Genomic DNA, 288,358 nt, shown 5'->3' on the forward strand with positions numbered 1-288,358 from the left:
GAATTGTACAGTCCTACAGATAGGACAGGAAGAGTGAGGGGCATAGGGCAGAAGATGAGAGATATGAAGGGATGGGGAGGAACAGGTAAGAATTGTACAGTCCTACAGATAGGACAGTAAGAGTGTTGGACATAAGACAGAATGTGAGAGATATGGAGGGATGGGGAGGAACAGGTAAGAATTGTACAGTCCTACAGATAGGACAGTAAGAGTGTTGGACGTAGGACAGAATGTGAGAGATATGGAGGGATGGGGAGGAATAGGTAAGAATTGTACAGTCCTACAGATAGAACAGGAAGAGTGAGGGGCGTAGGACAGAAGATGAGAGATATGGAGAGACGGGAAGGAACAGGTAAGAATTGTACAGTCCTATAGATAGAACAGGGAGAGTGAGGGGCGTAGGACAGAATGTGAGAGATATGGAAGGACTGGGAGGAACAGGTAAGAATTGTACAGTCCTACAGATAGGATTATAGATTAAGATAAAAATATTTAATGAAATAAATTGTAAAGCTCAGTTATATTAAAATTTCTATATTAAAAATAAAAATAAAATTACGTAAAACTAATGACCCAGAGATGGTTCTTTCAGTTACAAGATGTCTGCCTGTCAGCCATTTTGTATCCACAACAGTCCGCATATGCCAACTACACCTGTGTGGTGTAGATGCTCTTGTTTTCAATATACTTGGTTTCCCTGTTGAAAGCTGTCAGCAAAGTTAGCAGAACTTAAGCTCAGTAACATCATTTTTTTGTGTGTGATATCAAGCACTACAACTGCGCTAGGCAGTAGTACAATGTGGCCGCTCCGCCACAAGATGGCTGCCCCCAGCATTGACAATAGACAGATGCCTAATATGACTTCATGATAGTACATTGAACGGCTGTCTTCTTACACTTATCAGCCAGAACTGGACAACCAGCTTACTAAATCCCTCTCTCATGAAAATATCCTGATATCAATAAACCATATAGGCTACAGAGAAATAGAATTGTCAATAAAACCCATAGGATACAATGCAAACCCCTTTAGCAGGTAAGAATTGTACAGTCCTACAGATAGGACAGGAAGAGTGAGGGGCGTAGGACAGAAGATGAGAGATATGGAGGGATGGGGAGGAACAGGTAAGAATTGTACAGTCCTATAGATAGAACAAGAAGAGTGTTAGACGTAGGACAGTATGTGAGAGATATGGAGGGACGGGGAGGAACAGGTAAGAATTGTACAGTCCTACAGATATAACAGGAAGAGTGAGGGGCGTAGGACAGAATGTGAGAGATATGGAGGGACGGGGAGGAACAGGTAAGAATTGTACAGTCCTACAGATAGGACAGGAAGAGTGAGGGGCATGGACAGAATGTGAGAGATATGGAGGGACGGGGAGGAACAGGTAAGAATTGTACAGTCCTACAGATAGGACAGGAAGAGTGAGGGGCGTAGGACAGAATGTGAGAGATATGGAGGGACGGGGAGGAACAGGTAAGAATTATACAGTCCTACAGATAGGACAGGAAGAGTGAGGGGCGTAGGACAGAATGTGAGAGATATGGAGGGACGGGGAGGAACAGGTAAGAATTGTACAGTCCTACAGATAGGACAGGAAGAGTGAGGGGCGTAGGACAGAAGATGAGAGATATGGAGGGATGGGGAGGAACAGGTAAGAATTGTACAGTCCTATAGATAGGACAGGAAGAGTGTTGGACGTAGGACAGTATGTGAGAGATATGGAGGGACGGGGAGGAACAGGTAAGAATTGTACAGTCCTACAGATAGGACAGGAAGAGTGAGGGGCGTAGGACAGAATGTGAGAGATATGGAGGGACGGGGAGGAACAGGTAAGAATTGTACAGTCCTACAGATAGGACAGGAAGAGTGAGGGGCGTAGGACAGAATGTGAGAGATATGGAGGGACGGGGAGGAACAGGTAAGAATTGTACAGTCGTACAGATAGAACAGGAAGAGTGAGGGGCGTAGGACAGAATGTGAGAGATATAAAGGGACGGGGAGGAACAGGTAAGAATTATACAGTCCTACAGATAGGACAGGAAGAGTGAGGGGCGTAGGACAGAAGATGAGAGATATGGAGGGATGGGGAGGAACAGGTAAGAATTGTACAGTCCTACAGATAGGACAGGAAGAGTGAGGGGCGTAGGACAGAAGATGAGAGATATGGAGGGACGGGGAGGAACAGGTAAGAATTGTACAGTCCTACAGATAGGACAGGAAGAGTGAGGGGCGTAGGACAGAATGTGAGAGATATGGAGGGACGGGGAGGAACAGGTAAGAATTGTACAGTCCTACAGATAGGACAGGAAGAGTGAGGGGCGTAGGACAGAATGTGAGAGATATGGAGGGACGGGGAGGAACAGGTAAGAATTGTACAGTCCTACAGATAGAACAGGAAGAGTGAGGGGCGTAGGACAGAATGTGAGAGATATAAAGGGACGGGGAGGAACAGGTAAGAATTATACAGTCCTACAGATAGGACAGGAAGAGTGAGGGGCGTAGGACAGAAGATGAGAGATATGGAGGGATGGGGAGGAACAGGTAAGAATTGTACAGTCCTACAGATAGGACAGGAAGAGTGAGGGGCGTAGGACAGAAGATGAGAGATATGGAGGGACGGGGAGGAACAGGTAAGCATTGTACAGTCCTACAGATAGGACAGGAAGAGTGAGGGGCGTAGGACAGAATGTGAGAGATATGGAGGGACGGGGAGGAACAGGTAAGAATTGTACAGTCCTACAGATAGAACAGGAAGAGTGAGGGGCGTAGGACAGAATGTGAGAGATATAAAGGGACGGGGAGGAACAGGTAAGAATTATACAGTCCTACAGATAGGACAGGAAGAGTGAGGGGCGTAGGACAGAAGATGAGAGATATGGAGGGATGGGGAGGAACAGGTAAGAATTGTACAGTCCTACAGACAGGACAGGAAGAGTGAGGGGCGTAGGACAGAATGTCAGAGATATGGAGGGACGGGGAGGAACAGGTAAGAATTGTACCATCCTACAGATGGACAGGAAGAGTGAGGGGTGTAGGACAGAATGTGAGAGATATGGAGGGACGGGGAAGAACAGGTAAGAATTGTACAGTCCTACAGATAGGGCAGGAAGAGTGAGGGGCGTAGGACAGAAGATGAGAGATATGGAGGGACGGGGAGGAACAGGTAAGAGTCAAACAGTCTTACAGACAGCACCAGACTTGGGTATGCCTGGCCCACCACTAAATCCAGCTATAGGGGCCAAGTGTAGGGTAAAAAATTATATATTTTATGTAGAAAACAAATTTTAAAATCTAAAAAAATTACATACAATATATACATATCTGGTTAATGGTTTGACATATCAGAGGGAAAGAAAGTCACTTTTTCCATGATATCTTTCTTTCAAACATGCTACAATGGCCCACTGAGGTGGCGAGCACGCCAGAGGATCATCTGGTACTCTAGTAGCCAGTCCGAGCTGGCTTATAGATACAGCAAGAGTGAGGGGCGCAGTACAGAATTTAAGCAATACGAGGGATAGGGAGGAACATCGAAAATTGAGACAGCATTACAGAAACAAGAGCATAAAGTGTGAGAGGGAAAGATTGAGACAGTGTGTAGAAGAAATGAATGTGAGAAGTGTAGTAGACTGAGTGATGGGGATAGACAATAATGACAGTGAGTCAGGAGGTGTTATACTGGGGCAGATGGATAGTAGATATGACAGTGGTATGGGGAGATAGACATTGTGACAATAGGATGGTGGGAAACGAGAAGGAACGGGTGGACTGCTTGGGTTCCAGACTCTTCTAGATGTGCTTGTATGGCTTAGAAAGAGAGCTGACCATCTCCCTGGTTTGTGACAAATATTGTAGCTGCATTAGAACCGTGATTCCTTGTCCGGCTTGATGAGTCCATCCCTAACTTCCACACTTAATGCTTCAGTTTTCCTGAGTTCACTGCAGTCCATGGTATACTTCTTTGGCTGTGGAAGGTCGGCATGCGGAGTGACCAGCTGTTTCAACCTCTGTCAGGAGATATCCATAATGTAATCACAGAGAATAAAACTATACATATTATTTGATAGATCTAATCCCATGGATTCCCAGCAACTGTTGTAAGGATTGCATTTCATAGTTGTGGGTACTCTCAATGATAAATCTCCAGAAACAGGCCTATTAATATAATCAGACACAGTATGACCCTACTGCTCCACTATACGTTGGAGGCCAAACCTGACGAAGTCTGGCCAGCAGGCACTTTGGCCTAGTGGTTGGATCACTTTTGGGCTTAACCCAGAGGACTGTCAGTGGGGTCAAAAGATGACTGTACACATTAGCCATTAGCAGTCAACTTCATCATCATTTCATCATCATCATTTATTTATATAGCGCCACTATTTCCGCAGCGCTGTACAGAGAACTCACTCACATCAGTCTCTGCCCTATTGGGGCTTACAGTCTAAAATTCCCAGTCTATTTTGATTGGATTATTATAGAACATTGTGGTTTTTCAAGGGCAGGTCTGGCCAACCTGTGGTTCTCCAGGTGTTGTGAAACTACAATCCCCAGCATACTTTGCCTACTGGCAGGGCATTATGGGACTTGTAGTTTCACAACACCTTCATAGACGCAAGTTTTCCAGGACTATTCTAGTGATATACATGCTGAGATATTTGGTAAATTGCGATACCTCACAGACAATATTGTAGAGTCAAGCTTATCATTCGCATTTCCATACATTATATTCCAAGTCTATTTCAGTAGAAAACAATTAATCTATCTCAAGATGTTGACATTGGATTAAAGGTGATTCAGAAAATGGTTAATAAACTGGTACCCAATATAGACAGCATAACTTCTAAAAATAATCGACATTTACTAATGAAGTTGGTGTCCATCTTTGGAGAGCCACTCAATATATCGGCCAATTTTATTCCTTCAAAGGGACTCCCACTAATATTTTAAATGGCATCTTTCACTGAACCATGAAATGCAGTGATTGGCAAAGTCAAATTTAGACTGGATTACTTGTCAAAGTCAAATTTTGTTATGTGGTTCTTGTGATTTGCCACCTCCCACTGAGTTGGCTTGAGTATTTTCTTTGATTTCTTCCCACCCCAAAATACTGGGTTGGACTAAAGAAAGATACTTTAACATAAGTGTAAAATCATATCTGTAACTGTAAGAACACTGCTCAAATTTCGGTCACAGGGTTCCTTAAATTCCTCCTTAGCAGATGCCCTCTTTCTTTAGCTATTGGTTGGTAGCAAAAATGTGTCGTCATTCAATTTTGCAAACTATTGTGTACCACATTTAATTAATATTACATATTACTGATCATTTAATGCATGGTGGCTCAGTGGTTAGCACTTCTGCCTTACAGTACTGGGGTCATGAGTTCAATTCCTGACCATGGCCTTATCTGTGAGGAGCTTGTATGTTCTCCCCGTGTTTGCGTGGGTTTCCTCCAGGTGCTCCGGTTTCCTCCCACACTCCAAAAACATACTGGTAGGTTAATTGGCTGCTAACAAATTGACCCTAGTGTGTGTGTGTATGTTAGGGAATTTAGATTGTAAGCCCCAATGGGGCAGGGACTGATGTGAGTGAGTTCTCTGTACAGCGCTGCGGAATTAGTGTGCTATGTAAATAAATGGAGATGATGATTATTATGTCTACATCCTAAATTAACTAAGTATTATGTTTTGCAAGATTCAAATAATTCAGTGACAGCAATAAAGTAATTTATAGGAAATAAAATATTAATAAAAAAAAACATAGGTGGCAACACTGATTCACAGATTTTATATGGATCTATGTCAAAGCAACCTACTGCATTATCCAAAATGCTTACCTGAAGAAAAGGACCCTTGGTCTTCAGAGTTATATAGGCAGCATACACTGGGATACATATCATGGAGGAGATTGCCATGAGCCAACCTATGGCATAACCCCAAGGTGGGTACACATAGCGGTTATTGTACTTCAGGGGCGTGTACTTGATGAGAGAGAACAGGAAGGTGCCCTGGGGAGGAAGAGCCAGATGGAAATTAAGTACAACATCGAGATTAAATCAGTCTTAGATCTAGCTGCCTTCTCGATATTTAAATGGGAAAAACCCAAGGGTGGACTCAACCTTAGTCCCTGTTGTGTTGAATAATCCATGGTTGGACCTCCACCAATTAACTAGTGGGAAAAAGGGGGTTGTGTAAATCCCTCCTCCACCCTTATATTAGGAGTGAACAACCTCTGACTGTCTCAGCACAGCTGTTCGCGGACTTACCAGGCACACCGCGGGGGTGGTCACTAGCCAGCAGAACTTCACCAGTGGCCACGGCCGGTAGCCAATCATGTCCTCTATGTTATCGTAGAAACGGTCGGCACCTGGAGGGTAACATGAAGCATTACAGCTACTGGGCATGTCCAAGTCCTTTGCCAACTACAGTTATGGTACTAAACCGTCTGTGGACTCACCATAGACCCAGCCGACACACACCACCTCAAAGATAGCGACACAGAGCAAGCAGGTACCGCTGGCTGCATAATAATCAAAGAGCTGGAAGACGTACATCCCACCCTACGGGGGAGAAGAGGAAACAAAGCTGGGTGAACGTAAGAACCGTCACTGAGTGCACCTGATGTATTCAACATTTCTTTGTATAATATGTTGGATGCTCCATCATTAGGACCACAATAAAATAAACAGAATAACATTTATAAACTAGTTCTTTCTACTGTGTCACTATATACGAAGAGCTTTTGGTCACCAGCTAATGCTGGCCACACACTTTGTCATTTGGCTATTCGGCACAACTGCAAATGCATTGTATTTCGACCAGTTGTGGTGATCATTGCGGTGCCCACATACTGCATGGTACAAAGGTTTGCAAATGTATACAAGATGATGAATGTATGGTCCTCTTAAATAATAACTCAACCAAAGCTTAAAATCTAGTAAGGGGGCGTTTACTATGTTAAGATTAAATCCAGTGTTTTACTTTATTTCGATTCGCCTAATCCGCCGGGAATCCTCCAGAGGTCCTGTGCTCGTCTCTTATACTCTATATCAATGGTCGAAGTGGGGGAGGGGTATGCAGTGATACGCCATACCGCCACTTCTCCTACAGCTTTGATTGTAAAACTATCAAATCCCATTCACTTGCATCTTCCATAACGCTACTTCTAAGTTTCCATACCACCACTTTTAATACTCCACTTCGACCAGTGCTCTGTATGCAAAACAGAGCTGTAGTCAGAGCCCCTCCTCTTGCGCAGGCATTATTCACATGCGCTGAGAAGTATACAAGGAAGGTCCATCAACAGCAGCTCTGCCTGTTAAAATCACGTCAACGGATGGGTGTACAGGGGCTCAGGGAGGATTGTTCCAGTGCACATTAGAGGGAACTAAAATTCCGTTTCACATAGTAAACGCTGCATAATAGTAGATTTTACGTTTGGGTGGAGCAGTAGCAACAATTATCTTGTGTGTTAGAAAGAGTTGATACTACTATAAAATATGCTAAAATATAGGAGTATGCAAAAAAGGAAAATATAATATAAACAATATATTTTTCTAATTAAATAAATTGACAATTTAATTCATGTAACACACAGTAACCATCGAAACATCCTGAAATACACTCTGATATTATTCAGCGTTCTGGAAAAGTCTTCCTGGACGCTGAACGTTGTTGTCTAATGTAATATTTATTGTTTTACAAGGAGCCTGGTGTAAGATTTTTGTATCTTATGGGAACTGAATACATAAAACAATGTGACTGTGTTATATACAACCTCCTAATTCATTTTATATTATCCCCTTTACATTCTATATGAATAACCACCTAAGTACGATTCTAAGGAAGGCAGAGCAATAAGAAAATAGTCAATTTAGTGGAGAACCCCTTTTATAATTATAATAAGATATTTCTTATTATAATTCACTGAATTATGCCCTGTTCAATCAAACCCTTATAGTTACTCAGTGATATGTTTTTTTAAATGAAAGGCGGCACCAGTAGTCACAGTCCCAATCTTTTATTCACGAGGATTCCCAATGTTTCCGGTTTCTTTCCGGCGGTTCTTAACGAGCACTAACTGCACTTTTTGCTTTGAGTGTCGATGACCTTATGCCCTAAGAAACGGCTGCTTGCGCACTCTATATGCTTGCACCGGGAAGGCGGTGTAAGCACCAGAATCCTGTTACACGAGAAACTCTATCAATACGGCAGGCAGTGTTCATAGAGCTAAGCAACACTTGTGTAAAAGGAACTTGTTGCTTGCTCGTCGCTTGTGCTGCCTGCTATGTGTAGGCAAAGAGAACATGAAAGCTCCCGTTTACAGATATCTGCAGGAAATCCGTTGCCCCTGGATGCACTGTATAAAGTCTAGTATATATGTAAATGTACTTAATAACCAGGGCTTGATCAGCCAATAGGCTGACCAGGCTGCAGCCTGGGGCGCTGGAGCCAGGGGAGAACAGCGTCACCTAGATGTTTTTGGTTTTTTTTCTAAATGTGGCAGCTGGAATCATCAGGACCACCCCAGGTCTAAAGGAGCGGTCACAATTGTCACTATCATATGACAGGCAGTCTGACAGCGATCGCTGCTAGCTGCCTGTCAGTGTGGCCGCGGGCGCTGCTTACTCTGGTCACGTGAGATCAGGACTTCCACATCTCACGTGACCAGAGTAAGAAGAGCCTGGGCTGCACTGACAGGCAGCTAGCAGCCATCGACTCCACAGCAGGTAAGTCCGTTCTAATGTCTCGGGAGGAGGGGCGGCAGATGGGCAGGTGAGGTGGCGGAAGGGGGCAGGTGAGGTGGCGGAAGGGGGCAGGTGAGGTGGCGGAAGGGGGCAGGTGAAGTGGCTGAAGGGGCAGGTGAGCAGGCTGAAGGGGGCAGGTAAGGTAGCTAAAGGGGGCAGGTGAGGTGGCTGAAGGGGGCAGGTGAGGTAGCTGAAGGGGGCAGGTGAGGTGGCTGGGGGGGCAGGTGAGGTAGCTGAAGGGGGCAGGTGAGGTGGCTGGGGGGGCAGGTGAGGTAGCTGAAGGGGGCAGGTGAGCAGGCTGAAGGGGGCAGGTGAGGTAGCTGAAGGGGGCAGGTGAGGTGGCTGGGGGGGCAGGTGAGGTAGTTGAAGGGGGCAGGTGAGCAGGCTGAATGGGGCAGGTGAGGTGGCTGGGGGGGGGGGCGCTACTGCTGAAATAGCCTATATTGGGGGAAGGATGGGGGGAGGGCGCTACGGCTGAAATAGCCTAGGGCGGCCGGAACCCTTAATCGGGCCCTGTTAATAACTAATAACTAAACAAGTATATTTGCATGGGATATTTGCCATGTCTAGATCCCCTCTTTCCAAACCTACCTCAGTTAGGAGGATGAGACCCAGCAGATAGCAGATGACAGCAATTCCCAGTATGAGCAATTCCCGGCGGTGCTTCTTCCTGAACACTGCGGGGAACATGTCCACGATCGCCGTCACCAGGCTCTCTACACAGACAAACTGAAGGGAAAGATCGCAGTTACCCATATGTAACAGGTTATAGAACTATATCATATGCTCAATGGTCACTTACTTCGCAGTTTACAGAGAATTGCAGATTAAGTATTACATATATCAGATTCGATTTTGGATACATAAAAACACTTTATTTTGCATGAAGGATGAATTAAGTTCGAAATAAATTCTTTAAAGATTCTTATTTCTATACAAATACAAAAATGCAGAAGAACAATTAAAGGGTGCGTTCACGCTTCTACTTAAAGAAGAATTCTCAAAATTAGAAAGAAAGTATAATATTGATTTCACAGTTTAATGAATTGCAATAACTGGAATAGCTAAAAAAATCCTGTAGGAATAAAGAATAACGTCATGCCTACAACAGCTATCTTGTGTGAACCCTGTAATAACGAGAGCAAACGGTGACCTGGAGGACAGCCCACGGCCAAGAGAGCAGCAAGTGGGCGATAACAACCAGGTCAGTAGGGCAAATACAGGCTGAGTGTGGGGGGAAGAGAAATAAAATGCCCATTTGTAGAGGATTTTCTTTTTTTTTTAAAATCATACAAACTCTGAAATCCTTTCAGCAGTGCCAATTATGTTTTATTTTCCATTTTGTGATGGATTGTCTTTAATATATAATTTGTACAGTTTAATAATTTAAAATAGCTATGGCGTTACTAGATGCTGCATTATTAAAAAATTCAGTTGATGGGTGCTGAGGCTGAGGCTTAATTTTCTCAGTGGTTCCCCGTACATACAGCGACACCTACAGGCAGTGTCGCGTTACTGCCTTTCTATGATTTCAGCTTTAGCAAGCTTTGTTCCACAAATCACTTTTAAGCCATGGACAGAGAAGAGTGTTCTAATTTTATTCAATCAATAAATCAATTTATTTTCACCGTTCTTCCTCAAATCAGTTGTGTAATAATTTCATCAATGAATCATTTGTTTAGTTACTTTGAACCATTTTCCAATTTTTTCCCCTCTATAGCGCCCTTTAAACACATCAACAAAATGTTCACCAGTACCTGACTGTCGAGTCCCAAGAAGATGAGCATGAGGAAGAAGAGGCAGGACCAGAGAGGCGACACCGGCATCATAGTAACTGCTTTTGGATAGGCAATAAAAGCTAGACCAGGCCCTGAAATGGAGAGAAGTCTGTGAGACTCCAAGACCTTTGTAGGTATAAGGACTAGACTTATATAAAGATTCTCCTAAACCATAAAGTCAACCACGAAGATTCCATAATTGCATGAGCTCAAGTCTACTACATTGTGAAGTCTACCATCAAGATTCGACTACATCGTGAAGTCTAACATCGAGGCCTAGATTTACTAAGCTGCGGGTTTGAAAAAGTGGGGATGTTGCCTATAGCAACCAATCAGATTCTAGCTTTCATTTATTTAGTACATTCTACAAAATGACAGCTAGAATCTGATTGGTTGTTATAGGCAACATCCCCACTTTTTCAAACCCGCAGCTTAGTAAATCTAGCCCCAAGATTCTACTACATTGTGAAGTCTACCATCAAGATTTCACTACATCGTGAAGTCTACCATCAAGATTTCACCACATCGTGAAGTCTACCATCAAGATTTCACCAAATCATGAAGTCTACCATCAAGATTCTACTACATTGTGAAGTCTACCATTAAGATTCTACTACATCGTGAAGTCTACCATCAAGATTCTACTACATCGTGAAGTCTACCATCAAGATTTCACTACATCGTGAAGTCTACCATCAAGATTTCACCACATCGTGAAGTCTACCATCAAGATTTCACCAAATCATGAAGTCTACCATCAAGATTCTACTACATTGTGAAGTCTACCATTAAGATTCTACTACATCGTGAAGTCTACCATCAAGATTTCACTACATCGTGAAGTCTACCATCAAGATTTCACCACATCGTGAAGTCTACCATCAAGATTTCACCAAATCATGAAGTCTACCATCAAGATTCTACTACATTGTGAAGTCTACCATTAAGATTCTACTACATTGTGAAGTCTACCATCAAGATTCTACTACATTGTGAAGTCTACCATCAAGATTCTACTACATTGTGAAGTCTACCATCAAGATTCTACTACATCATGAAGTCTACCATCAAGATTCTACTACATCATGAAGTCTACCATCAAGATTCTACTACATTGTGAAGTCTACCATTAAGATTCTACTACATCGTGAAGTCTACCATCAAGATTCTACTACATTGTGAAGTCTACCATCAAGATTCTACTACATCGTGAAGTCTACCATCAAGATTCTACTACATTGTGAAGTCTACAATCAAGATTCTACTACATCGTGAAGTCTACCATCAAGATTCTACTACATCCTGAAGTCTACCATCAAGATTCTACTACATCGTGAAGTCTACCATCAAGATTCTACCACATCGTGAAGTCTACCATCAAGATTCTACTACATCGTGAAGTCTACCATCAAGATTATACTACATCGTGAAGTCTACAATCAAGATTCTACTACATCGTGAAGTCTACCATCAAGATTCTACTACATCGTGAAGTCTACCATCAAGATTCTACTACATTGTGAAGTCTACCATCAAGATTTCACTACATTGTGAAGTCTACCATCAAGATTTCACCACATCGTGAAATCTACCTTCAACATTCTACTACATCATGAAGTCTACCATCAAGATTCTACTACATCGTGAAGTCTACCATCAAGATTCTACTACATCGTGAAGTCTACCATCAAGATTTCACTACATCGTGAAGTATACCATTAAGATTCTACTACATCGTGAGTCCACCATCAAGATTCTACTACATCGTGAAGTCTACCATCAAGATTTCACCACATCGGGAAATCTACCTTCAACATTCTACTACATCGTGAAGTCTACCATCAAGATTCTACTACATCGTGAAGTCTACCATCAAGATTTCACTACATCGTGAAGTCTACCATCAAGATTTCACTACATTGTGAAGTCTACCATCAAGATTTCACTACATCGTGAAGTCTACCATCAGGATTCTACTACATTGTGAAGTCTACCATAAAGATTTCACTACATCGTGAAGTCTACCATCAAGATTTCACTACATTGTGAAGTCTACCATCAAGATTTCACTACATTGTGAAGTCTACCATCAAGATTCTACTACATCGTGAAATCTACCATCAAGAGCCTACTACATTGTGAAGTCTACCATCAAGATTCTACTACATCGTGAAGTTTACCATCAAGATTCTACTACATCGTGAAGTCTACCATCAAGATTCTACTACATCGTGAAGTCTACCATCAAGATTTCACTACATTGCGAATTCTATCAGCAAGATTCTACTACAGCGCAAGGTCTATTCTCTCCTGATCTTTCCCCTTCTGTGTTGTCTCGCGTTAATGACTGTCTTTCTGCCATTTCATCTTGGATGTCTTCTCGCCAGCTCAAACTCAATCTTTCAAAAACTGAATTAATAATATTCCCACTCAAAAACAGAAGCTTCCTGCCTGACATTTCTATTTCTGTTGATAAAATGACCATAAATCCCACCCAGCAAGCTCGTTGCCTAGGTGTAATCCTTGATTCACAACTGTTGTTTATTCCCCACATCAACTCTATATCTAAATCATGTTACATTCACCTAAAGAACATTTCCAGAATACGCACATATCTCACACAAGACACCACAAAAACATTAATACATGCACTCATCATCTCCCGCATCGACTATTGCAATTCCCTCCTTACTGGTCTTCCAAAAGTCAGACTTGAACCCCTACAATCTATTTTGCACGCAGCGGCTAGATTGATTTTCCTTGCAAACCGTTATTCCTCTGCTGAGCCAATCTGTCAGTCTCTACATTGGCTGCCTTTATTTCAACGAATCCAATATAAAATTCTTCTACTAACATATAAGGCCATCAACAAAATTGCACTGACATACATCACCTCACTTGTCTCAAACTATCTCCCAACTCGACACCTCCGTTCTGCACAAGATCTACGTCTCTCTTCCACTCTCATCACATCCTCCCATTCTCGGTTACAGGACTTTTTCCGGGCTGCACCCACTTTGTGGAATTCCCACCCACGCACAGTAAGACTTTCCTCTAGTCTTCAAACCTTCAAGCGTTCACTGAAAACCCACCTCTTCAGACAAGCTTATGATATTCCCCAACCACCATCTTAATTTCCCTAGATTACCCTATTACCATCCTCTACACAGCTAACGCAAGACAACAACCCTCTTACCAACATTGCAACACACACAGCCCACTCAATACTTTTACTTTTGCATTCTAGCTGGTCCATTGTGCAATATGATGTAGCACGTGCCCTTGTGTTTCAAACTCCCATTGTCCTATAGATTATAAGCTTGCGAGCAGGGTTCTCTTACCTCTCTGTCTGTATGTATTACCCAGTATTGTCTTATTAATGTTTGTTCCCAATTGTAAAGCGCTACAGAATTTGCTGGCGCTATATAAATAAATGTTGATGATGATGATGATAATACAGTGAGGTCAGTTGTCATGATTCTATTTCAGGTTGAGATCTACCCAGGGCCATCTTAACAACATTATGGGCCCCTGGGCAAAGCAGTGCACCGGGGCCCCTAGATATAGATATAGATATATAGATGTATACAGATACAGATATAGATATAGATATATAAAGATAGAGATAGATAGATGTACTTGCTCAGTGACCCTTGTAGGTTTTTTTTGCAGGTTTTTTTCTTTTGCAGGATTATTTATTATCATTAAGAGCCGTGCCTATGGGGCCCCCTTGCCCGTGGGGCCCCCGGGCAGCTGCCAATCGTGCCCAATGGAAAAGATGACCCTGGATCTACCATCAAAATGATATTTCAGAATAAGGAAAACTATGAAAATTGTACTACAATGTAGGGTCTAAATCAAGATTTTACCTTGGAGTAACATCAAACATCAAGATACCCTCTCAGAATAATGTATACCATGAATATTCTATTACAATCTATGGGCTAACATCAAGATTCTACTAAGGCAAAGTCAACAATGAAGTCAATGCTGTTCAATTACAAACTGAAAAGAGGAATATGATAGTATACCAGTAAAATGTATAAATGTATCCTGATCAATAACTGACTGAGGGTGGAGAGAATAGGTCTATATAAAAACATCTGATATCTGAGCTTATTAACTTGAACAATTACCAAGCTGCTGACAGATGCACTTCAATTGCACTTAAAATCTCCTTTTATTCCATCAAGGGGTCCAAGATAGAATGCACAGAGTCTTACAATGTTATGTATGTATATATATATATATATATATATATATATATATATATATATATATATTACATTCTCACCAAACCAATCAACTAAGAATAACTATTACGAGGAATCTGTGGTATGATTCTTTGCAACATTTTTGGTACATACTATCTAAGAAATGATATTGGTCCTATCAAAAACGGACAACCACCGACACTCTATAAGCTACAAGAAGATGTATACGGCTATAAATAAAGTAACTGTAATATCGTCCATCCTTGTGTAAAAATATAAATACTATGTGGGTCACGGCAAAGACAACGACAATCAGTAACATAAATGAATTTACCTTTGGAATTACATCACAAAGTTTTTATAATTACATTCATGGGTCTAAGTAATGGAGTAATGGCTGGGAGAGCTCATGACATAACAGCACCCATCTTTATACATAAAGAGGCACTTTGTAGTGAATCCTGAAAGCATAGAGAATTAATGGAAGGTCTGGAGATCTCCAGGTACATTAAGAAAAGTATTGTGAGATTTACTTTGGGAATAGCACATGAAGCAGTTTAGATGACCACATTATGTGGCTGGAGATTCCAGACAAACATTCTCCTTATGGTGGTTTCCCTTCTTTTTGGACCCCTCCTGGGCTTCACTAATGCGCTCCTGTCTCATCCCATAGTGACACAGGAGATCCTTCTGTACCACTTGTGGTGGTTCCTCTGGATTCAGTTACCATCCCTTGTGTCAGTTAAGCCCTTCAACCATCTCATCATAGAAAACATTAAACTTACCTGACTCGGCCACCTGAGAAATGTGGACGCCCTGCTCCCGAGCCATGAACCCCAAAACCGAGAAGATGGCGAACCCCGCCACAAAGCTGGTGATGCTGTTCAGGAAACAGAGCGCTATGCAGTCTCTGGAGAGGGACAAATTACAGATATTGTGTCTTAAGATGGAAATTGCTGTACAAACAAGGAGACGAAAGACAGACATGATTTATTAGGGTTATGGAAACCCGGGAGAAAGAGATGGACAGACGTTTGAGACGAGTCTGTAAAGCTTCTGTATGATAAAGCTTCTGTAAGACTTCAACAAGGTTGGAAGGAAACTATAAAGGGGTCAAAATACGTAATACACTGTAATCTGGAGAGGAAATGTCAGGAACAGTAATACCTGTAGCAGTTGTTGTTGTACTTGTTGTAGCTTCCCAGCGCAGTCAGGCACCCCTGACAGATGGCGTACGAGAAGAAGATTTGGGTCCCGGCATCCATCCAGACCTGCGCTATGGACAAGCCGTATATTGCATTAGCTCTCTATGTGTGATGAGCGTCACTGTCCCATAACACCACAATATGAAGATAAGCCCCACGTTATATACTATAACCCTACAAAACATGCAGTGAGCGTAAAAGGGACAATCCCTCCATCATCTGAGAGAGGAATGGATAAGGACAACACGTTGCTATAATTCCAGCATTATGAGATTCACCTAGAGAGCAGTATACGTCATCAAGTGGAGAGGGCAGAAGTGCAGGAATAATATGCTAAATATCACGTGATCAATACTGCAGATCACATGATCAATACTGCATGTCACATGATCAATAAAGACCAGCATGGTGCTGGGGGTCAATAGAAATATTGTATGGAGTCAAACTCCACTGACTGGTAATTGATGTGTTGACCAGAACCTTCCCATATTTCCTTGGTAACTCTTAAGTGACGGTATCCTCATCAGAAGGAGTACTAGTATGCCAGACAGGAAATGTTACTACGTCATATTCGGCAATATCTTTTCTGGGTTTGTTTGTTTTTCTGTTATGTTTCCTGAGATGTGATAACCGATTTGTTATAAGGATGTTGTATAACCTGCAGTCAAAAGTCCATCTGGGGATGGGACAATAAAACACATATGACCCCTTCCCCCCCCGCTCCCCCTTACCATCATGGGAATCTGGATACCACTTATATACTCCCCATGACCCACCTCACCTGAGGGTCCTGGAGTCGGGAGATGTCTGGCCGCAGATAAAATACGATCCCCTCATACGCTCCTGGGAGGGTGACCCCGCGAATCAGCAGAATGATAAGCATCACGTAGGGAAACGTGGCAGTGAAATATACAACCTGACAGAAGGGGGCAGTATTGGCAACAAGTTATCAAATCATTACTATAAATAACTAATAACACTACTTCTCTAGTACCCAGGAATTTGAGTATTGAAAGTGCTTTGGGTTCGATTCCAACCCTATATGTGTGCAGTAAGTATGTTCTCCCCGTGTTCGCGTGGGTTTCCTTCCACACTCCAAAGACATACTGGTAGTTTAATTGGCTTCTGACACAATTAACCCTTATGTGTGTCTGTGTGGTAGGAAATATAGATGGTCATCTCCACTGGAGCAGGGACTGATGTTAATGGTTAAATATTCTCTATAAAGCGCTGCGTCATAAGCAGGCGCTATATGAATAAATTATAATAAATAATAAGTTGTGTTACAGCTATGTACTTGTGGAACGAATACCCTTAAAAGAATGAACTCAAAAGAGTTTGTGCGGGTTATTTGCTAACAAATTGTGCAACGACCCTAACAGCGACTAGCTTCAATCATAGTAACATAGTAACATAGTTGATGAGGTTGAAAAAAGACACCAGTCCATCAAGTTCAACCTATTTTGGATCTCCTGCGATCCTGCACTTATATTTGAAATTAATCCAGAGTAGGCAACCGCCCATCTGTTTCAATTTTGAAAATCCCCCCAGACTCAATATTGCAATCCAATTTTTACCCTATATCCACTACTATCCTTTATTTTAAATTAACGGTCGTATCCCTGGATACACCTTTCCGCTAAAAATTTGTCTAACCCTTTCTTAAACATATCTATTGAATCTGCCATCACAACCTTCCCTGGCAATGAATTCCATATCTTGACTGCCCTTACTGTAAAGAACCCTTTCCTTTGCTGGTTGTGAAATTTCCTCTCCTCTAACCTTAGGGGATGACCACGTGTCCTGTGTATGGTCCTTGGGGTAAAAAGTTCCCATGAAAGCTCTCTGTATTGACCCCTAATGTATTTGTACATAGTAATCATATCTCCCCTTAGACGCCTCTTTTCTAAAGTAAACATGCCTAAACTGGCTAACCTTTCCTCATAACTTAATGACTCCATACCCTTTATCAATTTTGTTGCCCTTCTCTGAACCCTTTCTAGTTCCAAATTATCTTTTTTATAGAGTGGTGCCCAGAACTGTACTGCATATTCAAGATGAGGTCTTACCAATGATTTATACAGTGGCAAAATTACACTGTCTTCCCTTGCATCTATGCCCCTTTTTATGCATGCCAATACTTTGTTTGCCCTTGCAGCTGCTGCTTGACATTGAGCACTATTGCTAAGTCTACTGTCTACGAGCACTCCCAAATCCTTTTCCATTATAGATTCTCCCAAATTAATTCCATTTAATTTATAGATTTACATCTTGCTCTGATTTTATTACCTTACAGAGTTTAGTGTCATCTGCAAAAATAGAAACTTTACTCTCTAAACCATCACCAAGGTCATTAATAAATATATTAAAAAGGAGTGGTCCAAGCACGGAACTTTGAGGTACTCCACTTAAGACTTTTGACCAATTAGAAAATGTTCCATTTATCACAACTCTCTGTTCCCTATTCTCTAACCAGTTTTCGATCCAAGTACAAATTTTGATTTCTAGACCCAGTTCCCTTATTTTGCAAACCAACCTCTTGTGTGGCACTGTATCAAAGGCCTTTGCAAAATCTAAGTAGACCACATCTACTGTCCTGCCCTGGCCTAAGTTCCCACTAACTTCCTCGTAGAAACTAATTAGATTAGTTTGACATGACCTATCCCTCACAAATCCATGTTGATTCCCTCTAATAATTTTATTGCGTACCAAGTAATCCTGAATACTGTCCCTTAAAATACCTTCCAGTAGTTTCCCCACTATTGATGTCAGGCTTACAGGTCTATAATTCTCTGGTTGTGATCTCGTCCCCTTTTTAAACAACGGCACCACATCTGCTATTCGCCAATCGATCTGTTGCAAGTCGGACAATGCAAGCACATACTTCCATCGGTGCTATGGGTTACAGCATTTTGTACAGCTCCCCCCCACACGCTGTGATAGGATCATTCACCATGAACATGGATGAAGGAACTGGCTACCAGCTTGGTCACAGACATGGAAGGCCAAAGTGTGGGTCAACTGAACTGATCTCCAGGGGGAACAGTGTTTCTTATCAGCCAATGACTGTACGTATATCAAAGTGGTCATCACTCAACATAATTTAACATATGGCTCAAAGATAACTCCCCCCCCAAGATGATTAGATTATAGGTCCACATTCAACAACAGTGGTCAACTTGGCTTCCATTAATAAATCATGGTGCAGTTCCAACCGTGAGAATATACGGCTCACCAGGAATGGTAACGGGAGGTGGCTGTCCAATTGCACAGAGCACTGAAACACAACTAGCCTTGTCCCAGGACATTGTATTAACTATACATCTCAATGCAGTTGATTTCGATTCGGCCATGCCCAATGCTTGTGTGTGTTGATATATGCTCTGTTCAGACACCGTCTATACGCTCATATACCTGCTAGCACCGAGGATGTGTTTGTGCTTTACATTAAAGATCCAACTTGTACAGAGATCTATGAGGTCAGATCCCAGGGACCATAGTTTAACGTGAAAGAGGTGAAACGCTCTGCGGTGTATTCGATCCTTCTCTGCTCCTGGACTCACCTTCCCAGTGGATTTCACTCCTTTCCAGATACAGAAGTAACATACGACCCAGGCCAGCAGAAGACACAGAGCGAGCTCCCACCGAACAGTTCCCAAGTGATCGATCCCAGAAGACAGGCCCAGAGCTCGATTTCTAGTAGGAAAAATATATAAGCGCACTGTATAACTTTGCCGATAGCTATGTAATCCCTAAGGCAACCTGTGGCTCTGTAGCAGTTGTGGAACTATAAGTCTCAGCATGCCCTGCCAGACAAGGCACACAACAACTGGAGAGCCACAGGATGCCCAAAATGTATTGTTAGAGGAAGTCGATGATCTTGGTGACAGTAAAGACACAATGTAAGGCACAACAGGCCTTTGGGATGGAGACATACTTGCAAACAGGAGATCACAAGAGAATACCACAAAAGGCTTAAAGGTATATTTGAATAATTCCCTCTGCTTACAATTTGCTTTAGACAGGTCAGGGTATGTGCTCTACAGACCAAGTCCCCAAAAATTGAAAACACCACCGCCACACAAAGTGGTGTACAAGGGGCAGTTCTTTCAGGCCATCCTCTACTGGGTAAGGGATTCATTAAACTCGATAACCTGGGTCAGAAGTCTCAGATGGGGACAAGGTTCTTCAGACCCCTATTCATTGCAAGGCTAGAGCTTCCTCTATACTGGGAGCCACCAAAGCCTCACTCAGGAATCTAGAGTCTTTGCCCATGAAGGATACGAGAAGGCAGAGAGGTGAGACTGAAGACCATACAATATCTCCTAGATTTAGGCGATGGAGGCCATAAGAGTCAATAGAACCTGACAATACAGTGGGAAAACTTACCCATCCAGGGGGCAAATTTGCAGACACATTTTTTTAAAAAAGAAATACACAAAGTTCCACTTCAATTTGATGCAGTGGGCATGTCAAATAAAGTATTAAGTGGCTAAAACTCTGTACTGGCCAAATAGTTTTATGAGCCGCACACACGTCTCTAGAAGTATAGTATTGTATTGAAAGTGTAGTATAGTATAGAAGTGTATTGAAACTTTTTTTTTGTTTTATTTTCTCTGCAGAGTCGTATTTAATTGATAGCAATAGAAAATCTGATGTGTCCCCCCAAACAACATGTTTAACAGGTCTGTGTCACAGTATCAACCATAAATAGCATGTAACAAAGAATAGCAGACAGGGAAACCTCTCCAAATACTTTGGTGTAGGTGTATTTGATATATGACATTGATGCATGTTATATGTGTGCAAATCCTATGTACAAAGATCACGTACTCCCAGAATTCCACAACAGGGGAGGTAGCGTTTGGGAGCGCTGTGTAGTTCTCGGAATATTTCAGGTCATCAACACAATTTTCTGAGGAGCGAAGAAGAAAAAGAAATTAGTAACATGAAATAACAGGCAATGTTCTCAAAATGTTATATATGTTTCAGATGGGTTATCTCTCCTACCTGTGTTTCAGGTGTGTTACCCATTTCTACCTGTGTTTCAGAAACTTTCAGGTGTGATGTCCTTTCTTACCTGTATTTCAGATGGGTTATCTAATCATACATGTCTTCCAGGTGTGCTACCGGACAGGTAGGTTGCCTTTCTTATCTGTGTTTCAAGTGTGTTACCTGTTTCTACCTATGTTGAGATGTGATTTACTTTCTTATCTGTCTTCCAGGTGTGTTACTCTTTCTTGTGCTCTTTGCCTGTGGTCAGGTGAGATGACTTTTCTACCAGTGTTTCAAGTATGTTACCCATTTCTACCGTTTATCAGGTGTGATGCCCTTTATTGCCTGTTTCCAGAAGAACTAACTATCTTACCTGTGTTCCAGGTGTGTTACCATTTGACACCTATGTCTCAAGTGTGTTACCCTCTTTCGGCCTGTGGTCAGGTGTATTACCTCTCCTTCCTGTGTTGCAGATAGATAGCCTTCTTCTACCTATTCTCCAGGTGTGTTGCCTCTCCTACCTGTGCTGCAGCTGGATAGCCCTCTCCTACCTATTCTCCAGGTGTATTACCACTCCTACCTGTGCTGCAGATGGATAGCCCTCTCCTACCTATTCTCCAGGTGTGTTACCTCCCCTACCTGTGCTGCAGATGGATAACCCTCTACTACCTATTCTCCAGGTGTGTTACCTCTCCTACCTGTGCTGCAGATGGATAGCCCTTTCCTACCTATTCTCCAGGTGTGTTACCTCCCCTACCTGTGCTGCAGATGGATAACCCTCTCCTACCTATTCTCCAGGTGTGTTACCTCTCCTACCTGTGCTGCAAATGGATAGCCCTCTCCTACCTATTCTCCAGGTGTGTTACCTCTCCTACCTGTGCTGCAGATGGATAGCCCTCTCCTACCTATTCTCCAGGTGTGTTAACTCTCCTACCTGTGCTGCAGATGGATAGCCCTCTGCTACTTATTCTCCAGGTGTGTTACCTCTCCTACCTGTGCTGCAGATGGATAGCCCTTTCCTACCTATTCTCCAGGTGTGTTACCTCCCCTACCTGTGCTGCAGATGGATAGCCCTCTCCTACCTATTCTCCAGGTGTGTTACCTCTCCTACCTGTGCTGCAGATGGATAGCCCTCTCCTACCTATTCTCCAGGTGTGTTACCTCTCCTACCTGTGCTGCAGATGGATAACCCTCTCCTACCTATTCTCCAGGTGTATTACCTCTCCTACCTGTGCTGCAGATGGCTAGCCCTCTCTTACCTATTCTCCAGGTGTGTTACCTCTCCTACCTGTGCTTCAGATGGATAACCCTCTCCAACTATTCTCCAGGTGTGTTACCTCTCCTACCTGTGCTGCAGATGGATAGCCCTTTCCTACCTATTCTCCAGGTGTGTTACCTCTCCTACCTGTGCTGCAGATGGATAGCCCTCTGCTACTTATTCTCCAGGTGTGTTACCTCTCCTACCTGTGCTGCAGATGGATAGCCCTTTCCTACCTATTCTCCAGGTGTGTTACCTCCCCTACCTGTGCTGCAGATGGATAGCCCTCTCCTACCTATTCTCCAGGTGTGTTACCTCCCCTACCTGTGCTGCAGATGGATAGCCCTTTCCTACCTATTCTCCAGGTGTATTACCTCTCCTACCTGTGCTGCAGATGGATAACCCTCTCCTACCTATTCTCCAGGTGTGTTACCTCCCCTACCTGTGCTGCAGATGGATAACCCTCTCCTACCTATTCTCCAGGTGTGTTACCTCTCCTACCTGTGCTGCAGATGGATAGCCCTCTCCTACCTATTCTCCAGGTGTGTTACCTCTCCTACCTGTGCTGCAGATGGATAGCCCTTTCCTACCTATTCTCCAGGTGTATTACCTCTCCTACCTGTGCTGCAGAAGGATAGCCCTCTCCTACCTATTCTCCAGGTGTGTTACCTCTCCTACCTGTGCTGCAGATGGATAGCCCTTTCCTACCTATTCTCCAGGTGTGTTACCTCTCCTACCTGTGCTGCAGATGGATAGCCCTCTCCTACCTATTCTCCAGGTGTGTTACCTCTCCTACCTGTGCTGCAGATGGATAACCCTCTCCTACCTATTCTCCAGGTGTGTTACCTCTCCTACCTGTGCTGCAGATGGATAGCCCTTTCCTACCTATTCTCCAGGTGTGTTACCTCTCCTACCTGTGCTGCAGATGGATAACCCTCTCCTACCTATTCTCCAGGTGTGTTACCTCTCCTACCTGTGCTGCAGATGGATAACCCTCTCCTACCTATTCTCCAGGTGTGTTACCTCTCCTACCTGTGCTGCAGATGGATAACCCTCTCCTACCTATTCTCCAGGTGTGTTACCTCCCCTACCTGTGCTGCAGATGGATAGCCCTCTCCTACCTATTCTCCAGGTGTGTTACCTCTCCTACCTGTGCTGCAGATGGATAGCCCTCTCCTACCTATTCTCCAGGTGTGTTACCTCTCCTACCTGTGCTGCAGATGGATAGCCCTCTCCTACCTATTCTCCAGGTGTGTTACCTCCCCTACCTGTGCTGCAGATGGATAGCCCTCTCCTACCTATTCTCCAGGTGTGTTACCTCTCCTACCTGTGCTGCAGATGGATAACCCTCTCCTACCTATTCTCCAGGTGTGTTACCTCTCCTACCTGTGCTGCAGATGGATAGCCCTCTCCTACCTATTCTCCAGGTGTGTTGATATTTCTTACCTGTGTTCCAGGTGTGGTTACAGTGTGCCCAAGGCAGCTCAGCCGTAAATGAGCTGAAGAGATAAAAGATTGCCCAGGCCAGGATAACGATGTAATAGACGTTCAGGTAACACTCAATCACCTGTGAAGCATAGCCGATACCTGAGAAAAGACAAGCGTCTAGTAATGCATCCAGTGTACACAGCCACGTAGTTCATTTAACATGATCCACGTTTTAAAATGTGATTTACAGTTACATTCAATGTGTTCGTGTTCACATTCATATTTTGAAAGAAGTGGTTTGATAACTTGGTGCCATTCAGAGATCAATGCGATGTTCATACAAAACTCATTATAGAAATGCCCAAGCAGCAATTTCAGACATGGCAGCCTGCATCATTTGTGTACGCCACTAGAGGGCACTGATTCACAGGGAGATAAAACCTTACCCTCAGTACAATTCATAGGCTGCACAGCTAGTGTCAATAAGATGAGCACAAGACCAGATTTTAGAGGGACTGTTATTTATTAGCGTAACTAAGTATATTCAGAGGATGCAATGTGCAGAAACACTTCATGAAGGATTGCAAAAATAAAGATAATGCTTTGATGTTGGAGGAGTCGGCAGGGGGCTGATTTTATACAATAATAGTAATAAATTACCCCTTGTTAGACTGTTATATTACTAAGAGGCTCCACTGGCAACATGCGGCTCTCCATCTTTTGTGGGACTACAAGTCCCAGCAGGTTGCCTGTTTGCTGTAGAGATTAACCCTGGCATGGTAGTTATTTTTCTGACTGCAAGCGATTTGTGATTGATAACCGCTGACTGAAAAGACTTTCTCAGATGCTGCCAGTGTTTTCGGTTTCTATGGCTCCTTTTGGCCCCGTCAGGTCGTGTGAAAAATAAAGCTGAATGCAAGAATGGGACAGACCAAAACTAACCTTCAAAGAGGGGGCAGATTTTCCTCCACGCTGTGACCCCCCCCTGGCTGGTGTACTGACCCAGGGCCGTCTCCAGGAAAAAGACCGGAATCCCGCAGGTGAAGAGGAAGATGAGATAGGGGATGAAGAAGGCTCCTGATAAATACAAAAGGTCATTAGATCAGAATAAACTCATCAATATGTAAAAATGACATCACAGGCTGGTTGTAGGGCTTGTACCGTTCCTTCCACACCCCTGTATTTAACTGAGCGGTATCCAACTTCCTCTACGGTATCTTGCAGACAGCTACGACTTGCATTGCTTTGTACCTGTGTGGAAATTGAGCTGGATCCGTGCAAATTGTAGGAATTGTTTTACACGTCACATATCTGAATGTAGAATTGGCATCAGTAAACCGCTAAGGTACAAGGGTAGGAATTCCCCAGATCTGTTGCTGGGAGTGGAGATGGAGTCACATGAAGTTTTGCTTTCAGCATTGGAAAGAACCAGCCAAGACGCTTGGGTTGAGTGGTCAGATCGTATTGGGCCAAAAGCACTTAGTAGCATAGTAATATAGTTGATCAGGTTGAAAAAAATACACCAGTCCATCAAGTTCAACCTATTTTGGATCTCCTGCGATCCTGCACTTATATTTGAAATTGAACTAGATAAAGCAGTGGTCAATCTGTTTCAATCGGGAAAAATCCCTCCTGACCCAATATTGCAGTCCTACTTCTCCCTGGATCCACTACTATCCTACATTTTAATTAACGGTCGTATCCCTGGATACACTTTTCCGCAAAATAATTGTCTAAACCTTTCTTAAACTTATCAATTGAATCAGACATCACAACCTTCCCTGGCAGTGAATTCCATATATTGACTGCCTTTACTGTAAAGAACCCCTTCCTCTGCTGGTTGTGAAACTTCCTCTCCTCTAACCTTAGGGGGTGACTGCGTGTCCTGTGTATAGTCCTTGGGGTAAAAAGTTCCCATGAAAGTTCTCTGTATTGACCCTTAATGTATTTGTACATAGTAATCATATCTCCTCTTAGACGCCTCTTTTCTAAAGTAAACATGCCTAAACTGGCTAACCTTTCCTCATAACTTATTGACTCCATACCCTTTATCAATTTTGTCGTCCAAAAATGTCTTTTTTATAGAGTGGTGGCCAGAACTCTACTCTGTATTCAAGATGAGGCCTTACCAACGACTTATACAGTGGAAAAATTACACCTTCTTCCATCGCATGTATAGTAATGATCTGATTGATTTGCATTGGTATATATTCACATACATACAGTGAAGCTGCTGTACACCAGTGATGGGCAACAGTTGGCCCTCCGAGCCTTCACCTGTGGCCCCTGGCTCCTTCATGCTGTATTGTCAGATTTGTTAGTTGTAGAGTGTAATACTTGATTAAAACGCCTTCTGTCATTACAGATAGAGGTCTCTTTCTTTGATAAAATATACTATTTTACTTTATTGCTGTCATTAAGAGTAATCTGCAGCCCCTTTTCAAAGTTAGAGACCCCTTCTGAAGTGAGTCAGGTCGTCCATCACTGCTGTATGGACACTGCTGTTTAGCAAAATCCATCTACTGGACTATATTTGGCTCTGTGCATTCATTAGGATCACAAGCGCTCATCTCACCGAATTCTCCAGCTCAGCATCATAGTAACCGACGTTGCAGCAACTGAGTGTCTCACAGGGCAGATAGATAAGTGATCAGGTCATCAGAACACAACCAGATGGGACTGGTATCTCTGTATGATATTGATCTCACCTATTAGTGATCTGTATGAGCTGTCAATGACGCAGCAGCAATAATCCCCTGATCTACAGTCTACTGGGGTCCAGCTTTAGCAGACAAGTGATTTGCAGTCTATAACTGATCGCTAGATGCTATACCAAACAAGAACGCCGTGTTCACACGCTGCGTTAACAAACAGATAACCTGCGGGCTGCAACCTGTGAATGCTGTAGCATTACGTCAAATCAAGTGCAGCAGAAATTCTTCCATCTAATTAACTATTGTAGGTTGAGTTAGTGTCTTGTACAGAGCTCACTAGATACATTGTTACTTATGATATTGTATTGTATTGTTCTGTACGCTGTGCTGACCTTTTGATACATGTTATGCATCTTAGTCAGTGTTGTCATGGTAACGTTACCTTTTGATTTGATATATATGTGTACAAGTGCCACTTTCTTTGCTGGAGAAATGCCATCTTGTTCACATGCGGGTTATTACACATGATCACATTAGCAACAACCTCAAAACTGGATTTATTCTACACAGTTTCTTCGTAGATAGAGATGTGATATAGATGTTAGATGCAAAATGAGATAAATAGATATTAGACATACAGTATGAGAGGGATAGAAATGTAATACGTTTATAATAATTGTGAGATTTTTTTTCTATAATTTGACCATTTATATTATATATACATGATGTTCTACAGTGATGGGCAACCAAATATACTTCAAGGGCCCGTATGTGCGGCCCGCCAACCTTCAAAAGGGCGCACACTACCCTTAATTTCAAGAGTGAAAAAACAGCCCGAAATATCCTCAACACCCACATATCCCTTGCCTCAAAATGCCCCCGCCATGGCACTCACTTACTCAGAAATTCCACCACTTGCCACTCAGACATCCCCTTTGCTCCAAAAAATAGACCTACATGCCCTCGGACCCTTTTGGTTTTTTTAAAGAGTTATTATTATTACCATTAATTTATATAGCGCCACTAATTCCGCAGCTCTGTACAGAGAACTCACTCACATCAGTCCCTTCCTCATTGGGGCTTACAGTCTAAATTCCCTAACATACACATACACAGACAGACAGACAGACTAGGGTCAATTTGTTAGCATCAAGAGTTAAATCTATCCTACGTGGGTTTGTTATACAATGTGTCTATCCTGGCCCAGATCTGTTTCCTGGTTGGTTCTAACTCCCTATTGTATACGCTGGATGAGAAATCTTATTTGTTACATTTCACCAGGTGTAATATTAATAACTAAATAATGTGGTATTATAAGTATGTTTTCTTTTAAGCTCCATGTGCCTGGCCCAATGTCATCCCCTTGTTATCTTGTGAATTTCCACATAATAAAGACCAGTGGTTTTGACTCAACTTAATGCCAGCATCACAAGAGCCAATGGTCTAGTTCATATGACACAAGAAGGATCAGATACACAGAAGGCCCCAGCAGGCTTAAGAATTGCTTGAGACTAGCTGCATAAATGATTTCTATTAATGCTATGGTGAAAGTAACGTAACTGCGTATGTTCAGGGAACAAGGTAAAGCTAGAACTCTCTGACAGCGGCAACAGCGCAGTGTTTTGCGGTTCTCTTGGTAAACTAATAATCTGCAAGCAATGCATATAAAAGTATAAGGGGAGAGTTGCCAAGAAAGAACTTTGCAGTCCTGGATGGACAAGATTACTAGTTGCTATATTAAGCTCACAAGAAGAAGCATCTGTTTGCACTCCTGAAGCTACAGATCCGTGCACCAAAGGATATTCTAGTATTCTTGGTTGTATACGTTAAAATCCAGTGAGTTTTGTTGTTGCATTGTGTTGCAGGCTGAAATGTGTTCCCAGGCGCCCTACAAACCTGATAGAACGATGACTGATGGGGCTGTGGGAGTGGACAGTGTCCCTGCATTGTGTAGGCTCAGTGTTATAACACAAGACTTGTTATTTATCTGGAGAAAGCAGCTATGAGACGCTTGTCCCCCACCCACCCCCCAAACCCCTGCTCTGCTCCCCACTCTTCTCTGTTAACCTCTTAAGCGCTAGAGGGCCACTGTTTGCAAAGCCTTGGGAGCGAAACCAAGCGACGGCCAGCTTCTCTGGCTGGGAAAGAGTTAAAGGAGTCCAGTCCCTACCTCCAAAAAAAAAAGAAAAAAAAAGAACAATCTTGAAAGCAGCGGAAACATACTAACAAAAACAGTTTGTGAAGCGATCCGGAGGTCCTTTCTTCTACATAACTAAGTGTGAAGTGAGCGCGGACTCCCCGCCGACAGAGGAAGGGTCAAAGCCACTTTCTCTCAGAGCCCCCAATGCCCGTCCTATACATCTGTGTCCTTCTCTGCCAGGCCCCGACAGAGCAATGGGTTAATTAATTATGTATCACGCTGACTGCTGATGGGTGATTAATCGCCCCGATAAATAAGTTGCGACCTTCGACCCCAGGAATGACTACAAAGGATGACAAATCCTGGGAAATCACCCAGAGCCGCCAGTACAAGTGTGGACCTTCCCAGTTCCACGACCATTATCTATCCCTCCAGGGCAGCAAAATGCAGATGCTCTTTGAAAACATTGGCGTATTTAAATGTATAAAACATTGTGAAATATAAAGAAATAACACAATGAAAAATATCACGTGATAAGTGAAAGAAACAGTTCAAAAAAATGACCATGGTCTATTGTTTCCTGGTGGCGCTGCCCCCTCTTCACCATACAATCTTCCCCTCTGCAAATATTCAAATAATTCCGTACGGGGAGATCAAGGAACTGTAACTGAGCTGGAATCCTTGCTCACTGTGTCATCAGTACTCACTACACCCATAGCTGGAGGTCTGTGGGTTAAATGATCTGTGTGAGGGGCTATTGGGCTGCATTGGGTACTTTCTGGGAAAGAAGGCCAAGGTGATGTTTAGGTCACTGCCTATTCCCCCCTTCTGTACCTCTGTAGCTCTCCATGGTCCCAATCTTAAGGTGTCCTATATGTATGAAATTGATGAATGTAAATAATTCAGCACTGTCACAGCAGAGATTTAACTTTTATATTATGTAAAATAATTATTAATAATGTATTCGTTCCCCGTGGACACCAGATAAACGTTTAGAATAAGATATGCGAGAGGTCTTCACCTATAGCAAGCCGCCTTTCCCGTAGAGAGTGATATTCTCACAGGTACTCGGAAACCCCCATGACTTATACTCAGAGCAAAAAAGAATTTATCTAAGGTACCAGGTAGCAAAGAGGTATTGAGACTAAAGGTAACTGGCAGACAGTGTCGTAGTGCGCCAGGCGGTATACCAAGGATTAACAAGAGAGCATGCAAATGGTCGAGAGTGGGGGATAACCGGAGACGAGCCAAAGGTCAGGGTGGGCAGCAAGCACGTAGATCCAGAAACAAGGCCAAAGGTCAGGGTGGGCAGCAAGCACAAAGATCCAGAAACAAAGCCAAAGGTCAGGGCGGGCAGCAGACTAAGAATAGCGAAGGTCAGGCAACAGGTAATCAGCAGACAATGTTTTTTACAAAACAGCAGGTTTCACGAATGCAGGGCACCAACAAGGAGGCTAAGACCTCCTTGCCATTTATAGTGTAGGTGGCCAATGACGGGACTTCTGCAGAAATGAGCACCTCTGCTTGGATGACCAGATCACATGACCGGCAAAGTGATCGGAAGAAGCAACCAGCCGCCGAGAAAATACACAAAGCAGTGGCCTGGAACAAAGCGGCTGCCTGGAAACCAGCAGGGATGGAAGAACAAAGGCAGCCATCGCGAGTAGCCCAGTGGCTCGTAACAAATAACATATAATATTAAAAATAAATGTAAAACAACAATGTGTAAAGTGAGAAGATTGCAGCCTTTACATTCCTACCATCATTGTACTCTAATGTAGTGTCTGTGCATAGTAAGTAACCTTCATTTTTATACTTGTAAATAGCCCCCTGTGATTGTGATTACAAAAATATTATACATGCATCATGGTTTAATTTCTACAGAACCATCAAAAGCATTGGGGGCATCCACCCACGCTGATATAGGAACACTGGATCTGTAAAGCTAGGCCAACATCAGTAGATTGAGGGGGTTCAAAAAGGGGGAGGTAAAAACAACTCTGCTTTAAATTCTAGATGGGAAGTCTCTAGTTAACATGTGATGCTAGTATTATTAAGTATAAACAAATAATCTCACCTCCTCCATTTTTATAGCAGAGATAAGGAAATCTCCAGACGTTTCCAAGCCCAATGATTTCACCAGCGACAGAGAGGATGAACTCCACTTTGTTCCCCCACTGCCCCCTCTCCTTCATCTCTTGCTCCGACTCTTGACTCAGGACAACTGACTTCTCTGCTCCATTCCAGGCCTCCTCGCGGTCTTTCCGACCCATAGCTCTTCGGGTAAACAAAAGGGGTGTTATTCAGAATCAGCTGCCGCTCAGCAATATGACATAAGCAGGAATCAAACAGTATAGATTGAATTGAGCGATTCATTACTAACAGCGAGCCATTAAACAGCAGGTCGCTGCGGAGTGAGCAAGGGAAATATTACTGGGACATTATAGGGGACGAACATATTGTAGATACTGGGGAATGTTTAAACTTGAGGCTATTTAGGTAAAAGTGCAAACTCTTAAACTTGAGGCTATTTAGGTAAAAGTGCAAACTCTTAAATAATAACAAAAAAAAAAACTTCTGGCAATTGTACCAAAAATGAGACCTGGAATTTTGCACCTTTACTACATGTAAACAAAGTCTTTACTTGCAGTTTAGCATCAGATTTAAAAAAAAACCTCAACTGTTTACTAACCGCACCCTAACCTCAAAAAACATACTTGCTTACCTATGCCTACAACAAGGGAATGCATGAGCTACATATATGAGGGAGATTCAAATATCCACTCATTTTACTTGTTCCCCATAGAGTGTGCATAAAAAGAGTATATATTCCTTACCCTAATATGTGGCAATGTGTGCTTCCGAGGTGGTGTCTGGCGGCACCTCTCGCTGAATGGAATCTCCCCCATGGATTCATATGTTCCTTCTCTACAGACTATAAGTAAATTTTGGAGGTTGTTTTTGACTTGGCTTTGCCTACAGGCTGTCCTTTTCAGTTCATCTGAGCGTGTCACTATATACTCCCCCAGTTATGTCACCCCAATTCTGTCACAAGGTCCCACTCTCGCTGCTAGAGCATGACTACGACCAGGGGCAGAACAGTGCATCTTTAGGTCTCATAGCCAAATTTGGGTAGGGTCCCAGAGATGACAATCTAGTCTCCTGGGCCCCATGTTCTAATCTCCTGAGTAATTCGGCTGGTTCAGAAGCTCTTTCCACCCTCACCTCCGGCGCCAAAGCAGCCTCCTCCTACCTTTATATTGGGAGAGGATTACTAGACATAATTAAGACTGACAGAAGGATTTTAGGAGCAGATAATGGGGGAGAGAGACAACAACAATGATTCTCTAGTGCTGCAATCAACAGAATGTGTGGTATCAACACATCTCCCATGTCTGATTATCTGACATAAATCGATACAAAGCTATCATAAATGTTGGTAAAATTGGGGCGATGGCTACTGTTGGCTTAGATGTGCGGTCATCTGCCCTGACATGCCCCGGTGATGCCAGAAGAGACCAGGTGGCTGCACCAAATGGCTGGATATTGTCCAGGATCCTACCGTGTGTATATGGTATTAGTGACACCTTTATATTTGCTAGATAAAGGTTTTGCATTAGGAATGAATCTCTTCCCATTTACATCAGACAGATACGAAGGGAGAATAAGAAAAATAGGGATATTGTGCCTGTAAATAAGCATGCATGAGTACAGATGAGCATAACAAGTTTCAACTTTCTATAAAGGTAATTATTTAATAACCTGACAGCCGTGGCTATGCTGGCGCTTGTAGTACTTAAAGCGCCAGCATGCCCAAACACTTAATCGCAGACTGTGCATGCTGGGACCTGTAGTGCATCAGGGACAATATGGATTTATACATTTAATAAATTAATATTATCCCAAACCCACCACCCCAGGGGTGTGGGAAGGAACCTGGTGCTATCAGCATGGGGCTGGTTAAACCTGGGGGGTGTCCACAATTTTTCTGCTGAACTGATTTCCATAGAAAATCCAGCCCTGTGCTGACCGGTCTGGGGCTAGTTTGGCATTATAGCTGTGGGCCCCAAGCAGCGGGTTTCCCTGCCATAGTGCCACCAGGACAGACTGTCAAAGCCTAGTGCTGGTAATAGTAGAATTGAAGGGACCCCACACTCTTTGCCCCCCTGATTTTACTAGAATCAGCCTTGGCTGGCAGCACTAGGGTTGGTTAAGCCGTTTTTTTTTTTCATTTAATGCCTCTTTGTATTGTTTACTGTTTGTACTTGTACTTTTGTATTGTTTATCTGTTTATTCAAAATGTTGACAATACAGCCCTCTACATATTTTACACGTTGACACCATTAATGCGTAGACATTATGAACATGTAGACATTATGATTGTCTACTTTTTGAATCTCGATATTTCATATCCAACCCAAATATACATCTACCACCACTTTAAGCATAGTCACATGATAAACTGTACATATATCTGTGCATACAGCAAAAATATTTTAAAAATAGGTCTGTGACACCACAAAAAGTCTTTTCTGCCATTTTCTATGTGATCCTTACCCATACTTTGGCCCCGCTCCTTGTGATGAAATGACGGAGGGAAAATTATAAAGTAGGTATGTATGTCTATACCAACTTTAATCAACACCCCCTTAACAGGTTAACAGAAATGTCTGTTACAGCTTCGTAACCTCTATCACAGGGACAGTCAGCTCCTGGCTGGGATAGGGAGATCTTTGTAATTATCAATCATCATCATCAGCAGTTATTTATATAGCGCCACTAATTCCACAGTGCTGTACAGAGAACTCACTCACATCAGTCCCTGCCCCATTGGGGCTTACAGTCTAAATTCCCTAACACACACACACACACACACACAGAGAAAGAGTTTTTTTTATCATTGCACATAAAACAACATATGCACCTGAGCCCCATAGTACTCCTAACTGGATCAACAGTATCATTTGTGTGTATAACGCATACTTGCCGACTTTTCCTCGTTGGCTTCAGGGAGATCCCGGGGGAGGTGAGCGTGCGGGACCAGGGTTTGACGAATCACATAATTTTGGCTAATATGATGCGATATTTGCATCATTAAGCTCCGCCCCCACCACTTTTCTATTGCGGGGACAAGAACCGGGAGGTTGCCCTGCTCCCGGGAGTCTCCTGGAAAGTAGGCAACTATGCGTTAAAGAAAAGCAGCTAATGAATCTCTAGAGACTGAAGTGTCTTTTACATTTCTGTCTCCATTACTGAAGTCATGTTGTCTTACCTGTCAGTCTTTGATTAAATCTTGGTCTCCATGAAAATGGCCACCTCCATAGGCATCAATACATGGACATAGGGGACAATTTCTGAACTGTGTCATCATGCCACAGATGGTGAAGCCAAACACATCTTGTACTGGCTCAGCATCAGGGAGAATGCCAGACTCTTCAGGGAGTGAGGGAGATCACCCCTATTTCAGGGAGTCTCCCTGACATTTAGGGAGAGTTGGCAAGTATGGTATAACGTTTACAGTTATGTCTGGTTTGTATCCACCTGTAATGTAAGTGTGAAGGTAGTGTATTTTTCTGCACAATACTCCTTGTTATATAACATGATGTCACCATATACAACCAGGACATTTTTGCTTGATGGATTCTCATTATTTTGCTTTGTTTTTTTGTTCATGTTAAAATGCTTGTGACCCCAAGTACATCATTTGGCTACAAAGAGATGCCACCTACATTGTTCCTCCACCCTGAGTGCACAACATAATACAGGAACTATAAAGAGCTGGGTCCTGACCCAGCATCAAAGAGAGAACACTGAAAGGCTGTTCACCTGGACACCGAGGGAAACCACATCAGATACAATGTAACAAACATCTTCACCCTCTGATCTCGGATTAACCCTTTCATTGCCGACCCGCATAGACTCTATACCGGCTACATCCTACATCACAATCTGTCTATATTCATGTACACCTCCCATCAATAAAAAAAACAAAAGCGACATATATACGTTTGCTTTATATTGAAATATCGTACTCTCCCGGAATATGTAGGAGACTCCCGAATTTCGGGGAGCCCGGAAGAGTAGGTCACCCTCCCGGATCTTGCCCTGTCTCTTCTTGCGAAGTAGACAGGACTGTGAGTCGCGTCATGGCGGCCCAGCCCCCGCCATGATGCAAATTGCGGCATGGCGCAGCAGGGTTGTGATGGGGCGAATCGCTTTGTCACGCCGCCAGCATTTGCACATTGGAGGAGAGGTTTCAAAAGTAGCCAAGAATGTGATATGGATGAATTTTTAGAGCCTCTCTTATTCGTTTATGTAAGTTTCAGAGAATCCCGCTGATTGTAATTACTGCAGGGTGTGTTGGAAAAAGAGGCTCATTGGCGCATAGAAGAGCTGAGCTTCTGATTGTCTTATACGTAGGACTATCCCTAAAATATCCTCTTGGGACCACATCCAACTTGATGTAACAAACGCTGTTCCAATGTGTCCTACAGATTATTTCTGCTGTTCATTTGCCTGAAAGGCTTAACCCTATGTGATACCGTAGTACTGATACATGTGGGCGGGGAGGTTTCTCAATAGGGGTCAAGCAGGGTCTGACAACTTGGAACCATGTTATGAAAATGTACAATAAAAATATTGTCTCTTCCAAACTGCCAAATAAACTCGTCTGTTTAGCATTACATGTACAGAGCCCCAGCTGAAAAACACATGAAACTACACGCCTTGCTCTGTAAATATTTGTTTATCTGTTTTCTGCTGAATCCGCAATCTACTGCTCCCGACTGACACAGCGCTGGGCACTGCTCAGCAACAACCAAATACTCTCCAGATGTGGGTAACTCACAGGATTCCGTAGTTACCCCGACATTCTAATCACACCCCAGGGCTGCTATGGGGTGTAAATAACCGGGTGCAGAGGATGTGACAGCGGCTGAGGCTTACGCATAGCTAATAACAGGCTGGCATGCTTGGACTTGTAGTTCCACAACAGCTTTAAGAACGCCTAGACCCTGTCTTGGAAAAATCTAAAATTCTGCATGATCAAAGGTAATGGATCTTTGTGCAAAAATATTACTTATAAAACTAACACTTCAGTTGTATTTTAGACATTTTTAAACTGCGGCTCAATTTGCACTTCTGCAAGATTACCCTGAAAATAACTGGAGATGACATCTCACACATACGTGTGTGTATTATGAGTACATATGTCCTAACCCACAGCAACAAAGCACCCCCCGGCCGCATTAAAAAAAAAAAATAGGGTTTCCTTTATTTAAGCCGATTGAAAGATCCCGTACTTGTAACATATGGTCTATTGCCTTCTAACCCATATACCCATATTCCATTATTAGAAAGTTTAAAGGTGGTACTCCTGTCTTGGAGGGGGGTGTCTCCTGGGAACAAGCCCTTTTTGTCCCCTTATGATAATAACTCCTACACCTCCCTACTCCTGCAATAACTGTCTACACTTGAAAAAGAATCTGATTGGCTGGGTTACAAAACATTTGTGCTTATTACGTTATTTTATTATTGCTCCATAGTGTAATGTCATTAAAACAATTTGGCTCACAACAACTTTTAGTTGCATCGTTTGTATAAAGTTGTATGCTGCTATCATGCTCGGTGGTTAAACGTAACCTGCCAGGAATAAACAGCCCTCGGCCCATACATTTGATTCCTGGTACGTCTGTAATCTCTGTATAATTGTTTTAATAAATTAGTTTTAATGATATTACACTATGGAAGCGCTCCCTCATTCTGTTGATTTTTAGACTGAATTACTTTCCCGCGGAGATTGGATATGTGAAAGGAAAGATCCCCATCCACTTGGGGGTAAATGTATCAAGCTGAGAGTTTTCCGGCGGGTTTGAAAAGTGGAGATGTTGCCTATGGCAATCAATCAGATTCTAGCTGTCATTTTGTAGTATGTACTAAATAAATGATAGCTAGAATCTGATTGGTTTTTCAAACCTGCTCCAAAACTCTCAGCTTGATACATTTACCCCCAATGGTGTGAATACAGAAGGCGAGATTTCCTGTTCTGAAGGATTCGATGGCGTGGACGCCCATTGGAACATATGTAATCATACCAACAGGGTTATCAAGAGAGACATTGTACAAATAACTCTTTGTGCACTGTAATGTTCTGTTTGTTATAGCGTGTAACACGTGTGTAAAATGCCTGCTGATATGTTAATTCAGATACAGATGTTTTTTTCTTTGAATAGATGTTTCGTTTTACCTTATTACTGAGATTGAGGGTAATGTGTGGCCCTTTTTGTAGGTTAGATGCCCACTTTATAGGGCCCTGTAGTGCATCAGGTCGCCTGTTACTGTTGTACGATCTATTAGACAACTGTCTAACCTGCAGCTCACAACCCTCTGGCTGAGTTTTATATTCTTCTTGATACTTCAGTACAATCTTTCTTTTATTATATTCTGCTCTGTATAACACCTTCCTGGTGTTGTAACATTGTAAAGAGCAAGGTGCACTGTCTGTCAGTAACACGTTTAACGTTCTGCAGTGAAAACAGCGGCACTGAAGGGATCTTATGACTGAGTGGATACACGGTGACACCTCCTGCTCTTTGGAAGGAGTTTTATTTACTACAATTATTGTAAGTATGTGAGAAATGCTGACTCTCCGTGTGACAGAGGTCTGGTCTGGCCAATGGGGGCTCATCGTAGCTGACAGTGTTCAGATATGATCAGAGATTGCCACACGGGTGGGAGCAGGTCAGCACAAGCCGCTACCACAGATAGAATGTGTTTTCTATAACATGACAAAAGATAACAACTGTCTACATACAAAAATGTCCACTAGACAAAAAGGAATATTATGACCTATTTTATATGGTACCTTCAGAATTTTCCATTGTTTTTACTGATGGGCTGTAATACGAACGTACAGCCCGCGGGAGTGCTAAATTCCACCATTATATAGCACTGCCACTTCCGCAGCGCTGTACAGAGAATATCTGACATTCACAATAGTCCCTGCCCCATTGGAGCTTACAGTCTATATTCCCTAACATACACAGACACACTAGAGTTTATTTTAGGGTATATTTTTGTCATCAGACAAATAAGCTGCCAGTATATTTTTGAAGTGTGGGATGAAAACGAATCACCTGGAGGAAAGTCCTACAAACACAAGGGGGAACATACAAACTCCATACAGATAGGGCCATGGTTGGGAATCAAACTCATAACCCCAGATGTATGTGAACAATAGCATACAGCACCCTCTGCAGCTGCCTTAGGGTACTGCAGCCTGTTAATAACTTGTTTAAAAATTGTCATAAAATTATATCTTTGCACCCCTCAGGGCATTATATTCCATTTAACAAGAAGGACAACGACATAGACTAAAATATACATTGTCCCTTAAATTGGATTACGTTTATTGACTACAATGATCTTTTCTCTTAAGTTTGAGGGAACAACAAGAAACTTTTCATAGTGCCAAGTGAAACTTTTTATTTATTACACATCAACAACACAAAGAAAAATGGAGCGAGAGACCCACAATCCAGCCAAAACCTTTCACACATTTACATACTATGCCCAGAACAGCCACTTGCTGACACATAGATATTTATGAGGTTGGATACGAAGAAGGTTGAACAAATTCCACTGCAAAAAAACTGCATTCATAGATTCCAAAACTAAACCTCAGTCAGCTTCTTCTTGCATGAGTTATACTCCATCTAACGCTGATGCTCACTCACCTCAGAAGTAAAGTCCACTCACTGGAGTGCAGGACAGTGACACGGATCCAGGAGACAGAGGAATGGATGTGAGTAGACAAAATGTCACATTGACACAAGATCTACCACTGCTGATGTCTGCCACTTCCACAGAGCCCGAGATCCCTTGTCTGACTATTAAACTGAGGGGGCGGGAGAGAGGGAGGAGGAGGTAGGAGAAGGGACATCTAATGGAGAGGTTACAGAGGGTGGATTACAACATGGGGTGGACTGGCTCCAGGATAATACCTGTTACAAACAGGTCACATACTCTCTGTATGCCAGAGGCAATATCCTCCACACAGTCAGTAGCTGTGTACATAGAGTCAGGTGTAGGGAGTGTATAAATAATAAGATAGTATAACCATCCTAATGGATGCAATACACAGTGTAACATTGTGACATTAAATTATCATCGAAAACCCACAACATTGAAACCTATTTATAAAACAATCTGAACATTTAGTGTAACTTTGTTGCAAAGCCAACCATGTCTATTTTGCATGTCTTTACTGTTAGGTACCTTTATACAACTTTATTTATTTTGCTCTTATTATTTACTGACTTGTGTTTGCATACAAAGATACTCATTTACATAACAGATTGTAAAAAACTGCGGAATGGGAAATGATGGGGTTGGGGTTACCCAGCAACTCGTTACAATTGTACACAAACAATAATATATTGTTAACCACCTGGGCTACGATGACAACATTCTAAGAACGCCCGTTCCTAAAACGTTGCGTGTTCATTGTCTATTATTTAAATACAGAACAGCAATCCAGACTAAAAGCCACGACCATTTTTGCGGTACACATTTATTGGATTTGTTGCTTAAAGTGGTGCCTGGATTATTCTGTTAACTACAACTCATTCACTTTGGATTTTCTAAAATCTTCTGTGGATAAATCGGATGCTCCCCGATTGTGATATCTATCCCGGCCCCGCCTTTAAATGGGTGGGGCTCTTAGTACCTACTGATGCAGGATTGAAAGAGACAGGTTATTGTTAAAGTGGGAGGAGTTTTAATTTAAGTGGGTGGAATAATGTATAAAATATTAGAATAAACCTAACTATAAGTGATAACCTTCCCCTATAAAACATAAATGTGCAAAATATAGCTATATTGAGATAAAATATGTCCAATTTCTCATTAATGATAAGTCATAATACGGCGTCTAGAAGACAGTTACAGATACGTCAGTGAAAACAAGGCCTTTAAATTAATAAATGTGTACATGTCAATAATATCATTTAAAAAAGTGCAGCCAGGACCTACAGGAGATGCCTTGACGTTGGCGGGTGAGCTTATCCCAATATAGCTATATTATGCGCAAAATTCTCCTATTCATGTGTAAGCTGACACAGTGATTTATATATTGCTTATTTTTTTTTTTACACTGTATTCTTAATTGTCCTGGCTGCTCTTTCTCAAATGATTTTATTCACTGGTAAACATTAATTTAAAGAAGCGCACCTTGTTTTCACTAATCCCCTACTAACATGTCCATCCAGGGACTCATCGTTTCTCTAGTGTCTTTAAAGGGCTTTAACTTTTTGTTTAAAATCTGTAACTTCTCTAGAGATCTGCAGACTATTGTCGCATATACAGTATGTGGATGACCTGTGTGGGAGAACCAGTCTCTCTTGCACATATCTCCAATATCGCTACACCTGAGGGCAGGGGCGGATCTAGAGGCTTCTTGTGTTGTAAGACATGAAGGTGTCACTAGATATTTATGTTTGCATCCTAATAACACAAATATATGGCAGTACACAACTTCATAAATACAGTCATAGAATATAAATGCACTAACAATAGAGCTTAAGCTTACCAAAAGATTTATGCGTCACTGGGAATGGGCAGTTGCTGGAGATGATGATTTTCTGTTGCAGCACAATGATGTCTCCTTCTGCCTGCACTGCTCTCTGTCTCCTTCTACCTGGCCTGCTCTCTGTCTCCTTCTGCCTGCACTGCTCTCTGTCTCCTTCTGTCTGCTCTGTCTTCTTCTGCCTGCACTGCTCTCTGTCTCCTTCTGTCTGCTCTGCTCTGTCTCCTTCTGCCTGCCCTGCTCTCTGTCTCCTTCTGCCTGCACTGCTCTCTGTCTCCTTCTGCCTGCACTGCTCTCTGTCTCCTTCTGACTGGCCTGCTCTCTGTCTCTTTCTGCCTGCCCTGCTCTCTGTCTCCTTCTGCCTGCACTGCTCTCTGTCTCTTTCTGCCTGCACTGCTCTCTGTCTTCTTCTGCCTGCACTGCTCTCTGTCTCTTTCTGACTGGCCTGCTCTATGTCTCTATACGCCTGCACTGCTTTCTGTCTTCCTGTCTTCTTCTGCCTGCACTGCTTTCTGTCTTCTTCTGCCTGCACTGCTCTGTCTCCTTCTGACTGGCCTGCTCTCTGTCTCTTTCTGCCTGCACTGCTCTCTGTCTCCTTCTGTCTGCTCTGCCTTCTTCTGCCTGCACTGCTCTCTGTCTGCTCTGCTCTGTCTCCTTCTGCCTGCCCTGCTCTCTGTCTCCTTCTGCCTGCACTGCTCTCTGTCTCCTTCTGCCTGCACTGCTCTCTGTCTCCTTCTGACTGGCCTGCTCTCTGTCTCTTTCTGCCTGCACTGCTCTCTGTCTCCTTCTGCCTGCACTGCTCTCTGTCTCTTTCTGCCTGCACTGCTCTCTGTCTCCTTCTGCCTGCACTGCTCTCTGTCTCCTTCTGCCTGCCCTGCTCTCTGTTTCTTTCTGCCTGCACTGCTTTCTGTTTTCTTCTGCCTGCACTGCTCTCTGTCTCTTTCTGCCTGCACTGCTCTCTGTCTCTTTCTGCCTGCACTGCTCTCTGTCTCTTTCTGCCTGCACTGCTCTCTGTCTTCTTCTGCCTGCCCTGCTGTCTGTCACCTTCTGCCTCCCCTGCTCTCTGTCACCTTCTGCCTGCCCTGCTCTCTGTTTCTTTCTGCCTGCACTGCTTTCTGTCTTCTTCTGCCTGCACTGCTCCCTGTCACTGTCTGCCTGCACTGCTCTGTCACCTTCTGCCTGCACTGCTCTCTGACTCTTTCAGTCTGCCCTGCTCCATTTATCCTTCTGCCCGCACTGCTCCATGTCTGTCTGCTAACTTAAGACATGGGTGCAGGAAAGCAAAGATATGAAGTCATCATGTTGAGTCAGTTGTTAGCATAACTACCTCACAGTGCAGAGGTTGTGGGTTCAAATCTCACCAGGGCCATATCTGTGTGGATTGTGTATGTTCTCCCAATATTTGTGTGGGTTTCCTCTAGGTTCTCCGGGTTCTATCCAAAAAACAGGCAGTATTTAACTTATGTGCAAAACAGAATACCAATCTGCACCCCTTGCATTGTAACATGGTTTTGTCCTGGAGACTGAAATAAGAATCCTCTTCATTTAAGATCCTTAATGAATCAGGCCCCTAGTCATCAGCCAACTTCTATTCATAGAGTTAATGCAACAGTGTCACCTGCAGGCTACATAATGTACTACACTCCATTCAAAATGATACTGAGGAATTCAATCAATATAATCACAGCTATACATTATTGTCTAATAAAATAACAACTAAATAGTAAATATTAATGACAAATTTGTATCTGCACAATATTATAATATAAATCACATTTGTATGGTAAAACCATTTTAAGGGAACTCTGTTCCCGCAGCAGTTAATGTCTTGCGAGCAATCTATTCCTGTCCAATCTTCTTATTTTCATCTTTTCTTCTTCGCCAATCATACTGTATTTTCCAAACTACTTATTCTAATGTACTGTACTGTTCCTCTGCTCGGCTAAATGTCTAAATGTTTTTACCCCGTCTGTGATCAATATTGGCCAAAACCATATTAGATCCTGCACTATTTAAGGGCCCTTCTGGCAAATCTAGAGTTACTGTGTTGTGTCATCCAGCTGACCCTGTTCTCTATGCGAGAGCGATATTAGGAAATCCTTTTATCGAATCTGAGTCCAGGGATCACTCAATTTGGCAGCTGTACGGCTGTTGGCTACACTGTAATCTTCATGAAGATTGCTCTGAGATCATATGTGTACTTACCCAAAACCATTTAATGCATTAAATTTAATCTGCATGCCCCCTGCTGGTCACAGAGGTTTTACTTCAACAGACCAACTCTGGAAAAATGTTATATCACTTATTTGGCCACTTGTCTGACCAAGGTAGTTAGTAGCAGAAACACCTCTGGTATCTGCATCCACCAATGTGAATTTGTTCCCCTTTTAGAAGAGGTTTCTAGCAGACCCACTATATCCACTATTATTTTTTCCAAAAGGAACACCAAATATATGAAAAGGAATAAGAAAAGTCTGAAGTTGGTGTTTGGGGGGATATCACATGTAAAGTCACAAATAGCAAAAGCTAACCACCTCGGAATAAATCTTTCCTATGAACCGGGAATAAAATTAGAAATTTTTCTCAATATCTCCTTTAAAAAATATAAATTATACTTATATTTCATATGGTGCTTTCTTCTAGGGTAGAGATATTCCTCCTAATTGATGTTCCTTCCCATCAGGCTCACATAAGGAAGAACAAAATCATAATAGTGAAGTATGGTATGAACATAACTCTCACAGAGAAAAAGATTATTCTAAAGTTCTTTAAACTCAAAAGTGTCTCTTATTATGCAGATGATCAAAACAGTCATCTTCAATCAATGAATGATCATTTTGAACACAGTGCCCCCCAGGCGCGGGCTGGGAGAGGGAAGCCCGGGGGGCAAGCAGGCATTGATGACGCGGCCGCATCCCCTGTCATGTGATGCGGCCGCCTGTGCACTGACGCGGCCGCATCCCATGTCATCAGATGCCTACCCCCCGGCCCTAATAGCGGTCTGACTGAGCGGCCCGGGGGCCGCTGCCCCCCGGGCCAGCCCGCCCCTGGTGCCCCCCTATGCCAAACTACTCACAAACGTATACTTGAAATGGAAGTCTCAATATCAGATCTGTAAACTTTTTTCTTTATCTTCTTCCTGAAGTTTATGCCATCAGAGGTCCCTCAGACAGGTATAGTATAGTATACCATAACAGAAGGAAGCGGCATATCATCATCATCATCATCATCATCACCATTTATTTATATAGCGCTATTGATTCCGCAGCGCCGTACAGAGAACTCACTCACATCAGTCCCTGTCCCATTGGAGCTTACAGTCTAAATTCAATTATATACACACAAAGACAGACAGAGAGACTAGGGTCAATTTTGTTAGCAGCCAATTGACCTACTAGTATGTTTTTGGAGTGTGGGAGGAAACCGGAGCACCCAGAGGAAACCCAGGCAAACATACAAACTCCTCACAGATAAGGCCATGGTTGGGAATTTGACTTATGACCCCAGTGCTGTGAGGCAGGAGTGCTAACCACTTAGCCACCGTGCATATAGTATAATACCATCTTTTATTATATTTCCAGATTAAAACATCAATAGTCCAATAGTATCTTCAAACTGGATTATTCTCTGGGGCTTAATAGTTAACTATAGGAGTACTCCCATCTGGTGTCATAGGGGAGGGATAGACAGGATCTATAAGTTGGATGGGTGGAGAATTAAGCAGTCTCTGCGGTTCTGGACGTTGAATGGTTGGCGGTATTTGGTAGCAGGGCTGGACTGGGACTAAAAATCAGCCCTGGCATTTAAAGCACACAGGCCCACGTGTTGTGGGCTCCATGCACTATATTGTTGCACACTCATGCTGGCGCAGTACAATATGATGTAGTATGAGTGTGTGTGTGTGGGGAGGGGTATTTATTTCTCCTAAAGACCCTCAACATTACATTGTTAGCACCCCAATTACATCAATAAATACCATGACAATACATTATTAGTACCCAAATTACAGAAATAAATATCCCCCCACACACACTCATATTACATCAATAATCACCCATATTACAGCAACCGGCATTACCCCCCACATTACAGTGTCCAGCATCACCTCCCACATTATATCAATACCCTCTTCTACTTATTAACAATACTAAGCCCTAAACACAATACAACATGGCCACCAGCACGCCACCCCATACTACAGCAATACCACCAATTACAGGGGCGCACGGAGGATTGTCGGGGGGGGGGGGTTTCTCCCCGCCGACCGAAAAAAAAAAAAAAAAAAAAACCACGAGAGAGAGCTGCTGCGCATGCGCAGCAGCTCCGTTTCACCAGCGCTGTCCTATACAGCAGCCGCGGCGCTGTCTAAGAAGCGTCTGCGGCGGTGCTGTATAAAATACAGCACCGCCGCGGACGCTTCTTTGACAGCGCCGCGGCTGCTGTATAGGACAGTGGCCACTTAGTTAGCGCAGGGGGGGTTTCTAGAGACTCAGAAACCCCCCCTGTGTGCGCCACTGAATTATACAGACGCCACTGTAGGAAACCAATGTTTTGCTTTTTTCAAATCTCCCAAAAAATAGCAACAACTAACAGAATACTTACACACATATAGATAAGAGGTACCCTTTTCCCTCAATTAAGTAGTAATGGCAGAATTTTCATGAATAAATGAAATAAAACTCTAACATATATCTAAAAAAAAAGATAACTATTGAATGATCATTTAAACCCACACGGCCGCATTTAAAGTATTTCCATCTACAGCAAAATGTCAGGGAAAAATATTTTTTTTTACCACAGTAACTGGATATGCATCTTTTTTATTAATTTTACATAACACAGTATATAAATTAAGGGGGAAAGAGGAGGTGGGTGAGAGATAATTGGATGTGATCCATCAGTTTGATTAGATAGGAAACATTTAGATTATTTACCTGGAGACGTCTACCCCCTTGACTCACAGGCAGGGCCGACAAGAGGAATTTTGGGCCCTGATACAGAAACTTTTTTGGGCTCCCATCATATTCAACAATGAAAGACTTGCCTTTGGCAGAAGTTCATATGATGCCACATCTTCCTGCACCACCTACTCCCCTGGCTCTCTCACACGTCTTCCTACACCGTCTACCCCCCTGGCACTCACACGTCTTCCTGCACCCTCTACCCCCCTGGCTCTCTCACCCCTCTTCCTGCATCCCCTACCACCCTGGCTCTCTCACCCTCTGTCACAGCACCCCTTCCCCTTTGGCTCTCTCACCCTCTCTCCCAGCGCCCCCTTCCCCCTGGCTCTCTCACCCCCTACCCCCTGGCTCTCTCACACGTCTTCCTACACCGTCTACCCCCCTGGCACTCACACGTCTTCCTGCCTGCTCTACCCCCCTGGCTCTCTCACCCCTCTTCCTGCACCCCCTACCACCCTGGCTCTCTCACCCCCTCTCCTAGCGCCCCCTTCCTCCTGGCTCTCTCACCCCTCTTCCTGCATCCCCTACCACCCTGGCTCTCTCACCCCTCTTCCTGCAACCCCTACCACCCTGGCTCTCTCACCCCTCTTCCTGCACCTCCTACCACCCTGGCTCTCTCACCCCCTCTCCCAGTGCCCCCTTCCCCCTGGCTCTCTCACCCCCTCTCCCAGAACCCCCTTCCCCCTGGCTCTCTCACCCCCCTCTCCCAGCACCCCCTTCCCCCTTGGCTCTCTCACCCCCTCTCACAGCACCCCTTCCCCCTTGGCTCTCTCACCCCCTCTCACAGCACCCCTTCCCCTTTGGCTCTCTCAGCCCCTGTCACAGCACCCCTTCCCCTTTGGCTCTCTCACCCCCTGTCACAGCACCCCTTCCCCTTTGGCTCTCTCATCCTCTCTCCCAGCACCCCCTTCCCCCTGGCTCTCTCACCCCCTACCCCCTGGCTCTCTCACACGTCTTCCTACACCGTCTACCCCTCTGGCTCTCTCATCCCTCTTCCTGCACCCCCTACCACCCTGGCTCTCTCACCCCTCTCCTAGCGCCCCCTTCCTCCTGGCTCTCTCACCCCTCTTCCTGCATCCCCTACCACCCTGGCTCTCTCACCCCTCTTCCTGCAACCCCTACCACCCTGGCTCTCTCACCCCCTCTCCCAGTGCCCCCTTCCCCTTTGGCTCTCTCATCCCCTGTCACAGCACCCCTTCCCCTTTGGCTCTCTCACCCCCTCTCACAGCACCCCCTACTCCTTGGCTCTCTCACACTCGTGACCCCTCCCGAAAATTGCTCCCCCCTTTCCCCCCGCGAAAATCGCGGCACCCCTACAAACCAGCCACCAAGAAGACAGGAGGAGTCAGGCCGGCCCATCCAGCCATCGGATACAGGACTGGATGTTTGTTGGTGCTCAGTTATTGGCGTGCTGGCACAGCTGATGGTGATCCTGGATGGAGAGTTGCCGGAAAATGCAGTACAGTTGACGGCCAGTGGTTGGGGCGCACATTATGGTAGTGGGCACGTTGAACCCGCCTCTCTTTGTGTGAATCAACTATAGTCTCGGTGCAGGTACAGCCCCTGTGGGTTGCCCTGTGGTTTCTTTCTGTCTAGCCCAGAGGATGGGCGGGTTCTGTAATCCTGGAACGCAATGTCCTGCTAAGATAGATATGTGCATCCGGGGTGTGATTGGTTGTCCCCCACTTGAACCCAGGGATTTGATTGGTTGTCCCAGTTGATCAGGTCCCAATGGTTAATGCTGGGACAGTTGGGTTTTGCCTGCCAGATGTCGGACTGGCTGCTCTCTTCTCCACCACCATATTTAAATAAATTATTTAAATTTGCCACACTCAGGTCTCATGTTAGTTATTTAAGGTTATAGTTAAATAGGGGTAAGAAGGTAAAGAAAGTCAGGACATCAGCCATTAAGCCTTTAAAAATCAGTGTGTATGCACTCCTACCAGAATGAGGCGGTTATACAGCAGTGTATAATGATGTTGTATAGAGACCCCGGGATATCCCAGTCACTGACAGTCTCCCCACATTCAGTTTGCAGGATATGCAGCAATCCAAGGTTATAACTTAAATATTTCTATCTAACCAATCGCAATTGGATCTAACAAATCACATAAAATCATTTAAAAGCATCCCCCATCTTGCAGCTTGTGTTCATCATAAAGAATTTCAAATATTTAAAATCATGTATTAACATGAATCATGAATCAGTGCTAGCTGCAGGAAGTGCAGCTAGCATCAGTTGGCACACATATTGGAACGCATCCGGAATTTCTTTGAAGCCGCTTCCGGTTCCTTTATTCGGAGCCGGATTAGTTTCAAACAGGAAGCTCCGATGGTAGTATCTGGACGGCATATTGCCACACATTTTAGTTTCCGATTTTGCTTGTATGTAAATCAGACGTCACTTTCGGAGCTTGTAAATAAACTGCGTACAAAGCCTCGGATTCATGTTAATCCTTTCTGTGATATAAGTGCAATATGTATTTAAATCATCAGACAATAAATATTTCTATAATAGAGAGAGAAAAATAACATAAGGACACAGCATCTTTCATCCTTAATTAAATTAAAAAACATTTGAGCTCAAAATCCTTATTCAGTCCTTTAGATATGAGGCAATCTCATTTAAATATCCAAGACATTTCTGTCCTTGCTAACTTATTTTCTAAATCCCTTGATTTCCAATTAGTTTGAGCAGCATCAATACCAATAAAAAAAGAGATATAATTTGTGGAGCAGTTATGTTTTTCTGCATTGGACATCAAGCCTTTTTTTTGTTTATATATGACACTCTCAATTTTTTTTATGTAGGCTATTGTACCTTTTTGCAAATGATGTATCATATTTTTTAGTGGATTCAGCATTCTGATCTTTTTTAGCATTACGCAAATTTTGCCTCTCCTTTTTCAATGCTCTTTGTTTAGCCTGATCAAGGAATTCCTCATTAAAGCCCTTATTTCTAAAATTAGATTTCATTGTTTCCATCTGATCTTGGAGGACATTTTGTTCTGTACAGTTACGCCTTAGCCTCAGGAATTGGCTATATCGGACTCCATTTAACCAAAATTCATGATGTTCACTGTTCTTTTGGATAAAAGTGTTACAGTCTGGTTGTTTTCTGTAACACTTTGTTTGTATTTCCCCATTACTAATATAAGTTACAAGATCTAGAAAATGGACTGTTGTTTTACTATTAAAAGAAAATTCAATATTCCAAGTATTGTAATTGAGGTAAGAACAAAATTAAGTAAAGGGATTCTTCTCCTCCACACCAAATAAAAAGAATATCATCTATATATCGAAGCCAGGATACCAGGCCTACCCCGATCTTGTCTACATGGTCTATAAATAGATGTTCCCAATAGGCCATGAATAAATTGGAGTAGCTCGGGGCGAACCTGGTACCCATAGCCGTGCTGACCCTCTGCATGTAATATTCTTTATTAAAATGGAAATATTTGTTATGTAAAATAAATTGAATGCATTCTAAAATAAAATATTTTAAATTAGTTTCATAGCTAGTTGTGTTTAGAAAGTATTCTATAGATTGAAGGTCCCTTTGATGCAAGATGATTGTATGTAAGGAGTTAACACCCGCAGTAACTAGAAAATAATTCTCATTCCACTTCAATTTACTTTTCGTAGGACATCTCCCATATCTCTCAGATATGAGGGAGTAGTTTTAACTATCAGCTAAAGATAGTGATCAATATACGCTGATAGGGTAGCCAATATACATATAATAATTGGGTGACCTGGGGGGTCCATTAAAATCTTGTGGATTTTAGGTAAAATATAAAGATATGGAGTAGTCGATGCATTAATCCTTAAAGAATCCACCACATTTTTATCAATAGTCTTATTGCATTCATATTTCACAATAAGTTTTTCAAATCTATCCTTAATATCTGGTGTTGGGTCTTTCTAAGCTTCTGGTAGGTTTCCCCATCTTCCAATTGTCTAATGACCTCTTTAATATAATAAACTTGATATAAAATAACAACACCCCCACCCTTGTAGGCCGGTTTAATTATTATATTATTATCACGCTGAAGAGATTTCAGGGCAGTCCTTTCTATAAAAGTTAGAGTTTGAGTAACTATATTCTTTTTATTAATTAATTCTATTGTCACATTATCTGCTACTAATTAGTTAAAAGATTCCACGTACTGTCGAAGTCGTATAATTGGATGAACGAAAGTATATTGGTTTAATATTGTTTTGCCGTGTAATTGCGATCCGTACACCACGTAACACGTGGCGTGGTGTGATCGCACGGTAAAATACGCAGGCACACACTCGCATTACAACATTTAGTTATCTATATAATTCGTATTCATATTGGTACCGTTACACTGTAATTTATGAGCAAATAATATTTGGTTTATTAGTAGTATATATATACATATATATATATATAATGATTATACGTACGCTTCAGTGATATATATGGTTCAGGTTGTGGGAAAGGTGGCATGTCTAGTATCATACTGAAACCCTATTCATCAGCAGCTGTCCGGTGCAGTCGGCGAAGAGATCGCACATTGCATACTTTAGTTATTGATATTAGGGAATAATCCTTTGTATGATGCTGGCTATGAAAGGAGCAGACCCCCTGGAGAGACGACCCCCACCTTTGGATTCCTTAGATTGAATCAACCTATGATCTGTTTACCCTGGACCCACCCAACGTCTGGACCTATAGAAACAATCTACGTCATCTCTATTGTTCACTGTGTAACACTGTACTGTATACAATCATAGCTGCACACTTCCTGGCTCTCAGTCAACTCTGACACAGTATTCTAACAGATATACTGTCCACCGGGTCCCGTGGGTGCGCAGCGTGCGCATGCGATAGCATTGGTATGTACTTATCTTTTGGTATTGGCTGTACTGTACTTTATCATAATATAATAATGTATTGAATTGTTGACTATTTACATCTGCTAAAATAAATCACTTTGTGCTTTGGAAACACATACAATTGATTGGGCAATGCTTATTTGAAAATGATAGAATTACTTTAATAGTACGGACCCTTAACATGTGCAGGAAAGAAAGTCGATTTCTTTCTGGACTTATATGATGGTAGTTCAGAATTGTTCTCAAAATCCTCATCGTCATTCACTTTATTTTTCTTATAGAATAATTTCTTTATTGTGTGTTTCCTTATATACTTCTGTATATCTATGTATACCTAAAACGGGTCAGGGGAAAATGTTGGAGCAAATTTGAGACCCTTAGAGAGCAATGACAATTCAATTGGACTCAAAGCTCCCATGCTCAAATGAAATATTTTAATATCTGTATCACCAGTATTACTTGGCTCATTGATCTCATTTTTCACAATCGAGTTCTTAAGAGCTAAAGTTTTCATATTCAATTCCTCCTTTCTCTTAATAGATTTCTTCATTATCCTATATCTTTTTTTGTTTCTTTTAGATTTACAAGCATACAGGGCCCCCTCTGGATTAGTCAGTAGCGTAGATTCTAATATCTGCTTATTTTTCAGTTCTTTCTGTACGTCGTCCTGATGGGGACATCCTGCCAATCTAAGAAAGGGAAGAATCATCCTCTTTTAAAGGTCAAAAACGGTTTTTAACAGGTATAGGAGACCTATTGTTATAGCAATCATTCCATCTATTGTTTCTCTTGTTGGTATAATTATACTCTTCTTCTCATATAGGGAGTTCTGTTATGGTAATTATACTGCGACTAGTTGTACTCTCTCAAAGGGGAATAATTTATTTTTCGTTTAGCGGGAGACCTATTGTCCCTATTATCTATATTACATTAATCTCTTTTATTTTCTTTCTTATTTAGTAGTTTTAGTGATGTTATTTTCTTTTTCCGTTTTTCACGCTAACCATGTCTTTATCTTGTTTAATTTTCTTTTGCTTTTTTTTTATCATCAAGTCTTTAGTAATTTTCTTAACTTTAGATTCTAGATTTTTAACATGATCTTGTACATCCTTAAAATCCCTGAATGGATTAATTAACAACTGTAGACTCTGAATCTCACTGTCCATATGTCTCAAATTCATTCTTCGTTCATCTAAAATAAGTTGAATCAGGGAAAATGAACATTGGTTTAAAATGGTTTCCCATCTTGTTTTAAATTCTTCGGAGGAAGAGGAAAAAGATGACTTTTTGATCATTTGAAGGCCTTTCGGTATGAGTTAGCGGGTTAGGTAATGTTCTAACGTTGCTACCTCCTACCAGAACTTATTCTCTTTAATAAGAATCTTCTCTAATTTGTTAAGAACAGGTTCTAAATCCTTGTCACATAGCTCAATTGGGGTGTCTTCCCATTGAACAATTCCTGAGCCATATGAATTTTGGAATCTCTAAAGGGGAATATAGCGCAGCTGTTACAGTCTAAAATGTGTATATAAAGGGTATATCAAAAAGTAAAATAAACGTATACAGCGCTCCACTTCTTGACTGCTGCCGTATAAACTTCAAATCTAAGAATACACAAGTTTAGTGTACATGTATAAAAGCAGGAATAACATCAGAAAATTTTTCTCAAGAGCAATCAATATCCCCTTTAAAAATATAAATAATACTTATATTTTATATGGCGCGTTCTTCTAGGGTAGAGATATTCCTCCTAATTGATGTTCCTTCCTGTCAGGCTCACATAAGGAAGAACAAAAACATAATAGTGAAGTTTTGTATGTACCGAACACTCAAAAAGAGAAAAAGATTATTCTACAGTTCTTAAAACTTGAAAGTGCCTCTTATTATGCAGACCTCCACAAATCAGCTGGTTTTAGAATATCCCTTTTGTTCACAGCCCACAGAACTGGTCGTTCACAATACGAAGGCAGATGATTGGACACTGAGGCTGGAGTTTGGAAACTGGAAGAACCTCCTTAGGGGCTTGGTCCTCTGTTTCTGAAGTTTGCCTCATGCCTGTAAATGTGGCTTTTGGCCCCTGGAGCAATAGTAGCAGATGACTGACTTCTTTACTCCCCCCTCTCTATTGCAGTTTTTACTCTACAGGACCATCAGAAGTTATGTGGGAATCTAGTTGATGTGATGCCCTGGATCTTCCTATTGCATTTTCTCCAACCAGAGCATTTTTAATCAGATAAAAAGAATATGTTTCTGGAGATGGTGAAAATAGCTGATTTGACCTTTAGATAGTCCCCTACATCTTCACACTTCAAGACCAAGATAGGCCACCAGTACCTATCTAACTTGCTGGGGGGCAGATGGATTGCCCAGAAACTCTTGGGCCAAGCCTGGGCTGAGGCCATTGTCTTAAATGGGGTAAGAAAGGTCTCAGGGTCACCTCCCTCGTTCATGTAGGGATCAGCACCATCACAGATAACTAGGAGGACAGAGTTGCAGGAACTAACCCTCAGCTCTGCACTTCACCCCTCTTCTGAAGAACAGTCCTCTCCTACATGCAATAGTGTGAGGAGATCCCGACTCTGTTTGCTCACGAACCTGGTCTGTGAGTGGTGCAGCTCTATTCTTGTAACTCTTTCTGGAGCCCATGTTGGACAAGGGCCTCCATGATGGCTCTCTTAAATCCTAAGGGTCAGTACTTGACTCAATCCCACACTAACACCAACGTCTGGAAGGCTTGTGTCAAGTTAGAACTCAAGAGAAAGACGTACAGCAGCTTTATGTGTAAGAACAGCAAACGCCACACTATAGGAAGAGCGAAGGAGCTCTATACAATATAAAGAATATATATATATTGTAACAAAAGGAGGCATTTAGCTGGCAATATGCAGAGAAAGCAGGGAAGTAGAGTAAAACATTGGCACAGTTATGTACCTAGGTGGAGATTAAACCAGGTAAAAACATATGTGTAGTTTAAAATTGGTTTACTTACATGATTTAAAAGCTGCTTCCTCTCAGCAAACAGACAGGGTGGGTCTGATAGTCTAAACAGAGCCAGGGATGGGCGTTTCCTTTTAAAGAGAAGGTGGGTGTGTCACCTGTCCATCAAGCTAGGCCTGTGGGAGGAGTGTCAGGTATAAAACCCTGCTTGTTTCATTGTTCAGGGAGATCAACGCTGGGCTAGCTGGCTGATCTGGGCAGAGAGCTGGACTATGTATAGTAAGAGTTGAGGGTCTCCATAATTGCTGTGCAAGTATACGGTGTCAAAACATTATTACCATCCTAACAATAAAGAACCATAAAAAGGAAGAAGTTGTACGCGTGTGCTTCTGCAGTAGCGGGCTCTTGCCACAATATATATATATAAAAGCCTAGCGGCGTGTGTTAGTGTGTGTGTGTGGGAAAAACTATTTTCTCAGAAAGGGCTCATCCAATTGACCTGAAATTTGGTATACTGACATTATTTGACAAAAAAATTATAATAGTCAAGTCAGTTAACTTCCATCATCCCCCCTTCCCCCCGTGGGAGGGGTAGTAAAGGCTAAATTTACGAGTTGAGGGATCAAACTCATTTTCGTGAGGTAATTTTACCTCATGAACACACATTAAAAAGGGTGTAATGTCAGGAAGTAACGCTCTTCCTCTGAGGAGGCCTGGGCTAGGTCCAAATGCATGACCAGAACCTTTTTAAGACCTTAAGTAGCTTGATTTGACTAGAATGCATGAGTATCATGCACGGGTTAACTTGTGTGTGTATATATATATATATATATATATATATATATATATTATTTACTAGGCAGAGGAAAGCACAAATGAGCAGACATACTACACTCCTTCCTCTTAGTAACTTACTCCATACTGAGCTTGTTGGGTGTTATAAGGGACATTTGCCCATCCAATGAGAGGAAGTGGTGGAGCTATCTCATGCATCTGGAGAAGATACCCCCTTCCCCACATGTGGCTTCCTCTCACCCTGCGTTCCACAGAGCCACACATGAGATTTGCAGAAAAGCATTAAATCCTGAATCCTTTTACATCTACATTACAGCTCTCTACATTTCTCTAGACATGTGAGAAGACATCACCATCCAATCACAGGCTAACCTGTTACATAGACTGTGTGAATGCGCTCACTGTGACATCACCATCCAATCACACACTAACATGCTACATAGACTGTGTGACTGCGCTCACTGTGACATCACCATCCAATCACACACTAACCTGCTACATAGACTGTGTGACTGCGCTCACTGTGTGACATCACCATCCAATCACACACTAACCTGCTACATAGACTGTATGACTGCGCTGTGACATCACCATCCAATCACACACTAACCTGCTACATAGACTGTGTGACTGCGCTGTGACATCACCATCCAATCACACACTAACCTGCTATATAGACTGTGTGACTGCGGTCACTGTGTGACATCACCATCCAATCACACACTAACCTGCTACATAGACTGTGTGACTGCGCTGTGACATCACCATCCAATCACACACTAACCTGCTACATAGACTGTGTGACTGCGCTCACTGTGTGACATCACCATCCAATCACACACTAACCTGCTACATAGACTGTGTGACTGCGCTCACTGTGTGACATCACCATCCAATCACACACTAACCTGCTATATAGACTGTGTGACTGCGCTCACTGTGTGACATCACCATCCAATCACACACTAACCTGCTACATAGACTGTGTGACTGCGCTGTGACATCACCATCCAATCACACACTAACCTGCTATATAGACTGTGTGACTGCGGTCACTGTGTGACATCACCATCCAATCACACACTAACCTGCTACATAGACTGTGTGACTGCGCTGTGACATCACCATCCAATCACACACTAACCTGCTACATAGACTGTGTGACTGCGCTCACTGTGTGACATCACCATCCAATCACACACTAACCTGCTACATAGACTGTGTGACTGCGCTGTGACATCACCATCCAATTACGCACTAACCTGCTACATAGACTGTGTGACTGCGCTCACTGGGTGACACCATCATCCAATCACACACTGACCTGTTACATAGACTGTGTGACTGCGCTCACTGGGTGACATCACCATCCAATCACACACTAACCTGTTACATAGACTGTGTGACTGCGCTCACTGTGTGACATCACCATCCAATCACACACTAACCTGCTACATAGACTGTGTGACTGCGCTCACTGTGTGACATCACCATCCAATCACACACTAACCTGCTACATAGACTGTGTGACTGCGCTCAATGTGTGACATCACCATCCAATCACACACTAACCTGCTACATAGACTGTGTGACTGCGCTGTGACATCACCATCCAATCACACACTAACCTGCTACATAGACTGTGTAACTGCGCTGTGACATCACCATCCAATCACACACTAACCTGCTACATAGACTGTGTGACTGCGCTCACTGTGTGACATCACCATCCAATCACACACTAACCTGCTACATAGACTGTGTGACTGCGCTCAATGTGTGACATCACCATCCAATCACACACTAACATGCTACATAGACTGTGTGACTGCGCTCAATGTGTGACATCACCATCCAATCATCACACACTAACCTGTTACATAGACTGTGTGACTGCGCTCACTGGGTGACACCATCATCCAATCACACACTAACCTGCTATATAGACTGTGTGACTGCGGTCACTGTGTGACATCACCATCCAATCACACACTAACCTGCTACATAGACTGTATGACTGCGCTGTGACATCACCATCCAACCACACACTAACCTGCTACATAGACTGTGTGACTGCGGTCACTGTGTGACATCACCATCCAATCACACACTAACCTGCTATATAGACTGTGTGACTGCGGTCACTGTGTGACATCACCATCCAATCACACACTAACCTGCTACATAGACTGTGTGACTGCGCTGTGACATCACCATCCAATCACACACTAACCTGCTACATAGACTGTGTGACTGCGCTGTGACATCACCATCCAATCACACACTAACCTGCTATATAGACTGTGTGACTGCGCTGTGACATCACCATCCAATCACACACTAACCTGCTATATAGACTGTGTGACTGCGGTCACTGTGTGACATCACCATCCAATCACACACTAACCTGCTACATAGACTGTGTGACTGCGCTCACTGAGTGACATCACCATCCAATCACACACTAACCTGCTACATAGACTGTGTGACTGCGCTCACTGTGACATCACCATCCAATCACACACTAACCTGCTACATAGACTGTGTGACTGCGCTGTGACATCACCATCCAATCACACACTAACCTGCTACATAGACTGTGTGACTGCACTTATCAGAGTTACAATGAGGACTAACGAAGCATTCCCATAGAGGGGGGCCACATGGGCCCCTCAGTCCTCCTGTTGCCTACCACTGATGTACAGGCTCTTATTCTGCTTAATAATATAAGCCACATGGTGCCACCTTTCTCACAGGCTGCCTTTCTGTATGTTATTTACTGACAGGAAGAATCTGCGTTCTGCAAATGTCACTGACTCAACTATTGTAATAAGCCTTTGTGTAGACTTGTATATACTTGTATGGTTATTTATAAATGTGATTATCACTTAACTTCAATGAGAAAAACACAACAATGTGGCAATATGAGTCTATGCCAAAGAACTCACAATAACCTTGCATTGAGTTAGCGCTCCCATTCTTTTAAGTAGGACTCCACCCAAAACTTACATTAACTATTGATTGTAGCTCAAAATGACAATAGGTATGTATAGTCAAACAGGCGCAAATAGGATAGGCTGCTCGTATAGCCATCCAAAAATAGGTCACCCCAACAACCTATATAATAAATCAATTGTCAAAATAAAGGTAAGCCTAACCAAGCGCCAATCCCAAAATCAAGATATAGCTATGAATGACCAGAACGGTCCAACCAGAATTGCTGACTGACGCTATTCTAGATGTTCATTGCAAAGATAATTGAAAGAAATTTTTTTTTTCAAAATCAGAAATAAACATCTGAAACAATAACAATGAAAAAAACAGGCATATAAATACTGCAATAAATGGATATAAAAATCCTTCCAATAATCAGGTATTATAAAAGGCTGTGTCCGTATATAAATTCTGCCCCTGAAATAGGTTAATATCTCTGTGGATCTGTCACACATGGTATCCTCAGTCCGATAATAGATACAACAGTCTTTTCATAGATACATCCCCTACCGTATCTACAATCTCAGGACAGATCCGGAAGATGTACAATCAGAGATCACGTAGCGGAGGAGTATCAGACATGCGTGTTCCTGCTTGTAATCTGGAGTACTGCAGCTTGCGACTAATGGATACAACAAGCAAATCCACTACAACAATGATCATCAAGTTCCACTCTCCTGCACCTACGCGTTTCGGCTCACCTGGAGCCTTTCTCAAGGTGATTATTGGAAGGATTTTTATATCCATTTATTGCAGTATTTCAATGCCTGTTCTTTCATTGTTATTGTTTCAGATGTTTATTTCTGATTTTGATTTTTTTTTAATTTTTTTTCTTTCAATTATCTTTGCAATGAACATCTAGAATAGCGTCAGTCAACAATTCTCGTTGGACCGTCGTTCTGGTCATTCATAGCTATATCTTGATTTTGGGATTGGCGCTTGGTTAGGCTTACCTTTATTTTGACTATTGGTTGTAGCTGCTTGCGATAAGGTACAAGTTTTACTGAACTGGGATGCTCCGTCCAACTTACCTGTCCCATTTCCGATCTCCGGTTACTTTGCGCAGACACCAGTGTTATCGACGCCACTCTCCCATTGCATGAGATGGGGACGCTGCTTGTTTGAATCAGGCAAGCCTAGGAAGCATACAGGAGAGCCGCACAGTGACAGCTATGGGCCGAGCATAAGAAAATTACATATGGCTGAGTAAAACTTTGGGTTTATGTTGTGTAATGGTTGATTGACCTTTAAATCAGCTTTCATTATATTTAAGGAAAATGATGGGTGTGCAATTAATTAATAAATGTGTCAGTCATATTATATATTTACATGTGTTGGTAAATATGTAATAGATATGTTAAAGCTTGGAGATGTCTTATACCGAAATTATGACAAAACATTTTATCTGATGGTAGTGTAGCACCTTGTAATGTACTGCAGATGTCGCTATTGCCATTGTTATAAGTGGAGAGCTAAGGTGAAGTTAGGCTGAGACTTGTAGTTCCACATCAGCTCGAGAGCCACAGGCTACCTGCCTGTAATCTAACTTCTAGTTGTCCTGTCGCATCGATTCACAGAGCAGTCTGTTTGTGACGTTCAGACGTTCTGAAATATGACACTTGGCTTTTTCCTAAGGAAAAACACAGAACTATATCATCTTGTGACTATGAATTATAATTAACAGCGTAATAAGCATTTAAACCATAAAGGAGGGAAGCAACGGTTCTAAAGGTTCTTATGAACTGGTGAAAGGTAATGAGTAATGTTCCAGGTGGCCGCGCACAGTGTTCAGTCTCCGTCTCTCCAGGCTGGTAGAAGACGGAGCAGTTCTAGGGCCTCAGTCATTAAGGCACGCGTCTGCTGGTTTAAAGCGCATCGTACACAAAATCATTCTGCGCATGCCCACAACAACCCATACAACAGAAATCACAGCCCCGTCCGCTCCGTCTTCGTACGCAAAGGACACTTTCTACAGCCTAAGATTTCGGTAAGGGAACGGGGCATTTGGGCGCAGTCAATTTACAGTATGGGCATGCAGCCACAACTGAAGCTCAAGTCTCAAAGCTACTTGTTTTCCTGTTATATCTCTTGCACCAGCTATAAGCTAGTTTAAGTCCTGAGTCTTAGTTATGTCAGTAATGCATGCTACAACATCTGTCTAATCAGGAGCAGCTGTAAAAATGTGTTTTTACAGTTGATTTTATACATTTTATTGAACAAAAATCTTTTCATCATCAATTTATTTATATAGTGCCACTAATTAGGCAGCGCTGTACACAGAACTCATTCACATCAGTCCCTGCCCCATTGGAGCTTACAATTTAAATTCCCTAACACACACAGACTGAGAGAGACTAAGGGCAATTTAATAGCAGCCAATTAACCTACCAGTATGTTTTTGGAGTGTGGGGGGAAACTGGAGCACCCGGAGGAAACCCACGCAAACACGGGGAGAACATACAAACTCCACACAGATAAGACCATGGTCGGGAATTGAACTCATGACCCCAGTGCTGTGAGGGAGAAGTGCTAAGCACTGAGCCACCGTGCTGCCTATATTTACAAATCATCTCTTCATTGAATGATTTGTACTCACACAGAGAGTGATGTACAATTGTTAGACCTGCTCAGAAAAAAGATTGTTTTAGTGGGACCATTCGCTGAATACGCAAACACACATACACACAAATACACACACACACACACATACACACACACACACACACACACACACACACACACACACATACACGCACACGCACACACACACACACACACACACACACACACACACACACATACACGCACACACATACACACACACACACACACACACACACGCACATGCACACACACATACACACACACACACATACACACACACACACACACATACACACACACATACATACACACACACATACACACACACACACACACACATACACACACACACACACATATACACACACACACACATACACACACACATACATACACACACGCACACGCACACGCACACACAGAGATAAAGTAGAAGAACTTGCGTCTTTGTGTCACACACGTAATTGTAAAATCCCATCTGATATGATCTCAATGTGAGAAGAAGTCGTTATGTGTGTGGACACCCTAAGACTAATACTAATACTGGCCAAACATGCTGAACTTGACCCTAAATGACCACAATGCCAGATAACGATCCTATTAAAACTCATCAGATTATTATTAGTTACGGTGAAAGAACCAATTGCAAAGGTCCAATGTAGATTTGAAAACAACATTTTATATAGTAGAAATATTCTATACCATAAATATACTTGTGACATCAGAAGCAACTAGGTAATCCTCGGTATTACTTGTATTAAACATTCTATTAAGATAGATCTTTGGATTTGGGGCCAGACGGAGAATCCTCTATAAACATCGTTTTTATGGCCAATCTGAGCCCAGCACAATAATTTTGGAGTATAAAGGTGTCGCATAGAGCTTTCCAGTTCTAGTATTATGTATACATCTGATTCATGGACTTTCTATATATCTTAGGGAAGCCCAGATGGACACAATACATACAATACACAAGTTGCGGAACACATATTATATTTAGCAGCGTCTAATGATGTTTCTTTCCCAAATCAGTTAAACACTTTGATATCTTGGCAAAAGGACATGACAGACATATACCCAGTTGTCAATGGTTACACTGCATCCTGTGCAAACTCTTATTGCACCTCATATAAACATCCAATCCCACTGCTACTGCATCTCACACACTGCATCCTATCACACTGCTACTGCATCTCACACACTGCATCCTATCACACTGCTACTGCATCTCACACACTGCATCCTATCACACTGCTACTGCATCTCACACACTGCATCCTATCACTCTGCTACTGCATCTCACACACTGCATCCTATCACACTGCTACTGCATCTCACACACTGCATCCTATCACACTGCTACTGCATCTCACACACTGCATCCTATCACACTGCTACTGCATCTCACACACTGCAGCCTATCACACTGCTACTGCATCTCACACACTGCATCCTATCACTCTGCTACTGCATCTCACACACTGCATCCTATCACACTGCTACTGCATCTCACACACTGCATCCTATCACACTGCTACTGCATCTCACACACTGCATCCTATCACACTGCTACTGCATCTCACCCAGTGCATCCTATCACACTGCTACTGCATCTCACACACTGCATCCTATTACACTGCTACTGCATCTCACACACTGCATCCCATCACACTGCTACTGCATCTCACACACTGCATCCTATCACACTGCTACTGCATCTCACACACTGTTACTGCATCTCACACACTGCATCCTATCACTCTGCTACTGAATCTCCCACACTGCATCCTATCACTCTGCTACTGCATCTCAGACACTGCATCCTATCACACTACTACTGCATCTCACACACTGCATCCTATCACTCGGCTACTGCATCTCACACACTGCATCCTATCACTCTGCTACTGCATCTCACACACTGCATCCTATCACACTCCTACTGCATCTCACACACTGCATCCTATCACTCTGCTACTGCATCTCAGACACTGCATCCTATCACTCTGCTACTGCATCTCACACAGTGCATCCTATCACTCTGCTACTGCATCTCACCCAGTGCATCCTATCACTCTGCTACTGCATCTCACCCAGTACATCCTATCACTCTGCTACTGCATCACACCCAGTACATCCTATCACACTTCTACACTGTCTCACACAATGCATCCTATCACTGTGCTACATTTAGTGCATTGTGATACAGTGTGTTTAGTACACAGATTGTACTGAGTAGAACCCTCCCTCCTCCCCCCACCTGTTAGGGAGTAGTGTATCCCATTAGGTCATGGGAAGTCTTCTTCTACATCCTAATCTGCATCTTCTGGTTTTAATTCTGTGTACAGAACATTGTTTACCCCCCTCCCCCCCCCCCCCCCCCCACAGCTTACAGGCTCACGGGTGGTCCTCACACTGATGCCAGTCACAGAAACAACATTTGGGAGGAAGATGGAGGCTGTGATCCTGTCTCCAGAGTCCACCTTACTGACATCTGTCCCTAGATGTATAAATGTGACCAGTGTCTCTTGATATCAGTAATCTTCACAAAGTGCTTAAAACAAACAGTAGATCAAACCAAATTAGAAGAATGTTTTGCCTGTAGCTGTTTAAAGTCCCCGGTTTATTCCAAAAGGCATCGTGTGTGTATTCCGGTGCGGATGGAACCCAGAAAAGAAGAAAACACACACAGTGTGTATTGTACAAATATTCATCTGTTCTTTACACAATATAATGTCTCCTTAATGATGCAGTGGGCTAGGGAGATTCTATGGGCACAGAGCTGGAGTAACAGGTAATGGGGGTTGGCTAAAGAGCTCAAGACCTGGGATGTCAGAGTAACGACCCTCCCTCCGTTCCTTTCACAACCATGCAGGTTTAGGCTTAGTATTATCTCAGCACACGGTGGTTGCCGGAGTGGATGAGAGTTATAAAGGTCATGGATCCTTGACAGAGTTTGTATTCCCTGCAGTCAGGGAATACAGGATAGTCGATTCCGACCAGGGCTCTATCCTCCCACAGTCCAAAAACATACTGATAGGTTAATTGTCTTCTGACAAAAATGGAAACTGATTTCTCTCAGTTGGTGCCAGCGGTGGGATGGGGGCCAAGGAGGCATCTGCTTCCCAGGCCAGTACAATTTTGGGCTGGGGTGCCTGTGTCCACACAGTGCAGGGTCACAGCGGGCAGCAGAGAGACAAGTAGAGGAAGCTCCTCGGCCGCTGTGATCATCTTTTATTATAAACACAATAATATAGCCAGTAAGTAAGGGCGTAGCATGAGTATAACGTCTCATACTTCTGCTACCTCCCAAATAACAAAGGTACTCCTAGGGCTGAGAGGTAACTGATAACTGATAATGTCAATCAAATATTCTGTTGTGATTAATGAATTCATTCCTGTCTACGGATGACAATTGTCGTTATCACTGCTAAAACAGATGACCAGATACTCTCTTGTCAATAAGTGTTAGAGAAGAAGTATCTCTGTGCAGAATAAGATATCCCATATTTACTGAACATTTATAGCAAAATTAAAGAGAAAGAAAACTTTATAAATATGAGAAAACATAAACACAGATTGTATCCGATAGATTGTAAGCTCTTGGGTTGGGTCTCTCCTATTTATTTATCTTAGAAGTCCGTATTGGCATCACATATAATATTTATATACAGATCCTAGCTCTACGATGCTTATTTTCCCATTTTGTACTGTGCAAATAAAAACAAGCCGTTCGATTTCCTCGATTCATGTTCTGTAGTAATTACTGGATGGCTTCTGGGCGACACAGGGGCTGGCAGGGAACACAGTCACTAATATTAATAAATAATCTGTATTCAAGGCTCCAGCCAGGGTGTCAGTAGCTGAAAGCAATAACTGCCAATCTATGGATATTGTCAAACTGCAAACCCCCTATATTGTGAAACGTGTATATAAAGGGTTAAGAATTCTAAGATAAAGTACAACAACAATGAGTGAGGTTATTAAGGACACACTTTGGGCCTGATTCATTAAGACATGCAAAATTAACGTAATGTGCGTTTTAAAAAAAAATGCACATAAAACGTGTATACGCACCTCCGTATTCAACTGATGTGAAGATACGGGTAGTGTTGAATACCGGCGTAGGTCTGCTCTGCGCTAACTAACAGGACACTACAGGATACACACAACACAGATGAGGAATATAAACTCACAAAAGAACACACAGAAAAAAAACAACCTATTCAATTAATGTCACTGTTAATAACGTAAGGCCTGATTCATTAAGGAAAGTAGAGCAAACAAAAATGAGTAACTTTGCCCCTTGGCAAAACCATGTTGCATTGGAGGGGGAGGTATATTTGAAATGTAATGGCAGATTTATAGTTGGGGGAGGGTATGTCACAGATCTACTTTAACTTTCAGTGTACAAATAAAGCTATCACGTATTGTGCTACATGAAGAAACAGACAGTATTTAACTTATATGCAAAATAATACATTAATTTGCACCCCTTGTATTGTAGCATGGTTTTGTCCAAGAGATAACTTACTCCTTTTTTTTTACTTACTTTCCTTAATGAAGCAGGTCCGTAGTCATTAATGACAAAACATTAAAAAAAAAAAAAAAAGTGTTTTTTTCCCCCATGAAAAATATTTATTAGGATGTTATTAATGTCTACTGAACATAAAATACATTGTTACAGTTGCACCTGATTGCAAACACATGTTCTAGCTGTATACACAGTCGTCATCACCAGTGATTGGCACTTAGACACTTAGAATTGAGCGCTGCTGCGTTCTGCGGCGCGTGGTCCAGATCTGGGGATGCGCAGAGTAATTATACACAATATACGCAATTACCAGTTACGCTCCATAATGAATCAGGCCCTTTGTCTGCAGGGGTAACACACAAAGGTGGAGGTGCACAACAGACAGCAGGGCGGGAGGACACAACACAGGGAATCTGGATGTAACATGTATTTTTGTATTGTGGACAATATAATTGGGGAACTGTCCCGGCTGATTGGAGACAGCAGGAATTACGGCAGTTTACAGAGATTGTTCCCCACTTCCGCGGTGTGTTGGGGACAGGACAGAAACAATAATGACATAATGTAACACTGTAACACACAGATAAAGACACTGGTGTGGTCTCACAAAGATCTGACAGATGAGTTGTATTAAATAGAATATTTGTTTCCAAACATCTTAAATGAGGAACATGAACTCGTTTTAGTGAAGTGATTCCAGATGACCCCAGCGAGCAGCAGGGAGACGGATGAAAGGAGACGGGTGGCTCTGTGTGAGGGCGATGAGGACACAGGCAGCCACACCCTGTGCCACACACAGGTCTCAGAGCTGGAGCTTTTATTCCCTAAACAAACCATCTCCCCAGGTGCACTCAGTACATGTGGGATTGTCGTCCGTTCTGTTGTTGGGTAAGGATGGGTGCGGAGTCCGGTGCTGCCATCTGCTGGTAATGACAGGGAAACAGCTCTAGTCCTCGGTGGCAGAAACGTCCTCCCACTAATTACTACAAAATATCATTCTGCTGCATTGTCCATTTGGCTTTTTAGTCTACTAGAATGCTGTGAAATCTGGCTCCTTTTTCACATTTACATACAGGAGCTGCTGGTATTATATAACTGAGGATGCACACAGTGACACACAGACCAATCACTGTGCTCTTCCTCCCGCAGTCAGAGTATGGCAAACACTGTCAGAGAAAGTAGAGGGACATTATTTCCCCTCCATTCCCAGTGCCTTTACTCCCACTGTCAGTCACTGGTGCAGGTTTTGTAGTTTTTTTTATTTCTGTCCTAGGGTCCAGCTCCAACTTAAGTAATCTTTGACCAGAGTCCATCAATGCCAATAGCTGGCATATGTGATGTCATATCAGTAGCGATATCGGGCAATTACTATACAAGTTTGACGCCAAATAATAATTAGTTATTGGTTGTATTATTATCGAACATGTTGATAAATACAATCAGACGATGAGCGCTAACGGTAAAAAGTAGAGATGCTCACTGACCCCCGTGTTTTGGTTTTCGTTTTGGATCTGGATTACCGTCGTGTTTTGGTTTTGCCAATCCGCCCTTGCGTGTTTTGGTTTTGGTTTTGTTTGGTTCTGTTTTGCAATTTTGTTTAAAAATCAATGTTTTTGGGCATAAAATAACCAAATTTAGTGCTCCACCTGGTTCTTGGATAAGTAAGGTAATTGTAAAGCTATATAATTATGAAAAAAACAGTTTCATTCCCGGTAGGCCGTCATTAATTCTACACACAAACCAGATTATCTTCCTCTCCATCTATGCATATTGGCAATGCAGCCATCGTCTTTGGGTGTATATTACACCCTACACTTATAGTTAAATATCTAAAGAAATGGACAAAGGCAGTTTGGTTTCTGTCTCTCTAGGCCCCCCTCCACTTGTAGAAAATACTAAAAAATTCAGCCGTTATAGACTGTACAATATAAAAAGAAATGGACAAAGGCAGTTTGGTATCTGTCTGCATCAGACCCCCTCTCCACTAGGAGTAAAATAGAAAACTATTCAGCCATTATAGAATCTAGAATATAAATAAAAATTGAGAAAGGCAATTTGGTATCTGTCTGCATCATCCTCATCAACATCATCATTAGCGGCCTCATCGCCTACACAAATCTCCCCCTCATCCTTTTCTAATTCCAAAGTGGCATCCTCACTTGGTGTATCACCGGCTACACTCGGGCTGTTCAGGCACACATCAGCAGAACTGCTGAAAGGGCCCTTCTTTATGGGTACACTAACAGAATGCTCACGATTAGACATACCACTGGTGGATGGACTCTCCACAGGGATTGGTGTCATTTGTGATTCAGAGCATACATTATCCTCTAATGTCTTACTATTTTCTTGCAGCTCAGCTTTCCCACGTAACAGTAGTTGTGCACCACTTTTAGACTCCAAATTACTTGGTCTTGCTTGGTCACGAGTGACTGTACAAGAAGAAGGCTCAGTAACATTTTTTGATCTGCCACTAATAGAGAAAGGCGAAGGCCTCATTCTTTCTTTTCCACTGCGTGCGTAGAATTAGGGATGTGCACTGGCCACTTTTGGTGTCTCGTGTTTTGTGTTTTGGGTTCGGATTTGCTTGATGTTTTGGGTTCGGATTTGTTTCGCAAAACACCTGTCGAAAGGTTTTGGTTCGGATTTAAGGTTTTGGATTCGGATTTATTTTGAAAAAAGCATAAAAAGTTCCAAAATCAAGTTTTTGGGCTTATTTTCACTCCTACGCTATTATTAACCTCAATAACATTCAATAACAATCATTTCCACTAATTTCCAGTCTATTCTGAACACCCTCACACCTCACAATATTGTTTTTAGTCCAAAACGTTTCACCGAGGTAGCTTTCTGGACTGCATAGTGGAGTGGTCCCGGTACCCAATTTGGTACCGGGGCCACAATATATCACTCTCAACTGGTCTGAATTCCACCAAAAAAGTATCTGGACTACGTAGTGGAGTGGTCCCCACAATATAATAAAAAATCCCTCAACTGGTCTGAATTCCACCAAAAAAGTATCTGGACTGCGTAGTGGAGTGGTCCCCACAATATAATAAAAAAATCCCTCAACTGGTCTGAATTCCACCAAAAAAGTATCTGGACTGCGTAGTGGAGTGGTCCCCACAATATAATAAAAAAACCCTCAACTGGTCTGAATTCCACCAAAAAAGTATCTGGACTGCGTAGTGGAGTGGTCCCCACAATATAATAAAAATAACCTCAATTGTTCTGAATTCCACCAAACAAGTATCTGGACTGCGTAGTGGAGTGGCCCCGGTACCCAATTTGATAACGGGGCCACAATATAATAAAAAAAACCTCAATTGTTCTGAATTCCACCAAACAAGTATCTGGACTGCGTAGTGGAGTGGTCCCCACAATATAATAAAGAATACCTCAACTGGTCTGAATTCCACCAAAAAAGTATCTGGACTGCGTAGTGGAGTGGTCCCCACAATATAATAAAAAATCCCTCAACTGGTCTGAATTCCACCAAAAAAGTATCTGGACTGCGTAGTGGAGTGGTCCCCGCAATATAATAAAAAAAACCTCAACTGGTCTGAATTCCACCAAAAAAGTATCTGGACTGCGTAGTGGAGTGGTCCCCACAATATAATAAAAAATCCCTCAACTGGTCTGAATTCCACCAAAAAAGTATCTGGACTGCGTAGTGGAGTGGTCCCCACAATATAATAAAAAAAACCTCAACTGGTCTGAATTCCACCAAAAAAGTATCTGGACTGCGTAGTGGAGTGGTCCCCACAATATAATAAAAAAACCTTTAACTGGTCTGAATTCCACCCAAAAAATATCTGGACTGCGTAGTGGAGTGGTCTCCACAATATAATAAAAAATCCCTCAATTGTTCTGAATTCCACCAAACAAGTATCTGGACTGCGTAGTGGAGTGGCCCCGGTACCCAATTTGGTACCGGGGCCACAATATAATAATAAAACCCTCAACTGGTCTGAATTACAGTGCACAGATGGCGGACACCGGATGGACGTCTAAAACCAACATAGCAGTTAAGGGCGCAGTTCCTCTTTTTTGTGACTGCACAAACAATTAACGTAGTAATAGAAATGACAGTTTTGTTTTTTTTTAAATATAGAAAGAAAGAAGGTAGTAATAGAAATGGCAGTTATTCGAATCCCCAGGAGAGTCTAAGTGGGGTGAGCCACAGAGAGATTATTTCCCTCAGTTTCTCTAACAGGTTGTCAGTGTTGTGCCTCTTCTTAAAACCTGTGATACATAACTACACACACTCGGCAAAGCTTTTACAAATTATCTGCGGCACAGGAGAGTACCACTGGACTGGACTTTAATAGCAGTACCTATTATTTTTGGGTACAGCAACAGTGAATGATCATAGTTAGACTTTTAAATAGCAGTACAAGCTAGATTTTTTAAAATTTTGTAATATTTTTTTCCCAATTATTTTTGGAAATTTTTTTATTATTTTTTTTTCTTTTTTTTTTTAAATTAATTTTTTATAATTTTTTTTAGAAATTTAAATTTGTTTTTTTAGAACTTTTGGATAACTTGGAAATAACAATGCCCTTAGCAGAACAGACCACAGGACACAGGAAATACAGAAAGAAAGAAGGTAGCAATAGAAATGGCAGTTTCTCTTTTTTGGAACTGCACAAACAGTGATGAAAATGAAGGTGGAGCTGGTGGCATGTCACGGTCCTCTTCAGAGGACAATCTCCTGACCAGCAGGTCTTTGCACCGCTGTAGACTTGTGTCCGCCGGAAACAGAGACACAACATACGCTTTAAACCGAGGATCGAGAACGGTGGCCAGAATGTATTCCTCTGACTTTAAAAGACTGACCACCCTCGGATCCTGGCAAAGCGTACGAAGGGCTTCATCCACAAGAGCTACATGCTTGGTGGAATCGCAATGGTGTACCAGCTCTTCCCTCACTTTCTCCAGCTGCTTCTGCAAAAGCCTGATCAGGGGAATCACCTGACTCAAGCTGGCAGTGTCGGAACTGACTTCTCGTGTCGCAAGTTCAAATTGCTGCAGAACCTTGCACAACACGGAAATCATTCTCCAGTGCGCTTGACTCAGGCGCATCCCCACTCCTTTTCCTATGTCGTAGGTGGCTGTGTAGGCTTGAATGGCCTTTTGATGCTCCTCCATCCTCTGCAGCATATAGAGGGTGGAGTTCTAGCACGTCACTACCTCTTGTTAATTTAGATTGCAAGGCTTGTAAATACTTTGAAGATAAAAAAAGCAGGCTGCACAGACTGTGGAGCTAGAAAGTGAAATTAAATGGACCACGTTACATTGGTGGCTATCTATGCCCCCCCGCCCTACACTTGTAGTTGAATATAAAAAAAAAGCAGCCTGCATAGACTGTAGAACTAGAAATTCAAATATACAAAGAAATGGACAAAGGCAGTTTGGTATCTGTCTGCATCAGATCCCCTCTCCACTAGGAGTAAAATAGAAAACTATTCAGCTGTTATATAATCTAGAATATAAATAGAAATTGAGAAAGGCAATTTGGTATCTGTCTGCATCATAATCATCAACATCCTCCTCAGCGCCAGCTACATCAATATCCTCCTCCCGGTGTACAACATTCACACCTTCATTAGCCAAATCTGTAACTGGACTGTGGGTGATCCTTCCAGCATATGCAGAGGGCATGCTGCAAATGGTGGAAGGAGCCACCTCTTCCCGTACAGTGATGGGAAGGTCAGGCTTCGCAACCACCAACACCCTTGGACTTGCCTTGGGGATTTGTGATAATTTCTCTTTAGAAGGCAGAGTTGTTTGCTGTGTTGTTGCTGACAGCATAACTCTCTTAAATTTTTTGTAGGGGGGGGAGGAGGGCTTAGTTCCTTGGGTGAAGCTGAACCACTAGTCATGAACACGGGCCAGGGTCTAATCCGTTCCTTGCCACTGCGTGTCGTAAATGGCATATTGGCAACTTTACGTTTTTCCTCAGATGATTTTAAGTTTCTCTTTTTGTTACTTTTACTGAACTTTGGCTTTTTGGATTTTACATGCCCTGTACTAGGAGATTGGGCATCGGGCTTGCCAGACGACGTTGATGGCATTTCATCGTCTATGTCATGACTAGTGGCAGCAGCTTCAGCATTAGGAGGAAGTGGGTCTTGATCTTTCCCTACTTTATCCTCCAAATTTTTGTTCTGCATTATATGTAGCACAAGAGAGTGTACCCCAAAGACACACACACTCGGCAAAGCCTTTAAAAATTATATGCGGCACAGGAGAGTACCACTGGACTGGAGTTACACAGCAGTACCACTGGACTTATACTGCAGAATCAGTGAAATTTGTAATATGGCAGTAACAACAATGGACTTATACTGCAGAATGAGTGAGCTTTGTAATATTGCAGTACCACTGGATTTATACTGCAGAATGAGTGAACTTTGTAATATTGCAGTACCAATGGATTTATACTGCAGAATGAGTGAACTTTGTAATATTGCAGTACCAATGGACTTATACTGCAGAATGAGTGAACTTTGTAATATTGCAGTACCACTGGATTTATACTGCAGAATGAGTGAACTTTGTAATATTGCAGTACCAATGGACTTATACTGCAGAATGAGTGAACTTTGTAATATAGCAGTACCAATGGACTTATAATGCAGGATTGTTTTGGGATATATTTTTTTTTTTTTTATAATTACTTTTTTGGTAATTTTTTTTATAACTTTTTTTTAAATGTTTTATAATTTGGGAATAATGGGGAAATAACAATGCCCTTAGAAGGACAGAGCACAGGACACAACACCACTGGACTGAACAGGACACAGCACAGGACACAGCAGCACCACTGAACTCAGAAGGACAGAGCACAGGACACAGCACCACTGGACTGAGCAGAACACAGAGCACAGCACAGCACTGCACAGCACAGCACAGCACAGCACAGCACAGCACAGCACAAAACTGAACAGCACGAGATATAGTAGGTACAGAGGACCACCTAACACACCCTCCCTCTACACTGATCAATGCCCGAGTGAAGATGGCGGCGACTAGCGGGGAATTTATAGGATCCGAGTATCGCGAGATCCGACAGCGGGATTATGACTCAGAGCCTCGGTTACAGTTTTGCAATTGGCGGGAATACCCGGATCTGTCTCGGATCCGGCTCGGATCGGCAACGTTCGGGTGGGCTCGGATTTCAGAAATCCGAGTGCGCTCATCTCTACGTAGAATGGCATGTTGGCAATTTTTTTTTTATCCTCAGTTAACTTTTCCTCAGTTACACTTCTTTTTTGCTTCAACACAGTAAATTTTTTTGGGGTGTGTGTTTTTATCCCTGATTTAAAAAGACTTTGTACTTTTACATAGGCTTTACCAGATGACGTACTGGGAACACTACCATCAGGACTGGTGCCAACGCCTGCTTGCTGATTCTGCTCATATGTGGATTCCTTTGAATCCATTTTAATGAGCCCAAACCACTTGTAGTGCAAAATATTGTATAGGTAGATACTGCTAAATATGACTTTTGGCAGCCAGAAAAATTATTGTTTCACACTGGGGAATATGGGACACCCCAAAGCACTTGTAGTGCAAAATATTGTATAGCTAATGCTGCTAAATATGACTTTTGGCAGCCAGAAAAATTCTTGTATCACACTGGGGAATATGGGACACCCCAAAGCACTTGTAGTGCAAAATATTGGAAAAAAAAGCCTTCTCTATCCTCCTCTCTTCCTGCTCTAACAATTGCTAATAGAATTGGTAGCAATAATATAATTGAATAGATTATAATTGAGATAATAATACAAAGAATAAGGTGTACAATTATTGCTCTGTCCCTGCTCTAATACAGCCTCTGACCTAACCCTGCTCTCGCCCTCTGTCAAATGGCGATGGATTGCTGTGTAGGCGGGTATTTATGCTTTTCAAATATCCCGAGAACAGAGCTCTGAGATCTGACTACGTAACAATGACGTTTTACCTTGATTTTGATTCCGAACGGGCGGGAGAGTACCGAGCCTGCTCAACTCGGTACTCGGATAGGCAAAGTTCGGGTGGGTTTGGTTCTCGGGGAACCGAGCCCGCCCATCTCTAGTAAAAACGTCCAGTGTTTGGTCGGTGTTTAAGTGAGTCTAAACCCATTAAAAAATAATTAATTTGCTGAGAACATTTTCCACAAGGCTGCAGCCATTTCTGATATAATATATTCCTATTGCCTGGCAGAACTGCTTTAGGTGATGTATGTTGTAGGGTGAACTGTATTATACTGCATTTCCTGGAGATCTCTTTATTTGCACACTTTGGAAACCATGCAGATGTTGCTCACTGTATACTGCTATATTTCTGTGAAAATCCATCCAACAAGTCACTTACTTTAATAAAGAAACTGCTCTGTTGGCAGCAATGTTTTATGCAACTAGGATTATCAGATCAACCTGTGCACCCAGACACATATGAATTGCACATTTGTCTTCACTGCAATTAGTTCACATGCATGCAAGCAGTTTTTACTATGCAACCATGTACACGCATGTGAACTAACTGCAATGCAGACATGTAACATGTGCAAGTCATGTGTCTAGAGTTACATGGATGATCAGGGCACCATAGGTGGAATAACCTTTTATGTCTTATTTTTATATCTGTTTATATATCAGGAGTCATAATTAAGTGTTTTCAGTGCTTTGGGTTTAGCGCAGATAAAATAACAGCGAAGTCGTTACTCATCCGGGCATCGAACCCGCGCACAGCGACCACATTCCAGACGGAGGCCGGGCACAATGGGAATTTTTATGGCCGGGTATATTTACACATAATCATCTCTTTGTTATTCTGCGCTCTATAACTTTTATAGACACGTAATAAAAAGCTTGTGTGAGTGAGGGAAGATTGTATTGAGAGAAAACCAAACAGAAGAAAGTGAAACTGATGATTGATTCTTGTCTGTACCCGGAGATGCTGAACTGCTCATTACCACAATAATAACATATAATGTCTGTCTTATTATTGAGGGGGTTGATTTTTCACCTTGGGCCTTCCAAACATTGTAGACAAGTGCTGTATTTTTTCTAACCGTGTTATAGAATTGTGTCAAACTAATTACCTTTATAACTAAAAGTTTCACTAACAATTACTAACAGGGAATGATTTTTACTGAAACATTGTTTATGCAGTCTGAAAACATTTAAAAATGTATCTAGTTGTTTCCAAAACGAACGGAGGAAGAAGGACAAAATGACTTGAAGATTTGTATTAAAACTAGAGATGGGCGGGTCCGGTTCCCCGAGAACCGAAGCCACCCGAACTTTGGGTATCCTATGCTCCGTACTCTCCCGCCCGCTCCGAATCTAGATCGAGGCCGAACGTCATCAGATCTCGGGGCTCGGTTCTCGCGATACTTCAAGATTATAAATACCCGCCTTCACAGCAATCCATCGCCATTTGACAGAGGGAGAGAGCAGGGTGTAGTCACAGGCTGATTAGAGCAGGGACAGAAAATCCAATATTCTGATTCCAATTGCTGTAACAAAAATCACTAGAGAAGAGAGGAGGATAGAGGTTTTTGGTTTTTTTTCCAATATTTGGCACTCCCCAGTGCTTTTGGGGTGTCCCCCATAATTGTGCATAAATATTTCTGGCTGTCAAAATTACTATCTGTCAGCAGTATCTACCAAATAATTTTTAGCACTCCCCAGTGCTTTTGGGGTGTCCCTCATAATTGTGCATAAATATTTCTGGCTGTCAAAAGTCATATTTGTCAGCAGTATCTTACCAAATAATTTTTACCACTACAAGTGCTTTGCGCTCAGAATGGATTCAAAGCAGTCCACATATGATCAGAATGAGCAACCAGGTTCTGTCACCAGTCCTGATGTTAGTGTTCCCAGTACGTCATCTGGGCGAGGCGATGTCAAACTACACAGTGTTTCAAAATCATTCCAAAAAACAAAAACCCCCAAAAAATGTACTGTGTTGAAGTGAAAAAGAAGTGTTACTGAGCAAAAGTTAAGTGCCGATAAAAAAAAAATTGCCAACATGCCATTCTACACACGCAGTGGCAAAGAGAGAATGAGGCCTTCACCTTTGGCTATTAGTGGCAGATCCAAAAATGTTACCGAGCCTACAAGTGGTGCACAACTACTGTTACGCGTCAAAGCCGAGCTGCAAGATAACAGTAAGGCATTAGAGGATAATGTTTGCTCTGAATCAGAAATGACACCAATCCCTGTGGAGAGTCGATCCAACAGTGGGATGTCTAATCGTGAGCATTCTGTTAGTGTACCCATAAAGAAGGGCCCTTTCAGCAGTTCTGCTGATGTGTGCCTGAACAGCCCGAGTGTAACCGGTGATACACCAAGTGAGGATGACACTTTGTCTTTAGAAGAGGATGTGGGGGAGATTTGGGTATCTGACGATGAGGATGCGGTTGATTGTGTAAGTCCTGCAGCAGTGTGGCACCAGTGGGAGCAGTTCTGGCACGTGAGGCTCTGGCACCAATATGCACTTTCCAAACACAAGCAGGGATGACGCAGGTGGCAGACCACAACAGTTTGACATCTGGGCTGGTTTGAAGGATTTGTCCAAAAAATGTGTGACCTTGACCATAACTCAAACCAATCCTACTATTAACATGCAAAGGATGGTGGAGGGCCCATTAGGGATTAAACTGTATTTTTCCTAATTTTCACTAATAATGTTTGGGTGTAATATACACCCAAAGACGAGTGCTCAATTGCTAAGAGTCATTGATGGAGAGGAAGACAAGCAGGCTTGTCTGTAGAAATTGGGGGCAAATTGTGCTGCGTTATATAGGTAACACCCAAAGAGAAGAGCTCCATTGCTCCATTGCTAATTGTAATTGCTGAAATAGAAATAATAGGGCTGACAGTCTTGGTTTAAATCTGCAGTTACATTTTATTGTACCATAGCTCACTGCGAAACTGGAGAGGTGTCAGGGTTTAGTGATAATCTTCCTCCAACAATACTAATTCATCCCAATATCATAGAAGTCTGTGTAGTATGATGTAATTGCTGATAATGGCCTTCCAAAGGGAATGACTAGTTGATTTTAGGGCAGAGCTGTCACGATTTTTGGGCAATTCTTTTACAGCACAGCAAATATCAAAATGTTTAGCGGACTCATCTGCATCACCACTGGGTGTCTTGGGAAAGCAATTTCTTTTACATCAAGCAGTTGCCAGAGAAACTGAAGGAGAAGACATCCCAACAAGATGTTGATAAGTCTGGGATCCTTGCAAAGAAAATTAAGTATTTCATTTACAATTAAAATATAGTTAGCACATTTACTTTGTTTTATTGCACACTATAATTTTATGTAGCACCTTTTCAAAATCTATTATTAAGGCAATCACTTGACTCAAGCTAACCGTGTCTGCACTTTCTTCACAGGTAACTACTTCGCTGTACTAATGTATATTCTCCTCAAATGCTAGTCTTCTTGCAGCTGCTGCATTCTCCTACATGCTGTTGCAGAAACCAGATATTGACCATAAATGTTTCTGGACACAAACAGCATCTCCTGCATGTCATTTTTAAAAAGTTCTGTAACACCAAGTTGAAAGTGTGTGCAAAACAGGAAATGTGATGAAATTCAACCCCGCTGTAATGCTTGACCAATATTGGGGTCGTAATCAGAAATGACATATCCTCAGGAGAGTCCAAGCAGGATTAGCCATCTTTCAATGACATCCCTTAGTTTTTGGAACAGTTTGCCAGCTGTATGCCTCTTACTGAAGCCGCTGATACACAGAGTAGCCTACTTCTCAAAAATGTGATGTACCTGGGTACATGCTGCTGCTGTCCATGCTGGGGAAGGCGAATGACCAACCCAGTGGGCTGTCACAGTCATATAATCTTTTGTTTGCCCAGTTCCACTTGTCCACATATCTGTGGTTAAGTGTACAGTGGGCAGAATGCCATTTTGTCGCCCAATAATTACATTTTTAGGAACCTTCCGGTACAGGAGAGAATTAGCTTTTCTAGTAAAATAGTATAGTGATGACATTTGCTAACAGGGACAGAACACCTCAATTAAATGTCTTAAACAAACTGTATTAATAGTGGACATTGGACGCAGATCTAACACTAGCATAGTACCCAGGGCGTCTGTGATCCGCTTTGCGACTGGGTGACAGGTTTCATTCTTGCTTCCTCTTGCAGAGGATTGTTTAACTGCCAATTGTTGGTTCAGGGGATATTGATTATGAAGGTGTTGGGGGGGGGGGGGGGAAGATTGCAGGTGCTGGGATGTAGATGAGAGAAGGGAGGTAGATTATGCTGGAATGCTTCTTGTTATTTTTTTTAACCGAAGTTTCTGATTTTCCCATCAGTTTTCCAAGAACTTGCTGAAAAATGACGAAACATGGATGAGGATCCCAGATGGTTAAGGTCCCTACCTCTACTGAGTGTGGCTTTAAAAATGCTACAAATGGATAGACAACTCTTGCCAGGATTTGTGTAAAAATAATTCCACACTTAAGAGGTGGATTTTTGGTCTTATGCCCAGGCATGACAATGGCCTTTTTGTTATCACTGGCAAGAACTGCAGCAATTTTTCTTTTCAAGTGTATGAAAATCGTATTGTGACATAGGAGGTGGTCAAAATTGAATAAAAAAATGACTGGAAATTAGTGTTACTGAGGTTAATAATAATGTAGCTACAAAATAATACCTAAATTATGTTATTTTAGCACCAATAAATGTAATTTTTTTAACAAATTGCAAAACAAAACCAAACAAAACCAAAACACGACGGTAATCCAGATCCAAAACCGAATACAAAACCAAAACACGGGGGTCAGTGACCATCTTTAATTAAAACATCCCTACCCTGAGTCAAGAGGATGTTGTTTGTAGTTTATCAATGTCAGTATTTGTAATTATTATATGATTATTAATTTGTCACGGCCAATATATCACGCAGCGTTGTACATTGAGGAGATCATGATACAGATAAATCACATACAATGACAAGATAGAGCTGCCCACATGAGCTTACACTCTAAGACCTGCGAGGAACCCTTGATACGTAAGGTAGCGGAATAACAATTGTAGCTGGCGGAGGGGGAAGTGTGTGCGGCTGCTGTAAGGCAGAAGTATTATTACACATCAATAATAACGCAGACAGTGACAGCCATGTTTGTGCAGCTTCCCATTGTCTGGTGTAGTTGGGATGAGGAGACAGCGGATGGTGGAGACATGAAAGATGAACCAGTCATTGTAGAAATGTTGAGCTGCTGATCACCATGACTGTCCTTCACCGTGTATCTCACCCGAACCTCCTACTTTATCTTTGGTGAAGGCTTATACTTTCGTGTTGCACGGGCACTGGATGTAGGTGCCAGGTTAATGGCATCAAAACCGAGAGCCCTCCCTGCGCCCGTATCCTTCATGAATTTTGCGTCAAACAGTGAGCGATTGTGCTGTCTGCCCATCAGTGTGTTGGTGACCATCTTGGGCTTGTGGATACGTCCTTCCACCCTCACCATGTGGTTATCCACCAGCTCGGAGAGGTTGTCTGACCAGGGACCGTGCTGGTCACAGATAAGTAGATCCTCAGAACCACCCTGCCCCCTGGTGTGATGACCACACAGCTCCGTCTAGTAATCCTCACCCCCTCCACACACTTCTAGCTGTTCTGTATGTGTGAGATGAAGATTATGTGGGAGGTCGGCACAGAGCTTATCTAACGTGCAGATATCTGTAGCTGCCTTCTGCATGCCGCATTGTCACTTATCGTTAATGACGGTCAGAAATTGGACATGTTTTTACTGACTCTCACTAAATTTACTGACGGTCGGCAACCATTCCCTGGTGTGATTTTATTCACTTGTACACATTTCATTAATTTAAAGGAGTGCTCCTTGGTGTCACAGAGCTATTTGTAACTGCCCTCTGCATGTTGCATTGTGACATATCATTAATGATGGTCAGAAATTAGAGAATTTTTTACTGACTGTCACTAAATTTACTGACAGCTGACATCCGTTTCCTGGTGTGAAAACATCCCAGTTGCCGACTAATTTGCCAAACAGCATCACCTGAGGCTCTGGTCTCGGGTCTGATAACATTGTATATAAATTCAAATCCTGGTTCAGTCATTTGAAATATTGGAAACAATGCCTGGATCTATCACTGTCTATCACTGTCACTCTTTCACTTTGAAGCATTTGTCGCCATCTAGTGGACAAACTAAGTACAATCATACAGTAGTTTATCACTAGGGGCCTGATTCATTAAGGATCTTAAATTAAGAAGTTTCTTATTTAAGTCTCCTGGACAAAACCATGTTACAATGCAAGGGGTGCAAATGAGTTTTCTGTTTTGCACATAAGTTAAATACTGACTGTTTTTTCATGTAGCACACAATTATCAACTTTAAATTTCAGTGTACAACTAAGTTATCGAGTATTTGTGTGATACATGAAAAAACAGTCAGTATTTAACTTATGTGCAAAACAGAAAACTCATTTGCACCCCTTGCATTGTAACATGGTTTTGTCCAGGAGACTTAAATAAGAAACTTCTTAATTTAAGATCCTTAATTAATCAGGCCCTAGGTATCTGTTAGGGTAAACTGCTCAGTACTTACTGCATTGAGGTTTTGAGAAGGGGTTTCTAAATCTGTGAAACAAGAGTACAAGGGTATGTGAGGGAGGGGGCTCCTGGCACCTCTGACCTCTCTCTGCTGATTATTGCTGCCACCAGTACAAACTCCAACGCATTCTACTGGAGAAGACATTGTGTAAAATGTACTTGTACGGGTGCCACAGAGACCCACTCAGGTGACTCAGTGACCACTCCCAGTTACTCTAGTTACCAACTGTCCCTAATTTTAGAGTAGAGTCCCAGGTTTTGAAGATTTGCCCATAGAAATGATTGTCCCTGGAATGGTCCCTATTTTTTTAAATTGTCAAACTGCTCTGTACATTTCCTCTTACAGCAGAGCCCAGGAAGTCAGGATTTATAAATAAGAGGATTTGTAGAACAAGGGGGCATATTGTGAGACTGGGGGCTTGGTCCTTTAAGGGTCCTTTCCGAAAGGGGAAGGGCCCCATTCATACCCATCCCATGGAAGTCAAAAAGTCCCAGAGAGGGACAAGGGTCTTCCAGGCCCTCCGCTGATGCTAGGGAGACCCCATTGACAGCTACATCCTTAGGAATCAAAAGGCCTCTTTGGAGGCAAGGGTCTGCAGGCCCACCATCTCCGCAATGCTTGGATGGGCCTTTTTTTTTCCAGAGGTCAGCCGAAGCTTCCCCTGGAACCGGAGTCACCCCCCCAGTATGGAGGGGCATCCAACAAACATAGGGAGGATGGTGACCCATAAGGGTCCTACCTTCCGCTTCTCAAAAACGTGACACAAACAGAAAAAAAACATGCAAAGTGTGTGTAGTGCAAAGTGTAAAATAACTAAATAAATAGGTGCCATAGAGGCCCTAGTCTTTTGGACAGAAATATAAAAATTGTCCTTGCACCCAGCCAAGTGGTAATAGCCGTTTAAAATGACAAGAACTTCAGTGCTAAGTAGAGATGCTCACTGCCCCCCGTGAAGTGGTTTTGGTTTTGTATCTGGATTAGCTTTGTATTTTGGTTTTGGTTTTTGCAAATCCACCCTCGTGTGTTTTGGTTTTGGGTCTGTATTTCTTTAGAAAAATTGCTAAAATATGCTAAATTCACATGATTTTGCTCTTTTTTTTTATCTTACATTATTATTAACCTCAATAACACTAAGTTCAAGTCATTTGCAGTCAATTTTGACCACCGCACAGGTCACATTATTATTTTCATACACTTTCGGACAAATACTGCAGTGACCTGGCTGGATGGTAAGCGACAGAGCAATGACTCAAACACACGGCAGTTCCTAGCACATCTAGGACACATTGACACACAGCAGTGGCAGAAAAGAAAAGTGGTGCAAGATTGATCTGTTCTTGGGCTCTCCCACCCACCCTTAGGGTGGATCTTAGAAAGGACATGCACACTTTAGCAAACCAAGCACTTCAGCCACAAAGTGCCACTCCTTGTGGCTGAAGTGCTTGGTTTGTTTGGGCCCCCACAAAACAAGGTAACAATGGCCTTAAGCCACCTAAGGTAATAGTGCTGTTAATTAACTCTACTGTGGCAAAATGTTGTTGTCATCATCCTCAGCTTCATCCTCACAATCATTGTGTACATCATCCTCACACATTATTAATTCATCACCACTGGAATCCACCGTTACAGAAGTCTCAGTATTTTGATGTAATTGCGGGAAAGGCCTTCCGCATGGAACTCGAAGTTTATTTTTATGAACATCATCTTTTCCACATTTTGAGGAAGTAGCCTCCTACGCCTGACAAGGTTCCCGGCTGTGCTAAAAACTCTTTCCAAGCACACACTGAAGGGTGGGCAGCTTAGGCAGTGCAAAGCGAGTTGGTACATTGGTCTCCAAATTCCCTTTTTTTCCTTCCAGTATGTAAAGGGACTGTCTGATGTGTCTATTCCTATGCTGTCGTGAAAATAATCCTCCACCATCCTTTGGATGCTGATAGTAGGATCAGTTACGGCAGAGGTGTCACGTTTTTTGGTCAATTATTTTAGACCAGTCATCTGCATCATCCCTGGGTGTCTTGGGAAAGCGAAGTTTTTTCCCTAGCAGCAGTTGAGTGAGAAACTGAAGGAGGAGACGCTGTCCTGGCACGTAATATTTGAGCTGTCATCTTGTTCACCAGGAGCTCTTTGCATCTCTTCAGATCTGGGTCAGTTGGAAACAAAGAGAAGACATAGCTCTTAAACTGAGGATCAAGCACAGTCGCAAAATGTAGTGATCAGATTTCAAGATTTTGATAACTCTTGAATCCTGGCGAAGCGAATACTTGATCTACGAGTCCAACATACTTAGCGGAATTGCTTTGTTTAATCTCATCCTTCAGTTTCTCAAGCTGCTTTTCCAAAAGTCTAATTAAGGGAATCACTTGACTCAAGCTAGCAGTGTCTGAACTCACTTCACAGGTGACTACTTCAAATGGTTTCAGCACCTTGCACAACACAGAAAGTATTCTCCACTTCGCTTGACTAAAATACATCCCCCCCTCCTTTCCCAATGTCATGGCTTGTGGAGTAAGCATGGATGGCTTTTCGCTGTTCCTCCATCCGCAGAAGCATATACAGGGTGGAATTCCACCATGTCACCACCTCTTGCTTAAGTTGGTGGCAGGGCAAATTAAATTGCTCTTGCAACTGTTGTCAGGATTTGGGTAAAAATAATTCCACATGAGAAGTGGATTTTTTGGTCTTATGTCCAGGCATGACAATGGCCTTCTTCTTATCACGTGCCAGAACTGCTTCCACCAGTGCAGAACTTACACAAACAACATCATCCTCATCAACATCCTCATTAGCGCCCTCGTTGGCTACACAAATATCTCCCTCATCCTCTTCCAATTCCAAAGTGGCACCCTCAATTGGTGTATCACCTGCTACACTTGGGCTATTCAGACACACATCTGCAGAAATCTTGAAAGGGGCCTTCTTTATGGGTACACTATCAGAAAGGTCACGATTACACATAGCACTGGTGGATGGACTCTCCTCAGGGATTGGTGTAATTTCTGAATCTGAACATACATTTTCCTCTAATGACTTACTGTTTTCTTCCAGCTCGGCTTTTACACGTAAAAGTATTTGGGCACCACTTTTGGAGTCCGAATGACAAGGTCATGTTTGGTCACGAGTGACCTTACAAGAATATTCCTCAGTAACAGTTTCAGATCTCGCACTCATAGAGAAAGGCGAAGGCTTAATTTTCTCTTTGCCACTGCGTGTGTAGAATGGCATGTTGGCAATTTTTTGTTTCTGTAGATAACTTTGCCTGGATTACAGCAATTTTTTTCTTGACCAAGGTAAAAGATGTTTTTTTACATTTTTGTTTCCCTGAAATGGTGTTACCTGACTTAAAAACACTATGCACTTTTGCAGTTTTACATAGGCTTTACCAGATGATGTACAGGGATTACTATCATCATGACTGGTGCCAGCAGCTGCTTGGTGCTCCTGGTCTTCTTTCTACAGCTGTGAATCCATTTTGATAACACCCTTCAATTTGACTGCAAATTCAGAAGAAAAGACTGCAAGGCCTAGTATTTGTATTTTAGCAATGACAATTAGCAATGGAGCAATGGAGCTCTCCTCTTTGTGTGTTACCTAGATAGCACAGTAGAATTGGACTGCAGAATTACATCAACCCTGTAAGCACTATTATTTGTATTTTTCTGCAATGAGAATTAGCAATGGAGCAGTGGAGCTCTCCTGAATGTCACTGATTACTTTGTTGAACACTGCTACCACCTCCTCTTTCAATTCTATCTATTTGCCTACCCAACTGCTCTACACTCTGTGCTACCCCTTCTGTGTCCCTCTCTCAAATGGCGCTAGATCGCCATGGAGGGCGGTATTTATAGATTCCAAAACTCACAAGATCCGAGATCCGACGACGTAATGATGACGTTTTGCCTCATTTTTGATTACGAAAAAGCGCAAAAGTCTTGGATCCCCTAAGTTCGGGTGTGTTCGGTTCCCGAGGAACTAAGCCTGAGCAACTCTAGTGCTAAATGCTTTACTCTGTGCATGCGTTTGCTCCACGTGTTTGCTCATGACGTCACAACACTGCCAGTGAGAGGAGCCGCGATCAAGTAGAGAAGCGAGAAAAGAAGCATAGAAGGTAAGTACAGACTGCAGAAAGCAGGAGAGGGGGGCGCAGAAAGAGAGGGCTACAGAAAAATGAGGGGGGCAGAAAGAGTGGGCTATAGAAAAACGAGTGGGACAGAAAAAGAGGGCTACAGAAAAACGAGGGGGGCAGAAAGAGACGGGTACACAAAAATTAGGGGGCATTAAGAGGTGAGTTCCGGCACCTTTTTTCTTGCAAAAAAAGCACTGAATATAGCATATATAACTGATGCTTATATGGCTGATGTGCCTCTTTCACTAAGGAACTATGATCCATCTGAAGCAGGAAAACCTCTAGGGCCTCTTTTCGAGTTAGGAGCAAAGGGAAACAGGAACAAATCTGCTCTTGAACAAACCAGGGTACAAGTGCATTTATGTTTTTTACAGCTTTATGTTTACACTGCAGTTTAGAGCTGAGTCAGGACACGCCCCCTCCCAACTCTAAATCTGATGTGAACGTCCCGGCACTTACCCCTTGTGCTTCCACTCCAGGATCTTCCAGAGGGGAGGTCCAGAAACTAGGCAGCAGTGTGGTCATATATATAATAAGTTGGATTTAGTAGACAGAAGAAACCATAGATAAACCATAGATGTACTTTTATCAATGTCACACATGGTCGTTTCTCTCCCCATATATCACACAGCTTTTCCTCTTGTTTCATTACAATCTTCATTGCTGGCAGCACAATATAAAAGTAGGGTTGGAGGTCTAATAAAAACCCTAGAATTTTTCAAACGTTCTAGAACAAGCCAGGCCAAGCTGTGGCTCTCCAGATGTTGTGAAACTACAAGCACCAGCATGCTTTGCAAGTAGATAGCTGTCAGAATTTGCTGGGACTTGTAGTTTCATAACACCTGGAGAGCCATAGGTTGACCAGACCTGTTCTAGAGTAAAGCAAGAACCCAGAATTTCAGAGGGTTCTGACAACTCTAATCATTATGTATCTGTCAGGGGGTAGATTGGATAGAGCAATGTTCTGATGATCTATAGGGAGCAGGAGCAAACGCAGGATTTGTAGAGGGGGGTTTCCACACCACGCCACCAGTGGGTGTGACCAGCATGCATGGGGGCGTGGCTATAATAATATTAGACAGTACTTGGCTGCTCTCCAACTCTTCCTATCCCCATAATATACATGGGCAATGCTGCGTGCACTACTGTTAGGTGCACGTAGCTCTCCTTTTTCAAGAAGAGCCATGTGAAGCGGGGACAGGGTCCAGCCACCTCAATTATACAGTGCCCCAGGCTTGGAGGGGGGTTTCCAGGCACTAGGAACCCTCCCCCCCTCGGTTTGCCTATAGGGAGGTCAGTAATATAATAATCTGCAGAATATATCTATCCTCTGCCACTTCCAGCTCACTTCCCTGCCCACCTGCACCACCTCCATAACAGCCCGTGATAGTACCACGTACTTCATAGTGAAAATCAACATCATTGTACAAAATATTTCCTCATGGTCCAACCACCTTCTCCTATACTCCCCAGTCCACTCTCAGCTCCTTCTCCCCATGAACTGAGGATGAAGTCTCTGCTCTCATCTCATCATCTCACCCCACAACCTGTCCTCTCAACTCCATTCCCCCCCTGCATACCCACCTCTAGCTCACCTCATCGAACTATCTCTCTCCACTGGCACATTCCTATCCTTCTATAAACATATGCTCATCTCACCAATGTCTAAAGACACCATCTCTCGGCCCAGCATCTCTCTACAACTACGGCCAGGGCGGATTGACCATTGGGCTTACCGGGAATTTTCCCGGTAGGCCAGGGGCTTAATGTGGCCGACCGTAGGCTGCTTGATGTATTTTATTTTTTTCATTTCATATTTTTTTGGTCTGTTTTTTTTTTTCATAATTGGGTATCGGCCGACAATCAGGATCAGCGTCACCAGCCTAACATTAGGACTGATTGGGGGGGGGAGAGGGGGGCAACGGAGGCTCCACTGGATCAGGGGTGCCAGCACGGGAGCATCGTTGTGACCACGGAACTTATCTTAAACCACGTCCTATCCAGTCAAAAGCAAAGGTCACATGGGATGCGCACCATGTGACAGGTGCCGTCCCATGTGTACAGTGCAGGAAGTGCGGCTGGAAAAAGCTAAGTGTAAGTGTGAGTGTGTGTTTTATGTCAATGTAGAGTATGTCAGTGTTATGGCAATGTAATGGGGGTGAGGACAGGGGACCTTATGTCAATATAGTGTGTGTGGGCAGGGGGCTTATGGCAATGAAATGGGGGTGAGGGCAGGGGAGCTTAGGACAATGAAATGGGGGTGTGAGGTAGGTGTGAGGTAGGTGGTGACTAATGGGTGATGATGGGGCAATTTAGTTTAATAGTAGGGGGCCTATTAATTTAAGATGAGGAGGCAGGACTTTTAATTCAATGCTAGTTTGGGGCTATTAATTAAGTGTGGGGTTGAGTTTGGGGAGGAGGACTATTTATTAAATGTGAATAAGAATAATTTAATTGCAGGGATGGTTTTGGGAAATGGTTATATTTATTAAACGTAAATGCTATTTATTGCTGGGCCTGTTTGGAGGTAGGGAAATAGGTTAACTTATTAAATGGAAATACTATTAATTTAATGTTTGGGTTGGATGGAGGGAAATATCTCTATTTATCAAATGTGAATACTATTATTTTAATGGGGCTGGAGGGAGGCCTAATTATTAAACGTGTGTGCTATTGATTTAACGCCGGGGCTCGTTGGAGTTTTCTTAATTTAATGTACCAATTTTTTTTCCAGATAGGACTCTCAACATTCCAGGATCCAGACAAGCAGGAACTGAGCTAAAGACACCAGCAGTCACAGGTAGGGAAAGCGACAAGAACAGAACACACATACTCGGGTACATACAGTGGGCGCACAGACACAGTGAGCGCACACACATACAGGGACAGACACAGGCAGGGCCCAGTATGTGTGTGTACCCACTATCATTTATTTGGCCCCGCCCACATGAGGCCACTTTCAGACGTTTTTCCAGGGCCACTTTAACTTCCCAATCCGCCTCTGATTATGGCCCTATATGGAGCGACCTCTGTACAGCCACCTCTCTCACTCCATACTTGACTCTCTGCAATGGGGCTTCTGTTCCCAGCATGCCACTATGAGTGCCCAGGTCTGCCAAGAGGAATTCAGGGCCCCAGTACAACAAATTCATGGGGCCCCCCTTAAAGTTGAGTAAGCAAAAAAAAATTCAGGGGTGTGGTCACACGATTGGGGGCGTGGCTATGCACCATTAGGGCGTGGCTAGCACATCAAACTCACTATTTCCTGAATTCACCGGAGCGTGACATTTGTACAAGCACTCCTGACTTTCAGGACATCTAGCACCCTTGTGTAGTATAGGAAGAATGCAGTGTATACACAAAGAGTTCAGTCTTGGCCTGCGCCCACTGGGCTCACCAAACACTTACCAAACATTGGCATTTTCCCTACTAGGATCACAACATTTCACACACTATGCTGCTCTGTCCTACCTGTTCTTCTCACTTTCAGCACCTGTGGCTGCTGGTTTCTTTAGTTGCGGCTTGTCCGGATCCTGGAATGTTAGAGGACCTATTTTGAAAAAAATGGCTACATTTAGAAAATTACAGCCCGCCCCACTGTTAAATCAATAGCATCCATGATTAATAATTAGGCCTTCCTCCAGCCCCAACATTAAAATAGTATTCCCATTACCCCGCAAACAAAATAGCAACCATTAATTAGCCACCATCTACCTCACACACACTACATTGCCAAAAGCTCTGTGCCATCACACACACATTACTGTGACCCTTTATCATCACCACGCTATGCCCCCTTATGATCACACTGCGCCCTCCATGCTGTCTTTGCCCCTTTTTTCACCCCCCTGTGCCATGCTGCATTTGCCCCCTCCTTTCATCATCCCCCTGTGCCATGCTGTCTTTGTCCCTCTTTTCTTTAACCCCCTGTGCCATGCTGCCTTTGTCATCCTTTCTTTAACCCCCTGTGCCATGCTGCCTTTGTCCCTTTTTGTTTAAGCCCCTGTGCCATGCTGCCTTTGCCCCCTCCTTTCTTTAACCCACGTGCCATGCTGCTTTTGTCCCTCTTTTTTTATCCCTCTGTGCCATGCTGCCTTTGCCCCCTCCTTTCATCATCCCCCTGTGCCATGCTGTCTTTGTCCCTCCTTTCTTTAACCCCCTGTGCCATGCTGCTTTTGTCCCTCTTTTCTTTAACCCCCATGTGCCATGCTGCTTTTGTCCCTTCTTTCTTTAACCCCCTGTGCCTCTCTGCATTTCTCCTTCCTTTCTTTAACCCCCTGTGCCATGCTGCTTTTGTCTCTCCTTTCTTTAACCCCCTGTGCCATGCTGTCTTTGTCCCCCTTTCTTTAACCCCCTGTGCCATGCTGCTTTTGTCCCTCTTTTCTTTATCCCCCTGTGCCATGCTGCTTTTGTCCCTCTTTTCTTTAACCCCCTGTGCCATGCTGCTTTTGTCTCTCCTTTCTTTAACCCCCTGTGCCATGCTGTCTTTGTCCCCCTTTCTTTAACCCCCTGTGCCATGCTGCTTTTGCCCCTCCTTTCTTTAACTCCCTGTGCCATGCTGCTTTTGTCCCTCTTTTCTTTATCCCCCTGTCCCATGCTGCTTTTGTCCCTCTTTTCTTTAACCCCCTGTGCCTCTCTGCATTTCTCCTTCCTTTCTTTAACCCCCTGTGCCATGCTGCGTTTGTCCCTCTTTTCTTTAACCCCTCTGTGCCATGCTGCTTTTGTCCCTCTTTTCTTTAACCCCTTTGTGCCATGCTGCTTTTGTCCCTCTTTTCTTTAACCCCTCTGTGCCATGCTGCTTTTATCCCTCTTTTCTTTAACCCCTCTGTGCCATGCTGCTTTTGTCCCTCTTTTCTTTAACCCCTCTGTGTAATGCTGCCCCCCCCATTTTTTAACCCCTCTGTGCCCCCGCTCATTTTTTAACCCCTCTGTCCCCCCCTTTCCTCCCTTTACTTACCTTTTCTTCTCTCTTCTTTCTTGCTCTTCTCTGCTGCTCTGTGCTCCATTGCTCCAGACTGACTGAATGCCGGGCATGACATGATGACATCACACCCGGCATTCAGACAGCCTGAATGGAGCACAGAGCAGCAGAGAGGAGGGACGCTGGCGCCGCGATCACGTGAGTATGATTTGGTTTTTTTAAACTATCCTGCTCCCCCCACCAACGACCGAGCCCCCCCCCCCCCTGCCGCAAAAAAATAAAAAATAAAAAATGTAGTTAAAAAAATAAAAAATAAAATAGTCAGCGTTAGTGCCCGGGCCCGGGTAATTAGTACCACCCCCCCCCCCCTCTCGGTGGCCCTGTGAGTGCCCTCACAAAAAGGATGAATCAATTATTTACAACAAAGTCTAAGAGACACTTCTTCCTGCATATCTCTACTGCTTTCAACACTGTTGATCACATCTATAATAAACCCCATAGTATGCAAACATAGTATACAACCACACCCATAGTGTACAATCCACACCCATATTTTTGGCAACGTCCATAGAATAAAAACCACACCCATAATATAAAAACCATGCCCACATCATAGAAACCACGCCCATAGTCTAGAAACCACAACCCATATTTTTGGTCACGCCTATTTCCTAAATGGCACTAGAGAAATGACAGTAAGTATCTAATTGATTGCTATGGGCAACATCAAATTTTCTACAGTCACCTGTGGAACAATTTCCAGAAATGTCCCATAACTGTTATGTAGTTTTATATATTTAATTTAATGAGAACAAATAGAATCACAATGTGTATCAATATGAGCAGCTTTTATTTTTTTAATCAAGAAATGTAATAATCAGATTACAAGAACCACAGATATATATCCCAACATTATAGCTGGAAAAATCAGGATAAGATTTTGGCCTTGCCCTTGATCCATCCAGTCACTCCCCATTTGGTGGCACAGACCACATCCCAAAATCTCTAAGCCCAACATCCTAGAAACACTGAGATTTGGGGTTGTCCTGCTAATAATATGGACTATTGTGCTGTATGCACAGCCCATCACATGTCCTGATAGTCACGATATTCACTCACCCGACTGTAGAAATAATGTAAAAACCGCATTATATTCTAAAGGAATAAAAGGTAAAGTTGTATAATATTACATAACATATATGAAAACATTTATTTGATTAAACTGCACATTTAAAGCGATATGTTCAACTTTGTTAACTTAAAAAATAAATGTAATAGACCCATTTTGCTTATTTTCTAATTATAATTCCCTATGTATCTTTTAGCATTTGTAAGATACATCCTCTTGAAGATTGCATCTAACATGTACATGAAACCGAAAAACTTCTGCACGTTGTTCTGTCTTTGGGTGGAAACTCTCTGCAAACATGGCCGCCCCCACTGCTGCGTTATGGTGCCAGTGGACATAAAACATTCAGCATAATATATTTGTACTGAACATTTAGGCACAATGACGCAGTGGTTTGGATGGTTGTGTCTGCAGAGAGTTCTCGCTCCGAAGACAGAGCAGCTGTAGAACATTTTAGCTTCAAGCAGTAACCAGTGGGGTAGCTGCTCCCACATACATGTATATTATATATTTATCATGAAAGTTTCTAACACACCAACAAGGGAACAAATCCAGACACACTGGTCACCTGGTTACACAGGAGGAGGGGCTCAGCGGTAGCTCCACCCACTGCTTTACTCTATTGGATGTGTTCCACCAATCACGTTCCCCTCCTTGTGATGTCTCCAGTCTCTGAGCAGATTTCTTATCATCATTTCTTCCATTTCCTGACTCCCCCAGATATCTTTATACGACCTCCCCATACACATAATGCAGCATGAAGGGGCTCAGTGAAGGTGGCAGTGACGGTGTGTAAGTGTCTGATCGGGTCACACAGAGAATAAAAGGACATCTGTCCAGCCTCATAATCCAGATATATTCTCACTCTATCACAGGGAATATTGTCAGGTAACTGGATCTCTTTCCAGTCATGTATCACTGCATACTTATTATTATACAACCCTCCATACAAACCCCAGGACTTGTTATTATCTCCAATGAGTGACTGACCTCCTCTCCTGTCTATACTGGGATAACACATCCCTACCCTCCACCCCTCTGATTTACTAACATCCACTTCCCAGTAATGTCGCCCTGAGGAAAATCTCCTGGTGCTTATTACCTGATCACACTGAAATCTCTCTGGTGTTTCAGGATGATTCTGGTTTATATCTGACAAAGATGCAGTTTTCATGTCACCTGATATATGTATATAATCACCAGCTGTGTTTACATCCAGTAATATGTCTGTAGCTTCCTGCACATAGATCCCTGTATTTTCACCTGTTATTATATCTGATAATGTGTGTAATGTCTCTGAGATGAGACCCACATCCAGATCTCCTACACAATGGACCTGGTCATCATGTCTCTCTGTGTTCTCAGTATCACACAAGTCACCTGTGTCTGGTTCCTGTAAGACAGTCACTGGATCAGACATGTTACACAGCTCCTCAATGTGACGCATCTTCCTGGACAGCTCGTCCTTCTTTATTTCCAGCTGCTGGATCAGATCAGGGCCGGAGATCTCACTCAGGACTCTCTGCTCTAGGTCTTCCAGCTGTCTCCTGATGTCTCTAAACAGGGCAGTGACTCTCTCTGATACATCAGCTGCTTTTTCCTGATCTTCTCTTCTGCGCTTCTGCAGTCTCTTCACTCTTTTCTTAGTCTCCTCTCTCTTTGTGGTCAGTTTCTGCAGAACATTTCTCAGTTTCTTCTTCTTCTTCTCAGAGGCCTCATCCAGCGACTCCATCGGATGTCCTCTGTGTTCCCCGATCAGAGAGCAGGACACACAGATACAGGCAGCGTCCTCAGTGCAGTAATATTTGAAGAGCTCCTTATGGACGGAGCATTTTCTGTTCCCCAGGAAAGTGGTAGGATCAGATAAGACTTGTTTTGCTGACTTCCTGTGTACTCTCAGGTGATTATCACACAGAGAAGCCTCACAATGCAGACAGGATTTAGCAGCAGGTACAGGAGAGTGAATACAGTAAGTGCAGAAGATCCCAGTATCCTCTTGATCTGGCTGAGTAGACAGGAAACTCCCCAATTTGTTACACAGAGTTATGTTCCTCTGCAGTGCAGGACGCTCTTGACACTCTGCTCTGCATTCAGGACAGGTATAAACTCCAGACCCCTCCTGTGTATCCAGCACACGATCAATACAGACCCGGCAGAAGTTGTGTCCACATCTCAATGTTACAGGATCTGTATAAATGTTCAGGCAGATGGAACAGTCCAGCTCCTGTCTCAGATCAGCAGACGCCATCGCTGACAGCAGAAGAGAGAAATGAAAGTTAAAGTATCTGACACTCAGACACCAGTGGGTGTGTTTCACATTCTCCACACAGGGCGAGGCTGAGCTTGTCACTCACATTATACCTATAGGCTCAGTTACACTAAGGGACACAGCTAATACATAAAGGGACATAATGCAATCCACTTCCTAGTGAAGTGGACAGATTTGAAGCCTCCATGATGTGATTCTCCGGGAATGGCATCATTTTGGCTCCCCCCCCCCCCCCCCCCCGTGCTAAAATTATGCATTTGCGTCATTACATCACAGGGGGCGGGGCCAACAATGATGCAATTCATGGAGCCCCGCCCCCTCACGACCAGCTCTACACTGAGACTCCCGGAGGCCGATCATTAAAGGTTGGCAACTATGCCTAAATGTTCGCTATCTACTACTATCAGAAGCTGTTTTTACATTACAAATAGATAGGAGCTGATTCATTAAGGCAGCAAACATATTGTGCGTGTTTTTTAACGCACGTAATTCAAGCTGAAACGTCTCTTTATGAATACGGGTCTAGGTGCGCTCTGGTCTGACAGACTATACACCGCAGGATACGTACAATACATATGTGGAATATAAAGTCCCAGCCTAATGCACGGAAATAAATAATCAATCATTGTCACCTGTTATTAATATAGTCATTAAAACATTTTTAAAAAAAATCTTCATTTTTTTTTTTACCAGGAAATAGATTTCTGAAGCTGTTATTAATGTCTCCTGTACATAAAATACATTTTTACAGTTGCTCCTGGTTGTAAACACATGTTCTAGCTGTATACACAGCGTCATCACTAGTAATCAGCACTTACACCTGACCTGTAGCTGGTGCAAGTGATACAACAGCAAAACACATACCTTAGAGCAGAGCCATCTTATCAACATTATGGGCCCCTGGGCAAAGCAGTTCACCGGGGTCTCTCTCTCTCTATATCTACTATAAAAATGCCTAGTGGCGTGTGTGAAAAAAAAAAACCAAGCTGCAGCGCCACCTGCTGGGCAGAGTTATACACTGACCTATATATTTCTTGAAGGAGAAGTGACAGTTGGGAGTGGTTGGTGGTTGCCGGGGGTGACAGTGGGGAGTTTTTAACACCTTAAGTAGCTTGATGAAGGATGTGGCGATGAAGATGAAGAATGAGGTGATGGAGAAAAATGATGAGGTGGTGACATGTGGACAAAACCACGTTAAAAAAGGGCGCTTGCGTCGGGAAGTAACGCTCTTCCCCTGAGGAGGCCTGGGCTAGGCCCAAATGCATGACAAGAACCTTTTTAACAGCTTAAGTAGCTTGATTTGACTAGAATGCATGAGTATCATGCACGGGTTAACTTATATATATATATATGTTACAAAGGGAAGCATTTATCTGACACGATGCAGAGAAACATTTACCATTCTGACAATAAAACGACATAAAAAGGAAGAAGTTGTTCACGTGTGCTTCTGCAGTAGCGGGCTCTTGCCACAAATTGCGTCAGGATGGTTAATGTTTTGACACCGTACAGAATTCATAGCAATTCTGGAGACCCTAAACACTAGCTCGACATAGACCAGCTCGACATAGACCAGCTCGACATAGACCAGCTCGACATAGACCAGCTCGACATAGACCAGCTCGACATAGACCAGCTCGACATAGACCAGCTCGACATAGACCAGCTCGACATAGACCAGCTCGACATAGACCAGCCAGTGTCCCTAGCATTGGTCTCCTTGAACAAATGATATAAACAAGCTTTTATACATGATACTCCTCCCCCAGCCTTAGCTTGATGGGCAGGCGACACACCCACCTTCCCTTTAAGAGGAAACTCCCATCAGTGCTTCTGTTTGCACTAACAGACCCCACACTGTCTGTTTGCTGTGAGGAGGAACATTTCAAACCATGTAAGTTGACCAAACTTTAAACTACACATAAGTCTTTATCTGGTTTATCCTCAATCTAGGTGCATAACTGTGCCAATGTTTTACTCTGCTTGTATGCTTTCTCTGCATCTTGTCAGCTAAATGCCTCCCTTTGTTACTATATATATATATATATATATATATATATATATATATATATATATACATATCAATTTTTTTTCTCATTGTACATTGATGATGATACATTCATGATACAAAGAAATCACATACAATGGAAAGATAGAGCTGCCCACATGAGATTACACTCTAAGACCTGCGGGGAACCCTTGATACGTAAGGTAGCGGAATAACAATGGTAGCTGGCGGTGGGGGAAGTGAGTGTGGCTGCTGTAAGGCAGAAGTATTATCACACATCAATAATAACGCAGACAGTGACAGCCATGTTTGTGCAGCTTCCCATTGTCTGGTGTAGTTGGGATGAGGAGACAGCGGATGGTGGAGACATGAAAGATGAACCAGTCATTGTAGAAATGTTGAGCTGCTGATCACCATGACTGTCCTTCACCGTGTATCTCACCCGAACCTCCTACATTATCTTTGGTGAAGGCTTATACTTTCGTGTTGCACGGGCACTGGATGTAGGTGCCAGGTTAATGGCATCAAAACCGAGAGCCCTCCCTGCGCCCGTATCCTTCATGAATTTTGCGTCAAACAGTGAGCGATTGTGCTGTCTGCCCATCAGTGTGTTGGTGACCATCTTGGGCTTGTGGATACGTCCTTCCACCCTCACCACGTGGTTATCCACCAGCCCGGAGAAGTTGTCTGACCAGGGACCGTGCTGGTCACAGATAAGTAGCTCCTCAGAACCACCCTGCCCCCTGCTGTGATGACCACACAGCTCCGTCTAGTAATCCTCACCCCCTCCACACACTTCTAGCTGTTCTGTATGTGTGAGATGAAGATTATGTGGGAGGTCGGCACAGAGCTTATCTAACGTGCAGATATCTGTAGCTGCCTTCTGCATGCCGCATTGTCACTTATCGTTAATGACGGTCAGAAATTGGACATGTTTTTACTGACTGTCACTAAATTTACTGACAGTCGGCAACCATTCCCTGGTGTGATTTTATTCACTTGTACACATTTCATTAGTTTAAAGGAGCGCTCCTTGGTGTCACAGAGCTATCTGTAGCTGCCCTCTGCATGTTGCATTATGACATATCATTAATGATGGTCAGAAATTAGAGAATTTTTTACTGACTGTCACTAAATTTACTGACAGCTGACATCCGTTTCCTGGTGTGAAAACATCCCAGTTGCCGACTAATTTGCCAAACAGCATCACCTGAGGCTCTGGTCTCGGGTCTGATAACATTGCATATAAAGTCAAATCCTGGTTCAGTCATTTGAAATATTGGAAACAACGCCTGGATCTATCACTGTCACTCTTTCACTTGTTCCTATAATTAAGCATTTGTCGCTATCTGGTGGACAAACCAAGTACAATCAGACAGTATGGTTCAGAGAGAGATCAGGATAGGTCGCGCTTCCTTTAAATATGAGATGCAGCCAAAGGGGTGAACCTGGGTGAACCTACCCTCCCAAAATGGGAACTGAAAATGGCATTGAAAAAATGTCATTCAAAAGATGCAGACTACAAAATACAAATGTACACGGATGTGTGGCAAACAATCGGTGGACTTATTGCTATACTACAAGTGCACCGATTGTTTGCCACACATCCGTGTACATTTATATTTTGTATTCTGCATCTTTTGAATGTCATTTTCTCTATGTACCGGCCGGAAAGTATTATATACCAGTGTGTAATAAAATATTTTTATTTGTATCTTATACCACTCAGCGCCTAGAACCTGCCAGCTTGTATTCACAATCATACAGTAGTTTATCCCTAGATATCTGTTAGCAGCGGTTCCCAAAGTGTGCGTCACGGCTCCCTGGGGTGCCACGGTCTTCCTGCATCTCTCTGCTGCTTTCAACACTGTTGATCACATCTATAATAAACCCCATAGTATGCAAACATAGTATACAACCACACCCATAGTGTACAATCCACACCCATATTATTGGCAACGTCCATAGAATAAAAACCACACCCATAATATAAAAACCACGCCCACATAATAGAAACCACGCCCATAGTGTAGAAACCACAACCCATATTATTGGTCACGCCTATTTCCTAAATGGCACTAGAGAAATGACAGTAAGGGCTAGATTTACTAAACTGCGGGTTTGAAAAAGTGGGGATGTTGCCTATAGCAACCAATCAGATTCTAGCTGTCATTTTGTAGAAAGTACTAAATAAATGAAAGCTAGAATCTGATTGGTTGCTATAGGCAACATCCCCAATTTTTCAAACCCGCAGCTTAGTAAATCTAGCCCTAAGTATCTGATTGGTTGCTATGGGCAACATCACAATTTCTACACAGTCACCTGTGGAACAATTTCCAGAAATGCCCCATAACTGTTATGTAGTTTTATATATTTAATTTGAGAAGAACAAATAGAATCACACTGTGTATCAATATGAGCAGCTTTTATTTTTTTTAATCAACAAATGTAATAATCAAATTACAAGAATTACAGATATATATCCCAACATTATAGGTAGAAAAATCAGGAAAAGATTTTGGCCTTGCCCCTGATCCATCCAGTCACTCCCCATTTGGTGGCACAGACCACATCCCAAAATCTCTTAGCCCAACATCCTAGAAACACTGCGATTTGGGGTTGTCCTGTGAATAATATGGACTATTGTGATGTATGCACAGCCCATCACATGTCCTGATAGTCACGATATTCACTCACCCGACTGTAGAAATAATGTAAAAACGGCATTATCTTCTAAAGGAATAAAAGGTAAAGTTGTATAATATTACATAACATATATGACAAAATTATTTGATTAAACCGCACATTTAAAAGGATATGTTCAACTTTGTTAACTTAAAAAATAAATGTAATAGACCCATTTTGCTTATTTTCTAATTATAATTCCCTATGTATCTTTTAGCATTTGTTAGATACATCCTCTTGAAGATTGCATCTAACATGTACCTGAAACCGAAAAACTTCTGCAGGTTGTTCTGTCTTTGGGGTGGGAACTCTCTGCAGACATTGCCACCCCCACTGCTGCATTATGGTGCCAGTGTCAGTGGGTGTAAAACATTCAGCATAATATATTTGTACTGAACATTTTGGCACAATGACGCCGTGGTTTGGATGGTTGTATCTGCAGAGAGTTTTCCCTCCGAAGACAGAGCAGCCACAGAATATTTTAGCTTCAAGGAGTAACCACTGGGGTAGCTGCTCCCACATACATGTATATTATATATTTATAATGAAAGTTTCTAACACACCAACAAGGGAACAAATCCAGACACACTGGTCACCTGGTTACACAGGAGGAGGGGCTCAGCTGTAGCTCCACCCACTGCTTCACTCTATTGGATAATATTACACCAATCCATTTACCCTCTCTGTGATGTCACCAGTCTCTGGGCAGATTTCTTATGATCATTTCTAATATTTCCTGACTCCCCCAGATATCGTTATATAACCTCCCCCTACACATAATGCAGCATGAAGGGGCTCAGTGAAGGTGGCAGTGAAGGTGTGTAAGTGTCTGATCGGGTCACACAGAGAATAAAAGGACAGCTGTCCAGCCTCATAATCCAGATATATCCTCACTCTATCATAGGGAATATTGTCAGGTAACTGGATCACTTTCTTGTCATGTATCACTGAGTACTGATTAAACAACCCCCCACACAAACACCAGGACTTGTTATTATCTCCAATGTGTGACTGATCTCCTCTCCTGTCTATACTGGGATAACACATCCCTACCCTCCATATCACTGATTCACTGATCTCCACCTCCCAGTAATGTTGCCCTGAGGAAAATCTCCTGGTGCTTATTACCTGATCATACTGAAATCTCTCTGGTGTTTCTGGACGATTCTGGTTTAGTGACCAGGATGCAGTTTTTCCGTCACCTGATATATGTATATTATTACCAGCTGTGTTTACATCTAGTAATATGTCTGTAGCTTCCTGCACATAGATCTCTGTATTTATATGTGTTATTATATCAGATAATGTGTGTAATTTTCCTGAGATGAGACCCACATCCAGATCTGCTACACCATGGACCTGGTTATAATGTCTCTCTCTGTCCTCAGTATCACACAAGTCAGCTGTGTCTGGTTCCTGTAAGACAGTCACTGGATCAGACATGTTACACAGCTCCTCAATGTGACGCATCTTCCTGGACAGCTCGTCCTTCTTTATTTCTAGCTGCTGGATCAGATCAGAGACTGAGAGTGAAACGCTCTCTTCCTGCCTGGAGATCTCACTCAGGACTATCTTCTGTAGGTGATCCAGCTGTCTATTGATGTCTCTAAACAGGGCAGTGACTGTCTCTGTTACACCGGCTGCTTTTACCTGATCTTCTCTCCTGCGCTCCTGCAGTCTCTGGACTCTTTTCTCAGCCTCCTCTCTCTTTGTTGTCAGTTTCTGCAGAACATTTCTCAGCTTCTCCTTCTTCTTCTCAGAGGCCTCATCCAGCATCTCCACACGGTGTCCCCAATGTTCTCCAGCCAAACTGCAGGACACACAGATACAGGCAGCGTCCTCAGTGCAGTAATACTTCAAAAGCTCCTTATGGACGGAGCATTTCCTGTTCCCCAGGGAAGTGGTGGGATCAGATAAGACGTGTTCTGCTGACTTACTGTGTACTCTCAAATGATTATCACACATAGAAGCCTCACAGTGCAGACAGGATTTAGCAGCAGGTACAGGAGAGTGAATACAGTAAGTACAAAAGATCCCAGTCTCCTCCTGATCTGGCCGAGTAGACAGGAAACTCCCCACTATGTTACACAGAGTTATGTTCCTCTGCAGTGCAGGACGCTCCTGACACTCTGCTCTGCATTCAGGACAGGTATAAACTCGAGACCCCTCCAGTGTATCCAGCACACGATCAATACAGACCCGGCAGAAGTTGTGTCCACATCTCAGTGTTACAGGATCTGTATAAATGTTCAGGCAGATGGAACAGTCCAGCTCCTGTCTCAGATCAGCAGACGCCATCGCTGACAGCAGAAGAGAAAGTGAAAATGAAAGTGAAACTCTCTAACACTCAGACACCAGTGGGTGTGTTTCACATTCTCCACACAGGGCGAATCTGAGCTTGTCACTCACATTATATCTATAGGCTCAGTTATACTAAGGGACACAGCTAATACATAAAGGGACATAATGCACAAAAACTTTAAAAGGTCCTTTAATATAATGAAAATTATTATTATTGTACATTTTTCACGGAAGACAAAAAAGTTACTTTAACATAAATGCAGTTTTTTAGCTGGGTATTATTTTGTGTTTAAAGAAATATAGATTAAGACATACATAACAGTTTTCTTTATTTCCTGATCACATAGTAATTAGCATTACATTTCTGTGGCTATGTCAATGGAAAACCTAACACCAGAATTACCTAAATGCATACTTGCCAACTCTCCCGGAATACCTGGGAGACTCCCGAATTCTGGGGAGGACTCCCGGACTCCCAGGAGAGCTGACAATTTTCCTGCATCTGCCGACTTCCTAGTGAAGTGGGCAGATTTTAAGTGTCCATGATGCGATTTTCCGGAAATCGCATAATTTTGGCTCGCCCCCCCCGTGCTAAAATGACGCATTTGCGTCATTACATCACAGGGGACAGGACCAACATGACGCGATTCGTAGAGCCACGCCCCCTCACTCCTACTTCTACACTGAGACTCCCGGAGGCCGATCATTAAAGGTTGGCAACTATGCCTAAATGTTCTCTATCTACTACTATCATAAACTGTTTTTACATTACAAATAGATAGGGCCTGATTCAAGACAGCAAACGTATTGTGCGTGTTTTTTAACGCACGTAATTCAAGCTGAAACGTCTCTTTATGAATACGGGTCTAGGTGCGCTCTGATCTGACAAACTATACACCGCAGGGTACGTACAATACATATGTGGAATATAAAGTCCCAGCCCAATGCACGGAAATAAATAAATAATCAATTATTGTCACCTGTTATTAATATAGTCATTAAAACATTTTAAAAAATCTTCATTTTTTTTTTACCAGGAAATACATTTCTGAAGCTGTTATTAATGTCTACTGTACATCAAGTGCATTTTTACAGTTGCTCCTGATTATAAACACATGTTCTAGCTGTATACACAGCCGTCATCACTAGTAATCAGCACTCACACCTGACCTGTAGCTGGTGCAGGTGATACATGTCACAAATCGGGATCTTAGCCGCACTTACCTCATCCGCCGTTGTCATATCACGGCTACCTGGGTCCCTTCTGGCCGTCTGCAGCATTCCCATCCTCCACACCTCCGTTTGTAAACAAACACATACTGTTTGTTCTGCTGCATGGGCGCGGCCATCTTGGATGCAGTCAGGTGATCATTCCAGACCAACCAGATTCTGCAGCTGTGATCACATGAACTGATCAGCCAATAGTTGTTTGGGACACCCTATTTAAACCTGCTGCTGTGATCTGTTCATTGCCAGAACAACACACTTCTCTCCAGAGGATAGTTCTTGGCTCCAGTGTTCCTGTCTGCATTCCTAAGTGCAGTGTTCCTGTCTGCATTACAAGTGCAGTAATCCTGTCTGCACTCCTAAGTGCAGTGTTCCTGACTGCATTACAAGTGCAGTGTTCCTGACTGCATTACAAGTGCAGTGTTCCTGACTGCATTACAAGTGCAGTGTTCCTGTCTACATTTCCAGACTGCTAATTCCCCTGCTATATTCTACAATCAGCACGAACATGAGCAAGAAGTTCATCCAGGCTGCTAAGTTCTGTTTCACTCCTGCTCCAGCTAGTCCCAAGGGTCCCGAATCGGATCAAGAAATTCAGACGACCGTGACAGTTTGTTCTGGCCCAATGGATCCGCTAGGGGAACATACCCCGAGGGAGGACTCTGTCCAAATATTAGCTGGACGCATTGAGAGACAAGAAACTAACCAGGGGCAAATTTTGAGATTGCTGCAGGATGTTTCTACACGTATGGATACCTTGCAGTTATTCCGCAGTCAACCATCCCATACTCCGCCTGAGCCAGTAATACCTGCTTCACTACCCACTTCATCCGGATTCCATCTTCCCACGCCAGCTAAATACAATGGCGATCCGAAGAATTGCCGCGGGTTTCTCAACCAGTGTAGTATACACTTTGAATTACAACCCGGGAATTTCCCTACTGCACGTACCAAAACTGCTTATATTGTTTCGCTACTATCAGGGCAGGCTCTGGCATGGGCATCACCGCTCTGGGAAAAATCTGACCCAATTTTATCTGATATTGATAGCTTCCTGTCTACCTTCCGCAGAATATTCGACGAGCCTGGAAGAACAGCGTCAGCCGCTTTAGATATTCTGCGGCTTCGGCAAGGGCAGCAGACCGTGGGCCAGTATGCCGTTCAATTTCAAACACTTTCCTCTGAGCTGTCTTGGAATAACGATGCTCTTGTTGCGGTCTTCTGGCAGGGCCTGTCTGACCACATTAAAGATGTATTAGCATCTCGGGATTTACCTACAACGCTAGACCAATTGATTACCATCTGCAATTGGGTTGATATTCGGTTCAGAGAGAGAACTCTAGAAAAGAGGAGGCTGAAACACACCAAGTTCCTCCCTATTCAACGGGTCTGCGCATTGTCTCCTTTCCCTGAAAGACCCATGCAACTAGGCAAAGCACGTCTTTCACCCACCGAGCGACAACGGCGAGTTAGAGAGAAACTTTGCTTATACTGTGCCAGTTCCGGACATCTGCTACATTATTGTCTTCGCAAACCGGGTAAACATACCCTCCTAGCTGACTATGAGGAGGTGAGCCTAGGAGTGGCCCTTCGCTCCCCACAAGGCAAGGACTGTATTATCCCAGTCATCCTGAAACACGCTCAAGACTCCCAATACATTTCAGCCCTGCTGGATTCAGGAGCAGCTGGTAATTTCATGTCTGCCAAATTAGCTGCTGAACTAGCCATTCCACTAGTGAAAATTCCAGTGACCATCTTTCTCTCTGCAGTTGATGGTAGCCGTATTCCAGGGGGTACCATTACGCATCAGACTTCTCCAGTGACTCTCCAAATAGGAGTTCTGCATTCTGAATCCCTTACCTTTTTGGTCATCCCAGAAGCCACTAGTCCTGTGGTTCTCGGGTTTCCATGGCTTCAATTGCATAACCCCCATATCGACTGGTCGACTCCACAAATCTTGGCGTGGGCTCCAACTTGTTTCGAGTCCTGTTTATAACGTGTTCTTCCACATTGCTCCACCTCTGATAAAGAAGTTTTGACAGTTCCTTCTGCCTACCAAGAGTTCACAGACGTTTTCAGTAAGCAGGCTGCTGAAACTCTATCACCTCATCGGGATTGGGACTGTCCCATTGATCTAGTTCCAGGTAAAACCGCACCACGTGGCAGAGTCTACCCTCTTTCTATCCCTGAGACAAACTCTATGTCTGAATATATAAAAGAGAACTTGAAAAGGGGTTTCATTCGTCCATCCTTCACCAGCAGGAGCCGGGTTCTTTTTTGTAAAGAAAAAGGATGGTGGATTACGTCCCTGCATCGATTACAGAGGTCTCAATGACATTACCATCAAGAACCGGTATCCTCTGCCCCTAATCACAGAGTTATTTGACAGAGTCAAAGGTGCCCAAATATTCACAAAGTTGGATCTCCGCGGGGCCTACAATTTGATTCGCATTAGGCGTGGCGACGAATGGAAAACCGCCTTTAACACCAGGGATGGGCACTACGAATATCTAGTCATGCCATTTGGTCTGAGCAATGCCCCAGCAGTTTTTCAGAATTTCATAAATGAAATCTTTCGGGACTTACTGTACCATACTATTGTGGTATATTTGGACGATATCCTCGTTTTCTCCTCTGATATCCAGTCCCATCGCAGACATGTTAAAGAGGTCCTCAGCCGTCTCAGAAGGAATAAACTGTATTGCAAGCTTGAAAAATGCACCTTCGAAGTTAAATCCATCCCATTCTTGGGGTATATCATCTCAGGTACTGGTCTCCGTATGGATCCAGAGAAGGTGCAAGCTATTCTTAACTGGCCTCAACCATCTACACTAAAGGCAGTACAGCGATTTCTGGGATTCGCAAACTATTATCGAAAATTTATTCGTGGCTACTCTACTGTAGTAGCACCACTCACCGCCCTCACCAGAAAAGGAGCTAATCCTGCCAAGTGGTCTGAAGAAACCCAAACAGCTTTTCAACTTCTGAAACAAGCATTTATTTCTGCTCCCATACTCAGGCAACCAGATTTAACCTGTCCATTCTACTTGGAAGTTGATGCCTCATCTGTCGGAGTAGGGGCAGTTCTTTCCCAAAAACCAGCTGATGAGCAATGGCATCCCTGCGGGTTCTTCTCCAGGAAATTTTTACCAGCTGAACGAAATTATGCCATAGGGGACAAAGAACTGCTTGCCATCAAATTGGCGCTTGAAGAGTGGAGGCATTTACTTGAGGAAGCTCGTTATCCTGTCACAATATACACGGATCACAAGAATCTGCTCTACCTTAAAACTGCACAGTGCATGAATCCACGACAGGCCCGATGGGCACTATTCTTTTCTCGATTTGATATCCATGTCACCTTCCGTCCCGGTTCCAAAAATCGCAAGGCCGATGCTCTGTCACGTTCTATGGTGAAAGAGGAAGATTCCATCACTGTGGATCCACGGCCTATTATCAGCCCACTCAGCATCGCAGTCAGTAGACCCGACAATACACCTCCCCAGGGAAAAACTTTTGTTTCTGAGAATCTGCGTAAAAAATTGCTCCAATGGGCACATTGTTCTAGATTTGCCGGTCATGCGGGCATCCGCAAAACTCAATCTTTCATATCGAGAAGCTACTGGTGGCCTACTCTTCATCAGGATGTTCAGCAATTTGTTTCCGCATGTGGCAGCTGTGCCCAACATAAAAGTTCAAGACAATCTTCAGCTGGTCAACTTTTGCCTCTGCCTATTCCCACCAAACCCTGGACCCATATTTCTATGGACTTTGTTTCTGATTTGCCAAATTCTAATAATTTCAATACCATCTGGGTCATCGTTGACCGATTCTCTAAAATGGCGCATTTTGTTCCTCTCCGTGGCCTCCCATCAGCACCTATACTGGCTCAGCAATTTATAAAGGAGATCTTCCGTTTGCATGGGTGTCCTGAAGAAATCGTCTCAGATAGAGGAGTTCAGTTTGTGGCGAAATTCTGGAGATCCTTATGCCAAGCACTACAGATCAAACTAAACTTCTCTTCGGCCTATCATCCACAGTCCAACGGGCAAACGGAAAGAGTCAATCAGGACCTAGAAACATTTCTCCGTTTGTACATATCTTCTTCTCAAGACGACTGGGTAGATCTGCTTCCTTGGGCAGAATTTGCTCATAATAATCATTATCACGAATCTTCTGCTTCCACTCCATTTCATACGGTCTATGGCCTACACCCCAGGGTACCCTTGTTTACTCCACTTACTACAGCCTCAGTACCTGCCTCTGAAGTTTTCCTAAAGAATTTTGCAGGCCACTGGCGCCAAGTACGGGAATCTCTACTTAAAGCGTCCCAACGCTACAAAATTCAGGCCGACAAAAAGCGACGAGCCATTCCAAGCTTGAAACCGGGAGACAGAGTATGGCTGTCTACTCGCAATCTACGCCTCAGAGTTCCATCTATGAAATTCGCTCCCCGCTTTATTGGACCGTTTAACATCTCCCGGGTCATCAATCCAGTGTCCTACAAATTACATTTACCATCTTACCTCAAGGTACCCAACTCCTTCCATATTTCCCTCTTAAAACCACTGGTGCTAAATCGGTTTTATACACCCAAACTGGTTTCTCCTGAAGTGCATGCTGAACATGGTGATGAATATGAAATTAAAGAGATCTTGGACTCTCGGTTTCGACATAAGACCTTACAATATCTAGTCGACTGGAAGGGCTATGGTCCAGAAGAGAGAGCCTGGATCAAAGCTTCTGATGTCCATGCTCCATCTCTCATCAGAAAATTTCACCGCAAGTTTCCAACTAAACCCCAATCTAAGTGTCCAGTGGCCACTCGTAAGGGAGGGGGTACTGTCACAAATCGGGATCTTAGCCGCACTTACCTCATCCGCCGCTGTCATATCACGGCTACCTGGGTCCCTTCTGGCCGTCTGCAGCATTCCCATCCTCCACACCTCCGTTTGTAAACAAACACATACTGTTTGTTCTGCTGCATGGGCGCGGCCATCTTGGATGCAGTCAGGTGATCATTCCAGACCAACCAGATTCTGCAGCTGTGATCACATGAACTGATCAGCCAATAGTTGTTTGGGACACCCTATTTAAACCTGCTGCTGTGATCTGTTCATTGCCAGAACAACACACTTCTCTCCAGAGGATAGTTCTTGGCTCCAGTGTTCCTGTCTGCATTACAAGTGCAGTAATCCTGTCTACATTTCCAGACTGCTAATTCCCCTGCTATATTCTACAATCAGCACGAACATGAGCAAGAAGTTCATCCAGGCTGCTAAGTTCTGTTTCACTCCTGCTCCAGCTAGTCCCAAGGGTCCCGAATCGGATCAAGAAATTCAGACGACCGTGACAATACAACAGCAAAACATGTACCTTAGAGCAGGGCCATCTTAACATTATGGGCCCTTGGGCAAAGCAGTGCACCAGGGCCCATATGTATGTGTGTATATATCTATAATATAAATGTCTAGTGGCGTGTGTTAGTCTGTCTGTGTGTGTGTGTGTGTGTAAAAAATAAAACCAAGCTGCAGCGCCACCTGCTGGGCGGAGTTATACACTGACCTACTAAATTCTTAGTGTGTGTGGAAAAAAAAATTCAGAAAGGGCTGAGATTTGGTATACTAAGATGTTTTTAATTTGTTAATTTAATTTGTTAATTGTTAAAAGTGTTTATAAAGATTTTTAAAAAATATATATATATTTCTTGAAGGAGAAGTGACAGTTGGGAGTGGTTGGTGGTTGCCAGGGGTGACAGTGGGGAGTGGTTGGTGGTTGCCGGGGGTGACAGTGGGGAGTGGTTGGTGGTTGAGGCCTGGGCTATGGCCCAAGTGCATGACAAGAACCTTTTTAACACCTTAAGTAGCTTGATTTGACTAGAATGCATGAGTATCATGCACGGGCAGGGGCGGATCTTGAATTTTTTTCTACCCGGGGCTATATAGGGGGGGCGATTTAGGCCCTGCCCCCTTTCTAACTTCTAAGGCTGCCGGCGGCTGCACAGTATGTGCAGGTCCGTTCGGCAGTGATAATGTGCTGTCCCGCTGCTCTGATTGTGTTTAAAACACAATCAGAGCAGCTGGGCAGCACATTATCACTGCCGAACGGACCTGCACAGTGTGCAGTCGCCCCCCCCCCCCCCTGGATCCGCCACTGTGCACGGGTTAACTTGTGTGTGTATATACATATATATATATATATATATATGTATATATATATACATACATTTTCAAACAAATCACTGGAGTACTGTACAAATACATTTTCAGTCTTCAGTTACAAGAATGAGAAAGGGAGGAAGGGGGGGGGCATTTAATAAAACAAAATATAAAAAAAAATATAAAGGGGAAGGGAGGAAGTAAAGGACATAAGATACATCTCTGAACCCCAACACTCCTATAATGGACAGCTTCATCTAAGCATTTTCACAAAAATGTATGACCTTGATAGAGCTCCCCTCACCCTAAATTAAATTCAATTCTGTAGCTCACCCTTCGCCCACAACCCTACGCATAAGTTTCCAACTCTATCATAAATATAATTTGGTAACTTCAGTCATGTTTTTATCAGATAAAGCTCAGCTCACCCCTTGCTCACAGCCACTGATAACAATATAAAATGACTCTACTTGTGGACTGGTTAACTCAGTATCTTCTTTTTAAGACAGTTCCAAACAATTCTACTAATTAAGCGACCCTCAAATGCATCTTTTCCTCTACCGGTAATTCTAAAGTCGCCTCAATAAAGACCAAGTAGTGTCTTCATAAATTTGCATTATTTGGTTTTGCATACGTGATCCTGGCTTTTCCATGTATACACCCCATTTGGCATGAAACCGCTCCCCGCCTTTCTCCAAAGCCGAAAATGTGTATCAAATACAGAGTTTCCAACAGCTCCGACTTAACTTCTGTAACCGTTGGGGATACACCTGTCGCCCATTTGCCCAATATAATTTTTCTTGCTATAGTAACCATAACTGTGAGCAAGGGTATAATCCGAGGACTTGGTAGTTGATCTCTCCAGGCTTCAAAGGAGGCCACTAGCAAAGCCTCAGGGTGTGGTTGTACATGCATATTGAAGGTGAAATTTAAGAAAGACACCAATTTATTCCAAAAACTCACAATTTTCGTACATTTCCAGATGTTATGTATTAAATCAGCCTCATGCACTTTACACTTTGGACATAGCCCCGTTTCTGTCCCCACCAGATATTTCCTTTGAGTCTGCGACATATATGCCCTATATATTGTCTTTATATGCACTTCTCGCAGCCTGGCTGAAACTAAAGCCTTCATAATTTGTGCTGTATGTGCCAACACCTCTTCTGGAGATCTCAACTCAGGGATGTCCCGCACACAAGACTCCCAGATCTTAGACCAAACTGAACCAATATTTGTATCTATTAGATCTGAATATAAATATCTAATTCTAAACTTATGCATACGGGCGAAACCCGATAAAGATTCCAGATTTATCATTGTAGATTGTTGACTTGGCGTTAGTAATTTTTGCTTACTTAAAATATAATGACGAATCTGTAAATACAGATAAATATGGGCATGTGGAACGAGTGTGTCTCTTGCAATTGTTGAAAAGTGAGCGTTGCTCCTCCTGGATCGAAAACATCTTTCACCAACAGTATACCCTTTTCTTTCCATACTTTATACATTGGGTTGGTTAGCGAAGGGGTAAATTCTGGGTTTTCCCCACAGTGGGAGATATTTAGTAAATTTTGGGTTACCATTTAGTTTTTTACTAATTGCTTGCCATGCCGTATATGTGTCTTTAAATAATATATTTTGTAGCATATTAGCTGGTATGTCACCTTTCAGCATATGGATAAGCGCAGCTGGTGCTTATGGGAAAAAACTCTCCTCTTCTAATGTCCTATTTGTGAAATGTTCCAGCCCCAATAACCAATCTGAACCATACCTGAACATTGCTGTCCTGTTAAAAGCCAAAATATCCGGGAAGCTCAGTCCTCCTTTTTGTTTAGGTAGTATTAATCTATGTCTTGCTATTTGGGGTTTCTTTTGTTGCCATATAAATTTGGTGAAAAGAGCTGTACATTTTAAGGCATCAATCCTACTTATAGCAATAGGTAACATTTGCATTAGATACGTCAACTTGGGGAAAATTATACTCTTAATAATATCTACTCTTCCCAACAGTGACACTTTAAGATTTTTCCAATTATTTAGCTGCATCTGTATCTTACCAATAATGGGCGTGTCGGGGTACCGAGGCTTGGTGCCCCCATTATTGATCTCTGATAACCTGATTTCCTATTAGCATAATTCTGTCGACAGGAGAGGAAGTGAAACACAGACAAGTTGTTACAGTTTCAAAATCAGCTTTGAGGGTCTTTTCAGACTGGCCCTTTATTTATATAATATATATATATATAATCTCAGAAATAGCGAATGGACCAATGAACTTGGGAGCAAATTTTTTACTGGGAACCTTTAAACGAATGTTTTGGGCGGATAGCCATACCCTGTCACTGACTGAAAAACTTGGTCACTCTCCTCCTTTTATCGTAGAATTTTTTGGAACGAGTGGCGGCTTTCTTTAAATTTATCTTGGTCTGTTCTCAAATAGCGGAGAAGTTACGAAACAGCGAGTCCACCGCCGGAACTTCAGAAGATGTAATCTGCGAGAAGGTGGGTAGTCTAGGATGGCAGCCATAAAGAACAAAAAAGGGGGAATTAGAGATGGCCTCATGGAAATGATTGTTAAGGGCGAACTCGGCCTAAGGGAGAAGGTCCACCCAGTTATCTTGGTTACTTGAGATAAATATTCTTAGAAATTTCTCTAATTCTTGGTTAGTTCTCTCCGTAGACCCATTGGACTGGGAATGATATGCGGAAGAAAAGTCAAGCTTAATTCCGGAGTTATTGCAAAAAGACCTCCAAAATTTTGATATGAATTGTGATCCACGATCGGAAACAATATGTTGAGGACATATTTCTTTAATAAAAATATCAGCTAAGGAGGAGGAATTTAAGAGCAATAAAGTGGGCTGTTTTAGAGAAGCGATCCGTGACCACTAGCACCACAGTACAGGATTTGGATGGAGGAAGATCTGTGATAAAGTCCATTGAGATCTGTGACCACGGGTATTCAGGAATGGGTAATGGGAGCAAACATCCATAAGGCTTTTTCCTAGAGGTCTTGTGTTGAGCACATTTGGAACAAGCAGAAACAAATCTCTTCACATCGTCCAGTAAAGAAGGCCACCAGTAACTTCGGGACAACAAGTCCCAGGTCTTGCAAATACCGGCATGCCCAGAGAAGAGAGAGTGATGAGCCCAGCTAAGGAGTTGAGTGCGCAGACGTGGCAAGATGAATGTTTTACCTGGAGGGCAACCCTTGTTCAGGTGTGTAGTTGCCAATACTTGGCAGGGGTCTACAATGAATTTATTGTCTTCCAAGGGTTCCATGTCGGCTGGATCAAAAGAGCGAGATAAGGCGTCTGCCTTTGTATTCTTGGATCCAGAGTGAAAGGTGATGTTGAAATCAAAGCGTGAGAAGAATAAGGACCACCTTGCTTGCCGAGGGTTTAGACATCGGGCAGTACGTAAGTAAAGCAAATTCTTGTGGTCGGTATATATGGTAATTGGAAATTGCGCCCCTTCTAGTAGATGTCTCCATTCGGAGAGAGCCAACTTGATGGCCAGGAGCTCTTTGTCGCCAATCCCATAATTCCTATCAGCAGGTAACAAGCGACGGGAAAAGAATCCGCAGGGATGAAGTTTTCCAGAAGGGCTCCGTTGTGACAGTATGGCTCTAGTACCAACGGAAGAGGCATCTACCTCCAGGATAAACGGACGTTAACAATCAGGCTGTTGAAGAATGGGTACAGACGAGAAGAGAGACTTTAATAATATAAAGGCTTGGATAGCCTCAGTGGACCATATGCTAGCATCAGCAGATTTACGCGTCAATGCAGTGATGGGAGCCACAAGAGAAGAATAACCTTTGACGAATTGACGATAGTAATTGGAGAATCCTAGGAAGCGTTAGGTGGCCTTAAGACCAGAAGGTTGGGGCCAGTCAAGTATGGCTTTCAATTTGGTGGGGTCCATCTGCAGACCGGTGCCAGAAATAATATATCCCAGGAAAGGAATTTGTTTCTGCTCGAAGGAGCCTTTTTCTAATTTGCAAAACAGATGATTTTTCCGGATACGAGAGAGGACCTCCAGTACATGACTGCGATGAGATACTAGATATTGAGAAAAGATGAGGATGTCGTCCAAGTAGATAACTATGGATTGATACAAGAGGTCTTGATAAAGCTCATTCATGAAGCCCTGAAAGATGGCCGGGGCATTGCATAACCCGAAGGGCATGACCAGGTACTCAAAGTGGCCGTCTCGGGTGTTGAACGCAGTTTTCCATTCATCCCCCTCCTTAATGCGTATGAGGTTATACGCTCCTCTGAGATCAAGTTTAGAGAAGATGGTGGCACCCTTAATACGGTCAAACAATTCGCAAATCAGTGGCAGAGGATACCGATTTTCAACGGTAATGGCATTCAGGCCTCTGTAATCTATGCAAGGGCGGAGGCCCCCATCTTTCTTTTTTACGAAGAAGAAGCCAGCCCCAGCTGGGGAGGCAGACTTGCGGATGAAGCCCCTCTTTAGATTTTCTTGGACGTACTCCTCTATAGCCTTAGACTCCGGAAGGGAAAGGGGGTAAACACGGCCCGGTACCAGGTATCAAATCAATGCCACAATCCCAGATTCTGTGAGGAGGAAGTCTAGTGGCCTCTTGTTGACAAAAAACATCAGAGAAGGTTTGGTATGGTTCAGGCAAAAGAGTCACAGGAAATTCTTGGGAACGTCTGGGACTATCTGGAGGAACCACTTTCTGAAGGCAGTGAGAGAAGCAGGACTGTCCCCAGGACAATATGTGACCTGATTTTCAGTCTAAGGTGGGGGAATGGAGACGAAGCCATGGAAGTCCTAGGATGACTGGGTTGGTAGATTTCTGAATTACTAGAAAAGAGATCTTCTCCCGATGAAGCGCTCCTATCTGAAGGAGGAGGGGAATGTTGCGTACCAGAATGGACCCCTCAGGAATTCTTCCCCCATCAATGGCCAGCAATGAGATGGCTTGTTCCAAGGCTTGTGTATAAATAACGAATTGTTTAACTACTGCGGCAGAGATGAAATTTCCTGCGGCTCCGGAGTCAAGAAGTGCCGACTGCGGGAAAGTCTTTTGTCCTAACTGAAGGGAAATGGGAATAGACAGGCAATCATTACTACCAGGAACTGACTGATACTGAGAGAAGAGGCCCAACGATACAGCTCCCGAACTCGTTAGGCCCTGTCGTTTCCCGGGCGTTTGGGACAAGAACTCAGAAGATGGCCACTCTCCCCACAATATTAACACAACTTGTTCAGAAATCTCCTCTCCCTTTCTTCGGCTGACAGGCGGGTCCTCCCCAGTTGCATGGGCTCTTCGGGAGGAAGAACAGGGGTTTGGAAGTTGGGGGCCAAGCGAATCATACTCCGCCGAGATTGTTTCTTCTCGGAATTACGTTCCTTAAAACGCAAATCAACCTTGACACAGAGAGAGATAATATCATCCAAAGATGAAGGGAGTTCCTGGGATACCAGCTCGTCTTTGATCCGGTCTGAAAGGCCCTGCCAGAATGTAGCTACTAGGGCCTCGTCATTCCAGCGAAGTTCAGAGGCCATAGTTCTGAAGTGGACCGCATACTGTCCCACAGACTGGTTTCCCTGGCGAAGACGTAATAAGCCGATAGCGGCATTGGACACCCTTCCTGGCTCATCAAATATTTTCTTGAAAGTGGAAAAAAAGATGCTGAAGTTATATAGAATGGGATCATCCCTCTACCATAAAGGGGAAGCCTATGCTAAGGCTTGACCGGACAATAGAGAAATCACATAGGCCACTTTCGTCTTTTCGAAAAGGAAGTTCCCTGGTAATAGCTCGAATTGTATGGAGCATTGATTTAAAAATCCTCTGCAATATTTGGGGTCCCCATCGAACTTGGGTGGGTTGGGTATCCGTAACTGCGAGGAAGAAGCTGCTGCTATGGGCTGAGGTTCTGGGGCCACTGCCGGCACAGGTGGTCCACCAGCCACTAGGGTGTTCTGGACAACATCCAACTGGGTAGATAAACTATTGAGGAATTTTAAAAGTTGCTCTTGGTTAGCCTCTTGCTTATCCATCCTTCCCACTAAACTCTTTAGCTGCGGCATCCATGGTCAGAGCAAACTGTAACAGATACTGGATACTACTACTACTAATCTTGATTAGCGCTGGCTTACCTGAGGTGCAGAGTCTAACGATCTCCCCGGTGTTCACCAAGAACCACCGCAAGGCGGGGTGGGCTTCGCTGCCAGGAGTCGCAGGTCGCGGTCCTCAGGTTTGCCCCAAGATGTAGTACAGCGGAATGGAGCGGAGGTTGCGGAGTCAGACAAGCCGGCTCGGTACACAGGAATGGAGTCAGGCAGAATAAGGAGGCAACTCGGAGTCAACAAGCCAGGTTCGGTACACGGGTCACAAGAATAGAGGAATGGTCAGCAAGCCGGGTCGGTACACAGGGGTTGGAGAGCCAGAATAGTCAAACAGGCAGAGATCAGCACACAGGAAGACACAGGAGACTGGAAGACACAGCAATCCACGAAGCACAGGAGCCAGGAACAGGTAAGTGTTGCTCTGACACTCAGCGAGTGTCAGAGTGAGGTTTTTATCCTGACAGGGATTCAAAATCCCCGCCTCCAGGTTGCGGTCACGTGGTGTTGGATGCGGAAGTGCGGCTTCCGGACGGCGGAGAGGGTAAGTCCGTTACACCCACCTTAATTCCTGTAATCTTATGATTCTGTCTGAGCGCTACCGCTAAGGGCTCTAATACTAACGCGAATAATAAAGGTGACAGCGGGCACCCTTGTCAGGTTCCTCTATGAATGGAAAAGGGTGGTGACAAATGGCCATTAACATTAATATGAGTTAGTGGGTTTGTATATATTGTTTGTATATTTTCTATAAACTGCATAGGGAAACCAAACCTCTGGAAAGTTTCATACAAATGGTCCCACTCTACCATGTCAAAAGCCTTCTCGGCATCTAATGACAATAGAAGTGCTGGGACCTCTTCCCCTCTCTCCCACTCCGATTGGATCACTGCAACCACTTTTCTAATATTAGAAACTGCGTTTCTCCCCCATATGAAACTCGTTTGATCTTTGTGGATAATATCCAGCAATATCTCCTTCAAACGTTCCGCAAGAATTTTTGTCAATAATTTGTAGTCTGTGTTTAAAAGGGATATTGGCCTGTATGAACCAGGCAATTCCACATCTCTTCCAGGTTTGGGCAATACCTTTAGAGTTGCGGTATTAAAATGCAGGGGTAGAACTTTTTTTTTTTTTTAAATTATAGCATTTAGAAATTTTTGTAAAGTATTAGAAATTGGAGGAAGGAGAACCTTATAAAATTCTCCCGTTAATCCATCAGGGCCAGGTGACTTATTAGGCTTTAAATGTTTTACAGCAGCAACAACTTCTTCCGATATGGGGGCTATCAACCTATCCGCTTGCTGTTCGGACATCCGCGGTCAGGATATCTGGGACCAAAAATTAGCTTTATTTTCTAAATTAGGTTTCTCAGAGGAATAAAGTATTATCAGTTTCTCTTCACTGGAATATTTAAGATTCCCCGAAATGTCCCTCAGAGAAGCAATTAAAGTAGAAGACCTAGTGCCATGTAAGAGATTAGAAAGTAATCTACTAATTTTGTTACCATATTTATAGAATTGATATCTTCCTTTCTTTCTATGTTTTTCCCAACTTGTGTTATTATATTATCAAAATTACATCTTCTTTCATTAAACTGAGCCTTATTTTTCTTATTTGGGGCTCTTCTCATGCTCTTAAATGCTGCCCTAAGTTCCCTCTGCGAAGTCAAACAGACATCCGACTGTTCCTTCTTTACTTTTGCAGCGTAAGACATGATGTCCCCTCTCAAAACTGCCTTAGCTCTTTGCCAATACAATATCGGGTCCGTAATATGTTCTTCATTATTTTGCACATACATTACCCAATTTATGCTTGAATTGTTGGGCTGACGCTAAACTTGATGGGAACCTCCACTGCCTATAATTACCTACATCCGAGTTAGATTTTAAGGTAAACCAAATAGGGGCATGATAGAGTCCATCAAAACACTCACGTTAGAGACATAGATATATTAGCATTTCACTCATCTCTCTATGTCGCCTGACCAACTCCAGAATTTACTCATCTCTAGATAAAGTCCGTCTTTCGGCTTCCTCTTCATCCAGATATGCTTGCGCATCTTCCACGGTGTTGAAATCTTTAAAGTCTTTGCCAATGAACAGACGCAATTTTGCTGGATACATGAGAGCAAATTTCTTTCCTTCTTTCACTAGATGCGTACAAATAGGTGACATTTCTTTACGCGCCCTCGATACCTCAGATGAGTAGTCTTGGAACAGCATAAGTTGTTTTTCCTGCCACATAATCTTCCCCACTTGCTTTGCAGCGGACCAGAAGCGCACTTTATGGAGATAGTTTAAACATTTAAAGATGACTGTACACGGTCTCTTATCTAGATTGTCCCTAGTTGGACCCAAGCGATGAGCTCTTTCAATTTCTAGATCCTTCACATCTTCTGTGTTTTTGATAATTGCTGGTAGATCATCCTTAAGAAATTGTATCAAGGCCGGCCCCTTAACAGATTCTGGTAACCCTACCGGTCGCAGGTTGTTACGTCTTGATTTATTTTCGAGATCATCGATTTTGTTGCGCATCTGTTTAAGGTCCTTGCGCAATGACGCAACTTCCTGTGTCAAAGATGATACATCCTGCATTTGTTTGCCGATGCATTGTTCATTAAGGCTGACTTTTTTTTATTTGTGGCCGCTATCTGATCCGCCAGTTCTTTAATTGCTTCTATAAACTTCGTGGTCTGCATATGTATTAGAGGCTACATGGTCTCTTTTATTGCTTTAACCGTAGCGCTGTATGACAAAGGTGCCTCAACCACCAAGCTGTCTGACACATTTTTCCTGAGGCGTCTCCTTTTTTTTTTTTCCGGTTTAGATCTTTGCGGTTTAACAGAAGCTGGGGAATTTATAAACTTTTCCATATTATGGGAAATAATATTCCTGAAGATGCAACTATAATATTATATGAGGTTGTGGTACTACCGAGATCCTTAAATGTGGTCTGTTACATATTCAAACTTTCTCAATATGCAAACTTATTCGAAATCTCCACTGTGCTGGACCCATCAGCAGAGTGATTTTGCTCGCCTTTGCCAATAGTGATGTCAAAAAATTGGATCAGGACTTTTATATTTGCTAGTATGTCCAGCTACAAAAAGCACTGCACCACAGTAAATCGCCACTAGATGGTAGTGTTTTCAAAGTGCTGAGTTTGGAGCCTTCTGTTACTTTTTAACAGGTGGGGGCTGGCAAATCTCTGCCCGGGGGCGCACAGGCTGCCGCATCACATGACACATGATGCGGTAATGTTAATAAAATCTTGCATCCAGGGAGAGGGGGGGAGGGGAGGGCTGGCCCAAACAGGGGTCAGACTGAGCGGCCCAGGGGACCAATACCCCCATCCCCCCGGCCCAGCCGCCCCTGTTTTTAACCTTATATCGTCTGGAATTTCTTTTTATCTTCTTGACCAGTGGTTCCCAAACTTTTGCAGTTCGCGGCACCCTTAGTCTCCAAATTTTTTCAAGGCACCGCTCCAAAATAATTACTGAGCAGTCCTGTTTTAGGTCAAAAAATTGTAACAAGTATTTAGGTCAGGACAGAAATACTTATTTAGTTGTATGCAAAAATGCCCCCTCTGCCCCTAGGCACTCTGCCCCCTCTGACGCTGCCCCCTCTGCAGCCCTCTGTCACGCTGCCCCCCTCTGCGGCCCTCTGTCACGCTGCCCCCCTCTGCTGCCCTCTGTCATGCTGCCCCCTCTGCAGCCCTCTGTCTCGCTGCCCCCCTCTGCTGCCCGCTGCTCCCCTCTGTTGTCACACTGCCCCCCTTTCCCCCTCTGCTGTCACGCTGCCCCCTCTGCAGCCCTCTGTCACGCTGTCCCCCTCTGCTGTCACGCTGTCCCCCTCTGCTGTTACGCTGCCCCCTCTGCTGCCCTCTGTCACGCTGCCCCCCTCTGCTGCCCTCTGTCTCCCTCTGCTGTCACGCTGTCCCCCTCTGCTGTCACGCTGCCCCCCTCCGCTGCCCCGCTGTCACCCTCCGCTGTCACTCTGCCCCCCTCTGCTACGTTGTCCCCCTCCGCTGTCACGATCCTTCTCACTCTGCCCCACGCCAGCCATAAAAAAAAGCACACAAACACTTACCAATCCGCACGGTGCCGGGACCCAGCATCCACCTCTCTCATGCTGCTGTCACTGACGTCAATATTCAGTGACAGCTGCAGGAGAGAGGTGGATGCGGGGTCCCGGCGCCGCGCGGATTGGTAAGTGTTTGTGTGCTTTCTTTTTTTTATGGCTGGCCAGTGGCACCCCAGTGACAGCGCCGCGGCACCCCTGGGAGCCGCAGCGCATACTTTGGGAACCGCCGTTCTTGACGATTCTAAAGTCTTGTGATGATATGTTAATCAGTCCAAATTTAATGCAACATATTACATATACAAAGAAACTCAAGCCAGATGCTCTGTGCTATGTCCTTTACTTAAGAATGAATTTATATATAGTGTAACTTGCTGTGTAATGTATTACACTAGACCTCAACACCTATAATGCTGACACAAGCCACTGACCCTCCAGCGTGCCGAGCTCCACTCCTTCACCTTCTCCGCAGATTCCTGCACCGTGCTCCGGCTATCTGTGGCTCCACTGTACCCGCGCTCAGCGCTCTCGGTGTCCGAGCGTCTCTGCAGACAACACCAGGGTCACTTCTTTGCTCCCTCTGCTGACTCCCAGCTCAGTTCAGTGCCTCGCGGTAAGGTTAGTTGCAGTCAAGCTGCCTCTGTCTCCCAGGGCCGCTGATGAGACAGGGCAATGGCGACTTCCACCTCCCGTTTCGCGCTGAAACCTTCTCCGAGTTGTTTCTCCGCCGCGCCTTTGCAGAAGAGGGTTTTTTCCCTCTTCTCCTTAGCCCCGGGAGCTAGTAAACCGGACGAGTACTTTTGGGGTGCTCTACTACGATTTGGCTCTCTTCCCGAGCCTAGATATTTTCCTCATTGACAGGAGCTGCTATCAAAAGCACCCGGCCATATTGGCTTTCAAGCCACGCCCCATCCCTATTTTTTTTAATTGTCAAACTGCGCTGTACATCTCCTCTTACAGCAGAGCTCAGAAAGGCAGGATTTATAAATAAGAGGATTTGTAGAACAAGGGGGCATACTGTGAGATTGGGGGCTTGGTCCTTATGGGCCCTCTCCAAAAGGCGCCACAAGGTTTTCGCAGCGCACAAACAATAGACTATACAGGGTGAAACCATACAGAACAGTAAACAAAAACTACCAATACTTCAGAAACTCCAGGCAGGCTACGATGGAGCAGAAGAATAGGTGAGGAGACAGGAGGGAGGAGAGCCCTGCTCATGCAAGCTTACATCCTAAGGGAGGGTAAACAGACCAGGCACAAGAGGAGAAGAGGCACCAGGCACAAGAGGAGCCAGTTGAGGCAAGGGAAGACAAGGGAGAATGAGAGGAGGAGATGGTGGGTTAAGTGGATGGTTGGCAGGCTTTGAGGAAGAGGTGAGTATTGAGTGCACGTTTGAAGGAGCACAGAGTAGGAGAGAGACGGATGGAACAAGGGAGGTCGTTCCAGTGAAGGGGGGCCACATGGGAAAAGTCTTGGATTCCGGAGTGGGAAGAGGTGATAAGAGTGGAGGAGAGGCGGCGGTCATTGGCCGAGCGCAGGGAGTGGGCAGGAGTGTGAATGGAGAGGAGGTTAGCGATATAAGGGGCATTAGAGTGGGAGAGAGCCTTGTAAGTGGTGGTGAGGAGTTAGAAAAGAATTCTGTAGGGGAAGGGGAGCCAGTGTAGGGCAAGGCAGAAGAGGAGCGGAGTGAGAGAAAGATGAGTCTTGCGGCCGCATTGAATATAGAGCAGAAGGGGGAGAGACGGGAGTGGAGGAGGCCAGTGAGGAGATTACAATAATCGAGGCGGGAGATGATGAGTGCGTGGATGATACTTTTGGTGGCATCCTGAGAGAGAAAGGGACGGATGCGGGCAATGTTGCATAGTTGGAAGGGACAGGCTTGGGCAAGGAAATGAATGTGGGGGGCAAAGGAGAGAGAGGGGTCGAGGGTGACACCCAGGCAGTGGAGTTGGTTGACAGAGGAGATGGTGGTGTTGTTGACGACAATAGAGAGGTCATGGTGGGATGGGAGTCTGGGCGGAGGAAATAAATAGGTATCATAGAGGTCCCAGTGCTTTGGACGGAAATATAAAAATTGTCCTTGCACCCAGCCAAGAAGCTAGGGCAATGGATAAGTGGTAATAGCCGCTTAAAATCAAAAGAACTTCAGTGCTAAGTGCTTTACTCTGTGCATGTGTTTGCTCCATTAACTACTGTATTTTCAGTCACCTCTGGCTTAGGTCACACCGGGGGCACATAGCACCTCAGAATACAAGCAGCAGGTCTATTGGCTGGAGGACAAGGTGACAGCCCATCGCCTGCAGAGGGAGCCTTTAAGCCCCGCTGCGCACACGGACATCTACACCTCATCTTAGCCAAAAGACAGAGAAGCTGTGCGGGGGAAGAGGGGCTATTACAGTAACAGAATTCAGGAACACATGGGACAGACAGATTGTTATTGTACAGACTTATGCCGCTCCTGCGTCTCCGGACACCCCCTGTACCTGGAGGAGGGAGGGGCTTTAAGCCTCACAGACTCACCTTCTCCAGGTTTTCTACTTGACACAGCGCCTCCACCCAAGTCAGTCTCTCTCTTCATGTTGTGGGTCCTTGCAGGGCCCACCAGGAGGTGACTCAGGAAACACGCACACTCACAGGTAAAGGGGAGCAGCCACGTTTATTAGGATAAAGGTCGGTAACCTTTGACCTTACCCCTGACAAATAGTGGGTGATGTGGGTGAATGGTTTGTTCTATAAACAACAATGGACATAAGATGTAGAGCGATATAACCATAAAGCTATAAGGAATAAGTGCAGCAAATGTATAACACAATGTGAGACAAGGTAACAACTGAATACAACTGACCGTTACATGCACAACACAAACTGCTGACAATACAATGGTAATATGACACATATGCAGCAATGCAGTGATAATAACACGGATGCAGTGCGACTAAACACTGGAATAAGATGTGTTTGTTGTAGCTTGTTACACTTGTTTTAAATCACTGCTGACTTGTTATTACAGATAGGTGTCTCTTTCTTTGATATAATGTATCGTATCAAATTATTGCTGAGACTGAGGGTCATGTGTGGCCCTTTTGTAGGTTAGAGGGCCACATGGGCAGACCCTGAGATGTATCAGGTTGACTATCACTGGTTTACACTCAGTAATTATCTACGGTTTTGCCCCCTGAATCATCATTATAACACAGGTGACATTTTATACAACCACTTTTTCAGCGCACAATTCCAGCAGACTGATCTGTAATAAACTGTAGAAATTTCTGCAGTAAAATCGCATCTCAATATACTGTGCATTGCCTCATTCACATTGTCCAACCTTCTACAACCACTTATGAGCAAGAATCGCAACCACCCTCCTACCCACATGCTATCACTTCTAAAATGGCAGCTGAGAACAGGGGGGGGGGGCTATATATGAAGGTATTGATCCAAAACTAGCAAGATTCAACATTTTACCGGAATTGACGTTTTGCCCCGTTTTCAGATCCGAATTTGGTGCGAGAAACCGAGTCATGGCTCAGTACCCCAAAATTCAGATCAATATACATGGGCAATGTTGCATGCACTACTGTTAGGTGCACGTAGCTCTCCCTTTTCAAGAAGAGCCGTGTGAAGCGGGGGCAGGGTCTAGCCACCTCAATTATACAGTGCCCCAGGCTTGGAGGGGGTTTCCAGGCACTAGGACCCCCCCTCCTTGGTTTGCCTATAGGGAGGTCAGTAATATAATAATCTGCAGAATATATCTATCCTCTGCCACGTCCGGCTCACTTCCCTGCCCACCTGCACCACCTCCATAACAGCCCGTGATAGTGCCACCTACTTCGTAGTGAAAATCAACATCATTGGACAAAATATTTCCTCATGCCCCAACCACCTTCTCCTATTCTCCCCAGTCCACTCTCAGCTCCTTCTCCCCATGAACTGAGGATGAAGATCTCATCATCTCACCCCACAACCTGCCCCCTCGACTCCATTCCCCCCTGGCATACCCACCTCTAGCTCACCCCACAACCTGCCCCCTCGACTCCATTCCCCCCCGGCATACCCACCTCTAGCTCACCTCTACAACCTGTCTCTCTCCACTGGCACATTCCTATCCTTCTATAAACATGTGGTCATCTCACCAATATCTAAAGTCACCATCTCTCGGCTCAGCCTCTCATTACAACTACGGCCAGGGTGGATTGGCCATTGGGCTTACCGGGAATTTTACTGCTAGGTCAGGGGATTAATGTAGCCGACCGTAGGCTGCTTGATGTATTTTTTTTCCATTACATATTTTTTTGGTATGTTTGTTTTTTTCATAGTTGGGTATCGGCCGACAATCAGGATCAGCGTCACCAGCCTAACATGGGGACTGATTGGGGGGGGGGGAGAGGGGGGCAGCGGAGGCTCCACTTTATCAGGGGGGCAGCACGGGAGCATCATTGTGGCCACGGAACTTATCTTAAACCCCGCCCCCCTATGTGTGGCCTCGGCTTCGTCCTTCTCCTATCCAGTCAAAAGCAAAGGTCACATGGGAAGCGCACCATGTGACAGGTGCCGTCCCATGTGTACAGTGCAGGAAGTGCGGCTGGAATAAGGTAAGTGTAAGTGTGAGTGTGTTTTATGTCAATGTAGCGTATGTCAGTGTTATGGCAATGTAATGGGGGTGAGGACAGGGGACCTTATGTCAATTTAGTGTGTGTTAATGTAGTGTGTTAATGTAGTGTGTGTGTGTGTGTGTGTGTGTGTGTGTGTGTGTGCAGGGGGGCTTATGTCAATATAGTGTGTGTGGGAAGGGGGCTTATGTCACTGTAATGGGGTTGAAGGCAGGGGGCTTATGGCAATGAAATGGGGGTAAGGGCAGGGGGGCTTAGGGAAATGAAATGGGGGTGTGAGGTAGGTGTGAGGTAGGTGGTGACTAATGGGTGATGATGGGGCAATTTAGTTTAATAGTGGGGGGCCTATTAATTTAAGATGAGGAAGCAGGACTTTTAATTCAATGCTAGTTTGGGGCTATTAATTAAGTGTGGGGTTTGAGGAGGAGGACTATTTATTAAATGTGAATAAGAATAATTTAATCGCAGGGATGGTTTTGGGAAATGGTTATATTTATTTAAAGTCAATGCTATTTATTGCTGGGCCTGTTTGGAGGTAGGGAAATAGGTTAACTTATTAAATGGAAATACTATTAATTTAATGTTTGGATTGGTTGGAGGGAAATATCTATATTAATCAAATGTGAATACTATTATTTTAATGGGGCTGGAGGGAGGCCTAATTATTAAACGTGTGTGCTACTGATTTAACGCCGGGGCTCGTTGGAGTTTTCTTAATTTAATGTACCCATTTTTATTCCAGATAGGAATCTCAACATTCCAGGATCCAGACAAGCAGCAAACTGAGCTAAAGACACCAGCAGCCACAGGTAGGGAAAGCAACAAGAACAGAACACACATACTCGGGTACATACAGTGGGCGCACAGACACAGTGAGCGCACACACATACAGGGACAGACACAGTGGGTACACACACATAATGGGCCCTGCCTATCATTTTTTTGGTCCCGCCCACATGAGGCCACTTTCAGACATTTTTCCAGGGCCACTTTAACTTCCCAATCCGCCTCTGACTATGGCCCTATATGGAGCGACCTCTGTACAGCCACCTCTCTCACTTTCTCTCCTCTCACTCCATACTTGACTCTCTGCAATGTGGCTTCTGTCCCCAGCATGTCACTGAGTGCCCTCACAAAAGGGATGAATCATTTATTTGCAACAAAGTCTAAGTGTCACTTCCCCATCTTCCTGCATCTCTCTACTGCTTTCAACACTGTTGATCACATCTATAATAAACCCTATAGTATGCAAACATAGTATACAACTACACCCATAGTGTACAATCCACACCCATATTTTTTGCAACGTCCATAGAATAAAAACCACGCACACATAATAGAAACCATGCCCATAGTCTAGAAACCACACCCCATATTTTTGGTCACGCCTATTTCCTAAATTGCACTAGAGAAATGACAGTAAGAATCTGATTGGTTGCTATGGGCAACATCACATTTTCTACAGTCACCTGTGGAACAATTTCCAGAAATGCCCCATAACTGTTATGTAGTTTTATATATTTAATTTGAGAAGAACAAATAGAATCACAATGTGTATCAATATGAGCAGCATTTATTTTTTTAATCAACAAATGTAATAATCAGATTACAAGAAGCACAGATATATATCCCAACATTATAGGTAGAAAAATCAGGATAAGATTTTGGCCTTGCCCCTGATCTATCCAGTCACTCCCCATTTGCTGGCACAGACCACATCCCAAAATCTCTAAGCCCAACATCCTATAAACACTGAGATTTGGGGTTGTCCTGTGAATAATATGGACTATTGTGCTGTATGCACAGCCCATCACATGTCCTGATAGTCACGATATTCACTCACCCGACTGTAGAAATAATGTAAAAACCGCATTATCTTCTAAAGGAATAAAAGGTAAAGTTGTAAACCACACATTTAAAGGGATATGTTCAACTTTGTTAACTTAAAAATTAAATGTAATAGACCCATTTTGCTTATTTTCTAATTATAATTCCCTATGTATCTTTTAGCATTTGTTAGATACATCCTCTTGAATAGTGCATCTAACATGTACCTGAAACCGAAAAGCTTCTGCAGGTTGTTCTGTCTTTGGGGTGGGAACTCTCTGCAAACATGGCCGCCCCCACTGCTGCGTTATGGTGCCAGTGTCAGTGGGCATAAAACATTCAGCATAATATATTTGTACTGAACATTTTGGCACAATGACGCCGTGGTTTGGATGGTTGTGTCTGCAGAGAGTTTTCACTCGGAAGACAGAGCAGCCGCAAAATATTTTATCTTCAAGGAGTAACCACTGGGGAAGCTGCTCCCACATACATGTATATTATATATTTATAATGGAAGTTTCTAACACACCAACAAGGGAACAAATCCAGACACACTGGTCACCTGGTTACACAGGAGGAGGGGCTCAGCTGTAGCTCCACCCACTGCTTCATTCTATTGGATAATATTGCACAAATCAGATTCCCCTCCCTCTGATGTCACCAGTCTCTGGGCAGATTTCTTATCATTTCTCCCATTTCCTGAGTCCCCCAGATATCGTTATACAACCTCCCCCTACCCATAATGCAGCATGAAGGGGCTCAGTGAAGGTGGCAGTGACGGTGTGTAAGTGTGTGATCGGGTCACACAGAGAATAAAAGGACATCTGTCCAGCCTCATAATCCAGATATATCCTCACTCTATCACAGGGAATATTGTCAGGTAACTGGATCACTTTATTGTCATGTATCACTGAGTACTGATTATTATACCCCCTACACAAACACCAGGACTTGTTATTACATCCAAAGTATGACTGACGTCCTCTCCTATCTATACTGGGATAACACATCCCTACCCTCCATACCCCTGATTTACTGACATCCACTTCCCAGTAATGTCGCCCTGAGGAAAATCTCCTGCTGCTTATTACCTGATTATACTGAAATCTCTCTGGTGTTTCTGGATAATTCTGGTTTAAATCTGACCTGTATGCAAATTTCCTGTCACCTGATATATGTATATTATTAGCAGCTGTGTTTACATCCAGTAATATGTCTGTAGCTTCCTGCACATAGATCCCTGTATTTATACCTGTTATTATATCAGATAATGTGTGTAATTTCCCTGAGATGAGACCCACATCCAGATCTCCTACACCATGGACCTGGTCATCATCTCTCTCTCTGTCCTCAGTATCACACAAGTCAGCTGTGTCTGGGTCCTGTAAGACAGTCACTGGATCAGACATGTTACACAGCTCCTCAATGTGCCGCATCTTCCTGGACAGCTCGTCCTTCTTTATTTCCAGTTGCTGGATCAGATCAGAGACTGAGAGTGAAACGCTCTCTTCTTGCCTGGAGATCTCACTCAGGACTCTCTTCTCTAGGTCTTCCAGCTGTCTCCTGATGTCTCTAAACAGGGCAGTGACTTTCTCTGTTACACCAGCTGCTTTTTCCTGATCTTCTCTTTTGCGCTCCTGCAGTCTCTGGACTCTTTTCTCAGTCTCCTCTCTCTTTGTGTTCAGTTTCTGCAGAACATTTCTCAGCTTCTCCTTCTTCTTCTTAGAGGCCTCATCCAGCATCTCCACCTGATGTCCTTGATGTTCTCCGGCCACAGTGCAGGACACACAGATACAGGCAGCATCCTCAGTACAGTAATATTTCAAGAGCTCCTTATGGGCGGAGCATTTCCTGTTCCCCAGGGAAGTGGTGGGATCAGATAAGACATGTTCTGCTGACTTGCTGTGTACTCTCAGGTGATTATCACACAGAGAAGCTTCACACAACAGACAGGATTTAGCAGCAGGTACAGGAGAGTGAATACAGTAAGTGCAGAAGATCCCAGTCTCCTCCTGATCTGGCCAAGTAGACAGAAAACTCCCCACTATGTTACACAGAGTTATATTCCTCTGCAGTGCAGGACGCTCCTGACACTCTGCTCTGCATTCAGGACAGGTATAAACTCCAGACCCCTCCTGTGTATCTAACACACGATCAATACAGACCCGGCAGAAGTTATGTCCACATCTCAGTGTTACAGGATCTGTATAAATGTTCAGGCAGATGGAACAGTCCAGCTCCTGTCTCAGATCAGCAGACGCCATCGCTGACAGCAGAAGAGAGAAATGAAAGTTAAAGTATCTGACACTCAGACACCAGTGGGTGTGTTTCACATTCCCCACACAGGGCGAGGCTGAGCTTGTCACTCACATTATATCTATAGGCTCAGATATACTAAGGGACACAGCTAATACATAAAGGGATAATGCAAAAAAAATTTAAAGGTCATTTAATATAATGAAAATTACTACTATTGTACATTTTGCACGGATGACACAAAAGTTACTTTAACAAAAATACAGTTATTTAACTGGGTACAATTTTGTGTTTAAAGAATATAGATTAAGACATATATAGACATATATAATAGTTGTCTTTATTTCCTGATTGTTAGGAACCCCTCCAGCCGGCACAACACAACCCGGAGTCTACTCTGCCAATCAGGTGTTCACTGGAGCCCCTGATGGTGGGGACAGGCTGGGCTGCAGACTGACAGAGGGTTGTGAAGTGTGTTCCGGCTGGGGAGAACCCCGGCAAGCGGAGTGTGGTCCACGCAGAGGTCAAGGGCAGGCAGCAGGTAGCAAGTCCAGATAACAGGCTGGGGTCAAGGGTCACAGGCAAACAGGAGAAACGGTAAACAGGCCAAAGGTCAGGGTCACGGGATACACAAGCGAAGTCCAAATCCAAGCCATAGCGACGGCCGGGACTGAGGTAAGGGAGTCGCGGCGGCTGGGTACCGCCGCGGCTCGTAACACTGATCACATAGTAATTAGCATTAAGTTTCTGTGGCTATGTCAATGGAAAACCTAACATCAAAATTCCCTAAATGCATACTTGCCAACTCTCCCGGAATACCTGGGAGACTCCGAATTCCGGGTAGGTCTCCCGGGAGAGCTGACAATTCTCCCGCATCTGCCCACTTCCTAATGAATTGGGCAGATTTAAAGCCACCATGATGCAATTCTCCAGGGATCGCATCATTTTGGCTCGCCCTTCCGTGCTAAAATGATGCGTTTACGTCATAGGGGGCAGGGCCAAAATGATGCAATTCGCGTAGCCCCGCCACCTCACACCCACCTCTACACTGAGAGTCCCGGAGGCCGATCGGTAAAGTTTGGCAACTATGCCTAAATGTTCTCTATCTACTACTAGGGATGTGCACCGGCCACTTTTCGCGTTTTGGGTTCTGATTACCTTCAGGTTTTGGGTTCTAATGTGTTTTGCCAAAACACCCCCCTCAAGGTTTTGGGTTCTGATTTTTTTTTTTAAAAAGCATAAAAACTGCTAAAATCCAGATTTTTTTTTTTTTTTTCACTCCTACGCTATTATTAACCTCAATAACATTCATTTCCACTCATTTCCAGTCTATTCTAAACACCTCATACCTCACAATATTGTTTTTAGGCCAAAAGGTTGCACCGAGGTAGCTGGATGACTAAGCTAAGCGACACAAGTGGGCGGCACAAACACGTGGCCCATCTAGTAGTGGCACTGCAGTGGCAGACATGATGGCAGTTTGAAAAACTAGGCCCCAAAGAGCACATAATGCCAAAAAAAGAGGTGCACGATGGAATTGTCCTTGGGCCCTCCCACCCACATGTTGCGGAAAAAGGACATGCGCACTTTAACACACCAATCATTTCAGCAACAGGGCCTACCAAACTACTGTGGCTGAAATGATTGGTTTGTTTGGGCCCCCACACAAAAAAAGCAATTCATCTCTCCCTGTACAAAGTAAACTGGCTCTACTGAGGCAAGATGCTGTCCTCATCCTCATCCTCTGATTCCTCGCCCCCTTCAGGGTGTACTTCCTCATCCTCACACATTATCAATTTGTCCCCGCTGGACTCCACAATCACAGGTCCCACTGTAGTCTCTGGAGGCCATTGCTGGTCTTCATTGAAGAATTAATAATTCATTTTGATGAACATCATCTTCTCAACATTTTGCGGAAGCAACCTCCTTCTCCGCTCACTGACCAGGTTCCCCGCTGCACTAAAAACTCTTTCGGAGTACACACTGGAGGGGGGACAACTCAGGTAAATAGAGCCAGTTTGTACAGGGGCTTCCAAACTGCCTTTTTTTCCTGCCAGTACAAGTAAGGACTGTCTGACATTTCTACTTGGATGTTGTCATCAAAGTAATCCTCCACCATTTTTTCAATGGTGACAGCATCCAATGCAGCGACAGTAGACATGTCAGCAATCGTTGGCAGTCCGGACCAGATGTTCTCTGCATCCCCGCCAGCGGGTCGTTTAGGAAATCTCAGCTGTTTCCTCGCAGCCACAGGTGTGGAAGAAAATGAAGGAGGAGCTGTTGCCATGTCACGGTCCTCTTCAGATGACAATCTCCTGATCAGCAGGTCTTTGCACCGCTGTAGACTTGTGTCCGCCGGAAACAGAGACACAACATACACTTTAAACCGAGGATCCAGCACGGTGGCCAGAATGTATTCCTCTGACTTTAAAAGACTGACCACCCTCGGATCCTGGCAAAGCGTACGAAGGGCTTCATCCACAAGAGCTACATGCTTTGTGGAATCGCAATGCTTTACCAGCTCCTCCCTCAGTTTCTCAAGCTGCTTCTGCAACAGCCTGATCAGGGGAATCACCTGACTCAAGCTGGTAGTGTCGGAACTGACTTCTCGTGTGGCAAGTTCAAACACCTGGAGAACCTTGCACAAAACGGAAATCGGCCTCAACTGCGCTTGACTCAAGCGCATCCCCACTCCTTTGCCTATGTCGTAGGTGGCTGTGTAGGCTTGAATGGCCTTTTGCTGCTCCTCCATCCTCTGCAGCAATATAGAGGGTGGAGTTCCAGTGCGTCACAACCTCTTGTTTGAGGTGATGGCAGGTCAGGTTCAGGAGTTTTTGATGGTGTTCCAGTCTTCGGTAGGCAGTGGCAGAATGGCAAAAGTGTCCCGCAATTTTGCGGGCCACCGCAAGCATATCCTGCACACCCCTGTCACTTTTCAGATAATGCTGCACCACCAAATGTATTGTGTGGGCAAAACATGACACGTGCTGGAAATTGCCCATATGTAATGTCCGCACAATGTTACTGGTGTTGTCCGACACCACAAATACCCAGGAGAGTCTAAGTGGGGTAAGCCACTGCGAGATGATTTCCCTCAGTTTCTCTAAGAGGTTGTCGGCGTTGTGCCTCTTTCCTAAAACCGGTGATACACAACGTTCCCTGCCTTGGAACGAGCATGCGTTTCGGAGATGCTGCTACTGATGCTGCTGCTGCTGCGAAAGGCGATGCATCTACCCAGTGGGCTGTCAGTCATATAGTCCTTAGTTTGCCCTGAACCACTTGTCCACATGTCCGTGGTTAAGTGGACAGTGGGTACAACTGCATTTTTCAGAGCACTGAGGACACTTTTTCGTACTTCTCTGTACATCCCATATATCGCCTGCCTAGTGAAGTGGAATCTAGACGGGATTTGGTACTGGGGACACAATACCTCCATCAACCGTCTAAATACCACTCCACTGATGGCGGACACCGGACGCACGTCTAACACCAACATAGCTGTCAAGCCCGCAGTTATCCGCTTTGCAATAGGATGACTGCTGTCGTCCTTCGTGCTCATGGCAAACGACTGTTGTACGGTAAATTGCTTAGTGAAAGACGTAGCGGTCTTACAACTTCCCCTCTGGGAAGATGACCGACTCCGAGCAGCAACAGCAGCGGCAGTAGTAGGCGTAGTGCTACAGGATCCTCCGGAAGAATCCCGGATTGAAGAGGACTCAGTCATGCCGGTGATATGGCCTGCAGGACTATCTCCGATCCAGATTGAGGAGGAAATTGACGAGGAGGGTGTTTCTGGTGTGGATACAACGGGACCAAGGGATTTAGGTGTCCCTGGACTGCTGACGGTCCTAGCCACAGTTCCTGAACTAAACACAGAATTATGAATGGTCTTCAGGTGACGTAGAAGGGAGGATGTCCCTAGGTGGCCAAGATCCTTACCCCTGCTTATTGCAGCTTTACATAAGCTACATATGGCAATACAATTGTTGTGCGGATTGGGATAGAAATAATTCCAGACCGAAGAGGTGGATTTTTTGGTCTTCTGCCCAGGCATGACGATGGGCTTTTTCGTCCCTTGGACAACAACTGTTTCCCCCCCTGGTGCCTCATTTGAGATAACTACATCAGCATCCTCCTCGTCAAGTTCCTCCTCAGCGCCAGCTACATCAATATCCTCCTCCTGGTGTTGTCACAGATCTCAAACAGAAGTACAACTAGGAGTCACGAATTTGGTGAAAACACTCTGTGTTTATTTGCAGAGAGGTATTAACAACAGGTAATAAGGAGCAGTGGTAAATACCAGGTTCCAGCTGATGCAGAAAGTAGCATGAATGTCCAGAAACAACCAGGTAAACGGTAATGCAGGGTAGCAGAGGGTAGGTATTAACAACAGGTAATAAGGAGCAGTGAAAAATACCAGGTTCCAGCTGATGCAGGAAGTAGCATGAATGTCCAGAAACAATCAGGTAAGGACAACAGGAAATTACATCAGGATTGGACAACAGGAAAGGACATCACAGGATGGGACAACAATAACCAGCCCTGTGTGCTGGGAGTGACAGGTATATAAAGGGAAAACTACACCCAGGTGCATGGGATAATTGGTGAACAAGTTAACCCCTAAGGCAAACAAGAAAGGCATAATAGCAGCACCTCTGGTAATCAGAGGTACTGCTGCAATACAATACAATAATAGGACACAAAGGGCAGGAGCTGCCATGCAAAGCAGCATGTAATGCATAAGCTGAGGGCAGATCGTGACAGTACCCCCTCCCTTAAGGGCGGATTCCAGACGCCTAATTACCAGAAATGTCTGAATTCATCGGAATCATAGTCCAGAATTGGGGGCCCGGCAGAAAAGTCCTCGTCCAAGGGCGGAAAGGCAAAGGAGATCATGCCAGTTGCCAGTTCAAGAACTGCAGAACCTCCTCTCCTCTTACGTCCTCCTCTCTTACGGGACTTTCTCGGAATTGGGGCCTGAGCCAACTGAGTGGAGCACAAAGGTATCTCTTGGCCAGGTGAGATGGGTGGTACTGGTGATATTGCAGAGGCCCCGCAAGATGGTATAGCAGGGAAGTTACGAACTTGTTGAAAACTGCCTCAATAAAGGATTGAAAGTCCGATAAAATGGGGTAATCCGTCTCAATAAATGGGTTTGCCCAATCTAATGCCTCTCCCCTAAAATGGGATATTAGAAATAACACCTGTCTCTTAGGGCTACTAACAAGGCTTGGTGTGGAGGGGATCTTTGAAGCAAATAACCTCAGAAGGGCATTAAGTTGGGAAGGATGCCCCTCAAAGAAAGGTGACGGTTCAGACTTGGCATCCTCGGTAACAGATGGCTCGGACTTGGCAGATGACTTGGCAGCAGGCCCGACAGGAGACCCGGACTGGGCGGCAGACTTGGGAGCGGGCCCGGACTGGGCGGCAGACTTGGGAGCGGGCCCGGACTGGGCGGCAGACTTGGGAGCGGGCCCGGACTGGGCGGCAGACTTGGGAGCGGGCCCGGACTGGGCGGAAGGCTTGGCAGCGGGCCCGGACTGGGCGGAAGGCTTGGCAGCGGGCCCGGACTGGGCGGAAGGCTTGGCAGCGGGCCCGGACTGGGCGGAAGGCTTGGGGGAGCTGGCCCGGACTGGGCGGCAGACTTGCCAGCACTTTGAGAAGCCCGAGGGCAGACAGCACTTTGAGAAGCCCGAGGGCAGACAGCACTTTGAGAAGCCCGAGGGCAGACAGCACTTTGAGAAGCCCGAGGGCAGACAGCACTTTGAGAAGCCCGAGGGCAGACAGCACTTTGAGAAGCCCGAGGGCAGACAGCACTTTGAGAAGCCCGAGGGCAGACAGCACCAAGTGGCAACTCGGGCTGGACCGCATGGACTGGCAACTCGGGCTGGACCGCATGGACTGGCAACTCGGGCTGGACCGCATGGACTGGCAACTCGGGCTGGACCGCATGGACTGGCAACTCGGGCTGGACCGCATGGACTGGCAACTCGGGCTGGACCGCATGGACTGGCAACTCGGGCTGGACCGCATGGACTGGCAACTCGGGCTGGACCGCATGGACTGGCAACTCGGGCTGGACCGCATGGACTGGCAACTCGGGCTGGACCGCATGGACTGGCAACTCGGGCTGGAGCAGATTGGAGGGACAGGACCCCCTCTGGAGCAGACTGGAAGGGCAGCGCCCCCTCTGGAGCAGACTGGAAGGGCAGCGCCCCCTCTGGAGCAGACTGGAAGGGCAGCGCCCCCTCTGGAGCAGACTGGAAGGGCAGCGCCCCCTCTGGAGCAGACTGGAAGGGCAGCGCCCCCTCTGGAGCAGACTGGAGCTCAGGAACAGAGACAGCGGCAGGAGACTCGGAACTGGAGACAGCGGCAGGAGACTCGGAACTGGAGACAGCGGCAGGAGACTCGGAACTGGAGACAGCGGCAGGAGACCCCAGAGCTGGAGGCAGATGCTGTGACCTCAGAGCTGGAGGCAGATGCTGTGACCTCAGAGCTGGAGGCAGATGCTGTGACCTCAGAGCTGGAGGCAGATGCTGTGACCTCAGAGCTGGAGGCAGATGCTGTGACCTCAGAGCTGGAGGCAGATGCTGTGACCTCAGAGCTGGAGGCAGATGCTGTGACCTCAGAGCTGGAGGCAGATGCTGTGACCTCAGAGCTGGAGGCAGATGCTGTGACCTCAGAGCTGGAGGCAGATGCTGTGACCTCAGAGCTGGAGGCAGATGCTGTGACCTCAGAGCTGGAGGCAGATGCTGTGACCTCAGAGCTGGAGGCAGATGCTGTGACCTCAGAGCTGGAGGCAGATGCTGTGACCTCAGAGCTGGAGGCAGATGCTGTGACCTCAGAGCTGGAGGCAGATGCTGTGACCTCAGAGCTGGAGGCAGATGCTGTGACCTCAGAGCTGGAGGCAGATGCTGTGACCTCAGAGCTGGAGGCAGATGCTGTGACCTCAGAGCTGGAGGCAGATGCTGTGACCTCAGAGCTGGAGGCAGATGCTGTGACCTCAGAGCTGGAGGCAGATGCTGTGACCTCAGAGCTGGAGGCAGATGCTGTGACCTCAGAGCTGGAGGCAGATGCTGTGACCTCAGAGCTGGAGGCAGATGCTGTGACCTCAGAGCTGGAGGCAGATGCTGTGACCTCAGAGCTGGAGGCAGATGCTGTGACCTCAGAGCTGGAGGCAGATGCTGTGACCTCAGAGCTGGAGGCAGATGCTGTGACCTCAGAGCTGGAGGCAGATGCTGTGACCTCAGAGCTGGAGGCAGATGCTGTGACCTCAGAGCTGGAGGCAGATGCTGTGACCTCAGAGCTGGAGGCAGATGCTGTGACCTCAGAGCTGGAGGCAGATGCTGTGACCTCAGAGCTGGAGGCAGATGCTGTGACCTCAGAGCTGGAGGCAGATGCTGTGACCTCAGAGCTGGAGGCAGATGCTGTGACCTCAGAGCTGGAGGCAGATGCTGTGACCTCAGAGCTGGAGGCAGATGCTGTGACCTCAGAGCTGGAGGCAGATGCTGTGACCTCAGAGCTGGAGGCAGATGCTGTGACCTCAGAGCTGGAGGCAGATGCTGTGACCTCAGAGCTGGAGGCAGATGCTGTGACCTCAGAGCTGGAGGCAGATGCTGTGACCTCAGAGCTGGAGGCAGATGCTGTGACCTCAGAGCTGGAGGCAGATGCTGTGACCTCAGAGCTGGAGGCAGATGCTGTGACCTCAGAGCTGGAGGCAGATGCTGTGACCTCAGAGCTGGAGGCAGATGCTGTGACCTCAGAGCTGGAGGCAGATGCTGTGACCTCAGAGCTGGAGGCAGATGCTGTGACCTCAGAGCTGGAGGCAGATGCTGTGACCTCAGAGCTGGAGGCAGATGCTGTGACCTCAGAGCTGGAGGCAGAGGCTGTGACCTCAGAGCTGGAGGCAGAGGCTGTGACCTCAGAGCTGGAGGCAGAGGCTGTGACCTCAGAGCTGGAGGCAGAGGCTGTGACCTCAGAGCTGGAGGCAGAGGCTGTGACCTCAGAGCTGGAGGCAGAGGCTGTGACCTCAGAGCTGGAGGCAGAGGCTGTGACCTCAGAGCTGGAGGCAGATGCTGTGACCTCAGAGCTGGAGGCAGATGCTGTGACCTCAGAGCTGGAGGCAGATGCTGTGACCTCAGAGCTGGAGGCAGATGCTGTGACCTCAGAGCTGGAGGCAGATGCTGTGACCTCAGAGCTGGAGGCAGATGCTGTGACCTCAGAGCTGGAGGCAGATGCTGTGACCTCAGAGCTGGAGGCAGATGCTGTGACCTCAGAGCTGGAGGCAGATGCTGTGACCTCAGAGCTGGAGGCAGATGCTGTGACCTCAGAGCTGGAGGCAGAGGCTGTGACCTCAGAGCTGGAGGCAGAGGCTGTGACCTCAGAGCTGGAGGCAGAGGCTGTGACCTCAGAGCTGGAGGCAGAGGCTGTGACCTCAGAGCTGGAGGCAGAGGCTGTGACCTCAGAGCTGGAGGCAGAGGCTGTGACCTCAGAGCTGGAGGCAGAGGCTGTGACCTCGGCACAGGAGGCAGAGGCTGTGACCTCGGCACAGGAGGCAGAGGCTGGCACCTCGGCACAGGAGGCAGAGGCTGTGACCTCGGCACAGGAGGCAGAGGCTGTGACCTCGGCACAGGAGGCAGAGGCTGTGACCTCGGCACAGGAGGCAGAGGCTGGCACCTCGGCACAGGAGGCAGAGGCTGGCACCTCGGCACAGGAGGCAGAGGCTGGCACCTCGGCACAGGAGGCAGAGGCTGGCACCTCGGCACAGGAGGCAGAGGCTGGCACCTCGGCACAGGAGGCAGAGGCTGGCACCTCGGCACAGGAGGCAGAGGCTGGCACCTCGGCACAGGAGGCAGAGGCTGGCACCTCGGCACAGGAGACAGAGGCTGGCACCTCGGCACAGGAGACAGAGGCTGGCACCTCGGCACAGGAGACAGAGGCTGGCACCTCGGCACAGGAGACAGAGGCTGGCACCTCGGCACAGGAGACAGAGGCTGGCACCTCGGCACAGGAGACAGAGGCTGGCACCTCGGCACAGGAGACAGAGGCTGGCACCTCGGCACAGGAGACAGAGGCTGGCACCTCGGCACAGGAGACAGAGGGAGTGGGTGCCTCAGGACAGGCGGCTGGAGCTGGCAGATTGGGTCTCTTCGCAGAGAACAGGAATGCTGGAGCATAAACAGATTTGGAGTGCCGAGAGGAAACAACAGGAGATGGTTCAGTAAGCTGACGTGGTCTACGGACAGGACAGTCCTGCAAGAAATGTGCATTGCTGGCACAGTAGAGACACAGTTTGTTGGTTACTCTGCGCTGTCGCTCCACTTCGGTCAGATGGGGGTGTGGCCCACTTGTGAACCGGGCATTAGTTAAACTGCAGTTGTTAGTTAAATGCAAATTTGACATGGTATTATTGCAAGGTGTTGGCGGCACGGATTCAGCAGCAGACAGAGTTGGCTGGGTCAAATCAACAGTATTAGATTTCAGTAAAACAGTCTCTGATAGTCTCCTGAGTGGGTCCAAAAGCAAAGTGGAAAATTTGGCCAGCTGGGAGCGTAACAATATAATGTCCATTTGTAAGGTTTGTAGCAGTGGTAATTCCATGATTGGTAAAACAGACATGTTGCAAAAGACAAATGAAAACTTGATTGCAACAAAAAAAGTCCCAGAATAAAACAAAACTTTCACCTGACTCCAAAGCTGTTTTTTGGGCTGGTTATACTGTCACAGATCTCAAACAGAAGTACAGCTAGGAGTCACGAATTTGGTGAAAACACTCTGGGCTAGATTTACTAAGCTGCGGGTTTGAAAAAGTGGGGATGTTGCCTATAGCAACCAATCAGATTCTAGCTGTCATTTATTTAGTACATTCTACAAGATGACAGCTAGAATCTGATTGGTTGCTATAGGCAACATCCCCACTTTTTCAAACCCACAGCTTAGTAAATCTAGCCCAGAGTGTTTATTTGCAGAGAGGTATTAACAGGTAATAAGGAGCAGTGATAAATACCAGGTTCCAGCTGATGCAGAAAGTAGCATGAATGTCCAGAAACAACCAGGTAAACGGTAATGCAGGGTAGCAGAGGGTAGGTATTAACAACAGGTAATAAGAAGCAGTGAAAAATACCAGGTTCCAGCTGATGCAGAAAGTAGCATGAATGTCCAGAAACAATCAGGTAAGGACAACAGGAAATTACATCAGGATTGGACAACAGGAAAGGACATCACAGGATGGGACAACAATAACCAGCCCTGTGTGCTGGGAGTGACAGGTATATAAAGGGAAAACCACACCCAGGTGCATGGGATAATTGGTGAACAAGTTAACCCCTAAGGCAAACAAGAAAGGCATAATAGCAGCACCTCTGGTAATCAGAGGTACTGCTGCAATACAATACAATAATAGGACACAAAGGGCAGGAGCTGCCATGCAAAGCAGCATGTAATGCATAAACTGAGGGCAGATTGTGACAGGTGTACAACATTGACACCTTCATTATCCAAATCTGTAACTGCACTGTGGGTGATCCTTCCAGCATATGCAGAGGGCGTGCTGCAAATGGTGGAAGGAGCCACCTCTTCCCGTACAGTGATGGGAAGGTCAGGCTTCACAACCACCAACACCCTTGGACTCGCCTTGGGGATTTGTGATGCCATGTATTTAGAAGGCAGAGTTGTTTGCTGTGTTGTTGATGACAGCTTAACTCTCCTCAATTTAGAGGGGGGGGAGGAGGAGGGCTTAGATCGTTATGTGAAGCTGAACCACTAGTCATGAACACGGGCCAGGGCCTAAGCCGTTCCTTGCCACACCGTGTCGTAAATGGCATATTGGCAAGTTTACGTTTCTCCTCAGATGATTTTAATTTCTTTTTTTTGATCATTTTAGTGACCTTTGGCTTTTTGGATTTTACATGCCCTGTACTAGGAGATTGGGCATCGGCCTTGGCAGACGACGTTGATGGCATTTCATCGTCTATGTAATGACTAGTGGCAGCAGCTTCAGCATTAGGAGGAAGTGGTTCTTGATCTTTCCCTACTTTATCCTCCAAATTTTTGTTCTCCATTATATGCAGCACAAACCCCTAAACCACATTCACTCGGCAAAGCCTTTAAAGATTATATGCGGCACAGGAGAGTACCACTGGACTGGAGTTATACAGCAGTACCAATGGACTTATACTGCAGGATCAGTGAACTTAGTTATATTGCAGTACCAATGGACTTATACTGCAGGATCAGTGAACTTAGTTATATTGCAGTACCAATGGACTTATACTGCAGGATCAGTGAACTTAGTTATATTGCAGTACCAATGGACTTATACTGCAGGATCAGTGAAATTAGTTATATAGCAGTACCACTGGACTGGACACAGGACAGCACCACTGGAATTATGGCAGCACCACCACTGGACTGAGCAGGACAGAGCACAGGACAGCACCACTGGACTGAGCAGGACAGAGCACAGGACAGCACCACTGGAATGAGCAGGACAGAGGACACCACTAACACACCCTCCCTCTTCCCTGATCAATGCCCGAGTGAAGATGGTGGCGGCAAGCGGGGAATATAAAGAATCCGGATTTGCCATCACTGTATGTGGCTTAGATGGCAGTCCATTGCCAGGCGGTAAGATTACCTGGGAGACCCCACTACTACAATTGAACATTGGAGCTCTCCACTCGGAATCCATAGTCTTCCGCCTTATCGAATGCCCGTCCGTTCCTTTGATTCTGGGCCACCCTTGGTTATCCCGCCATAACCCTGTTATAGATTGGGTAAAAGGAGAGATTGTCCAGTGGAGCTCTTATTGTACTCAGTCTTGCTTGACACTACCTCTGCGTGTGATTCAGCCTATTCCGGAGCAGCTTCCTTCACACTATCATGACTTCTGGGATGTTTTCTCCAAAAAGGCTGCTGACACTCTACCACCGCACCGGGATTTTGACTGTGCCATTGAGCTCATTCCGGGTTCAAAATTACCCAAGGGACGCTTGTACTCTCTCTCCGGTCCAGAGACCAAATCCATGCAAGAATATATTGACGAAAACTTGGAGAAAGGTTACATCAGGCCATCCAAGTCCCCAGTAGGAGCAGGGTGCTTCTTTGTATCCAAGAAGGACGGTGGACTCAGACCCTGTATCAATTACCGAGGGCTGAATCTTATTACGGTTAAAAATACCTATCCCCTTCCTCTCATATCCATACTTTTTGACCAATTAAGAGGGGCAACTATCTTCACAAAAATCGGTCTTCGTGGTGCCTATAACCTCATACGTATTAGAGCAGGTGATGAGTGGAAGACGGCATTCAACACGCTCTCGGGCCACTACGAATATCTGGTCATGCCGTTTGGCCTTAGTAATGCCCCTGCAGTATTCCAGGATTTGATTAATGAGGTGTTACGTGAGTTTCTGGGATTCTTTGTTGTTATCTACTTGGACGACATCCTCATTTATTCAGAATCGTTGTCAGTGCACCAGGGTCATGTCAGACAAGTCCTACAGAAATTGCGGGAACATCATCTCTACGCTAAAATCGAGAAATTCGAGTTCGAGGTCCGGAAGGTATCCTTCTTAGGTTACATAATCTTCTCAGAAGGTTTCTCCATGGATCCAACCAAGGTCCAAGCCATCATAGATTGGGTACAACCGAATAACCTAACGGCGGTCCCGAAATTCTTGGGATTCGCCAATTATTACAGGAGATTTATTGGTGGTTTTGCTGATATCGTGGCTCCTATCGTCTCCTTGACCCGCAAGGGAAGTGATCCAGCTGTTTGGTCACCACAGGCAGTAACTGCATTTGAAACTCTGAAGAAAGCTTTTGTGTCTGCTCAGGTCGTCAGACACCCGGATCCTAAGGTACCATTTATTCTTGAAGTAGATGCCTCTGACGTCGGTGCTGGGGCCATCTTGTCACAAAAAGATACCCAGACCCACCGCTTACATCCGTGTGCCTTTTTTTCCCGTCAGTTCTCTTCAGCAGAAACCAACTATGACATAGGAAACCGAGAACTCTTGGCCATTAAATGGGCCTTTGAGGAATGGCGGCATTGGTTGGAAGGCGCTGCACACCAGATCGCAGTTATAACGGATCATAAGAACCTACAGTATATACAGTCAGCCAAACGACTGAACCCCCGTCAGGCTCGTTGGTGACTGTTTTTCACTCGGTTTAACTTTATAATCACCTACCGTCCTGGTTCTAAAAATGTGCAAGCAGACGCCCTGTCCAGAAGTTTCCTGGCACATCATACTCCGGTCTCTAGCCCAGAGCCTATTGTTCCTATGTCCGTTATTCATGCTGGGTTAACCCAAGACCTAAGTTGCACCCTACAAAGATTTCAGAAATTGGCTCCTCATAATACTCCAGTAGAATGCATGTTTGTTCCAGTACATCTTAGGAAGGCAGTCCTGGCGGAAGCACACAATAATCAGACCGCTGGACATCCTGGGGTCTTCAAAATGTTGGAAATTCTTTCACGTACGGTATGGTGGCCATCTTTGTCTGCTGAGGTCAAGGATCACGTCCGGTCTTGTGAGGTTTGTGCCAGAAACAAAATTCCCAGGACTCGTCCGGTAGGCCAGTTAGTTCCTTTGGCCATTCCTGCAAAACCATGGACGCACTTGTCCATGGACTTTATAGTGGATCTGCCTATCTCTACAGGACACTATACCATCTGGGTCGTGGTAGACCGGTTTAGTAAGATGTCTCATTTCATTCCATTAACCAGACTCCCTTCTGCTCGAGATTTGGCCGTCTTATTTATTCAGCACATTTTCCGGCTCCATGGACTTCCTACTGACATCGTTTTTGATCAGGGGTCTCAGTTCATAGCACTGTTTGGGAGATCCTTCTGTACCCTTCTCGGAATCAAGGTCAGTTTGTCATCCGCATATCACCCTCAATCAAATGGGCAAACTGGGAGCTTAACCAGTCCTTGGAGAAGTTTTTACGTTGCTACACTTCAGAGTTCCATGACAACTGGTCCTCCTTGTTACCCTGGGCGGAATTTGCCTACAATAATTCCTGTCACTCATCCACCAAAACCTCCCCGTTTTTTTGTATTTATGGTTTTCACCCCAGGTCTAACTCTTTATACTCACTCAAGTCCATTGGTACCCAGGAGATCCGCTCCACTGCCAGGGATCTCAGAGTTATCTGGAAAAAGGTCCAATCATCATTAAGACAAGCCTCATTTGTGGCAAAAAAAATTTCAGGCCGCCATCGTACCATCTGCTCCCTCAAGGTGGGCCAGAAAGTTTGGTTATCTACAAAAAATATCCGGCTCAGACAGCCTTGCAAGAAGTTGGGCCCTAAGTTCATCGGGCCATTTTCTATCGTTAAGCAGGTTAATTCTGTTGCGTTTAGGCTAAAAATTCCGAGCTCCTTAAGAATCCCCAACACATTTCATTGTTCACTGTTGAAACCAGTACTGTATCCTAGCCAAACCCAGTCGTCAAGTGTGCTTAGGGGGGATTCAAGCAAACCACCAAGATATGTGGTTCAAAGGATCCTGGATTCTAAAAGAGTGTAAGGACAGGTGCACTTCCTGGTGCAGTGGAGGAACCGCGGGTTAGAAGAATGGTCTTGGGTTCCGTGGAGACAACTCCATGCCCCCAAACAGTTGAAAGAGTTCTTTAAGAGGTTCCCAAGAAAACCTGGATGTCGGGGTCCCTCGACCCCTCCTCAAGGGGGGGGTACTGTTACGAGCCGTGGCGGTGCCCAGCCGCCGCGACTCACTCACCTGCGACCCGTCCGTCGCTATGACGACCGGGACGTCACTTCCGGCCAGGACCCGGCCATTGCCAGGGCAACGGTCGGACGCCTCCTGTCTGGCGCCGCGTCCCGGCGGTGAAGCTGTGTCGGGTGCGTGCGCACTACCAGCCTGTGGGCTAATTAATTCATTAGAGTGTTTATTCAAGGGGCTGTGTATTCTCAGAGCCAGGCTCTGATTGGCTGCTCACAGTATTTAAGGCCTGCTGCCTCATTGCCGGTTATAGCTTCTGTACTCCAGTCTGCTGACCTGCTTGTTCCCGTTCCTGTCCTCTGAAACCGCTGCTGATTTCCCGTGTATGGCCCTTGGCTTTGAATTATACTTCGCTTGTGTATCCTGTGACCCTGATCTCTGGCCTGTTTACTGTTTCTGCTATCCGCTTGTGACCCCTGACCTCAGCTTGTTTTCCGATACTGTTGTCTGCTGCCGGCCCTTGACCTCTGTGTGGACCTTACTCCGCTTGCCGGGGTTCTCCCCAGCCGGTACACACTTCACGACCCTCTGTCAGTCTGCGGCCCAGTCTGTCCCCACCATCAGGGGCTCCAGTGAACACCTGATTGGCAGAGTAGATTCCGGGTTTTGTTGTGTCGGCTGGAGGGGATCCTAACAGGTACGTACAATACATATGTGGAATATAAAGTCCCAGCCTAGTGCACGGAAATAAATAAATAATCAATTATTGTCACCTGTTATTAATATAGTCATTAAAACATTTTAAAAATCTTCATTTTTTTTTTTACCAAGAAATATATTTCTGAAGCTATTATGAATGTCTACTATACATAAAATGCATTGTTACAGTTGTTCCTGATTGTAAACACATGTTCTAGCTGTATACACAGCCGTCATCACTAGTAATCAGCACTTACACCTGACCTGTAGCTGGTGCAAGTGATACAACAGTAAAACACGTACCTTAGAGTTGCTCAAAGCTTGAATCGGACGCTGCTGCGTGTTCTCGGCACGCTCTTAATGTACACTGACTACGCGCATACACCCATTTCCCTCCCTGTTATGCTCATCTAATAGTAAGCTGTCTTAAGCGTTCTTTGTGTTTGAAGATGAATTGCGTACGTTTGCGTTCTCTGGTGTATAGTTCATTTCTGGGCATGTGCAGAGCAGTTTCACACAAAATGCAGCACATAATGGTATTTACGTTCCTTAATGAATCCATCCCATAGTGTTTTTTGTCTGCATTGCATCATATCAGGTAACATGTGTCACCTATGTGTGATTATAATACAAGTCCATGCATACTGCGACTTGTAGCCACACAACAGATACAGAGACTCAGGTCGCCTAATACAATAATGTAGATTTAAATAACAATTTGATAAATATAATGACTATGAAGCACTACAATGTTATGGTCACCTGGGGATGTCCAGACAGACGAGCGCGTCACACTGTCGGGGCATGCGGCACTGACACAGGTGGTGACGCCACCTGGTAGGCGGCCCCAGGCAATGACGTCAGTGACCACGTCATCGATTTGGGCGATTAGGGTAGTTCGGGCAGTCTACAAAGATTCTGGGTTCCTGCCCTTTAGGTGTTAGTGGCCATATTGTAGCCAGGACCCAGGAAGGAGGAGGGAGGTCCCGGGGGGTGCGCAGCAGGTGCTGCGAGACGCAATTCTACTTCTTTAGGACAAGATAACTCGAATATTGGAACTAAAATATATTCAAACGTCCCTACTCTGAGCCAAGAGGATGTTGTGTGTAGTTTATGGAGCCAATATATCACGCAGCGTTGTACATTGAGGGGGATCATGATACAAATAAATCACATACAATGACATGATAGAGCTGACCACATGGGCTTACACTCTAATTGCTGCGGGGAACACTTTATACGTAAGGTAGCGGAATAACAATTGTAGCTGGCGGTGGGGAAAGTGAGTGCGGCTGCTGTAAGGCAGAAGTATTATCACACACCAATAATAACGCAGACAGTGACAGCCATGTTTGTGCAGCTTCCCATTGTCTGGTGTAGTTGGGATGAGGAGACAGCTGATGGTGGAGACATGAAAGATGAACCAGTCATTGTAGAAATGTTGAGCTGCTGATCACCATGACTGTCCTTCACCGTGTATCTCAGCCGAACCTCCTACTTTATCTTTGGTGAAGGCTTATACTTTCGTGTTGCACGGGCACTGTATATAGGTGCCAGGTTAGTGGCATCAAAGCTGAGAACCCTCCCTGAGCCCGTATCCTTCATGAATTTTGCATCAAACAGTGAGCGATTGTGCTGTCTGCCCATCAGCGTGTTGGTGACCATCTTGGGCTTGTGGATACGTCCTTCCACCCTCACCACCTGGTTATCCACCAGCTCGGAGAGGTTGTCTGACCAGGGACCGTGCTGGTCACAGATAAGTAGATCCTCAGAACCACCCTGCCCCCTGGTGTGATGACTACACAGCTCCGTCTAGTAATCCTCACCCCCTCCACACACTTCTAGCTGTTCTGTATGTGTGAGATGAAGATTATGTGGGAGGTCGGCACAGAGCTTATCTAACGTGCAGATATCTGTAGCTGCCTTCTGCATGCCGCATTGTCACTTATCGTTAATGACGGTCAGAAATTGGACATGTTTTTACTGACTGTCACTAAATTTACTGACAGCTGACATAAATTTCCTGGTGTGAAAAATATCCCAGTTGCCGACTAATTTGCCAAACAACATCACCTGAGGCTCTGGTCTGGGGTCTGATAACATTGTATATAAATTCAAATCCTGCTTCAGTCATTTGAAATATTGAAAACAAGGCCTGGATCTATCACTGTCACTCCTTCACTTGTTCCTTTAATGAAGCATTTGGCGCCATCTAGTGGACAAACCAAGTACAATCATACAGTAGTTTATCACTAGATATCTGTTAGGGTAAACTGCTCAGTACTTACTGTAAAAAGAGAGGACAAGGGCACATGGGGGCTCCTGATACTCCTGACCCCTCTCTGATGATTATTTCTGCCACCAGTACAAACGCCACCACTTTCTAAGTCCCACAGGGACTGGAGGAAACATTGAGTAAAATGTACTTGTACAGGTGCCACAGAGACCTAATCAGGTGATTCAGTGACCACTCCCAGTTACTATAGTTACCAACTGTCCCTAATTTTAGAGTAGAGTCCCAGGTTTTCAAGATTTGTCCATAGAAATTATTGTCCCTATTTTTTTAATTGCCAAACTGCTCTGTACGTTTCCTCTTACAGCCGAGCTCAGGAAGTCAGGATTTATAAATAAGAGGATTTGTAGAACAAGGGGGCATATTGTGAGACTGGGGGCTTGGTCCTTAAGAGCCCTCTCCAAAAGGAGAAGGGCCCCATTCCTACCCATCCCATAGAAGTCAAAAAGCCCCAGAGAGGGAAAAGGGTCTTCCGGCCCTCCTTCGCTGATGCTAGCGAGAGCCCATTGACATCTCCAACTTCAGAAGTCAAAAGGCATCTTTGGAGGCAAGGGTCTGCAGGCCCACCTCCTCCGCAACGCTTGGATGGGCCCCCTTTATTCCAGAGGTGAGCCGAAGCTTCCCCTGGAACTGTGGAACTGGAGTCACCCCCCTCCCAGTATGGAGGGGCATCCAACAAACATGGGGAGGATGGTGGCCCATAAGGGTCCTACTTTCCGCTTCCCGAAAACGTGACACACAAACAAAAAAAAAAAATGCAAAGTGTGTGTGTAGTGCTAAGTGTAAAATAACTAAATAAATAGGTGCCATAGAGGCCCTAGTCTTTTGGACAGAAATATAAAAATTGTCCTTGCACCCAGCCAAGAAGCTAGGGCAATGAATAAGTGGTAATAGCTGCTTAAAATCAAAAGAGCTCCAGTGCTAAGTGCTTTACTCTGTGCACGTGTTTGCTCCATTACCGACTGCATTATCGATCACCTCTGGCTTAGGTCACACCGTGGGCACATAGCACCTCGGGATACAAGCAGCCGGCCTATTGGCTGGAGGACAGGTGATGGCCCATCGCCTGCAGAGGGAGCCTTTAAGCCCCGCTGTGCACACATACATCTAAACCATACTTACCAACTTTTTCCAGTTGGTGTCCGGGAGACTCTCTGTTGCAGGTGGGCGTGTGGGGACGGGGCTCCGAAATCGCGTCATTTCAGCCCCGCGGGGCCAAATGTCGCGATTCACGGAGAATCGCAGTGTTTTAGCCCTAATGCTGGCAGAAGCGGGAGATTGCCACACTCTCCCGGGAGTCCGGGAGACCCACTCGAAATGCGGGAGTCTCCCGGACATTCCGGGAGAGTTGGCAAGTATGATCTACACCTCATCTTAGCCCAAAGACAGAGAAGCTGTGCGGGGGACAGGGGGCTATGACAGTAACAGAATTCGGGAACACATGGGGCAGACAGATTGTTATTGTACAGACTTATGTCGCCCCTGTGTCTCCGGACACCCCCCTGTACCTGGAGGAGGGAGGGGCTTTAAGCCTCACAGATTCACCTTCCTCAGGTTTTCTACTTGACACAGCGCCTCCACCCAGTCAGTCTCTCTCTTCAGGGCCCACCAGGAGGTGACTCAGGAAACACGCACACTCACGGTAAAGGGGAGCAGCCACGTTTATTAGGATAAAGGTCGGTAACCTTTGTCCTTACCCCTGACAAATAGTGGGTGATGTGGGTGAATGGTTTGTTCTATAAACAACGATGGACATAAGATGTAGAGAGATATAACCATAAAGCTATAAGGAATAAGTGCAGCAAATGTATAACACAATGTAAGACAAGGTAACAACTGAATACAACTGACCGTTACATGCACAACACAAACTGCTGACAATACAATGTAATATGACACATATACAGCAATGCAGTGATAATAACACGGATGCAGTGCGACTAAACACTGGAATAAGATGTGTTTGTTGTAGCTTGTTACACTTGTTTTAAATCTCTGCTGACTTATTACAGATAGGTGTCTCTCTATTTGATTTAATGTATTGTTTTAAAATTATCGCTGAGACTGAGGGTCATGTGTGGCACTTTTGTAGGTTAGAGGGCCACATGGGCGGCCCCTGAGATGTATCAGGTTGACTATCACTGGTTTACATTCTGTATTTATCAACGGTTTTGCCCCCTGAATCATCATTATAACACAGGTGACATTTTATACAACCACTTTATCAGCGCACAATTCCAGCAGACTGATCTGTAATAAACTGTAGAAATTTCTGCAGTAAAATCGCATCTCAATATACTGTGCATTGCCTCATTCACATTGTCCAACCTTCTACAACCACTTATGAGCAAGAATCACAACCACCCTCCTACCCACATGCTATCACTTCTATAATGGCAGCTGAGAACAGGTGGGGGGGGGGGGGGAGGGCTATATATGAAGGTATTGATCCAAAACTAGCGAGATCCAACATTTTACCGGAATTGACGTTTTGCCCCATTTTCAGATCTGAATTTGGTGCCAGAAACAGTCATGGCTCAGTGCCCCAAAATTTGGATCTGTCGGATTTCTCCGAATCTGAACCGCTCATCTCTAGTAATAATAGAGTATATATAACTGATGCTTATATGGCTGATGTGCCTCTTTCTCTCACTAAGGAACTATGATCTATCGGAAGCAAGAAAACTTCTAGGGCGTCTTTTCGAGTTAGGAGCAAAGGGAAACCGGAGCATATTTGCTCTTGAACACACCAAGAGCATTTTTTTACAGCTTTATGTTTACACTGCAGTTTAGAGCTAAATCAGGACACGCCCCCGACAAACTCTAATCTGATGTGAACGTCCCGGCACTTACCCTTTGTGCTTCCACTCCAGGATCTTCCAGAGGGAAGGTCCAGAAACTAGGCGGGAGTGTGGTCGTATATATAATAAGTTGGATTTAGTAGACAGAAGAAACCATAGATAAACCATAGATGTACTTTTATCAATGTCACACATGGTCGTTTCTCTCCCCCTATATCACACAGCTTTTCCTTTTGTTTCATTACAATCTTCATTGCTGGCAGCACAATATAAAAGTAGGGTTGGAGGTCTAATAAAATTTTGAACCCTAGAATTTTTCAAACGCTCTAGAACAGGCCAGGCCAAGCTGTGGCTCTCCAGATGTTGTGAAACTACAAGGATCACTTTCCCATCTTCCTGCATCTCTCTGCTGCTTTCAACACTGTTGATAACATCTATAATAAACCCCATAGTATGCAAACATAGTATACAACCACACCCATAGTGTACAATCCACACCCATATTTTTGACAACGTCCATAGATTAAAAACCACACCCATAATATAAAAACCACACCCACATCATAGAGACCACGCCCATAGTCTAGAAACCACACCCCATATTTTGGTAATGCCTATTTCCTAAATGGCACTAGAGATATCACAGTAAGAATCTGATTGGTTGCCATGGGCAACATCACATTTTCTACACAGTCACCTGTGGAACAATTTCCAGAAATGCCCCATAACTGTTATGTAGTTTTATATATTTAATTTAATGAGAACAAATAGAATCACAATGTGTATCAATATGAGCAGCATTTATTTTTTTAATCAACAAATGTAATAATCAAATTACAAGAACCACAGATATATATCCCAACATTATAGGTAGAAAAATCAGGATAAGATTTTGGCCTTGCCCCTGATCCATCCAGTCACTCCCCATTTGGGGGCACAGACCACATCCCAAAATCTCTAAGCCCAACATCCTAGAAACACTGAGATTTGGGGTTGTCCTGTGAATAATATGGACTATTGTGCTGTATGCACAGCCCATCACAGGTCCTGATAGTCACGATATTCACTCACCCGACTGTAGAAATAATGTAAAAACCGCATTATCTTCTAAAGGAATAAAAGGTAAAGTTGTAAACCACACATTTAAAGGGATATGTTCAACTTTGTTAACTTAAAAATTAAATGTAATAGACCCATTTTGCTTATTTTCTAATTATAATTCCCTATGTATCTTTTAGCATTTGTTAGATACATCCTCTTGAAGAGTGCATCTAACATGTACCTGAAACCGAAAAACTTCTGCAGGTTGTTCTGTCTTTGGGGTGGGAACTCTCTGCAGACATTGCCACCCCCACTGCTGCATTATGGTGCCAGTGTCAGTGGGTGTAAAACATTCAGCATAATATATTTGTACTGAACATTTTGGCACAATGACGCCGTGGTTTGGATGGTTGTATCTGCAGAGAGTTTTCCCTCCGAAGACAGAGCAGCCGCAAAATATTTTAGCTTCAAGGAGTAACCACTGGGGTAGCTGCTCCCACATACATGTATATTATATATTTATAATGAAAGTTTCTAACACACCAACAAGGGAACAAATCCAGACACACTGGTCACCTGGTTACACAGGAGGAGGGGCTCAGCTGTAGCTCCACCCACTGCTTCATTCTATTGGATAATATTGCACAAATCAGATTCCCCTCCCTCTGATGTCACCAGTCTCTGGGCAGATTTCTTATCATTTCTCCCATTTCCTGAGTCCCCCAGATATCGTTATACAACCTCCCCCTACACCTAATGCAGCATGAAGGGGCTCAGTGAAGGTGGCAGTGAAGGTGTGTAAGTGTCTGATCGGGTCACACAGAGAATAAAAGGACATCTGTCCAGCCTCATAATCCAGATATATCCTCACTCTATCACAGGGAATATTGTCAGGTAACCGGATCACTTTATTGTCATGTTTCACTGAATACTGATTATTTAACATCCCCCCACACAAACACCAGGACTTGTTATTACATCCAAAGTATGACTGACGTCCTCTCCTATCTATACTGGGATAACACATCCCTACCCTCCATACCCCTGATTTACTGACATCCACTTCCCAGTAATGTCGCCCTGAGGAAAATCTCCTGCTGCTTATTACCTGATAATACTGAAATCTCTCTGGTGTTTCTGGATAATTCTGGTTTAAATCTGACCTGTATGCAAATTTCCTGTCACCTGATATATGTATATTATTAGCAGCTGTGTTTACATCCAGTAATATGTCTGTAGCTTCCTGCACATAGATCCCTGTATTCATACCTGTTATTATATCAGATAATGTGTGTAATTTCCCTGAGATGAGACCCACATCCAGATCTCCTACACCATGGACCTGGTCATCATCTCTCTCTCTGTCCTCAGTATCACACAAGTCAGCTGTGTCTGGGTCCTGTAAGACAGTCACTGGATCAGACATGTTACACAGCTCCTCAATGTGACGCATCTTCCTGGACAGCTCGTCCTTCTTTATTTCCATCTGCTGGATCAGATCAGAGACTGAGAGTGAAACGCTCTCTTCTTGCCTGGAGATCTCACTCAGGACTCTCTTCTCTAGGTCTTCCAGCTGTCTCCTGATGTCTCTAAACAGGGCAGTGACTGTCTCTGTTACACCAGCTGCTTTTTCCTGATCTTCTCTTTTGCGCTCCTGCAGTCTCTGGACTCTTTTCTCAGTCTCCTCTCTCTTTGTGTTCAGTTTCTGCAGAACATTTCTCAGCTTCTCCTTCTTCTTCTTAGAGGCCTCATCCAGCATCTCCACCTGATGTCCTTGATGTTCTCCGGCCACAGTGCAGGACACACAGATACAGGCAGCATCCTCAGTACAGTAATATTTCAAGAGCTCCTTATGGGCGGAGCATTTCCTGTTCCCCAGGGAAGTGGTGGGATCAGATAAGACATGTTCTGCTGACTTGCTGTGTACTCTCAGGTGATTATCACACAGAGAAGCTTCACACAACAGACAGGATTTAGCAGCAGGTACAGGAGAGTGAATACAGTAAGTGCAGAAGATCCCAGTCTCCTCCTGATCTGGCCAAGTAGACAGAAAACTCCCCACTATGTTACACAGAGTTATGTTCCTCTGCAGTGCAGGACGCTCCTGACACTCTGCTCTGCATTCAGGACAGGTATAAACTCCAGACCCCTCCTGTGTATCTAACACACGATCAATACAGACCCGGCAGAAGTTATGTCCACATCTCAGTGTTACAGGATCTGTATAAATGTTCAGGCAGATGGAACAGTCCAGCTCCTGTCTCAGATCAGCAGACGCCATCGCTGACAGCAGAAGAGAGAAATGAAAGTTAAAGTATCTGACACTCAGACACCAGTGGGTGTGTTTCACATTCCCCACACAGGGCGAGGCTGAGCTTGTCACTCACATTATATCTATAGGCTCAGATATACTAAGGGACACAGCTAATACATAAAGGGATAATGCAAAAAAAATTTAAAGGTCATTTAATATAATGAAAATTACTACTATTGTACATTTTGCACGGATGACACAAAAGTTACTTTAACAAAAATACAGTTATTTAACTGGGTACAATTTTGTGTTTAAAGAATATAGATTAAGACATATATAGACATATATAATAGTTGTCTTTATTTCCTGATTGTTAGGAACCCCTCCAGCCGGCACAACACAACCCGGAGTCTACTCTGCCAATCAGGTGTTCACTGGAGCCCCTGATGGTGGGGACAGGCTGGGCTGCAGACTGACAGAGGGTTGTGAAGTGTGTTCCGGCTGGGGAGAACCCCGGCAAGCGGAGTGTGGTCCACGCAGAGGTCAAGGGCAGGCAGCAGGTAGCAAGTCCAGATAACAGGCTGGGGTCAAGGGTCACAGGCAAACAGGAGAAACGGTAAACAGGCCAAAGGTCAGGGTCACGGGATACACAAGCGAAGTCCAAATCCAAGCCATAGCGACGGCCGGGACTGAGGTAAGGGAGTCGCGGCGGCTGGGTACCGCCGCGGCTCGTAACACTGATCACATAGTAATTAGCATTAAGTTTCTGTGTCAATGGAAAACCTAACATCAAAATTCCCTAAATGCATACTTGCCAACTCTCCCGGAATACCTGGGAGACTCCGAATTCCGGGTAGGTCTCCCGGACTCCCGGGAGAGCTGACAATTCTCCCGCATCTGCCCACTTCCTAATGAATTGGGCAGATTTAAAGCCACCATGATGCGATTCTCCAGGGATCGCATCATTTTGTCTCGCCCTTCCGTGCTAAAATGATGCGTTTACGTCATAGGGGGCAGGGCCAAAATGATGCAATTCACGTAGCCCCGCCACCTCACACCCACCTCTACACTGAGAGTCCCGGAGGCCGATCGGTAAAGTTTGGCAACTATGCCTAAATGTTCTCTATCTACTACTAGGGATGTGCACCGGCCACTTTTCGCGTTTTGGGTTCTGATTACCTTCAGGTTTTGGGTTCTAATGTGTTTTGCCAAAACACCCCCCTCAAGGTTTTGGGTTTTGGGTTCTGATTTTTTTTTTTAAAAAGCATAAAAACTGCTAAAATCCAGATTTTTGTTTTTTTTTCACTCCTACGCTATTATTAACCTCAATAACATTCATTTCCACTCATTTCCAGTCTATTCTAAACACCTCATACCTCACAATATTGTTTTTAGGCCAAAAGGTTGCACCGAGGTAGTTGGATGACTAAGCTAAGCGACACAAGTGGGCGGCACAAACACGTGGCCCATCTAGTAGTGGCACTGCAGTGGCAGACATGATGGCAGTTTGAAAAACTAGGCCCCAAAGAGCACATAATGCCAAAAAAAGAGGTGCACGATGGAATTGTCCTTGGGCCCTCCCACCCACATGTTGCGGAAAAAGGACATGCGCACTTTAACACACCAATCATTTCAGCAACAGGGCCTACCAAACTACTGTGGCTGAAATGATTGGTTTGTTTGGGCCCCCACACAAAAAAAGCAATTCATCTCTCCCTGTACAAAGTAAACTGGCTCTACTGAGGCAAGATGCTGTCCTCATCCTCATCCTCATCCTCTGATTCCTCGCCCCCTTCAGTGTGTACTTCCTCATCCTCACACATTATCAATTTGTCCCCGCTGGACTCCACAATCACAGGTCCCACTGTAGTCTCTGGAGGCCATTGCTGGTCTTCATTGAAGAATTAATAATTCATTTTGATGAACATCATCTTCTCAACATTTTGCGGAAGCAACCTCCTTCTCCGCTCACTGACCAGGTTCCCCGCTGCACAAAAAACTCTTTCGGAGTACACACTGGAGGGGGGACAACTCAGGTAAATAGAGCCAGTTTGTACAGGGGCTTCCAAACTGCCTTTTTTTCCTGCCAGTACAAGTAAGGACTGTCTGACATTTCTACTTGGATGTTGTCATCAAAGTAATCCTCCACCATTTTTTCAATGGTGACAGCATCCAATGCAGCGACAGTAGACATGTCAGCAATCGTTGGCAGTCCGGACCAGATGTTCTCTGCATCCCCGCCAGCGGGTCGTTTAGGAAATCTCAGCTGTTTCCTCGCATCCACAGGTGTGGAAGAAAATGAAGGAGGAGCTGTTGCCATGTCACGGTCCTCTTCAGATGACAATCTCCTGATCAGCAGGTCTTTGCACCGCTGTAGACTTGTGTCCGCCGGAAACAGAGACACAACATACACTTTAAACCGAGGATCCAGCACGGTGGCCAGAATGTATTCCTCTGACTTTAAAAGACTGACCACCCTCGGATCCTGGCAAAGCGTACGAAGGGCTTCATCCACAAGAGCTACATGCTTTGTGGAATCGCAATGCTTTACCAGCTCCTCCCTCAGTTTCTCAAGCTGCTTCTGCAACAGCCTGATCAGGGGAATCACCTGACTCAAGCTGGTAGTGTCGGAACTGACTTCTCGTGTGGCAAGTTCAAACACTTGGAGAACCTTGCACAAAACGGAAATCGGCCTCAACTGCGCTTGACTCAAGCGCATCCCCACTCCTTTGCCTATGTCGTAGGTGGCTGTGTAGGCTTGAATGGCCTTTTGCTGCTCCTCCATCCTCTGCAGCAATATAGAGGGTGGAGTTCCAGTGCGTCACAACCTCTTGTTTGAGGTGATGGCAGGTCAGGTTCAGGAGTTTTTGATGGTGTTCCAGTCTTCGGTAGGCAGTGGCAGAATGGCACAAGTGTCCCGCAATTTTGCGGGCCACCGCAAGCATATCCTGCACACCCCTGTCACTTTTCAGATAATGCTGCACCACCAAATGTATTGTGTGGGCAAAACATGACACGTGCTGGAAATTGCCCATATGTAATGTCCGCACAATGTTACTGGTGTTGTCCGACACCACAAATACCCAGGAGAGTCTAAGTGGGGTAAGCCACTGCGAGATGATTTCCCTCAGTTTCTCTAAGAGGTTGTCGGCGTTGTGCCTCTTTCCTAAAACCGGTGATACACAACGTTCCCTGCCTTGGAACGAGCATGCGTTTCGGAGATGCTGCTACTGATGCTGCTGCGAAAGGCGATGCATCTACCCAGTGGGCTGTCAGTCATATAGTCCTTAGTTTGCCCTGAACCACTTGTCCACATGTCCGTGGTTAAGTGGACAGTGGGTACAACTGCATTTTTCAGAGCACTGAGGACACTTTTTCGTACTTCTCTGTACATCCCATATATCGCCTGCCTAGTGAAGTGGAATCTAGACGGGATTTGGTACTGGGGACACAATACCTCCATCAACCGTCTAAATACCACTCCACTGATGGCGGACACCGGACGCACGTCTAACACCAACATAGCTGTCAAGCCCGCAGTTATCCGCTTTGCAATAGGATTACTGCTGTCGTCCTTCGTGCTCATGGCAAACGACTGTTGTACGGTAAATTGCTTAGTGAAAGACGTAGCGGTCTTACAACTTCCCCTCTGGGAAGATGACCGACTCCGAGCAGCAACAGCAGCGGCAGTAGTAGGCGTAGTGCTACAGGATCCTCCGGAAGAATCCCGGATTGAAGAGGACTCAGTCATGCCGGTGATATGGCCTGCAGGACTATCTCCGATCCAGATTGAGGAGGAAATTGACGAGGAGGGTGTTTCTGGTGTGGATACAACGGGACCAAGGGATTTAGGTGTCCCTGGACTGCTGACGGTCCTAGCCACAGTTCCTGAACTAAACACAGAATTATGAATGGTCTTCAGGTGACGTAGAAGGGAGGATGTCCCTAGGTGGCCAAGATCCTTACCCCTGCTTATTGCAGCTTTACATAAGCTACATATGGCAATACAATTGTTGTGCGGATTGGGATAGAAATAATTCCAGACCGAAGAGGTGGATTTTTTGGTCTTCTGCCCAGGCATGACGATGGGCTTTTTCGTCCCTTGGACAACAACTGTTTCCCCCCCTGGTGCCTCATTTGAGATAACTACATCAGCATCCTCCTCGTCAAGTTCCTCCTCAGCGCCAGCTACATCAATATCCTCCTCCTGGTGTTGTCACAGATCTCAAACAGAAGTACAACTAGGAGTCACGAATTTGGTGAAAACACTCTGTGTTTATTTGCAGAGAGGTATTAACAACAGGTAATAAGGAGCAGTGGTAAATACCAGGTTCCAGCTGATGCAGAAAGTAGCATGAATGTCCAGAAACAACCAGGTAAACGGTAATGCAGGGTAGCAGAGGGTAGGTATTAACAACAGGTAATAAGGAGCAGTGAAAAATACCAGGTTCCAGCTGATGCAGAAAGTAGCATGAATGTCCAGAAACAATCAGGTAAGGACAACAGGAAATTACATCAGGATTGGACAACAGGAAAGGACATCACAGGATGGGACAACAATAACCAGCCCTGTGTGCTGGGAGTGACAGGTATATAAAGGGAAAACTACACCCAGGTGCATGGGATAATTGGTGAACAAGTTAACCCCTAAGGCAAACAAGAAAGGCATAATAGCAGCACCTCTGGTAATCAGAGGTACTGCTGCAATACAATACAATAATAGGACACAAAGGGCAGGAGCTGCCATGCAAAGCAGCATGTAATGCATAAGCTGAGGGCAGATCGTGACAGTACCCCCTCCCTTAAGGGCGGATTCCAGACGCCTAATTACCAGAAATGTCTGAATTCATCGGAATCATAGTCCAGAATTGGGGGCCCGGCAGAAAAGTCCTCGTCCAAGGGCGGAAAGGCAAAGGAGATCATGCCAGTTCAAGAACTGCAGAACCTCCTCTCCTCTTACGTCCTCCTCTCTTACGGGACTTTCTCGGAATTGGGGCCTGAGCCAACTGAGTGGAGCACAAAGGTATCTCTTGGCCAGGTGAGATGGGTGGTACTGGTGATATTGCAGAGGCCCCGCAAGATGGTATAGCAGGGAAGTTACGAACTTGTTGAAAACTGCCTCAATAAAGGATTGAAAGTCCGATAAAATGGGGTGATCCGTCTCAATAAATGGGTTTGCCCAATCTAATGCCTCTCCCCTAAAATGGGATATTAGAAATAACACCTGTCTCTTAGGGCTACTAACAAGGCTTGGTGTGGAGGGGATCTTTGAAGCAAATAACCTCAGAAGGGCATTAAGTTGGGAAGGATGCCCCTCAAAGAAAGGTGACGGTTCAGACTTGGCATCCTCGGTAACAGATGGCTCGGACTTGGCAGATGACTTGGCAGCAGGCCCGACAGGAGACCCGGACTGGGCGGCAGACTTGGGAGCGGGCCCGGACTGGGCGGCAGACTTGGGAGCGGGCCCGGACTGGGCGGCAGGCTTGGGAGCGGGCCCGGACAGGGCGGCAGGCTTGGGAGCGGGCCCGGACTGGGCGGCAGACTTGCCAGCACTTTGAGAAGCCCGAGGGCAGACAGCACTTTGAGAAGCCCGAGGGCAGACAGCACTTTGAGAAGCCCGAGGGCAGACAGCACTTTGAGAAGCCCGAGGGCAGACAGCACTTTGAGAAGCCCGAGGGCAGACAGCACTTTGAGAAGCCCGAGGGCAGACAGCACTTTGAGAAGCCCGAGGGCAGACAGCACCAAGTGGTAACTCGGGCTGAACCGCATGGACCGGCAACTCGGGCTGGACCGCATGGACTGGCAACTCGGGCTGGACCGCATGGACTGGCAACTCGGGCTGGACCGCATGGACTGGCAACTCTTCTGGAGCAGATTGGAGGGACAGGACCCCCTCTGGAGAAGACTGGAAGGGCAGCGCCCCCTCTGGAGCAGACTGGAAGGGCAGCGCCCCCTCTGGAGCAGACTGGAAGGGCAGCGCCCCCTCTGGAGCAGACTGGAAGGGCAGCGCCCCCTCTGGAGCAGACTGGAAGGGCAGCGCCCCCTCTGGAGCAGACTGGAGCTCAGGAACAGAGACAGCGGCTGAAGACTCGGAACTGGAGACAGCGGCTGGAGACTCGGAACTGGAGACAGCGGCAGGAGACTCAGAACTGGAGACAGCGGCAGGAGACTCGGAACTGGAGACAGCGGCAGGAGACTCGGAACTGGAGACAGCGGCAGGAGACTCGGAACTGGAGACAGCGGCAGGAGACTCGGAACTGGAGACAGCGGCAGGAGACTCGGAACTGGACACAGCGGCAGGAGACTCGGAACTGGACACAGCGGCAGGAGACTCGGAACTGGACACAGCGGCAGGAGACCTCAGAGCTGGAGGCAGATGATGTGACCTCAGAGCTGGAGGCAGATGATGTGACCTCAGAGCTGGAGGCAGATGATGTGACCTCAGAGCTGGAGGCAGATGATGTGACCTCAGAGCTGGAGGCAGATGATGTGACCTCAGAGCTGGAGGCAGATGATGTGACCTCAGAGCTGGAGGCAGATGATGTGACCTCAGAGCTGGAGGCAGATGATGTGACCTCAGAGCTGGAGGCAGATGATGTGACCTCAGAGCTGGAGGCAGATGATGTGACCTCAGAGCTGGAGGCAGATGATGTGACCTCAGAGCTGGAGGCAGATGATGTGACCTCAGAGCTGGAGGCAGATGATGTGACCTCAGAGCTGGAGGCAGATGATGTGACCTCAGAGCTGGAGGCAGATGATGTGACCTCAGAGCTGGAGGCAGATGCTGTGACCTCAGAGCTGGAGGCAGATGCTGTGACCTCAGAGCTGGAGGCAGATGCTGTGACCTCAGAGCTGGAGGCAGATGCTGTGACCTCAGAGCTGGAGGCAGATGCTGTGACCTCAGAGCTGGAGGCAGATGCTGTGACCTCAGAGCTGGAGGCAGATGCTGTGACCTCAGAGCTGGAGACAGAGGCTGTGACCTCGGCACAGGAGACAGAGGCTGTGACCTCGGCACAGGAGACAGAGGCTGTGACCTCGGCACAGGAGACAGAGGCTGTGACCTCGGCACAGGAGACAGAGGCTGTGACCTCGGCACAGGAGACAGAGGCTGTGACCTCGGCACAGGAGACAGAGGCTGTGACCTCGGCACAGGAGACAGAGGCTGGCACCTCGGCACAGGAGACAGAGGCTGGCACCTCGGCACAGGAGACAGAGGCTGGCACCTCGGCACAGGAGACAGAGGCTGGCACCTCGGCACAGGAGACAGAGGCTGGCACCTCGGCACAGGAGACAGAGGCTGGCACCTCGGCACAGGAGACAGAGGCTGGCACCTCGGCACAGGAGACAGAGGCTGGCACCTCGGCACAGGAGACAGAGGCTGGCACCTCGGCACAGGAGACAGAGGCTGGCACCTCGGCACAGGAGACAGAGGCTGGCACCTCGGCACAGGAGACAGAGGCTGGCACCTCGGCACAGGAGACAGAGGCTGGCACCTCGGCACAGGAGACAGAGGGAGTGGGTGCCTCAGGACAGGCGGCTGGAGCTGGCAGATTGGGTCTCTTCGCAGAGAACAGGAATGCTGGAGCATAAACAGATTTGGAGTGCCGAGAGGAAACAACAGGAGATGGTTCAGTAAGCTGACGTGGTCTACGGACAGGACAGTCCTGCAAGAAATGTGCATTGCTGGCACAGTAGAGACACAGTTTGTTGGTTACTCTGCGCTGTCGCTCCACTTCGGTCAGATGGGGGCGTGGCCCACTTGTGAACCGGGCATTAGTTAAACTGCAGTTGTTAGTTAAATGCAAATTTGACATGGTATTATTGCAAGGTGTTGGCGGCACGGATTCAGCAGCAGACAGAGTTGGCTGGGTCAAATCAACAGTATTAGATTTCAGTAAAACAGTCTCTGATAGTCTCCTGAGTGGGTCCAAAAGCAAAGTGGAAAATTTGGCCAGCTGGGAGCGTAACAATATAATGTCCATTTGTAAGGTTTGTAGCAGTGGTAATTCCATGATTGGTAAAACAGACATGTTGCAAAAGACAAATGAAAACTTGATTGCAGCAAAAAAAGTCCCAGAATAAAACAAAACTTTCACCTGACTCCAAAGCTGTTTTTTGGGCTGGTTATACTGTCACAGATCTCAAACAGAAGTACAGCTAGGAGTCACGAATTTGGTGAAAACACTCTGGGCTAGATTTACTAAGCTGCGGGTTTGAAAAAGTGGGGATGTTGCCTATAGCAACCAATCAGATTCTAGCTGTCATTTATTTAGTACATTCTACAAGATGACAGCTAGAATCTGATTGGTTGCTATAGGCAACATCCCCACTTTTTCAAACCCGCAGCTTAGTAAATCTAGCCCAGAGTGTTTATTTGCAGAGAGGTATTAACAGGTAATAAGGAGCAGTGATAAATACCAGGTTCCAGCTGATGCAGAAAGTAGCATGAATGTCCAGAAACAACCAGGTAAACGGTAATGCAGGGTAGCAGAGGGTAGGTATTAACAACAGGTAATAAGGAGCAGTGAAAAATACCAGGTTCCAGCTGATGCAGAAAGTAGCATGAATGTCCAGAAACAATCAGGTAAGGACAACAGGAAATTACATCAGGATTGGACAACAGGAAAGGACATCACAGGATGGGACAACAATAACCAGCCCTGTGTGCTGGGAGTGACAGGTATATAAAGGGAAAACCACACCCAGGTGCATGGGATAATTGGTGAACAAGTTAACCCCTAAGGCAAACAAGAAAGGCATAATAGCAGCACCTCTGGTAATCAGAGGTACTGCTGCAATACAATACAATAATAGGACACAAAGGGCAGGAGCTGCCATGCAAAGCAGCATGTAATGCATAAGCTGAGGGCAGATTGTGACAGGTGTACAACATTGACACCTTCATTATCCAAATCTGTAACTGCACTGTGGGTGATCCTTCCAGCATATGCAGAGGGCGTGCTGCAAATGGTGGAAGGAGCCACCTCTTCCCGTACAGTGATGGGAAGGTCAGGCTTCACAACCACCAACACCCTTGGACTCGCCTTGGGGATTTGTGATGCCATGTATTTAGAAGGCAGAGTTGTTTGCTGTGTTGTTGATGACAGCTTAACTCTCTTAAATTTAGAGGGGGGGAGGAGGAGGGCTTAGATCGTTATGTGAAGCTGAACCACTAGTCATGAACACGGGCCAGGGCCTAAGCCGTTCCTTGCCACACCGTGTCGTAAATGGCATATTGGCAAGTTTACGTTTCTCCTCAGATGATTTTAATTTCTTTTTTTTGATCATTTTAGTGACCTTTGGCTTTTTGGATTATACATGCCCTGTACTAGGAGATTGGGCATCGGCCTTGGCAGACGACGTTGATGGCATTTCATCGTCTATGTAATGACTAGTGGCAGCAGCTTCAGCATTAGGAGGAAGTGGTTCTTGATCTTTCCCTACTTTATCCTCCAAATTTTTGTTCTCCATTATATGCAGCACAAACCCCTAAACCACATTCACTCGGCAAAGCCTTTAAAGATTATATGCGGCACAGGAGAGTACCACTGGACTGGAGTTATACAGCAGTACCAATGGACTTATACTGCAGGATCAGTGAACTTAGTTATATTGCAGTACCAATGGACTTATACTGCAGGATCAGTGAACTTAGTTATATAGCAGTACCACTGGACTTATACTGCAGGATCAGTGAACTTAGTTATATTGCAGTACCAATGGACTTATACTGCAGGATCAGTGAACTTAGTTATATTGCAGTACCAATGGACTTATACTGCAGGATCAGTGAAATTAGTTATATAGCAGTACCACTGGACTGGACACAGGACAGCACCACTGGAATTATGGCAGCACCACCACTGGACTGAGCAGGACAGAGCACAGGACAGCACCACTGGACTGAGCAGGACAGAGCACAGGACAGCACCACTGGAATGAGCAGGACAGAGGACACCACTAAAACACCCTCCCTCTTCCCTGATCAATGCCCGAGTGAAGATGGCGGCGGCAAGCGGGGAATATAAAGAATCCGGATTTGCCATCACTGTATGTGGCTTAGATGGCAGTCCATTGCCAGGCGGTAAGATTACCTGGGAGACCCCACTACTACAATTGAACATTGGAGCTCTCCACTCGGAATCCATAGTCTTCCGCCTTATCGAATGCCCGTCCGTTCCTTTGATTCTGGGCCACACTTGGTTATCCCGCCATAACCCTGTTATAGATTGGGTAAAAGGAGAGATTGTCCAGTGGAGCTCTTATTGTACTCAGTCTTGCTTGACACTACCTCTGCGTGTGATTCAGCCTATTCCGGAGCAGCTTCCTTCACACTATCATGACTTCTGGGATGTTTTCTCCAAAAAGGCTGCTGACACTCTACCACCGCACCGGGATTTTGACTGTGCCATTGAGCTCATTCCGGGTTCAAAATTACCCAAGGGATGCTTGTACTCTCTCTCCGGTCCAGAGACCAAATCCATGCAAGAATATATTGACGAAAACTTGGAGAAAGGTTACATCAGGCCATCCAAGTCCCCAGTAGGAGCAGGGTGCTTCTTTGTATCCAAGAAGGACGGTGGACTCAGACCCTGTATCAATTACCGAGGGCTGAATCGTATTACGGTTAAAAATACCTATCCCCTTCCTCTCATATCCATACTTTTTGACCAATTAAGAGGGGCAACTATCTTCACAAAAATCGGTCTTCGTGGTGCCTATAACCTCATACGTATTAGAGCAGGTGATGAGTGGAAGACGGCATTCAACACGCTCTCGGGCCACTACGAATATCTGGTCATGCCGTTTGGCCTTAGTAATGCCCCTGCAGTATTCCAGGATTTGATTTATGAGGTGTTACGTGAGTTTCTGGGATTCTTTGTTGTTATCTACTTGGACGACATCCTCATTTATTCAGAATCGTTGTCAGTGCACCAGGGTCATGTCAGACAAGTCCTACAGAAATTGCGGGAACATCATCTCTACGCTAAAATCGAGAAATTCGAGTTCGAGGTCCGGAAGGTATCCTTCTTAGGTTACATAATCTTCTCAGAAGGTTTCTCCATGGATCCAACCAAGGTCCAAGCCATCATAGATTGGGTACAACCGAATAACCTAACGGCGGTCCCGAAATTCTTGGGATTCGCCAATTATTACAGGAGATTTATTGGTGGTTTTGCTGATATCGTGGCTCCTATCGTCTCCTTGACCCGCAAGGGAAGTGATCCAGCTGTTTGGTCACCACAGGCAGTAACTGCATTTGAAACTCTGAAGAAAGCTTTTGTGTCTGCTCAGGTCGTCAGACACCCGGATCCTAAGGTACCATTTATTCTTGAAGTAGATGCCTCTGACGTCGGTGCTGGGGCCATCTTGTCACAAAAAGATACCCAGACCCACCGCTTACATCCGTGTGCCTTTTTTTCCCGTCAGTTCTCTTCAGCAGAAACCAACTATGACATAGGAAACCGAGAACTCTTGGCCATTAAATGGGCCTTTGAGGAATGGCGGCATTGGTTGGAAGGCGCTGCACACCAGATCGCAGTTATAACGGATCATAAGAACCTACAGTATATACAGTCAGCCAAACGACTGAACCCCCGTCAGGCTCGTTGGTGACTGTTTTTCACTCGGTTTAACTTTATAATCACCTACCGTCCTGGTTCTAAAAATGTCCAAGCAGACGCCCTGTCCAGAAGTTTCCTGGCACATCATACTCCGGTCTCTAGCCCAGAGCCTATTGTTCCTATGTCCGTTATTCATGCTGGGTTAACCCAAGACCTAAGTTGCACCCTACAAAGATTTCAGAAATTGGCTCCTCATAATACTCCAGTAGAATGCATGTTTGTTCCAGTACATCTTAGGAAGGCAGTCCTGGCGGAAGCACACAATAATCAGACCGCTGGACATCCTGGGGTCTTCAAAATGTTGGAAATTCTTTCACGTACGGTATGGTGGCCATCTTTGTCTGCTGAGGTCAAGGATCACGTCCGGTCTTGTGAGGTTTGTGCCAGAAACAAAATTCCCAGGACTCGTCCGGTAGGCCAGTTAGTTCCTTTGGCCATTCCTGCAAAACCATGGACGCACTTGTCCATGGACTTTATAGTGGATCTGCCTATCTCTACAGGACACTATACCATCTGGGTCGTGGTAGACCGGTTTAGTAAGATGTCTCATTTCATTCCATTAACCAGACTCCCTTCTGCTCGAGATTTGGCCGTCTTATTTATTCAGCACATTTTCCGGCTCCATGGACTTCCTACTGACATCGTTTTTGATCAGGGGTCTCAGTTCATAGCACTGTTTGGGAGATCCTTCTGTACCCTTCTCGGAATCAAGGTCAGTTTGTCATCCGCATATCACCCTCAATCAAATGGGCAAACTGAGAGGCTTAACCAGTCCTTGGAGAAGTTTTTACGTTGCTACACTTCAGAGTTCCATGACAACTGGTCCTCCTTGTTACCCTGGGCGGAATTTGCCTACAATAATTCCTGTCACTCATCCACCAAAACCTCCCCGTTTTTTTGTATTTATGGTTTTCACCCCAGGTCTAACTCTTTATACTCACTCAAGTCCATTGGTACCCAGGAGATCCGCTCCACTGCCAGGGATCTCAGAGTTATCTGGAAAAAGGTCCAATCATCATTAAGACAAGCCTCATTTGTGGCAAAAAAAAATTCAGGCCGCCATCGTACCATCTGCTCCCTCAAGGTGGGCCAGAAAGTTTGGTTATCTACAAAAAATATCCGGCTCAGACAGCCTTGCAAGAAGTTGGGCCCTAAGTTCATCGGGCCATTTTCTATCGTTAAGCAGGTTAATTCTGTTGCGTTTAGGCTAAAAATTCCGAGCTCCTTAAGAATCCCCAACACATTTCATTGTTCACTGTTGAAACCAGTACTGTATCCTAGCCAAACCCAGTCGTCAAGTGTGCTTAGGGGGGATTCAAGCAAACCACCAAGATATGTGGTTCAAAGGATCCTGGATTCTAAAAGAGTGTAAGGACAGGTGCACTTCCTGGTGCAGTGGAGGAACCGCGGGTTAGAAGAATGGTCTTGGGTTCCGTGGAGACAACTCCATGCCCCCAAACAGTTGAAAGAGTTCTTTAAGAGGTTCCCAAGAAAACCTGGATGTCGGGGTCCCTCGACCCCTCCTCAAGGGGGGGGTACTGTTACGAGCCGTGGCGGTGCCCAGCCGCCGCGACTCACTCACCTGCGACCCGTCCGTCGCTATGACGACCGGGACGTCACTTCCGGCCAGGACCCGGCCGTTGCCAGGGCAACGGTCGGACGCCTCCTGTCTGGCGCCGCGTCCCGGCGGTGAAGCTGTGTCGGGTGCGTGCGCACTACCAGCCTGTGGGCTAATTAATTCATTAGAGTGTTTATTCAAGGGGCTGTGTATTCTCAGAGCCAGGCTCTGATTGGCTGCTCACAGTATTTAAGGCCTGCTGCCTCATTGCCGGTTATAGCTTCTGTACTCCAGTCTGCTGACCTGCTTGTTCCCGTTCCTGTCCTCTGAAACCGCTGCTGATTTCCCGTGTATGGCCCTTGGCTTTGAATTATACTTCGCTTGTGTATCCTGTGACCCTGATCCCTGGCCTGTTTACTGTTTCTGCTATCCGCTTGTGACCCCTGACCTCAGCTTGTTTTCCGATACTGTTGTCTGCTGCCGGCCCTTGACCTCTGTGTGGACCTTACTCCGCTTGCCGGGGTTCTCCCCAGCCGGTACACACTTCACGACCCTCTGTCAGTCTGCGGCCCAGTCTGTCCCCACCATCAGGGGCTCCAGTGAACACCTGATTGGCAGAGTAGATTCCGGGTTTTGTTGTGTCGGCTGGAGGGGATCCTAACAGGTACGTACAATACATATGTGGAATATAAAGTCCCAGCCTAGTGCACGGAAATAAATAAATAATCAATTATTGTCACCTGTTATTAATATAGTCATTAAAACATTTTAAAAATCTTCATTTTTTTTTTTTACCAAGAAATATATTTCTGAAGCTATTATGAATGTCTACTATACATAAAATGCATTGTTACAGTTGTTTCTGATTGTAAACACATGTTCTAGCTGTATACACAGCCGTCATCACTAGTAATCAGCACTTACACCTGACCTGTAGCTGGTGCAAGTGATACAACAGTAAAACACGTACCTTAGAGTTGCTCAAAGCTTGAATCGGACGCTGCTGCGTGTTCTCGGCACGCTCTTAATGTACACTGACTACGCGCATACACCCATTTCCCTCCCTGTTATGCTCATCTAATAGTAAGCTGTCTTAAGCGTTCTTTGTGTTTGAAGATGAATTGCGTACGTTTGCGTTCTCTGGTGTATAGTTCATTTCTGGGCATGTGCAGAGCAGTTTCACACAAAATGCAGCACATAATGGTATTTACGTTCCTTAATGAATCCATCCCATAGTGTTTTTTGTCTGCATTGCATCATATCAGGTAACATGTGTCACCTATGTGTGATTATAATACAAGTCCATGCATACTGCGACTTGTAGCCACACAACAGATACAGAGACTCAGGTCGCCTAATACAATAATGTAGATTTAAATAACAATTTGATAAATATAATGACTATGAAGCACTACAATGTTATGGTCACCTGGGGATGTCCAGACAGACGAGCGCGTCACACTGTCGGGGCATGCGGCACTGACACAGGTGGTGACGCCACCTGGTAGGCGGCCCCAGGCAATGACGTCAGTGACCACGTCATCGATTTGGGCGATTAGGGTAGTTCGGGCAGTCTACAAAGATTCTGGGTTCCTGCCCTTTAGGTGTTAGTGGCCATATTGTAGCCAGGACCCAGGAAGGAGGAGGGAGGTCCCGGGGTGTGCGCAGCAGGTGCTGCGAGACGCAATTCTACTTCTTTAGGACAAGATAACTCGAATATTGGAACTAAAATATATTCAAACGTCCCTACTCTGAGCCAAGAGGATGTTGTGTGTAGTTTATGGAGCCAATATATCACGCAGCGTTGTACATTGAGGGGGATCATGATACAAATAAATCACATACAATGACATGATAGAGCTGACCACATGGGCTTACACTCTAATTGCTGCGGGAAACACTTGACACGTAAGGTAGTGGAATAACAGTTGTAGCTGGCGGTGGGGAAGTGTGTGCGGCTGCTGTAAGGCAGAAGTATTATCACACACCAATAATAACGCAGACAGTGACAGCCATGTTTGTGCAGCTTCCCATTGTCTGGTGTAGTTGGGATGAGGAGACAGTCGATGGTGGAGACATGAAAGATGAACCAGTCATTGTAGAAATGTTGAGCTGCTGATCACCATGACTGTCCTTCACCGTGTATCTCACCCGAACCTCCTACTTTATCTTTGGTGAAGGCTTACACTTTCATGCTGCACGGGCACTGGATGTAGGTGGCAGGTTAATGGCATCAAAATCGAGAACCCTCCCTGCGCCCGTATCCTTCATGAATTTTGCATCAAACAGTAAGCGATTGTGCTGTCTGCCCATCAGTGTGTTGGTGACCATCTTGGGCTTGTGGATACGTCCTTCCACCCTCACCACGTGGTTATCCACCAGCTCGGAGAAGTTGTCTGACCAGGGACCCTGCTGGTCACAGATAAGTAGATCCTCAGAACCACCCTGTCCCCTTGTGTGATGACCACACAGCTCCGTCTAGTAATCCTCACCCCCTCCACACACTTCTAGCTGTTCTGTATGTGTGAGATGAAGATTATGTGGGAGGTCGGGACAGAGCTTATCTAACGTGCCTTCTGCATGCCGCATTGTCACTTATCGTTAATGATGGTTAGAAATTGGACATGTTTTTACTGACTGTCACTAAATTTACTGACAACTGACATCTTTTTCCTGGTGTGAAAATATCCCAGTTGCCGACTAATTTGCCAACAACATCACTTGAGGCTCTGGTCTCGGGTCTGATAACATTGTATATAAAATTCAAATCCTGGTTCAGTCATTTGAAATATTGGAAACAAGGCCTGGATCTATCACTATCACTTGTTCCTTTAATGAAGCATTTGGCGCCATCTAGTGGACAAACCATGTACAATCATACAGTAGTTTATCACTAGATATCTGTTAGGGTAAACTGCTCAGTAGTTACTGCACGGAGGTTTTGAGAAGGCTCCTCTAAATCTGTGAAAAGAGAGGACAAGGGTACATGGGGGGAGGGGCTCCTGGTACTCCTGACCCCTCTCTGCCGAATATTGCTGCCACCCAGGGCCGGATTTACCGCTAGGCAACCTAGGCACCTGCCTAGGGCCTAGCGGCTCTCGGGGGGCACAGCTGGGGGGGACAGGAGTAATTAAAAAAAAAATGAATCGTGCGGGGGGGGGGGGGGGTGCCGCGAATCGGGGGAGGGGGGGTCGGGTGCCGCGAATCGGGTCCCGGCAGCCTATTCTCCTCTCAGTGTCTCAGTGATAGCGAGAGGAGGAGAGGCTGCTGGGACCCGGCGAGCGATCACGTGACTCTTTCTTTTTGCTTTTTTTTTTTTTTTTAACATCTGGACTGACGGAGGAGGAGCAGCGCGCAATAGAAAGGTAAGTAAAACAAGGGACAGAAGTGGTGATGGTGAAGGGGCACAGAAGTGGTGATGGTGAAGGGGCACAGAAGTGGTGATGGTGATGGGCACAGAGGTGGTGAAGGGCACAGAGATGGTGATTGGCACAGAAGTGGTGATGGTGATTGGCACAGAAGTGGTGATGGTGAAGGGCACAGAAGTGGTGATGGGCACAGAGGTGGTGATGGTGAAGAGGCACAGAGATGGTGATTGGCACCAAGAATGCACCAAGAATGCCCTCCTTCTCCTCCCTAAGGACACCCTCAGTATCGCGTAAGCCCCTCACCTCCTTAGCATCCACCGAGTTCCTGCAGCTCTGAAAAGGATCGGGCGAATGGTACTTCCCATAATCCCTCTCCAGAACCAAGGACGCATACCGGTCATACTGTATCTCTCTCATCCGAGCCTTCACCCGGGGGATCTCCCCACTATCCCCCTGGCCAGAGATCAAGAACCCAAGTTTTTTCCTCAGTGCCATGTAGGTGCTCTCTTTTAACAAGTTATTTCTGGCTACAAGGCCCCGAAAAAAGCTCCGGGTCATTTTCTTCAGCATCTCCCACCATTCAGACCTACTCCAACCTGCCTCCAAAAGTGATTCCTGGGATTCAAAGAAGTCCCTAAAAGACTGTCTTATCAACTCCTCCTCTAGGAGCTTAGAGTTCAGGCGCCAAAGACCCCTACCCTTCCGAAGGGTCTCCGAAGCATTCAAGGACATAGATAGGTAAACGTGAACGGAGAACTCTACCGGCCTCAGCTCCGGAATCAAGGTTTTCGAGCTCTCCTTAACAAAAAACCTATCTATCCTAGACCTACAACTACCTCTATAAAAAGTGAAACCCGTGTGGTCTGGAAAATGACGAATGTGTGCATCCACCAGACCAGCCTGCCTAACCATACTTACTAGAAAAAGGGAATCGCAGCCCAGAGAAGTCCTTGAACCTCCCCTATCCTTTGTCCTAATGACGGTGTTAAAATCACCACCAAAGATTATCTGCCGGGCTGTAAAAAGATATGGCTTTATCTCCATGAAGAGGCACTTCCTTCCCCATTTTGTTTGGGGACCGTAAATATTAATTAACCTCAGGTCGTGCCCCCTCAGATTGACATCTAAGACCATGCACCTACCTACCTCAAGCTCAATGACTCGCGGGATGGTTATCATGCCGGTAAAAAGCACCTCCACCCCACCATACGGCTCGGCCGCAAGAGACCAGTAGGAGGGCCCACGCCTCCACTCATTTTTTGCTTTATGTAAGTCAGCCAGCTGACCCAATCTGGTCTCTTGCAAAAATAAAAAATCAGCCTCAACCGTGCTGAAAAAATCAAAGGCCATAAAACGAGCTCGTTTGGAAAGTATAGACGCCACATTAATAGTGGCAAATCTAATGGGTCGGGAAGCCATCCTTCAGAGCTATAGACAGTAGTAACAACTCACTTCTTTTTTATTTTCCTTTTTGAGTCCTCATCCGAGGAACCAAATCTTTTGTAGCTTAGGCCTGCTGGCAGAGACTCCTCCCCCCTGAGGATAACCTCTTCCCCTAAGGGGGGGACTCCAACTGACCCAGACACCTTACCTACCGACCCACTATGGACTCCCAAACCCAAGGGCTCAGCTCCCAATGACCCTGCCGGACCTGAGGGAAGATCAGGGGGGCCACAGAAGGAAATCTCAGGGGGATCGGGACTTACAGGAAAAGGACGCAAGGGGGGATCCTGCTTGTGAGAAGTACAGGCCAGGTCCTTACCCAAAATTGAGTCCCTCTTTACTACAGACTCCGGGGCTTTGTCCGAGGGGCTAACCTCTATGGGATGGGCTGAGGAGGAATCCTGTGTCGGTGGGGGGACAAGGTCTTCCACAGAAGGGGGGCCAGATGGGGATGCCACCTTATCCTTCAAGAACGATCTAGCAACCTCCTTATCACTAGCCTTCCTTACAATCTTTGCCACTTCCCCCAATGGTAGATCTCGGGTTTTTCTCTGCTTCCTGCCTGACTTAACTCTTTGAAACAAGTTACCCCCCTCATCCCTCACGATATCTCCCTCCTCCATGCTCTCCTCTTCGCTGGACAAAAACTGAAACTTGTTTGACAAAACTATCCCCTCCCCTTCAGTTCTCTTCTTTTTACCCTTGCCCCTTTGTTTAGTCCATTGGCTTGCCGGGACCTTTGCTAGTGATGATGACGGTGTCACCGATGGCTTGGCAACAGGGGGGAAGGAAGCGGAGGGGCTGGACAACTAATGGGGTCCACCAATCCCACCATAGACTCGACCCTTTCCATACTTTCAGCCACCCTTACAATCTCCTCATCCGTGATTACAGTATTGTGGGCCGCATGGGGACATTTACTGAACGGGTGTCCTATTACCCCGCATAGATTACACCTGATCTGATTACATGTGCGGGATTCGTGACCAATGTCACCACAGTGACCACATTTTTGTTGAGGGCAATTGGCGCTGAGGTGGCGGAAGTCCCCACACCTGTGGCACATCCTCGGCTGGCCGTGGTAGAAACATTGAATCCTGTCCCTACCAATAAAAGCTGCCGATGGTAAATGCACCAGGCCAGCCTCCGTGCACTTCAGGTCTACCATGGTGGACCAATTGCCACCCCAGACCCCATGGCTTGGATCGGGAACCTTTACCAATGGGGATATCATTTTAGCAAACCTCCTAACCCAAAACCCTAGGTCTGCTGCCGGGATGGACTCGTTTCTTACTAAGATGGTTATCTTTACACGCTCTTGGCGCGTTATGGGGATCGCCATGTAGTTGATCCACGGATCTCTCCCCCTGCATCCACCCCACCTGTTCCAAAAAGTCTGCAGACCCTGGTAGGATACAAAACTCACATCATATTCTGCAGTGCTAACCGGGTGGATGCAGGCAAAGAGATCCGCTGGAACGAAACTAAATGAGTCCAGAAAAACCCGCAAAAAATCTGATCTACTTGGGGGGTCCTTACCCATGAATTTCAACTGAACTACGTTACGGCGTTTAAAAGGTTGTGCCCCCACTGGGCCAGGGCCCATACTCTGAATATTTACACTGGACCCTGGACCTGAACCGGACACTATACCCGCATATGATACGACCCCCGGGAGGGGACCAAGTCCTACCACCGGGTGCTGGACAGTGACAGCCTTCTGTACAAAAATATTCCCACCAGGGTTTTGTTGTGACGAGGGGCCTGCCACTTCAGAAGCTACCGTTTGGGCTGCAGGTCTATCCAACACCACCCCACCATCAGCCAACATATTAGGCATACTTTTGGCTGTGTCTTCTATCAGAACAGCCACCCTCCTAGCCCTGTCTGACACAGCCAAAGGCCCATAAATAGTTTCAATGATCCGATTTTGAACCGGACTAGGCACTATTATATCTGGATTATCTCCCACCTTCTTACGTTGTATATTACCTGACCCACATGTATGTTTTACTGACAGCGTACTTGTAGGTTTCTCTTCCACCCCATATATGGTATTGTCAACATCAACCATATCCACATTACCATCAATGATATCTGAAATACTGTTACTGGCATTATTAGTACTATTAACTATACCTTTATCAATAACTACATCCGTAACATCTGCAATGCCTCCTGAGGAAGTACCGCTCAACAAGCTCCCTGGGGCTGCAAGGTCCGGGACCACACATGTATTAGCAGCCTTCTCGGACCTATCACCTACTAGCACACCGGGAGCTCCAGCAGTGACACCTTCATTCACCGGCACAGATTTCATTGAAAGGCCTGCCCCTATAGACATATCATCAGAAATTATATCAGACATTTTAAGCATTGGGCCGTGAACAGCGGGTGTGCTGGCCGGGACCGCCGGGTCCGCCCGGCAGAGAGACTGCACCACAGAGGACGGCGCAGCTCCTGCCCTGTGGGTTAACACACTGGTACCCTCAGGCTCAGCCCCAGTATCAGCCATAATATTGCCAACATTAAGTCTTTCATTCACAACATTAATTTTAACATAATTCGACTTAGAGGATTCTTCCAGGCTTACCGGTCTCCGGGCCGACGCTCCACTTCCGGTGTCCACCGGAAATGCCGCAGACGACTGGGCGCATAGGCTAGCCATCACGACTGCAGCCTGTACCTCGCACCCACCGGGAACACCTTCAGCTTCCGCCTGGCACATCACTGACCGCTCGCCCTCCAGCACCCGGATTGAATCGTATAGGCAACCGGCCACGACCTCTTCCTCCGATTCGCCCGCCATATTGGGAGGCAGCGACTCCGAAGACACCAGGTTCGTTATTTGCACGATTGTTTTTAACCTCGTTAGCAATTCCTGCTTCTCTTTTAGGACAGCATCTAGCTCCTCAATCTCGGCTGAGATAATACCCGGTGACGGTTGTAGGCCTGGTTTCTCTTTTTCCTTTTCCTATTTATTTTTTTGTCTAGGGCCGTGATCTCGAGTTCCAGTGCCCCTATCTTCGACCCAATCTCTAGGTCCTCCTCCTCGCTCTCCTCCATATCCGGGAGCCGGGCAGCACACTGGCAGCACACTGTCCCTGCTTGTCACGGCTGGACGGACCTGCACATACTGTGCAGCCGTCGGCAGCAAGTGTCTGCTAGGGGGGGTGATCGCCCCGATCGCCCCCCCCCCCCCTGGATCCGCCACTGACCTGGAGGAGGGAGGGGCTTTAAGCCTCACAGACTCACCTTCTCCAGGTTTTCTACTTGACACAGCGCCTCCACCCAAGTCAGTCTCTCTCTTCATGTTGTGGGTTCTTGCAGGGCCCACCAGGAGGTGACTCAGGAAACACGCACACTCACAGGTAAAGGGGAGCAGCCACGTTTATTAGGATATAGGTCGGTAACCTTTGCCCTTACCCCTGACAAATAGTGGGTGATGTGGGTGAATGGTTTGTTCTATAAATAAGATGTAGAGAGATATAACCATAAAGCTATAAGGAATAAGTGCAGCAAATGTATAACACAATGTAAGACAAGGTAACAACTGAATACAACTGACCGTTACATGCACAACACAAACTGCTGACAATACAATGGTAATATGTCACATATGCAGCAATGCAGTGATAATAACACGGATGCAGTGCGACTAAACACTGGAATAAGATGTGTTTGTTGTAGCTTGTTACACTTGTTTAAAATCCCTGTTGACTTGTTATTACAGATAGGTGTCTCTCTATTTGATATAATGTATTGTTTAAATTATTGCTGAGACTGAGGGTCATGTGTGGCCCTTTTGTAGGTTAGAGGGCCACATGGGCGGTCCCTGAGATGTATCAGGTTGACTATCACTGGTTTACATTCTGTATTTATCAACGGTTTTGCCCCCTGAATCATCATTATAACACAGGTGACATTTTATACACCCACTTTATCAGCGCACAATTCCAGCAGACTGATCTGTAATAAACTGTAGAAATTTCTGCAGTAAAATCGCATCTCAATATGCTGTACGTTGCCTCTTACACCCTGTCCAACCTTCTACAACCCACTTTATGAGCAAGAATCACAACCACCCTCCTACCCACATGCTATCACTTCTATAATGGCAGCTGAGAACAGGTGGGGGGGGGGGAGGGCTATTTATGAAGGTATTGATCCAAAACTAGCGAGATCCAACATTTTACCGGAATTGACGTTTTGCCCCATTTTCAGATCTGAATTTGGTGCCAGAAACAGTCATGGCTCAGTGCCCCAAAATTTGGATCTGTCGGATTTCTCCGAATCTGAACCGCTCATCTCTAGTAATAATATAGTATATATAACTGATGCTTATATGGCTGATGTGCCTCTTTCTCTCACTAAGGAACTATGATCTATCGGAAGCAAGAAAACTTCTAGGGCGTCTTTTCGAGTTAGGAGCAAAGGGAAACCGGAGCATATTTGCTCTTGAACACACCAAGAGCATTTATGTTTTTTACAGCTTTATGTTTACACTGCAGTTTAGAGCTGAGTCAGGACACGCCCCCGACAAACTCTAATCTGATGTGAACATCCCGGCACTTACCCTTTGTGCTTCCACTCCAGGATCTTCCAGAGGAGAGGTCCAAAAACTAGGCAGCAGTGTGGTCGTATATATAATAAGTTGGATTTAGTAGACAGAAGAAACCATAGATAAACCATAGATGTACTTTTATCAATGTCACACATGGTCATTTCTCTCCCCCTATATCACACAACTTTTCCTCTTGTTTCATTACAATCTTCATTGCTGGCAGCACAATATAAAAGTAGGGTTGGAGGTCTAATAAAATTTTGAACCCTAGAATTTTTCAAACGCTCTAAACCAGTCCAGGCCAAGCTGTGGCTCTGCAGATGTTGTGAAACTACAAGGATCACTTTCCCATCTTCCTGCATCTCTCTGCTGCTTTCAACACTGTTGATAACATCTATAATAAACCCCATAGTATGCAAACATAGTATACAACCACACCCATAGTGTACAATCCACACCCATATTTTTGACAACGTCCATAGATTAAAAACCACACCCATAATATAAAAACCACACCCACATCATAGAGACCACGCCCATAGTCTAGAAACCACACCCCATATTTTGGTAACGCCTATTTCCTAAATGGCACTAGAGATATCACAGTAAGAATCTGATTGGTTGCAATGGGCAACATCACATTTTCTACACAGTCACCTGTGGAACAATTTCCAGAAATGCCCCATAACTGTTATGTAGTTTTATATATTTAATTTAATGAGAACAAATAGAATCACAATGTGTATTAATATGAGCAGCTTTTATTTTTTTAATCAACAAATGTAATAATCAGATTACAAGAACCACAGATATATATCCCAACATTATAGGTAGAAAAATCAGGATAAGATTTTGGCCTTGCCCCTGATCCATCCAGTCACTCCCCATTTGGTGGCACAGACCACATCCCAAAATCTCTAAGCCCAACATCCTAGAAACACTGCGATTTGGGGTTGTCCTGTGAATAATATGGACTATTGTGCTGTATGCACAGCCCATCACATGTCCTGATAGTCACGATATTCACTCACCCGATTGTAGAAATAATGTAAAAACCGCATTATCTTCTAAAGGAATATAAGGTAAAGTTGTATAATATTACATAACATATATGAAAATATTTATTTAATTAGACCGCACATTTAAAAGGATATGTTCAACTTTGTTAACTTAAAAAATAAATGTAATAGACCCATTTTGCTTATTTTCTAATTATAATTCCCTATGTATCTTTTAGCATTTGTTAGACACATCCTCTTGAACAATGCATCTAACATGTACCTGAAACCGAAAACCTTATGCAGGTTGTTCTGCCTTTGGGGTGGGAACTCTCTGCAAACATGGCCGCCCCCACTGCTGCGTTATGGTGCCAGTGTCAGTGGACATAAAACATTCAGCATAATATATTTGTACTGAATATTTTGACACAATGACGCCGTGGTTTGGATGGTTGTGTCTGCAGAGAGTTTTCCCTCCGAAGACAGAGCAGCCACAGAATATTTTAGCTTCAAGGAGTAACCACTGGGGTAGCTGCTCCCCCATACATGTATATTTATATATTTATAATGAAAGTTTCTAACACACCAACAAGGGAACAAATCCAGATACACTGGTCACCTGGTTACACAGGAGGAGGAGCTCAGCTGTAGCTCCACCCACTGCTTCATTCTATTGGATAATATTACACATCCATTTACCCTCACTGTGATGTCACCAGTCTCTGCACATATTTCTTATGATCATTTCTCCCATTTCCTGATGCCCCCAGATATCTTTATACAACCTCTCAGTACCCATAATGCAGCATGAAGGGGCTCAGTGAAGGTGGCAGTGACTGTGTGTAAGTGTCTGATCGGGTCACACAGAGAATAAAAGGACAGCTGTCCAGCCTCATAATCCAGATATATCCTCACTGTATCACAGGGAATATTGTCAGTTAACCGGATCACATTCCTGTCATGTATCACTGAATACTGATTATTATACCTCCACAAACCCCAGGACTTGTTATTATCTCCAATGTATGACTGACGTCCTCTCCTGTCTATACTGGGATAACACATCCCTATCCTCCAGTCCCCTGATTTACTGACATTCACTTCCCAGTAATGTCTCCCTGAGGAAAATCTCCTGGTGCTTATTACCTGATTATACTGAAATCTCTCCGGTGTTTCTGGATGATTCTGGCTTATATCTGACCTGGATGCAGTTTTCCTGTCACCTGATATATGTATATTATTAGCAGCTGTGTTTACATCCAGTAATATGTCTTTAGGTTCCTGCACATAGATCCTTGTATTTATACCTGTTATTATATCAGATAATCCTGTGTGTAATTTCCCTGAGATGAGACCCACATCCAGATCTCCTACACCATGGACCTGGTCATCATGTCTCTCTCTGTCCTCAGTATCACACAAGTCACCTGTGTCTGGTTCCTGTAAGACAGTCACTGGATCAGACATGTTACACAGCTCCTCAATGTGATGCATCTTCCTGGACAGCTCATCCTTCTTTATTTCCAGCTGCTGGATCAGATGAGAGACTGAGAGTGAAGCTCTCTTTTCCTGCCTGGAGACCTCACTCAGGACTATCTTCTCTAGGTCATCCAGCTGTCTCCTGATGTCTCGAAACAGAGCATTGACTGTCTCTGTTACACCAGCTGCTTTATCCTGATCTTCTCTTCTGCGCTCCTGCAGTCTCTGGACTCTTTTCTCAGTCTTCTCTCTCTTTGTGGTCAGTTTCTGCAGAACATTTCTCAGTTTCTCCTTCTTCTTCTCAGAAGCCTCATCCAGCATCTCCACACGGTGTCCCCGATGTTTTCCGGCCAAACTGCAGGACACACAGATACAGGCAGCATCCTCAGTACAGTAATATTTCAAGAGCTCCTTATGGACGGAGCATTTTCTGTTCCCCAGGGAAGTGGTGGGATCAGATAAGACGTGTTCTGCTGACTTGCTGTGTACTCTCACATGATTATCACACAGAGAAGCCTCACAATGCAGACAGGATTTAGCAGCAGGTACAGGAGAGTGAATACAGTAAGTGCAGAAGATCCCAGTCTCCTCCTGATCTGGCCGAGTAGACAGGAAACTCCCCACTATGTTATACAGAGTTATGTTCCTCTGCAGTGCAGGACGCTCCTGACACTCTGCTCTGCATTCAGGACAGGTATAAACTCCAGACCCCTCCTGTGTATCCAGCACACGATCAATACAGACCCGGCAGAAGTTGTGTCCACATCTCAGTGTAACAGGATCTGTATAAATGTTCAGGCAGATGGAACAGTTCAGCTCCTGTCTCAGATCAGCAGACGCCATCGCTGACAGCAGAAGAGAGAAATGAAAGTGAAAGTCTCTGACACTCAGACACCAGTGGGTGTGTTTCACATTCTCCACACAGGGCGAGGCTGAGCTTGTCACTCACATTATATCTATAGGGTCAGTTATACTAAAGGACACAGCTAATACATAATGCAAAAAAACTTTTAAAGGTCAATTAATATAATGAAAATTATTACTATTGTACATTTTGCACGGATGACACAAAAGTTACTTTAACAGAAATAAAGTTATTTAGCTGGGTACAATTTTGTGTTTAAAGAAATATAGATAAGACATATATAATAGTTTTCTTTATTTCCTGATCACATAGTAATTAGCATTAAGTTTCTGTGGCTATGTCAATGGAAAACCTAACACCAGAATTCCCTAAATGCATACTTGCCAACTCTCCCAGAATGCCCGGGAGACTCCCGAATTCCGGATAGGTCTCCCTGGCTCCCGGGAGAGCTGACAATTCTCCCCCTCACGCCCACCTCTACACTGAGACTCCCGGAGGCCGATCATTAAAGGTTGGCAACTATGCCTAAATGTTCTCTATCTACTACTATCAGAAACTGTTTTTACATTACAAATAGATAGGACCTGATTCATTAAGGCAGCAAACATATTGTGCGTGTTTTTTAACGCACGTAATTAAAGCTGAAACGTCTCTTTATGAATACGGGTCTAGGTGCGCTCTGGTCTGACAGACTATACACCGCAGGATACGTACAATACATATGTGGAATATAAAGTCCCAGCCTAATGCACGGAAATAAATAAATCAATTATTGTCACCTGTTATTAATATAGTCATTAAAACATTTTTAAAATTCTTCATTTATTTTTAGCAGGAAATACATTTCTGAAGCTGTTATTAATGTCTACTGTACATAAAATGCATTTTTACAGTTGGCCCTGATTGTAAACACATGTTCTAGCTGTATACACAGCCGTCATCACTAGTAATCAGCACTTACACCTGACCTGTAGCTGGTGCAAGTGATACAACAGCAAAACACGCACCTTAGAGCAGAGCCATCTTATCAACATTATGGGCTCCTGGGCAAAGCAGTGCACCGGGGCCCCTATATACATATATATATATATATAATCACTTTTTTTACACACATACATAGATATATATATATATATATATATATATATATATATATATATATATCACTTTTTTTTCCCATTGTACATTTAGGGGGATCATGATACAAACAAATCACATACAATCACAAGATAGAGCTGTCCACATGAGCTTACACTCTAAGAGCTGCGGAGAACCCTTGATATGTAAGATAGCGGAATAACAATTGTAGCTGGCGGTGGGGGAAGTGAGTGCGGCTGCTGTAAGGCAGAAGTATTATCACACACCAATAATAACGCAGACAGTGACAGCCATGTTTGTGCAGCTTCCCATTGTCTGGTGTAGTTGGGATGAGGAGACAGCGGATGGTGGAGACATGAAAGATGAACCAGTCATTGTGGAAATGTTGAGCTGCTGATCACCATGACTGTCCTTCACCGTGTATCTCACCCGAACCTCCTACTTTATCTTTGGTGAAGGCTTACACTTTCGTGCAGAGCCGAATTTAGACCTCATGGGGCCCTAGGCAAAATACTGGTTTGGGGCCCCCCTACCTGAAACAATCCATAGCACTATATTTTTGTACCATACCATATACCCCTATAGTTGAGTAGAAGGGAAGCTATGTGCCGCAAAAGGAGGGGTGGCCATACCATTAGGGGGTGTACCCAACATGTGAAAAGAGCTAGGCCACCATCCTACAGAAAAGGCAACACTAAATAATTACAGAGCAATCCCTTTTTTAAGTAGTTGAGTCAAAACAACCTAATAAGTATTTAAGTCAGGACAGAAAAAAAAGAAAAGTTGTTTGCAAGAATAATACGCATAAATGCAAGGATGTGCCCCTTGTAACTTTTGTCCCTCTATCATCACACTGTGCCCCTTCCCAATAACACATTTGCCCCTTCATTGTCACTTTTGTCCCACCATCATAACACTATGTCCCTTCATTGCCACTTTTTTGCCCCTTTACAATATCACCTCTGTGCCCCTTCACATTGCCTCTGTGCCCTTTCACATCACCATGGTGCCCCTTCATATCACGTTTGTGCCCATTCACATCAAGGTGCCCCTTCATAAGTGTGTTTGAAAGACTTTGTTTCCCTTTGTCATAGTGTGCCACTGTGCCTCCGTTAGTTTGCATACCTTTCTATTGCTTTCTTCTCTTCTGTTTTCTTCTCTCTGTTTTCTCATCTTCTGTTCTGTTTTGTCTTCTTTCTTGCCCCGCCACGTGCGCTGCTCCTCTCCTCTCCACAATGAGTCTTCTGTGAATATGATGTCGGGTGTGATGACGTCACATGGCATGAATCATGCCCGACATCCAGTGGAACGCAACGGAGCAGGGACGAGGAGAGGAGGCTGCCGGGGGCCGCTGCAATCATGTGATTTTTTTTTGTATTTGTATTTTTCTCCCTCGGACACAAATTTTTTTTTATTGGCTGGCATATCCCACCACCCTTCTTGCTGCCGGGCCCCCTGGGGAATAATCGTTCTGCATGGCACCACCACTGAATCCATGCTAACAGCGCCAATCCGCTTTGATAGGTATGTCTTTCTCCCACCGGCGGTGCATTTTCAATTGCTCCTCTGTCTCCGTCTGCAGCCCTGTTTTCCATCGCAAGGACTTGTCATTAATCCAACTCCAAACAAAGGTCTGCAGATTTCTTCCAAATCAGTCCAACAGGGATTCCACACAATCTGCACCCAAGTCAAATAGGCTGAGAAAGCTGCCGGGCTTTTTCTTGGATCTGTTGCTTCAGTAATTATTGCATTCATATCAATGCAAAAATCAATGCAAATCAACAGACAACTGGGTTCAAAATCTCGTTTACCTAGATCACAGATGATCGACTGGCACAAAACAGAAATACTGAGCGAGAGTAAACGAGTGTAATCACACTACAAATTTACTCACCGTACGGATTTGATCAGTAGTTTTGCTGAGTCTCCAATACTGGTGTCATCTGGTCTGGTATTGAGATCCCGAAATTATGAGCCCCCACGTATTGTTAAGGTACTTCTTCTTTCAATTATCAATGTCCTTCAGCTTGTCTGTGATTTATTATAAACCAGTTAACTGGGGAGTCCAGTAATCAAGACACACACGCGTATAACCTTTAAGATACTGAGCTGAGCTCATTTATTTTGAATCACCTTTTTTATAGAGCTTATTGCGTCACTACATTAATTATTCCTCCCAAGCCTTTTAAGGATATAACATTCAATGCTACTAGCTACAGCGTAACATATTTAACAACGCCCCCAGTCTTTATTTGGATATCAACAGTTTCCTTTCCAACATGAATAATCACGAGTGCACCTTCTTTGTCTGTATTCTTCAGCTCCTAGCTTGCGCTGTTGTGGGCAGACAACCAAATTCTATTTTCACACTGATATCAGCAAGGCCGCAGCTGTTATTCTCCTCCTCAGCACATCAACTGATTTTTTTTCTGTTTTAAAGTTAAGGTTGCACACTCAAAGTGTTTTCTTATATTACCACCATTCTGCCTTGTAAGCCTCCTAAACCCCCACACTGTGATGGAATAAGTGTGGCCACACACTCTGTGTATCCGATGGTCACCGGCTGTGACGTGAATCGTTTGCAATTGCTGGTATCCGAAATAAGCAGACCAGAGTCCGTAGGGAGGGCAGAAGATCTACGGGCAAACTGATCAGCAGGAGCGCAAACCGGGGCAGCCAGGAATATGCCGATTACGGTTCTGGCCAGATGAATCTCCCCGTGCCTTCAGATCCCACGGCCGTCAGTCACTCTGGAAAGTAAGGTAAGTAGGTAGATGAAGTCTAGCCTTTGAGTGGGCACCCTAAATGTTGGAAGTAGGGCACGGCAGACCCACAAAGAAAATGCGCTTACATCTGTAGCTTTAGACGACCTGTTTCAGGGAGCGCACCTTGTGCTGTATGGTAGGAAAACCCACTCATCTCACAGTTGGAGCCGGATTCCGTGGAATACTAGTGTGTCCGTGTAGGGTATCAGTCCCAAAGTTGTTTCTCACGATCTCTGGCTTTAGTAGAGCTAGAATATAGTGTGCATTGGTGGTACATCGCCACAGATGGATGTGGATAAAAGATCCCCACTTGAGCAAGGTTAAGATGCAGCCATACTAGATGCCCCTGCCCACCAGAAATCATCTCTTTTATATTGTAAATATTTGGTCAGGCCCATTTTTACCTTCTGTTCCACTTCATTGTAATTAAATTTTTTGTGTCATGATCCCCTCAATGTACATTAATATTAGAGATTAGAGCTCAGGCTCGGTTCCCCGAGAACCAAACACACCCGAACTTAGCACATCAGAGTACCGAGCTGGCTAGGTACTTTTGCACGCTCTCGGAATAAAAAACAAGGCAAAAAGTCATCGTTACGTCGTCGGATCTTGGATCTCGCCAGCTTTGGATTCTATAAGTACCGCCCTCCACGGCGATCCAGCGCCATTTCACAGAGGGACACAGAAGGGGTAGCACAATTCTTGGCAGTCTCTAGTGCAGTTGGGCAGCGTCATAGGTAGAATAGAAAGAGGAGGGGTAGCAGTGCTCCATTGCTAATTGTCATTGGTGAAATATAAATAATACGTCTGGCATGCTTGGTCTTCTAAATCTGCAGTCACATTGCACTGTGTTATATAGGTAACATATAAAGAGGAGAGCTCCATTGCTAATTGCCATTGCTGAATAGGTCTTGCAGGCTTGGTCTTCTAAATCTGCAGTCTTTGTTTGAAAGTGTATGAAAATAATATTGTGACCTGTGAGGTTGTCAAAATTGACTGCAAATGACTTGAAATTAGTGTTATTGAGGTTAATAATAATGTAGTAGGGGGGGGGGAAATGTGATTTTAGTAAAAAAACAATAATAATAGGGATTTTAGAAAAAAAATCGGGATCCAAAACCAAAACCAAAACACGCAATAGCGGTTTTGCCAAAAACAAAACCAAAACACGAAGTTAATCCAGATCCAAAACCAAAACCAGAACACGGGGGTCAGTGAACATCTCTAATTAATATGTAATAGGTTGGTGTTTTATAACTAAAAGATAATAATAATAATAGTAATTATAATAAAGCACATACTGTAGACTGATTAAATTTATTTACATAAATGTGCATAACTAATTAATTTGTAAAATAATTTAATTGTAAGCTAATTTATATATAATTTTTCCCCTCTAAAACATAAATCATGCTTTATTGAAGCTCCCATTGTGCCTCCTGTGACAGTAACATTGTCCTGCAGTGTAACAGTGATGTGTTTGCCAATCTCGCCTATAGAAAGCAGCGAGTTGTATCTGGTGATTTTGAATTCAAATTCGGGCAAGTTTGCAAAATCGCAGGTTCATACATTTGGCGATTTCTATAGCTAGATGGGCAAAAAGTCGAGACTGCAATTTGTAGCGATTTTGAGAATGGTGATTTTGAAAGAAACACATCTCTGGCGATTTTATATCTAATCGCCGGTTAATAAATCGTCGATTTTAAACTCGCCCGAGAAAATCTCTGGAAGTGCAAAATCGCAGCTTGATACATTTATCCCCTGGTCGGGAATGAGAGTGAATGAGGTCTCAACAAACAGATTAGAACTAGAGAATTAACAAACATGACAATGGGCGTAAATCTCAACCTCTAACACAAAAAAAGATCCCAAATCTAAGTAATGCTGAGCTAGAAATCTGGAAATCAAAATATCTCCATCCAAATACTAACATAAAGGGACATCTCTGCACCACAAACTATCATAAGTAAATAGGTCAAACTACTAGGCTAGAACCACACGACAAGGACAATAAGAGATAATACATAAACATATTACACGGAAGATATTAAACACTCGCATTTGAGGAAACAAACCACTGAATAGACCATCTAAGGTGTCATCAGTAAAGTAATTGCTAACTGTCCGGCATATACTGTATACGTAGGATACAATAAGACATAAAAAATACTATTTTAATACTTTCATTTCTGATTATAAAAGACATAGTAAAAACACATGAATCACCGCAAATTTGAAAACACTTATTACAATTTTTTTTTCAATTGACAATCTACTAACTAAGCAAGATACAATGGAAACAACATTTAAAGATATATAATAGAAATTACATTTTATTTCTAATTATATTTGCACTGTATATCCTAAGCTATTGACATCTTCTATCTATACAAATACACAGAGCAACAGGCTTAACTGAAATGCAATTACGTGGCTTTTTCCTTGCAGCATACTCCTTATTCAATATGCATTTATCTTCTGAGGGGGGGGCGGTAGATAGATACAATTATAAAGGTCGGACAGTGAAATGTTTGAGCTGAAGACTGCACACATCACACAGAGCACTGTTACTGTTCTACCCCTATTTCTGACACTCGCAGTGCAACTAAATTTTCCCAGTGAAATGCCTGTATGAAGAAACATCTGTTAATGAACATGTCTATGTGCACTCTGCTCTAACAGACAGTTGTCCCTGATCGCAAACACATGTTCTAGCAGGCATACACAGCCGTCATCACTAGTAATCGGCACTTACACCAGATCTATAGCTGTGATACAACTGAAAACCACATACCTTAGAGATACCGTAAGTTTGAATTGGACGCTGCTGTGTGCCCTCGAGTTGGGCTCGCCCTTACTGTACATTGACTACGTACATCCCCGTATCGCCCCTGAAATCGTAGATTGTAGTAATGGTCCTTTGCGCTTGAAGATGAATTGGGTGAATCAGGCCCAGTGTGTTTTACAAGCAAGGCATACAAATGTTAATTAAGCACACAAAGTTATTTGGTATCTTTATCTTATAAAATCAATTTAACCGCACAGTGTCTCACAAAGAAATGAAATATTCACACACAGCTGCAATAGAACCAAGCATCCTAGTTGTAATCCCAGCAATCTATCATAGTGTATACTCACATTAGAGAAGTGTGGCCATCAGCCTGAACGCAGTTAAAATCACGTGGGTGAGTGATTAGGTGTTTAGCCTATAAGCTTGTGTTATATGTTAACCAATAGGCAGAGAGGGAGGGTGGTTTAGTTTTATATAGGTGAAGGCTCTCCACCATTTTCCCCTCTCTGTTTCCGGATTCCTCCCGCCCACCCGGCAGTTTTTAGAATGGTTATGTTTCTTTCGGTGGGAGAGCAGTGCAGTTGGTAAGTTTGCATATGGTGCTTGGGTTATATGTCACAGGTCACTACTCCCCCTTTCGGATTGTGTTGTCATCACGTGTGTTGGGTCCAGTGAATGGGACTCTGGGCCAGTATGTTGAATATCTTGCTGGCGGTTTAAATAGGGGGTGTAGTCTTGCCGTTGGACATATATTTCGCACCGGGCAATAGATAAGGTATAATCCTGGGTTGGTGGTTCAATGGTCTGACCTTTCCACCGTTATTGGTTTTGTTTTTGCTATCTGCCCTGCTCTCGTCCGCCTTTCAGCCCCTTTAGTTTAATATTATCCATTTAATAAATATATTTTAATTCCAACGTTATTCTGGTGTCTGTGTCGTTATTGGTTTAGAAGGTATTATGGTAAACACTATGAACTTCCGCACTGTGCATTTTATTTTAGAATTCATACAATTACAGCTCTCTCTCTCTCTATACATATATAAAATATAAAAGCAGATGTCATTCTCCCCTCTCTCTCTAACAGTACAGTGAAGTAAAAGCAGAGACACTCACCGACTCGCTAAAACAGGAAGAAAGAAGATAATGAACTGATTTCCCACAGCCTGAGGTACAACAAGTCCCAGCATGCTTACAAAAAATTAAATATTGACCACATTCAATTTAAGCTCCTGTTGTTCGTACTCCGGAGAAATTTTAATTACTCTTGAACTATTGAAGTATAATTGCAAAAAAGTTTTTTTTTCTCAATCATATATGTATTTTCCACACATGTTCCATATACAACAGCAAACTCAATATGTTCAAGAGAATATATAATACATTAACTCTATAGAGTGCAACATTTAACAATAATTGTGATTGTATAAGAGACACAGATACTGTCAGCTGTGCCACCAGCAATCCTTGTTTAGGTGAGAACAATTACAGGGAAAGTGAGAATTCAGAGAGGACTCGTATATATATGAACAATAAGAACATTGAAGATATATGTTGGACTTTTTATATGAAAGTTGTTTTATTTAGTTTTATTTCTTTTAGTAATTAGTAATTTATGTTTGTTTTGCTCTCTTTTATTGAAAGCACTTAGTGCACGTCGTCTTTTTTATTTTAGCTCTGACAATACCACAGTGAGGTGTGACTGATAGGATTGTGAGCGGGCAGCATTCCTGCACCATTCAAAGTGCAGATATTATTTATTTTTTGATCTCTACAAATATCAGCGGCTTTAGATAAATGGTTTTAGGACAGCAGGAGCTATTGGGCTGCACAAGTAATTAACTCTATTGTACAAACAGACTGACACAATGTAAGTAAGCACTTATCAAAAACCTCCCTATCGCACCAGGCTAATCCTAAAAACTCCAAGTGAAGAGATATATCGGTTATCAGTCTGGTTGTAAGAAGTTAAATAACTTATATAATTAGCTTGGACATTATAATCCAGGTGTTCCGTATATAATATTCTACAATAATAGCAATAAAGATCTAGCAGCTATCTACATACCTAGCTCATTTTGGTTTCCTATTCCACAATTAGCAGCATTGTCTATGTATAAATCGAAGTGGTGAATACCTCAACAACGTCAGATTCACCTCACATTAGAATCTGTCTGTAAGAAGTACAGAAATCCACCTATCAATAGGAGCCCTTTAGGCTATTTGGACATATATTTCCGTTATTATCAGTCTTGGTAGTAATGTTCCTAGTAGGATGTGAATCACTAATTATATTCCAGTAGGATACCTTCCTAGATATGGCTATTTGTTAGCAGACCTTCATTATAACCCAGTAACAGTTATATTTGGGTACAAATCCCAACATAACCCCCGATCTCAATTATTATCTAATTAATGCAGATACGTTGGAGAAACAACACGTGTCGATAGTTGTTTTATCGATCTTAACAGTTTTTGATTTTTTTCAGTCAAATTATACCATATACTTGTTTTTAATATTTCACTCTTTCTTAATATTTACAAATATTTTAAGATATACTAATAAAATTTCAGTAAGTTTTATACTAATTTACTTTATTGTCCTTAGAGTGCCCCAAAGACACGTTAGGTGTTTTCTAGTGTTCTCTTTCACAATGTAAGTAAGGTCTGACTCTGCCCAGGTGCCCACTAAGCCAGGAGCAATATTGTATTTTACTGAGTCCAGAAGTGAAGATTCATCTTTATATGTAACTTAACCAAAGAGCTGCCTCTAGGCTAAACATACAAATAATTAATATGCATTACAGAATATTAGACACAGGTGAGCTCATAAACTACTGGGACCAGTCCTACTTTGAGCTGGGATAGCTCAAAGTAGCTTGTTTTTATTGATATGCATTAAAAAATATATCGGTACAACTTGCGAAAGTATAAAACCAGTGCTGGGTGAAAAATAAAATGCAGATTTAAACTGCAAAATCGCTGTGTTCTCATGCCATAATACAAAATTTAATTGACGTAATGTTATTATTTGTGTATTAATATTTTAATTATTATGCTGATTACATAACACCTGAAGTTTGTATGTTCTCCCCATGTTTGCGTGCGTTTCCTCTAGGTGATCTGGTTTCCTCCCATACTCCAAAAACATACTAGTAGGTTAATTGGCTGCTATTAAATTGCCCTTAGTCTCTCTCGGTCTGTGTGTATGTTGGGGTATTTAGATTGTAAGCTCCAATAGGGCAGGGACTGATGTGAGTGAGTTCTCTGTACAGCGCTATATAAATAGATGATGATGATAGCTTTATCTCTATCTGAGATCGGGGGGATGTTGTTCCAGGTCTTTACATTCTGGGATCCCAGTGTCATAGAGCCATATCCTGTCTTGTTATTGTGAAGCCTCTGTGCTGTACCCCATAAGAGATCCGGGTAACAGTTACAGACCTGGGACAGGTTCAGGTTTGCATCGATCAGCCAATAAATTATTTTAAATGTAAATGTTGAGCATTGTTCTCTGAATCTCACAGATGGACTGCCGCACTTTAGGTCTTTATACAGGCTACAGAGATGAATGTTGTGCCGAATATTCAGAACCAATATTCTCAGTGAGGTGTATGATGTGATTTGTCTGTTAAGTGTTGTTTCCCTGCAAAACTGTACATCATATTATGTTACATAACAACATTATTATATGGGACCCTAAGAGGCCATAACATGGGGTGAATGTTATGGCCTCTATATAGTGGGCATGTAGGGGCAGTTTGACTAAATGTGACATGAGATTGTCCCTAACAGTGAGAGAACGGGGCCACTAAGCAGTTAAGGAACTACAGGAACCAGCATGACCTGCCATTAGTAAAGCATCCTGCGCTTGTAGCTCCATGACAGTTAGAGAGCTAGTTGCCTCAGCTTGATTTACAGTACAAAAGCTATAATCATCCTAAAAATAGAAATAAAATATAAACAATACAAAAATAGAATAACCCCCAATGAGAAATAAATAAATATAACACTTTTTGTTGAGGATAGAAACCTTTTTTTGTCTTATGTTATAAACTTCAGTTTTCCTACTTATATTTTGTTATCTTTCCTTATATGCATTTTACACTAATGAATGTTGTTGTTAGAATAAGAAGCATTATTCTTAGCATTTATTTGTATAGCACCATCATATTCCGGTAGGTTTCTAGGGAACACTTGAAGGTTTGGAGGCTACAGGAAAGTCATGTTGTGCGAGAGAGGGAATTGGGAAGTGGGTGCAGACCGAAAAAAAGTCCTGTAACTAGGAGTGGGGAGCAGGTAATGAGAGACGCAGATCTTGTGCAGAACGGAGGTGTCAAATTGGGAGAAATTTAGAGACAAGTGAGGAGATGTATGTCGGTACAATTTTATTTATGACCTTGTATGTTAGTAGAAGTATATTGTATTGGAATTAGTAAAATGTTAAAAATATATAGCAGCAGTGAAGATTTAAGTTGATCAGCTTCTGTTGACTGTGGGCTTATCATCAGCACGGTTTTTGAGTCTGAGTTGGCGAAAGGACATCCAAGATGAAATGGCAGAAAGACATTCAGTAATGTGAGCCAACACAGATGGTGAGAGATCCGAAGAGGATAGATACATTTTGGTATCATCTGCATAGAGATTATACTACAATCCGAAGGAGTTTATTCGTTTTCCAAGATAAGTGGAATAGACAGGGAAGAGCAAAGAGTCTTGGGGGTAAATGTATCAAGCTGAGAGTTTTCCGGCGGGTTTGAAAAGTGGAGATGTTGCCTATAGCAACCAATCAGATTCTAGTTATCATTGTGTAGAATGTACTAAATAAATGATAGCTAGAATCTGATTGGTTTTTCAAACCCGCCGGAAAACTCTCAGCTTGATACATTTACCTCTTGGACTGAGCTTTGTGGTACTACAAATGATAGACGAAGAGCAGAGGACCACCGAACTCTGAAGGAGCGATATGATCAGTTGAATGAAAACCAGGATAGTACAGTGTCCTGAAGACCTAGGGATTTCAGTGTTTGTAGTGAGAAGTGAGTGGTCAATAGTGTCAAATGCAGCAGAGAGATCCAGGAGAATTAGAAGAGAGTAACGACCTTTAGATTTAGCAGTGATCAAATTATTGTCAACCTTTGTCAGTGCAGTCTCTGTGGAGTGTTGGGAACGAAAGCCTGACTGCAGCCTGTCCAATAGGTGATACAAGGAAAGAAAGATTGTGAGGAGAGAGTGGGATTACCTCTCATGGAGGGGAATGGAAGTTAATGGGAGATGGGAAGATAACCTGAGAGATAGTTGGGTCAGAATTTGTTTTTTTTTCAGAGTAGAAGAGAAGACTGTGTGCTTGAATAATGATAGAAAGATACCAGTGGATATAGAGAGATTACATATTTTAATTAAGCATAGGATGAGCACAGCAGACAGTGATTTTTTTATTTTATTTTTTAAATCTGCGAACAATGAATTTTGAGTTTGAAAAATTACTTTAGGAGTCAACTGGTTTGTAATAAAGATGCTGTCTGGAACAATCTGTGTAAGTGTCATTTGTAATACAGACAAATCTGTTGATTTTTAGGGGATTGAATATTTTGCAAGCCACTGTATATCTACAACATGAAGACACACTTAAAGCATATCATAGGCTTTAAGCGTGTGATACAATTTAAGGGATGGCAGACATTATCATCAATTTGAATGGTTAAATACATAAGTTAATTTAAAAATCATGCTCCCCTCCAAAAGTGCTACTAACGCTAGCGCTTATAGCCTAGGCTGGAAACCGCAAAATCAGGGGAACAAACAGCACGGGGTCCCCAGAAAAAGCCACTACCAGCAGTAGACTCTGACAGGTGTACTGGTGACACTATAGCAGGGAAACTGGGTGTGCAGGGTCCCCCTGCCATAATGCCCCCCCCTTCCCCAGGTAAACCAGTCCCATGCTGAAAGCACTAGGGCTCTTCCCACTCTCCTGGTGCAGTAGGTGTGGGGTAATAAAATTATCAAATAATAGATAAAAACTTTTTTTATTATTTTTGGCTGGTAAACTACAGATCCCAACAAGCCCTGTCATGCCTAAAGTGATAGGGTATGCTGGCACTTGTAGAACTACAAATGCCAGCATGCCAAAGAATCCAGGGCCTGCTGTGACCCGTAGAAAAAAAAACTGGAAAATAAACGAACAGATACCAAAAGAAAATTTATTTATTACAAATTAAAACACCCTCCACACACCCTCCTTTGCCAATTTTTTACGTAGATCGAGGTGAGGGGGGGGGGTATGGGGGCTTATAGACTTTCAATCCAAAGTGTTAAAGAAAAGAAACACTTTAAGGACTGTTTCTCTTCCAGGTAAATCAATTTATCAGTTATAGTTACTAGATCCGCGTGGATATTAGACACGGCTCCTGACACAGTCTCTTGCATTTTCCGCTCTACAGCTAGGATGTCTTGTTTTGCTGACAGGCATATAATGTTCTGGAGAATCACATTGATCCAACCTTATCCCCCAACTGAACAGACATTTTAGTTGCACCTAAGCAAAGGTCCAGCCCCACAGAAGAATGTGTAGGCAACATGCTAGATGACGAGGCAGTACTGTTTGTGGGGAGATTTTTGAGGTTGCAGTGAAGACTCTTTTTCTTCGATTTTCCTCCTTCCTTTGTGGGGACTTCTTATCTTTGCCCACTGAGAAGACTAATAACTGTCAGTGATAGGTTACCTCCAGAGCATGAAAAGTTAGTTATGGGTATTGTGTTAGAAGATGAGTAAGGTATCGGATTATAGTCCCCTGATTCCTGGAAAGGTTTATTCAAGATCTCGAGATTATATAATCTGTTACTAATGGGATTAGCCTTTCTATTTGAAATTGTAATTGGTAGTAGGATAACTGTTCAATTTAAATGAGCAATAGAAATTATAGCAATATCACAGATGGCCACTCCACGGTAGTAAGAGGCATTTTGTGGGCATACAGGGGATTTGAAGCAGGGCGCCGATGAGATAGCTCAGTAGACCTCTCTGCGAATAGCTATCTATGTGTCAAACTGGGGGATCACTGTCCATACTGCAGAAGGCAGAGAACACAGCCATGGATAAAGGGGGTCATCCAGGAAAGGGACAGTGATTGAGGCTGAGGGAGGAAGCAGAGGGACCGGACAGACACATAACTCTGTGCAGTCCTGCCTTTGGCTATTAGGGAGCCTAATTAATGCACCAAGATTCTTCCATTCTAACTATAATTTTTAATCAAGTAACTTTTGTGCAATCACTGCAAAATGTGACAAATTTATAATTTTCAGTTTATAAAATAAGTAAATTATAAACAAAAAAAAGTACATTTTTCTGCTTGATGTCCTTTTATGTATTAGGTGTGACCCTTAATATAACTGAGCCTATAGATGTAATCTGAGTGACAAATACAGCCTCGCCCTGTGTGGAGAATGTGAAACACACCCACTGGTGTCTGAGTGTCAGAGCTTCACTTTCATTTCTCTCTTCTGCTGTCAGCGATGGCGTCTGCTGATCTGAGACAGGAGCTGGACTGTTCCATCTGCCTGAACATTTATACAGATCCTGTAACACTGAGATGTGGACATAACTTCTGCCGGGTCTGTATTGATCGTGTGCTGGATACACAGGAGGGGTCTGGAGTTTATATCTGTCCTGAATGCAGAGCAGAGTGTCAGGAGCGTCCTGCACTGGAGAAAAACAGGAAGTTGTCCAACATAGCAGAACATGTTCGTTCTATTCCAGAGGAGACTGGGATCTTCTGCACTTACTGTGTGGACTCTCCTGTACCTGCTGCTAAATCATGTCTGTTGTGTGAAGCTTCTCTGTGTAATAAACACCTGAGAGTACACAGCAAGTCAGCAGAACACGTCTTATCTGATCCCACTTCCCTGGGGAACAGAAAATGCTCCATCCATAAGAAGATTATGGAATATTACTGCACTGAGGACGCTGCCTGTATCTGTGTGTCCTGCAGTTTGGCCGGAGAACATCAGGGACACCAAGTTGAAATGCTGGATGAGGCCTCTGAGAGGAAGAAGAAGAAATTGAGAAATGTTTTGCAGAAACTGACAACAAAGAGAGAGGAGACTGAGAAAAGAGTCCAGAGACTGCAGGAGCGCAGGAGAGAAGATCAGGAAAAAGCAGCTGATGTAACAGAGAGAGTCACTGCCCTGTTTAGAGACATCAGGAGACAGCTGGAAGACCTAGAGAAGAGAGTCCTGAGTGAGATCTCCAGGCAGGAAGAGAGTGTTTCACTCTCAGTCTCTGATCTGATCCAGCAGCTGGAAATAAAGAAGGACGAGCTGTCCGGGAAGATGCATCACATTGAGGAGCTGTGTAACATGTCTGATCCAGTGACTGTCTTACAGGAACCAGACATAGGTGACTTGTGTGATACTGAGAACAGAGAGAGATATTATAAACAGGTCTATGATGTAGGAGATCTGGATGTGGGTCTCATCTCAGAGACATTACAATCATTATCTGATATAATATCAGGTATAAATACAGGGATCTATGTTCCAGAACATGCAGACATATTACTGGATGTAAACACAGCTAGTATTAACATACGCATAACAAATGACATGAAAACTGCATTCAATAAATTTAGAAACCAGAAACACCCAGAAACACCAGAGAGATTTCAGGATTATCCTCAGGTATTAAGCACCAAGAGATTTTCCTCAGGGCGACAGTACTGGCAAGTGGAGGTCAGGGAATCAGTGAAATGGAGGGTAGGGATGTGTTATCCCAGTATAGACAGGAGAGGACGTCGGTCATACATTGGAGATAATAACAAGTCCTGGTGTTTGGCTTCAGATATGAAGTGGTTTAGTAAGCAGTATTCAGTTATACATGACAGCAAAGTCATTCAGTTACCTGACAATATTCCCTGTGATACAGTGAGGATATATCTGGATTATGAGGCTGGACAGCTGTCCTTTTATTCTCTGTGTGACCCGATCAGACACTTACACACCTTCACTGCCACCTTCACTGAGCCCCTTCATGCTGCATTATGGGTAGATTATTGTTACATAAAGATCTTGGGTAGGTAGAAACAGGAGCTGGAGGAATTGATCATAAGAAATCTGCCCAGAGACTGGTGATAACCATGGAGTGGAGTCTGATTGGTGGACTAGAATGAATCAGTGTGTGGAGTTACAGCTGAGCCCCTCCTCCTGTGTAACCAGGTGACCAGTGTGTCTGGATTTGTTCCCTTGTTGGAGTATTAGAAACTTTCATTATAAATATATAAATATACATGTATGTGGGCTTTCCCCAACTCTGATTCACTGATAGCTGTGATTGGCTGCAATTACTGTCTATTAATCAATGTATACCCTATTACAATAGTCAGTGGCTTTGATGCATGCAGGGGGAGAATGGGATGTGTTCTACGTAAAGCTCCTCCAACAGAGGGGTTAAATCTAAGACTATATTTCTTACATAATAGAAGATGGGCTAGACTACAACTCCCTGCATGCTTCATTGTTAAAGCAATTATAAGGTTGGAAAATATTTGATATCTAAAGCTAATAACTAACAATATAATAAGTGTTTTATTGCATAGCTATTAAATTAGATACAATATATTATAAGGCATTTGTATTAGAAATCAATATAAATGTATATGTATCCAAGTGTATTAGAATTAGGGATGAGACTGCATATACTAGAAGCTGACATTCACAGCTTAACCAGCAACTTGTTTTCAAGATTGTATGTTCTAACTATTGTGCTGAGTTGTAATCCTATAGCACCCAGAGGGCTGCCTTAAATATCCGATCTGTATGGACATTTCGATATGGACAAGGGCCGACACAATGATAAGAGCTTTCATTATGATAATACTCCAATGAATATCCAATAATATCTCTCCGAATAACATCAATTAAGAGGAGACTTAACAAAATTAGAATACATTTGTATCCAGTACCCCATGATTAAACCAATCTGTCTAACATGAATGACTTATTATAAGCTATAGTACATCTGAATACCTATGGTCATCAATAAACCTGTATATTTATACAGGTATTCTGCAGCATGAGGATTCTATTTATAAAATTATACATATAATATTACAATAAGAATATTAACAATAACAACACAGCGAGGCTTGGCAGTCTTTTTGCCATTTTAGTAATAATTTTTATTTTTCTTATATCACACTTTATTATATATTTCTTGTTCCCCTTTTTTTTATTTTGCTACTAGTAACACTTAGGATTATTTTTGGGAATACTACATTACTATTTTACATTGACTTAATAAAATGTATGTTTTAACAATCTAATCACAGAGTGCCCTTATCCAACATGTTTTCCTCTAGAACAATTCTACATGTTATAGGTGCACCACTCCAGTCATGAGACTATTTTATTGAGTAATAATTTAGACTGGTTATGTGAGTACCTGGTGCGTTGGTAATAAATTCTCTTTCCAAATACTCCAATGAAGCAATATGTCTTCTTTCTTTGAATTTGAAATGGAATCAACCAATGAAGATCGAGCATCAGGGTGTAACTGACGCATCTGGGAATAGAAGGATTCTCCTTTAAGTGATGATATCTTGTGTTTTCTTATGAAATAGGAATGTACGTGTTAGAATATCATAAACATGAAATTAGTTGTATAACTTGTAACCCATAATTAACAAGTGTAAAGAATAGAGTGAAGGGCTTTTGGATTGAAGCCAACAAGAGATATATACTCTCATTTTGTAAGATGGCTGGTTTACTTGCTGTAATTATTTATCTTTTATGTTGAAGTAAACCTTCATTATTTCAGACTTCTTATCTGGACATTCAGTTATTTCAACCTTATTACTTGGCTGTAAATTGATAATTGTCAGAATCACAAAAGTATTATCATTTCTATTATACTAAATGCTTGATATACAGTGTTTTCCTCCTTTTTACCGCACCCTTTATAATACCACTGTCACTTTCCACTAGTTCCTTTCTCGGCATAAGGGTGCTTTAAAATGTATTAGTGATATTAAAAGTCACCCTCACTATAACACAAATGTTTGGTACAAGTTAACCCGTGCATGATACTCATGCATTCTAGTCAAATCAAGCTACTTAAGGTGTTAAAAAGGTTCTTGTAATGCATTTGGGCCATAGCCCAGGCCTCCTCAGGGGAAGAGCGTTACTTCCCGACGTAAGCGCCCTTTTTTAACGTGGTTTTGTCCACATGTCACCACCTCATCATTTTTCTCCATCACCTCATCCTTCATCTTTATCGCCACATCTATCCAGATGTCTATTCAGACGCAGGGATCTCTCTCTTAGCGGTCCTGAGTATCACACTCCTCTCACTCTGTCACCCCCGGCAACCACCAACCACTCCCAACTGTCACTTCTCCTTCAAGAAATATATATATATTTTTTTAAATCTTTATAAACACTTTTAACAATTAACAAATTATATTAACAAATTAAAAACATCTTAGTATACCAAATTTCAGCCCTTTCTGAATTTTTTTCCCCACACACACTAAGAATTTAGTAGGTCAGTGTATAACTCCGCCCAGCAGGTGGCGCTGCAGCTTGGTTTTATTTTTTCCACACACACACACACACACACACACAAAGACAGACTAACACACGCCACTAGGCATATATATATATATATATATAGATAAGTGGGTGTCACAGAGTGAGCATTGTACATACAGCAGGTCTACCCGAGTTCAGTATGAACCCAGGTCTGCCTGGCTCTCCCTGGCAACATCACAAGAGGCGCTTTGATTGGCTCCTCTTGTGATGTTGGTTTTTATTTATTTTTTTACCTTTCAATAGTTTTCGGTGAGTCCCGGGTTGAAAAACTGCAAGGCCAACATACTTAGCAGAAAGTGCCTTGCACAGGCACGAAACGCGTCAGCGGGTTTTTGTGTGTTGGATCCGGATGTGAGACTGCCTCCTAGTTTGAACCTTCATCACCTGTGTCCTTTACAGGAGAATTATCCTTATTCAATCTTCACTATTGGTCCGGTACGCTCCGATTACTATTGCCGGCTTATATGATAAGCAAGAACTTCATCTGGCAAGACTCTGTATTACCGCTGCGTGGATCACGCTAGAGTCTGGAGTGAGACATCGTACCATTAGAACCACGAATCTACTTTGGAGTCCTGTGTGGAGTTGGTCCGGCTATCCCAGGAGGGAGAAATAAGATTACAGGCCGTGTGAGTACCACTTTGACGGACTTCTGTGATACAGGTGATTGAATGATTTACCTTGCTTTATCTATTATCAACTGAAGGAGGAGTTCCATATCTAGGAACATTAGCTTCCATTTTTGCTTCTGATGAGTCTAGTTTTTACAGTCAATACCTAAATCTGGATGTGCATGCACACTTATGAACTGGATTAAATGAGTGATGGCCACACTTTTTCCCCGGTTGCGCATTCAATTGTTTATTTGATTTTATTATACAGCGGCGGTTGTTTTTATTTAAATTTCAGTATTGGAATGCTTATTTTGGTATTCAATACGTGTAACATTGATTCCATATTATACATTTTTTTATTGTTTTGTGTTATGTGTCTAATGTAATTTTTCTGCTGAATTAATATAAATATCTATTTGTACCATTGTGTAGTGCCCTTCTCTATATCTCAAGAAAACCCCTATGATATTAGGTATTATATCATATGCCTATTTAGCAGCGCAACCCTTATTTTTTGCTTTTTTATACTTAGCAGAACCACTAAGTTTCATCTCCTCTTTCAGTTTTGCCAGCTGTTTTTCCAGCAGTTTTATTAGGAGTATGACTTGACTCAGGCTGGCGGTATCTGAGCTCACTTAATTTGTTACAATTTCAAATGCTTTCAGTAGCTTGCATAAAACAGTAAGGATTCTCCAGTTAGCTGAAGTAAGGTAACAAGTCCCCCTCTCCCTATCTCATGTCTTGATGTGTAGCTCTTGATGGCTTGTTGCTGTTCCCAGGGCCGCCGAGAGGGGGGGGGGGGGGGGGCAGGTACATTTTACCCAGGCCCGGCCATGCCAGGGGCCCGAGCCGGGCCCTCACTACTAATTTTTTTTTTTTTACATTTTTTTCTTGAGATCTTTCGTTATTTTGGGGTTTTTTTTCCCCGGGGGTGTTCCGTTTCGTTCGTCGGTGGAGGGAGCTGAAAAAAAAAATAAAGAATCCATACTCACGGCGCCGCGTCCCTCCTCTCCTCTCTTCTCCATTCACACTGACTGTCGGGTGTGACGTCATCAAGTCACGCCCGACAGTCCGTGAGGAGCGCCGCAGCCAGGACAAAGCATGAAGAAAGAAGAGAAGACAGAAAAGAAGAAAAGAAAAGAAAGAAGCTAACAAAAGGTAAGTAAAGAAACGGAGAGGAAAGGGGAGGAAAGCAGAAAGGGACAGTGCTATAAAGAAGGGGGGAGAGAGGCACAGAGTAAAAAAGGCGGTGAGAGGCACAGAGTAAAATAAAAAGAGGGTGAGAGGCACAGATTAAAAAAAAAAGGTGGTGAGAGGCACAGAGTAAAAAAGGGGGTGAGAGGCACAGAGTGAAAAAAAAAGGGTATGAGAGGCACAGAGTAAAAAAGAAGGGGGAAAAGCAGCATGGAGGTCGCAGTGTGAGCATAAGGGGGCATAGTGTAGTTGTGATGAAGGGGCACAGTAATGTGTGTGTAATGGCACAGGGGGCTTGTTGCAATGTAGTGTCTGTGAGGTAGGTGGTGGCTAATTAATGGGTGCTATTTTGTTTGTAAGGTGATGGTGAGGCAATTTAATAGTGGGGACTATTAGTTTAAGATGGGGTGGTTTGGAGGCTATTGAATGTGGGGGTGAGTTTGGGGAGAATGAGGTCTATTTACTAAATGTGACTATGAATTATTTAATGGCAGTGATGGTTGCGGGAAATAGGTATTGCTGGGGCTGTTTGCAGGAAGGGAAATAGGTTTATTTATTAAATGTGAATACTATGATTTTAATGTTAGGGCTGGAGGAAGGCCTAATTATTAATCATGGATGCTATTGATTTAACGCTGGGTCTGGCTGTAATTTTCTAAATGTAGCCATTTCTTTTCCAAAATAGGTCCTCCAACATTCCAGGATCCAGACAAGCCGCAACTAAAGAAAGCAGCAGCCACAGGTGGTGAAAGTGAGAAGAACAGGTAGGAGAGAGCAGCAGAGTGTGTGAAATGTTGTGATTCTAGTAGGGTCAATGGCAATTTTTGGTGAGTGTTGTGCCCAATATAAGGTGCAGGCCAAGACTGAACTCTTTCTGTACACACTGCATTCTTTCTATACTACACTGTGGTGCTAGATGTCTTGAAAGTCAGGAGTGCTGGGACATATGTCACTCTCTGGTGAATTCAGGACCTAGTGATTTTGATGTGCTAGCTACGCCCCAATGGCGCATTGACACGCCCCCAATTGTATGACCACTCCCCTAGCAAATACCTGACATCACTTCAATACACACAATATAACATGTTGTACAGTTACATAATTAATATTGTATTTCTAAATAACATTCACATATCACAGGGACAAGCAAGGTTATGTACTTTAGACCTTGTCCTAGACAATAGAATCAGAGACTGCTTGTACTACCCTAATTACCATATAACTAGAGGCACAGAGACTGGCTTGCCCTGGAATTAACTGAGGATAATAACATATTACCCATTAATCTATGGCAATATATTTTGTCTATTCACAGGAGTCTGCCGAGCTTAAACGGATTACCTGTGGTATTCCTCACACGGTGATATATTTGCAATAGATATCAACATACATTAGAGGTTACAACCTTAATACAATGATGCCTTAATCATAGAAAGTAAATGCGTCTAGACTATATCTAGGACACATTTTACAATTTAAACAGGTGACTATCCAAGTATTAAATACATATTGTCATGTGCATAACTGTGTTAATAATTACATAGGTTTACCTTAGAAATATGTCACAACATTGACATTCTGTATATTCAAACTAGGGTTTAAATCTTCAAGTTATAAAGTTACGAATGAGTTGGATGTAACTGTCAACCTTTTAAAAATAATTAGCAGCTTATCAGCACTTCCAACACACCCATGAGGTGGCTGCCCAGTGTCGTTTTTGTTTTTATATTAAATGTCATCCAAATCCATCCAGTGGAAGGCCCAGAACAGGCTCCCGGGTCAGAGTTCTGCCCAGCGTACACCAACAGCAGGTCTGGCCGGGACTCTAACCCCCCTGGCCAGGATCCTACTTGAACACCTCATGTTGGTTTCATACCAATCAGGTTGCTTTGCCGGGTTGTTGTTATGTCGTGTTGTCACAAGGTTTTCTTCCAGCAGTCAAACCATTTTTTACAACCAAACAATTATATTTTCAATATTTGTCGCGCTGTCACATTTTAGGGTTCACACAGCCCTTTATTAAGACTATCACCACAGTGTACACCCTGTGCAAATGGGTGAGGTACGAGTGTGCGAATGAGATAATTCCGACAACAGTAAATACGACATGAAGATTTTGAATGGTGTAATTACGACATGGAGGAAATACAGACCTGATGATAAAGTGACAGGCAATATTTCCGGCAACACAACATACCGACACTGGGATTGACGTCATTTCAAATGGCGACTGTTACATTACTGCTATTGAGGGGGCAATGAGTCAATCTCAGTGCCGGTATGTTGTGTTGCCGGAATTCTTGCCTGTCAATGTGTCTGAATTTGTTCCCTTGTTGGTGTGTTAGAAACTTTAATTATAAATATATAAATATACATGTATGTGGGCGTTCCCCATCTCTGATTCACTGATAGCTGTGATTGGCTGCAATGACTGTCTGTCAGCCGATGTATGCCCTATTACAGTAGTCAGTGCTACACTTGTCCCTATTGGCTGTGATATATGCAGGGCTGAATGGGGTGTGGTCTCTGCAAAGCTACTGAAGGATAACAGTTATCCAGGTTTCTTTATTGTGTCTATGATAATCATACACTATAGCATAAAAGTCTTCTAATTATTTATGTGTCCTTTAGGTACTTACATTACAAAACACAAGACTGTGACAAAACGCTAAACATTAATACACATATTGTATCCTTGTAATAAATAAACAGTATAGCTACCTGTTAGATGACATCATAGAATCCTGCTCTCTGTTTCAACTCCAAATGACTTCATCTCTTCCTGCACTGCATCTCCTTACTTAACTTACTTCATCGCCTTTCTCTTGCTTTTTGAACTGCTTTCAAAATATCCCATTTTAGATATCATACATCCCCCTACTACCGCCTATATCACTGAAACTTCTCTCATCATTTGTTTCCTGTTTTTCCCACAAATCAATCTCATCTAAAATATCTTTCAGATACCCTAAATTGCAGACTGAAGAGTTCTTAACTTATGTTACTATACCCCTATAAACAGCTTAACCAAAACTTAACACTAAAAATAACAACACCAGACAACTGTTAAATTTGGCTATAATTTAAGTTGCAATTTATTAGATTTCAGTTAGAATTTGCTTCTTAATTTAAATCGGTGGTGGAGAAGGCAAGGATGGTGAGGCGACCCAACCTATGTCAAAATACCAAACGGTGTATGGCCATCCGGCACTAACCACTGGTCCCAGGACAAATCCTTCATGATTGGATGGTGCTAAATCTGACGTCAGCTTGCATGCCCCCCTCTGGGCTCACAACGCCCTGCCCGTGCAGAGCAGGCCATGGAGTCCTGTTTAAAGAACCAAGAGCCAAGGTTCTTCAAAGAGGGTAGTGCCCTTCGGCCAATCAGCGATAGCACCGTATGACCGGTTGCCGACTCACCAAGTTTGTCTTCCTGCCAAAGCTGGAGGCCTCTTAGGCCTACAGCCCGCCACCAATTGCCCTACACGCCCCTTCTAGCTCTCTAAATAACTGCCTGATAAAATGACCTAAACCTTCGTCTGTGAGGTGTACCCCACCTGCAAGATATAAATGGACCTGATCGACTGTGATTTGGGGGTGTTTAATGCTAGTTCCACCTAACGATCTTATTACTCTACCTATATTTTGATTCAATTTCTTGATGATACGCTTCATAATAGAGGAAATAATAGGGCATCTCTATGTTAATCTGGGTATGACTTTTGACCAACAAAGATATACCGATGGCCATCGGGCTCTAACTGCCCGCAAATTCTCCCTTATGGCTATAATCGACTCGAGGAACATACCTAGACCCAAATCATTACCCCCTAGATGTATTACTAATATGTCCGGGGCACTATCTTATTTTGCATACCTCGTCTACCTATCCATCGAATATTAACCTGCTTGTGGTCGATAATAACAACATTTTTCACAGCCCCGTGCCTGGACGCCCAGTGGACATATGAATGACCAACAACCCATACCCGAATCTTCTTTGACAAATTACCTGTGGGTAAAACAGAATAATCTAATGTCAAGCAGAGCCTATGCTAACCGACTGCAACCTTCACCTCATTGTACACCCAACATGCACAGGGTTTTATACCATAAATGGGGTAAAGCAATTAAAGAAAAAGGAGGAGGGGGGGTCAGTAGCCCCAATGCAGGTGAAAACCCAAAACCTCGGCGGCTCACCACTAATCAGGTCTTAGTCCGGGGAGAAAAGATGGGAAAAATCCTTCATGCCCCAACATAACGTGATGGGCGGTTAAGCCTAGCACTACCGTGGAGGGAAAGTGGTGAAAGGAGGGGAGTTAAGGAAGAAGGAAAGGGGAATAATTAGAGGCAGTACACGTGGTGCACGTCTCTTGTGACATCAATAGGAGGCCAGGCCACACTAGTGGAAAGGAGGGAGAGAGGGGCGTCAGATTCTAGGAATCCGCGGCCAATAGGAAAAAGTGGCTGGTCCTGGAGGAGGGGCCAGCCACCAAGTAATAAACACTAAGGATCGGCCCAAAATAGATTTTTTTGGTCCGGCCCAGGGAGCATCTGCCCCCCTGCCCCCCGCCCCAGGTAGCCCCTGTATGTATACATAGATACCACAAAATTATTTTATACAGTGCTGGGAACCATGAATATACATAATGGGTCTGAGTCATTAAGGAAAGTAAGGCAAAAAAAATGAGTAATTGTTCTCCGAGACAAACCATGTTAAAATGCAAGGGGTGCAAATTGGTTTATTTTTTTTTCACATTAGTTAAAAACTGGCTATTTTTTCATCTAGGACACAAATACTTGATTTGTTTATTTTTAGACTGAAATTTAAAGTTGATCTAGGACATGCCGTATCCCATTTATAAACCTGTCCCCACATTTTAAATTTACCTCCCCCTCCAATGCAACATGGTTTTGCCCAGGTGCAAAGTTACTCCCTTTTTATGCTTTAATCTCCTTAATGACTCAGGCCCAATGTTGTTATCTATTATTTGCATTTTATATTTAATCCACTAGAGGGGGCTAAAATAAAAGATAGAAAATAAAAAAAACTTTAACACCTATGAGCATTTTCCTGTATAACAGGCTGGGACGGTCTAATTTTCCAAATTCCTGGACGTGATGTTTGGGTACAAAACAGCAAAAAAACTGCATAAAAATGTGCGTCTGGATACAACATATGGAAGTGATGAGGGCCCAGTATCGGACACATGCAGATAGCCGGCTTCTCTGTTCATGCAAACCCCAATATACCCATCCAGATGTGCAGCTATATCACCCACATGTATGAGGAATAATACCAGGGTCTATTAGTCACTAATCTTCCTTTACGTTCTGAGAATTCCCCTCTTCACACTCAGATAATGTCAGTAGCAAAACAGATGGAGGACAATAACAACAACAATAAATTGAAACTTGATTTTAGGTCATTGTCACTACAAAATCCGCCAGTTCTCTTTATAATCTCTCTCCCTTAGTCACTCATGTAGCCGGCTCAGGATACCGGGACTATATAACACTGTTGGTGAATTAGGGATATCTATTATATTGGTGATACAAAGTATCTATTGTTTGCAGCACATGGAAAAGTGACAGAAACAAAGTAAAAATAAAACATGAAAACTGAATTTTGTCCACAATGTTCTGCACAGAATGTAGCGACCAGTTATACACATAGAGGTTATATTTACCCATCACCTTACATTCTGCAGTGTGGACTGTAGTGTGTAGGTCTGTACTATTGTATTACATAATGTGACATCATTGTGACAGGTGCACTATAAACAGGTATTCTAGATTATTACACACAATACCCAGAAATACCCCCATAAACTACAAGGTGGAGTCATGTGAAGGACGCAGAGATACAGGATAGGAGGAGAGACAGAGTGGTAGAGATGCTGCAATGGGTGTAAGTAAGAAAACTGAGTCAGGTTTAAAAATATCCATCTTCTGCTCCATATGAAATTAGGGGATGTGTCTGGTATTAGGGGTGTGTCTGGTATTAGGGTATGTGTGTGGTATTAGGGGTGTGTCTGGTATTAGGGGGTGTGTCTGATATTAGGGTGTGTGTGTGGTATTAGGGGATGTCTCTGGTATTAGGGGGTGTGTCTGGTATTAGGGGGTGTCTCTGGTATTAGGGTGTGTCTGGTATTATGGGGTGTGTCTGGTATTAGGGGGTGTGTCTGGTATTAGGGGATGTGTCTGGTATTAGGGGGTGTGTCTGGTATTAGGGGATGTGTCTGGTATTAGGGGGTGTGTCTGGTATTAGGGGATGTGTCTGGTATTAGGGGGTGTGTCTGGTATTAGGGGATGTGTCTGGTATTAGGGCATGTGTCTGGTATTAGGGGATGTGTCTGGTATTAGGGGGTGTGTCTGGTATTAGGGGATGTGTCTGGTATTAGGGGGTGTGTCTGGTATTAGTGGATGTGTCTGGTATTAGGGGATGTGTCTGGTATTAGGGGATGTGTCTGGTATTATGGGGTGTGTCTGGTATTAGGGGATGTGTCTGGTATTAGGGGGTGTGTCTGGTATTAGGGGATGTGTCTGGTATTAGGGGATGTGTCTGGTATTAGGGCATGTGTCTGGTATTAGGGGATGTGTCTGGTATTAGGGGGTGTGTCTGGTATTAGGGTGTGTGTCTGGTATTAGGGGATGTGTCTGGTATTAGGGGGTGTGTCTGGTATTAGTGGATGTGTCTGGTATTAGGGGATGTGTCTGGTATTAGGGGATGTGTCTGGTATTATGGGGTGTGTCTGGTATTAGGGGATGTGTCTGGTATTAGGGGGTGTGTCTGGTATTAGGGGATGTGTCTGGTATTAGGGGGTGTGTCTGGTATTAGGGGGTGTGTCTGGTATTAGGGGATGTGTCTGGTATTAGGGGGTGTGTCTGTAATTAGAGGGTGTGTCTGGTATTAGGGGATGTGTCTGGTATTAGGGGGTGTGTCTGATATTAGGGGGTGTGTCTGGTATTAGGGGATGTGTCTGGTATTAGGGGGGGGTGTCTGTAATTAGGGGGTGTGTCTGGTATTAGGAGGTGTGTCTGGTATTAGGGGATGTGTCTGGTATTAGGGGGTGTGTCTGTAATTAGGGGATGTGTCTGGTATTAGGGGGTGTGTCTGTAATTAGGGGGTGTGTCTGGTATTAGGGGGTGTGTCTGGTATTAGGGGGTGTGTCTGGTATTAGTGGATGTGTGTGGTATTAGGGGGTGTGTCTGGTATTAGGAGATGTGTCATGTATTAGGGGTTGGGTCTGGTATTAGGGGGTGGGTCTGGTATTAGGGGATGTGTCTGGTATTAGGGGATGTGTCTGGTATTATGGGGTGTGTCTGGTATTAGGGGATGTGTCTGGTATTAGGGGATATGTCTGGTATTAAGGGATGTGTCTGGTATTAGGGGGTGTGTCTGGTATTAGGGGATGTGTCTGGTATTAGGGGATATGTCTGGTATTAGGGGGTGTGTCTGGTATTAAGGGATGTGTCTGGTATTAGGGGGTGTGTCTGGTATTAGGGGATGTGTCTGGTATTAGGGGGTGTGTCTGGTATTAGGGGGTGTGTCTGGTATTAGGGGGTGTGTCTGGTATTAGGGGGTGTGTCTGGTATTAGTGGATGTGTGTGGTATTAGGGGGTGTGTCTGGTATTAGGAGATGTGTCATGTATTAGGGGTTGGGTCTGGTATTAGGGGGTGGGTCTGGTATTAGGGGATGTGTCTGGTATTAGGGGATGTGTCTGGTATTATGGGGTGTGTCTGGTATTAAGGGATGTGTCTGGTATTAGGAGGTGTGTCTGGTATTAAGGGATGTGTCTGGTATTAGGGGGTGTGTCTGGTATTAGGGGATGTGTCTGGTATTAGGGGATATGTCTGGTATTAGGGGGTGTGTCTGGTATTAAGGGATGTGTCTGGTATTAGGGGGTGTGTCTGGTATTAGGGGATGTGTCTGGTATTAGGGGGTGTGTCTGGTATTAGGGGGTGTGTCTGGTATTAGGGGGTGTGTCTGGTATTAGGGGATGTGTCTGGTATTAGGGGGTGTATCTGGTATTAGGGGGTGTGTCTGGTATTAGGGGATGTGTCTGGTATTAGGGGATGTGTCTGGTATTAGGGGGTGTGTCTGGTATTAAGGGATGTGTCTGGTATTAGGGGGTGTGTCTGGTATTAGGGGATGTGTCTGGTATTAGGGGATATGTCTGGTATTAGGGGGTGTGTCTGTAATTAGGGGGTGTGTCTGGTATTAGGGGATGTGTTTGGTATTAGGGGTGTGTCTGGTATTAGGGGGTGTGTCTGCTATTAGTGGATGTGTCTGGTATTAGGGGGTGTGTCTGGTATTAGGGGCTGTGTCTGGTATTAGGGGATGTGTCTGGTATTAGGGGATGTGTCTGGTATTAGGGGGTGTGTCTGGTATTAGGGGTGTGTCTGGTATTAGGAGGTGTGTCTGGTATTAGGGGGTGCGTCTGGTATTAGGGGGTGTGTCTGGTATTAGGGGTGTGTCTGGTATTAGGAGGTGTGTCTGGTATTAGGGGGTGTGTCTGTAATTAGGGGTGAGTGTGTGGTATTAGGGGGTGTGTCTGGTATTAAGGGGTGTGTCTAGTATTAGGGTGTGTGTCTGGTATTAGGGGGTGGGTTTGGTATTAGGGGTGTGTCTGGTATTAGGGGTGTGTCTGGTATTAGGGGGTGTGTCTGGTATTAGGGGGTGTGTCTGGTATTAGGGGGTGTGTCTGGTATTAGGGGGGTGTCTGGTATTAGGAGGTGTGTCTGGTATTAGGGTGTGTGTCTGTAATTAGGGGTGAGTGTGTGGTATTAGGGGATGTGTCTGGTATTAGGGGGTGTGTCTGTAATTAGGGGGTGTGTCTGGTATTAGGGGATGTGTCTGGTATTAGGGGATGTGTCTGGTATTAGGGGGTGTGTCTGGTATTAGGGGGTGTGTCTGGTATTAAGGGATGTGTCTGGTATTAGGGGGGTGTCTGTAATTAGGGGGTGTGTCTGGTATTAGGAGGTGTGTCTGGTATTAGGGGGTGTGTGTGGTATTAGGGGGTGTGTCTGGTATTAGGGGGTGTGTGTGGTATTAGGGGGTGTGTCTGGTATTAGGGTGTGTGTCTGGTATTAGGGGGTGGGTCTGGTATTAGGGGATGTGTCTGGTATTAGGGGGTGTGTCTGGTATTAAGGGGTGTGTCTAGTATTAGGGTGTGTGTCTGGTATTAGGGGGTGGGTTTGGTATTAGGGGTGTGTCTGGTATTAGGGGGTGTGTCTGGTATTAGGGGGTGTGTCTGGTATTAGGGGGGTGTCTGGTATTAGGAGGTGTGTCTGGTATTAGGGGGTGTGTCTGTAATTAGGGGTGAGTGTGTGGTATTAGGGGATGTGTCTGGTATTAGGGGGTGTGTCTGTAATTAGGGGGTGTGTCTGGTATTAGGGGATGTGTCTGGTATTAGGGGATGTGTCTGGTATTAGGGGGTGTGTCTGGTATTAGGGGGTGTGTCTGGTATTAAGGGATGTGTCTGGTATTAGGGGGGTGTCTGTAATTAGGGGGTGTGTCTGGTATTAGGAGGTGTGTCTGGTATTAGGGGGTGTGTGTGGTATTAGGGTGTGTGTCTGGTATTAGGGGGTGTGTGTGGTATTAGGGGGTGTGTCTGGTATTAGGGGATGTGTCTGGTATTAGGGGGTGGGTCTGGTATTAGGGGATGTGTCTGGTATTAGGGGGTGTGTCTGGTATTAAGGGATGTGTCTGGTATTAGGGGGGTGTCTGTAATTAGGGGGTGTGTCTGGTATTAGGAGGTGTGTCTGGTATTAGGGGGTGTGTGTGGTATTAGGGGGTGTGTCTGGTATTAGGGTGTGTGTCTGGTATTAGGGGATGTGTCTGGTATTAGGGGGTGGGTCTGGTATTAGGGGATGTGTCTGGTATTAGGGGGTGTGTCTGGTATTAGGGGGTGTGTCTGGTATTAGGGGAGTGTCTGGTATTAGGGGGTGTGTCTGGTATTAGGGGATGTGTCTGGTATTAGGGGGTGTGTCTGTAATTAGTGGGTGTGTCTGGTATTAGGGGAGTGTCTGGTATTAGGGGGTGTGTCTGGTATTAGGGGATGTGTCTGGTATTAGGGGGTGTGTCTGTAATTAGGGGGTGTGTCTGGTATTAGGGGATGTGTTTGGTATTAGGGGAGTGTCTGGTATTAGGGGGTGTGTCTGGTATTAGGGGGTGTGTCTGCTATTAGTGGATGTGTCTGGTATTAGGGGGTGTGTCTGGTATTAGGGTGTGTGTCTGGTATTAGGGTGTGTGTCTGGTATTAGGGGATGTGTCTGGTATTAGGGGGTGGGTCTGTAATTAGGGGGTGTGTCTGGTATTAGGGGATGTGTCTGGTATTAAGGGGTGTGTCTGGTATTAGGGGGTGTGTCTGGTATTAGGGGATGTGTCTGGTATTAGGGGGGGTGTCTGGTATTAGGGGTGTGATATTTACACAGACATACATAAAGATCTGCCTAAGTCGTTCAGTGGGTGGGTGTCAGTCACTGGGGGTCTTCTCAGGTATTAGACGCGTCCTGTGCTCTATTTAAACCAGGAGACTTCCAGCTCTCAGAGTCGACTCGGGGGTGGGGGGGTGTTTTGTCTCCCATTCTGCTTTGGGGTCTTACAATGATATTGTGCTGCACATTATTACATAGTTAAGTAGGGTGGAAGGATAAATAGATGGTAATAATTAGTCCATCAAGTTCAACCTGTCATAAATTCTAATTGCATTGATGCAGAGAAAGGGCCCATTTAGCCTCATAGAGGAAACATAAATTAGAGTCTGGGCTTTCCTTTCCACTGTGCATGCCCGAGCCGGCTAATTTAGACCCAAACCTACACAGGCTGGTGCTGCAAAGTGGTACGTTAACCCTTAACGCTCTGAGCCACTGTCACTGAGCTGCCCCAACCATATTTTATTGATAAAGTGGGGCAATAAATAGTTTCAGCTGCAACAAAAACCATCCGTATCTCTGCATTTTAATAAATGGGACCAAAGTCTCACATCTTATAGATATTCCAGGTTTTCTCTCCTTGGAGGGAGATCTCGTTCTTACTGCTGTATTCTGTTGTAGGAGGATAACAGTGTAACTGCTGCATACTGAGCCCTACATAATACCCCCAATAAATAAGACCATTTACCTTGCAGACAAACTCTTCCACCCTCTCCATGGCATGGTGGGCCTGCAGGAGAGGAGCCATCCCCATAAACCCTTCATCTTCCTGGACCGGCTCTTCTGCACTGTTACACTTCTCTGAGTTCTGCAAATGGAGAAAAGACAGAAGTCACAAGTAAATCAGCAGTTGTCTCATCCATCCCCCCAGAGCCCCCTCCCTGGTGAGGACCAGTAACAGGACAGTTATAAAGGTTACAGGGCGATACATTTGTAATCATCTGTTGTATAAGTAATATTACCAATGAAAGTAGCGAGGGGGTGAATTGTAAATAAAAGATACCATGTAAAATAAATGTCTGGCGTGTAGTTTGTGATGAATAACAGAGTAAATCTGACATGGGAACTGTAGAGAGACCAGACCATATTAGTAAATTATAAAACATAATAGAGATTATATTGGCACTTGTCAATTATACGGGCACCATGTAAACATAGGGGCTGATGCAGAGTGAATACTACGCCAGATAACATGTACGTTACGGGTTTTAGCTCTTGCATACTCAGACAGCGAATGCTCGCAAATACACATATGCAGGCTCATGCTCTTCTGACACTTAAGATGGCGGGAGGGTGGAGAGAAGGGGTGTTCCATGGGGGATATCCCTGCTCAATGCCTGCATGAGATCCACTGCAGGCCACGCAGACTCTCCGCTATTCTCTGCTTTTCACCAAACTCTGAACAGCTCTACTCTCCCATGGGCAGTTTTTCCTTCAATAGTCATAGGCCTCTTCTCCCGTGGGACTAGTTTAGTCCAGAGAATGGCCAATACCATTGGTATCCCCAATGATGCGTTCGGCTGACCTTTTCTGGCAGTTCACCCTGCTGGTCAGTGAGACTGCTTGATGCTGAAGCTGTATCCTCTCACTTCCCAGGTCTGGGGAGGGGGGAGAACAGCTATCTAAACTGATGTCCAGTAGGCTAACATCCTGAAACATGCCCCTGATGGGCGTGGGCCTCTGAGGCCAAATGATGAGCCATAGAGCATCACTGTCATCCTGTGCTCTCAGCTTCCCGGTCACCAGCTCTCTCCTAAGCATGATGGTAGCTTCCACCAAGAAGTTCCCTATGTGGTCTCCATCTGCTGACGCATCTCATTCAGCTTTGGCCTCAACACCTCAGGAACCGGCTGAAGCGCTCAGAGTACGCCTTCAACTGATACATCTCTCACATCTCCATGCAGACACAGACTGTGCTTGGGGACTGTCCCTCTGAGCTTACACTATGTGAACACTTCTTACTCAGTAATCACCGCCATTTCGGCTGTCGCTATGTGGCTGTGAGTTTGACACTCAAAATCTCAGCAGTGCCTCCAATGTAACAACTCTTTCCCTAACACTCTGAAAAGCGGTGGTGAAATGCTGTCTCTCTTCGCTTCAGTGCCTCCACCAGAGTCTTGTATGGTGGGATGCGGACTGTAACTGGATCTACCAGGGGTTGACTCAGGAAGCCACTTGTACCCGACCGCACTAACCTATGAGTAATAATAAACCACACGCTGTGGTTATAAACAATCAAATGGGTGTTTATTTTGGCAGAAGTAAATGGATAGGGCAGATTTAAGGAAAGGTAGACTCTGGACTGGGTAAGAGAAATAAGGGGAAGATAATAATCAATGGCAACAATACAGTGAACAGTAATGACTAAAATCAAGATGGCTGACACACGTGAATTCAGTGGTGCCCAGATCTCCCACAACTCACTAACACACTGTGTGAAAAATATAAATCAACTATAACTTAAAGCAATAATCACAGTCCTAACAATATTAAATAGTTTAACTGTTTTTTTATAATAGTTTAGTTTAACTATTTAACATTGGTGCACTTGTAGAAACGTTGGTAACCCGGTCTACTTAACTTGGGTATCTTTATGTGTAACTTCTACTAGATCTCTGATTATTGTAATGTCTCTATATCAATGACAGGTAACTCAGTCTATGATATTGTGACAGGATGGACCTTCTATGCCACCCTGTCTGTTGTTGCTGGGTACCGACTGGGCTTACTTTGCCACCATCCCCTTTCTTTATCCCAAATGTGTCACTCTAAACGCAGTAGGAGGGGCTTACAATGCTGCTACCATTGGACTTCTTAGCTTAGATTAGTGGTAGAACTGGATATGCACAACTTGAGTTGGTCTCTGTGGACTACACTAGAACTTCTGCCATCTACTCTCTCAACTGTGTATACAGCAACACCATCAATTGGAATGTCAGTGATAACATACAGAACCAATTTCCATCTACTATCAAGCTTGCTATTGTGATGGTTATTTTTCTTCCACACACGATCACCAGATCAACAGTCAAAGGTGCTGCCCTAGCATTTGCATTATAATTCTCTTTCTGACATTGAAAGACAGCTTCCATGCACTGCTGGACAATCTCTTGGGCTTCCTGTAACCTGTAAGTAAGTCTGTGTAAGGAGGCTCTACGTCTTGTTGAGTAGTGTCTAGCAACAGGACTACAGGCAAATTGCCTTGTCTTTCAAACACAAGGTAGTAGTGTGTGAACCCAGTAGAGCAATGTTCAGTATTATTGTATAGGAATGTAAGTTCGGACAATAGAGTGGGTCACTCTACTTGCTGTAGCAGAGGGATGCCTCTCAGCATGCCAATCAAGGATTGACTCATTTTCTCACAAAGGCCATTACATTAAGGATGATATGCTGTCATACTCATCTTCTTGCACCATTTATATCACACAGTTCTTGGAACAGTTTCTACTCAAATGCAGGGCCCTGATCTGTAAGGACTTTGTCAGAGAACCCACAGGGCTTGACAAACTCTTTCCAGAAGACAGCGGCTTTGGTTCTGGCTGTCAGAACTTTGAAAGGTGCTACCATTGTAAACTTGGTGTAATGGTTAATAATGGTCAATGTGTATTGGTACCCTTTTCTACTGTTGTCAAGCTTCACATGATCCATGGCCACAATTTCCAGTGGACAATTACTTTGAATGGGATGGAGTGGGGACCTTTGGCCTGGCTGTATCTTCTCTGGAGAGCACACGTAGGACAGTTCCTGCAATCTTTTACATCGTCACACATCTCTACTCAGTAAAATCTTTTCTCAGATTAGACTCAGTCTATTGTCTTCCAAAATGTCTTGATTGGTCATGAAATGTTTTTAATAGAACTTTAGCATATCGTTTTGGTACTACAGTTTGAGTGATGTAGGAGTGAGTTCCAGGATCAACCCCTCACTGAACTATCAGTCCCTGCTTGACATTCAGTCTCTCTCTCTGCCTCCGGATTCGACAATTCTGGATCAGCTTGCTATCTTTGGGTTCGATTCAGAATAGTCTGTGAGATTAGTAATGACTTCAATTTTTGGAGCAGGGAACATTCAGACTATACCTGTTCCCAGTCAATCCCTGAAGAACTTCCAGAGGACGCGAGGTTCTCAACGTGATAGCATGTTGTCCAACAGGCACAGAATAGAAAGCAGCGGCGTCTACAGCTTCCTAATGGTTCTCGTCCTCTTTCTTCTCTTCGGTAGTGGGTAGACAAGAAGATTTTGCACTCTAATGGTGTACTTAAAGTTGGCGAGTCTAGAAGCCCACTTTTGTTCAACATCGCTCAATATGGCAGTTTGCAGATGTGCCAGCGGCTTGTTGTCAGTGCAAACAATGGCTCCCAAGTAGTTTTTGAATTTTCTGTCATTGCCCATACCAGGGCCAGGAATTCCAATATGAAAGCACTGTAGTTCTCATACTTTCTTTCAATCTTACGAAACCCCGGCTGGCCTAGGCAATTACCTTTTCTCTCCCATCCTAAACTTGCCTAGCCTGCGCCAAACCCTTTGGTACTGGCATCAGTATATACGTGAAATATTTTTTTGTAGTCAGGATAGGCCAACAAGGGTGCATCAATTAATAGAGCTTTCAGCTGGTCGAATACCTCTTGCTGCTGTCGAGTTCATTCAACAGGAACATTCCTCTGTTGCCCCTTTCTGGGTTCTCCACGCAATAATTCCTGCAAAGGAGCTGCAACCTTCACAAAACAAACCTCCTATAGTATCCTATAAATCCGAGGAACCTTCGGACTTCTTTCATGTTTTTGGGAACAGGCCAATCTCTCACTGCCCTTATCTTCTCTGGGTCTGGTGTCACTCCTTCTGAGCTGACAATGAGTCCCAAATATTGGTCTTTCGGTTTCAACAGGTGGCACTTGGACGGTTTCACCCTCAGGTCATTCCTGGCAAGCTGCTCGTAGACTTGGCTCAGATACTCCCAATGTTCCTCATATGTTCTGGAGAAGATGATGATGTCATCCAGATAGAAATTCATGTGTCCCAGACAGAATTCCATGACTTGCTGGAACGTAGCAGGAGCACTGTATAGCGAGAATGGCATCCGTTCAAACTCGAAAAGCCTAAATGCCATTTTTTCCCGATCTTCACAGGCCAGAGGAGTCTGCCAGTATCTGAGATCCAGCCTGGAGAAGTAAGCTATGGACTTCAATGTAGTCAATGATTCTTCTATCCACCCCAGAGGGTAGGCATCTTTATGGGTCACCTAATTCATCTTTCGGTAATCTATGCAGAAATGTAGGCTACCATCCTTCTTTTTTACCAGCACCAGTGGTGCAGCCCAAGGACTGTAACTGTCCCTGACCTATCCAGTGGACTTCATTCCGTTGATCATTTGCATGACCGGTTAGTACATAACTCACCTGCAGTCTGCAAGGTCCTTGCTAAAGGTCGCTTCATGTTCCTTGACCACTTGCAAGACTACTGATTTCTCCCTTCCTGTGGTGTTATCATCCTATAGTTGAATTTTTTACCACCATGTGGGTACAGGATCTGCCTCAGGATGGGTGCCGGCCACTTGACTTCTTTGGGTCACTGTAGACTCCACACCCACCACATCTTGGAATGTCACTTTGATCAGCTTTGCTACAGGTTGGTTTCGGTACAACTGGACAGGGTGATCATGCATGTTCAAAAGCCTTACAGACAATCTGTCTCTGTCAACATTCACCAAGGTATGGGCTCGAGCAAAGTCACTTTGACCCTCTGCTTTGCAGGGTTTAACAATTTCCTTGTAGTTCTGACCACTAGGCCTAATTACACTAAGTGCTGCTGCTGTATATTTGTTGTTTTTCTTATATGATCAGAGGCAAACGCAGGAATTCTAGAGGGGAGTTTCCACATCATGCAGCCAGAGTGCATGCAAGGGCCGTGGCTATCAATTGAGAGAGTGCTAGGCTGCTCTCCAACTCTTCTCATTGTCTTCAGATACATGCACAATGGTAGCCAACTGTCCTGATTTTGGTGGGACAGTCTCAATTTTATGTGTCCTGCTCAATAAGGACCTTGTCCCGACTGCAGAGTTAGTTGAAGGAATGCCCCACTTCACACTGTGCTGCTTATTAAAGGCGAGCTGCGTACATCTAACCGTAGTGTGTATTTAGCAAACTAAAGAAATGGTTAGAAACATGGGTGTAAGTGTATCTGACCTACGCCTGGTGTAAGCCAGATACATGTGCTGCTGGTGCAGAGGTACAATCATCTTGTGATAGTCGCAACTTTACATATAAACGCAATTGCGGCTTTTTAATGAATGCATTTTACTCCTGCGATTTGGGGCGGAAATGCGACCGACTCTGCATCCTCCCCCTTATGTACACTATGTGGGATGGTGTTGATAATTAAAGGACAAACTGCACATGAAAGCGCATCAATTAAACCCGCCAGGTCTAAAACTCTAATCCCGATATTTAGACCTGGCAGGTTTACAGACCGTCCAATTTATTAAGCAGCAGTTTTCCAAACCATCTCAATCCCGGTCCTTTTGGGTGGGTGGTGCTGAGCAAACAAAAATTGGAGCCCCCCCACACTTAGAGACGACTAGCCTAATGCCGAGTAGCTGAAAATATAATACAAGGATTTGTGGCACTACAAATGCCAGCATGCACATGAACAACAGTGCTTACTGTAATGTGTAGTGCCAGTGGTGAATGAGGGGTTTCTGTGTTTTATTCAATGAAATTTAGTTTACATTTTTTTAGTATTTTGCTGTTGTGGAACTACATGTCTCAGCATGCACTGGCAGCCACTGACTGGATGGCATGCTGGTGTGTTGGTATTTTCAGGAGCAATAAGAGAGAATTTTCAGTCCCATTGTGTACTACTGCTGACTTTTTTTAAATGTAATATAAAAACCAATTTCTAATTTACCTAATGATGAGGAATAAAATAAATTAACGGTTATTTATACCTTCATCAATACTATTTAATAACAAACTAATTAACTGTATTTTTGATAAAGAAACTGGGTTATCCTGCAGAATTAATATTTTTAGCTCATTAAATGACTGTTATGGCTTCCAAATCAAGCCATTTTCTGCATAATGTCTCTTTATGTATTAGCTGTGTCCCTTTGTATAACTGAGCCTATAGATATATTGTGAGTGATAAGCTCAGCCTCGCCCTGTGTGGAAAATGTGATCCCACTGGTGTCTGAGAGTGTCAGAGTCCACTTTCATTTCTCTCTTCTGCTGTCAGCGATGGCGTCTGCTGATCTGAGACGGGAGCTGGACTGTTCCATCTGCCTGAACATTTATACAGATCCTGTAACATTGAGATGTGGACACAACTTCTGCCGGGTCTGTATTGATCGTGTGCTGGATAAACAGGAGGGGTCTGGAGTTTATACCTGTCCTGAATGCAGAGCAGAGTGTCAGGAGCGTCCTGCACTGCAGAGGAACATAACTCTGTATAACATAGTGGGGAGTTTCTTGTCTACTCGGCCAGATCAGGAGGAGACTGGGATCTTCTGCACTTACTGTATTCACTCTCCTGTACCTGCTGCTAAATCCTGTCTGTTGTGTGAAGCTTCTCTGTGTGATAATCACCTGAGAGTACACAGCAAGTCAGCAGAACATGTCTTATCTGATCCCACCACTTCCCTGGGGAACAGGAAATGCTCCGTCCATAAGAAGATCCTGGAGTATTACTGCACTGAGGACGCTGCCTGTATCTGTGTGTCCTGTAGTTTGGCTGGAGAACATCAGGGACACCTGGTGGAGATGCTGGATGAGGCCTCTGAGAAGAAGAAGAAGAAACTGAGAAATGTTTTGCAGAAACTGACCACAAAGAGAGAGGAGACTGAGAAAAGAGTCCAGAGTCTGCAGGATCGCAGGAGAGAAGATCAGGAAAAAGCAGCTGATGTAACAGAGAGAGTCAATGCCCTGTTTAGAGACATCAGGAGACAGCTGGAAGACCTAGAGAAGAGAGTCCTGAGTGAGATTTCCAGGCAAGAAGAGAGCGTTTCACTCTCAGTCTCTGATCTGATCCAGCAGCTGGAAATAAAGAAGGACGAGCTGTCAAGGAAGATGCGTCACATTGAGAAGCTGTGTAACATGTCTGATCCAGTGACTGTCTTACAGGAGCCAGGCACAGGTGACTTGTGTGATACTGAGGAGGGAGAGAGACATGATGACCAGGTCCATGGTGTAGGAGATCGGGATGTGGGTCTCATCTCAGGCAAATTATACACATTATCTGATATAATAATAGATATAAATAAAGGGATCTATCTGCAGGAAGCTACAGACATATTACTGGATGTAAACACAGCTGGTAATAATATACATATATCAGGTGGCATGAAAACTGCAACCATGTCACTGGTATACCAGAATCATCCAGAAACAAAAGAGAGATTTCAGTGTAATCAGGTAATAAGCACCAGGAGATTTTCCTCAGGGCGACATTACTGGGAAGCGGATGTCAGTAAATCATGGAACTGGAAGGTAGGGATGTGTTATCCCAGTATAGACAGGGAAGGAGATAAGTCATACATTGGAGATAATAACAAGTCCTGGTGTATGTGTAAGTGGTGGTATAACAAGCAGTATTTAGTGATACATGACAGGAAAGAGATCCGGTTTCCTGACAATACTCCCTGTGATAGAGTGAGGATATATCTGGATTATGAGGCTGGACAGCTGTCCTTTTATGCTCTGTGTGACCCGATCAGACACTTACACACCGTCACTGCCACCTTCACTGAGCCCCTTCATGCTGCATTATGGGTAGGGGGAGGTTGTATAACGATATCTGGGGGATTCAGGAAATAGGAGAAATGATCATAAGAAATCTGTCCAGACAGATGAGGGGGGAGGGGGAGTCTTTTGGAATATTTAGCCAATAGAGTGAAGCAGTGGGTTGAGCTACAGGAGGATCATATTTGTGATTGGCTGCAAAAGCTACACATGAACACGTATCAACCCAGGCAGGTTTGAGATATATATATATATATATATATATATATATATATATATATATATATATATATATGTGTGTGTGTGTGTGTTGCAATTTATACCAAGCCATTCCTTATGCCATCCATATTTTAAAAATAACTAATATTTGTAATGTTATTTTGAGTTATATTTAGAAGACTGAAGTACCCCTGAATATACCTGAGGTTCCCCTTGTAGTACCAGTACAATAGGTGGAGAACCTGGGTCTAGAGCAGTTGGAGAACAATGTATGAATGTGATTTATAACACTGGAATATTATAGGCGTGCTGTGTTTCCCCAGTGTATCTGTGTCAATCGCACTGTCCCAATACTCTCCCCAATAATAGCTGGGGAGTCTTACACATACAGAGCAAGGTAGAGGGTGAGCGGGAGGTTGTGTGTCTGAGGGTGAGTGTGAGTGAGGGTGAATAAAAGGAAGCCCTCACGCCATGCACTCATATAATAACATGACTTTATCACCCCGATATTTCCTGGGATCTTATTTCTAAATTAATACTGTAATCTCGGACATTGTCAAAGGCAACTTGTAACTGTACCTAACACTAGAGTCTACCACGTTTCCACGAGATAGCGGTATAGTATGTAATATGAATATAATAACTCAGCCCAGATTATGCTGTGTGAGGTTTGTGCTGATCTTACATCTGGTGTATTACTAAGTGTTATTATTACATCTAGCAGGAGAACTAGGATCCAACAAGAAATATGTCCCCTTATCCAGGGGCAGACCTAGACGTTCTTTGGGGGGGGGGCATAGTCACACCCCCTTCAGTCTGATTGGCTGTTTCTGGTTGGCTCCACCCCCTTTGATAGGTGTCTAGGCATTTTAAATGTTATGCTTGTGCTGCTGGAGCCGTCACTGCTCTTATCTGACTGATCAGTGATTGGTCCATGCAGTATCTGTGTTATGCCTCTGCTGTATCCTCAAATTTCAATTATATTATGTGCAGTAAATGACAAATAAACAATATGAGACTGATTTATTTGTAAAACAATTTGTGATACGTGTGACATTATCTGCTGTATAAATAGAGGGTACAGCTGGCACAGTGCCGTTACCCGGCTGTGTCTGTGTAGATAGTAGGGGGTTTATCAGATGTTTCTCAGTCTTCAGTCCAACAGGAGAAACAGAACATGTAACTGTGTCCTGGAAGTCAGCAATTATTTCTTTCTTGGTGCATACAGGATATGTCCACATAGTTAAAAAAATAACAAATACATGTAATATACAAATTTTTAATAGTTGGTTACACCCCTTAGTAAAGCGTATCTAACATCTCCCTAAAATGACATAAATTCTGCTGGCTGCTCAATGTTTGGGGCGGGAACTCTCTGCAGACACGCCCAACCCAACTTCAGTGTTACTGTGTCGAAATCAGGTGTAACGTGTACAGAGCAATAGCTTACCAGTTCACTGACATCGGTACAATCACACAGCGGTGGTGGTGGCCATGTCTGCAGAGTGTTTCCAAGAGCAGGGTCCATACATTTTTAGGTTTCAGGTACATGTTAGATACACTCTAATAGAGAATGTATCTATTCAATGATTGATGAAAGGCAGGGGATAAATAAAGAAAATAGAAAAAATGGGTTTATTATATGCAATTCTGAAAATAAATGATGAATGTCCACAACAATGAAAATATAATTTTAAACATGTGATTAAGTTATATGTATATATTGTAATGTATATTATGTAATATAATTAAACTTTTCATCTAAATTAATGAAAGAATAAGTCAATTTATAAACTTATTTCTTACTTTTGGGATGTGGCCTTTGCCAAATGGGGAGTGGCTGAGCAGATCAAGGGAGGGGCCAAATCCTTGTCCTGATTTTTCTACCTATAATGTAATAATAATTTCTACCTATGATGTATATCTGTGATTGTTATAATCTGTTTGTCTCGTTCAATGATTAACAAAATAAACACTGCTCATATCAGTACACATTGCAATTCTGTTTGTTTTTCTCAAATAATATATAAAACTAGGTTTAAGTGAAGCCATAAGCTGAGGGCAATGAAAATATTGTGTATACTTTTCTCAGCACTTATCATGAAGGGTTAAGTTTTATTTACAGCCAGCCAATCACAGAGGGTGGGAGTGGTTACTGTTGATGTTATAAATTATACTGACATAGTGGGCTGGCACTCTTGGTTCCTGGATCTTCGGATACCTCCCTCTCGCCCTTCATAGATTTATTTATGCTATAATTTAATCATTTCCTTGTTTCAGAAGAGGCGCAGTAGGTGGGAGAGCAGTGCAGTCAGTGACTAATCGAAGGTGCTACCGTTGAATTGGCCGCACGTCACTGCCTTTTTCGCAGTAACCCGTCTCTTGGTCCTCTTGGGTGGAGGGTCCCTTGGCTTGCCTTGGTGCAGGCACATCAATGTGAGTCCAGAGGGGGGCAGTCGCGATGACGCCAAGTTTAGTACCGGCCAATGGTAAAGACTTGGGTTTCGTAAAGTCTTGGGGCGGTGGTAATTGATATTTACCTTACAGTTTCAAGATTGGTTGTTAGCTGACTGCTTCGCTCTCGCCGCCATCAGAGTTTAAGAAATATATTATATTAAATAAACTGAGATCTTTTTGCCAAAATTCTATATCTTGTGTCCATGTGGTTATTTTTAGTTAAGTATGGTTACTGAGTATAACACAAAAGGTATCGATGTAATGATAAGAGGTATTAATACTGAGCATTGGAAGATATTCATGAACAATCCTCCACAGACAGTCTGGTGGTAACTGACTTAATTACTTAAATAACCATACAGATGTTTCTGTAAACCTTAGTTAAGATGCCAATTATCTCTTCTTGTTAGGTTACAGTCTATTTGTGTCCTCCAGTCCATGTAATATTATGGATGGTCGCTAAATATTGCAAACAATTGATTATTTGGTGATGGTAATAGGGAAACTCCCTAGAGATAGGGGGCTTTATCCTCCAGCAGTTATATAAAGCGTACACTCTGAATAATTGTCTATATTGTTTTACCTGCCTCCCTTGCTGCAACTTTCCTTCCAAAGCACAGAAAACTTACTCAAGAAAATTAAATTGATTTGCAGCGTTGATGTTATGGGATCTTATACTTGGAAGCGAAACCTCAGACTGACCAGTATGGATAACCCGATCTTCTTGATGAGGGACCACATAGTGAGCAGAATCACTCCTAATGGGAGACTAGATGGGGGGCCAAACAAGACAACCAAAGAGTGATTCCTCCACCAACCCCTCTAATGGGGGGACACAACCCCAGACCCAAAGATGGATCAGCAACACCCGCTACAGAAATACTCTTTTAAATTTCAAATAACCGAGCAAGCAGACAGTATGTAGCCTAGGAAGGAGTAAGGCAGATGTAACATAAATATAACTAGTGTCTCTCAGATGGATAAAGGTGATGTCAATTTTAAGGACATTTTTGCTGTATTCTATGTTTTAGTCCAATCTCGGAGGTGCAGAGGTGATGTCATCACCGAACTTTATACTCCTCCATGATATGGAGACAGGTGACCTGAATTACAGCTGCTATACTCCTATAGGAATGAACTGGGATGCTTGGATCCAGGACCTACTGTTACCTGTTCTTGTACCAAGCATCATCCATGACTTCTGGGACTAAAGGTGAAAAGACCACATGATGGTCCTTTACTACAGAATCCTGTATATCCTCAGAGACTCCTCTAATGGACAAGTTCCACCTGTGGTTCCCATGTCCTATGTCCTCCTGTAGAGTTATAAGATGAGCAATCTCTTCTCTCAGGAGACTCGGTAGAATGTAAGGCTGTGTCTATTAGTTCCTCCAGTCTCTATGTACGGAGCCCGATCTGGGTAATCTCTGCTCTCAGCTCCCTAACGCCTGATCCAGAGATATAATAATAGAGGTGGATCTATATAAGCTGAGAAGCCAGCTGGTGTGACAGTAGCCCCCTGCTGACCACACTGAGCTGGTGCATGGAGCAGGGCGGAGGCTGCAGGTGAGGTCGGTGATGGACGCTCATGTCCAGCTTATACAGATATCTGTCCAGGGTCAGTCTGAGCACAGTGGTCACACAATGGGAGGAGCCAATGTAAAACATGGCAGCAACAGGTGTAATGTGCATGATAGAGTCCGGTCACAGGGCCCAGCAGAGTCACCCGTCCTCCTGTACGTCTGTGTGACAGCCACATACATCATAGATTCCCAGCCAGTGTGTCAGGACACATTTATACGTCACAGTGTCAGACTGTATGTGTCTTTATGTCCAGGGATAAAAATGTTCAAATAAAATGTGTATATGCAGCAATAATAATTATATATGAACAATTTTAAATTATAAATGAAGCAAATTAACTCTAATTATCATTGGTTTTCCAACTTTCACATTTATTTGTCACCCTGGTTCCATTATAATATTTTAACATAGACGCCACAAAATTCATTTGTTTTATGACAATAGTGTTGCCACGAATATACATAATGCGTTTGCATCTTACATGCATATAATATTTGATCCACTAAAAGGGTGCTAAAACTGTGTGGACGGGTTCCCCTCACCTCCAACTTGGTCAAACTGGCTGCCGCAGCATTAAATTGGTTCATACCCAATGCTGCTGTACCAAATGGGTTAAACCGCAGCACTAGGGGATGACAAAATGTATTAAAGGTTTATTAATTTAAATGTATATATTTAGTGTATGGGACCGTGGCACCGGTTAGTTACTGGCGTGCAGCGCTGAAATGGTTACGTCCTGACATGGGCACTGAGAGTGTAAATATATTTATTTTCATATTGTTCATGTATTGATTTATTATAAGATGTTGGATTAAGCTTGTTTCTGAAGAAAGTAAATCAAAGTTCATTAAGTCTTTTCATCTAAAAATGACCAACCAATATTTTTAACCTGAATACGCAGCAGGGGGTCGTTACCTTTCTATCCTGTGTATTCTGTCCTGTTAAAAAGATAGGGCGACTATATGAATAATGCAACAGCAAGTAATTTGTGACATCACAGATTGATGTATATTTTGTTAATTTTTTAGAGTGTGTGTGTGTCTGGTATTTGCGGGTGGTTCTGGTATTCTGGGGGAGTCTGGTATTAGGGTGTGTGTCTGGTATTTGCGGGTGGTTCTGGTATTCGGAGAGAGTCTGGTATTAGGGGTTGTGTCTGGTATTAGGGGGTGTGTCTGGTATAAGGGGGGGTGTCTGGTATAAGGGGGTGTGTCTGGTATAAGGGGGTGTGTCTGGTATAAGGGGGGGTGTCTGGTATTAGGGGGTGTGTCTGGTATTAGAGGATGGGTCTGATATTAGGGGATGTGTCTGTTATTAGGGGGTGGGGATGGTATTAGGGGGTGGGTCTGGTATTAGGGGGTGGGTCTGGTATTAGGGGTGTGTGGTAATAGGAGGTGTGTCTGTTATTAGGGGGTGGGGATGGTATTAGGAGTGGCTCTGGTATTAGGGGGTGTCTAGTATTAAAGGGGGTGTCTGGTATTAGGGGTGTGTGGTAATAGAAGGTGTGTCTGTTATTAGGGATGGGGCTGGTATTAAGGGGGTGGGTCTGGTATTAGGTGGTGGACCTGGTAGTGGGTCTTGAATTATGGGTGGGTCTGGTATTAGGGGGTGGGTCTGGTATTAGGGGGCGTGTCTGGTATTAGGGGGGTGGGTCTGGTATTAGGGGGTGGGTTTGATATATTCTTAGGGTTTGGCTGCAGCAATAATACACACTGTAGGATGTAGGATGTAACATAAATGGATAATAACACAAGTGGTAAAGAGATTGGTTTAGGAATAAGGCGCAAATAGGGCGGTAAGTGGGAGTAAAACAGGTACCTACTGCCAATAAGCGTGGATTTAGTAGGCATTCCCAAGGGAATTTATAGGCTGCATTCCCAAATCCCTTCCCTTATCCCTAAGGAGCGCAGGAGGACCATTATTTTATTTATTTTAATAACACAAGTGGTGTCTGCAGGTCACAGCACTGTACCCTGATGTGATATATACACAGACATACATAAAGATCTGCCTAAGTCGTTCAGTGGGTGGGTGTCAGTCACTGGGGGTCTTCTCAGGTATTTGATGCGTCCTGTGCTCTATTTAAACCAGGAGACTCCCCGGCTCTCAGAGTTGACTCTGGGGGGTGTTTTGTCTCCCATTCTGCTTTGGGGTCTCACAATGATATTGTGCTGCACATTATTACAAAGCTAAGTGAGGTGGAAGGTGGGGGAATAAATATATCGTAATAATTAGTCCATCAAGTTCAACCTTTCACAAATTGTAATTGCACTGATGCAGAGAAAGGGCCCATTTAGCCTCATAGGGGAAACATAAATTAGAGTCTGGACTTTCAGTTCCACTGTCCAGGCCCGAGCCGGCTCATTCATACCCAAATCTACACAGGCTGGTGCTGCAAAGTGGTACGTTAACCCTTAACGCTCTGAGCCACTGTCACTGAGCTGCCCCAACCATATTTTCTTGATAAATTGTGGCAATAAATAGTTTTCTATCTGATCAGCTGCAATAAAAACCATCCTTATCTGATAAATGGGACCAAAGTCTCACATCTTATGGATATCCCAGGTTCTCTCTCCTTAGTTCTTACTGCTGTAATCTGTTGTATGAGGATAACAGTGTAACTGCTGCATACTGAGCCCTACATAATACCCCCAATAAATAAGACCATTTACCTTGCAGACAAACTCTTCCACCCTCTCCATGGCATGGTGGGCCTGCAGGAGAGGAGCCATCCCCATAAACACTTCATCTTCCTGGACCGGCTCTTCTAAAGTGTTACACTTCTCCGAGTTCTGCAAATGGAGAAAAGACAGAAGTCACAAGTAATTCAGCAGTTGTCTCATTCTTCCCCCCAGAGCCCCCTCCCTGGTGAGGACCAGTAACAGGACAGTTATAAAGGTTACAGGGCGATACATTTGTAATCATCTCTTGTATAAGTAATATTACCAATGAAAGTAGCGAGGGGGTGAATTTCTGGTTTGTAATGAATAACTTAGTAAACCTGACATAGGGAATCATCTAAGGCTACGGACATGGGAACATAGAATGTAATAGAGATTATATTGGCACTTGTCAATTATACGGGCACCATGTAAACATAGGGGCTGATGCAGAGTGAATACTACGCATGTAGCATGTACGTTACGGGTTTTAGCTCTTGCACACTCAGACAGCGAATGCTAGCAAATACACGTATGCAGGCTCATGGCCATCTGACACTTAAGATGGCGGAACGGTGGAGAGAAGGGGTGTTATGCGGGGGTCATCCCTGCTCAATGCCTGCACGAGATCGACTGCAGGCCCACGCAGGCTCCCCGCTATTCTCTGCCGTTTACCAAACTCTGAACAGCTCTACTCTCCCATGGGCAGTTTTTCCTTCAAGAGTCATAGGCCTTTTCTCCTGTGGGACTCGGTTAGTTGTAGAGAATGGCTGCAACCTTTGGTATCCCCAATGATGCGTTCGGCTGACCTTTTCGGGCAGTTCACCCTGCCGGTCAGTGAGACTACTTGATGCTGAAGCTGAATTATCTCACTCCCCGAGTCTGCAGAGGGGGAGGGCAGCTGTCTAAACTGATGTCTGGTAGGCTAACATCCTGAAACATGCCTATTGAGGGGCGTGGGCCTCTGAGGCCAAATGATGAGCCATAGAGCATCACTGTCATCCTGTGCTCTCAGCTTCCCGGTCACCAGCTCTCTCCTAAGCATGATGGTAGCTTCCACCAAGAAGCTGCCCATGTGGTCTCCATCTGCTGACGCATCTCAATCACCTTTGGCCTCAACACCTCAGGAACCGGCTGCAGCGCTCAGAGTACGCCTTCAAGACTGTGCTCGGGGACTGTCCCTCTGACCTTACACTATGTGAACACTTCTTACCGGGTAATCACCGCCATTTCGGCTGTCACTATGTGGCTCTGAATTTGACACTCAAAATCTCAGCAGTGCCTCCAATGTAGCACCTCTTTCTCTACCCCCCTAAAAGCGGTGGTGAAATGCTGTCTTTCTTCGCTTCAGTGCCTCCACCAGAGTCTTGTATGGTGGGATGCGGACTGTAACTGGATCTACCAGGGGTTGACTCAGGAAGCCACTTGTTCCCGTTCGCACTAAACCTATGAGTAATAATAAACCACACGCTGTGGTTATAAACAATCACATGGGTGTTTATTTTGGGGGAAGTAAATGGATAATGAAGATTTAAGGAAAGAAAGACTCTGGACTGGGTAAGTGAAATAAGGGGAAGATAATAATCAATGGCAACAATACAACGAACAGTAATGACAAACATCAAGATGGCCGACACACGTGCATTCAGTGGTGCCCAGATCTCCCACAACTCACTCACACACTATGTGAAAAATATAAATCAACTATAACTTAAAGCAATAATCACAGTCCTAACAATATTAAATAGTTTAATAGTTTTAGTTTTAAATTTAGTTTTAGTTGTTTTTTTTCAATAGTTTTAGTTTAGTTTAGTTTAACTATTTAACATTGGTGCACTTGTAGAAAAATTGGTAACCTGGTCTACTTAACTTAGGTACCTTTATGTGTAACTTCTACTAGATCTCTGATTATTTGAATGTCTCTATATCGATGACAGGAAACTCAGTCTATGATACTGTGACAGGATGGACCTTCTATGCCACCCTGTCTGTTGTTGCTGGGTACCGACTGGGATTACTTTGCCACCGTCCCCTTTCTTTATCCTAAGTGCATCATTCTAAACGCAGTAGGAGGGACTTACAATGCTGCTACCATTGGACTACTTAGCGCCATCCTGCACCGCGTCCTTCTGGGTAGCTGTCGCTGCTAGTGTACCCGCTTGCTGGTACACCTGGGCTGGTACTCCTGACCTCTTGCCTTCAGATCAGGGTTGCTATGGATGGTTCCCCCCTGGTCTATCACACTGGACAGAGCTGCAGGTAGCGGACAAAGTGTTGCTACTGGAATGCTGCGTCCAAACCTCAGAACAGCTGGAAAACATATCACATTCGGGTCTAATCTGCAGGTCACAGGAATTACAGCAGGGAAGATGTTGTCAAGCAGGATCTTGAAGTGAATGATGTTTATTATCTCAAGTGTCCTAATAAGCACAGTTACATACACGAGTGTAAGGGACTAGTGATCTCCAGAAATACAGATGGTATAATACCTTACATGGCCAAACAGGGCCAGTTTTATACACATTCCGAGAAACCTCAGCAGGGGGTCCTAGATGGCTCCAACACTTCTGAAATCTTCCATCAGATCTCAGATGTAATCTAATCTTGCATCTACCACAATTTAACTTTCACATCAACCTAATTGCCTCAAATTCGCTGTCTATTCGTTAGGAGGTGTCTTGTAATGACCTCTTGCCAGGATTTCAGGCCAAAGCAGGTGTTTGTCTCCAAAGCAGGGACCAAAGGTCTCAGGAGCTCTTTGGTCATGGACTACCTTCAAGCCTGATCTTGCTATCTGTCCCTCTCTGCTCACACGTGGTTCACTAATAGCTGGACACACCCTCTCAGCACATAGGCCTTGCAATCTCCCTGTAATACTTACCTCTCCCCGATCCATGCACTGCCGGCCGCCAGACACATCCAGGTCGCGGCAGCGCCGATCATGTGATCCCCGACAGGGAATTCCAAACTCCGCCTGTCTGCATATATGCCGCTCTCTGACACACGCCTGTGTCAGAGCAACAAGTTGCATCCCTGACTTCTGCTCCTTGCTTCCTGTGTCTCCCTTGGTCCTGCTACTATATTCCAGCCTTCCAGTGTACCAGACCCGGCTTGATCTCACTACTTCTTTGGATTCTCCCTTTGGCGTGACGGACATCTGACATCGTATACAGACCCGGCAGTGCCACACCATCCTAGGCAAGGATGCTCGTTGTACATCGGACCCTGCCCCAGGTACCGTTTTTAGATTACCCTGCTGTTGGTCTATTTAATCCTCACATCTGCAAGCTCAATAGGGGCCGCGACCTGCAGTTTCTCAGCAGCCAAGCCCTTCCTGCCTTGCAGCAGTTCTTGGTGAAGACCTGAGAGGCTGTTAGACTTAGCGCCCTACTGAGCTAGTGCTAATACAGACTGAAGGACTCCCTTGGGCATAACACTCCCTCAGGCTGATAAGTAGCTGATTCTCTGCAGGGATCCGTCTACAAACCTTCCCCATGCAGCACTGCACCTAGCAGCTATTGTGATAGCTCTGGTGTCTCTATGTCTCCCTGTACACTTTGTCTCTCCAGTATAATCCCCTCTCATATCTCTCTTCTTCTCCTGCTTCTGCTTCCATGGTATATGTTTCTCTAAAAAAGGTCCATTGTCCCGACTTCTAATTACTGGTTTATCTTTCTCTAAAAAAATGTCATTATCATTATTTCTAACTCTTTCTGGTATATCTGGTATTTCTGGTCTAACTGTATATCACTCTGTTCATGAAAGGATCTGTTTCTTTGTATGTGTTCACATTTGTCATATACAATACAACTTCTATCTTCCTCTTTTGTCAATTGTGTTACACTCAAATCTATCCAACCTTTTTCAAAATATTTTAATGCAAGTTTTTCATAGTCTGAGTCTAAATCTGAATTGGAGTCATATAATGGTGCCATAAACCGAAAATGATTGTTCGGATTCTATTAATTTGTCCCTTGCACTTACTTGTGTGTGGGTATGGGAGATATGGAAATGTTGTCCTTAGACTTCTCATTTTGGACGAGGGTCATGTATTATATATGTGCCATTTTTTGCTATGGAGTTCTTTCGTTTTGCACATTGTGCAATGTTTTTAGGTCTATTCGAATGCTGTTTCTTTCTTTTCTTTAGCATCTTTGATTTTGACCTTTTCTGAATTCCATATATGTCCCTGAGTGCTTTACATTTATTTCTATTTATAATCTTATGTTCTTCTGCTTTTAATCTGGATTTGATATTATTTTCCAGATTTATAAACTCAACTTCATCTTTGTCTTAAATTAATTCATCATCAAAGAATTTAATTTCTTATGTAAGTTTTTTCATTTCATTGTTTTGTTCATCTATCAGTAAGTGTATTAACAAACAACCTTCGAAAATCTTTTGCTATTTCGTCGTAAAGGCCATATTTGATTTATAATGCGTTGGTTTCTTTTGTATATTTAGACCGTTAGGAATAATCCGTTGTTTAATGTATCAATCCAGTGTTTGTGCACTCCATCATAATTTTTCTTTTTTTAGTAATTTTTCTAATTTTAGTACTGTTTTGTAAAATGTACGTTCTTTATATATTATCTTTGTGAGTCTTCCAAATGACCAAAGTCGTTTTGGGCTAATGTTTTTCTCTCGCCTATGATGTAACTTAGTCCTATTTGTGTTTTTATCTCTATACTTGTGTTTAATACAGGTATAGTTTACAGTGCAGATCTCTGTTGCATATAATGACTGTATAGGAAAAAGGGGGTAAGAGAGCAACCTTATAGATTTCCTCCTGTATATCCCATGAGAGCAGCTGTATAAAGAGTAAGCCACACTCTAATCTCAACAATGAAAACTATTTTTTACTAGGGAATCGACCATTACAGAAGTCTCTGTACTTTGATGTAATTGCCGGTAATGATCTTCCTCGTGGAATTTGTAGTTAATTTTATGACAGAGCTGTCACAATTTTTTGGCAATTCTTTTAGACCAGACCAAATTTCAAAATGTTGTGCTGACTCATTTGCATCACCACTGGGTGTCTTGGTAAAGCTTAGTTTTTTCCTACCAGCAGTTGCCAAAGAAACTGAGGGAGAAGACGTTGTTTTGTCATGTAGCACTTGAGCTGTCAGCTTGCTGATCAAGAGCTCATTGCATCACTTGAGATCTGGGTCAGTTGGAAACAGAAGACATAACTCTTAAACCTAGGATCAAGCACAGTTGCCAAAATGTAATGATTCGATTTCAAGATGTTCATAACTCTTGGATCCTGGTGAAGCGAATAAAGTACTTAATCTACAAGTCTAACATAATTAGCGAAATTGCTTTGTTTCATCTCCTCCTTCAATTTCTCTATCTTCTTTTCCAAAATTCTAATTAGGGGAATCACTTGACTCAAGCTAACAATGTCTGAACTCACTTCACAGGTGACTACTTAGAGTGGTTTCAGCACCTTGCACAACACGGAAAGTATTCTTCACTGCGCTGGACTAAAGTACATTCCCCCTCAAATTTGATTCTTCTTGCAGCAGCTGCAATCTCCTATATGCTGTTGCGGAATGCCGAAAATGACCTGAATTATTTTGGGACACAGAAAGCATATCCTGCATCTCACTGTCGGTTCTTAAAAAGCTTGGCACCACCAAGTTGATTGTGTGAGCAAAACAGGGAATGTGATGGAATCCTCCCCGCTGTAATTCTATCACAATATTGTTGGCGTTATCAGAAATGAGATATCCTCAGGAGAGTCCAAGCGGGATAAGCCATGTTGCAATGACATCCCTTAGTTTTTCAAACAGGTTGTCAGTGGTATGCCTCTTAAATCGCTGTGATTTTGGACCTATTATGGTCACTTGTTGTTTTAATGATCACTAAATGTATGACATGTGATATGGTTTGCCACTGTAAGAAAGTATAACTATTTGAAACCTTTATCTATAAAATATCACGTATATATTTATATCAGCAATAAAATCTTAGATATATGTTATCTGATTTATATTGATACTGCTTACTGATTGCCATTTCGCCAAGGGTATCAAACCTTTTTACGTATTGCCATTTATTTAAGGGTTGGAACTTCCCTTTGACCTTCCTGGTCCCCTCAGGCAGCCTTTTCTGTTACGCATTACATATCAGGGGAGCACGGACCCCCTCCCCTATTCTTCTAGCATTGTTAACTTAGCTGCCATAAACCCATTGTTAGCTTCCTGTGTGGGGGCCCAAACAAACCAAGCACTTCAGACACAAAAGTGGCACTCTATGCCGCTGATGTGCTTGATTTGTTATACTATACCTGCTACCCCTCCTGTTTCTGTGTAAGTTTATTAAAGCTTTTTAACATATGGGTTCGTAGAAGGGCCCAAGGACAATTCCATCTTGCACCACTTTTCTTTTCTGCCACTGCTGTGTGGCAATGTTTCCTAGATGTGCTATGAACTGCCGTGTGTTTGTGCCGTTGCTCTATCGCTTAGCATCCAGCCAGCTCACTACAGTCTTTGTCCGAAAGTGTATGAAAATAATATTGTGACCTGTGAGGTGGTCAAAATTAACTGGAAATAACTGGAAATTAGTGTTATTGAGGATAATAATAATGTAGGATCAAAAAAAGATGAAAATGATGTGATTTCAGCATATTTTAGCAATTTTTTTAAAACAAAATATAGCTCCAAAACACGCTAGGGCGGTTTTGCCAAAACCAAAACACTAAGTTAATACAGATCGAAGACCAAAACCAAAACACGGGGGTCAGTGAACATTTCTAATAATAACCATTCAATTTATCAATCAGCAGTTTCGCAGACCAGGGGGAGCCGAACAAACAGTCGCGTCCCCCACAATTAAAGACGACCGGCCCAATGCTGAGTAGTTGAAAATATAGTACAAGCACTTGTGGCACTAGAAGTGCCAGCATGCACATAAACAACAGAGCTTACTGTAACTTGTAGTGCCAGTGGTGAATGAGGGGTTTCTGTGTTTTATTCAATTAAACTTTATTTTACATTTTTTGAGATTTTTGCTATTGTGGAACCACATGTCCCAGCATGCACTGACAGCCACTGACTGGAAGGCATGGTGGTGTTTAGGCATTTTCAGGAGCGATGATGAGGAATTTTCAGTCCCATAGTCCACTACTGCTGACTTTTTAAAATAAATAAAACTGTAGTATAAAAAACAGTTTCTAATAATGGTAGATAATATAATATATTAAATATACTAATACTAGTGCTAGGTTTCCCATTTATATAACCCCAGCAATTTACTATGTAATCAGGAATAAAATAAATTAACTTTTATTTATGTCTTCATTAATATCATTTAATAAAAAACTAACTAAATGTATTTTTGATAAAGCAACTGAGATATTCTCTAAATTAATACTTTTTAGCTTATTATAAATGATTGTTATGGTTTCCAAATCAAGTCCATTTTCTGCATGATGTCACTTTATGTATTAGCTGTGTCCCTTAGTATAACTGAGCCTATAGATATAATGTTAGTGACAAGCTCAGCCTCGCCCTGTGTGGAGAATGTGAACTCACTGGTTTATGAATGTCTGAGTCCACTTTTTTTTCTCTCTTCTGCTGTCAGCGATGGCGTCTGCTGATCTGAGACAGGAGCTGGACTGTTCCATCTGCCTGAACATTTATACAGATCCTGTAACATTGAGATGTGGACACAACTTCTGCCGGGTCTGTATTGATCGTGTGCTAGATACACAGAAGGGGTCTGGAGTTTATACCTGTCCTGAATGCAGAGCAGAGTGTCAGGAGCGTCCTGTACTGATAAGGAACATAACTCTGTGTAACATAGTGGGGAGTTTCCTGTCTACTCAGAACAAAAAATGCTCCATTCATAAGAAGATCCTGGAGTATTACTGCATTGAGGACGCTGACTGTATCTGTGCGTCCTGCTCTCTGATCGGGCAACACAGAGGACATCAGATGGAGTCAGTGGATGAGGCCGCTGAGAAGAAGAAGGAGAAACTGAGAAATGTTTGCCAGAAACTGAGCACAAAGAGAGAAGAGACTGAGAAAAGAGTCCAGAGACTGCAGGAGCGCATGAGAGCAGATCAGGAAAAAGCAGCTTGTGTAACAGAGACAGTCACTGCCCTGTTTAGAGACATCAGGAGACAGCTGGAAGACCTAGAGAAGAGAGTCTTGAGTGAGATCTCCAGGCAGGAAGAGAACGTTTCACGCTCAGTCTCTGATCTGATACAGCAGCTGGAAATAAAGAAGGACAAGCTGTCCAGGAAGATGTGTCACATTGAGGAGCTGTGTAACATGTGTGATCCAGTGACTGTCTTAAAGGAACCAGACACAGGTGACTTGTGTGATACCGAGGACAGTGAGAGACATGATAACCGGCTCCATGGTGTAGGAGATCTGGATGTGGGTCTTATCTCAGGGACATTACACACATTATCTGATGTAATAAGAGGCATAAATATAGGGATCTATGTGCAGGAAGCTACAGACATATTACTGGATGTAAACACAGCTGCTAATAATATACATATATCAGATGACAGGAAAACTGCATCTGTGTTACTAAATCAGAATCATCCAGAAACACCAGAGAGATTTCAGTGTGATCAGGTAATAAGCACCAGGAGATTTTCCTCAGGGCGACATTACTGGGAAGTGGAGATCAGTAAATCAAAGAGCTGGAGGGTAGGGATGTGTTATCCCTGTATAGATAGAAGAGGTCGTCAGTCATATATTGGATATAATAACAAGTCCTGGGCTTTGTGTGGGGGGTATAACAAACTGTATTCAGTGAGACATGATAGCAAAGTGATCCGGTTACATGATACTATTCCTTGTGGTAGAGTGAGGATATATCTGGATTATGAGGCTGGACAGCTGTCCTTTTATTCTCTGTGTGACCCGATAAAACACTTACACACCGTCACTGCCACCTTCACTGAGCCCCTTCATGCTGCATTATGGTTATATGGTGGTTGTATAAAGATATCTGGGGGAGTCAGGAAATAGGAGAAACGATCATAAGAAATCTGCCAAGAGTGGGTGCAGGGAATCTGGTGAAACATTTAAACAATAAAGTGGAGCAGTGGGTGGAGCTACAATTGAGCATCATATTTGTGATTGGGTACAATAACTGCACATGAATGCGCATCATTCAAACCTGCCAGGTCTAAAACCCTAATCCCAATTTTTAGACTTGGCATGTATAGAAATCATCCAATTTATTAAGCAGCCGTTTCCTTCAGCCATTGTACATCCTATTACTGCAGTCTGTGCTACACTTGTTCCTATTGGCTGTGATGTGAGAAGGGGGTGAATGGGGCGTGGTGTCTGTAAAGCAATTCCTACTGGGAATTGTAGTTCCAAAACTGTGTATCTTACATAATAGAAAGTGACTTGTACTACAACTCCCATCATGCCTCATTACTTAGCTGTATTAACTTAAAATTTGACAGAATTTCAAAATATAATTATTATTAATATATCTCTATTTTGAAAGTGCACAATATACAGGGCTCCCTCCTTATACCGCCCAATTTATAACACCACTGTCATTTACTACCTGGTACTTTCGACATTATAGAGATTTAAAATGTATTAGTGACATGATATGTCACAAGTTTTGGTCATAATTGTCAACATTTTGTGGGGAACGTCAAACAGGGTATCTCGGAGGGGTAGAGGGTGAGTGGGAGGAGGTGTGTCTGAGGGTTAGTGTGAGGGAGGGTGAATTGAAGGAAGCCCTCAGGCCATGCACTCATATAATAACATGACTTTATCACCTCGATATTTCCAGGGATCTTATTTCTACATTAATGCTGTAATCTTGGTCATTCCATAGGGCAGCCTGTAACTGTACCAAACACTAGAGTCTGCCAGGTTTCCATGAGATAGCGGTATAGTATGTAATATAAATATAATAACTTGCCCATCAGTCCAGATTATGCTGTGTGAGGTTTGTGCTGATCTTACATGTGGTGTATTACTAAGTGTTATTATTACATCTAGCAGGAGAACTAGGATCCAACAAGCAATACGTCCCCTAATCTGACTGATCAGTGATTGGTCCATGCAGTATCTGTTATGTCTCTGCTGTAACCTCAAATTTCAATTATATTATGTGCAGGAAATGACAAATAAACAATATGAGACTGATTTATTGGTAAATATATGAGGAGTGTGTGAAAATATCTGCTACATAAATAGAGGGTACAGCTGGCACAGAGCCCGTTACCCGGCTGTGTCTGTGTAGATAGTAGGGGGTTTATCAGACGTTTCACAGTCTTCAGTCCAACAGGAGAACTAGAACATGTAACTGTGCCACATAATCCTGGAAGGCAGCAATTATTTCTGATAATCTATTGGTTCATACAGGATATGTCCACATAATTCAAAAACTAGCAAATAAATGTAACATACAAATTTGTTCTATTTTCACAATTCATCTATCTGCCTCTTTTTAATAGTTGTCTAGATACACTCCTTAGTAAAGCGTATCTAACATGTACCTAAAATAACATAAGCTCTGCCAGCTGCTCAATGTTCGGGGCGGGAACTCTCTTCAGACACGCCCACCCCAACCTCCTTGTTACTGAGCCGAAATCAGCAGGTGTGAAGTGTACAGAGCAATAGCTCACTGACATCGGTACAGTCACACAGCGGTGGGGGCGGCCATGTCTGCAGAGAGCTTCCAGAGCAGGGAACATACATTTGTTGGTGTCAGGTACATGTTAGATACACTCTAATAGAGAGTGTATCTATTTAATGATAAATGAAAGCCAGGGGCTATATAAGAAAATAGAAAAAATGGGTCTATTATATGTAATTCTTAAAAATAAATAGCAAATGTCCACAGCAATGAAAATATAATTTTAAACATGCGGTTAAGTTATATAGATTTTGTAATGTATATTATGTAATATAATTAAACTTGTCATTTAATTTCATTTACAAATAAGTCAATTGCTAAATAGCTGAACAGATCAGGGGAGTGGCCAATTCCTTGTCATGATTTTTCTACCTATAATGTTGGGACGTATATCTGTGATTCTTGTAATCTGTTTGTCTCATTCAATGATTAACAAAATAAAAACTGCTCATATCAGTGCACATTGCAATTCTGTTTTGTTTTTTTTTAATAATATATAAAACTAAATAACAGTAGAAGATATTCATGATAAATACCCCACAGACAGTCTGGTGGTTACTGACTTAATTCCTTAAATAACCAGACACATGTTTCTGTAAACCTTCGTTAAGATGCCAATTATCTCTTCTTGTTAGGTTACAGTCTATTTGTGTCCTCCAGTCCATGTAATATTATGGATTGTCGCTAAATATTGTGATCACAAAACGTGGTCAGAAAGGTAATCCCTGAGTGTGAATTATTTGGTGGGGGTGGTAAGGATAGTCCCTAGAGGTAGGGGGCATTATCATCCAGCAGTCATATAAATGCTACACCCGGAATGATTGTCTATATTGTTTTGTCTGCCTTCATTACTACAACTTTGTGTCCTTCCAATGTATGGAAAACTTTCTGGAAAAAATGAAATTGATTGGCAGCGTTGATGTTATGGGATCTTATACTTGGAAGCGACACCCCGGACTGACCAGTATGGAGAACCCGGTCTTCTTCCTGGACCCCATCCCAAATAAATGTTGGCTTGCTGTATCAGAATGTGTCTCCTGTATGACAGGTATATCCGCTCTGGGGGGGGGCTTCATCTCTAATGTTTCTCATTCTTGGGGAGTTTATTACCGTAACATTTAGTGAGATTATACTAACCATTGTCAGTAAGTAGAAACATGAGCTGCAGTACACAGGTGACAAAAAATAAATAGTTAAATAGAACATATAACATTATACAGTTATAAGGACTACTAATCCAGAAGATTTTATCCAGTAAGTTCTCACATAGGGAGCAAAATCACTTCTAATGGGAGACTTTATGTGGGCCAAACAAGACAGCTGAAAAGTGACTCCTCTACCAACCCCTCTAGTGGGGGGACACAAGACCCAAAGATGGACTAGTAACATCCGCTATAGAAATACTCCTTCACCTATCAAACAGCCGAGCAAACTGACAGCCAGTAAGTAGCCTAGGAAGGAGTAAGGCAGATTGTAATATGAGTATAACTAGTGTCTCTCAGATGGATAAAGGTGATGTATATTTTAAGGACATTTTTGCTGTATTCTCTGATTTAGATCAATCTCGGAGGTGCAGAGGTGATGTCATCACTGGTCTTTATACTCCTCCATGATATGGAGACAGGTGACCTGAATTACAGCCGCTATACTCCTATAGGAATGGACCTGCAGCAAATATCTCGGACGCTGCAAGAGATTGACTGAACGAGAGACATCTTGAGAGAGAAAGACTGACCAAACGACCGACCCAGAGACATCTTGAGAGAGAGGTTGACCGAACCAGAGACATCTTGAGAGAGGGACTGACTAACTGACTGAGAGACATCCTGAGAGAATGACTGACCGCCCGAGAGACATCTTGAGAAGGAGACTGACGAGGAGACATCCTGAGAGAGTAACTGAGAAACATCCCGAGAGAGAGACTGACCGAGAGACATACTAAGAGAGAAACTGACTGACTGACCGACCAAGAGACATCCTAAGAGAGAGACTGACCGAGATACATACTAAGAGAGAAACTGACTGACTGACCGACCAAGAGACATCCTAAGAGAGAGACTGACCGAGATACATCTTGAGAGTGTCCAAGAGAAATCCTGAGACAGAGACTGACTGACCGAGAGACATCCTGAGAGTGACCGAGAGAGACTGAATGACTGACAAAGAGACATCCTGAGAGAGTGACCGAGAAACATCCTGAGACAAACTGTGCGACTAACTGATCGAGAGATATCTTGAGAGTGACTGAGAGACATCCTGAGACAGAGACTGATGACTGAGAGACACCCTGAGAGAGTGAACGAGAAACATCCTGAGAGAGACTGACTGAATGAGAGACATCCTGAGAGAGTGACCGAGAGAGATACAGCAGCCACAGAGTGAGAAACAGACTGAGAGAGACAGCAGACAAACAGAGGAACTTTGGTCCCAGACATCCTCAAGAAAAGCACAGAGAGATCCCCCAGCACACTGCTATAGCCAGCAAATTGATTGAGCAACTTCCACTTCTTTATTAATCCTCAAGAAAAGCAGCAGGATAGACAGTGGCCATAGGCTGAGAGTCATCCTGAGAGAAACAGTGGCCACAGATTGATTCATCCGGGGAGAGACCGATTCTGAGAGAGAGACAGTGGTCACAGGCTGAGACATAGTCGGAGAGGCTTTGGGTCCATGATGTGTGACATTCCGTGAGACAGCAGCAAAAGAGACAGTAACAACAATCTGAGACATCCTCAGAGAGAGCTTTAGCTCCAGACTGTGTGACATTCTGTGAGTTAGTAGTAGATGAGACAAAGCCAACAGACTGAGTCATCCTGGGAGAGACCAATATTGAGAAAGAGAGAGTGGGCACAGGCTGAGAGGGACAGATTGCTTGTGTTGTATACGACCTGAGACTGTCTAAGGCACCTTACACAGACTGCTTTAGATACTGTCCGTGAGGATCTCCATCTGATTGCAGACTGAGGATTTGACGGATCTATAATATGGTGAGCGTTTAACATGCTGCTTCCAGTTATCACTACACTGCCATCCCTCACCCTCAGTGTCTCTCTAATAGTGGAGTTAGTTTACATACCTGTCAGCTTCCTCTCATCTCTCTTCCCCTGCTCCGCTCAGCTGACACACGTGACCTATAGAATCGCACTGCTACGCCGTCATGTAAGTATTCAGGGTGCGAAAAGCAGTACACAGTCTGTTCCCCGCTCACTTAGGGTAGGTGAGGGACCCTCAGGCAGTGGGGCCCACCTGGGGTTTCCCTGTACCCCGGTGGGCCAGTCCAATGCTGGTGTTAGACAATTATATGCTAATTACTCAAATGGGTGTCACCTGGTCAGAGGTTCAATAAAATATCAGTTTACGCAGGAAGAGAGATAAAGGGCTAGATTTACTAAGCTGCGGGTGGGGATGTTGCCTATAGCAACCAATCAGATTCTAGTTTTCATTTATTTAGTACCTTCTACAAAATGATAGCTAGAATCTTTTTGGTTGCTATAGACAACATCCCCACTTTTTCAAACCCACAGCTTAGTAAATCTAGCCCAAAGAGTAAGGGTAGCATTCACCTGCGGTGGCTCAATGGGTCCAACTAGGACAAACCCATGTATAGTCCCAGACCTGGTCACTGCAGTCACTCTGACAACTCACAGGGGTTCTCCTACAATATACATTCATGATACCAACATAACCTGTAACATTACTTATTTCCCTGCTAAAGCAAACAACACAATGTAATTTCTCCTGCTGTGACTACTATAAAAATTCTGATACTAAATAATATGGAAAGAATGTAGTCAGACTGCATAGCAAGAACCTGTTTCATCAATCAGGAATTAAGTCAGGTGCAGGTAGGTATAGGAGGAACTGAGGGAAGACAGAAATGCTGTCTTATACAAAACCACAGAGAAAAGTTTATTTACCAGGTGGCTCAAGATGGTCCATAAGTACTGGTTCCCCTCTATTCCAGCCCCTGTGCATCCCACTTCTGGTACCAAAGAAATGTCAAGGGAATTTCACACAGAAATTGGGTGTTAAGCAATTAATTAATTCCAACTTGTGTCAGGTGAGTCCCAGGGGTCCCATGGCAGCTAGTGCTTGGGAAAGACTTGCCTGTAAAAGCTGTGTGCAGGTAAACCTTTAGCCCAGATAAAAAAGCTTAGCATTAGAACATGTTAGGACTGCCGAGAAGGGGAAGACTTTGGTGTGAGTTGGTCGGAGAGTGCACAGTATCCATGTGTGCTTGTATATATATATTTATCTATATATATCATACTTGCCTACTTTTGCAGGCAGCTGTCCGGGAGGGGGTCCGTCGAGGGGGGCGTGGCCACACACGGGCAACATTAGGCTCCGCCCCTGGCAACCTCAGGCAATTTTAGCCAATCGCAGCAGGGGGGTGGGGCCACGATGCCGCATTTAGCCCCGCCCCCGCTATCTTCTAAAACTGCGACAATTGGATCCGGGATTTTTGCCTGCTCTCTCGGGAGTCCGGGAGAACTCCTAAATATTCGGGAGTCTCCCGGACATTCTGGGAGAGTAGGCAACTATGATATATATATACACATACACACACACGTAATAATGCGGTATTACTACGGTAATAGTGTGCTTAAGTACCGTTATTATGGTAATTTCAACGCCGGCTTTTTGCTCGCAGCTCAGAAAGCCGAATTAATATTACCGTAATAACGGTGATAGTTTTTACGCGGCAGTACTTCGGGAGGAATTGATTTATTGAATTCCCCCCTAAGGTGGGGAGAAGGCACTAGGGTGGGGCTTGTTTTATTGGAAACCAGCCCTGGCTGCCTGTCCTACCTGCCTGATAGACAGGTGTAGGAGAAGTATATAAAAATAGAAATGGACTTTTAGGGGAAGTCCACATAAATATGTAATTGATAAGATATGTAAATAACTTTATTCATTTTTTCACCCGCTGTCTCGTGGGAAAATAACTCTGTGAACAGAGGAGACAGAATACCACAGATAGGGATGGTAAATATGTACTGCTGCCGTTTTACCGTTTACCAAACAATGAAATACTACTGCAGACTCCTCTGTAAAGGATCTCCATACAAATAATACTCCAAAATGATGATTTGTAAATTATAGTTTCTGCTTCCTTCTGGTAGAAATACAAGGATGCATTAAACTCATTTACCCCTATCTACTGGTGAGCTGGCGATTTCAGCCAACAGATTTCTTCAGAGTGTGAAAAGTATTCTGGATTCTCAGATCTTCCTCCCATCACTCGTTACAGTTAACCTTGGCAGACAGCTGGTTTTTACCTTTACTGCAACAATGTTGCTGCAGCATGAAATAAATTATAATAATAATAATAATAATCACGTTTAGTGCTGTTATGAAGCTAACAATTGTTTTTCATCAATAATACAGCAAGTAAATGAACAGCAATATTTGCAAATGATAAATAATTATCTGAAGATGATTATTAGGCATTGGCACAATGGTTATGTCTTTGCTAGTTAATTTATTACAGTGTTATACTGGGCTGGCTGTCACCACACCTGGGATACAGGTAGAAGATACATAGAATCAGTGATAACACAGCATTGGATCCAAGACAGTTTACTGAAATAATATTCCATTCTCTTCCCTTGAAATATACGGGCTTGTGATCTCTTTTACCTCGTATTCAAATGATTTAAGTGCAACTTTAGAGACAGCAATATTGGAGGCAGCCATTGCTATGGGCTAAAACAAGATTTAGGAGCATCCAGCTAATCCATTAATTTAGAACCAGTGGGATTACTGAGACATGAGGCACAGAGTTTGACCTCAGTAATCATTCTACAATTTGCAAAGTTTCCCTTTCAGGATGACTGGTGCATTTTAGTGAGGTGGACAGATGACCGCACACACCAGCCCAGAGGTGAAACCTTGGGAGTAAGCGAATTATGTGCACTGTGAGCTGAGTAATGCAGTGTTTTATTTTAAACAGTTTACAATGAGAAAAAAAAAATCAAATGCTAGAATTCATGGAGCGGGGAATGATGTTAATGATTAAAGCATTCTCTGTAAAACACTGTGTAATGTGTTTGCACTAAATGAAGGTTAATGATAACAATAATTATACAATGTGATTCTGAAAAATATCAAATTAACACAGCTAAGTAATGAGGCATGCTGGGAACTGTAGTCCAAGCCATTTTATACTTACGCATCTAGGACTACATATCCCAGTTGGAGGAGATTTACAGAGGCAAATTTGCATTCACCAAATGCATCCATTACAGCCAGTAGGAGTAAGTGTAGCACTGACTACTGTAATAGGTTATATACTAAATGACAGACAGTTATTGCAGCCAATCACAGCTGTCACCAGAGATGAGGAACGCCCACATACATGTATATTTAAATATTTATAATGAAAGTTTCTTACACACCAACAAATTAACAAATCCAGACACACTGGTCATCTGGCTACACAGGAGGAGGGGCTCAGCTGTACCTCCACCCACTGCTTCATTCTATTGGATAATGTTACACCAATCCGTTTCCCATCTCTGTGATGTCACCAGTCTCTGGGCGGATTTTTTATATTATAACATTTTCTCACAGTTCCTGACTCCCCCAGATATCTTTATACAACCTTCCTCTAAACATAATGCAGCATGAAGGGGCTCAGTGAAGGTGGCAGTGACGGTGTGTAAGTGTCTGATCGGGTCACACAGAGAATAAAAGGACATCTGTCCAGCCTCATAATCCAGATATATCCTCACTCTATCACAGGGAATAATGTCAGATAACTGGATCTCTTCACTGTCATGTATCACTGAGTACTTACTATTATACATCTCATACTGATTATTATACCACCTCCTCATACACAAACACCAGGACTTGTTATTACCTCCAATGAGTGACTGATCTCCTCTCCTGTCTATACTGGGATAACACATCCCTACCCTCCAGCTCACTGATTTATTGACATCCACGTCCCAGTAATGTCGCCCTGAGGAAAATCTCCTGGTGCTTATTACCTGATCACACTGAAATCTCTCTGGGGTTTCTGGATGATTCTGGTTTATATCTGACACAGATGCAGTTTCCCTGTCATCTGTTACATGTATATTATTAGCAGCTGTGTTTACATCCAGTAATATGTCTATAGGCTCTGGTACAAAGATTCCTATATTTATACCTGTTATTATATCAGATAATGTGTGTAATGTCCCCGAGATGAGACCTACATCCAGATCTCCTACACCATGGACCTGTTTATCATGTCTCTCTCCCTCCTCAGTATCACTTAAGTCACTTGCGTCTGGTTCCTGTAAGACAGTCACTGGATCAGACATATTACACAGCTCCTCAATGTGACGCATCTTCCTGGACAGCTCGTCCTTCTTTATTTCCAGCTGCTGGATCAGATCAGAGACTGAGAGTGAAACGTTCTCTTCCTGCCTGGAGATCTCACTCAGGACTCTCTTCTCTAGGTCTTCCAGCTGTCTCCTGATGTCACTAAACAGAGCAGTGACTGTCTCTGTTACACCAGCTGCTTTTTCCTGATCATCTCTACTGCTCTCCTGCAGACTCTGAACTCTTATCTCAGTCTCCTCTCTCTTTGTGGTCAGTTTCTGTAGAACATTTCTCAGTTTCTCCTTCATCTTCTCAGAGGCCTCATCCAGTGACTTCATCTGATGTCCTCGATGTTCCCCAATCAGACAGCAGGACACACAGATACAGGCAGTGTCCTCAGTGCAGTAATATTTGAATAACTCTTTATGGACAGAACATTTTCTGTTCCCCAGGGAAGTGGTGGGATCAGATAAGACGTGTTTTGCTGACTTGCTGTGTACTCTCAGGTGATTATCACACAGAGAAGCTTCACAATGCAGACAGGATTTAGCAGCAGGTACAGGAGAGTCCACACAGTAAGTACAGAAGATCCCAGTCTCCTCCTGACTTGGATGAGTAGACGGTAAACTCCCCACTATATTACACAGAGTTATGTTCCTCCTTAATGCAGGTCGTCTCGTGAACTCTGTTCTGCATTCCGGACAAGTGTAAATTCCAGACTCCTTCTGTATATCCAGCACACGATCAATACAGACCCGGCAGAAGTTGTGTCCACATCTCAGTGTTACAGGATCTGTATAAATGTTCAGGCAGATGGAACAGTCCAGCTCCTGTCTCAGATCAGCAGACGCCATCGCTGACAGCAGAAGAGAGAAATGAAAGTGAAGCTCTGACACTCAGACACCAGTGGGTGTGTTTCACATTCTCCACACAGGGCGAGGCTGAGCTTGTCACTCATATTATATCTATAGGCTCAGTTATACTAAGGGACACAGCTAATACATAAAGGGGCATCAAGCAGAAATAAATGTACTTGTTTTGGAAGCAGTAAATGTCATTTATTAAACTGAAATTACTAATAGTGCACATTTTGCAGGGATTACACAAAAGCTACTTATCAGAAATACATCATTTTACTTTGTTACAACTTTGTGATAAAAAAAATATTGATGAAAGTATAAATGACAATTTTCTGATCAATTAGTAAATATATTAAGTTATTTTGGCTATGCCAATGGAAAATTCCTTAATATGTTTTCTATCTACTATTCTCAGAAACTGATTTAGGGGGGTATTCAATTGTTGCTCCGGGCGCCGCTGGAACGAGCGCGTTAAAAGTATTACCGTTTATACGGTAATTACTCGCTCAATTTCAGCTCGCAGCTCCCTGAGCAGCGAGCTGAAATTGAGCGAGTAAATTACCGTATGAACGGTAATAGTTTTAACGCGCTCGTTCCGGCGGCGCCCGGAGCAACAATTGAATACCCCCTTAGAGTTTATTGTCTGCATGCATTGTATTAGGCAACATGTGTCACATACTTGCTAAAGGAATACAAGTCTCAGAATACTGAGACTTGTAGTACCACACCAGACACAAAGATTTAGATTACCTAATACAATAATACAGATTTAAAGAACAATTTTATAAATATATCATACTTACCAACATTCTGAAGTTGGCTTCCGGGAGCCTGCCGGGGGTGGTGGGCGTGATGGGGGGGGCGAGGCTCCAAAATTTGCGTCATTTTGGACCCACCCTGTGATGTAATAACGCAAACGCGTCATTTTACTGCAGGGGGCAGGCCAAACGCAGAAACTCTCGGTGAATCGCAGCATTTTGGACCTAATTCTGCCCACTTCACTAGGAAGTGGGCAGACGCAGGAGATTGCCACACTCTCCCGGGAGTCCGTGAGACTCACGCGAAATGCGGACATTCCGGGAGAGTTGGCAAGTATGAAATATATTAACTACATTATTAGCAAATCATTAATAACTAATCATTGGTAATTACATTTAAATTAAAAATGTATTTATTTTACATATGAATGTAGCTATATATCAAATTATTTATTTACCATGTCAGGACTACAAAGGACAGTTACACAACATCCAGGATGCGGCATATTCATACCACACGTCACACAAACACAGATGTCTCCAATTATAAAAAGATGCGCATTTCTGTTAATCCATTTACACCATGTTTGTTAGAAAAAATAGAACAAGATGAATTTAATAAACAGCACAATAAAAACACGTTGCCTTAAAAATAAAACAAAAAATACATATACACATGAAAGGGTCTGCAAATATAGTTAACAGAACTTCGGCAGTACAACCGATGGTTAGATATAATGTGCAGGCAAACTTCTCTGCTGCCAGTTCATTCTTTTAGTGAGAAATAATAAATGTCATCATATAAGAACACAATTTAAAATGTAATCCTATACAATTCACACTGCACCAACCTGCAATAACAACACAGTCATTTAAAAATAGATTTACACCTTGCATTTTATACATTTACGTGATATACAAGTTAATAGATACCTGAACTTTAGTGGAGCGGAAACATCTTTTGATGTTTGTATCTATGCAACAGGGGCAGCACGGTGGCTGAGTAGTTAGCACTTCTGCCTCACAGCACTGGGGTCATGAGTTCGATTCCCGACCATGGCCTTATCTGTGCGGAGTTTGTATGTTCTCCCCGTGTTTGCATGGGTTTCCTTCGGGTGCTCCCGTTTCTTCCCACAATCCAAAAACATACTAGTAGTTTAATTGACTGCTATCAAATTGACTCCAGTCACTGTCTGTGTGTTTGTGTGTGTGTGTGTGTGTATGTATGTTAGGTAATTTAGAGTGTAAGCTTCAATGAGGCAGGGACTGATGTGAGTGAGCTCTCTGTACAGCGCTGCGGAATTAGTGGCGCTATATAAATAAATGATAATTATATGCGACAGTTCCTGCGGTGATGCGAGCGGAATGTGAGTATAATCAATGTCACCAACAACAGAATGAAAACCAGCATCACTGCAATGTCTTTCTTTACTGTGGACAATGATGTCTCGACCATTAGGAAAAAACACCGTTCTAGGCCCTATACACCCCATCTCCACTTGTTCTAAGACGCAGCTCAATGTAAGTTGGGATAGATCTGTTACACCACCAACACTAATCTGGAAATCTGAAATGTGCTCTTTGGAATGCACGAACTGCAACAAACTTATCTCCATAAATGACCTCTTCCTCTCAAACAACCTCAAACTTCTGGCAATAAAAGAAACATGGCTCATGCAATCAGACTACCTCACCTGCAGTCCTTTCACATAGTGGCCTCCATTTCATCCACACCTCCAGATCTGGAGGCAGACAAGGAGGGGGGGGGTTGGACTACTTCTCTCACCATAGTGCACATTCACAGTTCTACCAAATGTCACTAATGTTCACATCTTTTGAAGTACATGCTGTTAGGATTTTTAACCCATTCTCTATGCGTGTTGCTGTCATCTATCGCCCCCCTGGACCACATCAACAATTTCTTCAACATTTCTCTGCATGGCTCCCTCACTTCTTATCTACTGATATCCCCACCATCATCATGGGTGATTTCAAAATCCCTATTGCTAATCCATGTTCCAATGCTGCTTCAAAACTACTCTCTCTAACCTCCACACTTGACCTCTCCCAGTGGATTGAATTCACTACTCATGAGGATGGTCACTGTCTTGATGTGTTTTCTTTAGCCTATGCTTAGTTTCTAATTTCCTTTATACTCCTTTCCCCTTCTCGGGTCATTACCTTATTAGTTACTCGCTGACTCTCTGTTGTTTAACCTCCCTGCTTTCAAGTCTCCTCATACCAAAAGTAATATTAACTCTATTGATTTTCAACAGTTTTCCACCTCTCTCCAACACCTTCTCTCCCCAATTTCTACATTCTCCTCCCCTGATCGGGCAGTTCCTCATTTTCACCGTACCCTAACAACTGCCTTTGATCAAGTGGCTCCAGTGACTCTTCATACTCTGCGTAGACTTCGTTGCCAAACGTGGCACACTAAAGTAACACAAAATCTACAAAAACTTTCTCGTAAAGCTGAATATCACTGGCGTAAATCTTGTAGCTCTAATGATTTCAGTATATATATTGCTATCTACCCCTCTTATCGAAGTGCTCTGGACACTGCTAAACAAGCATACTTTCAATCTCCCATCTATGCTCAGGCTTCTAACCCCAAACGCCTTTTTAACACATTTAAATCTCTTCTAGACCCTCCCACCCCAAACACTTCGACTACCAGCAGTTCCCAGGATCTTGCTTCCTATTTCAAGGACAAGATTGATAAGATCTGACTTGAGATGGTATCATCTTGCTCGAGTAGCAAACGGTTAAATTCCTTCCCAGCACCCTCTGACACCCTCTCTTCATTTGATCCCACGAATGAGTTTCTAATTCTTATCTTCCTACTCTACCTCCTGTTCTCTCTATCCGATACCCTCACAAATTGGTAGGTCCATGTCTCCTGTGCTCTCTCCACATCTAACTAAAAATATGTAATCTATCTCTCTCTACTGATATATTTGCATCACTATTCAGGCACGCAGTGATTACCATTCTGAAAAAACAAAATGCTGACACAAAATTTCTCTCAAATTTCCAAACTCGTCGAGAGAATTGTCTAGGTTCGCCTCACACACTTCCATTTGGCAAACAACCTACTGGATCCTCTTCAGTCAGGCTATCGCTCTCCACACTCCACAGAGACTGCATTGACCAAGGTTGTCAATGATTTAACACAGCTAAAACTAAAGGCCATTACTCTCTTCTAATTCTCCTGGATCCCTCTGCAGCATTTGACACTATTGACCACTCTCTCCTCATACAAACGCTACAGTCACAAGGTCTTGAAGGCACTGACCTATCCTGGTTCTCATCCTACCTATCTAATCGCTCTTTCAGTGTTAATTTCTCTGGATCCACCTCTGCTCCGGCTTCCTTTATCAGTTGGAGTACCACAAGGCTCAGTCCTAGGTCCTCTGCTATTCTCTATCTACACCACTTCTCTTGGAAAACTAATAAGCTCCTTTGGATTTCAGTATCATCTCTATGCAGATGATACACAAATCTATCTATCCTCTCCTGATCTTTCACCATCTGTGTTGTCTCGCGTTACTGACTGTCTTTCTGCCATTTCACCTTGGATGTCTTCCCGCCAACTCAAACTCAATCTTTTAAAAACTGAATTAATAATATTCCCACCTAAAACAGAAGCTTCCTGCCTGACACTTCTATTTCTGATGATGACATGACCATAAATCCCACCTGCAAGCTCGCTGCCTAGGTGTAATCCTTGACTCACAAGTATTATTTATTCCCCACATCAACTCTATATCTAAATCATGTTACATACATCTAAAGAACAATTCTAGAATACACACATATCTCACACAAGACACCGCAAAAACATTAGTTCATGCACTCATTATCTCCTGCATCGACTATTGCAAATCCCTCCTTACTGGTCTTCCCAAAGTCAGACTTGAACCCCTACAATCTATTTTGCACGCAGCGGCTATATTGATTTTCCTTACAAACCGTTATTCCTCTGCTGAGCCACTCTGTCAGTCTCTACATTGGCTGCCTGTATTTCAACAAATCCAATATAAAACTCTTCTACTAACATACAAGGTCATCAACAAAATTGCACCGACATACATTTCCTCACTTGTCTCAAAATATCTCCCAACTCGATACCTCCGTTCTGCGCAAGATCTGCGTCTCTCTTCCACTCTCATCACATCCTCCCATTCTCGGTTACAAGGCTATTTTTGGGCTGCACCCACTTTGTGGAATTCCCTCCCTCGCACAGTAAGACTTTCCTCTAGTCTTCAAACCTTCAAGCGTTCTCTGAAAACCCATCTCTTCAGACAAGCTTATAATATTCCTCAACCACCATCTTTATCTCCCTGGGTTACCCTATTACCTCCCTCTACACAGCTAACACGAGACAACAACCCTCTGACCAACAAAAAAAATGGGATCCCTAATGTTAATTGAATCTAACGTTTTTAATTCTATTAAAAAAACGTGCGTTTTTGCCGTAATGCAAAACGGGAGGCAGATAAAGTAATTTGGTTTGTCTTTTTGGATTCGGGAGGAAGAGTTACCTTAGGAGTACAAATTTTGTGGTGATTCCTTAATAAACACCCGTGATACTTGAAATAAACTGGAAAAAGTAGCCGCAATTAGTAAATTATTAAGTTAATTGTCAGGCAGTCGAGATATTTGGCAGAAATAGTTGTTTTGACATCCTCTCTTAACTAAAAAAAATTCAAACAAATCATAGTGGAGAAAAAAAAATAATGAATGATGCTCGATTACTGTTGTACTGTGTACATAATTAACACAAGAAACCATGAAATTTAAAACCTTTAGCATAACTTTAGTCCATAACTGAAGTTGAGTCAACAATCTCATTTGAACTGACATTGAATAACCCTACATTTTAAAAATAATATTTATACTTTATGATAATTACAAATATAAAATTAATACAGATAAGCAATAAGACATTCTAGGAGTCTAGGGGCTAGATTTACTAAGCTGCGGGTTTGAAAAAGTGGGGATGTTGCCTATAGCAACCAATCAGATTCTAGCTTTCATTTATTTAGTACCTTCTGCAAAATGAAAACTAGAATCTGATGGGTTGCTATAGGCAACATCCCCACTTTTTCAAACCCGCAGCTTAGTAAATCTAGCCCTAGGAGTCTAAGGCTAGGTACACACTGAAAAAACTTTTCGACCAATTTGTTATCACTAACTGTTTTACAAACGACTGAAGTTCCAATCAGTCTGCCGAGGCATGTGTACGATTATCTTCACATCTGTGCTCTTCATCTGGTCCAAGAGCAGTGTAGTCAGTCATTCCTATCACACTAATTATAACACATGAAATAAACTTTGACTTTTCCACAATGCCATTGTAAATTTCATTAGCTTCTGTGATTCTGAAACAATATATTCAGTCTCAGAACAAATGGACAAATTAATCCACCTACAGCACTCTCTACATTTAACAACACAGACAGTTGTGTGAGTGCATACACAGTGCAGGAACGAGATTTTTAAACAGAACGAACAATCGAATGAAACATCTATTGGTACTTTGGAACGACTCTTGTTCATCATGCAGAAGTATACAAACTAATGCGATATCTGACTAAATGTTTTTTTTTTCAGGTTTTGGCCCTGTAGTTAGCTGAAAACCAACTAGTGTGTACCTAGCCTTATAGTAAGGAAGAAACAAGTCTTGGACTACAATTCCCAGTAGGAGGAGTTTTATAGAATCAAACCCTATTCAACCCCTTCTTACATCACAGCCAACAGGAGCAATAGCACTGACTACACTATAGGATATACATTGTTTGATAGAAAGTTATTGCAGCCAATCACAACTTGCAGTGAATCAGAAATGGATAAGTCATACATGAATATTTATATTAAAAGTTTCTATTACACCAACAAGGGAACGAATCCAGATACACTGGTCACCTGGTTACACAGGAGGAGGGGCTCAGCTGTAGCTCCACCCATTGCTTCTTTCTATTGGCTAATTGTTCCACCAATCAGCTTTCCCTCTGTGATGTCACCAGTCTCTGGGCAGATGTTTTATGATAAATTTCTCCCATTTCCTGACTCCCCCAGATATCTTTACACAACCAGACCCAACCCATAATGCAGCATGAAGGGGCTCAGTGAAGGTGGCAGTGACGGTGTGTAAGTGTCTGATCCGGTCACACAGAGAATAAAAGGACAGCTGTCCAGCCTCATAATCCAGATATATCCTCACTGTATCACAGGGAATATTGTCAGGTAACCGGACCCATATACTCTCATGTATCAGTGAATACTGTTTATTAAACCAACCCCCACACAAACACCAGGACTTGTTATTATCTCCAATGTGTGACTGACTTCCTTTCCGGTCCATACTGGGATAACACATCCCTACCCTCCAGCTAAATGATTTACTGACATCCACTTCCCAGTAATGTCGCCCTGAGGAAAATGTCCTGGTGCTCATTACCTGATAATACTGAAATCTCTCTGGTGTTACTGGATAACTCTGGTTTATATTTGGCCTGGATGCAGTTTTCCAGTCACCTGATATAAGTATATTATTAGCAGCTGTGTTTATATCCAGTAATATGTCTGAAGGTTCCTGCACATAGATCCTTATATTTATACCTGTTATTATATCAGATAATCCGGTGTGTAATATGTCAGAAATGAGACCCACATCCAGATCTCCTACATCATGGACCTGGTCATCATGTCTCTCTGTGTCCTCAGTATCACACAAGTCACCTGTGTCTGGTTCCTGTAAGACAGTCACTGGATCAGACATGTTGCACAGCTCCTCAATGTGACGCATCTTCCTGGACAGCTCGTCCTTCTTTATTTCCAGCTGCTGGATCAGATCAGAGACTGAGAGTGAAACGCTCTCTTCCTGCGTGGAGATCTCACTCAGGAATCTCTTCTCTAGGTCTTCCAGCTGTCTCCTGATGTCTCTAAACAGGGCAGTGACTCTCTCTGTTACATCAGCTGCTTTTTCCTCATCTTCTCTCCTGCGCTCCTGCAGTCTCTGAACTCTTTTCTCAGTCTCCTCTCTCTTTGTGCTCAGTTTCTGCAGAACATTTCTCAGTTTCATCTTCTTGTTCTCAAAGGCCTCATCCAGCGACTCCACCTGATGTCCTCTGTGTTCCCCGATCAGACTGCAGGACACACAAATACAGGCAGCGTCCTCAGTGCAATAATACTCCAGGATCTTCTTATGGACGGAGCATTTCCTGTTCCCCAGGGAAGTGGTGGGATCAGATAATATGTGTTCTGCTGACTTGCTGTGTACTCTCAGATGATTATCACACAGAGAAGCTTCACACAACAGACAGGAATTAGCAGCAGGTACAGGAGAGTGAATACAGTAAGTGCAGAAGATCCCAGTCTCCTCCTGATCTGGCCGAGTAGAGAGGAAACTCTCTGCTATTTTACACAGAGTTATGTTCCTCTGCAGTGCAGGACGCTCCTGACACTCTGCTCTGCATTCAGGACAGGTATAAACTCCAGACCCCTTCTGTGTATCCAGCACACGATCAATACAGACCCCACAGAAGTTGTGTCCACATCTTAGTGTTACAGGATCTGTATAAATTTTCAGGCAGATGGAACAGTCCAGCTCCTGTCTCAGATCAGCAGACGCCATCGCTGACAGTAGAAGAGAGAAATGAAAGTTACTGACCCTGACACTCAGACACCAGTGTGTGCATTGCACAATTCCCACATCGGGGGGAGGCTGAGTTTATCAGAGTAGAAGTTTATTAGTTTATATCTGACAGCAGAAGAGAGAAATGAAAGTGAAAGTCTCTGACACTCAGACACCAGTGGGTGTGTTTCACATTCTCCACACAGGGTGAGGCTGAGCTTGTCACTCACATTATATCCATAGGTAAGGACACAGCTAATACATAAAGGGACATCATGCAGAAAAATGTACTTATTTTGCAACCACTAGAGGTCATTTAATAAGCTGAAAATTATTCACAGCACATTTTGCAAGGATTACACATAAGTTGCTGATAAAAAATAAATCTAGTTTGTTACTATTTTGTAATTAAAAAGTTTTGATAAAAGCATAAATAACAGTTTATTTCCTTAATATGCCTCTCTAGATATTATTCTCAGAAACCGTTTTTAATACTATTTATATACTGTATAGTGTTTATTGGCTGCATTGCATCATATTAGGCAATATATGTCACTTGTTAAAGAAATACAAATCTCAGCATTCTGGGACTTGTAGTACCACAACAGAGAGGAGACTCAGGTTACCTACCATCCCAATCCAGATAGCTTTGTCCCGATCGGTGGGATTTGGGACGTATTCTGTTGCATGGCAGAGCAGATGTGAGAATGACTGACACAGATACCTTGGTCTCTCACAGCAGCAACACTACCCCTCTCCATCTCATAGGGTAGTACTACCACTGGGGGTGCAGGTCCTGAGTAATATCTATCTCCTGCCCCCTGGTGGTAGAGATGTGTACAAGATACAACAGCAGCAGATGATGCTGCACCCCCACAGGGCTTTATATTACTGCGCCCCCTGTCTGCAGGTGCTGGTTTCCACATCTGGAAATGGGTCTCATTATCTGGCAAGGTGAATCCATGTACTGCCAGACCTGACAGTACAAATGGCCACTAAACCTATGATACAAGTCTATCCTATATGAAGTGTTATCTTGTGACACTGAGAAATATATATTTATCACCTCTCAGACCCTCACATAACCTTATAATGATATGATCGCCCTGTGACCAGGATCTGCATGAGCGGGTGTCTTCTTACTAATCTTTGCCCGTGCGCAGAAGTGCGGAAACGGGACTCTGAAAACTATTGCTATTTCACAGATAGAGATGGTAAAAGTCGGTTATTTTTTTATATGAGCGATAAGTTCATATTGGAGAACATCATGTCTGTGGTTGGACTGTCCTGGAGATCCAGCTTGAATGGAGGACTTGGCCCAGACGTGCATAGCAGAATGTCTGCAATACATAGAAATCCCTGGGGAGGTATTAAAAACTGTAAGGATTATGGCGAAATACTAGGCAGGGCTGGTGCAAGCTATGATATACTGACAGTACCCCCCTTCTACCAAGGCAACTGGCACACATCCCAGGATTGTCCTAGTGGTGGATCTAAGAAGATTTCATCAGTCGAGGGGCATGAATGTCCTAAGATCCTTCAGCCAGATTGTGACTTCCCCATTTCATAAGATATTGGAAATTACTTCTGACTCCAAGATGTCCTCAACGATATAGTCCAGATGTGTACGGTGGCTTAGTGGTTAGCACTTCTGCCTCACAGCACTGGGGTCATGAGTTCAATTCCCAACCATGGCCTTATCTGTGTGGAGTTTGTATGTTTTCCCTGTGTTTGTGTGGGTTTTCTCCGGGTGCTCCGGTTTCCTCTCACACTCCAAAAACATACTGGTAGGTTAATTGGCTGCTTTCAAAAATTTACCCTAGTCTCTGTGTGTGTCTGTGTATGTTAGGGAATTTAGACTGTAATCTCCAATGGGGCAGGGACTGATGTGAGTGAGTTCTCTGTACAGCGCTGCGGAATTAGTGGCGCTATATAAATAGATGATGTCCCTGAACTCTAATAGATAAACAACTTAATAAAGAACAGGCTGGTTTTAACAAATACATAAAATGTCGGGTGCATCCATCGCACTGAATAAAGATGTTGGAGTTGAAATTTTAATGCAGAGAGTTTTTTAATAAATTTGAAAAGGATAAATATCATGTTCTGTAACTTTTCGGGAAAGCCTTCCTAGATGAAGAGATTTGGTAAAGAGAAACAATAGATGAACCATTGGATGGATTGTGACCCAGGTTCCGTTTGGGGAATACATGATAATGGCAAATAGGAGACTTTCGTACTCTGTACACTAATATATAAAATACAGTTTGTAGTTTTGTGTCAGATTTGTACTATTGCTATAAAAAAAAGGAAAGTTGCTCAATCAATTTATAACTTGGGAAAGGTGCATAAGGCTCACTACAACTGACAAGAAGCAGGATCCCCTGAGCTCCACTGCCAGCCAGTAAAAAACACCCAACTTGCCCATAAAACAATGATAAAAGCTGCAGTCTTAAAGGGCAGATTTATCAAACCTTCTAAAAACGCCTCTACTTTTCCTTTTTATAAGGTTTGATAAACCTACTCTTTATTTTCCAAAATAAAGTGTGAGCCGTCCACCACTTTTACGGTGATTTTGTACTTTTTACAATGTATGTAATAAGCTGTTGCTTGTTTATTCATTTTATATATCATTTTGATTCATGTGTGGTGAGACTTTGGAGAATTCACTACTGATAATAATGCCACTCTAGCACTGAGCGGTTTCATATTAAAGCTATTCTACCATCTATGGAAAAGATTGTACTAACCAGATCCCCCAGGGGCTGCTCATACTTGTCGACTCCCCCAGACTCTCAAATTTTGGTGAGCGCTCCAGGGTGTAAATGTATTTTGCAGATCGCCGACTTTGCATGGTAAATTTAAGCAATAGCTTTAAAGGTAAGTTTTCCCTTTATAGCCATTGCAGCTTTAAATTTGCCATGCAAAGTCGCCAGATATCGGCGGTTTGCAAAAATCTCAATTTGATACATTTACCCCCAGGACTATCCTGGGAGAGTAGGCCACCCACCCAGATACTGCTTCTCTTTCTTGTGAAGTGGACAGGGGCCTCGATGATGCAAATTGTGTATCAGGCCCGCCTCTACTGCTCAAGGACGTGAATCGTATCATTCCTCCCGCTCCGCCCCCACTTGCCACTTGGAGATCCTAAAGGTGAGGTTCAAAAAGTGGACAAGTATGGGGGCAGCTATATGCAGCCACTTTGCATCGAAGTGTGCCAGTTCTGAAATACCAAAGAGATAAATCAATTGAGTTTGAGGGCAGCAGGAGGACCAAGCACAAGAACCTGTGGTTTGTTATCGTTCCTCCCCTCTACCACCTGCCTCCAAGATTTCCGGTGGGGGCTGTAAAAGGAACAGAGGAGCTCTGGGAAAACGGCAGCATGTTGAAGCCCCCTGGTCCCCGGGTAGGGCGCGGGGCCTGTTAGTAAAATCTTTTCTATAGTTGGTAGTGGAGCTTTAAATTACAACTGCTGACACTTTTGTATATTATATAAAAACAACATTTGAAAGTGGAAATATTTCAAGAATCGAGACTCCAGTCGCCTCTCAAGGTTCACATATCATATACAGACAAGAGCCAATCATTGTGTGAGGCATGCAACACAGAGCCCAGTGATTGGTTCCTCCAAGATAGAATTACATATCACAGAAGTACAAGGTTTTAATTAATAGAATGAATATTATTCTACAACACTGTGCGCGTTTCATGGGTCAGTTCCGTGCTGTGCTAATGTCCTCGAGATGTGACCAGGATCCAAAGTAACACAGCTCTGTAGACAGTTCTGGGATGTGTGCAGGCGTATGTGGGTGTACCCGGCCATCACATAGGTCATGAATGCATGTAGACGTGTCCCTCATCATGGGACCCCACGGTATGTATGTCACTGAGCCCAGCGGCTAAATACACATCCGGCGTACGCCGTGTATGTCCTAGCACAGAGATTCCTCTAGTTGGGAAACGGCTGTGGGTTGAGTCTGTCGGTCTTGTAAAGGTTTCTGTGGCAGATCTGGATCCGGACAGATCAGCTGACGAAATCTCTGCAGAATAAAAAGATTATAGTCACATGTGGGTCGGGGGGGGGGGGACTGGTGAGAGCTACACAAAAGTAATCGCCCCCTAAACATTCTTTCCTTTTTTTTATGGTACATGGCCACTGTATGTAACACCTATGTGGCCTATCACTGCTTACTGGTAGCAGATATTCCCATAATCCGGCAGAAGAGGAACGGAGTCCAGCCGTTAGGACTTGCTGTTTATATTTTATTTGTTTATATTTTTATATTGTTTTATATTTAAAAAACTTTTGAATTTATATTTTCTGCATGGCAACTTGTTGTCAGTATCTTTATTCAATAAGGATTGTGCATTTTTGACAAATTAAACTCCATTTAATAATGTTCTTTCTTTGTGTTCTTAATGAATTCATGTGTCAGATAGGCTTGGTTATTATGATGCTACATTTAAGGCATATCATTGATTGGGCTTACAGTATCTTTAGTTAAAGTAGATTGTGATTGCAGCTTGGAATAATTCAATGAATAACCGAAGACTTCCTAAATCTGTCAATTCTGGAATTAAATCCTAGGGCGGAGGGGGGGCAGATATGAACTCATCCATAAGCTGGGATCTCTTTCCACACACTTAATGTTTACTTTGCATGTTTATCACCAAATTGGTTTTTGCTTAGCAGGCTGTAAGGCTGTGTATATGTATACCCTTTGAAACAATAAAATTGACTTTTTTTTTTTTTTTATATTAATTAAATTTTTTTGCTTTCCAAGACTTGCTGCCTCATTGTAGACACAGTCCTTGGACAGAGTCAGGCCAGGGTGGATAGATATGGATAACGTCTTATTGGGGACTGGCGTGTCATGTGGGTAAGATGCTTTTATTAAAAAGTTGTTTGATTAAATATTCCATGAGAATTGTAACTTGTACTCATGTCATTACAGAAAAACAAAGTGGAAATAAAAACTTATTACAGCCATGGTTTGTGTTCTCTGTCAGTTTAGTTTTGGGATAAGTCGGTGTTGGTGGGTTTCCTCAGGTCTGTGATAACCTTACCTCTGCTATAGGCCCTTTGATTGTTGACATCTTGTAGCATACCCAAAGGGGGGTGCAAACCATAGAAGATAGCGCTAGCAACCAGCCGACAGCATCCCCCCACCACGGGTATGTATAGCGCTTGTTATATTGAAGAGGGGTGTACTTCACCAGCGAGAAGATAAAGGTGGCCTGAAAGAAAAGATGGGGTAAGTCCATAGCATCTCAAGCTTTCAGTTCTCCTAGTAAGCCTTCCGCCATTGTGCCCTCCCCCATGGGTCATTAATACCTCCCTCTCACCAGGCATACAGCAGGGGTAATAAAGAGCCAGCAATATTTGATGATGGGCAGAGGTCTATAGCCAATCATATGCTCCACGTTGTCATAGAAGTTATCTGCACCTGTTGAAGGAGGAACATGTCATTAAATGCCCTCGAATAATATAGTCTGGCCCCAGAGTCTCTCCACCTTGGTGGCCTCTGTGTCCCTCCTTTTCAGCACGGATTCCTGCCACTGGGGATTGTTTAGTAAGATTGCATTTAAAGGTGGAAATTTTCATTAAATGTTGCGTTAAGCAAAAACAGTTCTAAAACTCATTATTTTAGAAGAGACCGTCTTTCTGTAAAATGTCCCTTTAAGCAGCGTACGAGATAATGGGAGTGTAGGATGGGTGGGGATTGGAGAGGATCGTAACTTGGGTGTGGAACAGGTGTGCTAGACTTCGGTTGTGTTTCGTCATTTTGTTTGTAATCCCGCCTATGCGATAAAGTTTATTTTATAGCCTAGAATTGTGTGAATATCTGTAGGCTCTAGTTTTAGGCTAGGACAGAGAGGACATTAGCTCCAGACCCCCAGATTTAGAAGAGTTCCCTCCATCAGTATTTCCTCCGTTTCTAATATAGTTTCATATTATTATGAATAAAGGAAAGATGATCCTAGACAGAGATTGTATTTGATCAATCTAGTGCAATTGAGGTTAATGAATGAAAGGGAGAGATTCAATTCAGTGCATGGTGTCTCCAGAAGACACTTCGTGCCGATGTTATGGCTGGAATCTACACTCATTTTTCCTTGTACCTCTATGTTTTTGCCGGAAATGTGCGCAGTCGGACATCACAGTGGTTTCGCGCGCCACATCGTCGGCCGTTGAATCTCCCCCTAAATGTCTAATTGCTTGCTGTTGGCTATGAGCTACATTAGTTGTTATTGGTTACATATTGTGTTTGCGCAGTGGTGGCTGCCATTTCTGGACTCAACCAATATCCACTAGAATGTATCTAATAAATTCATAGAAATCAGTGACATCACTGAGCCAAGCGGCTGATTGGATGTTCTGGGTTACACTGGTTGCGGTGGGTTACAGCACTTGTGCGCCATAACAAGATTGTTAAAGTGCACCCGTTGCTGGTATTAGGGCAATAGAATGTTATAGGGAAGAGGGAGAAGGGAAGACACTCACCATACACCCAGCCAATGCAGAGCGTCTCAAAGATGGCGACAAATAGCAGACACATACCACTGGCCGCATAGTAGTCAAACAGCTGGAACACGTACATGCCGCCCTGTGAAAGGACAGAACATTATAATACGGAGTGAGATTTGGCCGTACAGCATATCCACAGCAGCCGTCCAATCAATTCCCTTCACAGTTCCTCAATACTCAACTCATTTCAAATTGGTTGTATGTCAATCTTTTTGTTTGAAATATGCATTTACAACGCATGCGCATTAAATATTCATCATCATCAGCTCTCTATATGGCACCACTAATTCATATGCATATATCCATATATAGAGTACAGTAAGGGAGAGGACACATAATTGGAACGCAATTAGACGCGGACGTGTCAACAAACACCACTATTAGGAGGTGTATAACGTACGGTGCTGGAGAGCTAGTGCAACAATACACAATGATGATGGCGACGATCAGCACCTCTATCTGGTTGCATATTGACCCCTCCAGCTGATAGCACTTAAAAATCCTGTAATCGGCAATGAGTTTTCGGGCTGCACCCACTTTGTGGAATTCCCTCCCTCGCACAGTAAGACTTTCCTCTAGTCTTCAAACCTTCAAGTGTTCTCTGAAAACTCACCTCTTCAGACAAGCTTATAGTATTCCTCTACCACCCTCTTAATCTCCCTAGGTTACCCTATTACCTCCCTCTACACAGCTAACACGAGACAACAACCCTCTGACCAACAAAAAAAATGGGATCCCTAATGTTGATTGAATCTAACGTTTTTAATTCTATTAAAAAAACGTGCGTTTTTGCCGTAATGCAAAATGGGAGGCAGATAAAGTAATTTGGTTTGTCTTTTTGGATTCGGGAGGAAGAGCTACCTTAGGAGTACAAATTTTGTGGTGATTCCTTAATAAACACCCGTGATACTTGAAATAAACTGGAAAAAGTAGCCGCAATTAGTAAATTATTAAATTAATTGTCAGGCAGTCGAGATATTTGGCAGAAATAGTTGTTTTGACATCCTCTCTTAACTAAAAATTTTTCAAACAAATCATAGTGCTAACTATACAGCTAACACAAGACAACAACCTTCTGACCAACATTGCTGGGTGACTAATCACACAGCCCACTCAATACTTCTTACCTTTGTTACCCCCATTTGGGAGAAACGGGGCAGGTGTGTCATTTATATCTATAGATGGGAGTTAAAACACAACAATACATCATGGGAGGGTTTACTGGCCTTTTAAGTATTTTATGAGATTAACATTGAATATCTTCCCTGCACACAAACCTTGACCTAGTGCATGAAGTTCCCCCCTCCCCGTACCTCGGTTAACATGACAAGTCCAATGAGGAAGGAGAAAATGCAGACCACCAGGATAAGCAGCTCTCTGCGGTTTTTCTTGCGGAAGGTACTGGGGTACATATCGACCAGTGAGGTGACAAGACTCTCCACACAGACAAACTGAGGCCACGTCATGGAGAGAGGACAGATGAAAGATAAAATTGTGAATGTAGTCCATATCTGATGAGGTTATGAAAAAGTGTAGACATATAATCACATATGTGCATACCTGACTGTCCAGACCAAGAAGAATCACCATGATAAAGAAGAAACAGGCCCAAAGGGGAGAGAACGGCATCATAGACACAGCTCGGGGGTACGCGATGAACGCCAACCCTGGACCTGAAGACCAAAACTCGTCTCAGTAAAGATATCATCATTGGCCCCAACATGGAGACATCTGCCCTTGGCTCTGTCCTTCGTGTGTGAAGACCTTACCTAAACCTGACCTAGTCAGATAAACCCAGAGGTCCTCTGGCCCAGCTATCTAATTTGCTTCTAGATAAGACACCCATAAGCTGCAGACGAGTCATTATAAAATGTCTGTGGATGGACAATGGGTGGAAATAATAACATAGGGTGTAAAATATGAATGAGGCATTAATAGACCCGAACCCAGTGAGTCTGTTTGGAGGTAATATGGAAACAATGGAATAGATGTTCTGTTTAGTGCCCCTTCCCCCAACCATCTGTACGTAATTTGAAGATGCCCTACTATGATGTATAGGTATGCAAGGAGGAGTGAGCCACATGTATGCACAGAGAATAATGAGGAGAAGGATAGAAGAATTTGCCGTGTAAACACTCACCAGATTCTGCCACTTCAGAAATCAGCACCCCTTGTTCTTCCGCCATAAAACCCAGGATGGAGAAGATGGCAAAACCAGCTACAAAACTGGTGCCGCTATTGAGGAAGCATAGAGCAACACAGTCTCTGCCAAGAGGGAAAAATAAGACAGTACTAGATTAGCAAATACAGTGCGACAAAGCACCATGTATGTCTCTTTTCCTTGCCATCTATGATTATAATTGTAAGGTCATGTCTTTCATTATAACACCCCCCTAAGAGCCTACATTTTAAGCTAATCACCCAAAATGTCATTTGGTCATCCAATGAGACAGAAAATAACCAAACTGGTCCAACTTTGATATCCCCAATGATTGTGGAAAATCTAGTTGGTCGGTCTGTTTATTGCATTATTATATTGTTTACAAACAGGGTAATGTGACTTTAGCAGTTTACTTTAATGGATACATGGAGGCATCTTTAATGGATATAAATACCAGTCTGCATCGGGTCCCTTGATTGGCCAGATCTGGTTTGTGCCAGACCTGGTTGCCAGTGATTAGGTCAAATGGCTTGACCATTTGTAGACAGTAGGGGAGTAAGGGGGGGGGCTAAAGGTCTCCCAACTGCAATAATCTTTATTATTTATTGGGGGTTCATGTATAATGTAATGAACATGGAGTGAAAGGCACGAAATCGGCTCCCAGCTGCCCAAGCTTTTACACCCTTAATTTTTTTTTAATAGAATGCAAATAACTAATAGAAAGAGAAATAAATAAATACATTTTTTTAAATTGTTCAAGTGTAGGGAACAAAGGGGAGGGTACGGCTAGGCCCAACACATGTGGCATTTACCTAGGTAGAGAGTCAGAAGGTGAGTGAAGATGACATTTTTGTATAAAGTTTGGATTGGTGCATGGTAAAACTAGGCAAAGGAAGAGTTTTGAGAGTTCCATTTAGTTAATAATTGTTATCTGACCACTCCCCCCTGACACTGCTGACTCCTCCCACCAATAAAGTAGCAGTGATCTCACAGTGTGATCATGTGTACCTGTAGCAGTTGTTGTTATATTTGTTGTAGCTTCCCAGAGCAGTCAGACACCCCAGACAAATGGCGTAAGAGAAGAAGATCTGAGTCCCAGCATCCATCCAGACCTGCCGAGGAGAGTCTGATGAATGGCAAATATGAGATCAGTTGGTAAAGGAGCCTGGCTCATCCTTATGCCCCAAACCTAGAACATGTACACACATACGAAGCTAAGCCCAGAACAGCTGCTGATGCTCGATCTATCAAGACATGAATTACATCACAATAACTAATAGTTTCTTATATCAAGGGTGAGACATCCAGTGGGTCTTGAACCATTGTAGCACTACAAGCCCCAGCAGTGCCAAGCAGAGGCGACAAGAAAACACAGTTAATGGTTTCTGAATATAAAATGCTCTGGGCTATAACAGTAAAACTTTCTACAGCAAGAGAGCTCAAGGTGCTATATGCCACCAGCGTGGTGCCCCAGGGTTGCCTGAAAATATCTGGGCAGTGGTGAACCCACGTACAGGATGCACTTTAGTTTTTTTCTGCACCATTTTCTTTTGCCCTGGTCTTCTGGCTGGGAAGGTCAATTTGTATAGTCCAGACAAAGGTAGGGACTGTATACACACATATACATAGCACTACTTAATTTATTAACTTTTTAAACGTTTTGCCAATTTTCACCATTTTGTTTGCTTTTTCACTTGGATTGAATTGGGTCCTTTGGTCCTTTAAGGGCCCTATTCCCAAAGATTTCATTCTTACTTCCATGAACCCTTCAGAGACCCTCCAATGATGAAGAGCTAAAGATTTAGACCCTGTAAAAAACCTCATGGACCTCAGGGTAACATGACACACACACCACTCACTTTCAGAGCTACGTGGCCCAGTGCTTTAGGGAAAAAGGAACCTACAGACCCCCTGGCACCTGATCCCACATTGCAGCTCTGTAACATAAGTCTATTAAGAAGCAAAATGTCCCTGGAAAATGTAAAATCTTGGCAATTAGGTACTAAGTAAGCAGGTCCCAACCCTTCTGTCACATGACTCTAGTTTGGAATCTACAGAGGTCACTGAAGATGAAACAAACCTAACTACGAGGATCTATGCAATCTTTGGCTTCCACCACTGCAACAAATTACTATAACTAACAGCATATTATTCATGTTTCTATATAAACACAAACTCACGTTGTGTCTGACAAAACAAAGCAAACTGTGCAAAGCATCTAAAGCAAAACTACAAAGAACCTAAAAAAATCTCAAAAAAACATTCCAGTTTCACTGCCTCTTGACATCCCCGACTCTGTATCATTACTTCTGGCAAGGAGAATGTTTTCAAGCAAACATCTGCCCCCACCAGACCCAGCCACGTGTAAACATCAGTACGCAAGAGCCCAGTGTGATCAGCCGCCTCGTGGAGCTCAGAGGGGCCAGCTGCCTTCTACGCAATGTAGAAAGTTTGGCTCAGTCCATGTCTACATCTCTCTTCACGTCTTATATGGAGATTCTGTAACTCTAGTGATTGACTTATAGGGTCCGACTCATGTTCGGACATAAATCTGAGTCTTGCGTGAAATAGTTCGGTGCATACTCTGAAGCGTACCTTATACCGATGTAAGCACTAGCACGCAATTCATGACTGAACGCACGTGACTCTTATGACTCCCTACGACCTGAGAGATGGTACGCGGGGAGGGAATGGGCGGATTACCATAAGCCATGTACAGTAAGATCGTGCCAACACAGATCTCTTCAATGCGCTTGCTTTGGGCCGCATCACTTTCACCAACTACATGTCATGTATAAGTGGTGACTGACAGTGATGATTGTCACGGCATCGTCTTTGTATTAAAAACTACACGTATGCGTGCCACTAGCTAGCACAGAACATGTGTGTGAGGAAGAGAGGCTTTAAAAACGCATTGTATACGCAGTACACATTAAAAGGATATAGTTTTAATATTTTTATTAATTACTATACTGATAAGAACTTGCGTACAAATTGCTTCTGAACACAGATCAGGCCCATAATTTGGATATATGGTGACAGAGAAAGTACTAGAAATCCACATGTTACAGGTCAATCATCTGGGCGACCTGCTAGGACACTTGAATGTACCCTCGTACACTGTTGACTGCTCACACCTGGACTGCAGTCGGTTGGATGTTCTTTGGTTGGAGGCCAATTCCTGACACACCTGAGACACTATCATGTGTCAAAACTCCCTGTAGTGTTTGCTGTTCCTTATACAGTTATGCTGGTGTCCAGAAGGTCATAGTCACTTTTCCTTGCCCAATTTTTATACTGTGATATAGATTTGAGCTTGGACTCGACCCCCCCCCCCCCTTCCCCCCTTAGCCACCCAACTCTAATTCTGTCTGGACATTTTACATTTCTCCCAAATTTGTATGTAAGATCTCTAAGGATTGCACCAAGACACAATGAATTACAAGCTATTACTTTGGATTCAGGCCAAAACCAACCCTGATATAAGCTGTGGCATCCAGTCTGTATTCACCTGTGGGTCCTGCAGCCTGCTGAGATCCGGGTACAGATAGAATTTGATGCCTTGCAGAGCTCCCGGCAGCGACACTCCTCGGATAAGTAAGACAATCAGCATCAGGTAGGGAAAGGTCGCCGTAAAATATACAACCTACAGAAATGCAAACAGGAAGTTTATGAATGAGGACGGTGGCTCAGTGGTTAGCACTTCTACTTCACAGCACTGGGGTGACCGGTTTGATTCCTGACCATGGCCTTATCTGTGTGGAGCTTGTATGTTCTCCCAGTGTTTGGGTGGGTTTCATCCGGGTGCTCCGGTTTCCTGTCACACTCCAAAAACATACTAGTAGGTTAACTGGCTGCTGACAAAATTAACACGTGTGTGTGTGTGTGTGTGTGTGTGTGAGAGAGATAGGGAATTTAGACTAAACAGGGACCGATGGGAATGACTAATAATCTCTGCAAAATTACTATGTAAATAAACAGTGATGATGAGAAGGAGTACAGGCTATTTAATGTATGAAAAGTGGATTGAACTTGGAGTGCCCTTCATTTGCTTTTTGCTATATAGTCCCCAAGATCTCTTTATTAGGGTGTTAAAATGTAAAAGTGCCATGTATAGATGTCTATCGCTGCAATAGGATTGTTCATCAGTGATTGAGTTACTGCTATTGGCTGGTGTGGCAGTGGTTAGTGAGCCATTACAGACAGCTGGTTCTAGCTCAAGCTCCACACTCCAATGGTGTTTCTCCCAGCGATGGGAAAATTCCAATCCTAAAAGAGATGTGTTAGTTTGTAACACAGGCGCTGATTGGGACAGAGCTGAGGCTACACACAGTCATCTTGTGTTTCCACCTCCAAAGTTACTAGTAAAGCTGATCCTATTTGGGATAACTGAAGTTCCACATTTAGAATTATTTTTGCACCCCAACTGAAAAACCTGAGTGACTGGATGAACTACTCATCATTGCTATATAGTGTAGCACAAGGAAAGTCCTCACCTTGCCCGTTGATTTGACCCCCTTCCAAATACAGAAGTAACAGATGATCCAGGCCAACAGAAGACACAAAGCGAGCTCCCAGCGCAGGCCTCCAATGTTATCGATACCATCCGAAATACTCAGTACCCGCCTCCTAGACAGGTAACAGGGGGTTAAGTCAGGGAGTGTAGTGCTCAGCTAAAGAGCAGAGAGACATTTGTCTGCAAATGGGGGATAGTCTAGGCAGGATGTGTTATCGTAGTGCCAATCTTTTTCTGTTTGAGGCTACTTTTGAGTTATTTTTATTTTACCTTGACAAGTGGACAGCACAAAGTGCACAATGTTTCGGGAGGCTCGGTCCCCAAACAGAAAAAGATTGGACAAGAGGAAGCCATGTTGTTTGAGAGCTCAACCGTCTCTATTGAGTGAACACAGAGGACTTAAACCATATACATTGTAAATATTTATGTAAACGTGGTGGACAGGACCGAGTTAAGCACAGGGCAGAGTAGGAGTCTGTCTATAAGGCTGAGTAACGTGCCCGTGGTTCTTAACTACCAGAGTATTTACTGGCAGTCAGTAAATGTTCTTTGTTTATAAAACATGTGGTCAGGAGGGTCAGGAAACATTGGCATGCGACTTACTCCCAGAACTCAATGACGCTGGAAGTGCCGTTGGCCGTCACGTTTTGAGTGGTGTTACTGGTGTGAAAATCCAGGCAGCTCACTGGGGAAACACAGACCAAGTCATAACAACAGTTGTACCAAAAGGAAGAGAAGAGACTGTTATGGTCTGTAGAAACGTGGAGGGATCATTCTAAGTAGAGATAATAAGGTCATTTATGTCAGAGAGTAACAAAGATAACAATATATTGCCCATTTCCTACCACTTCTATGCTTCATTCCCCACTTCTCTATCTTAGTTACTTCAGTCAGAGCCTACACTGCCCACAATCCCATTGTCTTTGTCTTGGTGCACTTCCCATCCAAGCTTGGTACTCGGTGTCTCTTTAGATCTTCATGAGTATTGCTAGACTCCTGCTTGGAGCTCTGGGCTGTGCGACTCTTCACTGCAGCTCCCTTTTTGTGTCCCAGCTCACATAGCTCTAGTCGACTACTGGCAAGGTCAAGGCTATCACTTGAGTTTGAGAAGGACTCTTTCCATATATGGCATCTCTGGTGTCCATATATTGCAAGATGTTGTCTCTTGACTGACCCAACCCGGGATTGGAGGGAGACTATTAAATTCCACCACTAACACACAATCCTGCCCCGAGGCGGTACATTTACTTACATCAACAACGACACTCAATCCAATAAATGGTTGCATTAATATTATAAGTTAAAGGTTACCTGTGTTCCAAGTGTGATTGCAGGAAGCCCAGGGGAGATCGGATGTGAAGGAATTAAAGAGGTAGAAGAAAGCCCAAGCCAGGACTACAATATAGTAGAAGTTGAGCAAGATGACGATCACTTGAGATGAGTACCCTATACCTGGGAACACAGAATTGTTACAGCTGCAGAAGACCATTGGTTCTGTCTTGGCTAAAATAGGTAACAGCGAGACAGAAGTCTTGAGGAGTTGTAGAGGAAGAATAGAAGCTGTAAAAAGGTAAAGAACTGACTGCAATGAGAGAGTGGTGAAAACTAGAAAATTAAAAAGACAACTAAGAGATAGACCAGAAGGGAATAAGTACTTTACTACAGTATACTCTAATCATCTGATGAGAAGAAAGAAGGAAACGGAGGAGGGGGAAGAATGAGGAACAATGCAAATAAAATAATTAGACCATATAAGATATAAATGTGACAATTGAAGAGGAGTTGTGGAAGGAATAGATATGTTGTGAGAGTTTGAGGGAAATGAACATTTTAGAAGAAAAACTTTTTGTGTGTCATCCAAACTAACCTTCAAAGAGGGGGCAGATTCTCCTCCATGACGTGACACCCCCTTGGCTGGTGTACTGACCCAGCGCTGTCTCAAGGAAAAAGACCGGTATCCCACAGGTGAAGAGGAAGATGAGATAGGGAATGAAGAAGGCTCCTACATAGAGATTAACATGCAACACAGTCAAAGAGGGGGGAAGGTTTAGTAGAACAGGCAATCAGAGGAAGTGTAAGAACTGGGGAACCTGAAGTGGGATAGGCAGGAGAGGCAATCAGTATAAGACCAGAGGAACCTTGAGCAGAATAGACAATCAAAGGTGTTGCAAGAGCAGAAGAACCTGGAGTAGGATAGGTAATCAGAGGCATTGTAAAAGCAGAAGAACCTGGAGTAGGATAGGTAATCAGAGGCATTGTAAAAGCAGAAGAACCTGGAGTAGGATAGGTAATCAGAGGCATTGTAAAAGCAGAAGAACCTAGAGCAGGATAGGTAATCAGATTCATCATAAGAGCAGGGGAACCTGGAGTAGGATAGGTAATCAGAGGCATTGTAAAAGCAGAAGAACCTGGAGTAGGATAGGTAATCAGAGGCATTGTAAAAGCAGAAGAACCTGGAGCAGGATAGGTAATCAGATTCATCATAAGAGCAGGGGAACCTGGAGTAGGATAGGTAATTGGAGGCATTGTAAAAGCAGAAGAACCTGCAGTAGGATAGGTAATCAGAGGCATTGTAAGAGTAGGGGAGTGAGAGGTATTTATACAAGTCAAAGTGAAGATTACATATACTGGAACACTACATCGTTATGCCATTTTTTTACATAAATAATAAAACAAACACATACACATTCAGTGAAGAATACAAGGACTTTCCACCCCTTCAAATTAGCATAATAAATAATTACTGATCTTCATAGAGCAGAACCAGTCGTTGTACATAAAGAACAAAAACCATAAGGAGAAAATCAAAATCAATCATAGAAAAGGTATCAAGGAACGATTTGGAGTCATCAAAGATCTAAATAAGGTTACAATCTGCCAGGTAGAGGGAAGTTAAGAAAATGTCATTACCGTTAAAAATGAAACAGCGAATTCTTCAAATCTGTAAGTGTATGGGTTTTTAAAAATAATGTATGCTGAATTTATACACCTACCTACTAATTGCATAATAATTATGATAATGACAAATTGATATACAAGAGTAGCAACATGGTTTTTTTAATACAAAGACAGTCATCAGTTGGCACAGAGCCCTGTATCTGGTGCAAATGATTAGGCTGAAAAAAAAAAGTTGATTTAATTTCAGCATCAATAAAGTACTTAATTGAGATTCTCTCTTTTAGAAACTATTAGATCCCTGGTGAAGGAGTAAGAGGGTTTTTTTTTTAGATTGTTCTGACAACTGTATTACTGCTGTAAATTATGCGATTTATTGGGATCACACGAGGCAGAATATATAAGTAGTTGTCGCATGATTATCTTATGGGCTTCCCAAGTAGGTCTGGCATCGGGAAGAGTATTAGTAGAAAAATAAGCCTTGAGTTATTATTACATTTTAATTACAATATCAGAATTATTAGTCTCAACATTGTTGCATTCTGTGTCCTGAGTAACAAAATAAAGAATCGCGCAAATAATTATTGGTAAGTGATTCTAATGTCTTAGATATTCCTCAAAATGTTCTGGTCTAGTAGGAAATAATCATCACAGAGTTGGAGAGGCCTATCTTTTTTGGGTTCATTTTTGAGAAAGTTTACTGAGACCAGACTAGGAGAAGATTTCCAAATAATGTAAGGTCCCCTGTCTGTATAAAATAGCATTTACTTACACTCATAAAAGTGTATGACAGCTGGATCAGAAAGTCCACTTGTCCTGAATTCAGGGCATATATGTTAATAACAGTATAACTAATGTTTTCATTATTGTTAATCATTATAGATGATTCCATGACAAATAGTAGATGCTCAAGCTAAAATGGAACAGATCTATCACATATTTATAGCCTTATATGGTTATTTTCTCAGTCTGAGATAGTGTCCGGATTGGCTGTCGAAGGGGGCAGATAAGCGAAATGCGTAACAGAAATACAGATCCTTACTTAGCCTGGTTCATGCTCTACTGATTGTAACGATTGTTCTGCTTTTTCATTACGCTGCCAATGTAAGTGCAATTTACTTAATTTCTAGTTAATAAAAAACTGCACCTAGTCTAAGTACCTTTTTATTTTTCCTTGTCTAGCACTCTCGAATAAAAAAAAATAATACATCAGCAAACGCGTGATAAAAGGGAGGGGAATTTAAACAACGAATCAAGTGATTTTCTTTGTTAGAAAGATGTTGTCTCTTGAAGAAATATTAACTTGCCCTTCAGACTTTTAAATGTTGTGTTCTTTGCTTCTTTTCCTGCCCATCACTGCTTTAGATTGAGATATGGCTTTGAATTGCTATTCAATTAATAAATTCTGCATGTATTTGTCATTTTATATCACGTGACTTTATGGAAATAATTATGTTTTAAGCTGTAAATTATTGAGCAAACCAAATTTAAAAATATTTTATAGTATATAAAATAATGACTGTCTATATTTTGCTAGTGGATCTACAAATTTGAAACACCGTCAGGGTCTGTTCAGGAGGAGAGACACGAACATCGCTAAATTGATTGGCAGAGGTACCGGGACGCCCGCTGAAAGCAACGAAGGGTGCGATTACCAGCAGACAACTTTTATTGGGCATGGATTAAGTAAAATTTATATATGAAGAGGAAAACTCTTTAAACTTCTCAGCAGTATTAGGGACAGTTATCCACTGACATTAAAAAAGTTGTGGGCAGCACGGTGGCTCAGTGGTTGGCACTTTTGCCTTACAGCCCTGGGGTCATGAGTTTGATTCCTGACCATGGCCTTATCTGTGTGGAGTTTGTATGTTCTCCCCGTGTTTGCGTGGGTTTCCTCCGGGTGCTCCGGTTTCCTCCCACACTCCAAAAACATACTAGTAGGTTAATTGGCTGCTAACAAATTGCCCTTAGTCTCTCTTGGTATGTGTCTGTGTTAGGGGATTTAGACTGTAAGCCCCAATGGGGCAGGGACTGCTGTAAATGAGTTCTCTGTGCAGCGCTACAGAATTAGTGGCGCTATATATATAAATAAATGGAGGATGATTGATGGATGATGGAGATGATGATGATGATTCTCTTACTAGCATGTTCTAATACCAGTAAAGCATGCAAATATTTATGGGAATAAAACCCCAAACCCATTTGGCTCCAATGACCCAAAACCAATTCTGCTAGCGCCTCCATTTAGGAGTGGCAGTTGGATGCCATATGGACCATTTCCTGTCCACCATGGACCCATCTGTACCCCAAACACAGTTGCAAGCGCTGGTTACACACCACATACCAACACCAGTGGCAGAACTACCATTGGAGTAGCAGGTGCCGTGCACCAGGGCCTTGGAGATAATGAGGCAGATGCAGAGGGTCAGGGGCCCCAGTTCCCTCCTCCCTGCACCGGGGGCCACAGCTCGCTAGTTGGTGGTTTTGAAGTGAAAACTATTGCATGCATAGTGCAAAACGATTAGTATTCGTGTGAACGAGTCCTAAGGTCTAACTGTATTACAGAGAGCTGCAACAATGTAACAAAAGTCTCTGTCAAGTTCTGTTGTAGTGAAAGGGAGAGAGAGGTGGGAGCTCAGACAACCGTCTTTCCATATTCACTTAACAGATGTCAACTGAAATCTGCCCCATTGGAGCTTCCCTACATGTGCATGTTTTATCAGAAGCTATTGAGCCTGACAGTATGTTTTTCGGAGTGTGGGAGGAAACCGGAGCAAACGTAAACACGGGGAGAACATACGAATTCCACACAAATACGACTTGGAATCAAACTCATGACCCAGCGCCGTGAGGCAGCAATGCTAGCCACCGTGCCACCAGTTTTTTGTCAATTGGGGGAGTGAATTAAAATAAAAAGTGGCATTACCTCTAAAATTATTCATTGCTGGGGAGCTAACTATGTATTGCGTTTTTGTGACATAGTTTAATAACAAGACCACTAGAACATGTCTGAAATATGCCTCTGTAATAACTTTAACTCTCCTGTGTATAACTTCATGCTTGGCACATGGACGGCTATTAACAGTACTTATGGGATTACTTTGAATGGTCTCATTCATGGTAAGGAGATCTCACTAGCTGGGTCAGTGTTTTGCAGGTTCATTCATTGGAACTAGCTCACTGACATTAACAGACTGTGTACTTTTGTTCCAACTTAGACTTTGGACCCACCAGGAGCCGATCTGACCCCCTTCTAAATACCCCCCCTCCACCACCACCTCTGAACACTCAGCCAGTAGCACAGGGGGAGGAACAGAACAACTGAAATCTGTTCTCAGGAGCTAAGTAGCTGTTACACAGAGCCGAGAGGTGTTACTGCACGTGACCCCTGTGTAAGGCTGGTGTCACACGAGCAGTCCTCAACAAACACCTTTTCCAGGACATGAACCTTGGCATCCGAGAGCTCTTTGTCACAGCAAAGACGTCAGTGGGAAATCCTGACTACCAGAGAACCTATGCTTGGGAAAAGCAGCGTTGTTACACTGAACGTGCTCTCTTGCAGCAGGTATTCAGTGTTCCTATTGATTATAAGAGTTGTAGCATCTGAACAGAATGGAATACCTACTAAAATGTATACATGCAAAATCGGGACAAAATAAGTCTTGCCTCTGATCTCCCTAAACCCAGCCCCGATCTGCCCCAAAATGGCTCACTTTTGAGAAGCTCCTCCCGCTTCTTGGCAAACTCTGCCCTTTTTTCCAGATCTGTGAATCAGGATTGTCTCGCAGAAATCAGGACAGTTGGAAGGGAGTCGGCTCATGCATTAGCATGCCTGCACACTGGCCTGGCGCATCGGTAAGCTAAACCATACCACTGAACAGCCAGTATGGCCGGGGAGCCGGGTATCACGTAGTCACCCTTGTGAAATTTTAATACTAAGGGGCATATTTAAGAAAAAACGGTATTGCACTATCGTGCACTTACCGTGTAATTTGGTCCAGAAAGTGTCCAACGAAAATTTATTAAAGTCCCATCGCACTGATGACTGATGAAAATGACTGCTTTTCACTTCAGATCGTTTTTGCGAGCAGTCACCATACAACAGTATGGTGACTGCTCCTGGCCGCAATCTAACAAGTCCCGAAAAAACATTTTTTTCGGGAACTTGTCATGTTAATGTACGCCAGCTGAAGCTGGCGTACATCATCGGAATTGAAGAAATCTAATGCTGTCAGCTCTGCTCCGAAGAGCAGAGCTGGACAGCGCCTGTGTGGAGGGGTCACATGATCCCTCCCTGTCACTCAGCGCTCTCTCTGCAACTATCGTTGCAGAGACAGAGAGGGGATCTGTGTGCGCATGTCCAGTTCTTGGAACTGGACATGCGCAAATGAAGAGTGAAGAGAAGACCCGGAGACAGCGCTTCCGAAGAGGGGGGTAAGTATGATTTTTTTTATCACTGAAACAGCAGTTTTTCGGAACTGCTGTTTCTGTGCAGGGCTGTACATAAATGTGAGAAATAGTTTAATCCTTATCATTGCGATAAGGATTGAAAACTACTTTTCACTTTATGTGAATATTGATAAATGTGCCCCTTAGTTGCAGCAAGAGATTTATTATCGCTGCAGAAATCGCCGAGCAATGGTAAATAGCGGAATAATTCATGCAGAACACAGTGAGTGACACATATAGAGCACAGGTCGAGTAACTAGTAGGTCAAGGTGATACATTGATCCGGCTTATTGATTGCAGTAAGGGCCACTGACACCGTAAACAAATATGATGGATATTAACCTGTGCAACCAGTAACCATCCACCTCTAGTCAAAGTTCTCTCTAAGTACGAGAGTCTGAGATACAACATTTTATTTTACATTTATTTTTGGCATACACAATATCATGGCTAAGGGAGAGTTGATATGTGGACTTTTAAAAATATTTCATAAGCCTGTAATGCACACTATATGCTGAGCCACTTACGGTCCCTATACATTCAAGCTTGCCCCTAAGCAAAATTGTGACAGGGAGAGGTATACACTGAAATTATTTTTAAAATATAAGATAATAGTTGTTCTCCAAAGTGAAAAAAAAAAAACATGAAAGAAAAACGTAGTAAGGTTTTAATCTTCTCTTATTCCCATGTTAAATACAGAAGACAATGGGACATCCTTGGATGAGCGTTTGAGGATAAGTGAGTAGGAGAGACAAGGATGGTGACAGATGCAAAAATTGCAATGACCCTTTCGAAAAGCCAAGAGGAGCTGAGTTTGCAAACAAAGGAACGTAAACATTGGTGGTGGGTTATGGGAGCTATATTTTAAATCATAGTTTCCTACTCTCTCGGAATGTCCGGGAGACTCCCGAATTTTTGGGAGTTCTCCCGGATTCCTGGGAGAGCATCCTTCCCACTTCATTAGTGAAGTGGGTGGGGCGGGGCTAATTGTGGCATCCTTGTTCCTCCCCCTGCTGCAATAGGCAGAATTTGGTCACGTTTAGCAGAGGGGCGGAGCCTAAAGAAGCAATTCAGGTAACCACTCCCCCCAGGACGCAGCAGCGAGATCTCCCCACCCGGAGACCTCGCTGGCAAAGTTGGCAAGTATGTTTTAAATTGAGTTTTTACCTACCCCATTTTAGCGCAGAAGGCGACGGGACTCTACGAGCGTATTAGCCTAGGGCAGCCTGAACCCTTAATCAGGCCCTGTTTGTATTTAATTACATTTTTTATGGAATATGTGACTTTCACATTAATTAATAACTGTCAGGATACAATTATCATTCACGTTATTCCATTACATAGAAACAAAGAATTTGACGGCAGATAGGAACCGCTTGGCCCATCTATTCTGCACATTTTTTTTACTAACTTATGGTACATTAAGCCCTATTTGATCATTTATTCTTTATAAGGATATTCTTATAAAGACACAATAAATCATATACATATATCAAGAGCTCCCCCCAAAACACATAGAGAAATAATCTTCTTCAGATCCCCCAGATCAATATTTCTGGATCTCCTGATCTTAATAACTGTATCACAAAGTGAGATCTATAAAATATATACGTCATAACATAGTGCAATATTGCTAAAACACAATTGTCAAACAAAGTCCTTTCCACCATTAACAGTGAGGATGAATTCCCAATGTGTCCCCGTGATCACCACACGTTCATACCCCATATGGGTGTATGCTTAAAAAATTTTTGGCTTATTCAAGCCTTCAGATCAAATCGTCACTCTCGATGGTTGGTCAATTAGCCAATTAATCATGAGACCAGAGAATCGCATATAATGAGCGTTGAAAATGTTAACAGGTCCTGTTCTTATCCCCCGTTCTCCTTAAAGTCCACAATGCAATACCAAATGAGGTCAAACCCAATGCGTTTCGACTATATAAAAGTTTTTATCAAGGCAAAAGGATATCCGTATGTCTATCCCAAGCATGTTTAAACTGCTCTACTGTATTACCCTCTACCACCTCTGATAGGCTACTTATCCACTACCCTTTCTGTGCAGTAGTTTTTCCTCACATTTCCTCTGAACCTCCATCCTCCCAGTGTCAGTACATGTCCTCGTGTTCTAATACTTCTCTTCCTTTGTAGAATGTTTCCCTCCTGCACCTTGTTATAACCCTTGATATATTTGAAAGTTTCTATCATGTCCCCCTGTTCCCTTCTCTGCTCCAAACTATACATATTAAGATCTTTGAGTCATTCCGGGTAAGTTTTGTGCTGTAGGCCATGCACCATTTTAGTTACCCTTCCATTATTATATTATGTACAAATGGAATTAAAACTAAATTTGCATTACCCAACACTGTTCAGCAGCATCTCTAGGCCATCGTTAGATGTAAACACATACACTTATACATTGGCGGTACGTCCAGCACACGGACATGTCTAGATGCACCTTCAGATATGTGACTCAATTTACACATGGAAATATATACTTAAAAAATTTTTACTCCTATGTTCTGAGCGCAAATTAGAGGTTATTTTGCTGGAGTTACTGTATGAGATTTTATTAATAAAACACGGTGGCTTATTGTTGCTACAATAATAGACAACCAGCCCTATCTCAATGTCTTAGTAAACAGACCACCTTCCTCTTGAAAATTGAAGTGTAGTGTTATCTTTTAACCTGTAGGTGTCAGTTAAACTCATTCACAGATTATTAGTAATATATTTAATACATTTTAATTTATTCAACTTAAATGTGTTAATAGGCTGCTGTAACGTCTCTTCCCAAATTACCCAGCATGACTATCTAATGTTCGATGGCCGCACTTTCCACCTAGGAGATTGCAGCTTTCCCTCACTGGAGAATTTATTAATTGCTTTAGTAATCGATGCAAATCCCCTGTGAAGAAAAAAAAAAAGAAATCCCGGACAAAATAAGCTGGAGAAAATTCCAGGAAAGATTATTATGTACAGGCTGTATTGTTATCTAGAAGAAACGTGACTTCAAGCTTGAAATCAGTGTTGCTTAATCACTGTGCATGTCAAACTCATAACACACTGCTATTAGATTGTAAGCTCTTTGTGCCACAGATGTTTGCAGCCGTAAGGTGTGCATTATATTGTCTGCAATCCGTACCTCCGCCGTTCTTGTAGCAGAGGTAGGGAAACCTCCAAACGTTGCCCAATCCGATGATCTCTCCAGCCACCGACAAGACGAACTCCATCTTGTTGTTCCACTGCCCCCTATCGGTCATGTGTTTACTGCCCTCATCCTGGGGCTCTTTCTCCATCAAAGGTTGGGCTGGAAAGGACTCTCCGTTCCCCAACGCACCCGGGACCTTGTTATCCATTGTACCTGTGGAACAGAGAGAGAGACAGGCATTATGGATGTTGTGATATACTCGGGTTTTACACTACAGGGTATGTGTGTATACGGAGCTGCGGAACCTTTTCAATAAAAGATAATGATAATAGTGCAGTAAGAATTGGAACGGAGATGAACAACATCAGGGTTCTACAAACAAAGGATCAGCTGTCCCCTATATGACTTTCTGTCATGATATCCCCAATAACCGGATGCCCTGTGTCTCTTTCTGAAATTAAAGGAATTATAAGCAGTCATCTGTTTAAGGAAACAGCAGAAATATGTCTCCTGATCTGTTGGGTCAAAGCTCCGACTAACCAGACTAAGAATGGGTGCACACTACAGGTTTTTCACCCAATTGTCGGGCCAATCACACTATAAAACGACCGTTCGGTCCTATATCGCATTAGTGTGTGCGCTCCAACGATTATGTTTTATCGTTCCAAAGCTCATCGTACCGTTTGATTTGATTTTATAAACGAGCTGAAAGCTCTATAATCGATGGAACTATGTTTCAATTCTGCAGTGTGTACGCACTCAGGACCGGCAGCGTAGGCAGATCTCTGGAGAGTGTGCAGAGTCACCATCTTTTTTAGCCGATGGTTATGACAGATAAAGAGCACAGATCAGAAGGTAAATCATGTAACACGTGTATAGTGTGTGCACATGAAGAAGCTGCTGATCGGGACGGTCAGTCGTTGGTAAAATCGCTAAAGATATCTCATAAGGAGGAATTTTCTGTAGTGTGTACCCAGCCTAACCTTTTTTTACAATCTTAAAACTGATTACACATAGGGTCTGCTTGATTACCCCACAATAGCTAGACCTACGCAGATAAAATCGCAGATAACTACAAAATACATTCAAACTGAACGTAAATTAAACTGATTAAAGTGATCTATATTAACCCATCGGTTTTCCAAATCATTAAAAAAAACCATTATAAAACATATAATAATTTTCCTTCTACAGTCTGTATTCTGTATATCATACTTTATATCGTATATCATAATACAATTCTATTACACTATATACAGACATAGGACACTACACCTCCAACATGACCTGACCACTGGACATGATCATAATACAATTCTATTACACTATATACAGACATAGGACACTACACCCCCAACATGACCTGACCACTGGACATGATCATAATACAATTCTATTACACTCTATACAGACATAGGACACTACACCCCCAACATGACCTGATCACTGGACATGATCATAATACAATTCTATTACACTCTATACAGACATAGGACACTACACCTCCAACATGACCTGATCACTGGACATGATCATAATACAATTCTATTACACTATATACAGACATAGGACACTACACCCCCAACATGACCTGACCACTGGACATGATCATAATACAATTCTATTACACTGTATACAGACATAGGACACTACACCCCCAACATGACCTGACCACTGGACATGATCATAATACAATTCTATTACACTATATACAGACATAGGACACTACACCTCCAACATGACCTGATCACTGGACATGATCATAATACAATTCTATTACACTATATACAGACATAGGACACTACACCCCCAACATGACCTGACCACTGGACATGATCATAATACAATTCTATTACACTATATACAGACATAGGACACTACACCCCCAACATGACCTGACCACTGGACATGATCATAATACAATTCTATTACACTATATACAGACATAGGACACTACACCTCCAACATGACCTGACCACTGGACATGATCATAATACAATTCTATTACACTGTATACAGACATAGGACACTACACCTCCAACATGACCTGACCACTGGACATGATCATAATACAATTCTATTACACTCTATACAGACATAGGACACTACACCCCCAACATGACCTGACCACTGGACATGATCATAATACAATTCTATTACACTATATACAGACATAGGACACTACACCTCCAACATGACCTGACCACTGGACATGATCATAATACAACTCTATTACACTGTATACAGACATGGGACACTACACCTCCAACATGACCTGACCACTGGACATGATCATAATACAATTCTATTACACTGTATACAGACATAGGACACTACACCCCCAACATGACCTGACCACTGGACATGATCATAATACAATTCTATTACACTGTATACAGACATAGGACACTACACCCCCAACATGATCTGACCACTGGACATGACCATAATACAATTCTATTACACTCTATACAGACATAGGACACTACACCTCCAACATGACCTGACCACTGGACATGATCATAATACAATTCTATTACACTGTATACAGACATAGGACACTACACCTCCAACATGACCTGACCACTGGACATGATCATAATACAATTCTATTACACTATATACAGACATAGGACACTACACCTCCAACATGACCTGACCACTGGACATGATCATAATACAATTCTATTACACTATATACAGACATAGGACACTACACCTCCAACATGACCTGACCACTGGACATGATCATAATACAACTCTATTACACTGTATACAGACATAGGACACTGCACCCCCAACATGACCTGACCACTGGACATGATCATAATACAACTCTATTACACTGTATACAGACATAGGACACTACACCTCCAACATGACCTGACCACTGGACATGATCATAATACAATTCTATTACACTGTATACAGACATAGGACACTACACCCCCAACATGACCTGACCACTGGACATGATCATAGTACAATTCTATTACACTCTATACAGACATAGGACACTACACCCCCAACATGACCTGACCACTGGACATGATCATAATACAACTCTATTACACTGTATACAGACATAGGACACTACACCCCCAACATGACCTGACCACTGGACATGATCATAATACAATTCTATTACACTGTATACAGACATAGGACACTACAACCCAAACATGACCTGACCACTGGACATGATCATAGTACAATTCTATTACACACTATACAGACATAGGACACTACACCCCCAACATGACCAGACCACTGGACATGACCATAATACAATTCTATTACACTATATACAGACATAGGACACTACACCCCCAACATGACCTGACCACTGGACATGATCATAATACAATTCTATTACACTCTATACAGACATAGGACACTACACCCCCAACATGACCTGACCACTGGACATGATCATAGTACAATTCTATTACACTGTATACAGACATAGGACACTACACCCCCAACATGACCTGACCACTGGACATGATCATAATACAAGTCTATTACACTGTATACAGACATAGGACACTACACCTCCAACATGACCTGACCACTGGACATGATCATAATACAATTCTATTACACTCTATACAGACATAGGACACTACACCCCCAACATGACCTGACCACTGGACATGATCATAGTACAATTCTATTACACTATATACAGACATAGGACACTACACCCCCAACATGACCTGACCCACTGGACATGATCATAATACAATTCTATTACACTCTATACAGACATAGGACACTACACCCCCAACATGACCTGACCACTGGACATGATCATAGTACAATTCTATTACACTCTATACAGACATAGGACACTACACCTCCAACATGACCTGATCACTGGACATGATCATAATACAATTCTATTACACTGTATACAGACATAGGACACTACACCCCCAACATGACCTGACCACTGGACATGATCATAATACAATTCTATTACACTGTATACAGACATAGGACACTACACCCCCAACATGACCTGACCACTGGACATGATCATAATACAATTCTATTACACTGTATACAGACATAGGACACTACACCCCCAACATGACCTGACCACTGGACATGATCATAATACAATTCTATTACACTATATACAGACATAGGACACTACATCTCTAACATGACCTGACCACTGGACATGATCATAATACAATTCTATTACACTATATACAGACATAGGACACTACATCTCTAACATGGCCTGACCACTGGACATGATCATAGTACAATTCTATTACACTGTATACAGACATAGGACACTACACCCCCAACATGACCTGACCACTGGACATGATCATAATACAATTCTATTACACTATATACAGACATAGGACACTACACCTCCAACATGACCTGACCACTGGACATGATCATAATACAATTCTATTACACTATATACAGACATAGGACACTACACCCCCAACATGACCTGATCACTGGACATGATCATAGTACAATTCTATTACACTGTATACAGACATAGGACACTACACCCCCAACATGACCTGACCACTGGACATGATCATAATACAATTCTATTACACTCTATACAGACATAGGACACTACACCCCCAACATGACCTGACCACTGGACATGATCATAGTACAATTCTATTACACTCTATACAGACATAGGACACTACACCTCCAACATGACCTGATCACTGGACATGATCATAATACAATTCTATTACACTGTATACAGACATAGGACACTACACCCCCAACATGACCTGACCACTGGACATGATCATAATACAATTCTATTACACTGTATACAGACATAGGACACTACACCCCCAACATGACCTGACCACTGGACATGATCATAATACAATTCTATTACACTGTATACAGACATAGGACACTACACCCCCAACATGACCTGATCACTGGACATGATCATAGTACAATTCTATTACACTGTATACAGACATAGGACACTACACCCCCAACATGACCTGACCACTGGACATGATCATAATACAATTCTATTACACTCTATACAGACATAGGACACTACACCCCCAACATGACCTGACCACTGGACATGATCATAGTACAATTCTATTACACTCTATACAGACATAGGACACTACACCTCCAACATGACCTGATCACTGGACATGATCATAATACAATTCTATTACACTGTATACAGACATAGGACACTACACCCCCAACATGACCTGACCACTGGACATGATCATAATACAATTCTATTACACTGTATACAGACATAGGACACTACACCCCCAACATGACCTGACCACTGGACATGATCATAATACAATTCTATTACACTGTATACAGACATAGGACACTACACCCCCAACATGACCTGACCACTGGACATGATCATAATACAATTCTATTACACTATATACAGACATAGGACACTACACCCCCAACATGACCTGACCACTGGGCATGATCATAATACAATTCTATTACACTCTATACAGACATAGGACACTGCACCCCCAACATGACCTGACCACTGGACATGATCATAATACAATTCTATTACACTATATACAGACATAGGACACTACATCTCTAACATGACCTGACCACTGGACATGATCATAATACAATTCTATTACACTATATACAGACATAGGACACTACATCTCTAACATGGCCTGACATTCTATACAATAATTGGGCAGTAAAATGTCATCTTACTTTCTTTTGGCTTTTACAAATAAATTCCATTTATTTTGAAATTATTCCTAATATTAGTCTCTCGTAGTCATGGGAACCAACAAGACACGGTTGAAGCGTCAAACTACAGGTGCTTTCAACGCACATAAGACGCAAAAAGCATTCATTTAAGCCTTTAGTGATCACTCTTTTCTACATGCCGCAGAATCAGGGCAGTCTTTGGACACCTTATATTTTTTATTTCTATTTGCGTATGTTAATTGTTACATTTCACAAATATCTTGCTGAATGCAATCATGCAAGAGCCAATCAGGAGATAAGCCTAGGCAGAGATTTAAACATTGTATAACATTCAGCACATCGCATGCATTGTTTCACGGTCCAGACCGTATCGAAAGTTTCTCCACTATAAATCAGTGAATAAAAAAAAAAAATAAGATGTCATAAGCTCTCTGTGGCTCAAAAAATAAATACCTTTTGGGGTACCAGGAGCTAGTTGGAGGTATCCGCTTAGGTAGAAATCCAATGATTAATCCAATATTGAGCGAAGCGATGGATGAAAGTCAGGAGGTAGCTGTCATATTATCACGGAGCGAATAGGAGAAGGTGTCAGTAGCAGAACTGGTGTCACAATCACCCTCTCCAAACACTGCTGTACAAATCCCCAGACTGAGGATATTTAAAGGATAAAGAAAGTAATTCTAAACCTCAACGCCCTCACATTCCAGGGTCCAGCAGCGAGTGCGGGAGGGCAGATGGGTCACAGGGCAGCTGAAAAACCAGACAAATTCCTGCAGTGACAATGTGACGAGCAGCAAAGTTCATCTCTTGTTCCTCAGCCCCATAACCTGCTGTGGTTAATTATCAATTATTATTATTAGAGTTTATTCATAAGTCGCCACAAAAGGTTCGCAGCACCGTACAGGACATATACAGAATGCACTGATACATAACACGTTACATGATACACGTCCAAAACATACCGATAGGTTAATTGGCTTGTGTCTGCTAGGGAATTTAGACTGTAAGCTCCAATGGTGCAGGGACTGAGGTGAATGACTACATATCCTCTGTACAGCGCTGCGTAATATGTTTAAATAATAATAATAATAATAATAATAAGATTGTAAGCTTGCGAGCAGGGTTCTCTTACCTCTCTGTCTGTATGTATCACTCAGTATTGTCTTATTAATGTTTGTTCCCAATTGTAAAGCGCTACGGAATATGCTGGTGCTATATAAATAAATGATGATGATGATAATAATAATATTATTAACTGTATAATTCAATGCAGGCCTCCCTTTCAATTAGTTGCTGTCCTTATGCCCTATTGTGCTCCTATTACTTCAGTATCAGCCGTATAACATTACTGTCTCCCTCTAGCAAGGTAACGTACGTATCCTGTAAACCTGACAGTCCGGGTGAAGTTTTACTGCAGCATCACATGGAACCGTTACACAGCGTTGGGGATGTTTGTATTCAGCCTGCACCAAACAAACTCAGAGGTCTGCAAAAATCCTGTACTCACAGAGAGGCGACTTGTGGGGCTTCAGGCCCTCTGTAGCCGTGGACTGTGTGAAGAGCATCACGGACAATAATGAAAAGAGGGATTGTAAGGGTTGAGGAAAACAAACTTGACATAGTAGAGGGTCTATGCTACCCGGGGACATGTTATTTGTGAAGGAAAATTTTCAGAAATGAGGCGAAACTTTCCTGCATAGAAATTTGCAGGACCCCGTTACTAATAATTTATAGGGGGTCTGTGGGAACCATAATGGGGGGGTCCAAAAGGGTTACAGAAATTCCAACCTCTAAAATACGATTTCTGCAGTCTTTTAGGTTTAGATTTATTAAACGTGGAGATGTTGCCCAAAGCAACCAATCAGATTCTAGCTGTCATTTTCTAGAATGTGCTGGATAAATGAGAACTAGAATATGATTGGTTGTTATGACTCAACTTTTCCTTTTTAGAACATGTGATAAATATACCCCTTAGCCCCTGAAGAACTGTAATCCAGGCAAGAAACAATTCCACAGCAGGGTTGCATAGGCAAACCGAGGGGGGGGGGGGGGGTTCCTAGTGCCTGGAAACCCCCCTCCAAGCCTGGGGCACTGTATAATTGAGGTGGCTGGACCCTGCTCCCGCTTCACACAGCTCTGCTTGTAAAGGGACAGCTGTGTGCACCTAACAGTGGTGCACACAGCATTGCCCATGTATTTTATGGGGATAGGAAGAGATGGAGAGCAGCCAAGCACTGTCTAATATTATAGCCACGCCCCCATGCATGCTGGACACGCCCACTGGTGGCGTGGTGTGGAAACCCCCCTCTACAAATCCTGCGTTTGCCCCTGGGTTGGTAGATCTGTGCATCCGGATTCATATTCCAGTGCAGCATCTTGGCCATTTCTAAAGTGGAAGATTTTTTATGTGTTTACACATGATTTATAGCAATATATGACTGCTGTGACTGCAGTGTCGGTGTACCTATAATAAGCCGAAATGTCCTGTGTTATTAGGATCACTGGCAGCAGCATCATCATGGTTTATTTATAAGGCGCCACAGATTCCGCAGCGCTGTACAATCAACGAAATATAAACAGAACAACATATAGATAAGTCCCAAGAGAAACAATAGAATCAGTAAAAATCAATATAAGAAGAGAGAATAGAGAAAGCAACTATATAAGACGATACAACTAGAACACAGGGAACATTACAAAGGGAATGAGGAGATAAGAGGTAGAGAGGGCCAAGCTCCTGAGAGTCAACATTGAAGAGGGGAACGGAAAGAAGCAGCAGGTCTTTTGAGAATCTGGCAATGCGCCATTAGATGAACGGGTTAATCAGCTTTGTGATGACTTCACGCGTCCTTCCTGGTGCAGCAATGTAACAGCTTTCACCTGACTCAAAATGCTGCAGGAGCTGCAGGTTGGAGAATACACCCGTTCGAGGTCTGCAGTCCTGCAATCAGAGGGGGTTCTGCTAGCCAGATAGTGGGGTCAGAAATTAGGAAAATAGAGTAATCGATAGAAACATCTGTTGTTGACTAGAATGATTTACGCTGGATACAAGAGCACCAATATCGCCAGCCATATAGGCAATGTAGCGTGAAATCACCATGTCTGGGATCCTAAACAAGCCTAATACCCAGGTATTTTCAGACAAACATTTTCTGATTGGGAATATCCATATATGAGATCGACAGATTGCAGCTATTGGCCTGCGAGTCATTTTGAAACCCCGCTAACAGGTCCCAGTGTGTTGGTTGCAACGCATGCATGTGTGCATCTCTGATGCGACGGGTGCCAGCGTAACAGTCTAAAGTAAAAAAATAGAGTAAATACGATTGTGGAACTACAAATGCCAGCATACCCACAGCTGCCAGAGCATATCGGAGCTTGTCAAACTGTAGCCAGTGCCCGCTGGAACATACAGCCCCACAATAGTGCACTATTTTTAAATAGTTTAGAAATGACAGTAATCACCATTGAGCTGCTGCTGCTGATGACTTCTGTGTGTTCACTCCGCCTACATCTATAGGTCCTGATTATACCTTGAGGCAGCCTCATCTATATGTCATACTGCTTTCTGGGTCTCCCCTTAGTGAGACCCTGATGGTAAGGTTGGAGAGGGAGTCTCAGACATTCTGGGAGAGTAGGTCACCCTCTTTGTAACGCTACACACTATCTTGCGTTGGAGGGATCCTAAGATAAGAGCGCAATTTTTGCGTTCGTCAATTTATATTTTCAGGCTGCGGTATTCCGGTCTCCACTATAGGCCCAAAGTGAACTAAATTCTATTGGATATTTTAAATCAGCATATTCCTCCCTGGCACTCTTTTAGTTAATGTGCAGTGTGTATCAGAGATGAGCAGAACGCGTCCTGCTAACGTTGCACATTTATCCAGCTGTCTGAAGGTGAACTCTTCCCCTCTCAGTGTGTCGCCGCCCTGCTGTTCACTGTCCTTCCTCTAAACATCTGATGATCCCGCAGCTGCCCCAGCATGCATCCCAGCGTAAAGAACCAGGCCCCGAGGGCCCGATGGAAATTGCTTTTCTAAAAATTCCATATCCCACATAAGCACTAGAACTCAGTGTAACTCTCTCGCTTGCTGGGGATTCCGACAAACTAAACAGTCACTGGAGAATTTCTTACCAAACTTTACCGTATAACTATAATTATTAAGCTAAGTAACTATATAGCGTGGTATTAATTTAAATTGAAGACAGCTTTTCTGGAATCTCCCCAGGCCAAGGACTTTCAGGGTATACTGAGGTGTACTTCTGCAACAGCTGCTGATTGACATGTTACCTAGACCTGTTTTAAGATATCGGCCATGGACATTTTAAGGGACACACAGACCTTCAAAAAATGCAAAAGTTAAACTGCACCTAATTCAAAACTAGAATGTATCACAGTTTCGTAGGGAAGTGCTGTAGCAAAACGGTGCAGTTATTTGCATTTCCACTAATACTGATCAAGCAGTTCTAGATTTAAAGGGGCTTTCTAACTTGGGGCCTATACCCACCATGCTACATATTTGACGACAGCCTCAGCTGTTTGCACTATGCAGTTGGGTCTTGTGCTTGCTATTATTAGGAACCCCATCTGTAAGGCATCAGTTATGATGCATAATTGTCGGTCCCCAGTCGTGGTAAGTGTGGGACCCGGGTGCATTTGGCAAATGGCAGCAGATGCAGAGAAGTGACCTCACTCTGAGTGGGATACAGGGGGAGGGTCGTCTCTAAAAGGTGGAAACCCTTTGAAGGACAGAACTTGTCACTGTTCCCTCTAAACTGACCAATGTGTAAATTGAGGCGTTAAAATTGTAATTGAACAAGAGTTCCACCATGACTGTCTGCGTTGAGAATCACTGCAATCGTGGATATCCACTAACTAGATATTCAACACCATCATTGCCAAATTATTCATCTTCGTATGAATAGTGGATACAGTTCGTGAAAATGCTAAAGTTCAGCATAGATTATTTTTGATAACTTGGCCGCCAGGGGATATTAAATCTCTTAAATATCTAAAACAAGACACCTTCTAAGGTCCGTCATGGAACCATTACTGTGAAGCTTAATTATGGTCCATAGTCTTGGAGGATCCTGTGCAAACAACACTTTGGCCTTTATTAAGAAGTGATGTTGTATAAATAATGTTAGTAATATATTTATCCCATAAGTTTCAAAGCTGTGTACAGGATCATATAATTATATTCTAGAATAAGAAGGATTTTTAAAAAACATGGTTTAAAAAACGAAAGTGATATGTCCACTTCCCCTAAAAGTGCTTTCTCCATCCTTGATGTTCATTTAAATTGTTAATTTAAATAGCTCCTCCCACAGAACAAAATCTTACATTGGGGTGCGATAGGAGGGGTGTGCAGTTCACAAAGTATCAACCTTGCAAAACTAGGCAGCTAACATACCTCCTGTGTCATCATTATCATCACCATTTATTTATTTAGCGCCACTAATTCCGCAGCGCTGTACAGAGAATTTATTCACATCAGTCCCTGCCCCATTGGAGCGAACAGTCTAAAATCCCTAATATAGACACACACAGACAGACAGAGAGAGACGCACACACAGACAAACACAGACTAGGGTCAATTTTGTTAGCAGCCAATTAACCTACCAGTATGTGTTATGCCAACAGTCAAGCATTTTGAGACCAATCATGTGTGGGGTTGTTCTCAGCCAAGGGAGTGGGCTCACTCACAATTTTGCCTAAGAACCCAGCCATAAATAAAGAATGGTACCAAAACATCCTCAAAGAGCAACTTCTCCCAACCTTCCAAGAACAGTTTGGTGATGAACAATGCCTTTTCCAGCATGATGGACACCTTACCATAAGGCAAAAGTGATAACTAAGTGGCTCGGGGATCAAAACATTGATATTTTGGGTCCATGGCCAGGAAACTCCCCAGACCTTAATCTCATTGAGAACTTGTTGTCAATCCTCAAGAGGCGGGGGACAAACAAAAACCCATAAATTCTGACAAAACTCCAAGCATTGATTAGGCAAGAATGGGCGGCCATCGGTCAGTATGTGGCCCAGAAGTTGATTGACAGCATGCCAGGGCGAAATGCAGAGGTCTTCAAAATGAAGGGTCAACACTATGCAAAGAGTCAATATTTGCAAACTTAATATAATTGTCAATAAAAGCCTTTGGCACTTAAGAAATGCTTGTAATGTTACTTCAGTATACCATAGCAACATCTGACAAAAAAGGTCTAAAAACACTGAAGCAACAAACTTTGTGAAAACTAATACTTGTGTCATTCTCAAAACTTTTGACCATGACTGTACTAAAACTCAATAAGTTTGAGAAGAATAAAGATAGACAAAGAAAAAAAAAATTGAAGCCTGCGTTCCTGTTTTTGCAGTTGAAGGGTAAAATATATAACTCGGCAGGGAACACAAAACTAAACAATGGCAAACAAATGTGCCCCCAGCAGGTTGTCCTGTTCTCTACTTGATTTCTTCTGCTGGTGTCGGTCAGACAGCTGTGACCTGTCCTGAGTTATGTCGCAAATATCTCAATACAATGTCCCACTCCCTAACAATACAATTGTACAATGTCCCTTGTAATGTGTAAACTATTAGTAACATAGTAATAAATTTGTGTTTGTAGTGGTAAATTGCAGAAAATTATATGGTTATATGGTTATAAATGAGGTTATAATTTTATAATAGATAAATTAAAAACGTTATATCTCAAAATCTTTTCCTCTTCTTTCCAGGCAGCATCAACCTTCTGGCAATAACAGAAACATAGTTCAGACAAATTGCCAAGAAGGTGCTTACTTTTCTGCCCCCTCCACTTCTTCTCTCACAGCCTATGATCTTGCCACCTACTTCGAAGACAAGATCAACACCATGCACCAAGTTATTGTCTCATGTCCGAGCAGGCTCACCTCAACCCACCCTTTCCAGGAACTAAGGACAAAGTCTCTGTCCCCTTCTCATCCAACAACTTGTTCCCTTGACCATAATCTCTCCCAACATCTCCGCTCCATCACTGCGTGCCTGGGTCTCACCTCTCACCCTGTCCCTCTACATAACACTGTTGATCACCCTCTTCTCAAACACACCATTCACTTGATTGGTGTTTGTGACAAAGGTCTTTCCTGGTTCACTTCCTGTGAATCTTTTCCTTCAGTGTCTGGCACAGCCTCCCCTCAACTCCCACTGTCTGTAGTGGGAAACTCTCTCGTCCCCCTTTTCTCACTGTACACTTCTCTCCCAATGTAGCCTGAATGTCACTCACCGGACTGTTAGTGCCTCTAGTTTGGGACATGGGTCTCTCTCGCTCCTGCCGGCGCCTCTCCTAAGCCGCGGCCGTCCGCCATCTTGACTAAGATTGCGCATGTGCAGTAACCCTGAACTGTTAAAACCTCGCCTCTACGCTCATTGGTCAATTAATCACCTCTCAGTACTTAAGCCACCTGTTGCCCTATTACCTTTGCCTGTTCTTGGTTCTCATTCCTTGAGACTCTGAGGCGTTTCCGGTTTCTGCTCGTGTTATCCGTTTGCTCTGGTCAAGTCTCCTCTCCACATCAGTAGTAGAACTTACCCGCTGCAGACTACTCTCGCTACCTCCGTTACCTGCCTGCACCTGGACAAGTCTCCTCTCCACATCGGTAGTAGAACTTACCCGCTGCAGACTACTCTCGCTACCTCCGTTACCTGCCTGCACCTGGACAAGTCTCCTCTCCACATTGGTAGTAGAACTTACCCGCTGCAGTCTACTCTCGCTACCTCCGTTACCTGCCTGCACCTGGACAAGTCTCCTCTCCACATCGGTAGTAGAACTTACCCGCTGCAGGCTACTCTCGCTACCTCCGTTACCTGCCTGCACCTGGACAAGTCTCCTCTCCACATCGGTAGTAGAACTTACCCGCTGCAGTCTACTTTCGCTACCTCCGTTACCTACCTGTTCCTGGACAAGTCTCCTCTCCACATCGGTAGTAGAACTTACCCGCTGCAGACTACTCTCGCTACCTCCGTTACCTGCCTGCACCTGGACAAGTCTCCTCTCCACATCGGTAGTAGAACTTACCCGCTGCAGTCTACTCTCGCTACCTCCATTACCTGCCTGCTCCTGGACAAGTCTCCTCTCCACATCGGTAGTAGAACTTACCCGCTGCAGACTACTCTCGCTACCTCCGTTACCTGCCTGCACCTGGACAAGTCTCCTCTCCACATCGGTAGTAGAACTTACCCGCTGCAGTCTACTCTCGCTACCTCCATTACCTGCCTGCTCCTGGACAAGTCTCCTCTCCACATCGGTAGTAGAACTTACCCGCTGCAGACTACTCTCGCTACCTCCGTTACCTGCCTGCACCTGGACAAGTCTCCTCTCCACATCGGTAGTAGAACTTACCCGCTGCAGTCTACTCTCGCTACCTCCATTACCTGCCTGCTTCTGGACAAGTCTCCTCTCCACATTGGTAGTAGAGCTTACCCGCTGCAGACTACTCTCGCTACCTCCGTTACCTGCCTGCTTCTGGACAAGTCTCCTCTCCACATTGGTAGTAGAGCTTACCCGCTGCAGACTACTCTCGCTACCTCCGTTACCTGCCTGCACCTGGACAAGTCTTCCCTTCACATCAGTGGTACAACTTGCCTATTGCAGACCACTTACGTTGCTCCATTACATGCCTGCACCTGGACAAGTTTTCCCTTCACATCAGTGGTACAACTTGCCTATTGCAGACCACTCACGTTACTCCGTTCCACGCCTGCACCTGGACAAGTTTTCCCTTCACATCAGTGGTACAACTTGCCTATTGCAGACCACTCACGTTACTCCGTTCCACGCCTGCACCTGGACAAGTCTTCCCTTCACATCAGTGGTACAACTTGCCTATTGCAGACCACCCACGTTACTCCGTTCCATGCCTGCACCTGGACAAGTCTTCCCGTCACATCAGTGGTACAACTTGCCTATTGCAGACCACCCACGTTACTCCGTTCCACGCCTGCACCTGGACAAGTCTTCCCGTCACATTCAGTGGTACAACTTGCCAATTGCAGACCAGTCACACTATTCCGTTACACACCTGCACTGGACAAGTCTTATCTACATATCCGTGGTGAAACTTACCAGCAGTAGACCATTCATGTTTCCTTGTGATATAGCTACTACTCTGTATGGTACCTATTAGCTGGACTAATGTCTACAAGTGCCTCTGTATTGTAGCTGCAAGTCGCTGACTCTTCTACTATATTGTTGATTGGTCTTTGCCTAACGTTATCCAGTTATCAAGTACTGGCCTGCTATATGCTACCTGTGTGCTAAGGCACTTGGACTCTTTCCTTATTTTATCCTGTTTAATAAACTGCTGTACCATCACAGTTCCACGGTGCCAAGACTCAGCATTTATACTATTGACATTCCTTTCCTCTATTCTATTGTATGGTTCCACTGATTCACCACACTATCCAGAGGTCCGTACCTCTGGTAAGTGTAGCTACACCTGGTGAATTCTGGGTAAAACTCCTAGTGCCCGTGACACTGAAGCTTAACATGTACACAAGAGAGCTTGTAATCTTCTCAGAGGGTTCACCTCCCCTCAAATCTCCTTCATCTCCAGCAGCACCATAATTGTCTGTCTTCCAAGCCCACCACCTCAATATCAATCGTTACTGCCCTCTGCTTTATTCCCCACAAAATTTCCTACTACAGTACCTTCACATAGTAAATATTGATAGAGTACCTCCTTATCTTACCTATGATGCAACCAAAACTCATTCATTTTGTAATCATCCCCTGCCTTGACATCTGCAACCTCTTCCTATCAGTCATCTGCCCCACTCAATCTTAAATGCTGCAGCAAGACTGATCTCTTACCCATCTATACCTCATGGCTGACCCTCACCCACAGAGCCCACAACACCACCACCACTTCATGTATCTGATATCTCAACTCAGCATACTGTCAGGTGCCGTCTCTGCTCTCAACTGTGTGGTTTTGTTCTCCCGTTGCTCGTCTTCCAACCATCCATGTCCGTTTGTGACCCTGAACTTTGGCTCTTTTCCAGACACTGAGCATGTGCTTTCCACACTGACCTTTGGGCCTGTCTCACCAAGTCTATGCCTCATATCATGATTTCGGTTTATGTGTCAGCTGCTGCCTAGCAGATCAAACCTGGAAACCATACCCTGTAGGTGTCCCATCACAAACTCCATCACCTTCTTGCGGGGTTCCCTGGTGAAGATCGGACATTCATATTGACTCCACACTATAGGAGAGCCAGCACCCCAGTGGGTTCAATCCCAGAGTCCACAACATACTGAAAGATGATCATATAATAATATTCCTGTTGCAGGACTTGCCCTAGCTTCTATAACGATGTTGCTAGGTCTGTTCACATAATTTAGTTTATCTACAATTCCATGACTTTCTTTCACTAATCTTCACACAAAAACCAAATTCTTGCTCGACTATCCCCTCAAAATACAACAGTTTGGGGGCATGGCCTAATAAGTGTGGGATCTGATGACATTGTACCACTAAAAAGGGATGTAACCAGGTCCAAAATAGTCTGAAAATTACAGTAAACAAAAAAGGGGGACACAGACACAACCTCTTGAGTTTGCTCATAACCTCTGCCTAGAAATGACCAAAAATCTATAACAAACCACATATTCTGTTGGCGGTCCTATGGGACCACAGTCAAGAAAAACGTTTATATGCATTAGTAATGAAGATAGTGAGGTGGACTGCCACTAAAGGTAAACACTGCTTACTAAAAAAAGGTTCTCACATAGACATAGCATTAGAAATTTAATATAGGAACTCTGCACCCCTCCAAGAGCTAAGCACTGGTCACTGGTGATTAGAACTCAGGTCAGGTTCTATGGATAGTTCCCTACTGAGATCTCTCCTTTTTCTTCAATGGACTCATATGTCTGTTCACTGCTAGTAACAACATGGCCCTTCCTCAATTAGAAGATCCAGGAGTCTCTACTCAGAGTTTTTTTATTTTTTTATCTAAAACTAACCAAATTTAATTAACAAAATTATTATTGTCGTTGGCGAGAAACTTCCCCTTCCCATTGGCTACTGCCCTTGGCCAATAGGAAATCAGCAATTGTGTCAGGCTGTCCAGAAGCAACACTTCTATAAGGATATTAGAAGTAAACTCTGTGTGCTGGGACCGGCGATCCCATCATTTACATGATTGTAAGATCCTGAGAGTTGACACAATCTTATTCTATTTCTTTAGCAAATGTCAGTAACTCTCGAAATGTTCTTATGGGACCTTAAGAGCAATGACATTCATATCTATAAGATATTTTATCGAATAGCCATTCAATTTATTACTTTATTACTCCTATGAATTTGCTTTATGATGACATTAACCCTTAACAACAAAAAACATTAGCCAACTCAGTAATAAAATGCATTTTAAGTGTGTTCTTGCTACAGTATGATTACAAGCAGAACATTTTCCCAAGAGATACTCTGGCACCCCAATCCACCACACTTTATAGGGGGGAGATTTGCTACTTGTCAGCAACTAGTAATCACTGACTTCTCCTAATGGCGCTTGGTCCAACCGTGACCGTCGACTGCACCTTCCTGCCAACGACATGGTGTCAGCTGTTTGCGGGTAAACACTGCTGCCACCAAGTTCCTTCATTAGCACCTGGAACAAGTCTTGGTAATGTGCAGCTGCTGCAGCGCCTCTTGCTCTGGCTGAATCCTTCCGGACTGCTTACTGTGGATCAGGGCTGCCGAGTAGCGGACAGAGAGCACCTTCCCGCCACTGGCACCTCTAAGTCTGTGCTGAGGAGACTAATCTTTAGCTCTTCCAACAGGACATCCTTCCAGCACTTTATACCTGGAGTGAGGTGCCTCCTCCAAGCCAAATTTGGCTCCACGTTTGGCCAGAG

General features: G+C 43.7%; 10 protein-coding genes across 12 annotated transcripts; 3 read left to right on the plus strand and 7 right to left on the minus strand.

Annotated features, from left to right (window-relative positions):
* Positions 1-1,358: 1,358 nt before the first annotated feature.
* On the minus strand, positions 1,359-220,039 carry LOC142153213 (sodium- and chloride-dependent betaine transporter-like). Of its 2 annotated transcripts, XM_075210587.1 has the most exons (16): positions 219,829-220,039; positions 204,856-204,975; positions 30,500-30,699; positions 24,571-24,705; positions 23,647-23,787; positions 20,781-20,862; positions 19,511-19,643; positions 16,729-16,863; positions 15,910-16,013; positions 15,528-15,652; positions 10,508-10,620; positions 9,342-9,479; positions 6,461-6,563; positions 6,270-6,370; positions 5,841-6,011; positions 1,359-4,014 (listed from the first exon to the last, which is right to left on the minus strand). In XM_075210587.1, the coding sequence occupies exons 1-16, from the start codon at positions 219,903-219,905 to the stop codon at positions 3,868-3,870; spliced, it is 2,025 nt and encodes a 674-aa protein (XP_075066688.1). In that variant the 5' UTR covers positions 219,906-220,039; the 3' UTR covers positions 1,359-3,867. The 2 variants fall into 2 exon arrangements, with proteins under 2 accessions (XP_075066688.1, XP_075066689.1); XM_075210588.1 differs by lacking the exons at positions 204,856-204,975; positions 219,829-220,039 and adding an exon at positions 38,157-39,202.
* On the minus strand, positions 95,163-97,753 carry LOC142153221 (E3 ubiquitin-protein ligase TRIM39-like). The gene has a single exon (XM_075210597.1). It carries the CDS (start codon positions 97,733-97,735, stop codon positions 96,164-96,166), a length of 1,572 nt encoding a protein of 523 aa, XP_075066698.1. The 5' UTR covers positions 97,736-97,753; the 3' UTR covers positions 95,163-96,163.
* Positions 121,607-124,038, minus strand: LOC142153220 (E3 ubiquitin/ISG15 ligase TRIM25-like). Its single transcript, XM_075210595.1, has one exon. The coding sequence runs from the start codon at positions 124,015-124,017 to the stop codon at positions 122,437-122,439; it is 1,581 nt and encodes a 526-aa protein (XP_075066696.1). The 5' UTR covers positions 124,018-124,038; the 3' UTR covers positions 121,607-122,436.
* LOC142153216 (E3 ubiquitin/ISG15 ligase TRIM25-like) lies at positions 145,339-238,627 on the minus strand. 2 transcript variants are annotated; one of them, XR_012691458.1, is made up of 2 exons: positions 236,925-238,627; positions 145,339-146,149 (listed from the first exon to the last, which is right to left on the minus strand). XR_012691458.1 is itself a non-coding variant. In XM_075210592.1 (1 exon), the coding sequence occupies exon 1, from the start codon at positions 238,617-238,619 to the stop codon at positions 237,006-237,008; it is 1,614 nt and encodes a 537-aa protein (XP_075066693.1). In that variant the 5' UTR covers positions 238,620-238,627; the 3' UTR covers positions 236,016-237,005. The 2 variants fall into 2 exon arrangements, 1 of the variants encoding a protein (XP_075066693.1); XM_075210592.1 differs by lacking the exon at positions 145,339-146,149 and having other exon boundaries at positions 236,016-238,627.
* On the minus strand, positions 146,149-173,663 carry LOC142149608 (uncharacterized). Its single transcript, XM_075204932.1, has 4 exons — positions 172,085-173,663; positions 168,477-168,701; positions 167,798-168,113; positions 146,149-147,850 (listed from the first exon to the last, which is right to left on the minus strand). The coding sequence occupies exons 1-4, from the start codon at positions 173,661-173,663 to the stop codon at positions 146,230-146,232; spliced, it is 3,741 nt and encodes a 1,246-aa protein (XP_075061033.1). The 3' UTR covers positions 146,149-146,229.
* On the plus strand, positions 187,829-189,810 carry LOC142153218 (E3 ubiquitin-protein ligase TRIM11-like). The gene has a single exon (XM_075210593.1). It carries the CDS (start codon positions 187,848-187,850, stop codon positions 189,408-189,410), a length of 1,563 nt encoding a protein of 520 aa, XP_075066694.1. The 5' UTR covers positions 187,829-187,847; the 3' UTR covers positions 189,411-189,810.
* LOC142149609 (E3 ubiquitin/ISG15 ligase TRIM25-like) lies at positions 211,394-212,974 on the plus strand. The gene has a single exon (XM_075204933.1). The coding sequence runs from the start codon at positions 211,400-211,402 to the stop codon at positions 212,972-212,974; it is 1,575 nt and encodes a 524-aa protein (XP_075061034.1). The 5' UTR covers positions 211,394-211,399.
* Positions 227,406-229,198, plus strand: LOC142150313 (nuclear factor 7, ovary-like). The gene has a single exon (XM_075205524.1). The coding sequence runs from the start codon at positions 227,406-227,408 to the stop codon at positions 228,807-228,809; it is 1,404 nt and encodes a 467-aa protein (XP_075061625.1). The 3' UTR covers positions 228,810-229,198.
* A 6,254-nt stretch (positions 238,628-244,881) lies between the features above and the next one.
* LOC142150314 (E3 ubiquitin/ISG15 ligase TRIM25-like) lies at positions 244,882-247,144 on the minus strand. Its single transcript, XM_075205525.1, has one exon. The coding sequence runs from the start codon at positions 247,023-247,025 to the stop codon at positions 245,409-245,411; it is 1,617 nt and encodes a 538-aa protein (XP_075061626.1). The 5' UTR covers positions 247,026-247,144; the 3' UTR covers positions 244,882-245,408.
* A 1,892-nt stretch (positions 247,145-249,036) lies between these two features.
* Positions 249,037-277,110, minus strand: LOC142153214 (sodium- and chloride-dependent GABA transporter 2-like). Its single transcript, XM_075210589.1, has 15 exons — positions 276,918-277,110; positions 270,720-270,938; positions 262,099-262,233; positions 261,543-261,683; positions 260,835-260,916; positions 260,212-260,344; positions 259,227-259,361; positions 256,724-256,827; positions 255,695-255,819; positions 255,115-255,227; positions 254,868-255,005; positions 253,531-253,633; positions 252,372-252,472; positions 252,093-252,263; positions 249,037-251,065 (listed from the first exon to the last, which is right to left on the minus strand). The coding sequence occupies exons 2-15, from the start codon at positions 270,931-270,933 to the stop codon at positions 250,958-250,960; spliced, it is 1,803 nt and encodes a 600-aa protein (XP_075066690.1). The 5' UTR covers positions 270,934-270,938; positions 276,918-277,110; the 3' UTR covers positions 249,037-250,957.
* Between the last annotated feature and the right edge of the window lie 11,248 nt (positions 277,111-288,358).

Source organism: Mixophyes fleayi, chromosome 4, assembly GCF_038048845.1.
Source record: "Mixophyes fleayi isolate aMixFle1 chromosome 4, aMixFle1.hap1, whole genome shotgun sequence".
NCBI lineage: Eukaryota > Metazoa > Chordata > Amphibia > Anura > Limnodynastidae > Mixophyes > Mixophyes fleayi.

Coding starts and splice junctions, on each gene's coding strand:
- LOC142153221 (XM_075210597.1), bottom strand. CDS start 97,735: ATGGCGTCTGCTGATCTGAGACAGGAGCTGGACTGTTCCATCTGCCTG.
- LOC142153220 (XM_075210595.1), bottom strand. CDS start 124,017: ATGGCGTCTGCTGATCTGAGACAGGAGCTGGACTGTTCCATCTGCCTG.
- LOC142149608 (XM_075204932.1), bottom strand. CDS start 173,663: ATGGCGTCTGCTGATCTGAGACAGGAGCTGAACTGTTCCATCTGCCTG. Junction 168,702..172,084: donor CATCAGGAAATGGGAGAAAT/GATCATAAGAAA, acceptor GTATTATCTCAG/CCGAGATTGAGGAGCTAGAT. Junction 147,851..167,797: donor GAGAAACCTACAAGTACGCT/GTCAGTAAAACA, acceptor TCTGAGTGTCAG/ATACTTTAACTTTCATTTCT.
- LOC142153218 (XM_075210593.1), top strand. CDS start 187,848: ATGGCGTCTGCTGATCTGAGACAGGAGCTGGACTGTTCCATCTGCCTG.
- LOC142149609 (XM_075204933.1), top strand. CDS start 211,400: ATGGCGTCTGCTGATCTGAGACGGGAGCTGGACTGTTCCATCTGCCTG.
- LOC142153213 (XM_075210587.1), bottom strand. CDS start 219,905: ATGAAGTGTTTATGGGGATGGCTCCTCTCCTGCAGGCCCACCATGCCA. Junction 20,863..23,646: donor TAACCACACCTGGAACACAG/GTAAGAAATATC, acceptor TTCGCTCCTCAG/AAAATTGTGTTGATGACCTG. Junction 4,015..5,840: donor CCAAGGGTCCTTTTCTTCAG/GTAAGCATTTTG, acceptor ATCTCCTGACAG/AGGTTGAAACAGCTGGTCAC.
- LOC142150313 (XM_075205524.1), top strand. CDS start 227,406: ATGGCGTCTGCTGATCTGAGACAGGAGCTGGACTGTTCCATCTGCCTG.
- LOC142153216 (XM_075210592.1), bottom strand. CDS start 238,619: ATGGCGTCTGCTGATCTGAGACAGGAGCTGGACTGTTCCATCTGCCTG.
- LOC142150314 (XM_075205525.1), bottom strand. CDS start 247,025: ATGGCGTCTGCTGATCTGAGACAGGAGCTGGACTGTTCCATCTGCCTG.
- LOC142153214 (XM_075210589.1), bottom strand. CDS start 270,933: ATGGATAACAAGGTCCCGGGTGCGTTGGGGAACGGAGAGTCCTTTCCA. Junction 255,228..255,694: donor TTCTGAAGTGGCAGAATCTG/GTGAGTGTTTAC, acceptor TTTGGTCTTCAG/GTCCAGGGTTGGCGTTCATC. Junction 251,066..252,092: donor TCAAAGGGCCTATAGCAGAG/GTAAGGTTATCA, acceptor TTTATTCTGCAG/AGATTTCGTCAGCTGATCTG.